At 33.3% G+C, this 288,358-nt stretch overlaps 3 protein-coding genes and 1 non-coding gene across 4 annotated transcripts; 1 reads left to right on the top strand and 3 right to left on the bottom strand.

The window, feature by feature from the left end:
* Nucleotides 1–18,112: 18,112 nt before the first annotated feature.
* On the bottom strand, nt 18,113–18,817 carry LOC139890259 (uncharacterized). Its single transcript, XM_071873152.1, has one exon. The coding sequence runs from the start codon at nt 18,815–18,817 to the stop codon at nt 18,113–18,115; it is 705 nt and encodes a 234-aa protein (XP_071729253.1).
* A 76,525-nt stretch (nt 18,818–95,342) lies between these two features.
* LOC139890258 (uncharacterized) lies at nt 95,343–189,845 on the bottom strand. Its single transcript, XM_071873151.1, has 9 exons — nt 189,830–189,845; nt 189,179–189,281; nt 188,611–188,764; nt 185,874–186,248; nt 107,805–108,009; nt 106,678–107,576; nt 105,858–105,975; nt 104,773–104,867; nt 95,343–95,705 (listed from the first exon to the last, which is right to left on the bottom strand). Exons 1-9 carry the CDS (start codon nt 189,843–189,845, stop codon nt 95,343–95,345), a joined length of 2,328 nt encoding a protein of 775 aa, XP_071729252.1.
* Nucleotides 189,846–190,528: 683 nt separating this feature from the next.
* Nucleotides 190,529–191,513, top strand: LOC139893920 (uncharacterized). Its single transcript, XM_071877120.1, has one exon. The coding sequence runs from the start codon at nt 190,639–190,641 to the stop codon at nt 191,407–191,409; it is 771 nt and encodes a 256-aa protein (XP_071733221.1). The 5' UTR covers nt 190,529–190,638; the 3' UTR covers nt 191,410–191,513.
* A 43,307-nt stretch (nt 191,514–234,820) lies between these two features.
* On the bottom strand, nt 234,821–234,927 carry LOC139895052 (small nucleolar RNA R71). Its single transcript, XR_011775522.1, has one exon. It is a non-coding gene; the product is annotated as a small nucleolar RNA R71 (small nucleolar RNA).
* Between the last annotated feature and the right edge of the window lie 53,431 nt (nt 234,928–288,358).

Below are 288,358 nucleotides of genomic sequence, written 5' to 3'. Positions count from 1 at the left end.
CCTTTTGAGGAAGGTTCACTTCCGGTAAAGTATCTTGGTGTTCCATTGATATCATCACGATTGTACCATAGGGATTGTAAAATCCTTGTGGATAATGTCCGTAATAGGGTGGAAAATTGGAAAAATCGCTTCCTGTCTTTTGCTGGTAGATTACAGTTATTGACTTCGGTTCTTTAATCTATGCAAATTTATTGGCAGTCAATTTTTATCTTACCAAGTACTATGCTTAATGAAATCGAAGCTTTGATGAGAGGCTTCCTATGGAGTCAAGGTACTCTTAAAAAAGGTAAAGCAAAAGTAAAGTGGAAGGATGTGTGTTTACCTAAATCTGAATGTGGGTTGGGGATTAAAAATCTTAATGAATGGAATACGGCCCTTGTTTCGACCCATATACGGCGTTTACTTTCTCATAAAGAATCTTTGTGGGTTAAATGGATCCATACATATAAACTACTAGGTCGTAATTTCTGGAATGTAGACACTCCATCTAATTCAAGTTGGAGTTGGCGGAAAATCTTAGCTGTCAGGGACCAAGTCAAGGATCGTTTTGTTCACATTGTTGGTAATGGTGAGAGTACTTCGATTTGGTATGATGTTTGGTGTGAATCTGGCCCGTTATCTAAGTTTATCACGAAAAGAATGATTTACCAACAAGGTTTCAATCCCTCTTATTCGATTAAAGACATGATGTTAGGTCACGATATGACTTGGCCAGATGATTGGCATGCTCGTTCCCCACAACTCACCAATGCCACGGTTAGTATGCTTAATGATGAAGATGACGTAATTCAATGGCGAGATAATGATGGAAACCATCGGGATTTTGCGGTTCACTGGGTGTGGGAGTATGTTCGCAGTAAAGCTTTAATTGTTCCTTGGGCCTCGGTCATTTGGTTCACTCATAATATTCCAAAACATGCTTTCATGATGTGGTTGCTTATGGGGGAAAAGCTCAAAACGCAAGACAAATTAAAGCAATGGGAGATCACGAATAACCAACAGCTAGTTTGTGCCCTCTGTGATCAAGTCCCTAACTCACACGACCACTTGTTTTTCGCGTGTCCTTTCTAGTTGCAGGTATGGAACCTTATGAAGGGTCATATGGAGTTTCCAATTTTCAGTGACTCTTGGAAGGATTTTGTGCTGCTGATTAGCCCATTTGCCGAACGTAGAATTGCTCGTATTATTGTTGTTAAATTGCTGTTTGCAGCTGCTGTTTATGGCATATGGCAGGAACGAAATAACAGGTTGTTCAAAAAGAAGAAAAGATCGGTGGATCAAGTTTATAAAGATACATACAGTACGGTTCGATTGAAACTAATGTCTATCAAATGGAAGACGAATCCCCAAACGCTACGACTAAAGTCAGATTGGAAGATTTCTTAATTTTTTAGTTGTTTCTGTATGTGAGCGAAATGCTCTTGAGTTTAGCTTGTGTTAGTAGCTTGGTTGTTTGAGAGGCATTAGGACTCACCTAATGTCGTTTTTGCTTCTTTGTAAACATTCTTTATTCTTTTTTTAATAAAGTTCGCCGGGTAACCCCCTTTACCCAAAAAAAAAAAAAAAAAATCAACTAACATAGAAAGTAGATACTCACTTTTGAGGGCATTTTATCATTGTGTCGACGTAAACTATTACCCATCTTGACACTATTCAACCTAAACGGTCAAGTACCTAAATATTACGTGTTGTTAACCATTACATGATGTTAAACATTAAGAGTCATCAGATAAACAACCACTACTATTATCCGTCCTTCGTATTTTTCTATAGGACATAATAATTATCAACTAACGTTTATTAACTAACTATATATTGTGCAAACATCAAATATAATCGTTGAATAATTTTTTTTTGGACAGAGAATGGGATCACCCGAGGGGGACTAAACCACCCGTTGTGATCATCTCCCGTTTCGACTATGCCGATGCAGCGATAATAACACTGCCCCCTTGCTGCCCGGGAGGAAACCTTGTAACTGATCCAAGGGCACGACCAAATAAAACCCCCTCCCCTTTACCCCCCAAACGATATGGGAAATGTGTCATGGGTGGATACTTCATGGCAGGGATGAAATTGTGTTTTTAAATATGTAGCCAACGGGGGTCGAACTCCTGACCTCCATTAAGAAAAGCAGGCCACCAACCGCTGGACCACATCACAACTTTTAATAAGTGCAACAAACAAAGGATGAAAAATGTAACAAACAAAACGTAAAATCCAAATAAGTGCAACATTTATAAAAAAACAAATGAAACAATAACACATGGGTTAGATAGCGTAGAAATAAGTACATCAAAAACACTCTTTATCGTCAAACAGGAGAAAAACAAATTGTGGGGACAAAATCTGTTAGAAAATAGGGTTGTGAATTGATAATCCCGGATTAATTCTTGAATTGTGGAACACTTTTCTAATTAAGTATTTCGACCCTACTTGCCTCGGGTTACACGAAATCTTAATTGGGATAAGACAAGAACGCAATTTGTCTCAAGGCAAGAAGAGATCAAATTATAGTATTATTAAGAATGTGAATGTTTCTGTATGTATTATAATGAAAGCAAAACTCATATCTCATATATATAAGAAATGAAATGGTACGATGAAAGGTAGCAACATTTCAACAAAAAGAGGCAACCTTTCAACGAAAAGACGCAACTTTTCGTTAACACCTAATGGAAAATGGTGGAATTTTGAACCTTTTCAATACCACAATTTCCATGCCAGTATCAGATTAACTCTTACGGGCGTGTACTCCACACACTTCAAACCCGTTACTAAGTATAACTTGATTACCCTTGCTTTCAAGTAAATCTCAATTAACTAAAATGTTTGTTGATAATACTAAAATCACCAACAATTCCCCCCCATTTTTAGTGTAATCCTTGATTTACTAAAACTTGAACAAATAGAGCAAATCAATGCATAAATGCAAATGTTTCAGAAATTAAATTTTCATCTTAGTATATTACATCATCCAGAATTCGAGAATCGGGGTGTTTCAGAAATTAAACCCTTTAACCCATATGAAAACGAGAGAGTAATACACACATCAGTTTCTTACATTCGTCTAATACTAACTTGACACTATTATAAGCCATGTGTCCCAATCCTTCAGTGAACATATCGGCAGCCTAAGTCCAAAGCTCCTTGAAGCGGCAAAACTTCATGCTCACATAGGTAGTTCTTTTACATCTTGCACCCGCATTTGCAATTTTTCAAAAGAACTATTAAGAAGTTAAACTTCAACCTACCTCAACTTACGGGTCTAAACACATACTTTGGGATCAGAATATTTATGTGTTTCAATCTTCAGAAAGTAAGATTTCCACATTGAAATTCAGCTTCTAGCGTTTTACTAGAAGGGAATTGGGTGTCTCACTTTGGAAGATTTCGGTGGACTTCAATCCCACTCTAATAGCCGACTTGTGCACTAAGTCTCAGGCTAACCATTTTGTCAAGTGATTCGCAAAATTTTGTTGTAACCCAACAAATTCATAGATATCACTTCATTCGTGATCAACTCACGAAACATAGTATGTCTAAGGCAATAGTATCTAGACTTTCCATTGTACATGTAACTATATGCCTTAGCCAACAAATATCCCATAATTATGGATGTAAACGGACATTACTCTCATCTTTTTCCGACCTTAATCAACTTTCCTTAGTAATCCTACTATGAAAGGACTTACAAAATTCTTATTTTATTATAAGAAACTCGTGAGTACTCAAGTTAATTGATTGATTAGTCCTTGTATAGGTCCACATTTCAACAACACACCAATGCAAACTTATAATTGGTACACCCTTGATAATGTATTTCAATTATCCTTATGCACACAATTATTACCATTACATTGGATAGTTAGATTATAATTATAAACATACTTTAGTCAATTCACTTCTAGAACCAAGAAGTAATGACAATTAGTTTATAATGTCAATAATCTCAACATCAATCATTTGATTCAATATGTTGCATCTACACCAAGTGTAAAATTCAACAACTTGTGAATGCATCAACTATACCAACAACTTATAGATGAATCATCTTTATAATCAATAACTTAATCAATACATCCTCAAAACACTCTTAGGATTTTTAGTGTCACTTAGAAAATACAAGAGTGTGCATGATTAAGTCATGACTTATACCAAATCATAAAAATCCCTTTGGTATAATCATTTTAATAAAATATATTAGTTATAAGCATCTTAAAATAAAGTTCAATTAATCATATTGATATTATATCAAAATACACTTTTCACTAAAACTAGTTTTCACTCAAGATTGACCCATCACTGAGATGACGAATGAAACAAAATTGATGAAAATATAAATGGATATGAGCAACCATTATCGACCAAATGCATTATGATTGCGATATCATAACTTGTGTAAACATAGATTGCATGAGTATTTGGTTACCGACAACATGCGAACCGCCACCACATCATTAATGCAGACAACATTTGACTATTGGCCTGGGTCATCCGATGGTTCAAATATCTCGATAAACAATCCTTTGTGTTATTTTCCTTTCCTAATTTGACCAGTAGCCATCATAAAACAAATATGCTTTATGATAAATCTGTATCTTTACTGGAAACATAATTGCTTCTTTCCAAAGAAAACAATTGAAAATATAAAATGCACCTTTCCAGAAATTAACGGTTACGAATGTATATATTGTTTTCCTATATGTGCATTCATAAGAAGGCCAACGATATACGTGTATGTTTATTAACCGATCCGATCATCAAATATAGGCCTCGGAAACCACAAAGGTTTAATTGGAATTTAGAAACATAACATCTAATTACCATACTCAAATTCTGCCATGTTTCACATACTATCATCACTTACGTAAATCAGATTATCATAAGTATCGAACTATACTTATAAGATATACGGAGTATCATAATTCTATGAAGAAAATGAATAGAAATTGCGTACTTGAATTATGATTGATCGAATTGTTGCATGCGCTTGAACCATTGTCATAAAATTCTCCATAAAACGCTCTAGTTTCCTTCGGAATAAATCTTCATGACCCCAAAATAGTAGTGATACTTATACTATCCGATCGGACTAAGAATATGAGGGCACTATTAAAGAAGAATTAATGAAGATCATAACCATCAATTATTTCTCATGTTTATCGCTCTGTAGAGTCCACTATTCAACCGAAACCAATATTTAACCGACATGAATTTCCATCATGTGTTAGAATCATAGTACAGACAAATAATTCTTCAACCTTATAATTTATTCTTCACCATGACTATAGATCGTAGCCATGCAAATATCAGTCAAGTCACATATTGACATGAAACAAACAGATTCCACATTTCAACGTTTATGTCACGTTCTTCGGTTCACAGATTCTTCACTCATGATTATCACTAAAATACTTAATTAGTTTGTTAGAAAATAGGGTTGTGAATTGATAATCCCGGATTGATTCTTGAATCGTGAAACACTTTCCTAATTAAGTATTTCGACCCTACTTGCCTCGGGTTACACGAAATCTTAATTGGGATGAGACAAGAACGCAATTTGTCTCTAGGCAAGAAGAGATCAAATTATAGTATTAGTAAGAATGTGAATGTTTCTGTATGTATTATAATGAAAGCAAAACTCATATCTCATATATATAAGAAATGAAATGGTGCGATGAAAGGTAGCAACCTTTCAACAAAAAGAGGCAACATTTCAACGAAAAGACGCAACTTTTCGTTAACACCTAATGGAAAATGGTGGAATTTTGAACCTTTTCAATACCACAATTTCCATGCCAGTATCAGATTAACTCTTACGGGCGTGTACTCCACACACTCCAAACCCGTTACTAAGTATAACTTGATTACCCTTGCTTTCAAGTAAATCTCAATTAACTAAAATGTTTGTTGATAACACTAAAATCACCAACAAAATTGAAGCGCAAATCAGGTACCCAGCGTAACTGATGGTTCACAATCAACCAACCTAGAACGTTTTAAGAGACAGTTGAACAGAATAACAATTAAATTATAAAGTGCGGAATTAATTGAACTATATAATTAAAATAACACAGAAAAAGATGAACAATTTAGACAAGATAACGGATATTGAATTCGCAAATTGGAATTAATTGCATGTTCCCTATTTATAGATTTGAGAAACACGCTTCTTAAATCTTCGAAGACCTATTCCAAAACTAACATAGCAAAATATAAGGAGCGAGCTACATGGAGAGCAATGGGGTCAATTGACCCCAACGAAAAATCCAATTATATAATAGATCTTATAGATAAACACTTAAACGTACTTTTAGTTTATTGGTTGTTATGTTTTAACCTCAAGTCCCCACCCAGGTTCAAATCTTTAATGTGCATATCTCTTTTTCTACTTTTCTGGCTGCAATTAATATAGGCTTCCCGTTTAATAGTTAAAGTCCACCGATTGACCCAATATATAAGTAGGCGTTATTTTATAATTTAATCAATGTAATTATCTATGATCTATATTTTCATATCTGTTAACCCAATTTAATTATCTATTAATCAATGTAATTTGACCCAATATATTCTCCATTTCGGAAAAAAATAATCTCATACGGAGTATTTGTTAACGAGAATAATATCATACAATATACATGTCATTGGTGACTTAAAAAATAATCTCATACGGAGTATTCGTTAACGAGAATAATATCATACAATATACATGTCATTGGTGACTTAAATTTATTTATGTTTGTACTTAGTTCTAGTTTGCCAATTAAGTTTTTGTAACTCGTAGATTTCGCTATTATTATTGACACCAACCTTCTTAAATCATGGCTCCGCCACTGATAAGGAAACTAGATAATATCAAATCTCGTCAATAATCTTCTCCTAGAAATAAGAGATATTCGCTTAGATAGAATCTCTTCATTCTTATATTTAAGGATTTCACGCGTACTTGATAAAGTCTTTATCTCTTTCCAGCATAAGTAGAATCTGTGTTTCTTGATGAGCAGAGTCTGTGTTCTTCAATTTCTCAGACTCTGATTTTACATACTCTAAATATACAGACTCAAAATACTTTTAGCTAAGACTTCTTTGACTCATCAGATTCACATAATTTCTAACAATCTTTCCTATCTGATGATGTCAAAACACATAAACAAAAATATAAACTTAATTGATCTGTTAATGAATGGACAAACTTACAGACTTAATTACTTAAATCAATATTGTTTTTCTCTTCTTTCCTCCGTCCTTCTTTTGACTTGAACACCCTGTTTTTGTTGTTGCTCTTTTCTTCTGAAGCTTTGCATACTCAACTTTGATTTCATCACTCATGAACCTCGGACTAGAATTACCTACATATTATTAGATAACATTAAAGGAAGAAAAAAATCTTACGTTTAATGTTGAAAGCAAAAACCTGGTGCCGAACAACCCTGTGATATAAGGGAGCTGTAATTTTGTTGTAAAACTAGTGTCTCTATAAAAAGTATCCATTTTGATCCACTGCCCACGGTTTTACAATGAAGTACGATTATATTTCTAGTAATGAATGTTTGAGAAATCTTAATAGCAAACACTAACTTGTTGAGACTGCTTATACATGTTAATGAGCAAGAAGCATAAATGCACAAATATATGTTGAAATAAAGAGTACCTCCGGGTCCATCCAACAATAAGTTCCAGTTTCAGCGGTCATCGAGTCCCCTATGCCGCATTTTAACCAGCTAATATGTAATATGGCACCTGTAAGAAGCTCATTAACTGTAAGCACAATCGGTGAGTTGCAAGCTCTTATATTATGTGACAAACGTGTAGACAAATTGTATTGATGCATATTTGAATTGATAGTTTTGAGCATGTGCGTTGCAAACCTTTATAAAAAAAATGTTGAAAACAGGTATAAAAAAACATTAAATGATTAGTTGCAAGTAACTAAGTTAATTAAAATGGAAGTGCCACTACTAAAATGTTACAAAGTATCACACATGTGTTGGTACACACGGAGGATAATTGAAGACTTCGATTTTGTTGTGATGATGTCTAGATTACATCAACAATTTTCGTTTTGATCATCTTATGCACATTATAAATACCATGCAAATCATTTTTATATAGCTTAAGACCCAAACTAAGTAGTACCTATACTTGAAGAGTGAATAGAAGGTGATTGAAATTGATGAGTTCACTGTCAACTAACATAGAAAGTATATACTCACTTTTTAGGGCATTTTATCATCGGAAAAATTGTTTGAAAATGCATCGAACTTTCACCAAATTTCTATTGTATGCATTCAATTTTCAAATATCCTATTGTATGCATTCAACTATTTAAATTGTTTTATTGTATGTAGTTAACCTGTTATAACAGGTAACCTTTCAGGTCACCTCACTTTCATTTTTAGACAATTACAACATTAGTTCCTCATATTTGTAAACTCTAAATTGTTTGGTCCCGTGTTTATAAACCCTAACTTTGTTAAAAGACTAATTAAAAACTCATCACATATATTTGAGAACATCTGAGAACATACGCATATAATACCATCACATCTGAGAACTAGGGGTGAGCAAAAAACCGCATTAACCGAACCGCATCCATATTAACCAGTAAAACCGAACCGAATTAACCGCACCCAATGTATAACCCTGGGCAAGGTTGCAAAATTCGCTATTCATAGATTAATCGGTCGGGACTTTGAAAAGATTAATCGGTAATTCGGGGATTAATCGGATTGTACTGTATACATTTAAATATTAAATTTTAAAAATTATATGTGTAAATATAGAAAACAACCATAAATATAAAAATAAACTCTAACATAATTGTCTAAAATTATTCATTTTGCTCCAAAACTATAAATATCTAATTTAAATTCATGTTAAAATGTTAACCTTTTTTTACTTTGACCGATTTTGGTTACTAAATTCGATTTTGACCATCAATTGACGTTGACCGTTTAATTGAACGAATTTTTGAAAATCGGAACAGATTTCTCTTAAAAATGATTAATCGGCGAGTAATCGGGTTTTTTACAACACTGACCGTGGGTATGGGTAACATTTTTGGATTAACCGCAATTTGCGGTTTGGTTATGAAAACGAAAACTACCCGCACCATTTTAACCGTAACCGCACCATTTAGTACTTTATGTATGATTTTTGTTAAAGATGAGGTTCATTTTGTTAAAAACTAGTTGTGGAGCCCTCGCTTCGCGCCGGGGGCTCCGTTTTGAATGCGAGTTTAAAAATAAAATCTTGATCTATTTTGTATAAAAGAATTTTTTCGACATCTAACGTTGAAGGGTTGTTCCTTTTGTGAAAGTTGCTTCTTTTAGCGTTCTTATTTTTTATTTTTTATTTTAAAAGTTAGTTGATCTATTTTGTAAAAAAGAATGTTTTTCGACATCTTTTTGTAGCATTGAAGGGTTGTTCCTTTTATGAAAGTTGCCTCTTTTATCGTTGAGGAAGTAAAGAAGGAAAAAAAAGTTAGTTGATTTTTTTGTTAAAAAGAATTTTTTTCGACATCTTTTGGTAACATTGAAGGGTTGGTTCTTTTACGGAAGTTGCTTCTTTTATCGTTGGGGATAAAAAAAGGTGAAATGACGAAAATACTCCTGGTTACTATTGGTAAATAGTGCTACAGTGTTGGAGACCAAAAAAAAAAATACGTAAAATAACGAATATACCCCTGGTTACTATTAGTAAATAGTGCTACAGTGTTTTGTCTATTAGAGTATTAGATATATAAATAATAATAAAGCTTGTAGACTTAGACCAATTTTAACGCGGCGTCAGAGGGGTCCCGTCAGACATGTTGGCGACGGGTGACGCCCCCTGACGCCCCTAGTGGGGCGTCACCGGTGACGCGAACGGGGCGTTAGTCAATTTTCTCACGGAAAAAAGGCGTCAGGGTTTCTGATTGGTCCACGTATTTTAATGATTTTAATTTTGTTTTTGTTTTTATTTATTTATTTAAGTTATTTATATTCTTTTCTATATAAACACATCAAAACCCATCATTTTTAACCCATCAAACTCAATATTTTCTCTCATTTTAACACTTTCATTCAAATATTTTTTTTTTGTTTTTTTTATTTATTTATTTAAATTATTTATTTTCTTTTATATATAACCCATCAAAACCTATCATTTTTAACACATCAAACTCAATTTTTTCTCTCATTTTAACACTTTCATTCAAATGATTTTTGTTTTGTTTTGTTTTGTTTTTTTTATTTGAATTATTTATATTCTTTTCTATATAAACCCATCAAAACCTATCATTTTTAACACATCAAACTCAATAATTTATGTAAAGGTTGAATTTTATGTAATGGTTAATTTTTATATGTTTTTAATTATATGTAATATAATTTGTATGCATAATAAAATAAAAAAAGAAAAGGAAAAAATAAAACTGGTGGGACCTATTTGACACTGGAGGGGCGTCAGGGCTATTTTGGTGTCAAATGGTGACACTGCCACGTCACAGGCAGATTGCACTTTTTGACCAAAAAGTGGACAATCTGCCTGTGACGTCACAGTCAGGGTTATTCATGGTCTTATGTGTAACATCAAATTTTTGGAATAGATAACTACAAATCAATTGTAATTCCAATATCTCGTGAATTGTTTTCAATTTGCAACAAATAATTTCAATTACTTACACACTTTTATTGGATTTTTCAACACGCTAATTCAATTTATATTACGCTTTCATTGCTACAAATAAATACAATTATTTACACGCCTTCACTTTCGAGAGGTTCAAGTTACTGCTATTGGTCTGGAAAAATCGTGTTAAAGGTAAAGAATTATTACAATTATTCTTGTTATTTTTCTTTTGATCCATCTAGATTGAGTGTTTGGTATTTTCATTGTAATGATCATGAAATGTAACTATTTATAAGGCTCCCCATATAAATTGAACTAGGAGGAGGTCATAGGCCCATTTGGGCCCAAAATTTTGGATAGAAAGCAAAAAAAATAAAAAAATAAAATAAAATAAAATAAAATAAAAACATGTTGACGTCATAATGTTACTATTCCTACTATTCATTCATGTCCGCTGATATACTTATTTATAATGATCATATAGTAAAATAGAGTCATGCATATCTGTTTGTGGCATTAACAAATTCGATGTTAACAATTTGCAGAGCAAAAACACAAAAAAAAATTGTGTTAATAATTGATGATGTTGTTGTAACCCGACGTAACGATATTGTTTTAGTACTACTACATTTATATAAAATTAAGAAAGATTGGATATGCATGTTAGTTGATTAATGCATTATTTTTAATTAATGCAGAAAGAAGATAGAAACATGGTCATTTGTTACTTCTGTTATATTTATATTTAAGTTATTAAAAAGATTGTCTATTCCGACTTGGTAGATCGAATCTACTTGAAATTGCGTCGATGAATATCGAATGGATGAAGATTGAAGTTTGAAGAAATTTCAACACTTTTAAAACTCTACCTGAAATTGTTTTTTATTTCTAGTTATTTACGATTTTATGCATTAATTTGGTATCTATTATTGTTTTGGGTTATAAATGAGACGATGTCTACTTTTATATTTTAGTGTTTTTCCTATATCGTTAGACATAAACTTTTGATTCTTTTTTTTTCTCTCCAAATGGTTAAACAAATTAACCGTTTTATTTTAATTAATTAACCGATTTAACCATTTAACCAACCCGCTTATTAACCAAACCGGATGGTTAAAAAATTAATTAACCGCAACGTTGGTTATGGATGTGGGTTTCGTACTTAACCGCCCCAACCCGCCCCATGCTCATCCCTAGTGAGAACATATATTTGAGAACATTTGAAGTTACATTTTAGCCAATAAATTTATCATTCATACCCAACTTTTACTCCTATATAGTTACAATTGTTACCCCTTAAATATAGTGCATTTGACACAAATCTACCTTGGCCTAAACGAACTTTTTTATAATTTTCAAGATGAAACGATCAAAATCCTAATGTCTATCTATTAGTATATATATAAATAAAAGAATATTAAATAATATTTATATGTAACTTGAGACGGGATACATGTATCATCATTAAATTATCCTACTTCCTCCGTCTCATTCCAATGGTTAAGTTTTGACTTTTAAGGTCTTTTTTCTTCAACTTTGACATAAAATAATTTTATTTGTGTTATATATTATTTGATGAAAATTATATCAATGAAAATACATTTAAACGTTAATTCATTCATATAAATTTCATCGAATAATATATAACACAAACAAAAATATTTTGAGTCAAAATTTAATACAAAAGACATTGAAGAATAAAAGTGGACTATTGGAATAAAACAGAGGGAGTACTATATATCAACAAAAGGGTTGTATTGTCCATTTACATTTTATTTTTAGTGACAAATTATCATTTTGATTGTTGAGTATTTAAAAATAGTGGGCCACATGTTTCTTTGTTTGTTTTACTACAAAAACATGGAATCACTCCTCACGACGTATCTACAATCAACCCCCCTCTCCCTCTCTCTCTCTCTCTCTCTCTCTCTCAAAACTGAAATACCCCAAATTCTTCTCACGATCGATTTTGCCTTCATGCCGGCGTATTAACCGACGCCACTATCGCATGCAAAGTAGCGGTTAGTTTGCAGCAACGCGCAAACCGGATCAATTTCTAGTTAAACACATATAGATATATACTTATAAAAACTTCACCTCTAAAAGCTCAACCTAGATTATGTTAAATGCAGTTAAAATATATACCCCTCCGTCCCATATGAATAGTCTATATACAAAAAATACACAGTTTAAGGAAATGTCATAAAAGTATTGTAATTTCTGTTTACTTTTCAGTTTTACCCTTACTTTTTCTTTCTCATTTAATCTTCGCATACATTAAGGGCATAATACAACATAAACTTCTTATTTTTTTTCTATTTATGAAAATAGACTATTAATTTGGGACATCACCAAATAAAATATTGGACTATTAATATAGAACGAAGGGAGTAACTATTAGCTAAACGGACTCACTTGTATATAAATTGACAAGAGTATAATTCAATTAAGGACTTTAAGATTGTCGTTAAGATTCTGTTGAATGTAACTCTGTCTAAAGCTCATGTTCATGGCTAAATGGCATCCATAAAAAGATAATTATATTTGTCTAACATTTGACATTCGATAAACTTGCCACCCAACTCATGCCTTGGTATCAAATTTATGCACATTTTTTTATAACGAAACTCACACTCAACATGAATTTATTCATGAATATGTCCACTACGTGCATAGCCGTCTCAACAATTTAAAAAACTCTAGACGAAAATATTAATGAGCCTTTATACACATCAATTGTTTTTAATACATATAAACAAATAATACTAAAATTTAATTTATAATCAAGACAGCCGTATCAAAGTAAATATAAAATAATAATAAAAAATATATATATATATATAAGAGAGTGTGTGTGTGTGTGCGCGCATATATATATATATATATATATATATATATATATATATATATATATATATATATATATATATATATATATATATATATATATATATATATATATATTCAAATGTTTTGTGTCCTAAATATTTGGGTCCTGGGCGCTTGCCCAAATTGCCTCTACCCGAAAACGTATTTGACTACGTGCTTAAACCCCCAACCTTTTTAGTTGAAAGACTTCTCGAATACCGCTAGGCTATAAGCCCCCTGCTATCAAAATTTGATGCACATCCAGAAAATGCAAAGATCATTACATCGTTATGGTGCAATTATTAGTCACGGTGGAATATCACAGGCTCAATCCTAAGTAGAGTATCAAACGCCATCGGCTCGACTAGCTACAACCTAGGCTCGAAGAAAACAAAGAAAGTGGCACTCATGACTTGATACGTTTTGCTTTGGCTAATTTGAAAGTGGAGGAACAAACTGGTTCATAGTACAATTAATTAAAGAGGGGCAATACTAAAAGTGAATATCATGGCAAGTCTCCGGATTCTATTTCATTTCTGGCTATCGAACAGAAACAATAAGATCAAAGGCGAATTCGAAGATTGGAATGAGCAGTCAAGTAGATTGGTAGGATGAGCAGGTGTTATGTAATTGGAAAAATAAAGGTGTTAAGAGAAAAAACTGTAATGTAGTCTCATGTACATTTTAATTGCACGTTCCTTGCATACTTATGTTTAATAAAACTTCGAATTTTTTTTAAAAAAATGTTGTTAAGGTACATAAGTACATTTAAATAATTCTCACTAAAAAGTCAATATTAACAACTAGACACAGTACACATATGTATGTTAACGACACTCTTAAGAGATAGTCGTTAAAGAAATCTTAATTAAAACATAAAAAAAAGGAGAAAATCAACCTAGTCATGCTTGCATGATTACCAAGTGATTGAGCGGATCTTTTACAAACCCTAGGGTTTATTTTTTTGATGGGGTCATGGAAGTTGAAAGGTAAATCATAAAGAAAATATGTAGGGGTTTTGTTTAATAAAGATTGAATAATGCTAACTTTTTAACCATTTATACACACTTTAAACTTTAATCATGTCTTATAATCATCATTTCGCTCCCCACTTTGCAACTTCCCTTTTGCAATTTTTAGGGTAAAGTAGACCTGATTTAATTTTATTTTATTTCCTATATGGAATTCTAAATCTTAATATCTTATCTCAATTTTGTCTCTACTAAATAGAAAAATGACTAATAATCATAATATTTGCTTTATTTTGCAAAACATATGATAACGTTTTTTTATTTTAACATGAACATACGATAGTGAATTTACTACTAATTACCTATACACCTCTAGTTTTAAGTCTAGTATATATGATGTACGTAAAAACGTCATCTGTTTCGTCGAAGGTAGATATTTTTTTTTGAAAAGCCAAATTTTATATCACAAACACGATAAGTACAAAAGGGGAGCTAGCCCAAAATAGGAGAGCTAGCCCAAAACACGAGAGCTACGTGATATCCTAACAAGAACTAGAGAACAGAAGATGCAAAGTTTGCATCCTGCATCTTATGACTACATTACATACACTTTCGGATTTGTTAGCCACACATTCCAATCAATCTTCACCCCTTTGATTCTATGCGAAATCCATTCATGCGAAAGCATTTGAATTTCGTTTAAAGCCACGGGTGCAATCCAACACTTGTCATGAAAGACTTTATTATTTCGATTCTTCCATATCAAATACGCACTTATCCAAACTACCGCTTGCCATATTGATGATTTACCAACCGACCCGATTTGTGAAGAGTTAATGCGAAGGAGCTCGTTTGTAGTGAAGCTTGAAAAGGTACCAAAATCCCACCATTTAAAAACCCTTAACCTCACCTCGTTTGCATGTTTACAAAAAATGAGTGTGTGGTCCAAAGTTTCAATGTCGTCATCGCAAAGAGGGCAACGAACGCTATGTAAATCTATGCCCCTTTTGTCAAGTTCGGTTCTTACCTGAAGCCTTCTTTTTAAAGCTCGCCAAGTAAAAATCTCAATTTTTTTGGGGACCAAATAATTTCGGATAGTTTCAACTCCTCTATTAAATGATTCCTCAAAAAGTTTATCCTCGATTAAACTCGTGAGCTTTTTTACCGTAAACCTTCCGTTTAAAGCCAAGTTCCACGACCACGAATCCTCTTTATCTTGATCTAATGATATCGATGTAATTGCCTCAGTGAGTTGTTGTAGCTCGCCTAACCTCGACCTCTTGGATTCCTTATCCAGTTCCATCTGAATCTCTCGATAACATCACGATCATTGCCTTCAAAACCTGCTGTTGTTGCTGCTAATTGATCCGCATCCGCTGCCATCCTATCCAATACCGAAACATCAGGAGCTGACTCCAACTTGTACAATCTGGGAAAACGAACACGAAGACTTGTGTTTCCAACCCAAATATCGTTCCAAAATGAAGTTGATCTTCCATTGCTAATGATTCTTGAGAAGGAAGAAGTGAACAATACTTTGGCGTCTTCAATTTCTTTACCTGCACGAATTATATTATTCCAAATACCTAAAGACGGAGTGTGGGAGAGCCCACCATCCGAAATTAGATTACCATGAGAACCATAAATACTTCGAATCACTTTTGCCCAAAGGGAAGTTGTTTCGGTTTTGAACCTCCACCACCATTTCCCCAATAAAGCAAGATTTTTTTATTTTAAGTACCCGATATTCAACCCTCCCGCCTCATATGGTGCAACAACATTATCCCATTTGATCCAAGACATTTTTGGACCCGAAACATCCCCACCCCCAAAAAAAACCGCCTCACACTTTCAAGAATTTTTATAACGCTCGACGGGGCACGGTAGAGTGATAAGTAGTACAAAGGTAGACTATTGAGAACCGATTTAATGGGGACTAGTCTTCCGCGAAATGACATCGATCGCATTTTCCAATCTGAGAGACGGCTTTTGAATTTGTCGATTACCGGTTGCCACACATTTATTTTATTCATCTTGATACCAATGGGTAATCCGAGATAAGTAAAAGGAAACGTTCCAACTTGGCATCTCATTTTTCGTGCAAGAGATTCGACCTCAAGGATACTAGTACCAACACCGTACACGCAACTTTTTTGATAGTTAACTTTTAGGCCCGACGATAGTTCAAAACATTTGAGAATATTTATGAGATTTAGTGCATTTTGGTTACTCCATTCTCCAAAAAAAATAGTATCATCGGCATATTGTAGGTGTGAAATTAGGATTTTTTCGTTTCCGACTTCAACACCCCTAAAGAGATTTTTTTCAATTGCCGCTTTCAAAAGAATATTTAAACCTTCCGCCGCCAAAATAAAGAGAAAAGGTGATAACGGGTCTCCTTGTCGGACACCTTTCCCTAACACAAATTCCCGAGTGGGAGACCCATTGACTAAAACCGAAATCGAGGTCGATTTAAGATAATTTATAATCCATCTTCTCCACGTATCCCCGAAACCCATACTTCTCATTACTTCTAGCAAAAAATCCCAATTAAGGCTATCAAAGGCCTTCTCGAAATCAACCTTGAAAATTATAACTTTCCTTTTTGTTGATCTTAAAAACTCGAGTGTTTCATTTGCAATTAACGCCCCGTCAAGAATATATCTCCCTTTTAAAAAGGCAGACTGTTCCGATCCCACAAGTTCCGGAATAACCCTTCTTAATCTATTCGAAAGAATTTTTGCAATGATTTTATAGTAGCTATTTATAAGGCTTATCGGCCTAAAGTCGCTAAGCCCCAATGGATCCGTCTTTTTAGGGATTAAAGTGATAAAAGAGGCGTTGCAACCACGGGATATTTCACCCATCTCCCAAAACCAAGAGATAGCCGCCACTAGGTCCGATTTGATTATGTCCCAAAACTTCTTGAAAAAGAACATATTAAACCCGTCCGGACCCGGCGCCTTATCACTACCACACTCCTTTATTGCTTCAAAAATTTCCTTTTCATCAATCGGGATTTCCAGACTCATGGCTTTTTCATGAGATAGTGTAGGATAAATTAGTTCTTCCATGCTTGGTCTATCCCCATCAACTTTTTGAAAAATTCTTGAGAAGTGATTAAAAACCGATTCTTTGATGTCATGAGGTTCTTCATTCCAAATCCCATTTATTGATAATCCTCTAATGTTGTTTCTGCTGTACCTTTTGCGTATCAATGAATGAAAATATTTGGAATTTTCATCACCTTCAAGAATCCAACGGACCCGCGCTTTTTGCCTTAACATATTCGTCTTTATTTTTTCTTTATCCGACCAATTTTTTCTCGCCTCCTTCCACATCATTCTTTCGTTTTCATTGAGACCGCCATTCTCTGCCTTTAGTTCAAGATTAATTGCAATTTATTTGAAAGTCTCGATGTCACTATCAATCTAATTTCTTTGAAAGTCTCGATGTCACTATCAATCTGTCCAAACGTTGAGAGACCTTTTTCTTTCAGTTGCATTTTTAGTCTTTTAAGCTTGAAACGAAACCTATTATCATTTCTCATTGTTTCTGTTACATCTTGGATCCAGGATTCTTTAACAAAATCTTCAATGCCTTCCACTTTCAACCATTCGTCAAAAACCTTTGTTGGTTTCGGACCAAATTTTTTTTCTTCATCCTTTTAAAAAAATGGGACAATGATCTGAGATTTTCCTTTCGAGAGCTACCACCGAAAAATTTTTCCACATGAGATTGAAGTCCTTCGTAATTAGAAAATGATCTAATTTGCTATACTTGACACCATCATCGCTAACCCGTGTGAACTTTCGGCCACCCATAGGTAGATCAATCAAGTTATTTGAAGCGATAAAGTCGTTGAAGGCCTTGGCCCTGTGTGCATGATAATCACTGTTTAATCTTTCCGTTTCATCTCGAACCTCATTAAAGTCTCCACATAATACAAAACCTTCCCCATTTCCTTTCTGGATCTCTTTCGACAGTGCATCCCACATCTTATGCTTGTCTATGTCATTGTGTGGTCCATAGACATTGATCATGTTTACAATTTGTCCCGAGATTTTCCATATACCTCGCACACTAATAAAGAAATCACAAATAAATGTATCAAAAACATCAAGATAATTGACATCCCATATAATTAGTTGTCCGCCCGATTTTCCAGTCATTTCTTTTTGAATGAACTTGCAATCTCTTGAACCCCATAGAGAAAAAATCCAACTATCTTTAACACTATGCAATTTTGTTTTTAGTAAAGCCACGATATTTGGTTTATGAGCACGACAAAGCTTTTTAAAATCACCCAACTTGCTATCCTTACCCGACCCGAAACTTTTAATATTGAGAGATAAAATCTTCATGATTAAAACAAAACAAAAACGACATGATAGTTTCATACCTACTGTGGAGGTTTCGCCTTCCATTTAAGTCCAAGCTTACAACCAAATTCGTGGACGCTTGTTTGGATACCCGATGATGAAGAGTTACTGGTTACAGAGATGTGACTCATCTCAATTTTTTCCTTGATATCAACAGCGGGTTTTGCTTGCTTTTCAGGCATTGGCTCTTTTTTCTTGTTGTTTTCGAGATTGGCTGATGAAGAATTGTCGTTTGACTTGGACCTCATTGGTTTTGACTTCACATTGATTGAATTATCACTTCTTTTTGATGAACTAGTTTCCTTGCAATTCGAACATTTTGATTTGATGTTTGATTTCACGGGCTTCCTGGCAACATTTTTTGTATTGAGAATTCTGGACGAAGTTTTCCATCTTCTCAATTTCGAACAACATCAATCCAACCTTAACTGTTTTTTCCCTTTATTTCCTTTGTCGACATCTGCTCTTGAGGGTTTGTCATCTCGAAGGTGATGTTTATTATGCCCATTTTTTGGCTCAGTAGAATTTTCTTTTACCGGATTTCACTTTGACTTGCCCATCGATGCTCTTTGTTGATGGCTCAATATGATTGGGCTGTGATATTGTTCTGGTGGGTTTAATTGCTCGATGTCCTTCCTGGTTTTGCCAATTGGGTTCGGTAGGATAGGCCCATCAATGTCACATCTCACTCCTTCTCTTAATGGACTATCACCTTTACTATCTGCTTCCCTTTCCAGTCCATCGTTTATTGGGCTATTTACCCCAACTCTTGATGGGCTATCACATTTGGTATCTGCTTCCCTTTCCATTCCATCTTTTATTGGGCTATTTAGGTCGAGCCCATCATCACGATTGATCACATGTTTCACTGAATGAAAACCGTTATTTTGAGCCGTAATATTAGACGGTTGGCATTTAATTGGTTTATTGGTATCCACTGAAATGTCCCGTTCTTATTGATTAAAAACGTTCCATATTAATTGATTTCGTTGCGAGGTTTTGACCTCTATATGAGACGTTTTTCAAAGACTGCATTCATTTGTAAAACAAACCATAACCTTTATTTCATAAATAAAGGTTTAAAAAGCTTTACGTAGATTATCAAATAATGATAATCTAAAATATCCTGTTTACACACGACCATTACATAATGGTTTACAATACAAATATGTTACATCGAAATCAGTTTCTTGAATGCAGTTTTTACACAATATCATACAAACATGGACTCCAAATCTTGTCCTTATTTTAGTATGCAACAGCGGAAGCTCTTAATATTCACCTGAGAATAAACATGCTTTAAACGTCAACAAAAATGTTGGTGAGTTATAGGTTTAACCTATATATATCAAATCGTAACAATAGACCACAAGATTTCATATTTCAATACACATCCCATACATAGAGATAAAAATCATTCATATGGTGAACACCTGGTAACCGACAATAACAAGATGCATATATAAGAATATCCCCATCATTCCGGGACACCCTTCGGATATGATATAAATTTCGAAGTACTAAAGCATCCGGTACTTTGGATGGGGTTTGTTAGGCCCAATAGATCTATCTTTAGGATTCGCGTCAATTAGGGTGTCTGTTCCCTAATTCTTAGATTACCAGACTTAATAAAAAGGGGCATATTCGATTTCGATAATTCAACCATAGAATGTAGTTTCACGTACTTGTGTCTATTTTGTAAATCATTTATAAAACCTGCATGTATTCTCATCCCAAAAATATTAGATTTTAAAAAGTGGGACTATAACTCACTTTCATAGATTTTTACTTCGTCGGGAAGTAAGACTTGGCCACTGTTGATTCACGAACCTATAACAATATATACATATATATTAAAGTATGTTCAAAATATATTTACAACACTTTTACTATATTTTGATGTTTTAAGTTTATTAAGTCAGCTGTCCTCGTTAGTAACCTATAACTAGTTGTCCACAGTTAGATGTACAGAAATAAATCGATAAATATTATCTTGAATCAATCCACGACCCAGTGTATACGTATCTCAGTATTGATCACAACTCAAACTATATATATTTTGGAATCAACCTCAACCCTGTATAGCTAACTCCAACATTCACATATAGAGTGTCTATGGTTGTTCCGAAATATATATAGATGTGTCGACATGATAGGTCGAAACATTGTATACGTGTCTATGGTATCTCAAGATTACATAATATACAATACAAGTTGATTAAGTTATGGTTGGAATAGATTTGTTACCAATTTTCACGTAGCTAAAATGAGAAAAATTATCCAATCTTGTGTTACCCATAACTTCTTCATTTTAAATCCGTTTTGAGTGAATCAAATTGCTATGGTTTCATATTGAACTCTATTTTATGAATCTAAACAGAAAAAGTATAGGTTTATAGTCGGAAAAATAAGTTACAAGTCGTTTTTGTAAAGGTAGTCATTTCAGTCGAAAGAACGACGTCTAGATGACCATTTTAGAAAACATACTTCCACTTTGAGTTTAACCATAATTTTTGGATATAGTTTCATGTTCATAATAAAAATCATTTTCTCAGAATAACAACTTTTAAATCAAAGTTTATCATAGTTTTTAATTAACTAACCCAAAACAGCCCGCGGTGTTACTACGACGGCGTAAATCCGGTTTTACGGTGTTTTTCGTGTTTCCAGGTTTTAAATCATTAAGTTAGCATATCATATAGATATAGAACATGTGTTTAGTTGATTTTAAAAGTCAAGTTAGAAGGATTAACTTTTGTTTGCGAACAAGTTTAGAATTAACTAAACTATGTTCTAGTGATTACAAGTTTAAACCTTCGAATAAGATAGCTTTATATGTATGAATCGAATGATGTTATGAACATCATTACTACCTTAATTTCCTTGGATAAACCTACTGGAAAAGAGAAAAATGGATCTAGCTTCAATGGATCCTTGGATGGCTCGAAGTTCTTGAAGCAGAATCATGACACGAAAACAAGTTCAAGTAAGATCATCACTTGAAATAAGATTGTTATAGTTATAGAAATTGAACCAAAGTTTGAATATGATTATTACCTTGTATTAGAATGATAACCTACTGTAAGAAACAAAGATTTCTTGAGGTTGGATGATCACCTTACAAGATTGGAAGTGAGCTAGCAAACTTGAAAGTATTCTTGATTTTATGAAACTAGAACTTTTGGAATTTATGAAGAACACTTAGAACTTGAAGATAGAACTTGAGAGAGATCAATTAGATGAAGAAAATTGAAGAATGAAAGTGTTTGTAGGTGTTTTTGGTCGTTGGTGTATGGATTAGATATAAAGGATATGTAATTTTGTTTTCATGTAAATAAGTCATGAATGATTACTCATATTTTTGTAATTTTATGAGATATTTCATGCTAGTTGCCAAATGATGGTTCCCACATGTGTTAGGTGACTCACATGGGCTGCTAAGAGCTGATCATTGGAGTGTATATACCAATAGTACATACATCTAAAAGCTGTGTATTGTACGAGTACGAATACGGGTGCATACGAGTAGAATTGTTGATGAAACTGAACGAGGATGTAATTGTAAGCATTTTTGTTAAGTAGAAGTATTTTGATAAGTGTATTGAAGTCTTTCAAAAGTGTATAAATACATATTAAAACATTACATGTATATACATTTTAACTGAGTCGTTAAGTCATCGTTAGTCGTTACATGTAAGTGTTGTTTTGAAACCTTTAGGTTAACGATCTTGTTAAATGTTGTTAACCCAATGTTTATAATATCAAATGAGATTTTAAATTATTATATTATCATGATATTATCATGTATGAATATCTCTTAATATGATATATATACATTAAATGTCTTTACAACGATAATCGTTACATATATGTCTCGTTTAAAAATCATTAAGTTAGTAGTCTTGTTTTTACATATGTAGTTCATTGTTAATATACTTTATGATATGTTTTCTTATCATAGTATCATGTTAACTATATATATATATATATCCATATATATGTCATCATATAGTTTTTACAAGTTTTAACGTTCGTGAATCATCGATCAACTTGGGTGGTCAATTGTCTATATGAAACATATTTCAATTAATCAAGTCTTAACAAGTTTGATTTCTTAACATGTTGGAAACATTTAATCATGTAAATATCAATCTCAATTAATATATATAAACATGGAAAAGTTCGGGTCACTACAGTACCTACCCGTTAAATAAATTTCGTCCCGAAATTTTAAGCTGTTGAAGGTGTTGACGAATCTTCTGGAAATAGATGCGGGTATTTCTTCTTCATCTGATCTTCACGCTCCCAGGTGAACTCGGGTCCTCTACGAGCATTCCATCGAACCTTAACAATTGGTATCTTGTTTTGCTTAAGTCTTTTAACCTCACGATCCATTATTTCGACGGGTTCTTCGATGAATTGAAGTTTTTCGTTGATTTGGATTTCATCTAACGGAATAGTGAGATCTTCTTTAGCAAAACATTTCTTTAAATTCGAGACGTGGAAAGTGTTATGTACAGCCGCGAGTTGTTGAGGTAACTCTAGTCGGTAAGCTACTGGTCCGACACGATCAATAATCTTGAATGGTCCAATATACCTTGGATTTAATTTCCCTCGTTTACCAAATCGAACAACGCCTTTCCAAGGTGCAACTTTAAGCATGACCATCTCTCCAATTTCAAATTCTATATCTTTTCTTTTAATGTCAGCGTAGCTCTTTTGTCGACTTTGGGCGGTTTTCAACCGTTGTTGAATTTGGATGATCTTCTCGGTAGTTTCTTGTATAATCTCCGGACCCGTAATCTGTCTATCCCCCACTTCACTCCAACAAATCGGAGACCTGCACTTTCTACCATAAAGTGCTTCAAACGGCGCCATCTCAATGCTTGAATGGTAGCTGTTGTTGTAGGAAAATTCTGCTAACGGTAGATGTCGATCCCAACTGTTTCCGAAATCAATAACACATGCTCGTAGCATGTCTTCAAGCGTTTGTATCGTCCTTTCGCTCTGCCCATCAGTTTGTGGATGATAGGCAGTACTCATGTCTAGACGAGTTCCTAATGCTTGCTGTAATGTCTGCCAGAATCTTGAAATAAATCTGCCATCCCTATCAGAGATAATAGAGATTGGTATTCCATGTCTGGAGACGACTTCCTTCAAATACAGTCGTGCTAACTTCTCCATCTTGTCATCTTCTCTTATTGGTAGGAAGTGTGCTGATTTGGTGAGACGATCAACTATTACCCAAATAGTATCAAAACCACTTGCAGTCCTTGGCAATTTAGTGATGAAATCCATGGTAATGTTTTCCCATTTCCATTCCGGGATTTCGGGTTGTTGAAGTAGACCTGATGGTTTCTGATGCTCAGCTTTGACCTTAGAACACGTCAAACATTCTCCTACGTATTTAGCAACATCGGCTTTCATACCCGGCCACCAAAAATGTTTCTTGAGATCCTTGTACATCTTCCCCGTTCCAGGATGTATTGAGTATCTGGTTTTATGAGCTTCTCTAAGTACCATTTCTCTCATATCTCCAAATTTTGGTACCCAAATCCTTTCAGCCCTATACCGGGTTCCGTCTTCCCGAATATTAAGATGCTTCTCCGATCCTTTGGGTATTTCATCCTTTAAATTTCCCTCTTTTAAAACTCCTTGTTGCGCCTCCTTTATTTGAGTAGTAATGTTATTATGAATCATTATATTCATAGATTTTACTCGAATGGGTTCTCTGTCCTTCCTGCTCAAGGCATCGGCTACCACATTTGCCTTCCCCGGGTGATAACGAATCTCAAAGTCGTAATCATTCAATAATTCAATCCACCTACGCTGCCTCATATTCAGTTGTTTCTGATTAAATATGTGTTGAAGACTTTTGTGGTCGGTATATATAATACTTTTGACCCCATATAAGTAGTGCCTCCAAGTCTTTAATGCAAAAACAACCGCGCCTAATTCCAAATCATGCGTCGTATAATTTTGTTCGTGAATCTTCAATTGTCTAGACGCATAAGCAATCACCTTCGTTCGTTGCATTAATACACAACCGAGACCTTGCTTTGATGCATCACAATAAATCACAAAATCATCATTCCCTTCAGGCAATGACAATATAGGTGCCGTAGTTAGCTTTTTCTTCAATAACTGAAACGCTTTCTCTTGTTCATCATTCCATTCAAATTTCTTCCCTTTATGCGTTAATGCAGTCAAGGGTTTTGCTATTCTGGAAAAGTCTTGGATGAACCTTCTGTAGTAACCAGCTAGTCCTAAAAACTGGCGTATGTGTTTCGGAGTTTTCGGGGTTTCCCACTTTTCAACAGTTTCTATCTTTGCCGGATCCACCTTAATACCTTCTTTGTTCACTATGTGACCGAGGAATTGAACTTCTTCCAACCAAAATGCACACTTTGAAAACTTAGCGTACAATTCTTCCTTCCTCAATACTTCTAACACCTTTCTCAAATGTTCACCGTGTTCTTGGTCATTCTTTGAGTAAATAAGTATGTCATCAATGAAAACAATGACAAACTTGTCAAGGTATGGTCCACACACTCGGTTCATAAGGTCCATGAACACAGCTGGTGCATTAGTTAAACCAAACGGCATGACCATAAACTCGTAATGACCGTAACGTGTTCTGAAAGCAGTCTTTGGAATATCATCTTCTTTCACCCGCATTTGATGATACCCGGAACGTAAGTCAATCTTTGAATAAACAGACGAGCCTTGTAGTTGATCAAATAAGTCGTCGATTCTCGGTAGTGGGTAGCGGTTCTTGATGGTAAGTTTGTTCAACTCTCGGTAGTCGATACACAACCTGAATGTACCATCTTTCTTCTTGACAAACAAAACAGGAGCTCCCCACGGTGATGTGCTTGGTCGAATGAAACCACACTCTAAAAGTTCTTGTAATTGGCTTTGCAGTTCTTTCATCTCGCTGGGTGCGAGTCTGTAAGGAGCACGAGCTATTGGTGCAGCTCCTGGTACAAGATCTATTTGAAATTCAACGGATCGATGTGGGGGTAATCCCGGTAATTCTTTCGGAAATACATCGGGAAATTCTTTTGCAATGGGAACATCATTGATGCTCTTTTCTTCAGTTTGTACTTTCTCGACGTGTGCTAGAACAGCATAGCAACCTTTTCTTATTAGTTTTTGTGCCTTCAAATTACTAATAAGATGTAGCTTCGTGTTGCCCTTTTCTCCGTACACCATTAAGGGTTTTTCTTTTTCTCGTATAATGCGAATTGCATTTTTGTAACAAACGATCTCCGCTTTCACTTCTTTCAACCAGTCCATACCGATTATCACATCAAAACTCCCTAACTCTACTGGTATCAAATCAATCTTAAATGTTTCGCTAACCAGTTTAATTTCTCGATTCCGACATATATTATCTGCTGAAATTAATTTACCATTTGCTAATTCGAGTAAAAATTTACTATCCAAAGGCGTCAATGGACAACTTAATTTAGCACAAAAATCTCTACTCATATAGCTTCTATCCGCACCCGAATCAAATAAAACGTAAGCAGATTTATTGTCAATAAGAAACGTACCCGTAACAAGCTCCGGGTCTTCCTGTGCCTCTACCGCATTAATATTGAAAACTCTTCCACGGCCTTGTCCATTCGTGTTCTCCTGGTTCGGGCAATTTCTAATAATGTGGCCTGGTTTTCCACATTTATAACAAACTACATTGGCATAACTTGCTCCGACACTACTTGCTCCGCCATTACTCGTTCCGACACCATTTGTTCCTTTCGTTCTATTAACCCCTGGTCCGTAGACCTCACACTTCGCCGCGCTATGACCATTTCTTTTACACTTGTTGCAAAATTTGGTGCAGAACCCCGAGTGATTCTTTTCACACCTTTGGCATAGCTGCTTCTGATTGTTGTTGTTGTTGCGATTATTATTGTTGTTGGGATGATTGTTGTAGTTGCTGTTGTTGTTGTTGTTGTTGTTGGGCCGTTTGTTGTAGTTGCGATTGATGTTGCGATTGTTGGGATAATTGTTGCGATTATTGTTGTAATTGCTGTTGTTGTTGTATTGGTGATTCTTATCACCGTTTTCCTCCCACTTTCTTTTGACTTGCTTCACATTGGCCTCTTCAGCAGTCTGTTCTTTAATTCTTTCTTCAATCTGGTTCACTAGTTTGTGAGCCATTCTACATGCCTGTTGTATGGAGGCGGGCTCGTGTGAACTTATATCTTCTTGGATTCTTTCCGGTAATCCTTTCACAAACGCGTCGATCTTTTCTTCCTCATCTTCGAATGCTCCCGGACACAATAGGCACAATTCTGTGAATCGTCTTTCGTACGTGGTAATATCAAATCCTTGGGTTCGTAACCCTCTAAGTTCTGTCTTGAGCTTATTGACCTCGGTTCTGGGACGGTACTTCTCGTTCATCAAGTGCTTGAATGCTGACCACGGTAGTGCGTACGCATCATCTTGTCCCACTTGCTCTAGATAGGTATTCCACCATGTTAACGCAGAACCTGTGAAGGTATGCGTAGCGTACTTCACTTTGTCCTCTTCAGTACACTTACTTATGGCAAACACCGATTCAACCTTCTCGGTCCACCGTTTCAATCCGATCGGTCCTTCGGTTCCATCAAATTCCAAAGGTTTGCAGGCAGTGAATTCTTTGTAGGTGCATCCTACACGATTTCCTGTACTGCTAGATCCAAGGTTATTGTTGGTATGTAGCGCAGCCTGTACTGCGGCTATGTTTGAAGCTAGAAAAGTACGGAATTCCTCTTCATTCATATTCACGGTGTGTCGAGTAGTCGGTGCCATTTCCTTCAAAATAGTTAAATGGAACAAGTTAATCATACAGAATATTAAGAGTAGTTAATAGTATTTCGTAGCATAATATGAACTCATTTATAAAAGCTTTTTCTTCATATTAGCGTTTTATAAGTTTAAATTCGGGTAGTACCTACCCGTTAAGTTCATACTTAGTAGCTAATATACAATTCAACTACTACAATTCTATATGAAAAACTGATTATAATAATATTTCGCGTTCAAACTTTTATACAATATTTTACAAACTTACAATACCGCTTATTTTACATAAAGCATGAAATATAGCACACAATAACTTTGATACAAGATAGTTGTGAAGACAATTCTAGCTAGTACACAAGTCGTTCAGCAAAGGCAATAAAGACACGTAATTCATACGTCCAGAAACAAGTCATGCATTCTGGTTTTACTAGGACTACTTCCCATCCTTGGTCTTGTGCAACATAACCGTTATGGCCGTTGATAAGACAGCGTGTTGTAACGTCATTAAAGGGACGAGGGTTACGTAATGTCCAACAGTCCCGTAATAATCTAAAAACCTCATTTCTTACCCCAATTACCGACTCCGTCACTTGTGGAAACGTTTTGTTTAATAGTTGTAGCCCGATGTTCTTGTTCTCACTTTGGTGAGAAGCGAACATTACTAATCCGTAAGCATAACATGCTTCTTTATGTTGCATGTTAGCCGCTTTTTCTAAATCACGAAGTCCAATATTCGGATATATTGAGTCAAAATAATTTCTTAACCCGTTGCGTAAAATAGCATTTGGGTTCCCCGCAATATATGCGTCAAAGTAAACACATCGTAACTTATGGGTTTCCCAATGTGATATCCCCCATCTTTCAAATGAAAGTCTCTTATAAACCAAGACATTCTTGGAACGTTCTTCGAATGTCTTACAAACTGATCTCGCCTTAAATAGTTGTGCCGAAGAATTCTGGCCGACTCTAGACAAGATTTCATCAATCATGTCTCCGGGTAGGTCTCTTAAAATATTGGGTTGTCTATCCATTTTGTGTTTTTAAACTGTAAAATAGACAAGAGTTAGATTCATAAAAAAATACTTATTAATACAAGCAATTTTTACATATATCATAAAGCATAAGAACACTATATTACATATATTACACCACACGAATACAACTATCTTATTCTGACTCGCTCGTTTCTTCTTCTTCAGTTTTGGTTCGTTTTGCCAAGTTTCTAGGGATATATGATGTTCCCCTAATACGAGCCGTCGTTGTCCACATTGGTTTAGAAAAACCTGGTGGTTTAGAGGTTCCCGGGTCATTGTTACAACTTAAGGACTTCGGGGGTTGACGATACATATAAAGTTCATCGGGATTGGAATTAGATTTCTCTATTTTTATGCCCTTTCCCTTATTATTTTCTTTTGCCTTTTTAAATTCAGTTGGGGTAATTTCTATAACATCATCGGAATTCTCGTCGGAATCCGATTCATCGGAGAATTGGTAATCCTCCCAATATTTTTGCTTCCTTGGCGGAAACACCATTGACCATAATTAACTTTGATCGGTTGGTTGAGGATTTTCTTTTACTTAACCGTTTTATTATTTCCCCCACCGGTTCTATTTCTTCATCCGGTTCCGATTCTTCTTCCGGTTCCGATTCTTCTTCCGGTTCCGACTCTTCTTCCGGTTCCTCTTCGGGAACTTGTGAATCAGTCCACAAATCATTCCAATTTACATTTGACTCTTCATTATTATTAGGTGAGTCAATGGGACTTGTTCTAGAGGTAGACATCTATCACATAATATCAAACACGTTAAGAGATTAATATATCACATAATATTCATATGTTAAAAATATATAGTTTCCAACAAAAATGTTAAGCAATCATTTTTAAAGAAAACACGGTCGAAGTCCAGACTCACTAATGCATCCTAACAAACTCGATAAGACACACTAATGCAAATTTTCTGGTTCTCTAAGACCAACGCTCGGATACCAACTGAAATGTCCCGTTCTTATTGATTAAAAACGTTCCATATTAATTGATTTCGTTGCGAGGTTTTGACCTCTATATGAGACGTTTTTCAAAGACTGCATTCATTTGTAAAACAAACCATAACCTTTATTTCATAAATAAAGGTTTAAAAAGCTTTACGTAGATTATCAAATAATGATAATCTAAAATATCCTGTTTACACACGACCATTACATAATGGTTTACAATACAAATATGTTACATCGAAATCAGTTTCTTGAATGCAGTTTTTACACAATATCATACAAACATGGACTCCAAATCTTGTCCTTATTTTAGTATGCAACAGCGGAAGCTCTTAATATTCACCTGAGAATAAACATGCTTTAAACGTCAACAAAAATGTTGGTGAGTTATAGGTTTAACCTATATATATCAAATCGTAACAATAGACCACAAGATTTCATATTTCAATACACATCCCATACATAGAGATAAAAATCATTCATATGGTGAACACCTGGTAACCAACAATAACAAGATGCATATATAAGAATATCCCCATCATTCCGGGACACCCTTCGGATATGATATAAATTTCGAAGTACTAAAGCATCCGGTACTTTGGATGGGGTTTGTTAGGCCCAATAGATCTATCTTTAGGATTCGCGTCAATTAGGGTGTCTGTTCCCTAATTCTTAGATTACCAGACTTAATAAAAAGGGGCATATTCGATTTCGATAATTCAACCATAGAATGTAGTTTCACGTACTTGTGTCTATTTTGTAAATCATTTATAAAACCTGCATGTATTCTCATCCCAAAAATATTAGATTTTAAAAAGTGGGACTATAACTCACTTTCACAGATTTTTACTTCGTCGGGAAGTAAGACTTGGCCACTGTTGATTCACGAACCTATAACAATATATACATATATATTAAAGTATGTTCAAAATATATTTACAACACTTTTACTATATTTTGATGTTTTAAGTTTATTAAGTCAGCTGTCCTCGTTAGTAACCTATAACTAGTTGTCCACAGTTAGATGTACAGAAATAAATCGATAAATATTATCTTGAATCAATCCACGACCCAGTGTATACGTATCTCAGTATTGATCACAACTCAAACTATATATATTTTGGAATCAACCTCAACCCTGTATAGCTAACTCCAACATTCACATATAGAGTGTCTATGGTTGTTCCGAAATATATATAGATGTGTCGACATGATAGGTCGAAACATTGTATACGTGTCTATGGTATCTCAAGATTACATAATATACAATACAAGTTGATTAAGTTATGGTTGGAATAGATTTGTTACCAATTTTCACGTAGCTAAAATGAGAAAAATTATCCAATCTTGTGTTACCCATAACTTCTTCATTTTAAATCCGTTTTGAGTGAATCAAATTGCTATGGTTTCATATTGAACTCTATTTTATGAATCTAAACAGAAAAAGTATAGGTTTATAGTCGGAAAAATAAGTTACAAGTCGTTTTTGTAAAGGTAGTCATTTCAGTCGAAAGAACGACGTCTAGATGACCATTTTAGAAAACATACTTCCACTTTGAGTTTAACCATAATTTTTGGATATAGTTTCATGTTCATAATAAAAATCATTTTCTCAGAATAACAACTTTTAAATCAAAGTTTATCATAGTTTTTAATTAACTAACCCAAAACAGCCCGCGGTGTTACTACGACGGCGTAAATCCGGTTTTACGGTGTTTTTCGTGTTTCCAGGTTTTAAATCATTAAGTTAGCATATCATATAGATATAGAACATGTGTTTAGTTGATTTTAAAAGTCAAGTTAGAAGGATTAACTTTTGTTTGCGAACAAGTTTAGAATTAACTAAACTATGTTCTAGTGATTACAAGTTTAAACCTTCGAATAAGATAGCTTTATATGTATGAATCGAATGATGTTATGAACATCATTACTACCTTAATTTCCTTGGATAAACCTACTGGAAAAGAGAAAAATGGATCTAGCTTCAATGGATCCTTGGATGGCTCGAAGTTCTTGAAGCAGAATCATGACACGAAAACAAGTTCAAGTAAGATCATCACTTGAAATAAGATTGTTATAGTTATAGAAATTGAACCAAAGTTTGAATATGATTATTACCTTGTATTAGAATGATAACCTACTGTAAGAAACAAAGATTTCTTGAGGTTGGATGATCACCTTACAAGATTGGAAGTGAGCTAGCAAACTTGAAAGTATTCTTGATTTTATGAAACTAGAACTTTTGGAATTTATGAAGAACACTTAGAACTTGAAGATAGAACTTGAGAGAGATCAATTAGATGAAGAAAATTGAAGAATGAAAGTGTTTGTAGGTGTTTTTGGTCGTTGGTGTATGGATTAGATATAAAGGATATGTAATTTTGTTTTCATGTAAATAAGTCATGAATGATTACTCATATTTTTGTAATTTTATGAGATATTTCATGCTAGTTGCCAAATGATGGTTCCCACATGTGTTAGGTGACTCACATGGGCTGCTAAGAGCTGATAATTGGAGTGTATATACCAATAGTACATACATCTAAAAGCTGTGTATTGTACGAGTACGAATACGGGTGCATACGAGTAGAATTGTTGATGAAACTGAACGAGGATGTAATTGTAAGCATTTTTGTTAAGTAGAAGTATTTTGATAAGTGTATTGAAGTCTTTCAAAAGTGTATAAATACATATTAAAACATTACATGTATATACATTTTAACTGAGTCGTTAAGTCATCGTTAGTCGTTACATGTAAGTGTTGTTTTGAAACCTTTAGGTTAACGATCTTGTTAAATGTTGTTAACCCAATGTTTATAATATCAAATGAGATTTTAAATTATTATATTATCATGATATTATCATGTATGAATATCTCTTAATATGATATATATACATTAAATGTCTTTACAACGATAATCGTTACATATATGTCTCGTTTAAAAATCATTAAGTTAGTAGTCTTGTTTTTACATATGTAGTTCATTGTTAATATACTTTATGATATGTTTTCTTATCATAGTATCATGTTAACTATATATATATATATATCCATATATATGTCATCATATAGTTTTTACAAGTTTTAACGTTCGTGAATCATCGATCAACTTGGGTGGTCAATTGTCTATATGAAACATATTTCAATTAATCAAGTCTTAACAAGTTTGATTTCTTAACATGTTGGAAACATTTAATCATGTAAATATCAATCTCAATTAATATATATAAACATGGAAAAGTTCGGGTCACTACATCCACCATATCGACACTTTCCAAGATAACATCATCATCACCATTCTGTAAGGGATTCCTATTTCCTAGACACCCCGACTCCTCATCCTCAACTTCTCCCTTTTTTTGGTCGGATCTGCCGCCGTTAATGTTGCCGAAAAAATTGCCTTCATCTGCATCTTCATTGACAGTATCGAATACAAAATCGAACTCCTGGTTTTCCTCATCTGAGATTTCGAACGTATCATCGACAAATTCATCGTCTTCATCGGATTCATCTTTTACAGATTCAGTCTTATTTTGAACGCCAATGTTAACTTTATCTGTATCAGATTCGAATTGAACGATCCTACTTGAATCTTCCTTGACATTTGCATATATAATACCAATGTCCGTACATAGGCTGACGGTCCCCTCAATGGGGAATAAATCCGTTGAATGAACAAGAATGTCTCCATGAAGTAGATTTTGGTTTTTGTCATGAACATTACAGTTTTCCATCTCTATTACCTCCCCCCACTTTCGACCTATGGCTGAAAAAATTTCTTCATTCCATGTAGTGACCGGAACACCACTGACTTTGATCCAAACTAATCTGCCCGACTTCCAGTACCTTTTCTCTAACAGACTAACCTCACTGCACCAGTTATGAATTACATGGTCTTCATGCTTTATGATTTGATCTGCCATCCTTTTCGAATTGCATATCATTAATACATCAAATCCACCAAGGTACTTCAAAGAGAACTTTTCCAAACCTTCCATATGACATAGTGAATCTATTTGGTTTAGAAGTTCATGACTTTTAATCTTCATGATAATCGATCTGTTGAGTATGTTGTGATTATAATTCTTCTCATTCACATTAACATAATGCTTGCAATCAATCATAACCGTTCTCTTATAACCCGAAGGAGGTTCTGACCAGCCCTTATCCATTGTGCTATTGATATGGGCCCTTAAATCATCCTTCTTGTTTTTGTTGATTTGAGTCCTTAAATCATCCTTCTTGCTGTTAAGAACTTCCCTTAAATCATGCTTTGATTTCCCAGCAACATCGCTGAACCTTCGAGAATCAGTGAAGGCATCATGGAAAGTATTCTTCTTCACATTATCTTCATACTTTTCTCTGTGGCTATTCATATTCTTTTTCATCTCATCTTTTACCCTATCTCTTTCATGTGCTTTGAAAATCTGGATTTGATTATCCTTAAACTTGATATTCTCCAATGATTTAAGGAACAGATCTGCGTTGTGAACCCCACCAAATCGAGCAAAAGCAAATCTTTGTCCATTCTTAAGCCTTTTCCCCGCCATGTAGATATCCCTTAGGTCACCATAATTTTTGAAAATCTTCCATAAATCAGTCATCACCCAATCCTCCGGATAGTTGAAAAACATGAAGGATGTCAAATTGCATCCGAATTACCTCGATAAACCACTCTGATGTCCCCCGTTGTACCGCTCTCTAGCCCTAACCATGCCACCGTTTGTGTAGAAAACTCTCTCTCTCCTAGTATTCTCTCTCCTCACACTCTCTCTCACACACCCCATTTTTTAATGCTAATTAAGCTATTCGTCGAAGGTAGATATACGTGGTATAAATGACTGAATTCTACATCTATATCTATATTCATTTCATGTGGACTTCATATATCTCCCAAACTATACATATGTATAAATTGCTAAGGTTAATCCAACGTGGCAATCCCTTATTACTCCTTAATCAGCTAAGCTGACCTGTAAAATCAGTAATTAACCACAATTATCACTAATTATTAATTAACCAACAAATAATCCACGTCGCCCTCTCATACCCTGAAGGGAAAATCACGCAGGAGAACCGAATGATGAGATCTCCATATTTAACCTAATTTTAATCGCTACCACAACTCCCTTACATTTCGTCACCATCAACAGTCACCATTTAATCCAATTAAATTACACGTGTCCCTCTAATGGTAAATTACGGGGTCTCCATTCTAGTGAAAATTAGGATTTCATAATATCCACGAAGTTTTTCCCAAACAAAGAACCGAATCAACAAAAAATCTCCACTCCAATTCCATTTATCGTCACCGATCTTCAAACGAAGAACCGAATCAACAAATTTTACAGGGGTACAATACGATTAACGCATACATAAGCTGTTTCCAAAAATTTTTGAGTTTAATTTTCAGGTTTATGAATCGGAAACATGACATTGATATTGTAATTGAATACAAAACGAAATAGAAAACATGTGTGTAATGCTCTGGATGAATAAACTTTTCGATTGAATAACCGTCGGATTCAATTTTGCAGTACTACGATTTGACTACGACTGAATTTTTTCTTATAATGTTTTGATTTATTTTGATATGTTGTGTTTGGGTAGTGTTTTCAAATAGTAAAGTATTTGCTTGTATTATAACTGATGTTGATGTTGATGATATTCTTTTCTGACTTGAAAACATATGTTAGTCCTTGAATATTTGCAGATGCTTTATGCGTTTTCCAATAATTTTGCTAAAATATCATATGTATATTCACTTGTATAATGCTGATAGAGTTTGTGTTTTTAGTGTATATGTATATGTATTAGGTATATATAGGGTCATAATCAAGAGGGAAGCACTTTTTTGGAGAGAAGGGGGAAGTAATTTTTTTTTTTTCGATTTTTTTTCCCAACATTAAGAGCACACGAAAATATGAACATTTAAAAAAGACACTTTGTGATAAATGTTATTATTTTGGCGGGAAAACGCGAAAAACTGATGACATGTAGTATGCGTAAGTTTATTTTCAAAATTTAGCCCAATTTAGAGTTTAGGGTTTAGGGCTTACGGTTTTGGGTTTTGGGTTTAGGGATTACACCCTAAACCCTAAACTCTAAACCGTTCGTGTTAAAAACTCAATCTAAACCCTAAATCTAAACCCTAAATCTAAACCCTAAACCCTAAATTTCTAAACCCTAATATCTAAACCCTATAAACCCTAATATCTAAATCCTAATAGATAAAACCTCAACATACGCTCGAAAAATACGATAATTGTTATATATTACTTTTTCGAGCATTTTTCCGCCAAAATAAAAACATTTATCACAAATTTTCTTTATTAAATGTTCATATTTTCATCTCATCTTTAATGTTCGTGAACAAAGTTTATTCAAAAAATGAAAAAAAAATTTGCTTCCTCCGCTTCCCCCCGATTGGTTACTTCCCTCTTGATCCTACCAATATATATATATATATATATATATATATATATATATATATATATATATATATATATATATATACCAGTGCTAAACTTAATATATACCGTTGCTGTTCTATGTTCATAAAATGGCATCTGTTGTTTATTTGCAGAACAATATGTGACGTTGTACTAACAAATGCTTATAACTTGAGCCTTACAATGAGAAAAAGAGGATCATATCTTAGTGTGGAAATATATAGATTGTAGCCATGGATTGAATTATTTAAAGAAAAAAAAAAGATTAATCAACGGGTAAAACGTTTCCAGTTTATTCAACATTCAATTATGCCTATGAAATTGAAGGTAGATATACGATAGATTTGTTGTTGTATGATAAAGGAAATAACTATATTTCAAACTCAACTACCACTTTATTTTTCCCTTCAGATCATGATCTTGATGTTCCGTTTTTGATGAATGTAGTATAACAGTCAAGGCTTCATATCGAAAACTATTAAGAACGACCAGTTTTCGTCAACTGATGATTATGATCTTAAGATTTCTATGCTTTATATGACTCGCTTTGATAATTGCTCATTATCATTTTCTTAGTTTTGTGTTATTATATTTTTACTTTTGATATCTGTTAAATATTAATGTATTTCTAGAATGAACTAGAATTAATTAGTGTTAAAGATATTTAAGTATTAGATATTTAGCAAGTGATTACTAGATATTACTAGATTAAAGAATGCTAGAAACATCTAGCCACCATTTTGGAGCCTATAAATAGGCTAGTGGTCTTGCAAAATTGTAGACAATACACAAGAAATCAATAAAAGTTCATTTCCATCTTATACAACTATTCTCCTAATTTACTACATTCAAAAACACCCCCTCATTACAAATAACTAATCTAAATAAAACACTTCTCACTAAGCTAATCATCACAAGTAATTAATCTAAATACACTACAATTTTAACAAGTGGTATCAAGAGTCATATTGGGCGTTTGTTCGAGTACACCATGACTACCGTTGGTGCGTACAATATTCTCGTCCCCATCTTTGATGGTGACAACTATGATTTTTGGAGTTTCCGAATGAAGACATATTTCCAAGCACAAAGCTTGTGGGATATTGTCGAAGTCGGGTTCACAACTCCAAAAGACGTCGGAACTCTGTTTGCGGAAGAACAAGAAAAATACAACAAAAACGTTGTAAGAAATGCTGCTGCTCTTGGCTACATTCAACAAGCCTTGACACCGTCTATCTTTCCACGAATCATGGGAGCTACGACAGCCAAGGAGGCGTGGAAGATCCTTCAAGAAGAATTTCAAGGAAATGTCAAGGTGAGATCCGTCAAACTACTAACTATAAGACGAGATTTTGAAAATTTAAATATGAAAGAGACTGAGACCGTGAAAGATTACTATTCTAGAATTAAAGAAATAGTAAATCAAATGAGAGCCTATGGAGATAATATAACCGATAAGAGGATCGTAGAAAAAATACTTATCAGTATGATTGAAAAATATGATCATGTCATGTAACGACCCGGATTTTTCCGATCGTTTTATACTTATGAGATTAATATTTACATAAAATAAACCTTACCAACATGATAAGCAATCCAAAATGTTGAGACTTATGTTTTTGAAAAGAGTTTCACACAACGTTTGACCGTCCAATTTGACTGATAATATCACGAACTATATAACACACGATAATTATACGATTATGTATATGTACATATCTATACATATTTAACATGATTTAAGGATGGTTTAACATTTCATTGTGAACTAACAACAATGAGTTATAAGTATACTTTGAGACCACTAACTTAAGTTTTCAAAACGATAACTATATGTAACGTTCTTTGACATATATACTTACGATTATGTGGAGTGCACACTTGTTTGAACTTATCTTGATTATGACGGGGGTTCGGGGGCAGCGCCCCCGATAAGCGGGGTCCAAGGGGTGGCAACCCCTGGCGGGGTCCAAGGGGCAGAGCCCCTGGCTGGTTTGACCCAAAAATAAAAGCCCAGTTTTGAGCCTCTTTTACAGTTATAAACCCGTCCATATTTGAATTCTCGTTCCGATTCCTCAAAATTTCTACAAGTATATCTAGGGTATATGTAACCGTATCATACCCAGCTTCTATACGTATTTACTATTGGTATATACCAACAATAAACTTCAATGATCAGCCACTAGACATGATGTTACATGTGGGAACCAGCCATTTAACCTCATGTGTGACTTTTGTGCAAGAAAACAAACTAAATCTCCTATATATCCATCCCATAATCATGCTATTTGGCACACACACAGATACAATTTCATTTCCAATTTTCTTTCAAGTTAATTCACTCCCTAATCTCTCTTCATTTACCTACTCAAGAACGTATCAATATAGTCATCCGATTTCAAGGAGATTACTTCCAATCTTTCAATCCCACTCCACCACTCTTTTGATTCCAAGATTTTTCTTACCTTTTCCAGTAGCTTTGTCCAAGTAACTTGAGGTAGTAACCTTATTCATAACCTTATTCGATTCATATTTATATAGCTATCTTATTTTGTGTTGTAAAATTTTAACAACAAGAACATAGTTTGAGTGATTTCAAACTTGTTCGCAAACTAAATAGATCATTCTAATTTGATTTAAAAAAAAAACACTTCAAGACCTGTAATATATCATATTATGACAAAATCAGATTAATCATATCTTGGCTAATTAACATAATATTTAATATATATTTACTTATGATTTGATTTTATATATTTCAGGACCACCCGTAAACAACACGAGAAGATTAATCATAAGACCTCATGATTGTACGCAACACGTCATTGACAACACGGTACTTTATGTACGCAACACGTCATTTGACAACATGGTACCATGGGTCAAGATTAATTCTGATCAATACGAATACGATGGGGTCTTTATTTATTTTATTTAAGCAACTAATTGTGGACCACTAACATCGGACTGCTAACTACGGACTAAGAAAATATTAAAAGTATTAAAAGTATATATATATATATATATATATATATATATATATATATATATATATATATATATGTAACGATTACTTGAAAAGAAAATATGTTGATATATTATATATATGATTAGGTTTGTGATATCAATCGGAGACCAAGTCGTGATAAATACCTTCAAGGCAAAAGTGAGTATATAGTCCCACTTTTAAACTCTAAATATTTCGGGATGAGAATACATGCATTTTATGATTTACGTTATGGACACAAGTGATTAAAAATATATATTCTACGTTGAGTTGTACCACTGGCATACTTTCCTGTAACTTGGTAACTATTATTTACATGAGGTATTGTAAACGCGAATCCTGTTGATAGATCTATCGGGCCTGACAACCCCAACCGGACTGGACGACCAGTATTCAACGGTTGCACAGTACTTCGTTTCGGTGACTACACTTGGTACGGTGTAGTAAGATTTCATAATAAAGGGAATATGCGACGTTGATTAAATGTTAAGTATGGTTATCAAGTGCTCAACAACTTAGAATATTTTTATTAAAACGTTTATATATGAAATCTTGTGGTCTATATTTATAACGCTGCCGGCATTAAACCTATATCTCACCAACTTTATGTTGACGTTTTAAGCATGTTTATTCTCAGGTGATAACTAAAAGCTTCCGCTGCAACATGTTGAATTTAAGCAAGATCTTGAGTATGCATATTTGTGTCAAAAATAAAACTGCATATCGGAGGATTTGTAATGTAAAATATGTTGGAGGTCGTATTGTTATTATCACATGTAAAGTTTGTAAGTCTAAGATTATCGCTAAACGATAATCATTATTAAGTTGTTTAAACCTTGTATTTGTAATAAAAGCTATGGTTTGTATTGTAAAAACGAATGCAGTTTTTGAAAAATGTCGCATATAGAGGTCAATACCTCGCGATGAAATCATATATTATTGTATTCGTCCTTATGGTTAAGGTCGGGTTATGACATGTCATTACCGCTATTGAAGAGTCAAAAGACATCGAGACTCTGTCAGTAACGAAATTAGTTGGCTCTCTAGAAGCATACGAGGCTAGACTGAGTCGGCGTAGTGAAAACTCACTCGAAAGTGCCTTTCAGTCTAAACTCAAATTAAGGTCTCAAAAATCTAATACTGAGGGGAAAAGAAATTTTCAAGAAAACTCGAGAGGAGGAGAAAAACCCAGAACCGGGTTCGATCATAGAAGAAGAAGTTACCCTCCATGTGGTATTTGCAAAAAGACAGACCACTTGAAGAAAGATTGCTTCCACAAAGGGAAGCCACAATGCAATAACTGCAAAAGATTTGGACATCTAGAAAAAGATTGCCGTTTAAAACAAAATCATCGAGCTAACTTCAGTGAAGATATACCGGAGAATAAAAATCAGCTATTCTATGCCTGTCATGTCGCAAATAAACAGAGGGACGATACTTGGTTGATCGACGGTGGGTGCAGCAACCACATGACAGGAGATGAAAAGTTATTTGATAGTATCAACACGTCCGTAAAGTCCCGCGTCAAACTAGGGAATGGAGCGCTTGTTGACACTAAAGGCAAAGGTACAATTACTGTTCAAACTAATAACGCCACTCGATCTGTTAATGACGTTCTTTTAGTACCAAGCCTTGCAAGTAACTTGCCAAGTGTTGGACAAATGATGGAGCACGGCTACTCTTTACTCTTTGAAGAAAATTCATGTGTTATTCGTGACAAGAAAAACAACTACAAATTAATAGCTGAAGTGCCAATGGAGAACCGCAACTTTCCGCTTCGTTGGCAATATATCAGAGACACGGCCATGAAAGTTCAAGTTGAAGAATCATGGCTATGGCATCGAAGATTTGGCCACTTTAACTTTCACGCACTAAAAATCCTCCACAGAAGAATATGATGAGAGACTTGCCTAACATAGAAGAGATCACCGACACGTGTGAAAGCTGTATGATGGGCAAGCAACATCGAAAACCTTTCCCTCGTGACAAAGCCTGGAGAGCGAAAGGAATACTGGAGCTGGTGCACACTGACGTTTGTGGACCAATGAGGACCCCGTCACTTAACCAAAACATGTACTTTATTCTCTTCATTGATGATTATTCTAGAATGACGTGGGTTTATTTCATGCGTGAAAAATCAGAAGTATTTTCGATATTCAAGAAGTTCAAGAACTTCGTAGAAAAAAGTAGTGGCCAGTATATAAAAACACTAAGGAGTGATAGAGGGAAAGAATACACCTCTACACAGTTTAATAAATTCTGCGATGACGAAGGTGTTAAACGTCAACTCACTGTTGGTTACGCTCCTGAGCAAAATGGCGTCTCTGAACGCAAAAATAGAACTGTAATGGAAATGGCCAAAACAGTGATACATGAAAAAGGCCTTCCAAACAAGTTCTGGGCTGAAGCTGTATACACGGCTGTATATATATTAAATCGATGTCCAACAAAAGTTGTCGAAAACAAGACTCCTATTGAGGCATGGAGTGGAAGGAAACCGTCGGCAAAACACTTACGAGTATTTGGATCTATCTGCTACATACATATTCCAAAGGAAAAACGTCACAAGCTCCAAGAAAAATCAGAGAAGGGAATATTCTTGGGCTATAGTACACAATCAAAAGGTTACCGAGTCTACAACTTGAAGACTAATAACATCGTGATTAGCCGAGACGTGGAGTTTGATGAAGACGCTTCTTGGAACTGGGAGAAGGACAAAGTTGAAAAACAAACATATCTGCCACGGATATCTATAGAAACTCCAGCTCAACAACCACTACAAGTTGAGCATTCTGAACAACAAGAAAGTACCGGTGAAACAAGCCCTGCTACACCAACTTCTCCATCGATAAGATTACCTTTGGCGCAAGACGAGTCAAGCCCAGAGTCCACACTTGGAAGAGTTAAAGCGTTAGCAGAGGTATACGAGGCATGTAACTTTACAACCATAGAACCTGAAAGCTATGAAGTTGCAGCCAAAGATGAAAAATGGGTGGCTGCTATGAACGAAAAAATCAGAATGATCGAGAAAAACAACACATGGGAGTTAGTTGATCCTCCAGAAAATAAAGAAATCATTGGAGTAAAGTGGGTTTACAAAACAAAGCTCAATCCTGATGGTTCTATACAAAAACATAAAGCAAGGCTAGTAGCTAAAGGCTATTCACAACAGCGTGGAGTCGACTACAACGAAACTTTCGCACCCGTAGCACGACTAGATACTATAAGAGCACTTGTGGCGCTAGCAGCTCAACGAAGATGGAAGATTCACCAACTAGATGTGAAACAGCCTTTCTAAATGGGTTTCTTGAAGAAGAAATATACGTAGAGCAACCACAAGGGTTCATCCAGAAAGGAAAGGAAGATCAAGTTCTAAAGTTGAAGAAAGCCTTATATGGACTTAAACAAGCACCACGTGCTTGGTACAGTCGCATTGATAGCTACTTCACAAGTTCAGGGTTCAGGAGGAGTCAAAGTGAGCCCACACTCTACATCAAAACCCAAGGTAACTCTGACACTCTCATTCTTTCCTTGTATGTCGATGATCTTATATATACGGGAAACAATGAGAGAATGATACAAGAATTTAAAGAAGACTTGATGAAAACGTTCGAGATGAGTGACCTTGGTTTGATGCTATATTTTCTTGGCATTGAAATTAGTCAAGAAAATGAAGGCATCTTCATATGTCAAAAGAAATACACAGAAAATCTCCTGAAGAAATTTAAACTATACGGTTGCAAAACCGTCGCCACACCATTAGTTGCCAATGAGAAGATGAGACAAGAAGATGAATCTGAGAAAGCAGACGCTTCAAGATTCAGAAGTCTCATTGGAAGCCTACTTTATCTAACAGCAACAAGACCTGACATAATGTACGCAACGAGTCTACTATCCAGGTACATGAAAAACCCTACTCAAATACATTACGGAGCTTCTAAAAGAATATTAAGATACTTGCAAGGTACCATGGACTATGGAATATGGTACAAGCTCACTATAGACTCGAAGCTTCATGGATACACAGATAGTGATTGGGTCGGATCAGTGGATGACATGAGAAGTACTTCAGGATACGCATTTTCAATTGGATCTGGTGTCTTCTCATGGGCATCAAAGAAACAAGAAACGGTGGCACAATCGTCAGCCGAAGCGGAGTACGTCGCTGCTGCTAACTCAGCTAATCAAGCGATTTGGCTAAGAAGAATTCTAGAAAACATGGGCGAAAAACAAGAAGAAGCTACAAAAATATTCTGTGACAACAAGTCTGCAATCGCAATGGCAAAGAATTCTGTGTTCCATGGCAGAACAAAACATATTGACATCAAGTATCACTTTCTACGAGAAGTCTCAGCCAGGAAAGATATCGAATTAAAATACTGCAAGACCGAAGAGCAGATTGCAGACATATTCACCAAGACACTACCAAGATCAAAGTTCGAGTTCTTACACAACAGGCTCGGAGTAATATCAAAATACATTAAGGAGGAGTGTTAAATATTAATGTATTTCTAGAATGAACTAGAATTAATTAGTGTTAAAGATATTTAAGTATTAGATATTTAGCAAGTGATTACTAGATATTACTAGATCAAAGAATGCTAGAAACATCTAGCCACCATTTTGAAGCCTATAAATAGGCTAGTGGTCTTGCAAAATTGTAGACAATACACAAGAAATCAATAAAAGTTCATTTCCATCTTATACAACTATTCTCCTAATTTACTACTTTCAAAAACACCCCCTCATAACAAATAACTAATCTAAATATAACACTTCTCACTAAGCTAATCATCACAAGTAATTAATCTAAATACACTACAATTTTAACAATATCAAATAGGATAGAAAACCGTATACCATTACAAAACAAAGTGAATTGTGGACTGAAGAAGACAAGTTTATTTTAGCATTAAGGATACACTGGAGAGCTTGGCGTCGAATTGAAGGTATTTATAGTTCACAGTTTAAACCTTTTCTATTTATAGTTCGCACTTAAAACAACTATTGTATAAATTTAACTTATCACCGGGTGCCTTTTTTTTTTTTTTTTTTTCCAGGTGAATGTACTGTCGGTGTACAGCTACACTTTTATGCCCCTAAAGACTGTTGATTTCTTCATATAATTTTGTATACGTTTATATAATTACATCAACTGTTAGTTTATTATCAATATATTGTCGGGTCAATATCATGATTTTTAAAGTTATATAACTTAAAAGGGTTTTGTTTGTCCATTTTACCCATTGACCCGTTAAGATAATAAAGTGTCAATTTGAGCATTTGTTGATTTAAATATGCCAAATATATTTATTAAACGAATTCACAGGTTATTATGTTCACTAACATATTTGGTTTGTGATTCTGTTTGCTGATTGATTCAACTTCATATTAACCAAATACACAAAAGCGTTTACGCTGGGTACCTGATTTGCGCTTCCATTTCGTCCCTGCAGTTTGTGTTTCTCCTGTTTGACGGTAACAAGTGTTATTGATGTACTTATTGCTACGCTATTTTACCCATGTGTTAGTGTTTCATTTGTTTTTTTATAAATGTTGGACTTATTTGGATTTTACGTTTTGTTTGTTGCATTTTTTATCCTTTATCGTTTAATTGTTTCACGATTATATTTGATTTTTGCACAATGTATAATTTGTTAATGAACGTTAGTTAATAAGTGTGATGTCCAATAGAAAAATACGAAGGACGGGTAATATTAGTGGTTGTTAATCTGATGACTCATAATGGTTAACAATACGTAATATTTAGGCACTTGACCCGTTTGGTTTGAATAGTGTTGAGATGGGTAATAGTAAACGTCGACAGGATGATAAAGGGAAAATTGTTTGAAAATGAATCGAACTTTCACCAAATTCCTATTGTATGCATTCAACTTTCAAATCTCATATTGTACGCATTCAACTATTTAAATTGTTTTATTGTATGAAGTTAACCTGTTATAACAGATAACCGCTTTGTATTAGATTTCGAAGGCTGTTTAATTTAGAGGCTAACGAGGATGCAAAGGTTAGGGATCGGGTGATTAAACTGGCGGGTAAATGGGCCGGGGATTGGAACTGGGTCAGAAGCCCAATGCGTAGGGCTGCAGTTGAATTGCTGGAACTTCAAAACATGATTGAAAATTTCAATTTCAATTTAGACAAAGGTGATAGATGGAGCTGTACCATGCAAACAAATGGCAGATTCAAGGTATCCTGTAACACCATACTTTTTTTTTAATTACACAGCGGAATATCGTTTATCAAATCATGATTATAAGCATATGTTAAACATATATGTTACTATTCATTAGAGTTTAACTGGTGTTACTTTTCAAAACAGTTAAGCATAGTTATGTCAAACATCAGAGTTCTTCAGTGTATCAAACATAACCAAAGTACAACTATCTTCTCCAGTCTCTAGCATGCAAAACAATATAACCAGCAGGGGAGAAAATGTGGGGGATTAGCACAACGCTAAATGAGTGAGATATCCCAATAGATACTAATACAAAGTACCAAGCCTAGCTTTTAGGGAGCATGCATCTGGTCACGGACATGTGGACATAGTTACATAACTATTGCATAATGTAACATTACACATCCATATCATACAGAACTAGGCAGTGATTCAATTAACAGAGTAGCAATAGCATCAGTAAGCTATTCAGTAAAGGTATCAAAGGCATTACACCAACATAACCTTACATAGCTATACATAGCTCCTCAGTAATCATATCAATAACTCTACACAACTATTCACTCTCATAGCACTAATGGCTATACATAGCTCTAAAGGCTATAAAGCCCAAGATGATCATTGACCCTATCAGGTCTATAACTACTAGCTGATCAAGCTAGAGCCGTACCGATAGCTCTAGTTATTGTCCCACAATATACCTCTCCTGACGTTTACATACGTCATTTGCAATATACTGTCTGTACAATAACCCCCGAGCCCAACCCTTCGATACACGGTTGACCTCTTCCGTCCCTTCTATACACGGACGGTACTGACCCTTCTATACACGACCAGTTCTCAAATGTGCACATAACCCACCTACAATCTCACTGTAGGTAACATCACTAATAACCACAAGGCAATCTAATCAGGCATTCTACTATTTCAATTTAAGCGGAAACCTGATAACAGTAGTATAACCTACTACTTATAATTACAACAATAATTAACATGCATACATAGATTATCATAATCTATATTAAGCAAACAGCGGGTAGTAACTACACCTGTTACCAAATACCAATATCCATAAGGATAGTCCCACTCACTGATTACCAGCAAGAACTCAGTGGTCTAATGTTACTGAGTCTTCTCCATTCCTTTATCACCTGAGAATGATACAATCTAAGTCAGTAATCGTATCTCAATTATATATTTCGAAATCAAAAACACTGATAATATATAATCACATCAAGTGGGTCAAGATGACCACCGACCCTATAGTAACGCCACTTTTCAGTCACATTGTTATTAAAACATATAGAATCATACGTCAAACAGATCAACGAAGCAGAAACACAACACCAGGAAAATCTATCAGATCAACAGCACGAGTGACCATCACTCGCACGAGTGAGTCATTTCACCCGCACGGGTGACATCTGACTCGTGTGTGTGAATTACAGATAAACACATAACACCAACATGTAATGACTCGTACGGTCAAACCACTCACTCGTACGATTGACCATCTCACTCGTACGAGTGAGATGTCAGTCGTACGGTTCATTTCTTACAAACAAAGATTTAATAAAAATATCGCGTGCGTACAAGTGATGGACTTAACCAAAATTTATACCAATTCAGCACAAAACCCAACTAATATATGTCCCTATGCATATACGACAAGATTATACAATTCCCCCTTCAATAGTGATTCCCGCACGTGCGTAAAAAGAAGCATATACACATATATTGTAAATTGACCCAAATATAAAGTTTGATTTAGTGTTTTAAAACCTTATCATTGAAAATTAAACCTCAAGACGATTTCAACGATAGTTTATTTGTCAAAAATGGAGTTACGGTTTGAAAGTTACACCCTTTTCAATTTTGCCAAAAGCTGACCACTGCTCAACCGCGTGGTTGAGCCCTCAACCGTACGGTTGAGCCCTCAACAGCGTGGTTGAGCCCTCAAAAGTGTGCTCAACCACGTGGTTGAGCTGTCAAAAGTGTGGGTGCTGAAAATCAGTTCTAGCACGCTGTTTTCGCGTTTTTAGCACCCAAAACTCGATTTTTGCTTGATTTGGTTGATCCAAAGGCTCAATAATATCACATAACACATATATAAACTATTTCTAACATCAATCAAACATAACAAACACATAAAATCAAGAATAAAACCCAAAAATTATCAAAACCCATTTTAACTCAAAACCCACTTTAAATCTGTCAAATTCAATGATGTTTACGTTGTTTTGATCCTTGAAAACACTTGAATCTTATAAACGAAATCACAAGCTTTGATCTTGCAATTTTGATTATCAAGGGAGCTAGAGTGTGTTTAGGGTTTAGGTTTATTAAAAATGATAAAGGAAAGAACGTACAGGTTATTTAACAGAAGGGGGTTTCTTCATTGTAAGGAAACCCCATTCCCCACTACACACAGGTATTTACCAGTTATCTAAAACACAATGTACCTCATTAGGTAGCCCTAAAGAGGTTCAGTTCACATAACGAAACATGTTCTGTGACCCTTGTCACAAAACACACTTTATCCCATACACCAATAATTATGAACACATAATTATTAAAAACACTAATATTAATAAATTAATATTAACTAAGGATAAAAAGGTCATTTACTACTAAGTCCAGTTTGAGGGTGTTACAAATCTACCCCCTTAAGAAGATCCCGTCCTCGGAATCTGGTCAGTCATTATCACAAAAGTCACAGTTTCATCACAACCTCTAATTTCTAATTCATATGCAAGTCCAAACGGTCATACCCAATTGATCTAACTTACTTAATCGGGCATCATTATCAGCGAACCTTCAATCGACCGATTACACATACTCACTTACCACGATCAATACTGAAATCCGACCCTTTGTCATTCGAAACTTATCACCGTTCCCGTCAAACTGCAAAGGATAGTCAAATTTTTACAACCAATCAGCGTCCAAAACAATGACATTTACTTCAAATGTCGTTCCACTAACTACTAGTGTCCATAACTTGCCACAGTCAACTCATGAGTCAAGATTTAAATCATGTCTGTATATCACTTGTACCATCAATTTCACCAAATTGTCATCAGGTTTAACGCTTTACACCGTTAAATTCCCTCAAATTTCCAAGCAATGGCAATTGAATTTCATTTATTTCACTAAAATCTGTACATATATTCACAAAATATGTCTTCATTGTTCAATAGTCAATCCACTGTCCATGCACCATCCGAGTCTTCTATATTTCGTTCAGCTTCTCAGAATTCCTTTATGATTTACCAAAATATACTTTCGTTGGCCAGACTCGAGTATATTCTTCTAAATCATACCGTCGTCCTGAGTCACTCGATAAGGAAAATCCTATATGGTTTACACATTGTTCATAGTACTCAATTTCCTGTTAAGCATTGGTAATAGGAAAATTTACTTGATCACTAGTCAATCAGTCTAATTAGTCATATAATCATCACGAATTCTTCACACATGGATTTCTAACTAAATCCAATCTAGTAATCATTTACAACATATCACACGACCATCAAGCATAGGAATTTATCAAGTCATGCCATGCTATCTTAATGATAAACTAGTCTCAATTCTAAACACTGTCCAATACTTAGCTCTGTCTTCTAGTAATAATACACAATTGGTATCAATCACTATTCAGGTCAAGGGTTTCCCTATCCTTTAAAAGACCACCCAGGGAACACTACCATAATTCTTTTCTAAAGGTTTCCACAATTCACACAAGTCTAAGGAAAGAAAAACAATTCCTTAAAGCTTCACTACTGTCTCACGCATTTTAATCTAAGCATGTATTGTAAGCAATACAGTAGGGCCAGCATCCTACATAATGTACAAATCACATACACCTGGGCACTATATACAGGGTTTAAGTCCTTTATCTATATACAATGGGACTACTACCATATTCCAATCCTTACGGGCCACTACGCGTGCCCCGTCAGTCTGAGGTAAAAGTACAAATCACATAAGCCCTACGCAGTCTTATCAGGTCATACATAACGTTATAGCAAGACTTGCATAATAAACAAGTCATTCAAAACAGGTTAACCACTTTACCTGGAATATAGCCAAAAGTCACATGTAGTACATAACTAACAAATCACAAGAATCATGAAAAGCATAACTAGTGCATCATATCTAACCAGTCTTAGAGAACATAGCAATCACCTAAGGCATGGAAACCAATCAAAAGGGAATAAAATCCTAATAATATCAATGGTATCTCCAGACATAACTTATGTAACATGAGTCATCAAACCACCGACTACTTTTACTTTAGGGCGAGAAGCAATCACTCCACATGCACATAATCATGCAGCAGAGCACACATTACAAAAGGCTGGGGAAACAATCTATAAATATCACACAGACACATCATAGGGACTAAGTTCCCTAAATCACCAAAAGTACTTCCAGTCACAATCATTGTGGTTGGAACCACTAAACCTTTGATTACTTCGGCCATTAAGGAGGAAGTAACTGTATCATAAATAATCTTAGTGAATCCCCACTGACTACAAGCACAGTCAAGTAATTGTTCACAATCAAACAGTACACTTATATATATGCAACAATTAATCAAGAACATACCTTTTAGATTCAAGAGGATTTCTTCTTCTTCTGCCCCATCACTGAAACTGATGCTCCTACCGTCGAACCCCCGGTTGATCCTGACCTTTCCCCAGACCTTGATTCAGAATATGACTTTCTCGCAGATGGACACTGATTAGATCGATGACCTTCATTCTGACAATTCCAACATACATTATCCTTAAATGAACAAGACTGGACATCATGTCCTATTAAACCACATCGTTAACATCGGCGCGTTCTTTTAGAACAATTTCCATTGTGACTTGCTCTACAATGAACACACCACGTTTTAAATTTTAACTTAGATACACTCTGAGTCTGTTTCCTTTTCATCTTGATCCAAAAAGATTTCTTCGAATTTGAACTAGGTTGACTTATTGTTTGACTATGCTTCTGAAGACTTACATTCTCTTTTCTACGGTTAATTGCAGCTTTAATATCACCCTCAACCATTTTTGCTATAACAAAATCTTGAGATAAAGTGGTGGCAGTTCTTGCCAAAGTTCGATATTCTGGCAATAACATTTCCATAAAATGAACAATTTTAGATCGTTCATCCGGAACCCATTGATGCGCAAACCTTAGTTTGTCAGTATATTGATCAAACGCATCGTCCACAGACATTTGTTCGGTCATTTTCAATTCCATAAACTCTCTCCTTAACTTTCCTATCTCGTACGTGGTACAATACTGTTCGCACACTTTTTCATAAAACTGCTCCCAAGTGATTTGACTAAATTGTTCATTTGATACATGGGTAATGACAGAATCCCACCATACCATAGCTTTATTCTTCAATAACTGACAAGCAAAAGTAACCCTCAGTTCTGGTTCACATTGACACGCTTCAAATGCCCGATCCACTTCTCTCAACCAATTTAATGTGTCATTCGGGTTAGTGCTGCCCTAATACGTAGGAGGATTACAATTTAAGAACTGTTTATAGGTACACTTTTTCTTGGTTTAATTGAGGATTGTTGAAAGATCTGATACAGATACAACGTCTGTGCTAGATTTGAATAATTAAACTGGAATTAAATTTGTGACTGTGGTTGTGATTTTGTGGTAATTCACTTCTAATAGGCACTGATGCACTTTGCGATGTTGCAAAACCTAGAGGTGTACATGGAATAGTTGTGAATGGAGCAATAGTAGTATTATCTGCTTGCGAATTTTGTTGTTCCAACTCTCGTATTCTGTCCCTCATTTCTTTCGATTGACTTTGTAACTGAAAATTATACTTTCGTAAATCATCTTCTGCACTAAGCTCCTCTGAGGACGCTCTTGTTAGTCTGGGGGTCAAGGGGTTATCAATGTCGTGAGTTTGATCAACCATACCTGTCTTATCACAACATCTCACAAAAGCTTAGTGGATAATCGGTTAGTACTAATCAACTAATACGTATACCACCCATATTCACTTTCCCTTCCCCCACTAGTATGTTTGACACACATCCAATCAAGATTTAGGAACATGACATTCATCACAATGTACATGCTGCCAAACCTATGCTCTGATACCAAGTTGTAACACCCAACTTTTTTTTTAATTACACAGCGGAATATCAGTTTATCAAATCATGATTATAAGCATATGTTAAACATATATGTTACTATTCATTACAGTTTAACTGGTGTTACTTTTCAAAACAGTTAAGCATAGTTATGTCAAACATTAGAGTTCTTCAGTGTGTCAAACATAACCAAAGTACAACTATCTTCTCTCGTCTCTAGCATGCAAAACAATATAACCTGCAGGGGAGAAAATGTGGGGGATTAGCACAACGCTAAGTGAGTGAGAAATCCCAATAGATACTAATACAAAGTACCTAGCCTAGCTTTTAGGGGGCATGCATCTGGTCACGGGCATGTGGACACAGCGTTACATAACTATTGCATAATGTAACATTACGCATCCATATCATATAGAGCTAGGCAGTGATTTAATTAATAGAGTAGCAATAGCATCAGCAAGCTATTCAGTTAATGATACCGCAACCCGCATGCGCAATGAGTATGTATGCGGGCACTCGCTAGCATGCGTATGTGTGCACTTGTATGCGGCATGCGGTATGCGGATTCGTGTCGAATGCCTTTGTCCCCGGTACAGCGGTTACTTGGTTACCAAGTAAATATCTTTTCCATAATTATATCCGTGATTCAGGGGAGTTTGTTATGGAAAGGAGTGCCATTATCTCGGTTGGTTCTAGAATTAGGGTTTGCCTATATATACAAACCCTAACTATCATTCTAACGACAATCACGTTACGTAACCATCATCTACCACACGTCTTACATAACCAAGCATCATCTAGCATCTTCTCAAGGTAAACAGGTTAGTTTCTCATTAACTAGCACCTACGACCTTACTTGGGGCCTTCTGATCGACGATCGTTATCAAAGGTGGACTTAATCACTTGGCCACTCCGCCGACATCATCATGTCGGCCAGGGTTATTCACGGTAGCCGGACCGGAGAGCCTTGTTCTAAGATCTTTAAACCCCACTTTACGCATTGAACAGGCATATTAACCCTATGGTCAAAATATGCATGATCAAGTGGTGCTTTCATTGAGAGTCGAACTAATTCAGGACTGTTTAATTATTTTTTCTTTAAAAAGTTTTGAATTATAAGGCTTATTATTCACAAAATTTTTTGAATTTTTTCTTTAACAGTATCATGGCTTCCGGGGAATCATCGGAACGCACTCAAACAGATAATCAAAACACGCCTTCTGGTAATCAGCAGACGCAAGCTATGGCTACGGGGGAGGGATACGCGCCATATCCTCCGCCTGTATCCGGCGAGCCTTTTCAGAGGTATAAGCCAATATATCCAGATGGGATTACACCGCCAAGGGTAAACTCGCCAGTCACAACCACGAGGCTGGATTTTTCCGCGGTGGATCCAAGGGTCATCTTGGTAGGCACTAGCGGTGAAACAGTAGGCCCGCACGTGGTATGCTGCGACCAGGTGCCTATTTATAGTACCACGGTTTTAATCCCTCTGCAGATACAGAGTGTTCAGCAGAATTCATCGTTTACACCGTTGCAACTTTGGCAACCACCTCGTCCAATTTCGCAGTTTTTGACTCCTGCTGACGCGCAAGCATTACTTAATAGTTGGGGGTTCGGTGTCATTCCGGATGCCAATTCTCATTGGACGCCGATATCCGCAGAACAGCAAAGCACTGCGCATACGGTTGGGCTTATAGCGGCATATCCTCAGGTCTCGCAGGCATCTGTGCCACAGGTTTCGGCACCTTTTCAGCTACCCGTATACTCTGCGCTGGCAAGCCTGCCTTCTTTTCCAACGCATCAGCCTTGGTTGTATCCGCAAACGTCGGGGCAACCTTGGCAAAATATTCAGGGGCAGGCGAATCTCGCAAGCCAATTTATGCAGGCGGCACCTCCTGACATGGTCCACCTATTTTCGCAACCTGATTTTGTTCAGGATATGATGAAGCGTTTCTTCGCAGGGCTCAAAGGTGACCCTGTTAAACCACCTTTTGAGCTACCAACTACTTTTGATAAGTTTCCTCCGCATATAACTGCATATCCATTTCCATCAGCGCCAAAGATACCCCATACCCTGGGTACATATAATGGTTTGACTGATTCGAATGACTTCCTGTAGCGTTTCGAGGGCACAATGCGCACCCAAGGCAGGGTGGATCCAGTTGCATGTCAGATATTTCCCATGATGCTGCAGGGCATTGCTCGCGAATGGTTTAATAAGCTCCCATCAGGTAGCATATCCAGGTTCATGGATCTGCGGACGAAGTTCTTGCTGCAATATCAGAATCAGAGGCCACGCAAACGCACTCATATCGAATGTCATGATATTGTGCAGAAATCCAAGAAATCTTTGGGTGAATTTCTCACAAGATATACTAATGAGTGTCTGCGCATACCAGATCTTACAAAGGCATTACACCAACATCTATACATAGCTACTCACTAATGATATCAATTGCTCTACACAACTATTCACTCTCATAGCACTAATGGCTATACATAGCTCTAAAGGCTATAAACCCCAAGAGGATCATTGACCCTGCCAGGTCTACAACTACTAGCTGATCAAGCTAGAGCCGTACCGATAGCTCTAGTTATTGTCCCACAGTATACCTCCCCTGACGTTTACATATGTCATTTGCAATATATTGTCCGTACAATAACCCCCGAGCCCAACCCTTCTATACACGGTTGACCTCTTCCGTCCCTTCTATACACGGACGGTACTGACCCTTCTATACACGGCCAGTTCTCAAATGTGCACATAACCCACCTACAATCTCACTGTAGGTAACATAACTAATAACCACAAGGCAATCTAATTAGGCATTCTACTATTTCAATTTAAGCGGAAACCTAATAACAGTAGTATAACCTACTACTTATCATTACAACAATAATTAACATGCATACATAGATTGTCATAATCTATATTAAGCAAACAACGGGTAGTAACTACACTTGTTACCAAATACCAATATCCATAAGGATAGTCCCACTCACCGATTACCAGCAAGAACTCAGTGGTCTAATGTTACTGAGTCTTCTCCGTTCCTTTATCACCTGAGAATGATACAATCCAAGTCAGTAATCGTATCTCAATTATATATTTCGAAATCAAAAACACTGATAATATATAATCACATCAAGTGGGCCGAGATGACCACCGACCCTATAGTAATGCCATTTTTTAGTCACATTCTTATTAAAACATATAGAATCATACATCAAACAGATCAACGAAGCAGAAACACAACACCAAGAAAATCTATCAGATCAACAGCACGAGTGATCATCACTCGCACGAGTGAGTCACTTCACCCGCACGGGTGAGATCTGACTCGTGCGTGTGAATTACACATAAAAAACAACACCAACATGTAATGACTCGTACGGTCAAACCACTGACTCGTACGATTGACCATCTCACTCGTACGAGTGAGATGTTAGTCGTACGGTTCATTTCTCACAAACAAAGATTTAATAAAAATATCCCGTCCGTACGAGTGATGGACTTAACCAAAATTTATACCAATTCAGCATAAAACCCAACTCATATATGTCCCTATGCATATATGACAAGATTATACAATTCCCCCTTCAATAGTGATTCCCGCACGTGCGTAAAACGAAGCATATACACTTATATTGTAGTTTGACCCAAATCTAAAGTTTGATTTAGTGTTTTAAAACCTTATCATTGAAAAGTAAACCTCAAGATGATTCCAACGATAGTTTATTTGTCAAAAATGGAGTTACGATTTGAAAGTTACACCCTTTTCAATTTTACCAAAAGCTGACCACTGCTCAACCACGTGGTTGAGCCCTCAAAAGTGTGCTCAACTGCGTGGTTGAGCCCTCAAAAGTGTGGGTGCTGAAAATCAGTTCTAGCATGCTGTTTTCGCGTTTTTAGCACCCAAAACTTGATTTTTGCTTGATTTGGTCGATCCAAAGGCTCAATAATATCACATAACACATATATAAACTATTTCTAACATCAATCAAGCTTAACAAACACATAAAATCAAGAATCAAACCCAAAAATATCAAAACCCGTTTTAACTCAAAACCCACTTTAAATCTATCAAATTCAATGATGTTTACCTTGTTTTGATCCTTGAAAACACTTGAATCTTATAAACGAAATCACAAGCTTTGATCTTAAACTTTTGATTTTATGAATTTAGGGAGCTAGAGTGTGTTTAGGGTTTAGGTTTATTAAAAATGATAAAGGAAAGAACGTACGGGTTATTTTAACAGAAGGGGGTTTCTTCATTGTAAGGAAACCCCATTCCCCACTACACACAGGTATTTACCAGTTATCTAAAACACAATGTACCTCATTAGGTAGCCCTAACGAGGTTCAATTCACATAACGAAACATGTTCTGTGACCCTTGTCACAAAACACACTTTATCCCATACACCAATAATTATGAACACATAATAATTATTAAAAACACTAATATTAATAAATTAATATTAACTAAGGATAAAAAGGTCATTTACTACTAAGCCCAGTTTGAGGGTGTTACATATCCATTATCAACAAACTTTTTAACACCAAACTCTTGCCACATCCAAACAATCAGGTAGCAACAATGCGAAATCATTTACTACCTCAAAAAGTTGGCATTTTTATTTGGCGTGCAATTCTCGGAAGACTACCCGTTAGAGTTGAGCTTGACAAAAGAGATATTGACCTTCACTTAGTGAGGTGTCCCGTATGTGATGAAAATATAGAAACTGTGGAACATACTTTTCTCAAATGTAAATTCGCAAAGGATGTGTGGAGTAGGGTGTATCGATGGTGGAATCGCAATACTGTTGTAGATACTTCCTTTCAAAAAAAATTCAAAGGGCACAAGAATGGTAATGGGTCGAGTGATTGCTCATACATGTGACAAGCGATTGAATGGACATGCGGGTACTTTATTTGGCAAAACAGAAACCTGACACTTTTTCAAAACAAAAAAGGGAACGGTCCGGTTATTTTGAATGAGATTCAAAGTAAATCGTATGATTGGATATCAAGTCGGATGAAGAATCACAAGATCGATTGGAATCAATGGCTTTTAAATCCAAAGACATTTGAAGATTATGGTTGAGAAGTGCTTAAATTCGAAAAATTTGAATCTCATTTTGTAATTGTTAATTCGTTTTATTAGTTTGTATGCTCTTGTTTTAAAGTATGCTATCGCATACTTGTTTCTCTGTTTCTCTAAGTTTGATTAATAAAAGTTCTTTATTGCCTTTCAAAAAAACAAAAAATAATAACAGATAACCTTTCAAGGTCACTCCACTTTCATTTCTAGACAATTACAATATTAGTCCCTCATGTTTGTAAACTCTAATTTCATTGGTCCCTCAGTTAGACGAAACATTATCTTCATCCATTTATCATCATTGATTCTATCATCTTCAATTGGTGGTGTTAATCTTTTTGTGTAACCTTGATTTGTTAAACTGAAATGAATTAGCACGCAACCAGGTTCGTTGAAGATGAAGATTTCTAGAAAATATGAAGATTTCGGCCAAAACTTGTTTTTCTGATTAGGTTACACAATTGAGTTGGAATTTGTAGTATTATTGGTACTTGTAGAATATGCTGGAATTTGTAGTTTGATGCATCTGAAATGTTTGTCTCATATGTGATGGTACCAAGAGTCCATGCCAGATGTCGTAATCGGAGGGAATTGGGTCAATTCAGTCACCGACGGTGACTCCCCGGAGAATGTTTAAATGGCGGTTTCCACCACCGTCACCTGCAAAACCCATCATGTCGGCGATAAGGAAACGACGGCAGAGTAAGAAAGGAACTCCGGTAGTTAAAATGAGCTATGAAAAATCAAACTGTTGCCGTTAAAATTATTTCAAAAGCTAAGGTAATATTGATGAACTTTTGAAGTTACACACTTTTAGTTTTGATTAAATAAAGTAAGCTAATTTATGGTTTTTACCAAAATACAAGCTTTGAATCTTAATGAACTGTTGCAATTGCACCTTTTAATTTTTCAAGTTTCAGTAAAATTGTTTCTTATGTAGATTCTTGAAGTTTGATGAATATTTCAGTTAGTTTTTTAGTTTTCTGCATGAATTTTTGAGTTTTGATGAAGTTTTGCACTTACCCATTTTGTTTCTTGAATAAAATATGTTGAACTGGTGTCTTGTTTTGCTTCTTTTTTCGTCCAATATTTTGAAGTTTGGAATCACAGCTTGAAATTTATGAATAAAGTTAGTCAAATGATATAGGACTGAGTTGGATCAATTTATATTAGGATGAAGATGATGAATCGTTTCTCTCCAAATTGCATGGAAACTAGTAAACTCAAAGGAAGAGAAAACTCTCCTATAAATAAGAAAACTAAATGAGACATGTTTTCATACAATTTAATCAACCGGATGTCATATCCTCATATTATCAACTATCTTTCGGTGGCGTAAAGCAGTTACCACACTTGCTACCTTCGAGGAATCGCCAACGAAGAGAAATTCACTCCAAATTCAAACCCACATCTTATCTTCTTCGTGACCTGGCGTTGGCATACTTTTCCCTTCGATAAGATCCGTCAAGAATTGTACAAACAGAAAGTAATACTCGTAACAGTTATTCTCACCATCTTTCAGCAAGTTTGAAAATAATTATTGGTTTGAGGGTTGCAGATTCAGAAAATAATTAATTGGTTTCATGGGAAGTTGATTAATTGACAGGTAGTTTGAGATAAAAGAAGCTTAAATGTTGGTATTAATCAAATATCAAAGATTTTAAAGATTCATTGGCAACCATTACTTTGTACTCCTTATTTAATTAGCATTGTCGGAACTTGAACTCGCTTATAGAGGGGTTGAAACTTGTAAAATGAGGTAAATCCTAAAAAAAAAATTATGTTAATTTATTATTATTATTTTTAATTCAAATGAAACAGACAACTCCTATAAGATACACTATGTTTTGACCCTTTTGATTAGGCGACTGACAGTATAAATAAGCTAGCTATGGTTATTACTCCCATTCGCGTGTTTTCTGGGGACAATAGATTTGGGACGGAGGGAGTAGTTATTAACAATTTAAGTTAACATAAACCAACGTGGACAATATATTAGGTACAAAACATATAAAATCCTAGTAGCAGATAAGTTCACAAACTCAAAGCCTAGTTCAACCATAAATCATACGTATTGAAACAGGCAGTCAATCGCCATCTCAGTTCCCCAGAAAATAAAAAATATTGTAAGAACCGAGTTAGCCAATTTCAACAGATTGAAAACCCTAAATTTGGCCATCGCAAAAGGGTACAATTTTAATACCTGAAAAGTATACGACACCGATAGCCACAATCACAAGTCGTCAAATTAAGTAACAAAACAACCATATCAAAACATACCGATCAAACATATAGCAGTCGGCGATGCTGTTAAAAAAACTTCAACCGTCAATCGATCCTTAGAATATTGATCAAAGGAAGAAAACGTTGTCACAAAGTTAAAGAACCGCAACAAAAAATGATGGAAATCGCCGACAACTATGAACCGTCTAAAGAACTCCACCGCCATAACATAAATCGAATGGGAATCGACTGAAGTAGGTGAAAGTGAAAGAAAGAAAAGTCAGGCAACATGAGGCGTTAGGCCGGAGACCGGCGATATCAGGCAACAAAGATTAAACCAGATGAGAGCTCCAAAGTAGGGGTGGTCAGTATTTGGTTTGAACCCGTTTAACCCGAAAACCAAACCGAAACCAAACCGGAAAAAAACCAAACCGAATTTGATAAATGGTTTTCGGATCGAGTCAAACCGAAACCGAATTTGAATTCGGTTTTCGGTTCGGTTTTCGGTTTTGAAAATCTTGAATTCGGTTTAACCGAAAACCGAATTAAAAACCGAATTCAAAAATAATAATATAATATTATATATTTAATTATTACTCAATTATTATTTGGTAGTGTAATTTATGGCTCCAAGTCTCCAGCCCATTCCCGCCCATCTAACTTTTGAGGCCCAAATAATTTAAATTTTGTTGAAAATATGGATTATGGATAAATTAAATACTACTCCAGCTGTACGATATACTTTCCCCAATTTTTTTTCATCCGGTTCTCTTCTCTCTATCTCTCCTCATAAAACCCTAACCCTCTCAACTATTTTTAATCTATCATCTTAATTGAATCTGCATCGTCGTTATTGCTATTACCGTTATCGTTTACAAATTGTACATCATTGTAATTTGTGAACATGTTGAACTCTACACACCCATCTATCAATTGAATCTGCATATTCTTAATATTAAGTTTATTCTCTAATTCTTGCTGCTATGCACCGTGACAAATAATCACGTAAGTAATTTTTTTTTTACTCTTTAAGGGGATTTTATTACCGGTGAACGTATTCCCATCCATGAACAATTTATTATTATTAGCCATAAGCCCATAAGTTTTGTTACGTGTATGCTGATGATACTATGTTGTTTGAAGAGATTAAGCTGGTTCAATTTTAGCTTGGTCAAACTAACATTCTAGAAATTACAGTATAACTGAGTTTGACTTTTTTATCTTGTCAAGGTTAGTTCATGAGGATATGTTAGGTTTTTAAAGTAGTTATATCTCATATCTTTTAGGAAGAATGATATTGTTGATTTACATTTCAGACTACCCTTAATCTTCCAAGATATTCGGTTTTAACCGAAAATTGAACCGAATCCGAATTTGAATTCGGTTTTCGGTTCGGTTCGGTTTCAACTTTGAATTCGGTTTTCGGTTCGGTTTTCGGTTTTGTCTAAAAAAAATTCAAAACCGAATACACCGAACAAACCGAAAACCGAACCGATGAACACCCCTACTCCAAAGAACATCGGGTAGGTGGAGGAGTGAAATGGGTCTCTAAAACCCTAGGCGTAGGTGGGTGGGAAAGGGGCGCAAAATGAGGAAAATAGCCTCATCAAATTAAGTGAAATGACGGCTCAGTCCAATCGAAAGAGTAAGACCACTCCCTATAGTCAATTACCCGCTCATTACCCGCTAGTTATCCGTCATTACCAGTAATGGACCATAGACACGGATTAGTTATCCGCCTTAGTTACCCGCACTCACCATGGATTTAATGGAAGTATATATGTTAGTTATAGCAATTGTGGGTCCCAATGGCTTTTTATTGTTTGAACTTGATGCTTTATTGCTTGTACATTGTATATTAAGAGGAGTATTGTTTTAGCCATTATAGGGAGTGTTTAGTTATGAGTTAGTTATAGAATATTGGTGTTGATGTGGTGCTGATGTGGAAGGTTAAGAGGATGACTAGGTTAGCTACGATAGGGAGTGACCTAACTGTAACAGCATCAGTAGGGACGTTTACAAACAGTATATTAGGATAATTAATTCAATTATATATTAAATTCACATATAAAAATATAATATAATTATTTTAAATATTGCTGAAATTTTGAAATGCTAGCTATAAACATTATTCTCCGAATTTTCGATCTCGTAATCTTAAGTCTAAAACTTGCAAATCTGAAGTCCCCTATTTTGGTTTGCAGACTCGGTGGCGAGTAATAGTTTAGACTATAAAATCTTGTTAGATTTTTTTATTTATTTTTAAATTAAGACTCTTAACTCATGAGATTAAATTATAAGTTACACTTTTTCACTACAGTATTTCCTTATAAACTGAAAAGATATATAAGGAGTATATTACAGTACTGTTTAGAACTCAGAACACACATATATGGAAGACATAAAACTTGAAAATATTTTTAAATTTCGGATCGATTTTATCTCAAATAAACTCGAATAATTCCATTAAGGGTGATGATTCGTACACCACCAATTTTTAGCCGTACACCATTAAACATGTTTTACAGTGTTGTACAGTACAACATCATAATGCATGTTTGGTAGTGTACGGCTAAAAACTGGTGGTGTACGGATCACTTCCCTTCCATTAATTACTAACACACTTTTTTCTTATTATATATCATTTAAATTTAATATTTATATACGTTTCTAATAGAATTGTCAAATATAATCTCTCCAAAAAGAATTATATTTAAAGAAGAAATGGGGGAAAATGTGAGTCTCCACCTAAAAGGTCCATAGAAATTTAATCGAAAGAACATTTAGTTTCATGAGCTACCCATGAAAATAAAGATAACATTTTCACGTTTATCCACTTAAAAAGTTTTAACTTTTCATCTACTTTTAATTATTCATCTCTTAATGACTTAATCTCTATTCGATCATCACTCAGTTCAATGGATCATATACTTTTATACGAGTATGGCAGGTTGTGTAAATCCGGCCAGGATCATTTTACTTTTATACGAGTATGACTGTACGAGTTAATTTCTCGTGTCAAGATTACTTTACAATAAGGTATTTTTGTCAATATAGATAAAAAATAATAATTGGTATACATATAATATAATTAAGTTTTATAATATTGTAGACGTTTATTCACGGATCTTAGGTCGCTTGCTAACTATCGTAGATGCGGAATTCACTAGAATATGGTTAAACCGAGATATGGGTCGTATCGGGATCGAATAGATCAAACCTAGGACAAGAACTAGATTAGATCGACGCCTAAACGATATATTTCGATGGTATATGGTGTTAGGGTTCTCTGGAGACGAAAACCAGTCGACTAGGGTAAATGGGGTGATTAACCTCAACCAAGAAGTCTCATCCCGTATATATACTGCAGGTCAGACACACTCGGTCGAGTGTGTCTCTCAGTCGGTCGACTGAGTAACACAGTCGGTCGAGTGTGTACACACACTCGGTCGACTGTGTGTGCAGTTTAACATATTGATTATTTAACAAATTAAGTACTCACAATCAAAAACGTAATCAATAGTCACAAGTAAACATTATTACATAACCGAATGTGTTAAACATAAAGATAAACTACGGCTGGGGATTCATGCACCAACAAACTCCCCCTAAGACCTAGCCGTAGAGCACAAAGATCCAGTTATCAATCAGTAAATGGATCTGTCACCCAGTTCTTCAGATAGCAAAGTTTCACAACTCTGCAGTACTGTTCAGCCTGCACACGATTTTCTGGACGATACAGCATCCGGTTGTAGTATAAGGTGAACATATCTTTCTCACAGCAGTTCCTCAACCAAACTGGATTCAAAACCCTTATACTATCATTTTCATCTCCTCCATCTTTGTCTAACACAATAACCGCTTCCTCCGAGCGTTCATCATAATACCACCAACGAAAACGAGAGCTGAAGTGTTGCGGCATTTTCCTCAATGGAACCTTTCGCATATACTTCACAGGTTGATATTTTACTATCTTCCTCCTTACCCCTGTTTTCATGTTCGTTCTGTAAGAGATCTTCGGAAACTGAGGACGAAAACCTAAGAAATTAGGTGACTTAAATGATCTTCTTATCTTACGAACCAAAAGATCAGGAATACCAACATAATCCTGATATAACATCTTGAGCCTTGCAATCTGCATAAATTCAAAATATGGTAACGATTTGAATTTGTATGCATACTTGATATAATCCACTCCGTGTTCTTTCTTGATCGCATATATATCAAATTCTTTAATATAAGCCCAGTCTATTATCTTTCCTTTAGCACGCAAACTCTCGCAGTGCTCTATAAACTTCAAAAATTGAGGCTCCACCTCAGGTTTCATCACATATTTACGAATTCTCATTGAAATCTTCCAATCCTCTTCCAAAACTTCAACCTTTTCTTTGTTGATTTTAACCGGCAAGAAGCCTTCCGGCAACGCACTCTCTTGCTCTTTCTGTTCTTTTTCCTTGCACTTTCTGTTCAAAAGTTCATCATTCATTTGAAAGTACTCAGCAAAAGTTGGATAATCATCATCACAGCCTTCATAACGAGGATAAGGCTCAGTTGGCTCATCCTCAATAACAACGTCATCAAAACTATTATCACTCTCATCAAAAACATCAGTATCACTCATATCATCATCAAAATTATGAGCCTCTGAAGTCGAAGCTTCAGTTGAAGCTTTTGATGCAATGTCAGCATATTCCTTTGCTTGTCGCTCTAGATGCTCCATCAACTCCTGCTCAGTTTCGGTGAGATCAGGAGGGATCTCCCCTTCTTCTAGATCAGTGTAAACAGTAGAGTGAATAAGTCGATCCTGCATAGCTAAAAATTCAGAAACTGTTATAAATTGAAGTGGAGTTACATACAGCGGGTTATCCTATGTATAGCCTTTAGCAAGCTCGAAAGCTCTGTCCTCCTCTTCTTCTTCACCAACAGTACCAAAAGGATCTGGTTCTCCATCCTCCTCGTCTATCACAATCTTCTTCTCCTATTCGTTCAATCTCTCAGTCAATGCTTGATTCTGAGTCTGAAGAGTCAAGATTTCTCCAGCCTGACTTCCCACATTTTGCTCAAGTTCATCAATTTTCAATTGTTATTGATCAACTAACTTCCTCAACGCAGACATTTCTGTTTCCGTCTTCTTCTTGTCTTTATCAGCAGCCTTTTGGAATTTAGCAAAATCAGCAGTGAACTGGATCAATCGCCGATTAACTATTCCTGTTAGGTCACCTGAAACAACTTCAGAACGCTGAGAAGTCTGAATTTGTTGAATAGATGGAATTTGTTGTTGTTGAGTGGGTGACACTTGTGTAGAACCACCAGCATCACCAGTAGCTTGAACAGTCGGAGCGACCTTCGGTTGTGATTTTGTTGTGGAAGATGAGCTTCCGTCCTTGACCAAAATTTTTAAACGCTTCTGTCTCCCTCTAGTTGACACCTTACGAGCTTCAGCTAACTTCCTTTTAACCAAATTAACTTGACTGTCATCAAGAGCAGTCACCTCATCTTCATCAACCAACCGAGGACCATTTTATTTCAGCGGTAGCTGATTCACCTCTTCTTCTCCTTCGATGGTAATATCAGTCTCGTCTCCAGAATTACTATTCTCATGTCAGCAGCGTAAACCTTCCGGACACACATAATTCTCATTAGCCAGATGGCCAATCAACCCCTTCTCCGGAACCTCAACTCTGTTCTGAAGAAACCTATTGAAGGACTGATCATTCAAATGATTCTGTTTCAGATCATCCTGAGGAATTTTCACTAACCCTTGAACCTGCTTCTCAAGCATAATCTGGAGAAACCTCGGAAACACCAGAAGTACCTTTTTCTTCATATTCAGAACCATCCCATTAAATATAACTTGAGAGAAGTTAAAATCAGCATTCAAAACCAACGCGACAAACATAGAACTATACTTCGCGGTCATCTCATCGAAACCACCCTGCATCGGGCTCAAACATCTCAGAAGAACGTACGTAAAGTATCTGTACTGCCTTGGGAGCTTATTAAGTTTTACAACTTTGGTTATATCACCAGCATAACCACATCTCTTCAAACATCTCCTTACCTTCAGAATTGGTAAAGAAGTCAGCATATCATCATTATCCGGGAATCCCAAATCTTCCCTGATAGTCTGAGCAGAGATCCGAACGATGGTATTGTTGACTGAGCTTAGAATCACCTGCTTGTTGTTCTCAATAACAATGCTAGCAACTTCCCAAAATTTTCTCTGATGTGAGTAATATAGAGTGCACTCAGCGGTGATAGCCTTGAAAATTCTAGATCGCTTCAGAAATGCTATAATCGGACCAAAACCTCCTCTTTGAGCTTCAGACCCTGTTTCATCAACACAAGCAAGCACATTTGTATCTTTACGTCCAATTAGACCTGGTAACTCTGAAGATAACGGGATCTGTGGTTCATTCTCTTTGTCTGACATCTGCTGATGTTCTTGAGACATACTGAATAACTGAAAAACACTCAAAATAATGTAACTAATAAGCATTTACCTCCATGTATCATGGGGTATTGATGTGCGTAGAGGTGTATACGAAATAGCTTATATTTTACTACGAAATACTATTAAATACTATACAATTTTACACAAATTATTTATTTATAGAGTGGAAATACCTGAACCTTGCTACAACACTATAGGCAGTGTACCTAATCGTAGAGTAGTATAGTTTTTAGTAAGTCCGGTTCGTTTCACAGGGAGACGACTTATTTTACACTATATTTTTAAACAATTATATTTGTACAAAATACATTATATATAAAATAATATATAAAAGGGGGTTTACCGTTTAATGACCGGTTTGTCGATTTTATATTTTAAGTCACAATTAAAACCTAATGCAAAATATAAATGACGATAATTAAAGTAACGAAAATTAAAATGCGATAAGAAATAAAATAAAGGAATTATGCTTAATTAAACTTCCGTAATCATGATGTTTGACGTTTTAATTTATTACCCTGGGTTAATTGTCCTTTGTCCTGAATTATTCGATAAGTCCATCTGGTTTTGTCCATAATAGTCCATCGGTCATAATTATAAAGTGCTAGGGTCTTCGCCAAATTAACCTTATACCCGAAGTCAAATATTCCAACTAATTGGGGATTTAAACCGTAATAAGGTCTTAATACTTTGTTTAATGATTACACCAGGTTATCGACTGCGTGTAATCCAAGGTTTTAATACTTTATTAACAATTACACCAATTACCCTTGTATGTAATCCACCCCTGTTTTAATAAGTCCATTGATTATTAATCCATTCCCTGTGTCCGGTCAAATGAACAATTATTAGTATTTATAAATATCCCGCCCATCGTGTCCGATCGAGTGTATATGGTTATTTATAGGTACGTCCAATTGTAAATCTTTATATTAAATTAACAAACTATCATTTAACTAAACAAATATAAAGCCCATTAATAGCCCATAGTCTAATTTTCACAAGTGTTGTTCTTTTGTCCAAACCCCAATTATGGTTCAAAGCTCAATAACCCCGTCTTAATATTTAGCCCAACATCATGATTACTTCGGCTTAAATAAGCATAATAATAACTTAAGTACGAGACATTAATTTACAAAGGAGAACATAGCTTACATTGATTATTTATCGCGTAGTGTTACACGGACAGAACTTCGACTTCAAAACCCGTAATTAACCGTTACATTAACTAAACTAATCTAATATAAAACTAAACTATATTATATATGTTATAAATATATATAATTATATATATAAAAGAGAGAGATCGATTGAATTTTTGTGTCTTCTCTCGGCTGAATTCGATGGCTTTTATAGGCCATTTCTGAAACAGACAGCTCCGCGAGTGCGGAGTTTTTACCCTTTACAGCTCCGCGAGTGCGGAGCTTCAGATTCCAGCTCACCAAATTTTGGATTCTAGCTTTGTCGACATATTTATTATATAAATATAATATATAAATAATTTATATAATTATTTATATATTATATTTTATTCTTGTGCATAGTTTACTTGTAATTTTAGGTCCGTTGCGTCGCGCATTTACGCCCGGTTTATGTCCCGGTTCCGGATTTTCGAACGTCCTTTCGTACGCGTAGATATCTTGTACTTTGCGTTTCGCGGCTTGTACTCTTGTAATTTTTAGATGTTTCTCATCAATAATTTGAACCACTTGAATTGTATCTTGTACATTTGAGCTTTTTGGACGTTTGCGTCTTCAAATCGTCGTTTTCACCTTTTGTCTTCGTACTTATTTATTTAAACGAATATTACATAAAAATAGAACAATTGCAACTAAAAGCTTTACATATTGGAAGGATATTGCTACTAAATATATGTTCATTTAGAGCACTATCAAATATCCCCACACTTGAACGTTGCTTGTCATCAAGCAATACAGAACTTGAAATTAAATCACACTTCACTCGAATCACTTTTTTTATTCTCACACTTTATACATCAGTGATTTTGATACGGCGGTATAAACAATGATAGTAACGATGTGGTTTACAGTCCCACATGACTATGAAAATTTAGATCCTTTATGAAAATTGGATCTTTATGAAAACATTTGATCTTTTGAAAATTCATTCTAGCTTTTACCCTAGATAAGTTTTCTGATTTGACCCTTCACCGGTGTTTGCAAATTATTTTTGTGGGTTTCAGATTTGAAAATTTTAGCTCAAAACTTATGGTTTTGTGTCACCCACTTTCTAACCTTGTATTGGGAAAGCAACACGTCCAGTATACTTGCTCCGTATATTACCTTTCGGTAAACTACCGTCCGGTTGTAAAGGAAAGCGCTGAACAAGAAACTGTTAAGGCAATGTCCCGTGACATGCTTTTAATTATGGTCTATATCGTGTTGGATGCAATTATTATCCTTTGTAGGAGCAATAGTAAAGATCACCCTACAGTTTTTCGGTCTGGCACAAGGTCCTGTCTTCGACCATGCTATGCAACCACCGTTCTTACGGTTGACACCCGATTTGGTTCAGGTGACCTAATGAATTTCCCTGAATTCTTAGGATTTTACGTTCAATGGTAATGAACGCATTGAAAATAGTTTTTCAGAAAACAAATCGGTTTTAATTTGATCAAAATATTTTCTCGTTCAAGCTCGAGTTTAGATATCATCGAATTTCATGAGTTTATAATTCTCAATCTTTAAAGTCAATCTCAAGGATTGAGTAATATCAGGCTTAAAAGCTGATTTTTAATCTTTAAGGAGATTATCCTTTCTGGGGGTCTGATTCATTAGTCTTATCAAGCTAATTTGCACGGCGCCCTCCCCATTTTACGAGACAGATCCTCTCATGGTTAGGATAAGTCTGACCACTTGGCGACCCTGTTTGATGCTGAGGTCCGTGGATTTCCTGCTGATTTTAGTGATGACTTTTCTAGATTTTTCGTCAACCTATAGCTGGTCTGGACGACAACTTCTTGACCTAAATCAAGAAGCACGTGTCTTTTTAGGAAGACTTTACTTCCTTTTAATGATGGAATTGATTCATCGTGTAGATCCATCTCTCTTTCAAATATATTACAGTAAACCGGGTAAAACAGTTAATTTAGTCCAAAATAAAAGCACCTGCAATAAACTTTAAGAAACATGTGATAGATAGTTTTTAATTGAATAACTTGGTACATTCTCCCCACACTTGGCTTTTTTCATGCGTCTTTTTATATCTTAATAAATAAATTCAAGCGTTTTAGTTGTTTATCAATTTATGTCCTTTTCGAGGTAACGATAATTTCGACATTAACACCTAGTTTTATCGTTCATAAATATGTATAAACATGATTTTGAATTCATTTAGTTGAAAATTTTTCAAATTTTCATAAAATTTAGAAAATAAACCAAGTATAAACCCGAGAGAATTTATAACCCTTCCCCACACTTGAGATCATGCAATGCCCTCATTTGCATGAAATCAGACTATAATTATAAATTTATGAGGGTGATTAGTGTAGAAAAGTGATTAAGAATACCCAGTTTGTAATTTCAAAGCTCGTCGAATGATAGATGGTGCACCTCATCGTTCATTCCTTCTTGTTTTATCACACATGTTTTTCTTCAAAAACGGCTGCTTTTCTGAACTGTTTACTAATATTTGAAAATGCGTCTTTTACCCTAATCGTGCATTTTTATTAACGAGTTATGCACTAACCCGAACCCCTAATTTAACGTTAAGTGGGGTTAGACTTCCACTCACTTAGCTGACGACATGTGAAGTCGGTAGAATAAGTTTCAAGAATTAAAATAGTGAGCCAGTTATTTACATCTCGGGTGGTGTATAATATATCAATGGGTTTAAAGTTTAGACCCACCCGATCGTCACTACTTAATTCTTTTCTAAGTGTAGCTTTTAGTAAATGAATATGTCTCTTTTCTGGTTCTTGGTCAAATGGATCGATATACACTGACATACATATTATAGGGTGGACAATTCCTAACATTTCCTTCCGTTCATTCTCGGGATCAAAGGTTTCACCTCTATTACCCAATTGGGTGAAATCCGAGGTGTCATTATCTATTACAGCTCGTAGTTCATCTTCGGTAGATGACTCGTCTATTGAGAATATTGGGTTGGAAGGTTGTGGAATGGTGAATTTCAGGATCGAAGTAGATTCTTCTTCATTAACAGTACTTATCGGTCCCACCATTTTGGTCTCGGGGGTAAAATTTTCAACGTTATCGTTTTCCCAAGAGTACCAATTTGTCACCCTTACTTCTTCTTCATCCATTGATGGATCGATGATTTCGTCGGTAGAGGCTAATGTGTCGATATGTTGTGAAATTGGTAAAACTGAATAAAAAGTATCATCGGGATAATTGGTGATTTCGGAGCTCTCGAATTCAACAAAATTCGAAGATATGAGATTTTCTTGCACAATACTCCTCAGATCAACAGGTGTGTAATCTGATAGAGTTTCAGCTTGCCTATTTACAAACTCTCTCATTTGTTCATTTTGAGCATCAAGTTCTTCGAGTTTGATTTTCAAATAATCTAAAGAATTTTCAGACACATAATTTTCCTCGTCCTCTGGTTGTTGAGTTTGGATATATTCTTGGGAATAATCCCAATTTGAATTGTATTCTTCATAATCATTCCATTCAGGTTCCATGGGTGCGTAATTTTCCATAGGAACATAATAATAACATTCCCATGTTGAATGATAATCTCCACAGATTTCACAACCAGTTATTGTTTCGTCATTCGTGAGCCAAGATTGACCGAACGAATTTTCATCAACACCCGTTTGAGAGTATTGATTTCGTATGTCATAAAGAGTTTCCAAAATATTTTCGAGATTTTCCATACTACACTTATTACCAAATTTTAGCTACAATGTGGTGCATTTACTAATTATCCTATTAGTTATAAACTAAAAATTATATAAGTTATCAAATTAATAGACTTTTCTGCTTTTGCCCACGTTTCGAATAGCCAATAGATGTAGCAGGGAGCCAGAACCCTTTAAATCGGAAGCTCACAACTCAGCTACTAACAAATCCAACTATTACTACGAAGCAGAAAATTTGGATGTCTATCAATTTAACCGCTTAAAATAATTTTTCGTTTTGAATTATTAGAGAAGAAATAGAGAAAATTTTAAGTCTTAAAAACTAGAGCGGCGAGAAATAAGAAAGAAAAAGAGTAGCGTCGAAAAACATCGAAAAATAAAAAATTGAAAAATAAAATAAGAAAGTAGCGCGTCGAAACTTAAAATTCTAAAAATTAAATATTAAAAGTTGCGTCTAAAGGTATTAAAACTTAAAATAAATTCTATATCCAAAACGGCAATATCTTAATTAGGCACTAAATTTTATTAAATACTAAAACGATAAGCGACGTCGTAAAATTCTAAAACGCCTAAATTTTAGTCTAAAGAAAGAGTACTTAAGGGATTTTATGGCAAATCCTAAAAATCTAAAAGTATAAAAATAACTACAGCAAAAACTATAACTTAAACTAATTACGAGCGAAAAATATAAATATTACGAATAAACGATTAAAAAGATACGAAATATAGAAATAATACTTAAAGTTATGAAAATACAATTTTTATAAAAATATTATTTTTATTATTGTATAAAAGTATTTATAAAATAAATTAACACTTAAAACTTAAAATACAACTTTAATTAAACTATGACTAATTAATATTAAATATAAACCCTAATTAGATTAATTAATAAAAATAATAATTAAATTAAACCCTAAAACGTAATTAATGCAGTCTGAGGTTCAGGCGTGTCAGGCAGCTCTGCGAGTGTGGAGGTGTGCTGCCCAAAAACTCCGCGATTGCGGAGGATGCAGATTCAAATTACGCAGGTTCAGTTTTTTTTTTTTACTTTCTTACTTTTAATTTTTTTTTAAATTTTATATTGTTTTTCTAAAAATATATTTATACAAATATATATTAAAAATATAGCGTTTCGCCGAGTCCCCGGCGGCGGCGCCAAAAATACTTGATGTGCGTAGAGGTGTATACGAAATAGCTTATATTTTACTACGAAATACTATTAAATACTATACAATTTTACACAAGTTATTTATTTATAGAGTGGAAATACCTGAACCTTGCTACAACACTATAGGCAGTGTACCTAATCGTAGAGTAGTATAGTTTTTAGTGAGTCCGGTTCGTTCCACAGGGAGACGACTTATTTTACACTATATTTTTAAACAATTATATTTGTACAAAATATATTATATATAGTAATAATATATAAAAGGGGGTTTACCGTTTAATGATCGATTTGTCGATTTTATATTTTAAGTCACAATTAAAACCTAATGCAAAATATAAATGACGATAATTAAAGTAGCGAAAATTAAAATGCGATAAGAAATAAAATAAAGGAATTATGCTTAATTAAACTTCCGTAATCATGATGTTTGACGTTTTAATTTATTGCCCTGGGTTAATTGTCCTTTGTCCTGAATTATTCGATAAGTCCATCTGGTTTTGTCCATAATAGTCCATAGGTTATAATTATAAATTGCGAGGGTCTTCGCCAAATTAACCTTATACCCGAAGTCAAATATTCCAACTAATTGGGGATTTAAACCGTAATAAGGTCTTAATACTTTGTTTAATGATTACACCAGGTTATCGACTGCGTGTAATCCAAGGTTTTAATACTTTATTAACAATTACACCAATTACCCTTGTATGTAATCCACCCCTGTTTTAATGAGTCCATTGATTATTAATCCATTCCCTGTGTCCGGTCAAATGAAAAATTATTAGTATTTATAAATATCCCGCCCATCGTGTCCGATCGAGTGTATATGGTTATTTATAGGTACGTCCAATTGTAAATCTTTATATTAAATTAACAAACTATCATTTAATTAAACAAATATAAAGCCCATTAATAGCCCATAGTCTAATTTTCACAAGTGTTGTTCTTTTGTCCAAACCCCAATTATGGTCCAAAGCCCAATAACCCCGTCTTAATATTTAGCCCAACATCATGATTACTTCGGCTTAAATAAGCATAATAATAACTTAAGTACGAGACATTAATTTAAAAAGGAGAACATAGCTTACATTGATTATTTATCGCGTAGTGTTACACGGACAGAACTTCGACTTCAAAACCCGTAATTAACCGTTACATTAACTAAACTAATCTAATATAAAATTAAACTATATTATATATATTATAAATATATATAATTATATATATAAAAGAGAGAGATCGATTGAATTTTTGTGTCTTCTCTTGGCTGAATTCGATGGCTTTTATAGGCCATTTCTGAAACAGACAGCTCCGCGAGTGCGGAGTTTTTACCCTTTACAGCTCCGCGAGTGCGGAGCTTCAGATTCCAGCTCACCAAATTTTGGATCCTAGCTTTGTCGACATATTTATTATATAAATATAATATATAAATAATTTATATAATTATTTATATATTATATTTTATTCTTGTGCATAGTTGACTTGTTATTTTAGGTCCGTTGCGTCGCGCATTTACGCCCGGTTTATGTCCCGGTTTCGAATTTTCGAACGTCTTTTCGTACGCGTAGATATCTTGTACTATGCGTTTCGCGGCTTGTACTCTTGTAATTTTTAGACGTTTCTCATCAATAATTTGAACCACTAGAATTGTATCTTGTACATTTGAGCTTTTTGGACGTTTGCGTCTTCAAATTGTCGTTTTCGCCTTTTGTCTTCGCACTTATTTATTTAAACGAATATTACATAAAAATAGAACAATTGCAACTAAAAGCTTTACATTTTGGAAGGATATTGCTACTAAATATATGTTCATTTGGAGCACTATCAGGTATCAAATAAATCATATGTATCAGTAAATAAATAATCATAACAAATATATCAACTGATAAACACACAACTACATTGTTCAGAGATCACTGTTTATTACACACCATTGATTCAAGGCTAACAGACTAGCCATCAAATTACACATTAAACGTAACTAAACATAAACACACGAAATCACAAGCATTAGATTTATCCTTCAATAACATCCTCTGGGACTGGCTTCAATTTGTAATTCGTGTCCTCAAACAGATCAAGCTCATCAAACAAATGATTTAAAAGAACGGCATAGGGAAATGGTTTTTCCTCATCATCTATGATGTCTTTCATGATGTTAAAGACAATCTGACTAAAATTCACCTTGATTCGTTCCGTAAGACAATACAACAGAACAGCCTCAGTACCAGATCGCAAAACGTCATTTGGATCCCTAAACACCACGTTTCTTTTAATAATCCTCATGTTAGGTACCAAGTCATCCCTAACATCACTATCTCTGATCTCGATTCTATTGGAACCAATTACATACCCTGGCTTAGTGATGTGAGAAGCCACCCCATCAGCATCAAATTTGCTAGAAATCTTTCTAAGATCTTTACTAGGGCAATAAATCTTGGCTCCCCCGTAAAGCAATAGTAAGTGATCAAAAAACTCATCTATGGTCCACTTATAGGCATTACCAAAAAAACTAGCATGAACATGCTTCTTCTTACCTTCCTCTAAGGCCACACTAGAATAGAACTCTTGAATAAGCTTTGGACAGTAATGATTTCCTATCTGAAGAAATGTTATGCAATCTAAACCTTTCCACTGATCTTGAGTGGTCTGTGTTGCAACAACTTTGGACTCTACTTGGATAGGCCTTTGTTTGGCCAAAGCTTTTCTACGTTCAAGATCATATCTCCAAGTTCCACTTAACATACTACTTGGACCTGAAATTCTTAAAGCAAGACTATACAAAACATTCAGTATAATATGTCATGAATTCAACAAAACAACCAAAAATAGCAAAAATCAAAAATTAGGGTTTTAGTACACTCGGTCGAGTGTGTACACACACACGGTTGTGTGTGTAGTCAACCGGTCGAGTGTGCGAACTCACTCGGTCGAGTGTGTCACACACCCAGTCGAACGTGTTCATCCAGATCTGTTTACACCCAACTTTTCAAATCGATCAAATCTGTTGTTTTTGGTTCGATTCCTGGTCGCATTAGCATCTAAAGAGGCCGATTAACAAGCTTATATCATCAATTTAAAATATTAAGTCCAAAAATGTACTCGATTAGAGTTTCACACATCAAACATAAAATCAATGATTTAAACCAAAAGAAAACGAGTTAGAATACCTCGTTAGTGGTGCTGGAATCACAAGAAAAAGTTGTATCTAAAATACTGGATCAAAACCTCCTTCTTTAACTTCGAAAAATCTAGGTAAAATTCGCTCTAAAAACTCCAAAGTGTTCTAAGCCGTTCGTGACTCAAACCCTTTTATACTCCCAGACACACTCGGTCGGGTGTGTCACTCACTCGGCGGTGAGAGTGTGCATACTCAGCCGAGTGTGTTTATTAAACAAAACACATTTTTTCAACCTCAGTCGGTCGTGTGAGTGAGTCACACGGTCGTGTGTGTATACTCACTCGACCGACTGTCTATTGATTTCAAAACTTAACACTTTTAACTTTCAACTTCACAGACTTTTCCTGTCCACTCCCCCTGGGACTGATCTCCACAGTATAAAAACAAACACGCTTTGTTTCTTTAAGCTCTAAACAACTTATTTTCAAATTTAACGTAAAACATAGGATTCCTCTCACAGTGAACCTTTCCGAGAACTGAGTTGCTAAGCTTAATAATCAAAACAGAAATTCACATGCAACTAACTTATAAATGCAAATATTTTTTATTTTTCAGATATGTATGCACATGCAAATTTACAAAGCGAACAAATGTACAAGATCCAGCGTCTCATGATCAACAGTATTAAGACCGATGTAGTAAATAACATTTAACCTTACAGGTCTGTAAAAATCCACCTTCTAACATCAATTTCATTACACGATAGCATAAGCAGATAAATGATGTTATTAGCATGAAAACAAGTGATACAGCTTATCAGGAATCACACTAAGAGGAGCATAACACATATTTTTGTGAGTTGACACATCAAATTGACTTAATCTTATGGTTCGGGGATCAGAACTGAACTATGTTGACATGTTATTCCATAATTTATTCATTAACGTATTTGATAAAGCATATACAGAATAACTTTCAAATATATCAATAAACATTTACCAACTTTCACCCTAGACTTTGATGATCACATTAGATTAATTACTTTAACATCTTACAATGTTAGTTTTTGATCACGAAGTCAGTCCTCATTTGAGATCGCACGATGTTTCAGGTAGAACAATTGAGCACAAGTATATTGACGATGTCCTCTTATCACCTCAATGTACTTTCAATTTATTGAACAGAACCATCTCACGATGTTTCTAGCAACCCTGTCAGCCATGAGTTTCTACCTTAAACTTAAACATTTCATTTCAGATAACATTGTTTATCTCAAATTTATTGCATACTTTGAAAAGACGCATACCGGCCGCTATAAACCCCATACTTAAACGGAAATCGTATGATGTATGATGTTGGATGGATGGTAGTGATATTTATTTTTAGTGATGGAATGCTAAGGTATCTTCCAGATGATATTCCCTCTATCCAGGTCAATAGGTACAATCCCATACCACAGACAAAAGATGTAAAGTCCACCAAATTAGTGATGTGGACTGAATGATTTAAGTTCTCTATATCTGATGATCTGATAATTTCTCCCCCTCGGATGTAGATAACTAAATCTTCCAAACAATTCTCCGATTTTGATATCTGTTGTCTCAGACTTAGATAACATAGGAATCTCTGAAGCTTTGTTCAATTCTTGATCCATGATTCTCTTGCAGTAATGTGGTGCATCATTTTATTTACAACTTTGAATAAATAAACATAAACATAACATAACTTGCAATTTTTTTTTATTTTTTTTTAGGAATTTTCTGATGTTGCCTTTTCTCCATGCTAATTGACAGCATATAAATAAAACAAAAAAAAAATTAATAAATATATCTATGCGTGATGATGCACCACAGTCTTTGACTTCTGTTATAATTGTACAGAAAATCAACCTTCTGATGCTGAAATCTAGAACCCGGTAATGTTGCATTATACAAATCATTCTGTGTCTGTGATACAAAACTGCACTTCTCAACTCTTTAAGAGAAAACGCCTCCCTTTGGGTACCCGATATGTATGTTGTTGAATTTTGGTCCAAGTAATAAAGGTAAATAGAAACAAGTATGCATCGTAGACAAAGTATGCTCACCTTGGGGACTCACAAAATTATCCTTTGCTACCAAGTATAAATCGTAGTAGGGGAGACCTCAACCGTCTGTTGAGTTTCTGAACAATCATTTCTCAGTACATAATCAGTGATAAGTAGGTGACTACCCTCAACCGCTGTAAATCTTTCCATGATTTCATCATCATAATATTTACGCTTTGTTAGTGTGATCATCTCTATCTAGAATTAGGTCAATAAAGTCTACTAACACATTATCAATTATTCTGTATTACTTGTTTTCCACAACTTACATGTCAGTTTCAGTATTGCAATCACTTCCCCACAAATAGAATAAGCAACTCATTTTCAGGCTTTCCAATTTTTTATTTGTTTTTCTAGTTTTTTCTGATTTTTATGGCTTTTCGATTTTCTCTGTACAAAAGCATAAAACGAACTAAAAGCAAAGACAAAAACATGCAAAAATAGCACAAAATACTAATCTATCATGCAATCGTAAAGAAAATATGCAAATGATCTACTAACTATCATGCATAACTCCATATACTATACATCAAATTCAAACCATTCACAACTCAGTCTCTTGGTTAGGTTCCTCTGAGTTAGGAGCCTCAGTTTCAGGAACCACGTCATTAAGCAATTTAATACCTATCTCTTTTAACAAGTAATCAAAGCGTGGTTTATCAAAAGATTTAGTGAAGAGATCAGCCCTTTGGGTTGTAGTGTCTATCTGCACTACATCTATCAACTTTTTCTCATAGCAATCTCTAATGAAATGGTATTTAATCCCTATATGTTTCGTTTTAGAATGATTTACGGGATTTTTAGTGACAGCTATGGCAGCAATATTATCAACATAAATAGGAGTGTTAGAAATTTGCAAACCGTAGTCACGTAGTTGTTGTTGAATCCAGATAACCTGTGATGTACAGCTGGCCGCGGTAATATATTCTGCTTCACAAGTGGACTGAGCCACTGTTGTCTGCTTCTTACACTGCCAGGTAACTAGTTTGCTACCAAGGAACTGACAACCTCCTGATGTTGACTTGAAATCCTTCTTGCACCCTCCATAATCAGAATCACTATAAGCTGTGAGATCAAACCCATCCTCACACGGATACCATAGCCCTAAACTTGGTGTATCTTTCAAATACCTCAGAATCTTCTTAACCACAAGCATATGATGAACATTAGGATTCGCCTGATAACGAGCACACAGACAAAACGCAAACATAATATCTGGTCGAGAAGCTGTAAAATACATTAGAGAACCTATGATCGCCTTTTATAATGTAGGGTCCACAGGAGCACCCTCACAAATAGGTGAGATCCCATGAATCACTGACAACGGAGTCTTAGCTGGTCTTTCTGCTTCCATTTGAAACCTCTTCAGAATATCAGCGACATGTTTGGTTTAATGCAAGAAGATGCCTTTATCCGTCTAAGCTACCTGCAGACCTAAGAAAAACTTTATAGCTCCCATGGAACTCATTTTGAACTTCTACTGTATGACTTTCTCAAACTCATCAACCATTCCTTGATCTGTTGACCCGAAGATAATATCATCAACGTAAACCTGCAATAACATAAGATGTTGTCCCTTCTTCTTGATGAAAAGTGTCTGATCAATGACACCTCTCCTAAAACCGTTTTCAAGCATGTAGTTGGACAACGTGGCATACCATGCTCTAGGAGCTTGGTGAAGACCATAAAGTGCCTTTTCAAGTCAATAAACCTTTTTTGGGAAATGCGGGTCTTCAAAACCGGGTGGTTGTTCAACAAATACTCTTTCATTGATCTCTCCGTACAAAAAGGCGCCTTTAACATCCATCTGAAAAACTTTAAATCCCATGAAGGATTCAAAAGCCAAGAAAATTCTAATTGCTTCCAGTCGTGCAACCGAAGCAAAAACCTCATCATAGTCAATTTTAGGAATTTGTTGATATCCCTTTACCACCAACCTCAGCATGTAGTTGATACCCTGTTCATCTTTCTTATTCTTCAACACCCATCGAAGACCATAGGGTACACAACCATGTGGTGGATTGACTAGTTTCTAAACTTTTAAGTGTTTAAACTGTAACAACTCTTCCTGCATAGCACTAACCCACTCATCATATTTCAACGCTTCAAAAGCATCTTTTGGTTTGATTTGACACACATAGCATGAATGAGCATGCACAAATACTCTCCCTGTCTTGTTTAACGAAGAATAAAAAACTGGTACCACATTCGCACTTTCAGATTCAACATTTTCTGCTGTCGATTGACTCTCAGTTACTTCAGGAACATCAGGTGTAGTAGGAACTTCAGACGTAGATGCTACATTAGTCGTGGCATGAGGAATCTCAATATGAGGTATGCCTCTTGTATCAACATAGTAGTCATCTAAACATTTTGGAGGCATGATCACACGATTTGATCTACGTACTCCTCCTGCTTCAGTTGGCTGTTCAGACTCTGTTACAATTGGAGGTTGATTATAAAGAGGATTTAAGTGCCCTTCTGTCAACCGTACTTGATTAACACCCTCATCTTCCTCTGAATCACTATCTTCATATGTCTCATACACCATCTCCACATTAGGATCAGCATTAGAATTGTCACTCTGTGTACTTTGTCGCGGACTCTGAATCGGGCTCTGAAGAGAACTTTGAGTCTGGACTTGAGTCTAGCTAGGAATAGAGATAACATTCTCTGTAGAATTCTGAGAATCATACAGCATCTGAGTTAGGATCTCATCGTCTGTAGCCTCCGGTGGAAGATTGAAAGAATCAAATAATTTAGCGTATTCAAACTGCCATGCGAACCCTTTACTAACACGAGGCAGAGCATTGCGCTGAATATCAACTTCATAACGTTCTTCCACACACTTTGACTCAGTGTTATACACTCTTTTGTTTAGATTCCCATATCCCAAGAAGATACCAGAGACAACCTTTGAATTAAATTTCCCTCCAGCGTCTCGTACCAGAATTGTACAAGGTGCACCAAAGGGTTCAAAATGTTTAATGTTAGGCTTTCTCTTGTGCAACAATTCATAACACATCTTACCGTGTCTCTTCACCACTAGAACTCTGTTCATCACATAACACGATGTGCTCACGGCTTCTCCCCAGAAAACAATAGGTAAGCATGCATCAGCTAGCATAGTTCTTGCGGTTTCAATCAACGTCCTATTCTTTCTTTCAGCAACCCCATTTGACTGAGGTGTATAAGCAGGACTGAACTGTTGTTGTATCCCCTTTTTATTACAAAATAGCAGCATGTTGTTATTCTTGAACTCCGTACCATTGTCGGTACGAATCATTCTAACTTTTAACTTATATAAACTTTCAAGCTTCAGAATCAAAACTTTAATGAGCTCGAAAGTATCTGATTTATGCTTCAACATCACAACCCAAGAGAAACGTGAATACTCATCTGTAACTACCAAGCAATATAATTCTCCTGTGATAGTCTTGCAGTTAACTGGACCGAAGAGATCCATATGCAACAACTCCAAAGGAATATTAACAGAATGATGCTTCTTGGATGCATGAGATTTTCTTGTCTGTTTCCCTTTCTTACACGGAAGACACCCTTCAAGAATATGAAAGCTCTTAAGATTAACACCATCAACTAGTCCATTGTGAACTAGATTATTCATCTTCCTTAGACTCAGATAACCCATACGCTTGTGCCAGATAATCGACTCCTGTTCAGTAGCCTTAGAAATGAAGGCCTGATGGCCTGTAGCTGCTTTAACATGAGCCTTACGCATATCAAGGATATAGAGATCCTTGAACCTAGGAGCAGTCATCAGAATCATGTCTTCCGGAATTACAAATTCTTTTCTCAGAATATAACACAATTTATCATCAAAAGCAACTGTATACATTTTGTCAGCAACCTGTGAAACTGAAAGCAAATTGTTCGACATTTGCTCCACAAAACTAACTTTATCAAAGCTGACATTCTCATTAGCAATCACCCTTGCGTAGTAATAAAACCTCCTTCACTACCTGCAAAAGAAACTGGTCCTCCATCCACTGTTTTCACATTAGAAAGTAAGGACAAGTTCCCTGTCATGTGCCTGGACACCCCACTATCAACAATCCATGTACTGAAGCGCGGATTGTAGTGACCTGCACACAAAAATAAGGAGATTAGTTAGAAAGGGCCACCCATGCCCGAATGGCAGTGGGTTTCCCATCAACGCCAACCACTGGCAATTCCACCCATTGTCCCTTAGATCCAGAAGGACCTTCAGAATTTTGGACACCTGTCACTTCTGATTTACGTTTCTAAACAACATTCTTTAGTAATGGTTTCCTGCAATAGTCATTTGTTTGAAAAACTTTTGTTTCAGTTGATTTGACAGAAGTAGGTTTAAACACAGGTGAAGATGATCTTTTATCAAAAGTACGTTTGGGACTAAGATCAATCTTCTTGTGTGGTGTCCGTCGAATGGGTTTGCAATTCATAGCCCTGTGTCCCAACATCCCACATAGTTAACATCATCAAAACCATTAGCATTAAACACTTGACTCCTAGAAGTTGAATACTGTCTCCTAGGGGGTTTATTCTGTTGCCTCGCTGGAGTGGGTGACGTGACTTGCTGTATAACACTCTGTCTACGATTAGGCGGAATATATTTCGTCACCCTTCCTAAATTTGAACCCTCACCTTTTGGTGGAAGTTCAGTTTTAGGATCAACAATCTGAGAATTTACAGTACTACTATCCTTAACAAACTTAACATGGGTGTGCTGAGTGTTTTTCTTCCTAGATTGTTTAGGCTTACCAACACTCCTCTTCTCAGTCTTTTGACTTTTACTCCTATTCGCTTCATTATTTGGATTCTTCAAAATTGTAACTGGTTTAGTCACAACTACAAAGGGTTTCCCGTCCTTTTTGGTGTCGACATCAGTGTCGGACTCCGTCTCATAAACAACATCTAATGGCTTTTTACCCTCACCAGACTTACTTTTACTCTCTACAGAATTTTTCTCAGGCTTACCATACTTTGGTTCTACAACCGGATCCCTATTCTTCTCAACATGTTTATTGATAAACTCTCCTAAAAGCGGTGGGGCAATCTGATTGTAGCCTATCCCTTGGTTTTTGGGATGTTTCAAGGTTTGTGTCACGTATGACATTCTCTGCCAATTATCAATCCTAGCCTTTTCTGACTCATATTTTAATTTGTATGAATCTTTTTCAGCCTTAAGTGCTTCTATCTGGCTCAAATACAGGTGAATTACTTTCTCATCATCTACAATAGTTGATTTTAAATGACCTACCTGATTCTCTAAGGACTTAATAACATCAACATACTCTTTCTGCTTATTAAGGTAGAAAAGAGCATCATCATAGTTCTTCCTATGTGTCTGAATTTCTAGACTCAAGTTCTTAATTTCAAGTCTAAGTTTCGGACAAGTTTCACAAGTAGCAGGTATCTCGTTAAGCTTAGAGACCACACATTCAAGTCTAGCTATTTCCTGTTCAAGATCAGTGCATTTTAAACATAAAGTATCTGAATCATTACATACCTTGTCATTGATGTATGTGTTAGCCATGGACGCATAATCTTTTCTACCATCCTGCGAATCTGTATATGATTCTGATTCTGACTCTGAACTCGTACTGTCTGAATAATCAACATCATAACCTTCTTTGCCCTTAATTTTAGCAGAATTATCCGAACTTGTCACCGTGACTACCTTCTCATCAGTACCTTCAACATCACCCTTGATCAAATGTGCAAGTTCTTTTCTAAACCAGGTTCCCGTATGACAACTCATTCCCGAGGATTCATCGTCATCTGAAGAGTCAGTTGTGAATTTAAGATCAGACAGATCCTTGGCTTTGCGGAACTTATCATACAACCTGTCACTAATTCTCTTTCTAAGACACATCTTCATTACCGCTTCAACCCTTTTCATACGTGCATCACATTTGTAGACATAGCATGTGCAAGCAGGATCATCTTTACTTATACAACCAGCATTTCTTCTGATTACCCTTTCTTCTTCTATTTCAACTTCACTCTTACCAACAAAAACCACGTTAGCCTTTTCAGTATCAACTGAGATCGACCAATCACACACTTCATTGGCATATGTAGTAGTCAAAGCTTTGGATTGACCACTAGAAGTTGCTTCTTTGTTCACTGTCGAACCAGCATGTCCAGGAGTCACCTCAATTGTAGTGTTATGAAAAGGATTATGAAAACCAGGTTTAGGTGGTCTTGTGCATGTCCTCTTGAAATGACCAAGTTCATCATAATTATGGCATCTTACTTTGGACATATCAAAACCAAACTTAGTATTGCGGTTCAGACTCAAAGTACTCTGACCTGTTCTCTTCAAATACTTCCTAGCACGTCTCACCACACTTCCCATAGCAAACAGGATGTCCATTCTCTCAATCTCATCCTCATCAATCTGATCATAATCCTCATTCTCCAGATGACCATTGATTATCTGCCCACTTATCATATCATTGTAAGAGTTAACAACGATGGCAGCTAAAGCGATATCCTCCTGAATCAATTTTAGAGGCCTTTTCTTGATATTTCCTGTCTTGATCACTGGTGATTGAGCCTGTTGTAGAATGCTTGAATCAATCAGTTTAGCAGTTGATTTCTGTGCTTGAGATTTGGCATTGAAATAACCAGAATCTGATACTGGAGCCGAGATCTGTGATGCATTTGTGGAAATGTAAGTTGTTTACAAAGGAGCATGATTTGCCGAAGATGACCCAATAATGGACGAACCAGCTACAGTACCAAGTCTCTTTCTCTTTGCCTCAACCTGAATATCCTTTTCCATCAACTTGGAAGTAAAAGCTGCCAAGGTTAACGTACGACCTGAAGCAATGTACCTATTCTGAATCTTTTCAATTTCATTGTCCCATTTATCAGGAAGACCGTCTTTCAAAACTCTAACTGCTTTCTCATCAGATAAATGAATTCCATAATCTGCCATTTCAGCAAGCAGCAGACGATATCTCTCCAAAGTTTGTCCAAGAGACTCGGAAGGTAGAGCAGCAAACACTCTCCATTCATCTTTGAGTACCTTACCCTTAGTATCACGGTAAGTGGCTGTTCCTTCTGTAGCTGATTGAAGAGCAAGCCAAAGGGTATACGAGGTCTTATTTCTGTTCTTGAACTGTGAGAAGATCTCCTTAGACAGTGCATGAATAAGTTGAGCGTAGCACTTACAGTCCAAGTTATACTGTTCACGCTCAGCAGGGTTGAACTGAGCGGTCTCTTTAGGTTCACCGTCTGCCCCATTTGGCCATGCAAACTCAGTCTCAATAAACTCCCATAGTATAGAATCAATACCATTCAAATATATCATAAAACGTGCCTTCCAGTCTAAAAATTCCTTTAGGTTGTCAAGCTTGGGAACCTTATTGGAAGTTCCAGACTCATTCTCATTTAGTAACAGTTTTTGTAGTCCTGGAGCAATCACCAATGCACTGTATTCGTTTGTTACTTGCTCATTAGTGTCCGACATTTTAAATTAGTTAGGATTGAATTCAAGATTAATGAAATTTCTGATTAATGACACACGGTCGATTGTCATAGATACACGGTCGATCGTATGAGACACACGGTTGATTATATGACTAACACGGTCGATTGTCTGACAAAATTTGGGCAGCACTTCGTTACTAAATAAGCCTTTGGTATTACAAACTCACACGGCTGACTGTTTATCTCCCTCGGTCGATTGTATATCTCACACGGTCGAGTGACTGAACTCACACGGCCGATTTACTTAAGGAAACTCACACGGTTTAACTAAAAGACACACGGTCAGTTTACTACCTCAATCGGTTGATCTAAGGACTCACACGGTCGGTTGTCAAGACACACATGGCCGAGTGTGTTCTTGACAGATGCAGGTCGACTATTAGGGTTTTCTAGACCAAAATCGATTTTTCTATCGATTTTTGATGAAAAACACTAAACCAAAACATAGAGAACAATGGAAAAGACTCTAGAAATACCTTTTGACAATGAAAACACCAACTATAATGTAGAAAAAGAGATTAAATGATTAAAACACAAAAAACACCAAAAACACCAACTTTTTGAACCAAAAACGATTTTGATCAAGCAAAACCAGAGACTCCAGCTCTGATACCACTTTGTAGATGTTTATTCACAGATCATAGGTTACTTGCTAACTATCCTAGAGGCAGAATTCACTAGAATAGGGTTAAACCGAGATATGGGTCGTATCGGGATCGAATAGATCAAACCTAGGACAAGAACAAGATTAGATCGACGCCTAAACGATATATTTCGATGGTATATGGTGTTAGGGTTCTCTGGAGATGAAAACTAGTCGACTAGGGTAAATGGGGTGATTAACCTCAACCAAGAAGTCTCATCCCGCATATATACTGCAGGTCAGACACACTCGGTCGAGTGTGTCTCTCAGTCGGTCGACTGAGTAACACAGTCGGTCGAGTGAGTACACACTCGGTCGACTCTGTGTGCAGTTTAACATATTGATTATTTAACAAATTAAGTACTCACAATCACAAATGTAATCAATAGTCACAAGTAAACATTATTACATAACAGAATGTGTTAAACGTAAAGATAAACTACGGCTGAGGATTCATGCACCAACAAATATAGATCAAATGAGCTTTTTCTCAATCTCATCAACAAGATCGAAGACTTCATATAGTTGATAAAGTAAAGTCATTCTTTAAATGAAAAACGAATAGATCTGGTTAGTGTAGTCTGAAAAGGAATTGAAAGATAAGCTACACATAAAATAGAATGGTGAAAACAAACGGATATACGTTAAAATGATCAAGCATGCATAATATTGAAAATAATATCTATTTTTAATTAGAGACAATGACTAAAGGTAAATTTCCTACTGATTGAATAATCGATGATGATGGAAGAAGGTGTGATGCCCCGTCCAAAACCATCATGGTACGGATTATCAACAACATGTCCATTACATGGTATAACACTATATACTATTTTAAAACAAGGTTTTACATTCATAAAAAGATAACGTTTTCTCAACGACAAATGTTTTACAAAAGTAACGTGCTTCTACGAATAGAAAGCATTAACAATAGTACGTGATACTTAGGTCATTACAAAACCAAGGTTCGAACATAACATAAGTAGTGAATACAAAATAAAAAGTTCCATGATTAAAAGATATCTCTAAAAATGCAGAGTACAGCGGAAGTCTAACACAGCAACTCTATAATAGCGGAAGCAATTTCGTCTAAGCACCTAAGAAATAACATGCTTTAAAAAGTCAACACGAATGTTGGTGAACTATAGTTTTATTATAAACAATAATGTAATGTAGACCACGAGATTTTGTATTCAAAACAGTATGAAAAGTATATGCTTAACCGTGGGTACTTGGTAACTAATTTAACAAAGAGATATATATATATATATATATATATATATATCACCCCTAAAAGTACACTTGGCGAGTGCGTTAAAACAGACGAAGTATTAAACACCCGTTAGCGCCACTAGCCCGAGTGGGGATGTCAAACCCTATGGATCCATATCTAAGATTCGCGTCTACTGGTTCATAAACCAATAGTTAAACGATACCGAGCTAAGGGGAAAATTTGCGCCGTTATGTCACCCACACATATATAAAGTTAAAGTACTCATGTCTAGTATGTAAAATATAAAAAGCGCATGTATTCTCAGTCCCAAAAATAGTTAAAGTAAAAAGGGATCAGCTATAACTCACAGTGAATGTACGGTAAAGTCGATATGAAAACGTAAGCAAGTAGTAAGTCGGTCCAAAGGTCCTCAACCTAAGTCAATGGTTACTAAGTCAGTAAATCATCCCAAAAAGTTTATAAGTAAGTAAGTTAAGTCTTAAGTATCATCATTATCATCATACGTAAAAGATAAAGTAGGTTTTCAACAAGAATAGAGGTTGAAACGAAAAGCTGAATTCGAACAGCCGCTACGACCTCTATACAAATTGAAATGATGCGCGGTCCATGGCCAAGGCTCAGTTTGTGAGTCCTCTTACCGCTATCCGAAACTCAGATCCTAACTCGATGTCATTTGACCGTGGCGACGGTCAAAGAGCGAGTAGGTCAGAAATTTCAGCTAGTCGTTACAAAGACGTAGTGAACTTTGGAAGACTATAAATCCTAAACCGTATATCGGATTTAGGAGAGTCTTAAACGAAAAGTCATCTACACATCCCGAAATTTCTGGAAATCAATTTTCCAGAAGCTCCAGGAGTCAGATCAGACCCTGAAAAATAGATACAAGTGCTCCGGTGGGTTTCTTGGTGTTTGATGCTTATCACGGTTCTCATCCTTGATGCGTATAAGCCTCAAGTGTACAACTCCTTGATGTTTTAGCATCATTTTGACCAAGTTTTAACCATCAACACACAATGTCAAGACTAAGAAAAGAAATACAACTTACTTAAGAGTTTTAGAAGGATGATGAACCAAAGTTACATCAAGTTCTTAGTTTCGACACAAGTACAAGTTCTATTTGAAATTTAATGTTACAAACTTGGATTCAAACCAAACAAGCAAGACCTTAAGTTATAGAACTTAGATCTTGGTTAAATATTGAAGACCTTAGACTAGAAAGTCTAGATCTTGTGTTCTAGGTGAAACCCTAAGTTATAGAACTTAGACTTTCAACTTTTACAAAACCTTAAGTTATAAAACTTAGATTTTTTACAAAGTAGAATGAATATAAGCTAATGAGCTTTTGTTTTAACAAGTTGGATGACCATAAGTTACATAACTTCGATCAAACAACATAATAAAACCCTAAGCTAGAAAGCTTGGATCTCTTAACAATACTTATGAGACTTCAAGCTAGAAAGCTTGTATCTTTGTTTAAAGAAAATACAAGTTACAAAATTGAAGTAAAACAAATTAAAGAAGATCATAAGTTAATAAACTTGATCTTTTAACAACGTTTTGTAGAAACCTCAAGCTAGAAAGCTTAGATCTCTAATGTTCTTGAAGATCCTTAAAGCAAAAAGCTAGATCTTCAAGTTACATGCAGATCATAAACATAAGTTTTGATCCTTTAACAAAAATAAAGAGATCTTAAGCTATGAGCTTAGATCTAACAAAAGTAATGAAGATTCAAAGCTAAAGATCTTGAATCCTCCATGTTCTTGCATCTTCTTCAACTAAAGTTTAAAGTTACAAGATATATGAAGATTCAAGTTACAAGACTTGAATCTTTGAATAATGATGATGATGATTTCAATTCTGAAAGAAAAGAAGAAAAGAAAATTCAAGTTTTCTTAAGCTTTTTAGAGTAAGAAACTAGAGAGAAAACTATAGAGAAATGTGTGTGTTTTGTGAGAAATGAAATGAAGTTTGAAAAAAAATGAAAGTGGTGGTGGTGTTATTCATGGATGACGGTTATGGGGTGTATAGGGGGGACCAATTTGGCTTGGCATGGGTGGTGGTACATGGTGATGTTTACATGTTGGCTAGCATGGTGCATGGAGTTAAAAGATGTAAGAAATAATACACAAGCATGCTAGTAAATTTGTCTTAACACTTAATGGGTCTTGTCTTATATCTTAATGGACTCATAAGTCCAATAAGATGGGCTCATTTACTAGTCCATTAATTAGAGTAGGGTGGGCCTTTGATAAACTAAGTCCATTAAGGTGATAAGCCCATTAATACTAACTAGTGTGCATTAACAAAACACTAAGCGTAATTAAGCAACCAACAAGCTAAGTAATTGTCATTAAGAAATAACAATTCGGATTAAGTAATCATAACACTCCAATTATAACCAAAGTTTAACATGTACCAAGTACGTATCTCGTTCTAAAGTACTAGTGACACTAACGGTCAAAAAAGCATTCGAGGATCAAGTTAAGTGATTAAACACTTAATAACACGTTTTAAGGTATTAGCGAAAGTAATTAGCATGAATAATGATCCCAGAATATTATATAGCTCAGTACGCACATATACGCAGATTCGTGAAAGTAAAGCATAAATATAAGTCGAAAACGTCAGGTCGTTACATTACCCACCTGTTAAGAAAAATTTCGTCCCGAAATTTTAAGCTGAGGTAGACAGCAGGGGCGGAAAGAGGTGAGGATATTTCTGTATCATCTGATCCTCTCGTTCCCAAGTAAACTCGGGTCCTCATTTAGCATTCCAACGGACTCGGACGATTGGAATCTTGCTTTGTTTCAAGGTCTTGACCTCGCGGTCCATGATCTCAACCGGTTCTTCCAAGAAGTGGAGCTTGTCATCAATCGTAAGCTCATCGAGGGGTATGACAAGTTCTGGTTCTGCAAGACACTTCTTCAGGTTCGATACGTGGAAAGTGGGATGAACAGAACTTAATTGAGTTAGAAGATCTAAACAATAAGCAACGGGTCCAACACGCTCCAAGATTTCAAAAGGACCAATATATCGCGGATTTAGCTTTCCACGCTTTCCGAAATGAATTGCACCTTTCCAAGGTGCGACTTTTAACATTACGCGGTCACCCACTTGGAATTCAAGATCTTTACGTCTAATGTCGGCATAGCTCTTTTGGCGATTAAGGGCCGTCTTGAGCCTTTCTTGAATTTGAACGATCTTCTCGGTTGTTTCATGGATGTGTTCGGATCTGGTGATTTTCTTGTCACCTACTTCAGCCCAACAAATAGGAGAACGACATTTATGGCCATATAATGCTTCAAAAGGTACGGCGTTAATAATGGAGTGGTAAATATTGTTGTAAGAGAATTCGGCTAGAGGCAAATGCCTTTCCCAAGCTTTCCGAAGTCAATAACGCAAGCTCGTAACATGTATTTCAAGGTTTGAATCGTGCGTTCGCTTTGTCCGTTGGTTTGTGGGTGATATGCGGTACTCATGTCTAGACGTGTTCCCAAGGCTTCTTGTAAGGAACGCTAAAACCTAGAAGCGAAACGGGCATCTCGGTCGGAAATAATCGATAAGGGTAAACCATGACGGGATACAATTTCCTTTATGTACAGTTGTGCAAGTTTGTCTATTTTATCGGTTTCTTTCATGGCTAGGAAGTGAGCGGATTTGGTGAGACGGTCAATAATAACCCAGATGGTATCATAACCGCTTACCGTTTTTGGTAGTTTCGTGATAAAGTCCATCGTTATTCTTTCCCACTTCCATTGCGGGATTTCATGATGTTGAAGTAACCCAGATGGCCTTTGATGTTCGGCTTTGACCTTGGAACAAGTTAAACACTTTCCAACATAAGTAGCAACATCCTTTTTAAGGTTCGGCCACCAATATTGTTCTTTGAGATTGTGGTACATCTTACCGGCCCCTGGATGAATTGAATACCTTGACTTATGGGCTTCGTCTAGAATAAGGCTTTGTAAATCCCCATAACTAGGCACCAAAATTCTTCCAGCGAAATATCGGAGTTCGGTCTCTTTAACCTTTAATCGAGAGACGAGAACGTTCAAGCGTTCGTGAGGAATATTTTCATCTTTGAGAGCCTTATCTTGGGCTACACGGATTTGGCTATTGAGATTTGTGTCGATGGTGATGTTTAAGGCTCGGACACGAAGAGGTACCATTCTTTCCTTTCGGCTCAAGGCATCGGCTACTACATTTGCCTTCCCGGGATGGTAACGAAGTTCACAATCGTAATCGTTCAATGTTTCGATCCACCATCATTACCTCATATTCAGTTGTTTTTGTTCGAAAATGTGTTGGAGGCTTTTGTGGTCGGTGAAGATGGTACTTTTAGTTTCGTAAAGATAGTGTCTCCACAATTTGAGTGCAAAGACAACGGCTCTGAGTTCGAGATCGTGTGTTGTGTAGTTTCGTTCGTGAATTTTCAATTGTCGAGAGGCATAAGCAATAACTTTCTTCCATTGCATCAATAAACACCCAAAACCATGTTTCGAGGCATCGCAATATACAATAAAGTCATCATTGCCTTCGAGAAGAGATAAGATAGGAGCGGTGGTTAACTTTTTCTTTAAGGTTTGGAACGCCATCTCTTGTTCGGCCGCCCAAATGAATTTCTTTCCTTTGTGAGTTAATACGGTTAAAGGATGTGCAATCAAAGAGAATCCTTCGATGAATCTACGATAATAATCGGCGAGGCCTAAAAATTGACGAATATGAGTAGGGGTAGTGGGGGTTTCCCACTTGCTAATGGCTCTGATTTTCGCGGGATCTACTTTAATACCTTGATCGCTTACAACATGACCAAGAAATTGAACTTCCTTTAACCAAAATTCACACTTGGAGAATTTGGCATAGAGTTGTTCTTGTCTCAAGAGTTCAAGCACGAGTCGAAGGTGTTGTTCATGTTCTTCTTCACTTTTTGAATAGATTAAGATATCATCTATGAATACGATAATGAATTTGTCTAGATACGGCTTGCACACGCAGTTCATAAGATCCATAAACATAGCAGGTGCGTTAGTCAAACCAAATGGCATCACAAGAAACTCATAATGACCATAACGAGTTAGGAACGCAGTCTTAGGTACATTGCCCTCCTTCACCCTCAACTAGTGATAACCTGATCAAAAATCAATCTTGGAGTAAACGCTTGATCCTTGCAGCTGATCAAATAGATCATTAATCCTGGGAAGGGGATACCGGTTCTTGATTGTCAACTTGTTTAGTTCGCGATAATCGATACACATACGAAAAGATCTGTCCTTCTTCTTTATGAACAAAATGGGAGCGCCCCAAGGCGAAGAACTTGGTCGAATAAATCCACGGTCTAGCATTTCTTGTAGTTGACTCTGCAACTCTTGCATTTCAGTTGGTGCAAGTCGATAAGGTGCGTGAGCTACAGGTGCAGCTCCCTGCATTAGATCGATCTGAAACTTCACTGATCGCGTTGGGGGTAATCCCGGCAACTCTTCTAGAAAAACTTCAGGAAATTCGTTTACAATCGGTACATCATTCAAGCTTTTCTCCTTAGTTTCCAACTTCTTCACATGTGCCAAAATAGCAAAATGCCCTTTTCTCACTAACTTCTGTGCCTTCATACAACTAATAAGGTTCAGCTTTGGGCTACATCTCTCCCCGTAAACTATTAATGGCACACCATTATCGCAAAGTATACGAATAATCCTCTCTCCACAGACAACTTCTGCTTTTACCTTAGACAACCAGTCCATGCCAACTATCACGTCAAAGCTCCCCAACTTAATGGGTATCAAATCAATTTTAATCCACACCAGCTAAGTTTATTATACTTCCGCGACAAATTTGATCAACTTTCTCAAATTTCCCATTAGCCACCTCAACAAGATATTTCTCATCCAAAGGAACTAATGACCAATCTAACTTAGAGCAAAAATGTCTACACATTTAACTCCTATCGGCACCAATATCAAACAAGACAGAAGCTAATAGTTTATTAACAGTGAATGCACTTGTAACCAAGTCAGGATCCTCGCGGGCATCTTTGGCATTCATGTTAAAGACTCTTTCACGTGCAGGCCCGCCATCCTTCTTCTTGTTAGGACATTCGTTCTTAAAGTGACCTTGTTGGCCGCACTCGAAGCACTTTCTTGGCGCATTCTGATTCGCTTTCACAGCTGGAGTGTTGATCCTACAATCCTTGCCGATGTGTCCCGTCCTCTTACATTTCTCACACACCACATTGCAGTACCCAGTATGATGCTTATAGCATCTCTTGCATTGAGGGAGGTTACCTTTGTAGTTAGGGTTGCTCCCCTCATTGTTTCCCCTAAAGTTCTCATGCCTCTTGACTGGATTCTGATCAATACATTTACCCTTGTTTCCTTCCCATTTGTGCTTCCCATTACTTGCCCCAGACTCCGATTTCACCTTCTCTGGCTCTTGGCGGATAATCTGATCCATCAAGGTGTGCGCAAATCGCATAGCTTCCTGGACAGTTCCTGGTTTTGAAGAAGTGACATTTCTTGAATGTCTTTGGGAAGTCCCCACAGATACCGCTCCAACCGTTTGTAGTCAGGAGTAACCATTGTGTGGCACATTAAGGCCAACTCCAAGAATCTTCGATCATAACCATCAAGGCCATTTCCTACTACCTTCAATTCCCAAAATTTCGTCTCTATTTTTTGAATTTCGGTTTTAGGGCAATATTCCTCTATCATCGCCCTCTTGAACTCTTCCCATGGTGTTGCATATGATTCATCAATTCCCTGGGCCTGGGCGAACGTATTCCAAGATGTCAAACCGCCATCTGATAGTGTACAGGTTGCGTACTTAGTCTTGTTCGCGTCAGAGCAGTTGCTAACCCGAAATACCGATTCTAACTTTTCAAACCATCTTGTTAACCCAACTGGTCCTTCCGTTCTACTGAGAGTTTGTGGCTTGCAACCCTAAACTTCTTTGTAAGTGAACCCATTCTGAGCATTTTGGTTAGCCCTCGGGGCTTTTGCAGGGCTGGCATTCACCATAGCTATTCACTCGAGCAGCCACCATTTCCTCAATTTGCGCAGCGGTGGGTATTTGTAATGACCCGTTAAAATCGCTATTGACGCGGTACATTAATCATTGATTCCATAGTGAGGTTTTGACCTCTATATGATACGTTTTGATAAATTATTGCATTCATTAAAATACGTGACCTTCTAAACATAAAAAGTCATAATCATGTGGGCGAGTGCTTAGGCGTAAGCAAAACCCCAAAATACATAAGTTTTTAATTTACAGGTTGAAATCACAGTCCAATTATTTATTACACAACGCAGTTTTATTTCGAATGCAATAAACTTTATACAAAGCATGAGAGACTCCATGCAGGCAACAAGCACATCACAGCGGAAGCTGTCTAAGGACCTGAGAATAAAACATGCTAAAAAGTCAACATGAATGTTGGCGAGTTATAGGTTTAATTGCTCGAGTCATAATTGTATATAAAGATAGACCACAAGATTTCATAAAAAATTTATCAATAGATTCTACGTAACAGAGCACCCTGGTAACTAAACTTTAACGTTATAATGATAATTACCCCATTCGTTTTAATACACGCAAACCAACGTGTCATAAACTCAAATAACATACGTCCGTTAAAAGGCTAGCGCTCTAGCTCGGACGGGGATGTCAAGCCCTATGGATCCATATACAATTATTCGCGCCCACCAGTCCATATCCTATGTACTGGCAGCTACTAGTTACCAATGCTAAGGGATTTTCAGTTTAACTCAGTGTAGAATTTAGTATGTACTTGTGTATTATTGCGTTTAAAATAAATTGCATGTATTCTCAGCCCAAAAATATTTATAGTATTTAAAAATAGAGGCTATAAACTCACGGTTCAATATTGAGACTCAATATTGTAGGCAAATTGCGTAGACGTAATGATGGTAGATGACTGTATGGTTAGCCTTGGATTCAAGAACAATACCCCGAACAATACCCAATATTTCCTTAGCTTAAAACGGTTTGAAACCCGAATTAAAACACCCTCGAATATACTTTATTTTTATTAAACTTAAAATTAAAATTAAAAATTATAATTAATATATATATATATTGATAGATTGAGAGATTCAGAAAGGAGTACATAATTCGTCGAGTAAATTGGAGTATTTATAGTACTTTTCAATTTCCTGTAGCTCATGCGATCGCATGAGTTTTCTGTGTTTTTGCCATGCGATCGCATTGCCGCCTTATTCGTTTTTGTTTGCTAGTTCGTCGATATCAAATAGTGTACGGTAGCAAATAGTGTTACTGTAGCAAATAGTTTTTACTGTAGCACTGTAGCACTGTAGCAAATAGTGTTCACTGCAGCGAATAGTATTTTACTGTAGCACTGTAGCAAAGTCGGTTCACTGTAGCAAATAGTGTTTTACTGTAGCAAAGTCAGTTTCACTGTAGCAAATAGTGTTTTACTGTAGCAAAGTCGTTTTTACTGTAAGGAAAGTCGTTTTTACTGTAGGAAAGTCGTTTTTACTTGTACATCTTATAATATATATATACATACATATAATTGTTCATGAATCGTCGAGAGTAGTCAAAGGTAATTGAATATATGAAACAGTTCTAAAATTTTGAGACTCAATCTAACAGACTTTGTTTAACGTAACAAATTAATAAATCGTATAGAGAATTGGTTTAAATAAGTCGAAATTTTTCGGGTCATAACAGTATTCCTCTTGGACCTCTCCTTGCTGCCAATGATCTTCTAAACCAAAAATTTCGACTTAAGTCAAAATCCATTATTCAATAATTAATACTGTCATAGTAATATGGTAATCAATTATACAATCAACACAATACATGTTAACTAAGTATGGAAAACTAGTCGCAGATATCATGAAACCATCATACAATATCTTAAAGAAAACGTCGTACAATTAATTAAACAACATTAAGTTCCATTCATAATAAGAAAAAGTTGCATACAACTTCATAAGTTTTCATACAATACACAAATGAAAACATGAAACAACTAATGGAAATACAAAATGAAATCTAGTACATAAGTCCTATGGAGATGGAGGATAAATGACGTCCATCAGGTGGGACACCTGGTCCTCAAGCTCAGTCACCCGGGCATGTAGGGCACGCACTTCCCTCATCAGCTCCTCGATGGTGGGAGGTGCCGGTGGTGCAGGTGGTGCAGGTGGTACAGGTGGTGCCGATGGTGCAGGTGGTGGAGATGTAGCACTAGAAGTAGATAACGAGCGACCTTACGCACAAATGGATCATGAGGTATCGGCACAACCCGCTTACGAGCGGTGATCCTAATTAACTGTCCATGCGCGTTCACGAACGGCTTGCATCCATTTACCCTGGGAATAACGATACCGTCGTAGTGGTAATGCTTCTTCAGCGGGGTAGAGGGTGGTGGTACAGGCTCCTCCTCGGGGTCCTCCTCAGAATCCTCCTCGGGATCCTCCTCACTGGTATCGTCTGATGATGAACTGTCTGAGTCGCCTGAAGGTGGTGCAGGTGCATCACGTGCAGAAGAATATGTCTGGCCGGTGGTCATGATCCGATGTCTGCCAGGTGGAATCGACACAACCCGTTCGTTGTGTATCTGACCCAGTGTCCACGTTCGTTAAGAAATGGGCGGTCCCCGTTTATCCCAAGGATCACGGTACCATCAGAATGATACTTTGGCCCCAGGAGACTAGGACTGGGTGGAGATGGGATCTCCTCGGGTTCCTCATCACTGTCCGAGATGACCATCAGGTCAGGCGAGTGACTGCTATCCCAAGAAGATGAGTCATCAGAGTCGTCAGAGGGTAGTGGTGACGGAATAGATGAGTCAACAACAACAGTCGGCGAAGTAGCGGACGAGTCTGAATCACTCTCCAAGTCAATAATCATAGGCGGTATGTCCGACATCTGAACAAGGAAAAATAACTTTTTTCCATGTCAGTAAGACATATAGCAAGCATGTAATCAGGTATAATAACAACAGCAGCCTAGATCATCTACAACAGTACATAGCATGACAATAATAGTATCATACAGCGGTACCATGCAATAGTAGCATGCAGTAGTAAGAATAAACATTAGCATACGACAATAACATATAGCAGTAATAGTAAGCAGTAGCATACAGTAGTTCCACAGAAACAAGTAAACGATCAAGTTGTAGATTAGTCCTATTAGTGAATCCTAATTGACTCGGTCAAGACACATTAATGCAGACTCATTCCCTACAACCGATGCTCTGATACCAAATGTGATGCCCCGTCCAAAACCATCATGGTACGGATCATCAACAACAGGTCCATTACACGGTATAACACTATATACTATTTTAAAACAAGGTTTTGCATTTATAAAAAGATAACATTTTCCCAACGACAAATGTTTTACAAAAGTAACGTATTTCAACGAATAGAAAGCATTAACAATAGTACGTGACACTTAGGTCGTTACAAAACCAAGGTTCGAACATAACATAAGTAGTGAATGCAAAATTAAAAGTTCCATGATTAAAAGACATCTCTAACAATGCAAAGTACAGCGGAAGTCTAACACAGCAAGTCTATAATAGCGGAAGCAATTTCGTCTAAGCACCTGAGAAATAACATGCTTTAAAAAGTCAACACGAATGTTGGTGAGCTATAGTTTTATTGTAAACAATAATGTAATGTAGACCACGAGATTTTGTATTCAAAACAGTATGAAAAGTATATGCTTAACCATGGGCACTTGGTAACTAACTTAACAAAGAAATATATATATATCACCCCCTAAAAGTACACTTGACGAGTGCGTTAAAACAGACAAAGTATTAAACACCCGTTAAATGCTAGCGCGACTAGCCCGAGTGGGGATGTCAAACCCTATGGATCCATATCTAAGATTCGCGTCTACCGGTTCATAAACCAATAGTTAAACATTACCGAGCTAAGGGGAAAATTTGTGCCGTTATGTCACTCACACATATATAAAGTTAAAGTACTCGTGTCTAGAGTCTAGTATGTAAAACATAAAAAACGCATGTATTCTCAGGTCCAAAAATAGTTAAAGTAAAAAGGGAGCTATAACTCACAGTGAATGTACGGTAAAGTCGATACGAAAACGTAAGAAAGTAGTAAGTCGGTCCAAAGGTCCTCAACCAAAGTCAATGGTTACTAAGTCAGTAAATCGTCCTAAAATGTTTAAAAGTAAGTAAGTTAAGTCTTAAGTATCATCATTATCATCATACGTAAACGATAAAGTAGGTTTTCAACAAGAATAGAGGTCGAAACGAAAAGCTGAATTCGAATAGCCGCTACGACCTCTACACAAACTGAAATGACACGCGGTCAGTGGCCAAAGCTCCGTTTGTGAGTCCTATTACCGCTGTCCGAAACTCAGATCCTAACTGGATGTCGTTTGACCGTGGCGACGTTCAAAGCGTGAGTAGGTCTGAAATTTCAGCACGTCGTTACAAAGACGTAGTGAAGTTCGGAAGATTATATATCCTAAACCGTATATCGGATTTAGGCGAGTCTTAAACGAAAAGTCATCTACACATCCCGAACATTTTAGAAATCAATTTTCCAGAAGCTCCAGGAGTCAGATCAGACCCTGAAAAATAGATACAAGTGCTCCAGTGGGTTTCTTGGTGTTTGATGCTTATCACGGTTTTCATCCTTGATGCGTATAAGCCTCAAGTGTAAAACTCCTTGATGTTTTAGCATCATTTTGACCAAGTTTAAACCATCAACACACAATGTCAAGACTAAAAAAAGAAATACAACTCACTTAAGAGTTTTAGAAGGATGATGAACCAAAGTTACATCAAGTACTTAGTTTCGACACAAGTACAAGTTCTATTTGAAATTTAAAGTTACAAACTTGGATTCAAACCAAACAAGCAAGACCTTAAGTTATAGAACATAGATTTTAACTAAATATTGAAGACCTTAGACTAGAAAGTCTAGATCTTGTGTTCTAGGTGAAACCCTAAGTTATAGAACTTAGACTTTCAACTTTTACAAAACCTTAAGTTATAAAACTTAGATTTTTTACAAAGTAGAATGAATATAAGCTAATGAGCTTTTGTTTTAACAAGTTGGATGACCATAAGTTACATAACTTAGATCAAACAAAATAATAAAACTCTAAGCTAGAAAGCTTGGATCTCTCAACAATACTTATGAGACTTCAAGCTAGAAAGCTTGTATCTTTGTTTAAAGAAAACACAAGTTACAAAATTGAAGTAAAACAAATTAAAGAAGATCATAAGTTAATAAACTTGATCTTTTAACAACTTTTTGTAGAAACCTCAAGCTAGAAAGCTTAGATCTCTAATGTTCTTGAAGATCCTTAAAGTAAAAAGCTAGATCTACAAGTTACATGAAGATCATAAACATAAATTTTGATCCTTTAACAAAAATAAAGAGATCTTAAGCTATGAGCTTAGATCTAACAAAAGTAATAAAGATTCAAAGCTAAAGAGCTTGAATCCTCCATGTTCTTGCATCTTCTTCAACTAAAGTTTGAAGTTACAAGATATATGAAGATTCAAGTTACAAGACTTGAATCTTTGAATAATGATGATGATGATTTCGATTATGAAAGAAAAGAAGAAAAGAAATTCAAGAAAACTTACAAGTTTTCTTAAGCTTTTTAGAGTAAGAAACTAGAGAGAAAACTAGAGAGAAGTGTGTGTGTTTTGTGAGAAATGAAATGAAGTTTGAAAAAAATGAAAGTGGTGGTGGTGGTATTCATGGCTGACGGTTATGGGATGTATGGGGGGGACCACTTTGGCCTGGCATGGGTGGTGGTACATGGTGATGTTTTCATGTTGGCTAGCACGGTGCATGGAGTTAAAAGATGTAAGAAATGGTACACAAGCATGCTAGTAAATTTGTCTTAACACTTAATGGGTCTTGTCTTATATCTTAATGGACTCATAAGTCCATTAAGATGGGCTCATTTACTAGTCCATTGATTAGAGTAGGGTGGGCCTTTGATAAACTAAGTCCATTTAGGTGATAAGCCCATTAATACTAACTAGTGTGCATTAACAAAACACTAAGCGTAATTAAGCAACCAACAAGCTAAGTAATTGCCATTAAGAAATAACAATTAGGATTAAGTAGTCATAACACTCCAATTATGACCAAAGTTTAACGTGTACCAAGTACGTATCTCGTTCTAAACGACTAGTGACACTAACAGTCAAAAAAGCATTCGAGGATCAAGATAAGTGATTAAACACTTAATAACACGTTTTAAGGTATTAGAGAAAGTAATTAGCATGGATAATGATCCCAGAATATTATCTAGCTCAGTACGCACATATACGCAGATTCGTGAAAGTAAAGCATAAATATAAGTCGAAAAAGTCGGGTCGTTACAGAAGGTGTTAGATGTAGAAATTCCTATATCATGTGTTCAAGAAGCGAAAGAGGTATAGTAATACTTTGTACGGATATTTTCTCACTAAGTGTATCACTTTTCCAATATTCTAAATATAATATGAAAAAACTACGATGAATTTCAAGGGATTCTATTTCTTTAATTAAGTTTGCTTCACATGAAGATATGTTGAAGGTCCTAGAGAATGATCTATGGATGATAAGGGGTACCATACCCTATTACCTTTAACAAGTAGTATACCGAAGTGTCTCTTTCTCCGTAAGACTTAACTAAGATGATGGTCTGTGTTTGTGATTTTAATATCCACTAACATTTATTTTAATTGATTGGGAATTACTTTAATGAAAAAAATTAGCTGGTTATACTTAGTAACGGGTTCAGAGAGTATGAAATACACACCCGTAATAGTTGACTAGCTACTGTCGCGGAAAATGCGGGAGTCAAGCGGGTCGCGCCCCCTTGCGGGGTCAATGGGCAGATGATGTGCTTCACATAGGAAAACGAGTCAATTTACGCCCGTTCTTAATCGTGGAAATGTTATTGAAATTAGTTCTTATTCAAGGGCAGAGTCCCTGGCTGGGATCCCGCTCCCAAGTAAGCGGGTAGGGTCGGGGCAGCGCCCCTCGCGAAGTTCGGGCAGTACCGAACACCTCAACCGAAAAGGCACTATAGGTTTTAAGGAACATATTCCTTCCAACAGTTTTTTTTGCCAAAATGTGAGACTTTTGTCAACCTGTTTTCTCACCAAAAACGAAGGGTTGTTTCTGTACATGATTACCAGCTACTAACTAATTTGATATTTCGTTTTTGGCACAACTACATTCATACACAAAACTCATACGGAAACATACAATTCTTTAATACTTGCTTTTGATTTCTTCTTGCCTAAACAATATCGTTCTTGTCTTATCCGAATTAGGATTTCGTGTACACCTGAGGCTTCTGTGGGGCGAAATACCTAATTAGTAAAGTGTTTCACGATTCAGGAACAATCCAGATAATCTGTCTCATACCCGTTTTCTTATAGTTTGGTTGATGTTACATGAGGTGCCTTTATCGGGATTTAAAGAAGTTGGATCAAGTGTTGTCGCATCCAAGATATGCACCCCCATGATGTTGACTCATTCACGAGTACTATGTGCATGGAGTCATGGGGTGACTTAACTATGCAAGGGCTATGATCGAATTGTCAATAAGGAATGACTTAAAGGACAATTTGACTATTGATATGCCTAACATGGTTGGCATGAGGAAAGTAACAGATTATGTGAGGATTGAGTATGAATGGGAGTCTCCTTGATGCTCCTGGTGTCAAGTGTTCGGTCACTTGAATGTTGAATGTCCTAAGGCTATGAGAGTGGATGCCTAACCATAAGCTAGTCTTGTGATAATTGAAAAACAAAAACAACATACTGATATCAAGGTTTTTCAACATGTGCAGTGAAAGGTTACCAAGGGTGTAGCGATTGGTGGAAATAATAAGCAGCAAACTACCGAGTTTGAAATGGGAAAACAAAATTGAAGGCTTGTTGATCTTCCCAAACAAAGGAATACTCAAATGAGTCAAGTTGGGACAAGTACGAATATTAGAGTGAAGGTTCACAATTCGTTAGAAGTTCTTGCTTAACTTTGTAGATAAACTGAGCGATATTAAACCTGATGAAGGGGAAACAGTCGAGTTATGGATGAAAAAAAATGCTCCTAAGAAAACAACATATGGCATGAGATGGGCTGGTTGTAGTTGGACGTTTTAGTTTATTTTTTTCATGTCTTGGTCTAGGTGTTTGTGTTTGCTAGTCGTATTTTGGTGTGTAGGGTCTAGCTACATTTATGGTTATTTGTGAAGCCATAAGGTGCACTTATGTTCATTGTGCTTATTTGTAAATTCATTATTTTTTTATATAATATCTCTTTTCTCTTTTATATATAATAACAAAATGGAAATTAGCTCATTTTAAAAAAAATACCCAATCCTAGCCACCCATTACAATAGTCAACTTTGATCTAAACCATTGATTATCTACTAATCTACCTAATGAGCTCATAATCTCAATCTTCAATTGTTTGATTACACAAATACCCCTGTACAGTTATACACAATAAAATACGCGACCTCCAATTCAAAATTTAGGGGTTTGCAACTCACGGGTTACTTTTCAATTTACAAGAAATAAGGCTATTCTTACACACACAAAAAAACCCTAAAATCCTATCAACCCTAAACATGCAGCGTTGATCGCAATCGCAAGAAAAATCTGATTATGCCGTCGATTGTTTGATTACATCTGTCTATCAAACCCTAAATCAACTTTCAAATTCATTTTTCAAAATTAGTTGGCGAAACTCGATTCATATATCGAACTACAGAAAAAAAACAATAGGTTTCTCCCAAAACGCATTCCCACTAATCGAACTATAACCTACAGATTTTTTCGGAATGAATTAGCTATGGATACACCAAGGTTTGTTGTTTTTAGTATTGCAGTCTATTAATTCAATCAACAATTACTTTAGTCTACCGATTCATGTTTGATAAATATGTGATTAATGGATCTGGTTTGCTTCAATTTATTTACATCTTTTAATCTTCTAATCTAACATATTTAATTTACAGATTAGGGCTTATTAATCACATATACAAATTTGAGCCTGCAATCGTACCATCTCTGGAGTTCATGTTTGATGATGTTGAGGTATTTGACAAATCAAACATATACTATTGTACGCATCTCTGGAGATAATTTCTATTACTATTGTATAATATAAATGATGTTTGCCTTATACAAACCTCCAGTTACAAAGATATATACTATGATATATAGGATGTTAGTGATGTTATGCTAGGTGTATATGAAATAGCTTATATTTTACAAGGAAATACTATTAAATACGATACAATTTTACACAAGATATTTATTTATTTATAGAATGGATATACTTAAACCTTGCTACAACACTTATAGGCAGTGTACCCAATCGTACAGTAGTGTAGTTTTTAGTAAGTCCGGTTCGTTCCACAGGGAATCTTTTAAACAAAGCTTAACGCTATATTAGTTTTATTTATAAAAATACAAATATATATAAGTAATATTATTATTATAACGGGGGGTTTTTACCGTTTAATGACCGGTTTGTCGATTTTAAAACTTTAGTCGCAGTTAAAACCTAATGTAAAATATTAAATAAATAAAAGACTTAATTTAAAGCATAAAGTAAATAATGATAATGAAATTGCGTGCGATAAAATAAAATTACGATAATTAAAGAGTACGAAAATTAAAAGTGCAATTAAATACAAAGACAATAAATAAAAGTGCAATTAAATACAATAACAATAAATAAAAGTGCAATAATTAGAAGTGCAATTAAATATGAAGATAAAGGAATTATGCTTATTTAAACTTCCGTAATCATGATGTTTGACGTGTTGATTTTAGTTTATTCCCATGGGTTAATTGTTCTTTGTCCTGGATTATTTAATATGTCCATACGGATTTGTCCATAAAAGTTCATCAGTCATAAATATAAAGAGCGAAAGCCTTCGTCAAATTATTCTTATTCCCGAAGTCAAATATTCCAACTAATTGGGGATTCGAATTGTAACAAGGTTTTAATACTTTGTTTATTGAATACACCAGGTTATCGACTGCGTGTAAACAAAGGTTTTACTACTTCGTTAACAATTACACCAATTACCCTTGAATGTAATTCACCCCTGTTTCAACAAGTCTATTAACTATTAATCCAGTTCCGTGTCCGGTAATTTAACGCCTTGAATCGAGTAAATTTTTTTTTTTTTTTTTTTTTTTGAAAAACAAGGTTACTGCCTGGACAAGGCTTATGCCGCGGCGCGGCCAGCCTTGTCGCGGCGCGACAATACACAGGAAAATTTATACTTCTTAGCCTTACTTCTGTTCCCAACATCAGTTATATGCCGCGGCGCGGAGCCCTTGGCCGCGGCGCGACATAACACTAATCCGGGGACTGATCTGCAACATTTCACTTAAACCAAACTTTTTCACTTTTCATCATACTCAAACATATTTAAAACTGCATAATTCATACACAAACATCAGAAATCAGTTTCTAACATCGTGAACCATCTATAAACAACATTTAGACAACAAAACGTGTTTTCATGAATCAAAACCATCATTTGGTCCCAAGTTCAACAATAACAAACATGACTCATTCAAAGCCCTTGGCGTTTAATAAGCGGTAACCGTAGAGCGTGATTACAAAAAGGGACTTGCAATACCACTTACGCTATGCCAATGCTCCTCTAGCGCTTTACACGGGCTCCTTACCTTCACGATGGACCTTAGCACCTAAAACATAAAACATCATAGGGGTAAGCTTTTGCACTTAGTGAGTTATAGGAAAGTAATAAAACACAAAACACAAAACATGTGGGCATAAATCATAACACTTATCCTTCAACCCATTGGTTGCTTGCATACATTCGGATCCAATTCATTCATACCATAGACATGACTTACTAGGCCGAACCTAGTAATCATGCCTAAGCTAACCATAGACATACTAAATATGCCTAAGCTATCATCATCTCATACATAGACACTTAATGTGTCTAAGCTAACACAAACCATAGGCAAGATTACTAGCAATGTAATAACCTTGCCTAAGCTAAACATCAACCATAGATACAACTATTAGGTTAACCCAATAGTTCTATCTAAGCTACATAACTAGTGCACTTAGTCGTTTCTCTCTTGTACGGATGCAATCCGAGAACACTAAGCCACTCTTGACCAGCCCATATTACCCCCTATGAACTCACCTTGCTTAATTGAATTTCCTTGATCACTTGTAACCTCTTTTCCTTGATTAGCACCTATACATGAGCTAATCTCATTAATCATCACTCAATCGAAAATCACAACTTTCATGTATTAATACACTATCATATACTTTCACATTTACTTAACCCCCTAATCACAACATACATACATTCTAGCTTTGATCTCATCTTTTCTAAGATAAGAATATTACCAATTAGACTTCATAACTTTAATCATGTACATTACTTGTTTATCTCTTTTAGCAATACATGCAACTTTCCTTCAATCCTTTTATTATTCATCAAATGTGCATAATAATCCAATTTCATTACTAGCACCCTTAAATTATCAAATAATCAATTTCTATGACTTACAACAATAACAATAGCTCATACGTGAACATCCTTCATCATAATTTCTAACTAGAACACATAAACTTCTCATTGAGACATTTTAACAAACACTTGGTGTGCATGACTAGAAATTTAACTAGAACATCACCAAATTCATCATATTCACACCATAAATCCATAATGCAAGTTCATACTTAATTCTTCTTCCAAAATCAATAACAATTTCATTCTAACTCAAACAATTGTGCACAATTCAACAAATAGCAACTTCTTAAGCATAAATCTCATCATTAACACACAATACAAGCAATACTTAGACATAAAATTCATACCTTGACTTTTAGAGTTCAAGAACCCTAATTTGTGCACAAGAAGAGAAATAAGAAGAATTGAGACTTGCTAGTGTGCTTAGAATATCTTAGATTTCACCAAATTAAGCTTGCATGAGTCTAATTTCAACAATTTGTGGTTCTCCTTCTTCTTCTCCCTCAAAGTCGACACACATACATATACAGGAAGCTTTTCTGTAATTTTTTTGTGAATAAACTCAATTTCCAGCATTTTATTCTTTTTATTAAAATAACTTTAGCTTATTTGCACTTTCTACCCTCCCCACCACAACTATGGTTAGAGAAGTCCTTAATCTTAACTTTGCACCCTTAGTCCTTCCTAACTTAACCAATAAACTTAACTTTTGTCCATTTAACATAAAATAACCTTTACCATTTAATTTCTTAGCAATAAAAATTCACATAAAATAATACCTTAAATAATTGGGATGTTACAACTCTCCCCCTCTTGGATCGTTCGCGTCCTCGCGAACCATTCTTGATGCAACGACGGATAATACTTCATGAGCCATTCTTCGGGTTCCCATGTACATTCGGAACCTTTTCTAAATTGCCATAACACCTTCAATAATATTACCGACTTATTTCTCAAGTGCTTAACCTTTTGATCCAAAATCTTTATTGGCTTTTCCGCATATCTTAACTTATCATCGACCTCAATTTCATTCAAAGGAACATAAGTTGATTCATCCGCCAAGCACTTTCTCAATTGTGACACGTGAAACGTGTCATGTATATTACTCAATTCATTGGGTAAAGCCAAACGGTAGGCTACCTTCCCAACCTTTGCCACTATCTCAAATGGTCCCACGAACCTTGGACCCAATTTTCCCCTCTTTCTAAAACGAATGATGCCTTTCCATGGAGAAACTTTTAGCATCACTTTATCACCTACTTGAAATTCTATCGGTTTTCTCCTTTTATCTACATAAGACTTTTGTCGATCTTGTGCCGCCTTTATCCTTTCACGAATTTGGTCAATCATCTCGGTGGTTTGTTGTACTATTTCCGTGCTTCCTAATTCCCGTTGACCTACTTCGCCCCAACAAATCGGGGTTCTACACCTCCTTCCATACAACATCTCATATGGTGCCATTCCAATTGTAGAGTGATAACTATTGTTGTATGAAAATTCAACTAATGGTAAATGAGCATCCCAACTACCACCAAAATCGATAACACATGCTCTTAACATATCCTCGAGAGTTTGTATAGTCCGCTCACTTTGACCATCCGTTTGCGGGTGAAACGCGGTACTTACATGTAACTTAGTACCCATTTCCTCTTGAAACTTTCTCCAATATCGCGATGTAAATCGGGTGTCTCGATCCGAAACAATAGAAACCGGCACTCCATGCCTTGCAACAACTTCTTTCATATATAACTTTGACATTGCTTCCGACGACGAAGCTTCTCTTATTGCCAAAAATAATGCACTCTTAGTCAATCTATCAACAATAACCCAAATTGCATCGTGTTGTCTAGGGGTCTTAGGCAACTTAGTCACTAAATCCATTGTAATATGCTCCCATTTCCAAACCGGTACTTCTAAAGGTTGCATCTTACCGTAAGGCATTTGATGATCGGCTTTCACTCGAAGACAAGTAAGACACTTGTGCACATACTTAACTATATCTCTCTTCATTCCCGGCCACCAATAGTCTTTCCTTAAATCTCTATACATTTTCGTAGCACCGGGGTGAATCGAATACTTAGACTTGTGAGCTAAGTCAAGGAGCTCACTTCTAACATCACTTTGCAAAGGTACCCAAATTCTCCCATATCTAAGCCTTAAACCACGAGAATCTACCACAAAATCGTCAACTTGCCCCTTGATTCTTTCTTTTCTCACGTTTTCGGGCGATAATGCTTCACCTTGTGCAACACGAATATCATCAAATATTTGAGGTGATATTACCATAGCCAAGCTTGTTATCTTAATCGGTTGATGACTTGACTTCCTACTAAGAGCATCCGCTACTACATTCGCTTTTCCGGGGTGATATAAGATCTCACAATCATAATCTTTCACCAAATCGAGACCTCTCCTTTGCCTATCGTTCAAATCCCTTTGATCAAACAAATACTTTAAGTTCTTATGATCGGTATAAATGGAAAACTTAACACCATAAAGATAATGACGCCAAATCTTTAGAGCAAAAACCACGGCCGTCAATTCTAAATCATGCGTAGGATAGCGTTTCTCGTGTTCCTTCAATTGTCGGGAAGCATAAGCTATGACCTTCCCATTTTGCATCAATACACACCCTAAGCCTTTCTTAGAAGCATCACAATAAACCGTCATGTTCTCATTCCCTTCCGGTAAAACCAATATGGGAGCTTGAACGAGCTTCTCCTTAAGGAGTTGAAACGCTTGTTCTTGCTTTTCTTCCCATCTCCATGGCACACTTTTACGAGTCAACTTGGTGAGTGGGGTGGCTATTCTAGAAAAATCTTGTATAAATCGCCGATAATACCCCGCTAAACCTAGAAAACTCCTAACCTCGGTAGGATTCGTAGGTGGTTCCCATCTCATAATTGCCTCTATCTTCACCGGATCAACACAAATACCCTTCTTGTTAATGACATGGCCCAAAAATTGAACTTCACGAAGCCAAAACTCGCACTTAGAGAACTTAGCAAACAATCTTTCTCTTCTTAAAGTCTCTAATACTTGTCTTAAATGTACCGTATGTTCCTCTTCACTCTTAGAATATACCAAAATGTCATCAATGAACACAATTACAAACCTATCAAGCATCGGTCGACAAACTCTATTCATCAAATCCATAAACGCGGCCGGAGCATTTGTTAATCCAAACGGCATAACCACAAACTCATAATGACCATACCTTGTTCGAAAAGCCGTTTTAGGGACATCTTCTTCCCTCACCTTCAATTGATGGTAACCCGACCTTAAATCTATCTTTGAAAAGAAACTAGCACCTTGTAGTTGATCAAACAAATCGTCTATCCTTGGCAACGGGTACTTGTTCTTAATAGTGACTTTATTCAATTCTCGATAATCAATACACATTCTCATAGTTCCATCCTTCTTTTTCACAAATAAAACCGGAGCTCCCCAAGGTGAACTACTAGGACGTATAAAACCTTTATCTATCAAATCTTGTAATTGAGTTATCATTTCTCTCATTTCCGACGGGGCTAATCGATAGGGAGCTTTGGCAATTGGCGTGGCCCCGGGTATCAAATCTATTCTAAACTCTACGTCTCGCTCGGGAGGTACACCGGGCAATTCACTTGGAAACACATCCGGAAACTCGTTAACTATTGGTACATCATCTAATTCAACAACCTTTTTCGAATCATCAACAACATGTGCCAAAAAGGCACAACACCCATGAGACAAAAATCTTTTAGCCTTAGCATATGTGCATATAGGAATTGCACGCCTAGCTCGTTCCCCATAAATCCATATAACTTTTCCACTTGGTGATTGAACTAACACTATTTTCTTACGACACAAAATTATCCCCTCATTGTCATCTAGCCAATCCATGCCCACAATTACTTGAAATTCCCCCATTTGCATGGGTATTAAATCAATGACAAACTTTTCATCATCCAAAATAATTTCACACCCCTTAATGATACTATACACCATCACGGTCTTATTATCCGCTATTTCAACCTCTAATGGGTGTTCTAACATACTTGGAGTCATATTAAAATGCTTACAAAAAGAATACGATACAAATGACCGCGTAGCACCGGAATCAAACAAAACATGCGCAGGTAAAGAGTTTACAATATAGGTACCTGACACCACATTTTGGGACTCCTTCGCTTCGAGTGCGGTAATCTGATGAGCTCGGGCCCTTGGTCGGCTATCGCTAGTCTTCGGTTCCGTCTTAACCTCTTTCTTAACACTACCACTAGCTAAATCCTTCTTGTATTCCGGACATTCGGCTTGAAAGTGACCTTTCTCAAAACAATAATAACATTGCTTACCTTTCTTAGGACATTCGGCGGCCCTATGTCCCGGCTTTCCACAAGAGTAACAATCGGAGGTACCCGCTTTACATTCACCCGTATGATTCTTACCACACCTACTACACGTCTTGGCTTCTTTCCCACCGCTCTTACCCGACACAAAACCCCCTTTTGACTTGTGCGGGGACTCGGAACCAAACTTACCCTTCTTCGGACTAACATTTTGCATCGCCTTAGAGTCTTGATCTAACTTTCGCTTAAACACCGCCTTCTTCCTAAGTTCATGTTCTCTAACAAGTGCTCTATTCATCATCTCAGCTAAGGTCTTATAAGTGCTCTTGTCGATAAATTCACTTATCTCGGGATTTAACTTTTCATGATAATGATCCATCATCAACTTGGGACTTGACACGAAGTCCGGACAAAAACGAGACTTGTCATTGAACTCAGCATTAAACTCGGTCACCGACTTACTTCCATGCTCTATATTCATAAACTCGGATTTCAACCTACTAACCTCGGCGGGCGGAGCAAATTGAGTCATAAACATTTCACGGAATTTGTCCCATGAGAAACTTGTAGCCACGTCTCGCCCATGAGACTTAACTATAAAATTCCACCACTCATAACCACTACCCTTCATTTGATGTGCCGCGTAAATTACCTTTAAATGCTCGGGGCATTCACATAACATAAAAGTTTCTTCAATTTCGTCTATCCACCTTTGACTAACGATTGGGTCAACCTTACCATGAAACTCGGGGGGATGGCAATTTGCAAAGTTCTTGTATTCAAAACGATCATCCTTCTTCTTTGGGGCTTCTACCTCTTCTTGTCTTACCCCACTACCGCCTTCACCTCTTAAGGTAGGGTTATTAGCAATAAGAGTCTTTAACTTCTCATCTAATTGATCATTGATCAATGTCTTGATCTTTTCTAACAAGGTTGGGGTATAACGTATCAAGGCTTGCCCTATTTGCCCCGAAATGTCATTTGGCATGTTAACTTCTTCCGATTCGTTTTGAGAGTCTTCTATAGACTCCGTAGATGGGGTGCGGACGTACTCATCATCCTCATCTTGACCTCGGTTTGGTGATACAATAGCCATTCTGAAAATTACATTCAACCCATTAGTTCAAATACCGGTAACACCATTATTCATCAAAACCAAACAATCTGAAAGAATTCCTAACTCGATTCACCATGACCATAGTAGACGTCCATGTGTACTAGAATGAAGTAATAGCAATGGCCTGTTGTTATTACTCCATTTCATTACACATCTAGTCTACCACGACATCATGGCTAGCGAGTATCAAACTCCTTACATAAACCAATTCGTAATCTTATTCATTATTCTATGGGTCTTGTCAATGACTCTACCCTATGGAGCATGGCACAACTATACGACTTAAACACTTATGCAAGTCCTAAACTGCTTATCCTTTCACAACAATGGTTTAAGCCTAGATAATCCCTATCGTGGGTTATCCAAGTCCCTTAAACCACAGCTCTGATACCAACTTTTAACGCCTTGAATCGAGTAAAATTTTTTTTTTTTTTTTTTTTTTTGAAAAACAAGGTTACTGCCTGGACAAGGCTTATGCCGCGGCGCGGCCAGCCTTGTCGCGGCGCGACAATACACAGGAAAATTTATACTTCTTAGCCTTGCTTCTGTTCCCAACATCAGTTATATGCCGCGGCGCGGAGCCCTTGGCCGCGGCGCGACATAACACTAATCCGGGGACTGATCTGCAACATTTCACTTAAACCAAACTTTTTCACTTTTCATCATACTCAAACATATTTAAAACTGCATAATTCATACACAAACATCAGAAATCAGTTTCTAACATCGTGAACCATCTATAAACAACATTTAGACAACAAAACGTGTTTTCATGAATCAAAACCATCATTTGGTCCCAAGTTCAACAATAACAAACATGACTCATTCAAAGCCCTTGGCGTTTAATAAGCGGTAACCGTAGAGCGTGATTACAAAAAGGGACTTGCAATACCACTTACGCTATGCCAATGCTCCTCTAGCGCTTTACACGGGCTCCTTACCTTCACGATGGACCTTAGCACCTAAAACATAAAACATCATAGGGGTAAGCTTTTGCACTTAGTGAGTTATAGGAAAGTAATAAAACACAAAACACAAAACATGTGGGCATAAATCATAACACTTATCCTTCAACCCATTGGTTGCTTGCATACATTCGGATCCAATTCATTCATACCATAGACATGACTTACTAGGCCGAACCTAGTAATCATGCCTAAGCTAACCATAGACATACTAAATATGCCTAAGCTATCATCATCTCATACATAGACACTTAATGTGTCTAAGCTAACACAAACCATAGGCAAGATTACTAGCAATGTAATAACCTTGCCTAAGCTAAACATCAACCATAGATACAACTATTAGGTTAACCCAATAGTTCTATCTAAGCTACATAACTAGTGCACTTAGTCGTTTCTCTCTTGCACGGATGCAATCCGAGAACACTAAGCCACTCTTGACCCGCCCATATTACCCCCTATGAACTCACCTTGCTTAATTGAATTTCCTTGATCACTTGTAACCTCTTTTCCTTGATTAGCACCTATACATGAGCTAATCTCATTAATCATCACTCAATCGAAAATCACAACTTTCATGTATTAATACACTATCATATACTTTCACATTTACTTAACCCCCTAATCACAACATACATACATTCTAGCTTTGATCTCATCTTTTCTAAGATAAGAATATTACCAATTAGACTTCATAACTTTAATCATGTACATTACTTGTTTATCTCTTTTAGCAATACATGCAACTTTCCTTCAATCCTTTTATTATTCATCAAATGTGCATAATAATCCAATTTCATTACTAGCACCCTTAAATTATCAAATAATCAATTTCTATGACTTACAACAATAACAATAGCTCATACGTGAACATCCTTCATCATAATTTCTAACTAGAACACATAAACTTCTCATTGAGACATTTTAACAAACACTTGGTGTGCATGACTAGAAATTTAACTAGAACATCACCAAATTCATCATATTCACACCATAAATCCATAATGCAAGTTCATACTTAATTCTTCTTCCAAAATCAATAACAATTTCATTCTAACTCAAACAATTGTGCACAATTCAACAAATAGCAACTTCTTAAGCATAAATCTCATCATTAACACACAATACAAGCAATACTTAGACATAAAATTCATACCTTGACTTTTAGAGTTCAAGAACCCTAATTTGTGCACAAGAAGAGAAATAAGAAGAATTGAGACTTGCTAGTGTGCTTAGAATATCTTAGATTTCACCAAATTAAGCTTGCATGAGTCTAATTTCAACAATTTGTGGTTCTCCTTCTTCTTCTCCCTCAAAGTCGACACACATACATATACAGGAAGCTTTTCTGTAATTTTTTTGTGAATAAACTCAATTTCCAGCATTTTATTCTTTTTATTAAAATAACTTTAGCTTATTTGCACTTTCTACCCTCCCCACCACAACTATGGTTAGAGAAGTCCTTAATCTTAACTTTGCACCCTTAGTCCTTCCTAACTTAACCAATAAACTTAACTTTTGTCCATTTAACATAAAATAACCTTTACCATTTAATTTCTTAGCAATAAAAATTCACATAAAATAATACCTTAAATAATTGGGATGTTACAGGTAAAATGAATAATTATTGGTATTTATTGATATCCCGCCCACCGTACCCAGTAAAGCGTATGTGGTTATATATAAATACGTCAAATTATAAGTTTGTATATTAAATTAACAAGGTATTGTTTAGTTAATATAAAACCCATTAATAGCCCATAGTCTAATTTCCACAAGTGTCGTTCTTTTATCCAAATCCCAATTATGGTACAAAGCCCAATTACCCAATTTTAATATTTTTAGCCCAACATCATGATTACTTCGGTATTAAATAAGCATAATAACAACTTAGTTACGAGACATTAATTTAAAAAAGAGAACATAACTTACATTGAGTATTTATCGCGTAGTGTTACACGGACAAAATTTCGACTTCAAAAACCCGTAAAATAACCTTTACATAACCCGAACTAATCTAATATAAAACTACCCTATACTATATATATTATATATATATTTATTTATTTATTTATTACAGAGGATTATTATTATTATTATTTATATTTAAACTCGGCAGAATTCGCGACCTTTTATAGGCATTCTGAAATTTCTGTGCTCCGCGAGTCGCGGCACTTTGTGCCTGAGAACTCCGCGAGTCGCAGGAAAATGGGATACAGCTCACACCCTTTTGGATCTTCTTTGCCGACGTTTTATGTATATAAATATAAAATATAAATAATTAATATAATTATTTATATATTATATTATATTCTTGTACATAGTAGACTTGTAATTTTTAGTCCGTTGCGTCGGGCGTTGATAGTTGACTCATGTCCCGGTTCCGGATTTTTGAACATCATTGCGTACAATTTAATATCTTATACTTTGCGTTTTGTAACTTGTACTCTTGTCTTTTTTAGATGTTCTTCATCAATAATTTGAACCACTTAGATTGTATCTTGTACATTTGAGCTTTTTGGACGTTTGCGTCTTCAAATCTTCGTTTTCGCCTTTTGTCTTCGCACTTATTTAATATAAACGATTACAACTTAAAATAGGACAATTACAACTAAATAATTTACATATTGGGAGGATATTGCTACTAAATATATGTTCATTTAGAGCACTATCAAATATCCCCACACTTGAGCACTAATAACAACTTAGTTACGAGACATTAATTTAAAAAAGAGAACATAACTTACATTGAGTACCAAGTTATTCATTTAGAGCACTATCAATTACACTTGAGCGTTGCTTGAAATTAAATCACACGAATCACTTCTTTATTCTTCACACTTTATACATTAGTGATTTTGATACGGCGGTATAAACAATGATAGTAATGATGTGGTTTACAGTCCCACATGACTATAAAAATTTAGATCCTTTAAGGAAATTGGATCTTTATGAAAACATTTGATCTTTTGAAAATTATATCTAGCTTTTACCCTAGATAAGTTTTCAGAAATATCCCTTCACCGGTGTTTGCAAATTCTTTTTGTGGGTTTGGTGGGTTTCAGATTTGAAAATTTTAGCTCAACACTTATGGTTTTGTGTCACCCACTTGCTAACCTTGTATTAGGAAAGCAACACGTCCAGTTTACTTGTCCTGTATATTACCTTTCGGCAAACCACCGTCCGGTTGTAAAGGAAAGCGATGAACAAGCAACTGTTAAGGCAATGTCTAATGACATGCATTTGATTATGGTCCAAAAACGTGTCGGATGCTATTACTATCCTTTGTAGGAGCAATAGTAAAGATCATCCTATGATTTTTCGGTCTGGCACAAGGTCCTGTCTTCGACCATGCTATGCAACCACCGTTCTTACGGGTTGACACCCGATTTGGTTCAGGTGACCTAATGAATTCCAGGTGAATTCCTAGGATTTTACGTTCAATGGTAATGAACGTATTGAAAATAGGTTTTCAGAAAACAAATCGGTTTTAATTTTGATCAAAATATTTTCTCGTTCAAGCTCGAGTTTAGATATCATTGAATTCCATGAGTTTATAATTCTCAATCTTTAAGGTCAATCTCTAGGATTGAGTAATATCAGTCTTAAAAGCTGATTTTTAATCTTTAAGGAGATTATCCTTTCTGGAGATCTGATTCATTAGTCTTATCCAGCTAATTTGCACGGCGCCCTCCCCATTTTACGAGATAAATTCTTCTCATGGTTAGGATAAATCTGACCACTTGGCGACCCTATTTGATGCTGAGGTCCGTGGATTTCCTGCTGATTTTAGAGATAACTTTTCTAGATTTTTCGTCAACCTACAGCTGGTCTGGACGACAACTTCTTGACATAAATCAAGAAGCGCGTGTCTTTTTCGGAAGACTTTACTTCCTTTTAATGATGGAATTGATTCATCGTGTAGATCCATATCTCTTTACAGTAAATCAAGTAAGACAGTTAATTTAGTCCAAAAAGCACCTGCAATAACTTTATAGAAACATGTGATAGATAGTTTTTAATTGAATAACTTGGTACATTCTCCCCACACTTGGCTTTTTTTCATGCGTCTTTTTATATCTTAAATAAATAAATTCAAGCGTTTTAGTTGTTTCTCAATTTATGTCCTTTTCGAGGTAACAATAATTTCGGTATTATCACCTAGTTTTATTGTTCATAAATATGTATAAACATGATTTTAAATTCATTTAGTTGAAAATTTATCAAATTTTCATAAAATTTGACAAATAAACCAAGTATAAACCCGAGAGAATTTATAACCCTTCCCCACACTTGAGATTATGCAATGCCCTCATTTGCATGAAATCAGACTTTAATTATAAATTCACGAGGGTGATAAGTGTAGAAAAGTGATTAAAAATACCCAATTTGTAATTACAAAGCTCGTTGAATGATAGATGGATCGCCTCATCGTTCATTCCTTCTTGTTTTATCACACATGTTTTTCTTCAAAAACGGTTGCTTTTCTGAACTGTTATCTAAGTTTTGAAAATACGTCTTTTGAAATGCCCCGTCCTAATCCATCTGGACGAAGTCATCAACATTTGATCTCAGAGCGATGATCGACTCCAAATAATGTCCTTAAAATGAGCAAATGCACAGCGGAAGATTTCTTTCACACCTGAGAATAAACATGCTTTCAAGTGTCAACCAAAAGGTTGGTGAGTTCATAGGTTTATCTTAAAACAATAAAATTTATCATTTTGATAGACCACAAAATTTAAATGATGCATGGTATAAATGGGCCCGAATCCTATACCCACCTGTAATGTACATGCTATATCTTTTAAATAGAGTACATCTTTCTCGTGTACGAAACCATTTTCATAAATCATAGTAACCGTACGCATATCTCGTGCACAAAAACTAATACACATAACCTGTGTATAAAAATCATTCTCTCGATACATAACATTCATATCAATTGGTGGCAATTATCATGTCCACATAATTCAATGGTGGCAATTATCATGTCCACATAATTCAACGGTGGCAATTATCATGTCCACATAATTCAATAATAATCCGCAGAACCTCTGTCTGCATAATAATTCATTCGAGGAATGTTTTGCTTGTTTCTATCTCGTCAAACATTTATAAAAGCATTTCATGTATTCGCAGTTCAAAATATATTTCAAAAGCATTTAATAAAGCAGTTATAAAAACAGCGCATGTATTCTCAGTCCAAAAAATGTAAAGAGTAAAATGGAATCAAATGAACTCACCATACTGTATTTTGTAGTAAAAATACATATGACGTCATTGAACAAATATAGGGTTGGCCTCGGATTCACGAACCTATATCATTCGTATATATATATTAAAACATAAACTTGAAATCGAACAATTTTTATATATTACTAGTGATATAGTTGTTATATTTAATAACTTATAAGTTTTATTAATTAATTAATTAGGTACATTTATTTTATATATACTTTAAATTAATAATTATTATTTATTATAAACATATTAATATATTTATGTTATATGTATTAAATATAGTTTTTATATAACTTAATAGTTATTTGATAAAATAATATTAATGATAATAATTATAAGGTTAAAAATAATATTAATAATGATATTAATAATAAAATAACCATAATAATAATAATATTAATAATTCATTTAAATTGTAACTTAAATGTGATTTTTATCATTTTCATATTAATATCCTTATTTATAATCTTTATATTTATATTCATAATAATAATAGTAATAATTTATTTTAATAATGATAATAATGACAATAATTATAATAAGTAAAATTTTTACCTTAATATGAAAAAGACTTAAAGGAATGCCCCAGCCCAGGCTCGAACACGCGACCTCCCGCTAACCCGATAACATCCTTAACCAATTGATCCATTCAAATTTTCTGTTATAATTTCCCGTCCCATAAATATATCACCCGTTTCACTATTTCTTTTTTTTTCTCCTTCATTAATTTACACAGGCCCAACCCAAAAATCAAAACCTGATAACAAAGCTTAATGGGCTGCACACCCCAACCAAATTGTGATCCGATACAGCAAAAAAAAAACGAAGCCCACACTTAAAGATGAACCCTACTTAATTGTCTTCTGGGTACGTACGTGGCAAAGCAAAAAAAAAATAAAAAATAAAACCAATCTGTTTAAATAATTTAAAACATAGCTGGATCCCATCCAAATTCCTTTATTGTATCATGATTGGTCTGTAATCATTTACCATCTATAATTATCACTTCCTCTTCATTTTATCACAACGTAACGAATTCATTACTTCGTCATCTTCTTGCATCTTAACGAGTCACCTTCATGATCTTTAAGTCATCATCATTATTATTTAGTAACTTTCATCCATGCCCGTCGTCCATAGTAAATAGAAACACGTTATAACAACAGTAGGAAAAAATAGCAGAACGGAGGAATATTCAGGTTTTTGATGATGGCGGTTCTCATTTGAATGATGGTGGTTTAGGTTATAGATCGAGCAACATGAGGGGTTTGAAAAAAAATAAGAATAAAAATAGAAGACAGCTTGTAGCAATTATAGTCGGTGATCGTGGGTTTCTTTTGAAACAATAACAGAATGAAACAAGCAATAGCAGATCACGTTCAACACATTTGGTTGGGGACTTAATCAGAGAATGTAATGCAGCAGCAACCTAACCAGGCCATAGTAATTAGATTACGGCCCAAACATAAAAGATACCCGACCCAATTTGTAATAAGTAATCCGTCCCAGGTTTGAGTTTTATAACTCGACCCAATTCAATACCGGAAACAGAAAGGAAGGGAAACAAATATAACCGAGGTAATCTCAACCTTTATTAAATTGCAAGTGGGGTTTGTTAGACTTCGCAGTTGTCGGCCACAATGAAAGAAAATGGAAAACGTCGGCGGCGATTATGATTTATACCGACAAACAAAATTTTGTAGCAGCCATATCCTCTTCTTTTCTTCATCTTCTATTTCTCACATGTGGGTATGAGTATAGTGATGTTTGAAGTTCATGGTGATGGGGTGGTGAAAGCGATTGTAGGGTGTGGGTGACCAAAAGTGATGGGTTTACACGATAAAGGTGGAGATTGACGAAAAGGTGCAGGTGGTTGTGGTTTGTTCTTCTCAACCGAAAACAGAAAAGAAACATTGGCTATGATTTTATGTTGATGATTTAGTGTGGTGTTCTTGATGAAGGTGATGGATTTCTAACAAGAAATAGAAAAATAAAGCAAGTGAGTGGTTGGTTATTTGATGATTAAATGGGTTCGGTGATGATGGTTTACAGTGGTGATTGTAAGTGGTGACGAGTTTCAGTATAGTGTGATCGATGGTAGTTAGACGGGTGGTCGATGGTTTTTGTGATCCAAGGGTAGCGATCATAAGTGATAATGGAACCTTGTTGGTGGTCTCGGGTTGTTGGTTTTGTGAATGTTTGTTATTGATAAAACGAGAACAAGAAAACTTATGTATAGTAGCAATGATTAATAGTGGAAGACCATGGCGATTTGAAATGGTACTCGGCCAGGAAAAAATGCGAATAAGATTAATAGAACAAGTGGGTTTGAGTTTGTGTATTTAACCGAAGATATAAACAAGAAGGATGAGTAGGAAAAAGATTAGTAACTTGGTTTATAGCAGTAGTAACAATCAAGGGTTGTAGTTGTCATGGTGAGCTCGTGGGTGAGATGGTTTGAGACCATGGTTTGAAGTGGATGGTATGAAGGTGATAACCATGGTGTTTCATGGTGATGACGGATGTGAGGGAGATGGTAGCTAGTTTGTGCCTTCTATGCACTCTTACTATCTATCTATCTCCAATCTATGAATGTAAACTATATGCGTACATATAGGACATGGGGTAGTTATCAAAAGTAAAAGTAGTAGTGACTAATTTCAAGATAGGTACAATAATCATATACAATAATATTGATGGATTCAATCACGGATTGGTTTATAACAGGAATATAATATATAATATTAAATATTAATAATAATAATCAAAGAAGGAAGAATTAGAAACGTGTAAATTCCTTAGCCGTCATCTATCACGGACTAAATTTTGTATTCCGTTGATAAATAGTGGCGAATAAAAGTCCACAGAAAAAAAAATCCCAAATTTTTAATTTAAGTAACTTTATTTATTTAGGTCATTATGGTATAAAGTTTGATCATTAAATTATTAATTAAAAATTATATCAACTGTCCCTCTTAATACAGGGTAAAATATAAAAAGTTCTGAGATTTAATAAACCGTTCCTAAATACATTTTTTTAATAAGTCTATAATTTATAGAACTCATTTTCGTATCACCGTTTATTTTAAAATTACATAAGTTTGAATTCAACTTGCTTAATATCAATAGGAACATTAAACGAGTATTAAAATTATTTAATATTTATTTTTAATATATATTATTTATATATAGAGATATATTTTGAATAATAATTATTATAATATCCTATTTTGATTTTATTAATTTTTAATAACAACATATAATACTTCAAATTATATTTCAAATTATTATTTATATATACATACACACATATCTATTTACAATTAATTGTTCGTGAATCGTCTAGAGCAGTCGAAGGGTAAATGAGTACATGAATACAGTTTCAAGATTTTCGAGACTCAATATTACAGACTTTGCTTATCGTGTTGGAAACATATAAGGATTAAGTTTAAATTTGGTCAGAAATTTCCGGGTCGTCACAGTACCTACCCGTTAAAGAAATTTCGTCCCGAAATTTGATTAAGGTCGTCATAAATAACTATAAAAATGTTTTCATGACGAATATGAGTTGATAAATAGAGTTTTATCATCATTGAGTAATATGGAATAAACAATTTGATTATTCGAAGCGTACGAGTGAAGCTATCACAAAAGAGTGAAATAAGAAAGACATGTTTCATCATAACTTTTGACTAGTCATGGTTGAATTCCGGAATTCAAGGGATTTAAAAGGAAATCTTTGAAATCCAAAAGATTTGATTCTTCGGCGAATAAGAAAATTAGGATCTCTCTAATTAAATACGGTGATCTGTTTTGATTACTCTGTCTGGTATTTCCATTATAAATGAAACTCTTCCATTCCATTATTCTCACCATCCTTATACTTTCTTCCTTAATCCATACTTCTAAATATTGTAACAATGCTTAACCCAGTTCTGATCCTTGTCCTTATCCTGACCGTCGCATCAACCATTATCCTTTTCCATTTACCGCAGGAGGAATCTATTCACTTCTACTATTACCTTGGGGTTATAATGTTTTTCATTCTTCCGTGTATTTATGTTGCTATACACATTGATATGCACAGTGTAACGTCCTCCCAATAGGGTCTGGAAGAAACGTTACTAATATCAAATAAACCAACATATTATAATACGAGAACAAATACTATATGAATAAAACTAAATTTGCAGCGGAAGGATTAATAATGTCGTTACAAGAATTATCAATTGTTCAAATGCAGAAAAGTAAATATGCGATAAGTCTTGATCCTAGCCAAGTAAGTCATCACATAAGCAGTAGATATAGAGGTCCTGATCATTCAGTACCTGAGACAAACATGCTAAAAGTGTCAACCAAAAAGGTTGAGTGAAATTCATAGGTTTAACAAATATGATTGACCGTTTGTTCTTAGACCACAAGATTTGTTATAAAAGTAGATCACACAGATCCAAAAGTAGTACTGATTCGTGATATTTTAGACTAAACGTTTGTTTTGTTGCCCCGATGATAAGTTGGCAGTACCTTATCACCATGATTAAATCATTATTAAGTAATACAAAGACATCGCGGTCAAATGTATCGGGGACGTTACTCCCGATAGGCCTACCCCCAATAATTAAGAATGCCTTATCCTGAAAGCAGTTAAAAAATATCACTGTGGGGTCTTAGTAGCATAAGCTAGTCATAGTACAGTTTAGGTTCGTACTTGTGTCTAAGTTGTTTAAAGTATAAAATCAGCATGTGTCTCACCCAGTAAGTATAAAAAGTGCTATAGCAATAAGAGTGGGGCTATGAAAGTCACCTTAGTAATTCGGTGAGTGAAAGTATTCCTTAAAGAGAAAGTATGGATGATCGAAGCACAGAGAAGTCAACCTAAGAATAAGTTGAGAATAGTTTAGATGTTTTGCCCGTATTATGATAAGTGTAAGTATTTTCTTTTTTAGTAAGTTTAAAGAAGGTTTATCGTTTTGGAAAGGCTTTTCATACTAGACAAGCTTCCAATCTAACACTTTCAATTTAAAATGGCCTTTTCAGGTCATAGGTTTCTGAGCCACAGGATCCTTTAACTCGGTTATCCAAACTCTCCGCCTAGACTTTCGAGCGTCCATCCACTCGAGAAAGATCAAGGTCTATACCCATCTAATATACCGTTCCAATACGTTTTTAGGTGCGTATAGAAATACAACACTTTATATACTTTACTTATAAGTGTTTAATATATATATATATTATATATATGTAAGGATATATATATATATATATATATATATATATATATATATATATATATATATATATATATATATATATATATATATATATATAGTTTAAATTATGTTTTAGATCAATATAAGCACCAATAATTATCTAATGATGCTAACAAGTGTTTTATTGATTTCATAACAGTAAGTAACTTGTATAAAACATAATAAAAATTTTCTATACATTAATATTAAGTTTTGTGTATTAAATATTACTTTTTATAATTGTTTTAATAGTTAAAATGAAAATAAATAGGTAAACAAGTTTAACACCACATTTTATATTTTTCTTAGGTTCTACTGATCAAAATAAACTTAGAAAAATTTTATAAATTTTTGTTATGGTGTAAAAGTATTTATTGCTAATTTCTTTTTCGGTTTGCAATAAATCAAAGTTTATAAAGTAATAATTATTAAATCAACTAAATTAATTCAACCAATAATTTTCGTGAGCTTATATTAGTATATTAAGCTTAGAAAAATTATTTGTATAATTATATTAATAGTTTAACTATTTAATTCAACTTTTGTATTGTTATTAGTTTAAATTCAAAATTAACTAGAAATATATATTCATTAATTCAAAAAAATAATTTTTATAACTTTCTTAATAGTTCCAAAGTAGTTTCTATTAATTATTGCAGTCATAAAAATATTATACCATTTAGTTCTCTTTTTATTTTAAAAAACACTGTTTTCGGCTACTGTAGCAAAAATAAAGAAAATACAAATTAATTATTTAAAATGACAATTAAATCAAACATTAATTTTTATAATTACTTGCATAACATATGTGATAAGCGAAAATTGTAAAAACATATATATATAATCGTTTACTATTTATTTATTATATATCTATATATACCGAATATAAAAAAAATCAGTTTTTGATTTTTAATAAATATAAATTCGAATGTATAATTCATAAAAATAATTTTTATAGTCATTAGGATACTTAATACTAATTATCATGTATTTACATTATTTATTATAATTAATTTCGTATTTATTTGGTATTTAACATAAAACTAGCACAAAAATATGATAAAAACTAAATAAAAACTATAAAAATAATATAGAGAGCTTACAAAAATAATTTTTGCAGAGGTTTGAGAGAGAATTCTTCAAGTTTTTGGTGTACAAAATTTGTGAACTAGGCTATGGTATTTATAGTTACAATTTTTGGTAAAGAGAAAATAAAAAAATACAAAAGTTTATATAAAAAAATAACTAGTGTCTTGTAAAAAAATTAAAAGTATTTATGGCCAGTCATGCCACCATTTCAAAATATAAATAAATAAAAGTAAAGTTAAAAGTAGGAATAAAATAAATAAAAGTGGATCTAGATCTAGTTTATATATAAAAAATACTACTTTTTAAAAATATATATATATATATATATATATATATATATATATATATATATATATATATATTTCATAGTTCTAAAAATGTTAACTAACTAAATTTCTATTTTTATTTAATTATTAAATACGAATTTTGATAAATATAAATATATATTCTGTATTTATAAAATTATAATTACTAAATGTGGTTTTTATTTAATTAAATTATTACTTTATAATTTTATTAGTTTTATATATGTTACTACATTTATATATACTTGTATTTATTAATTGTATAATATATTAACTAAATACAAAATTAATATAAGTATTTTATATGTAATCATGTTATGACATAAATTTTTTTTTTTTTTAAAAATTCTTACGCGTACGTTGTTGAATAAAATTTATTATTCGTTTAACGTTCGTTAATTTCGTATGTATATAACGACCTTTTATTAGTACTTAGAGTTTATTCATTATACTTAAATCTTTTGTTCGGGCATTATATAGATGGAAAAATGAGGGTCGTTATAGTACCTCCCCGTTAATGAAAACTTCGTCCCGAAGTTTTAAGTGGAGTTCCCGTCTGCTTCATCAATAGTTGGGAAGAGATGGGGGTATTTTCGTATCATTTGGTCTTTGCGTTCCCAGGTATATTCGGGACCTCTACGCGAATTCCAACGGACTTTAACAATAGGTATGTTGCTCTTACGAGTCTGTTTGACCTCTTCTTTCATAATCTCTATAGGTTCTTCGACAAAGTGCATTTGCTCATCAATGCGGATATCATCCAAAGGAATAACAAGAGTATCTTCGGCGAGACACTTTTTTAGATTTGAGACATGAAACACATCATGTACTTGACTTAGTTCAGCTGGAAGTTCTAATCGATACGCAACGGGACCGATTCTTTGAATAACTTTGAAAGGTCCAACATAACGCGGACTGAGTTTATTTCGTTTACCGAAGCGAATAACACCTTTCCAAGGAGATACTTTTAACATAACGTTATCTCCAACTTGGAATTCTAACAGTTTTCGGTGAGGGTCGGCATAACTCTTTTGTCGACTACGAGCGGTTTCTAAACGCTTCTTGATTTGCACGATCTTTTCGGAAGTTTCATGAATAAGTTCAGGACCAGTTAATTGTCTGTCCTCGAGTTCATCCCAACACAACGGAGATCTACATTTGCGACCGTATAAAGCTTCGAATGGTGCAGCTTTAATACTAGAGTGATAGCTGTTGTTGTAAGAAAACTCGACTAAAGGTAGGTGTTTATCCCACCCTTTACCGAAATCGATAACACATGCTCGTAGCATATCCTCCAAAGTTTGGATAGTTCGTTCACTTTGACCGTCCGTTTGCGGATGATAAGCTGTACTCATGTCGAGTCGAGTTCCAAGAGACGCTTGCAAGGATTTCCAGAAATTGGAAGTAAATCGACTATCGCGATCCGAGATAATAGAAGTAGGGACACCATGACGAGTAACAATCTCTTTAACATAGAGTCGAGCTAACTTTTCCATTCTGTCAGTCTCTTTGATTGGTATGAAATGTGCAGACTTAGTGAGACGATCAACTATGACCCAAATCGTATCATTGCCATTTGCAGTCTTAGGCAATTTTGTGATAAAGTCCATAGCTATACCATCCCACTTCCACTGTGGAATATCGGGTTGAGTTAGAAGGCCAGAAGGCTTTTGGTGCTCGGCTTTGACTTTCGAACAAGTAAGACACTTACTCACATAAGTAGCAATGTCGCCTTTCATGTTGGGCCACCAGTAGAACTCTTTCACATCCTGATACATTTTACTAGAACCGGGATGAATAGAATACCTAGTCTTATGTGCTTCATCCAAGACTAGTTCACGGAGATTACCATAACGAGGAACCCAAATTCGATTACCAAAGTATCTTGTACCATTGGACTTAACTTGCAGTTGGTTTTCGAAATTTATAGGTCCTTCTCCTTCGATAAGTGTAGGTTTGATAGCTTCAACTTGAACTTCGCAGATTCGAGAGATGAGATTCGATTTGATCTTAAGATTCAAGGCACGAACACGCCTAACTTCGTCCTTTCGACTTAGAGCATCGGCAACTACATTTGCCTTTCCCGGATGATACTTTAGTTCACAATCATAATCATTTAACAATTCGAGCCATCGTCTCTGTCTCATGTTTAGTTGTTTCTGATTAAAGACATGCTGAAGACTCTTATGGTACGTGAATATCGTAAACTTAGTACCGTATAGATAATGTCGCCACATCTTCAAAGCGAATACCACAGCACCTAACTCCAAATCGTGTGTGGTGTAATTAACTTCATGTTTCTTTAATTGTCGGGAGGCATAAGCGATAACCTTCTTGCGTTGCATTAGAACACAACCGAACCCTTGTTTCGAGGCATCGCAGTAGACAACAAAATCGTCGGAACCTTCAGGTAAAGATAAGATCGGAGCAGTGGTCAACTTCTCTTTCAGAATCTTAAATGCAGACTCTTGTTCTTCGGACCACTCGAATTTCTTCCCTTTGTGAGTTAACTTGGTGAGAGGCTTTGCAAGAAGAGAAAAATCTTTAATAAATCTTCGGTAGTAACCGGCAAGTCCCAAAAATTGGCGAATATGCTTCGCAGTCTTTGGCACTTCCCAATTCTAAACAGCGGTGATTTTAGCGGGATCGACATGTATTCCATTACTATCTACAACATGTCCAAGGAATTGTATGGTTCTAAGCCAAAACTCACACTTAGAAAATTTTGCGTAGAGTTTTTCTTTTCTTAAGAGTTCAAGAATCAATCGTAAATGTTGCTCATGTTCTTTCTCGCTTTTAGAATAGATCAAGATGTCGTCGATAAAAACAATAACGAATTTATCAAGGTAAGGCTTGCAAACACGGTTCATAAGATCCATAAATACGGCTGGAGCATTGGTTAAACCGAAAGGCATAACACAAAATTCGTAATGTCCGTATCGGGTGCGGAATGCAGTCTTAGGAATGTCAGACTCCTTGACTCTGAGCTGGTGATAACCGGATCTTAAATCAATCTTAGAATAAACGCTTCACCCTTGAAGTTGGTCGAATAGATCATCAATGCGAGGTAACGGGTAACGATTCTTTATGGTAAGCTTGTTGAGCTCTTGGTAATCAATACACATTCTCAATGTACCATCCTTCTTTTTGACAAATAAGACAGGAGCTCCCCACGGGGATGAACTTGGACGAATAAAACCTAGATCCAAAAGTTCTTGGAGTTGGTTAGAAAGTTCCTTCATTTCGGAAGGTGCTAAACGATACTGTGCTTTAGCAATGGGTGCAGCACCTGGAGATAAATCGATTTGAAATTCAACTTGACGAGGCGGTGGAAGACCAGGGAGATTTTCGGGAAACACATCGGGAAAATCTTTAACAACCGGGACATTTTCAATACGCGTTTCTTCGAATTCGATCATTTTAACGTGAGCTAGTATGGCGGAGTAACCTTTCACAAGGTACTTACGGGCTTTAAGACATGAGATGATATTAAGATTGGAACAACTCCGTTTGCCTTGGATAAAAAGAGTTTCTCCACTTCCTAACGGAATTTGAACGGTCTTATCGAAACACATGATGGCTGCTCTCAATGGACCTAACCAATCCATTCCAACCACTACATCGAAACTACCTAGCTCGACCGGCAAAAGGTCTATCTTGAATTCCTTATCGGCTAGAATTAGGTTGCAGTTTTTATATATTTTATCAACTTTCATTAACTTCCCATTAGCCACTTCTACTAATCGTCTGGTTTGTAGGGTTTGGGGCTTTTCAGTAAAAAGGGTGCAAAACTCATTTGACACATAACTCTTATCGGCTCCCGTATCAAATAAAATTGTGGCATAATAATTATTGACGAGGTACGTACCGGTAATGACCTCATCCTCATCACTGGCTTCTGCAGCAGTAATCACAAAAGCACGGCCTTTGGCAGTAGCATTTGCTCCAGTAGCTGGAGTATCTTTCTTCTTTGGACAATTCGGGCTAATATGCCCCTTTTCACCACAAGTATAGCATGTTGGAGGAGCTCTAGCCGGAACAATGGCTCTATTCTGCGGTAGGGTTCTACAAGTCTTTGCAGCATGGCCTATCTTCTTACATATTGTACACACAGCAGTGCACTTTCCCGGATGATGCCTTTCACATTTAGAACAAAACGGACTAGTACCCTGATAACCGGGTCTCGTACCATTTCCCGGTTTCTTGTTAACATTTTGAGCTGAACCCTGAGATGGTTCAAATTTCCTCTTATTGTCACCATTTTTAACTTCGACTTGTTTATTAGCCGAAACTCTCCTACGTTTAGCCATCATTAAACTCTGTGCCATGTGGATCACAGCATCCACAGTAACCTTCTCGGTAGAAATCACATTCCCTTGAACATCCTCGGGTAGACCCTCGATATACCGCTCTATCCTGCGGGCTTCAGTTGGGAACATTTCGGGACATAAGGTAGAAAGCTCCAAAAAACGATTGGTATAGCTTTCGATATCGGTTCCTTTAACTCTGAGTTCCCAGTACTCAGCTTCGAGCTTTTGGACTTGACTTCTTGGGCAAAACTTAGTGATCATCATGCCTTTGAGTTCATCCCATGGGGTAGTATTAGCATTATCTATTCCCACATATTTGGCATGAGCAGTCCACCATGTCATAGCATTGCCAGTGAGTGAACTTGTGGAAAACTTCACTCGATCATTATCTCCGCAGTTACAGATACGGAAGATTGATTCTAGCTTTTCAAACCATCGGACCAGTTCTACGGCTTCTTCTTTTCCACTAAAAGTGGGTGGGCTACAGTTCTTAAAATCTTTATAGGAGCAAGTTTTAGAAGGAACATTATGATTGTTGTTGTTATTGTTATTGCCTTGGGCGGCCGCTAGCAGCAATTGAAATTGCTCAGTAGAAAGAGTGACATTTGGTATAAGATTGTTGTTGTTGTTGTTGTTGTTACCACGAGTTGAGTGAGCCATTGATCTTCAAAACATAAATACATTATTAGTTGAAGAATCAAGATGTTATAAGTTTACAATCATGATTTATAACATTTGCACAACACACATAGGTGAATAAGACAATATGCTTAAATAAACACTTAACATTATTGGAAACGAGGCATTATATAAGCCTTTATTACACGAGTTTGGAATGGAAAAAGTTTAGGCATAAGCCTTTACATAGATGGGTAAATGGAAAATAGGAAAACAAAAGATAGGTTTTAGTTCTTCTTTTTCTCGTTCTCAGCTTCCTTCATAAATTTCTCTATCTTTTCATTTTTCTCCTTTTGTTTCTCGTGGAGGTATTCAAAATTATCGTAAAGGTTAGTGATGCGGCTGTTGACAAAGTTGTTGTTGAAATCCTTGATAGCCAGTTGATGATTGATTTGGTTTTTCTCTATTTTCATCTTAGACTCAACTAGTTCTTGGAGGTAGGCAAGAGATTGCTTTCCCCAACGGGTATTCCGTTCTTCCTCAGTCTTCACTTTCATTACTGTCTCCATTACTTTGTCCATGTTATTTTTCACAAGTTTTTCTAGTTTTTCAGTTTGAGAGTCGAAGGACTCTTTGATGATTTCTTTCAAGATTGTGTTTTCTTTTTCTAGGTTGTTTAGACGCATTTCTATCCGAGCAACTTGGCGCCTACTATACTCTTTATTCTTATCACAACTTCGCTGAAGGTTGAGGATATCAGACTTCACCCTTATGTGTTCCATGTTATTACAAAATAATGGATCGGCTTCTCTAGTGGCGGCGGGTTCGGGTTGTTTTCTCTTTCGAGATGAGTTTTCAGATGATTCTTTAATAGGCTCTTCTTCAGGCTCATAACCTGAGAAGTCACTATCGTAGTTAGGGAGGTCTTGAAGAGCATTCCGTTTGGGAGTATTTATCGGTTGATGAGAGTTAGCAGTATTGGCATGATGTTTTCCTTTGCTTTCATTTCTCGGGGTTGGATAATATTCGGGAGACCCACGCGAGTTGTAACGAGTGTTCGGGCTATAGTTCATTGGTGGTGAAGGAGGATTATAAAGTGGGCTTCGAACTGATTTTTCGGTAGAAGATCCTTCAGTATCTTTCTCAGCTGGTTTGAAAAGAGTCATTTTGTTTATTTGATGATAGCTTGACATCCTAACATTAAGATAGAGATTTTGATTAGATTTTTAAGCTAGGATTGTAAAGAATGAGAGGTAGGGTTGAACTCTTTGCTTTAACATTCTAAGGTAATCCTAAGTGCTTTAAAGTCTAAGGCAGGAAAGGTTATAGTTTCCTAGATCGCTAAGGTACCCTAGATAACAAGTAAGGCACACATAAAATGCAATCCTGGTTCTCTGAATTCTCGACCGGCAAAAGGTCTATCTTGAATTCCGGAAATCAATCGTGACTACGTCAAAAGTTAAGGCGAACATTTAATTTTCTCATTTCACTCTTTTATGATAGCTTCGTTTATACTCTTCCTATAAACAAATCGTTTTATCCATATTATTCAATAGAAATAAAACTTTATTTTTCAACTTATATTCATCATTAAAATATTCTTGTTGTAAACAATGAAGATCTCTATCAAATTTCATGACTGTGATTTTCACGAACTCCTCTCTGTTTGTCTGCCCTAATATTGTGGCATAAAATGCTCAAGGTTTTAAATGAGCTCAATACCATTCATAACACATTTCATGTATCCAATTTACTGAAATGACTTGTATAACATCATCATTTTGAATGATCTTCGCATTAATGATAAAATGCACTTCGTTGAAGAACCTATAGAAATCATGGAAGGAGAGGTCAAACAAACTCGTAAAAGCAACATACCTATCATTAAAGTCTGTTGGAATTCGCGTAGAGGCCCCGAATATACCTGGGAACGCAAAGACCATAGGAAACGGAAATATCCCCATCTCTTCTCAACTGCTGATGCATCCGAGAAGTCTACCTAAAACTTCGGGACGAAGTTTTTATTAACGGGGAGGTACTATAACAACCCTCACTTTTTGACTTCTGAAATTACTGAAATGACCCTAGGGTTTACTGTCTGACTATACGTATTAATTATTTAAGGGTTGTTATATAAACAATCAATTTAACGTTGACCAAATAATAAACTTTTATTCGACACTCACTGCTAATTAAAATTTATGCATTTCAATAATATTATTTATAACTATTAATCGATAAGTAATAAATAAAAAGTGACATTTATATAAATAATAAAACAATTGGGAACTAAATAAAAATAAATACAAGTCATGAATTAGTAAAAAGAAAATAATACTTATCATGTAGTAAATGTAAAAATAATAATAAACATAATAATAATAATAATAGTAATAATAATGAGACTAAAGAATCTTAAACAATTACATCCTCATGTTGACTAAAAATAAAGTATAAACTAGTACATCCTTATGTTGACTAATTATAAACTAGTACCACCTTTTGTTGACTAAAAATTATAAAACAAAATAAAATCATTAATTAGAACATCCTTATGTTGACTAACACTCTAATACTTGCACTATATAAACACTCCTAGACTCCTAGTTTCTCATTCACAAATCACACCAAAATCCTCTCTCAAAAACAATCTCTCCCTCTCCCTCTCTTGTGGTATTCGGATCTTCAAGCTTGTTCTTCGTGTTCTTCAAGAATCTTCAAGGAGTTCTTCAAGATTTTTAAGGCTTTGATCTTCCATCTTCATCGTGTTCATCTTTTCTTTGTTAATTATCTTGAATCTTCAAAGGTATAACATAAACCCTAAACTATTTACATAAACTTTAATATTTGTTAATTCATATTCATATTATAAACTTGTTATTCATAAGTATATACATAAACACTCCTAGATTTATATATACATATATACATGTAAAAAAAAAATATTTTTATGTATATATACGAATTATATATACATATACATATTAAAACCTTAATCCCTAATACTACTTATACCAGTACTTAACATGTATACACTATTACTATTACTAGCACCTATAACCTACTACTTATATTGTAGCACAAAAACATTTTGGGATATGTATTAGAGATGTATAGATCTTCGAACTTTCTTGACGAATGGTTTCTACGAGATTCTAGGCAGAGGGTTTGGATTTCCGATTTAAAGGGTCCTATGGCTCAAGCCCCTAGATCTAAATTAGCCATTCGAAGGGAAAGGGGTGATTGGAAGCTTATCTAATACGGCAAGTATCCTAAAATGAAAAACACTCATAAAAGTAGAAACTCTCTAGTCATAGAAACTTAGTAAAATAAGAAACTTTCTAAAAATGGAAACTTTATAAAAATAGTAACTTACTAGGAATAGAAACTTAGTAAAACAAACTATACTTAAACACATACTTAAACTTAAACATGGGCAAAACACTTAACTACTCTTAAATGTCAATAGGTTGACTTTCCTGCTCACTCGTTCAACTCTTTATTCTGAGGAATAACTCTCTCTCTACTTACTAAGGTGACTTTCATAGCCCCACTCTTATTGCTATAGCACTTTTTATACTTACTGGGGTGAGACACATGCTGCTTTTATACTTTAAACAACTTAGACACAAGTACGAACCTAAATTGTACTATGACTAGCTTATGCTACTAAGACCCCACAGTGATATTTTTTAATTGCTTTCAGGATAAGGCATTCTTAATTATTGGGGGTAGGCCTATCGGGAGTAACGTCCCCGATACATTTGACCGTGATGTCTTTGTATTACTTAATAATGATTTAAACATGGTGATAAGGTACTGCCAACTTATCATCGGGGCAACAAAACAAACGTTTAGTCTAAAATATCACGAATCGGTACTACTTTTGGATCTGCGAGATCTACTTTTTGATCTTGCGGGAGATCAACTTTACAACTAAATCTTGTGGTCTAAAAACAACGATAACTACTTTTGTTAAACCTATGAACTTCACTCAACCTTTTTGGTTGACACTTTAGCATGTTTTGTCTCAGGTGCTGTTTGATTCAAGCTTTCTTATTTACTACTTATGTGATGCTACTTGGACTTAGGATCAAGAGATATCGCATTTATTACTTCTGTATATGAACAATTACTTTATCGTTATTTCCATTATTGTAACGACATTTCATTTTCCGCTGCGTACTCAATAAAGTTAAATTTTCTCATTTAGTATTGTTCTCGTATTATAATATGTTGGTTTATTTGATATTAGTAACGTTTCTTCCAGACCCTATTGGGAGGACGTTACACACAGTTTGTGATTTCGGTGTTGTTGTTGGGCTTTATATTTTCCCTTATACTTTGGAGCTCTATGCTCTCGTTTTCTCTTCCCGACTTTAAGTAAAGCGGATAATGGTCCAGAATTCATATGTATGAAATTTTGAATGATCATAATATACTAAGCAGAAGAATTGTAATAGCATGATTTGATTGGTTAAATTACCAGAATTACAGGAGATAGAACTATCAAGAATATATCTATATTTTTTTAATATGTTCGGAGGTTAAGTAGAATGAAAGAGTTATGTAACATGACACATGATAATGGTATGATCTACTGTGAACCATCATCACGTTTCATTAGAAACTCAGCATGACTTACTGTAATATATTCACGTTGGCCGGGCGTCATTATATTATACTAACCCATGCTTCAATTCCCAACACTTCTCCACAATTCATTCATAATTTATACTTAGATTTTACAGAAGTTTCCAATATAATGTAATACAGATAGCACGAAGAGGTATATAACTTCGGACGAGAATATTTATGAAAATATCTTCAGAAATATCGAAGATATTTATGATGATATTTTGGAATTTCGAAGTTCGAAGGTTGATGAAGAAAAATTTTCCGCAAGATTTTAACATGACTTCGGAGCAAGATATTCTCTAAAGATTTCATCGGATCCAGAATTACCTGGATTCTTTGAATATAGGGTTTGGTTCTTGTATTTGTTCTTGGTCTCCTTAATGGTTAACTCAATCCATTTTTCAGTACCAAATTTTCTATCGAGCATTCCCAACACTCCATTCTTTATCATCAAACTCTTAGCCACTTAGGCCATCTACGATTTCACTATTTCCTCTGCATTTAATACAGTCATATCTGAATCGTCGATTATCAATCCGAGGTGGTTTCAGGAGAATTGTGTTTTTAGATTATTAAACGCTGATAGTAATATGGTGGAATATAAAAGGTTCTCCGGTAATAATAAATGAGCACGCATATATATCAAAGTTATAATAAGGCAAACCCGAATGAAAGTTGAAGTTGACTTGCTGGAGCTGTGACAAAATTGTCTAATTTGAAAAAGAGTGGAAATTTTATTTTGGGTAATAATAACACTAAGGACTTAGCACAGCTACGTGTTAAACGCTTACTCAGTTTCCGAGGATTTTTCAGGTGCATAGCCATATGCATCAATCTTTTCTTTCGTAGATGAAGTGCGATTGGTTCATCCTCTCGATTGAGGTGTTTTCAAGAATTATGAAATGTTTGAATGCAGATTGGAATCGTCAAGATACAAATGAGGTTTTAAGATGAAATCAAGTGGCAAACTTGAAGAATTGTTTAGTTTCATATATTATAATCAATATTTTAATTCATTTTAATTGTCCAATATTATTAGTCCACAGTCGATAGTCCACAGTTAACAGTCCAATAATTCATATAAATTTTAATATATAATATTCGAATTAATTAATACGTATCGTGACCCGTGTACATGTCTCAGACTCAATCACAACTCAAACTATATATATTATTGTAGAATCAACCTTAACCCTAAATAGAGAACTCGATCATTACTGCATATAGAGTGTCTATGGTGATTCCAAATAATATATATAGATGTGTCGATATGATATGTCAAAACCTTGTATACGTGTCCCGATATTTAAAGTGCGTAAAATAATTACAGAAATTAAATGACGATAAATAAAATTGCGAGAATTAAAATTGCGATAATTAAATTGCGATAAATAAACTGCGATAAATAAACGTAATACGGAATTAACAGTTATCTAGGAACAGTTAGCTAGGATTTTTTTAGCGTGAATTCTTAACAAAATTTCTTATAGTTAATTTGTCTGTTTCTAACAAATTTTATTTTGTCAAATGTTTTCTTCGTTATGCCACTTGTTTGATTCTAATAAGTCAAAATCTAAATATGAAATTGAATGAAAATGGTTATTCTGCGGTGAACGGATACGTATATCGGTGGTTGTAAGTAGGATAGTAAATGATTGTTGAATCAGATTCGAAGAATGTACAATGTAACTTATTAATGTGAAATCTAAATATTCCTCGGGTATTACCTACCCGTTAAAATATTTTCACCATTAACAGTTTGTACGAAAGAATTTTTAATTACAATCTTTATGAAAATATGTATACATATATATTTTCTTCAGATATAATCATGGATTTAATGAGTTAATGTGATATTAATCTCATTTGATTTACCGTTAGAACAAGAATATATAATCTCTGAAACATTAGAGATTACATAATCGCCATGTCGAACAAAGATAAATGATGTAGAACGATTCGCAGATTGATGTTTATCCTCGAGGTACATAATGAGATGTTGAGGCGTGTGATGTTGAAACTTGGGTTGTTGGTGGTACTGGTGTTGATGCTGGTGATGTTGCTAAAGCTGGTACATTTTGCACCACGTTTTCCAAATTAATTACTCGAGCGCGAAGTTAGTTGACTTCTTCGATTACTCCGGGATGATTGTCAGTAAGAACGAGCGAATGAATAAGGTTTAGAATCTGAGATAGTATGTAATCTTGATGAGATATTCGGGAAATGAGTGTGAAAATGGTGTTTTGGACTAGTTCGCCGGTAAGTGTTTCAGGTTCTTCACTAAGAGGTGAATTCGCTTGATTAAAAGGATCACCTTCTTCTTGTCTCCAATGATTAAGTAGACTACGAACCCATCAGATGAATTGATGATGGCTGATTGGTTGATCCATTCCGGTTATACTGCTTTCGGAGCTCAAGTGTGTTTCCATATCGGAATAACTGTCGGAATAACTATCGGAATAGTTATCGAAAATCTGAAGGACTCGAACTGGTTGAGGGATTCATCTACGATCAGATGAAAGATTTTCGATAAGAAATAGATTATAGGATGTAGATTAGTACCCTGCAATACATAGTTTACATATGCATATATAATACTAAAATCCCATAAATCACGGAGAAATCTACGAAAGTTGTCAGACAAAGTCTACAGTAACAGATATGCTAAGATAGGAATTAGCAGATACGCTAAGATACGAATTTTGTCTATACACTATTCATGCAATCATTGCAGTAAGATGTGTCTAGACTAAGAATGATAAGTAGGTAATTTTCTAAGGATGATAAACAGATGATTTCCGACAAAAATGATAAGCAAAACTTTTGACATGCAGACACGGTCGAAGTCCAGACTTACTAATGCATCCTAACGGCTATCAATTAGACACACAAATGCAAGACCTGGTTCACTAAGCCACCGCTCTGATACCAACTGAAATGCCCCGTCCTAATCCATCTGGACGAAGTCATCAACATTTGATCTCAGAGCGATGATCGACTCCAAATAATGTCCTTAAAATGAGCAAATGCACAGCGAAAGATTTCTTTCACACCTGAGAATAAACATGCTTTCAAGTGTCAACCAAAAGGTTGGTGAGTTCATAGGTTTATCTTAAAACAATAAAATTCATCATTTTGATAGACCACAAAATTTAAATGATGCATGGTATAAATGGGCCCGAATCCTATACCCACCTGTAATGTACATGCTATATCTTTTAAATACAGTATATCTTTCTCGTGTACGAAACCATTTTCATAAATCATAGTAACCGTACACATATCTCGTGCACAAAAACTAATACACATAACCTGTGTATAAAAATCATTCTCTCGATACATAACATTCATATCAATTGGTGGCAATTATCATGTCCACATAATTCAATGGTGGCAATTATCATGTCCACATAATTCAACGGTGGCAATTATCATGTCCACATAATTCAATAATAATCCGCAGAACCTCTGTCTGCATAATAATTCATTCGAGGAATGTTTTGCTTGTTTCTATCTCGTCAAACATTTATAAAAGAATTTCATGTATTCGCAGTTCAAAATATATTTCAAAAGCATTTAATAAAGCAGTTATAAAAACAGCGCATGTATTCTCAGTCCAAAAAATGTAAAGAGTAAAAGGGAATCAAATGAACTCACCATACTGTATTTTGTAGTAAAAATACATATGACGTCATTGAACAAATATAGGGTTGGCCTCGGATTCACGAACCTATATCATTCGTATATATATATTAAAACATAAACTTGAAATCGAACAATTTTTATATATTACTAGTGATATAGTTGTTATATTTAATAACTTATAGGTTTTATTAATTAATTAATTAGGTACATTTATTTTATATATACTTTAAATTAATAATTATTATTTATTATAAACATATTAATATATTTATGTTATATGTATTAAATATAGTTTTTATATAACTTAATAGTTATTTGATAAAATAATATTAATGATAATAATTATAAGGTTAAAAATAATATTAATAATGATATTAATAATAAAATAACCATAATAATAATAATATTAATAGTTCATTTAAATTGTAACTTAAATGTGATTTTTATCATTTTCATATTAATATCCTTATTTATAATCTTTATATTTATATTCATAATAATAATAGTAATAATTTATTTTAATAATGATAATAATGACAATAATTATAATAAGTAAAATTTTTACCTTAATATGAAAAAGACTTAAAGGAATGCCCCAGCCCAGGCTCGAACCCGCGACCTCCCGCTAACCCGATAACATCCTTAACCATTTGATCCATTCAAATTTTCTGTTATAATTTCCCGTCCCATAAATATATCACCCGTTTCACTATTTCTTTTTTTTCTCCTTCATTAATTTACACAGGCCCAACCCAAAAATCAAAACCTGATAACAAAGCTTAATGGGCTGCACACCCCAACCAAATTGTGATCCGATACAGCAAAAAAAAAAACGAAGCCCACACTTAAAGATGAACCCTACTTAATTGTCTTCTGGGTATGTACGTGGCAAAGGAAAAAAAAAAAAAAAAACCAATCTGTTTAAATAATTTAAAACATAGCTGGATCCCATCCAAATTCCTTTATTGTATCATGATTAGTCTGTAATCATTTACCATCTATAATTATCACTTCCTCTTCATTTTATCACAACGTAACCAATTCATTACTTCATCATCTTCTTGCATCTTAACGAGTCACCTTCATGATCTTTAAGTCATCATCATTATTATTTAGTAACTTTGATCCATGCCCGTCGTCCATAGTAAACAGAAACACGTTATAACAATAGTAGGAAAAAAATAGCATAACGGAGGAATATTCAGGTTTTTGATGATGGCGGTTCTCATTTGAATGATGGTGGTTTAGGTTATAGATCGAGCAACATGAGGGGTTTGAAAAAAAAAATAAGAATAAAAATAGAAGACAACTTGTAGCAATTATAGTCGGTGATCGTGGGTTTCTTTTGAAACAATAACAGAATGAAACAAGCAATAGCAGATCACATTCAACACATTTGGTTGGCGACTTAATCAGAGAATGTAATGCAGCAGCAACCTAACCGGGCCATAGTAATTGGATTACGGCCCAAACATAAAAGATACCAGGCCCAATTTGTAATAAGTAATCCGTCCCAGGTTTGAGTGTTATAACTTGACCCAATTCAATACCGGAAACAGAAAGGAAGGGAAACAAATATAACCGAGGTAATCTCAACCTTTATTAAATTACAAGTGGGGTTTGTTAGACTTCGCAGTTGTTGGCCACAATGAAAGAAAAGGGAAAACGTCGGCGGTGATTATGATTTATACAGACAAACAAAATTTTGTAGCAGCCATATCCTCTTCTTTTCTTCATCTTCTATTTCTCACATGTGGGTGTGAGTATAGTGGTGTTTGAAGTTCATGGTGATGGGGTGGTGAAAGGGATTTTAGGGTGTGGGTGACCAAAAGTGATGGGTTTACACGATAAAGGTGGTGATTGACGAAAAGGTGCAGGTGGTTGTGGTTTGTTCTTCTCAATCGAAAACAGAAAAGAAACGTCGGCTATGATTTTATGTTGATGATTTAGTGTGGTGTTCTTGATGAAGGTGATGGATTTCGAACAAGAATAGAAAAATAAAGCAAGTGAGTGGTTGGTTATTTGATGATTAAATGGGTTCGGTGATGATGGTTTACAGTGGTGATTATAAGTGGTGACGAGTTTCAGTATAGTGTGATCGATGGTAGTTAGACGGGTGGCCGATGGTTTTTGTGATCCAAGGGTAGCGATCATAAGTGATAATGGAACCTTGTTGGTGGTCTCGGGTTGTTGGTTTTGTGAATGTTTGTTATTGATAAAACGAGAACAAGAAAACTTATGTATAGTAGCAATGATTAATAGTGGAAGACCATGGCGATTTGAAATGGTACTCGGCCAGGAAAAAATGCGAATAAGATTAATAGAACAAGTGGGTTTGAGTTTGTGTATTTAACCGAAGATATAAACAAGAAGGATGAGTAGGAAAATATTAGTAACTTGGTTTATAGCAGTAGTAACAATCAAGGGTTGTAGTTGTCATGGTGAGCTCGTGGGTGAGATGGTTTGAGACCATGGTTTGAAGTGGATGGTATGAAGGTGATAACCGTGGTGTTTCATGGTGATGACGGATGTGAGGGAGATGGTAGCTAGTTTGTGCCTTCTATGCACTCTTACTATCTATCTATCTCCAATCTATGAATGTAAACTATATGCGTACATATAGGACATGGGGTAGTTGTCAAAAGTAAAAGTAGTAGTGACTAATTTCAAGATAGGCACAATAATCATATACAATAATATTGATGGATTCAATCACGGATTGGTTTATAACAGGAATATAATATATAATATTAAATATTAATAATAATAATCAAAGAAGGAAGAATTAGAAACGTGTAAATTCCTTAGCTGTTATCTATCATGGACTAAATTTTGTATTCCGTTGATAAATAGTGGCGAATAAAAGTCCACAGAAAAAAAATCCCAAATTTTTAATTTAAGTAACTTTATTTATTTAGGTCATTATGGTATAAAGTTTGATCATTAAATTATTAATTAAAAATTATATCAACTGTCCCTCTTAATACAGGGTAAAATATAAAAAGTTCTGAGATTTAATAAACCGTTCCTAAATACATTTTTTTTAATAAGTCTATAATTTATAGAACTCATTTTCGTATCACCGTTTATTTTAAAATTACATAAGTTTGAATTCAACTTGCTTAATATCAATCAGAACATTAAACGAGTATTAAAATCATTTAATATTTATTTTTAATATATATTATTTATATATAGAGATATATTTTGAATAATAATTATTATAATATCCTATTTTGATTTTATTAATTTTTAATAACAACATATAATACTTCAAATTATATTTCGAATTATTATTTATATATACATACACACATATCTATTTACAATTAATTGTTCGTGAATCGTCTAGAGCAGTCGAAGGGTAAATGAGTACATGAATACAGTTTCAAAATTTTCGAGACTCAATATTACAGACTTTGCTTATAGTGTTGGAAACATATAAGGATTAAGTTTAAATTTGGTCGGAAATTTCCGGGTCGTCACATCTTTTACCCTAACTCATCATGCATTTTTATTAACGAGTTATGCACTAACCCGAACCCCTAATTTAACGTTAAGTGGGGTTAGACTTCCCCACACTTAGCTGACGACATGTGAAGTCAGTAGAATAAGTTCCACGAATTAGAGTAGTGAGCCAGTTATTTACATCTCGGGTGGTGTATAATATATCAATGGGTTTAAAGTTTAGACTCGCTCGATTGTCACTACTTAATTCTTTTTTAAGTGTAGCTTTTAGTAAATGGATATATCTCTTTTCTGGTTCTTGGTCAAATGGATCGATATACACCGACATACATACTATAGGGTGGACAATTCCTAACATTTCCTTCCGTTTATTCTCGGGATCAAAGTTTTCACCTCTATTACCCATTTGGGTGAAATTCGAGGTGTCAATATCTATTACAGCTTGTAGTTCATCTTTGGTAGATGACTCGTCTATTGAGAATATTGGGTTGGAAGATTGTGGAATCGTGAATTTCGGGATCAAAGCAAATTCTTCTTCATTAATGGTACTTATTGGTCTCACCATTTTGGTCTCGGGGGTAAAATTTTCAACGTTATCGTTTTTCCAAGAGTACCAATTTGTCACCCTTACTTCTTCTTCATTTATTGATTGATCGATGATTTCGTTGGTAGAGGCTAATGTGTCGATATGTTGTGAAATTGGTAAAACTGAATAAAAAGTATCATCGGGATAATTGATGATTTCGGAGCTCTCGAATTCATCAAAATTCGATGATCTGAGATTTTCTTGCACAATACTCCTCAGATCAACAGGTGTGTAGTCTGATAGAGTTTCAGCTTGCCGGTTTACAAACTCTCTCATTTGTTCATTTTGAGCATTGAGTTCTTCGAGTTTGATTTTCATATTGTCTAATAAATTTTCAGACACATAATTTTCCTCGTCTACTGGTTGTTGAGTTTGGATATATTCTTGGGAATAATCCCAATTTGAATTGTATTCCTCATAATCATTCCATTCAGGTTCCATGGGTGCGTAATTTTCCATAGGAACGTAATAATAACATTCCCATGTTGAGTGATAATCTCCACAGATTTCACAACCAGTTATTGTTTCGTCATTCGTGATCCAAGATTGACCGAACGAATTGTCATCAACACTCGGTTGAGAGTATTGATTTCGTATGTCGTAAAGAGTTTCCAAAATATCTTCGAGACTTTTCATAATGCGCTTATTACCAAATTTTAATTATCCTATTAGTTATAAATATAAAAATTATATAAGTTATCAAATTAATAGACTTTTCTGCTTTTGCCCACGTTTCGAATAGCTAATAGATGCAGCAGGGAGCCAGAACCCTTTAAATCGGAAGCTCACAACTCAGCCACTAACAAATCCAACTATTACTACGAAGCAGAAAATTTGGATGTCTATCAATTTAACCACTTAAAATAATTTTTCGTTTGGAATTTTAGAGAAGAAGTAGAGAAAATTTCTACGTCCTAAAAACTAGCGTGTCGAGAAATAAGAAAGAAAAAGAGTGCGCGTCGAAAAACGTCGAAAAATAAAAATAAGAAATTAGCGCGTCGTAACTTAAAAGGTACTAAAATTTATAAACAGCGTCGCAAAATTCTAAAGCACCTAAATCTTAGTCTAAAGAAAAAGCACTTAAGGGATTTTACGGCAAAGCCTAAAAATCTAAAAATAAAAATAAGCTACGGCAAAATACTAGAACTTACAACTAGCTACGAACAAATAAAAATACAAATATTACGATTAAATGATAAAAAGATACAAAAATAAAAATAGGCTAAAAGTTGTAAAAAGTACAATTTTTATAAAAATATTATTTTTATATTATTTATTTTATAAAACTATTAAGTTTATAAATTAATTAAACTTATAAACTAAAAATACAAAATAAATAATAAAACTAAACTAATTATTATAAAAATATAACGCTAATTAGGGTTTAATTTAAATAATAATAATAAAAATCCGTAATTAATGCTGATTCAGGGCTTCTGTGTGACCCGTGTCAGACGGCTCCGCGAGTCGCGGTGATCCCAGTTCAAAAGCCCCGCAAGTCGCGGAGGTTGCAGGTTCAAAAGAGACAGGTCAAGTTTCGACAGGTTCAGTTTTTATTATATTTTTTTTATATTTTTCTGTTTTTTTTTAAAATTTTTTGTTTTAATAATTAACTAAAATATTTATATAAATTAAATAAAAACTTATGTTTTAAAAACTAAAATAAAAATAGAAATACTTTACAATTTTATGAAAATCTTAAAAATAGATTTATATATATATATATATATATATATATATTTTCCGTTTTTTTTGTTTTTTTATGTTTTAAATAAAAACAAAATATTTAAATAAGGCTTATATTTTTATAAAATAAAAATAAAAAAACTTTATAAAAGTTAAATATTTAACAAACTCTTAAAAATATTTATATTTTTGTTTTCTTTTTATGTTTTTGAATATTTAAAACGTATTTTTACAAAAACGTATTTTTATAAAAGTTAACTAAAAATAAAAATCTTTTTTTTTCTATAGCGTTGCGCTTCCGGCTTTTAAGCTAGATTAAAATTCCCAGGCAACGACGCCAAAAATTCTTGATGTTATGCTAGGTGTATATAAAATAGCTTATATTTTACAAGGAAATACTATTAAATACGATACAATTTTACACAAGATATTTATTTATTTATAGAATTGATATACTTAAACCTTGCTACAACACTTATAGGCAGTGTACCTAATCGTACAGTAGTGTAGTTTTTAGTAAGTCCGGTTCGTTCCACAGGGAATCTTTTAAACAAAGCTTAACGCTATATTAGTTTTATTTATAAAAATACAAATATATATAAGTAATATTATTATTATAAAGGGGGGTTTTTACCGTTTAATGACCGGTTTGTCGATTTAAAAACTTTAATCGCAGTTAAAACCTAATGTAAAATATTAAATAAATAAAAGACTTAATTTAAAGTGTAAAGTAAATAACGATAATGAAATTGCGATAAATAAAAGTGCGATAAAATAAAATTACGATAATTAAAGAGTACGAAAATTAAAAGTGCAATTAAATACAAAGACAATAAATAAAAGTGCAATTAAATACAATAACAATAAATAAAAGTGCAATAATTAGAAGTGCAATTAAATATGAAGATAAAGGAATTATGCTTATTTAAACTTCCGTAATCATGATGTTTGACGTGTTGATTTTAGTTTATTCCCATGGGTTAATTGTTCTTTGTCCTAGATTATTTAATATGTCCATACGGATTTGTCCATAATAGTCCATCAGTCATAAATATAAAGAGCGAAAGCCTTCGTCAAATTATTCTTATTCCTGAAGTCAACTATTCCAACTATTTGGGGATTCGAATTGTAACAGGGTTTTAATACTTTGTTTAATGAATACACCAGGTTATTGATTACGTGTAAACCAAGGTTTTACTACTTTGTTAATAATTACACCAATTACCCTTAAATGTAATTCACCCCTGTTTCAACAAGTCTATTAACTATTAATCCAGTTCCGTGTCCGGTAAAATGAATAATTATTGGTATTTATAGATATCCCGCCCACCGTACCCAGTCAAGCGTATGTGGTTATATATAAATACGTCAAATTATAAGTTTGTATATTAAATTAACAAGGTATTGTTTAGTTAATATAAAACCCATTAATAGCCCATAGTCTAATTTCCACAAGTGTCGTTCTTTTATCCAAACCCCAATTATGGTACAAAGCCCAATTACCCAATTTTAATATTTTTAGCCCAACATCATGATTACTTCGGTATTAAATAAGCATAATAACAACTTAGTTACGAGACATTAATTTAAAAAGGAGAACATAACTTACATTGAGTATTTATCGCGTAGTGTTACACGGACAGAATTTTGACTTCAAAAACCCGTAAAATAACCTTTACATAACCCGAACTAATCTAATATAAAACTACCCTATACTATATATATTATATATTTATTTATTTATTTATTTATTACAGAGTATTATTATTATTATTTATATTTAAACTCGACAGAATTCGCGACCTTTTATAGGCATTCTGAAATTTCTGTGCTCCGCGAGTCGCGGCACTTTGTGCCTGAGAACTCCGCGAGTCGCGGGGAAATGGGATACAGCTCACACCCTTTTGGATCTTCTTTGCCGACATTTTATATATATAAATATAAAATATAAATAATTAATATAATTATTTATATATTATATTATATTCTTGTGCATAGTAGACTTGTAATTTTTAGTCCGTTGCGTCGGGCGTTGATAGTTGACTCATGTCCCGGTTCCGAATTTTTGAACGTCCTTGCGTACAATTTAATATCTTGTACTTTGCGTTTTGTAACTTGTACTCTTGTCTTTTTTAGACGTTCTTCATCAATAATTTGAACCACTTGGATTGTATCTTGTACATTTGAGCTTTTTGGACGTTTGCATCTTCAAATCTTCGTTTTCGCCTTTTGTCTTCGCACTTATTTAATATAAACGATTATAACTTAAAATAGGACAATTACAACTAAATAATTTACATATTGGGAGGATATTGCTACTAAATATATGTTCATTTGGAGCACTATCAGTTAGATTATATTTATGTTGTTTGCAATATATATGATGTGATATAAATATAAATGTTGTGATCACTGAGGTTGTTTTTCATCAGCTTGACGCTAAAGATCCAATATATGTTGATCGATTTGGCTAAATACGTTAAATCTCAGTTCAAAAAACTTGATACCTTGGTGAGCAGGACTATTTATTGCCACATATTAAGATCCAATATCTGTCAATCTGGAGTGTGTTCTTGGTTCATTATTTTTGGAATCCAATGATTATTTTGAGATAATCCTTTATTCATCTTATATAGTATTTGGGTTTAGTATTGTTCTGTCAAATGGGATTTGATGCATTTTCTGGTAATCAGTTAATATACACATGATCCAGACCTGAATAGTGAATCAGTCGATTCTAGGTAGCATCAGGGAAGATGAGGTTTATTTTTCCGTATATTTTTAAAATACTTCATCATAAATGTTTTTTAAAATCTTTATAATGAAAACTTTTATGAGTTAATCAAACTCTTAGGAGTCATATAATGAAAAATTTCAGGAGTTTAAACTTAAATGCCTCATTCTGAAGGATCCACATTTCAGGAGTTAGCTGACTTACATTCTTTTGTAAGCTTGAAATGTGTACTATATTTGTAATTTTCTAAGGTACAATTATAGTTCCAGAAATGAATCATTCATGTCATATGTTAGGTTGTTGGCAATGGTGATTGGTGACATGTATACAAATATCATCGTTGAGAAAAATTTTGGTGATCATATAGAAACTTTGCATCCTAGCCAATCTTTTCAGGTGACTATGGGGGAGGTACATAAGTGAATCACGGAGACCGCTCTAACAAACTTGCATTCAGTCGATCATGTGAGTGTTTGGTTTTATGTTTCATTCACATTTGAGTAACATATTTTAATTATTTTACGTATTGATTATTACACTGTAAAATATTATGAACTGCAGTCTCATATATGATAGCAGCCAATTGCAATATGATATATACTACCTGAGTTCGATTATTGGTTATATTTGCTTCCTTCATATGCTAACGGTCAGATTATATGGGTCTTGGAAGCCTAGGTTTTAATTCAAAATTGTAATATATCTTTTATATAAGTGGATATTTCAGTCCATTACATACAAATGGCTTAATTTGGGTCGTGTTTTATCTTCAACGGGTCAAATGAGTCGACAGAGATGCTAATTCTTTAATAATTAATTAAATGCATATTCCTTCCCGCCTCACGGACTAAGAGGTTTTAATCTCATAGAAATACGGTTAACGATGACTTCATTATATAGAATAATAAATTCTTCATTCTAGAGTAACAACAATGTTTCATGCATCATAGTGGTCTTTTTTTTAATGCTCGAAGTCGTGAATTGTGAGATATAATATGTTACAACATTCGAGTTTTATTTTTCCAGCATAGTTTTTTACCGCTCTCACTCTCTTAATCACATGGTGTAGATCAAAACGTGTATAGTGATGTTTTAATACTCTAGCTCAAATATTATTTCATCCTCTAAATAGGTTGGCATTGTATATGGTATACGTATACATCACTGTATGTAACAAAACTAGTAGAGTATTGTTGATAGGGGAGTCCCTATTTATGTCTCATTACACTAACAATTTTATGTCATTAATACACGTATCTAATCAACAATCAAAATGTGAGATCCTTTCTCAATAAATTAGGTAAAGGTAACATTTTAACCAATAGTTTTTGTCTTGTGTTGATTGCTGATCCTATCACTTAAACTTTTCTTTTTAACTTTTTCCATCTGTATCAAGCTAGGAGGACACCAAATAACCTCAGGGTGAAGACCATCCCCACAAACACATATTACGGAGTACAAGATAATTGGTTTTAGTTAGAAGCCTTGTGATCAACAATTGACTGTTTTTGTTCTGCATTTTTATTTGTTGATGTTGTGTCCTTTTTTTTTGTATGCTATATCGTTGTTGATTTTCTCAGAACTTCCAGGTTTACAATGAACAGTTGAATGAAGATGGGCAAATGCAGAATATGATACAGTGGAGGCCCTATATTGCTCAAAAGTTTGTATAGTTACTCTGATGATCTTCCATGCATCAAAAGTTCGTATGTCTTTTTTGGTGGCAGATGCAAGAGGAGTTGATTAACATACTTACTTATCACATTCTTGGTACTCTGCTTTAATTTAATTGTGTATAAATATCTCTGCTTTAATTTAATTGTGTATAAATATCTGAGACGACCCATCCTAATCCATAAGGACGAATACAATAACATATGATTACATTGCTAGGTATTTGACCTCTATATGATACATATTACAAACATTGCATTCATTGTAAAAGACAAACTTTCATTTCATCAAAAGTTGATAGGCATGCATACCATTTCATAATATCCAACTATAAATTACCTAATCCGTCATTTGCTTAATCATAATCTTTAATGAACATAACGACTTGAATGCAACGTCTTTTGAAATATGCCATGAATAACTCCAATTAATATCTCTAAAATGAGCAAATGCACAGCGGAAGATTTTTTTCAAACCTGAGAATAAACATGCTTTAAAGTGTCAACCAAAAGGTTGGTGAGTTCATTAGTTTATCATAATCGATCATTTCCATAATTTTAATAGACCACAAGATTTTCATTTCCATTTTTCATAATATACATCTCATACATAGAGATAAAAATCATTCATATAGTGAACACCTGGTAACCGACATTAACAAGATGCATATAGAATATCCCCATCATTCCGGGACATCCTTCGGACATGATAATTTCGAAGTACTAAAGCATCCGCAACAATGGATGGGGCTTGTTGGGCCCAATAGATCTATCTTTAGGATTCGCGTTAATTAGGGGCCAGTTCCCTAATTCTTAGGCTACCAAGCTAAAAGGGGCATATTCGATTTCGATCATTCAACCATAGAATGTAGTTTTAATTACTTGTGTCTATTTCGTCAAACATTTATAAAAGCGCATGTATTCTCAGTCCCAAAAATATATATTGCAAAAGCATTTAAAAAGGGAGTAATGAAACTCACAATACTGTATTTCGTAGTAAAAATACATATGATGGCATTTAACAAGTGCAAAGTTGGCCTCGGATTCACGAACCTATATTAAGTATATAAATTTATATATTGGTCAATATCTGTCTAACAATTTAGGTCAGGTCATAGTATATCACAATCCTAATGCTCGAGATTATCATGCAAAAGTCAACAAAAGCCATTTAATCCAAAATGACTTCCAAAAAATTATATAACATAAATATAGTCATTTTATATATTTAAATATATTTATCAGATTTTATTAGAGTAAATAATAAAAGTCATTTATTAATAAAATTTTATATTAAAAAAAAAAATATATATATATATATATATATATATATATATATATATATATATATATATATATATATATATATGATAAAAATATACTTTTATATATCTTAAGTAATAAAATTTATAAAGTTTACTTAATATCCTAAAATAGAGTAGTATGTATTATTAATGTAATTATATTACGTGTGGTAAAAATATCTTTGTATTACATATTTATTTTATAAAATAATATTGATAATAATAATAAAAATTGTATTATTTTGTAATAATAATAGTAATTATTATTATTCTACTAATAATAAAAATAACCATATTTATATTTACTAATGATGATATTTATTATAATAAAATGATTATTTTAATCATAATAATTTGAATAATAACGATACTTTTTTATTATTAACTGTAATAATAATGTTTTATAAAAATAATATTTTTATTCAAATTGATAATTTTTAATAATAATAATATTAAAATGATAATAATAATGATATTTTATAATAACAATGATATTTCTATTAAAATGATAATTTTAATAAAAATGATAGTTTTAATATTAATGATACTTTTAATAATAATAATAATAACGATAAAAATAATAAAATCATAGTTTTGATACAAATGTTAATTATTTTAGTAATAATAATAAAATAATAATAATAATAATATTGATTATTAGATCAAAATAATAATGACGATGATAACGATGATAACGACAACGATAACGATAAGAATAATAATAGTCATTTTAACAATAATACTTAAAATTATAGATAATTCAATTAACGATATCTTTTAATCCGTTCATCGAAACCATACGCTTTCTAAATGAAAAGTTATTAATTTTTCGCCAGCTTTACAACGACATGCATATCATATACCTTATCTCAGTAGCATATGTACTAAATTCATGATTTATCATAAACTATATAACGACGAAATTAAGCATTTAAGCATGCATAATCATAAGTACTCGAGCACTAGTCAGGGATACACTATTAATATATAAAAGATAATATATGAATGTTCACGTATCAATATTGTGATTCAATATTGCATGAAAGGTACGTAGACGCAACGAAGATGATAAACACTTGATTGACCTCACGAGTATACCCTCGAACATTACCCATAACCTCCATAGCTATATCCCATAATTTCCTTAGCTTTATCCCGCTCGTGAAACCCATTTTGAAATGACTCGAACATACCCTCGTCGTAGTATTTTATGTAAAAATAATACTAATACCTAATACTACTAATGATAATAATAGTAATAAGATTAATAATATTATTATTAATCTTAATAATAATAATAATAATAATAATAATAATAATAATAATAATAATAATAATAATAATAATAATAATAATAATAATAATAGTATATATATATATATATATATATATATATATATATATATATATATATATATAGAGAGAGAGAGAGAGAGAGAGAGTGCAGAGAGTGCGAGAGATAAATTGATAAAATGGAACCAAGAATCGAACGAGCTTAAATACACCTTGCCTGTCCTCAGACCCCATGTGATCGCATGGGTCTTCTTTGCTTTGGCCATGCGATCGCATGGCCACCTGGCTCCAGCTCACTTCGTTTAACTTTTTCCTGCCGACGATTTTTATTTTTAATTTATATATAATATATTTAATTTATATAATTATTTATATATTTTATTATATTTACGAATATAGATGACTTGTAATTTCGGTTCCGCTAACTTGTACGTTTACGCTTGACTTATGTCTCGGTTCCGGTTTCTCGAACGCATTATCGTACGCTTAGAAAACTAGTACTTTACGTTTCGCGGCACGTACCCTTAACAATAATTAGACTTATGTCCCAATAATCTATATTATAAGAAATGTAATCTATACCTTTGAGTATTATGGTCATTTGCTTCTATGAATTGATGTCTCGTTACTAAACATATGATAATATAATTTTAAATAAAAACATTTTGTATCTACTTAATATTATCTTAAATCACTTTGTAAAGTATATATATATTTATACTTATATTTAAAAATATAAATTCGTACATATTGTATGTAATTGAAATATCTATTTAATAATATAATATTTGGTTTTTCAAAACTATTTGTATTTCAAAGTTCATTTTAGAATCGATTAAATAATAGAAATTATTATATCATATAACATTTATATTTTAAATCATATAATTTATTCATGCATCAAATTCTCATAAGTTAACCTATCTAAATATCAATTGTTTCAATAATCGAATACTAATATCGTTTATTAAATAAGTCAAAATATATAACTAAACACGTTTTTAATTACACGTTGGAAGTTATATATATCTATATATATTCAATTAAATCACAGACCGTTATCATTTAAAACTTGTCAAAAGGTTTCTAGAAAGATTCTAATTTTTAAGATAACATTAAAACCTTTATCCTTATTAAAATGACTCGGTAACAATTTGTCAAAAGTGGTTCCAGACATTTATAAAGTTATATTCCTTTTTAAAGAAGACGTGACACCTAAATCATTGTATATAATTTCTAAAATTTATAACAGTAAAAGATAATGATAATAACTTTAATAATTTACTTCTTGACATATTGTAAAATGTATAAATCTTTCGAAACATATCATAGTACATTTTATATATATTAATTGTATTCGAAACCACCTATATATAAGCTCAATATACTTGTCTATATATATGTATATATATATACACGTTTCACATAACACTTTTTATTACGTAGACGTTTATCTATAACGAATAAGTATAACGTTATACATTTAATATTTTGCTAACGTTTACAAGTCATAAAATAGATTCTGTAATATATTTACATGTCAATCAAACCGTTTAATATTTTGTTAATATTTCTCAATTTAATAATCACACATATGTATATACATACATATCTATTTACACATAATTGTTCGTGAATCATCAAGAGTAGTAGAAGGGTAACATAGTTCAAAGTTTTTGAGATTTCCACATTACAGACTTTGCTTATCGTGTCGGAAATATTAAATCATATAAAGATAAAGTTTAAATTTGGTCAGAAATTTTTGGGTTGTCACAGTACCTACTCATTAAAGAAATTTCGTCCCGAAATTTGATTAGGATGGTCATAGCTGACAATAAGTATGTTTTCATGATGCATATGAGCTGAAAATTAGGGTTTTATCATCATTGAGTAATATAGATAAAACAATTCAGTTTTGTGAAGAGTACGAGTGAAGTTATTACAAAAGAGTGAAATGAATAAATGTAGATCCATCATATCTTTTGGCGTAGAGAGGATTTATTTCCGGAGTTTAAGGGATTTAGAGAAAATCTTCGTAATAAGATTTGTTTCTTCGGTAATTAAGGAAATTAGGATCCTCTTCGGTTAAATGTGATAATCTGTCTCGATTACTCTGTCAGATATTTCACTATAAATCCACCCCCTTCGTTTCCTTATTTCCACAGCTCACACCTTCTATTCTTTCTCCCTCAATTCATACTTTAAAGCATTTGTCAATATGCTCCATCCAGTTCTGCTTTTTGATATATTCCTAACTTTCATATCTGTCATTTTTCTTTTTCATTTGCCACCGGAAGAATCTATTTACTTCTACTATACTCTTGGTTTTATAGTGTTCTTAGTTCTCCCGTATCTTTATATTGCTATATGCATCGACATATACGGTTTGTAATTTCTGGTTTGTTGTTAGGTTTTGTATCTTCCCTTATATTTTGATGTCTCTGCTTCTGTCTTTCTATAATCATTGACATCCACAGTTAATGTTTTCTCCTATTTGCTGCGATTTATACTCCAATTTCTATTTCGGAGCTTCATTCTTTTGTTTTCTCTTCTTGCCATTAAGTACCGCATGTAATGGTCCAGAATTCGTAGATATGAATTTCGGAATGAACATGGTTAATGTTCTAAGAAAGAAATTATAATGGCACGATCTTGATTTGTCAAATTACCAGAATACCTCGGAAAAGACCGAATCATCAAGAAAATATTTTCTTGATATGTTTAGAGTTTAAGTAGAATACAAGAGTCGTGTAACATGGCACATGATGATGTTATGATCTGTGAATCATCACGTTCTATTTAGAAACTCAACATGACTTACTGTAATATAATCACGTTGATCAAGTGTCATTATATTATACTAAATCATGCTTAAGTTCCCAACACTACTTCAAAAACATTCATATTTTAAACTCGAAGGTTTCAGAATTTAGAAACTAAAATAGTTTCTTTTATGATGTAACACAGATAGCGCAAAGAGATAAATGATTTCCGATAACAATAGTTATGAAGATATCTTCAGAAATATCGAAGATATTTATAATGAAAGATATGATGATATCTTAGAATTTCTAACATCGATGGATGATGATGAAGATTTTTTCGTAAAGGTTTAGAGTCAGGAGTAAGGTATTTGCTAAAGACTTCAGCAGACACTGAATCATTTGGATTCTTTGAAGGCAGATTTAGTCGTTGTGATTTGTCCACAGCCTCCTTCATGGTTTGCTCAATCCGTTTTCCAGTTCCAAACCTTCTCTTTTTCTGAGCTTTGCCAACATACTATTCTTTATCATCAAACTTTTAACTATTACGGTTGTCTACAGTTTCTGTTGCTTCATTCAACTTTTCCAAAAATTCGGAGAACTAATTCGTAGATTGGGGTGTTTTTTAGAAACTTCATATTCGAAGTATATAAGTCTAAGAGATAGACGTTATATGTACACATAGAACTGTTGGCGTAGACATGCTGCAAGATTTCAAAATACTGATTGCTGATTCCCAGTAATTGGCATGACAATTTTTATTACAAGATGCGGATAAGTAAATAATGGGGTTTCGATAAATATAATGATTTTTCGGAAAGTCAAAGATCAGTGAAGTTGTTGGTAAGTTTATTGCTAATGTGGTGAGATATAAAAGGTTCTCCGGTAACGATGACGAAAGGGCAACGTATATATCGAGGTTATAATAAGACTGTTTCGACTGAAAAGTCGAAGTTGACTTGCTGGAGCTGTGACAAAATTTGTTATTTTTGAAAGGAATTGCAAAGTTATTTTTGCTAATAAATGCCAAAGGATCTGACACGGATACGTGTTTAACTAAGACTTTGGTTTCGAGAGTTTTTCAGGTGCATGACTATGGGTAACATGTGGTTGGATCATCATCTCGATGATTCATTATTTGAAGTGTCTTCGAGAATTTCGAGGGATTTGAACATAGATTGTAATCGTTAATATTCATATGATGTTCTAGAATTTTGAATGATACAAATACTTTTCTGGGTTTTATGAATAGAAATGATGTCCTAGCATAGTTTTGAAGTTAAAGTATAGCTTTGAAAGATATAGGGATCTAAGAGTGATGTCTTCTGTTAAATCTTGACTTAAATTTTGATTTGTCAAAGTCAGAATATGTAATCAAATTTGGATAAGGATGGTTGTTTTGATTTCTATAAGGAATGTGCATCGCTGTGTAAGTAGTGAGTATAGTTAATGATTGCTGAATCAGAATCAAAGAATGTAAAGTGTAACATATGAAATGTGAATTTATATATCTCTCGGGTATTACCTACCCATTAAAAGTTTCACAAGTAATATTTTATACAAGAGAATTTTATCACAGTCTTTATGAAAACATATGTATATTTTTTTTCAGATGTAATACAGATTTAATGAGTTAATATTAAATTAAACTCATTTGATTTTCGGCTGGAACTAGAAATGAATAATCTCTAAAACTTTAGAAATTTAGTAATCTTCGTGGATTATCACTTCAACGTAAATGAAATTATGAATCAATAATTCATTATTCATTTTTATTGATATTTACTCGGTGAATGATGTCGGTGTTCGTGGAATTCTTGTGAACTTCGCAAGGTACAATGATGTTGTAAAGAAATTTTCGATTATATCAAAAATGAAAGTATAAAATCAAACTTGTAATTGAATAATACACTTGGTTTATTATGAAATGGAATTCACCGAGCTGAAACGGATATTGTAGCTAACGATAGTTAAATTATTAACGAAGGATGTACATCATAGCATATTAGTATCATGAATTATCCGAGTATCTACTCTTTAGAATTCACGCGTAATAGCTTAGTACGAAAAGATTTATTGTGGTTTCAAAACTTTATATATGTAAGATATACATATAAATTCTTCAGTGAAAGTGAGTGATAATGCTAAAAACGAACATATATTTCATAGCATTATTCCTCAAGAAAGACAAGCTTTTAGTTGCAATTGTTCTATTTACAAGTGATATTCGTTTAAATAATAAAAGGTGAAGACAAAAGACAGATTCGACGAATTGAAGACGCAAACGACCAAAAAGCTCAAAAGAACAAAAGACAATCAAAAAGGTTCCAATTATTGATAAGAAACATCTCGAAATTACAAGAGTACAAGATTCAAAACGCAAAGTACAAGATATAAAATTGTACGCAAGGACGTTCGAAAATCCGGAACTGGGACCAGAGTCAACTCTTAACGCTCGACGCAACGGACTAAAAATTACAAGTTAACTATGTATATAAATATAATATAATATATAATTAATTATATTAATTATATATATATTATATTTATATATAAAAAACCGTCGGCAGAGAAACTCCAAGGGTGTGAGCTGTAAATACATTCTCCGCGACTCGCGGAGTTTGAAGAGGCTTTTGCCGCGAGTCGCGGAGCCCCAAATTTCAACTCTGGCTATAAAGCAAACTGAATTCTGATCATTTTTCATATTCTATTTCTCTCTTCTCTCATATATACGATATATATATATATATAATTTATATTTTAATTTTAATTTTAATTATAATTCTAATAATAAGGGTATGTTAGCGAATGTTGTAAGGGTGTAAGTCGAAATTCTGTCCGTGTAACGCTACGCTATTTTTAATCATTGTAAGTTATGTTCAACCTTTTTACATTAATGTCTCGTAGCTAAGTTATTATTATGCTTATTTAAAACGAAGTAATCATGATGTTGGGCTAATTACTAAAATTGGGTAATTGGGCTTTGTACCATAATTGGGGTTTGGACAAAAGAACGACACTTGTGGAAATTAGACTATGGGCTATTAATGGGCTTTATATTTGTTTAACTAAATGAAAGTTTGTTAATGTTAATATAAAGATTTACAATTGGGCGTCCCTATAAATTACCGTATACACTCGATCAGACACGATGGGCGGGGTATTTATATGTACGAATAATCGTTCATTTAACCGGACACGGGAATGAATTAATAGCCACTAGAATAATTAAAACAGGGGTGAAATTACATTCAAGGGTAATTGGTGTAATTGTTAACAAAGTAGTAAAACCTTGGTTTACACGCAGTCGATAACCTGGTGTATTCATTAAACAAAGTATTAAAACCTTGTTACAATTCGAATCCCCAATTAGTTGGAATATTTAACTTCGGGTATAATAATAATTTGACGAGGACACTCGCACTTTATATTTATGACTGATGGACTGTTATGGACAAAAACCAGACGGACATATTAAATAATCCAGGATAAAGGACAATTAACCCATGGGCATAAAACTAAAATCAACACGTCAAACATCATGATTACGGAAGTTTAAATAAGCATAATTCTTTTATTTCATATTTAATTTCCTTTATTTTATATTTAATTGCACTTCTAATTATCGCACTTTTATTTATTGTTATTTAATCGCACTTTTAATTATCGTACTTTTTAATTATCGTAAGTTTATTTTATCGCACTTTTATTATTCGCAATTTCATTATCGTTATTTACTTTACGCTTTAATTTAAGTCTTGTATTTATTTTATATTTTACATTAGGTTTTAACTGCGACTAAAGTCTTAAAATCGACAAACCGGTCATTAAACGGTAAAAACCCCCCTTTATAATAATAATATTACTTATATATATATTTGTATTTTTAATAAAAGTAAACTAATATAGCGTTGAGCTTTGTTTAAAGATTTCCCTGTGGAACGAACCGGACTTACTAAAAACTACACTACTGTACGATTAGGTACACTGCCTATAAGTGTTGTAGCAAGGTTTAAGTATATCCATTCTATAAATAAATAAATATCTTGTGTAAAATTGTATCGTATTTAATAGTTTTTCCTGCTAAAATTAATAACTATTTTATATACACCTCGCATAACATCAAGTATTTTTGGCGCCGCTGCCGGGGATATTTATCTTAAACGCCGGAAGCGCAACGCTAATATAAAAAAAAAAAAGATTTTTAGTTACTTTTATTAAAAGTCGTTTTTGTAAAAATACGTTTTAATTATTCAAAAATATAAAAAAAAAACAAAAATATATGTATTTTTAAGATTTTGTTAAATATTTAAGTTTTATAAGTTTCTTTATTTTTATTTTAGTTTATAAAAATATAAGTTTTATTTTAATATCTTTTATTTAATTAAAAAACAGAAAACAGAAAATAAAAAAAATAAATAAATAAAGAAAAACGCGTTGAAATTATAAGCTGTCAACTGAATTTCTGAACCCCGCGACTCGCGGGGTTTTCTTCATTAATTACCGCGACTCGCGGAGGGTATCTGACAGGCGACAGGAAGCCCTAATTCAGCATTAATTACGGTTTATTATTAATTATAATTATTATTTAAACCTAATTATTATTATTATTATTAGTTTTAGTTTTATTTTTACTTTTTATTTAATTTATGTATTTTGTTTAATTAGTTTTATTAAAATTGTAAAATTAATAGTTTAATAAAATAAATAATATAAAAATAATATTTTTATAAAAATTGTACTTTTTACAACTTTTTGTAAATTTTTATATTTTGTCCCTTTTTAATCGTTGTAGCGTAATATTTGTATTTTTTAGCTCATATTTAATTTTAAACTTAGTTTTTGCTATAGTTATTTTTACTCCTAGATTTTTAGGCTTTGCCGTAGAATTCTTTAAGTGCTTTTTCTTTAGACTAAAATTTAGGTGCTTTAGAATTTTGCGACGCCTTTTTAAGTTTTAGTTTCTTTTTAAGTTATTTCCATTTAGGATTTAGTTTTTCCTTGTAAGCTTTAATATTTTTAGACACCTTTTACTATGTATCAATTATCATTCCAATTAATAATTTCAATTTGCGATTATAATTTTAAGTTAGTTGTAGTAATAAGATTAGGTTAGTTAAGTATTTTTAAGTTTTTATAAGTTTCTTTTATTTTTCCGTCACCTTTTATTTTTCAACCATTTTTTCTTTTTCAACCTTTTGCGACGAACTCTTTTTCTCTCTTATTTCTCGCCATTCTAGTTTTTAGGACATAGATTTTTATTCTACTTCTTATCTAAATTTCTTAAAATTACGAAAATTTATTTTAAGTGGTTAAATTAATAGACATCAAAATTTTCTGGTTCGTAGTAATAGTTGGATTTGTACGTGGACCGGGTTATTGGAGCCAAACAGTCCTCAATTATATTGAGACCAAACGAATCCTGCCCCTCTGCTGCATCTTTTGGCTATTCGAAACGTGGGCAAAATCAGAAAAGTCTATTGATTGGATAACTTATTATAATTTTTCTTTCCTTTTAAAAACTAATAGGATATTCAGTGAATGCACCGAGCAAGACGTTCACCACCTTTTGTACGTTCACCACCTGTAACTAGATCAAGACATTTAGCAAATATAACCGCCGTTGATTTTTCTTTAGAATCGTCATCCAGTAGACCAAGTACTTCAGTTCAAATTTCCGATAATCCATTTTTTGAACCCAACCTCACAATTGAGAATCCAGAGAATATTCAGGAACGGTTCGTAGATCCTGAACCATTAAACTTTCCTCCGGAACCACCAATCATTCAAACAGAGATTGTTGAGGAACGAACCATTAAATCAGAATCATCTAGTGATACCGATTCAACAAATTCAATTATGGAGAATCTGGAACCTTTAAGTATGGAAGACCGAATGAGAGCTAAACGCACTGGCCAAGGTCACGCAATTACTCATCCAGACATTAATGCGCCAGATTATGAAATCAAAGGACAAATTCTACACATGGTGACTAATCAATGCCAATTTAGTGGTGCGCCGAAGGAAGATCCAAATGAACATCTACGTACCTTTAATAGGATCTGCACACTATTTAAAATACGAGAAGTGGAGGATGAACAGATATATCTCATGTTATTTCCCTGGACTTTAAAGGGAGAAGCCAAAGATTGGTTGGAATCGTTACCTGAAGGGGCGATCGATACATGGGACGTTTTAATTGACAAATTTCTTAAACAATTCTTTCCTGCATCTAAAGCCGTAAGACTTCAAGCATAAATTGTTACGTTCACACAGAAACCAAATGAAACTCTATATGAGGCGTGGACAAGATATGGAAAGTTGTTAAGAGGATGTCCGCAACATGGTTTAGACACCTGTCAAATAGTACAAATATTCTACCAAGGATGCGACATCACTACAAGGAAAGACATAGATATAGCAGCTGGTGGTTCTATTATGAAGAAAACCGAAACTGATGCTTACAAAATTATTGATAACACTGCTTCCCACTCACATGAGTGGCACCAAGAAAAAGATATCATTAGATCATCTAAAGCAGCTAGAGCCGATTCTAGCCATGACTTAGATTCCATTTCCGCAAAGATAGATGCTGTGGAGAGACGAATGGAAAAGATGACTAAGGATATTCACTCAATACGAATTAGTTGTGAGCAGTGTGGAGGACCACATTTGACAAAAGATTGTCTCAGTATTGAATTAACAATGGAACAAAGAGAGAATATTTCATACATAAACCAAAGGCCTGGAAATAATTATCAGAATAATTATCAACCGCCAAGACCGATTTACAATCAAAACCAGAATTATAACCGAAATATTCCATACAACAACCAACAAGGTCCTAGCAATCAACAAGTATCCAATAATACTTACAATCAGCAAAGACCGAATTTTCAAAACAAACCACCACAACAAACCGATGATAAAAAGCCGAATTTAGAAGATATGATGACGAAGCTAGTTGAAACTCAAACGCAGTTTTTCACATCTCAAAAACAAACCAATGAACAAAATGCTCAAGCATTTAGAAATCAACAAGCTTCTATTCAAAATCTGGAACAAGAAGTAAGTAACCTAGCAAGGTTAATAGGTGAAAGAAAACCGGGAAGTCTACCTAGCGATACAAATGCTAACCCCCGGAATGAAACAGCTAAAGCCATTACCACAAGAAGTGGTACAACACTTATACCACCTGAAATACCTGTAACTTCTGATGAAACTATTCCTACTCCACAAGAACCACAACCTGATCAAGATAAGGAAAAAGAACCGGTAGTTGAAAAGGTTAATGAAGATAACACAGTTAAGGATAAACCTTATGTTAAACCATACCAACCACCACTTCCTTATCCGAGTAAAATGAAGAAAGAGAAACTTGAAGCCGAGCAATCCAAATTCTTGGATATGTTTAAACAGATAAATGTAAATCTTCCTTTCATTGATGTGATTTCAGGAATGCCAAGATATGCTAAATTCTTGAAAGATCTAATCTCAAATAGAAAGAAAATGGAAGAACTCTCGGCTGTTACTATGAATGCTAATTGTTCAGCAGTGCTGTTGAATAAGATACCAGAAAAACTATCTGATCCAGGAAGTTTCACAATTCCATGTTTTCTGGGTAGTCTTAGTTCAATAGAAGCATTGGCAGACTTAGGTGCTAGTATAAATCTAATGCCGTATTCACTATACGCTAAACTAGACCTTGGAGAATTGAAACCAACCAGAATAAGCATACAACTAGCCGATAGATCAATAAAATATCCTAGAGGGATAATGGAGAACATGCTAGTTAAAGTTGGTACTTTAGTATTTCCAGTAGATTTTGTTGTTTTGGACATGGAAGAAGATTCTCAAGTTCCTCTCATATTAGGAAGACCATTCTTAAACACGGCTAAAGCAATGATAGACGTGTTCGGTAAGAAACTGACCCTAAGTATAGAGGATGAGAGTGTTACCTTTTCAGTTGATAGAGCAATGCAACAACCACAATCTGCAGATGATACATGTTATTATATTCAAACTATAGATGCACATGCAGAATTATTAGAAGAATTTCCAGAATTACAAGGAACAGGAGAATGTTCTTTAGGAGAAGGTAATGAACCAATTGATGAAGCTGAAATGTTAGCTACACTTATAGCTAATGGATATGAACCAACAACAGAAGAAATTCAAATGCTAAAAGAAGAAGACAGATATCGATATAAATCATCGATAGAAGAACCTCCGAAATTAGAGTTAAAGCCACTTCCAAACCATTTGGAATACGCTTATTTACATGGTGAATCTGAATTACCTGTAATAATATCGTCTTCTCTTACTGAAAATGAGAAATCACAACTCATTTCTGTGTTGAAAGCTCATAAACCAGCCATTGCATGGAAGATTCATGATATTAAAGGAATAAGTCCTTCGTATTGCACACATAAAATCCTTATGGAAGAAGGTCATAAAACGTATGTGCAACGCCAACGAAGACTAAATCCTAATATGCAAGATGTAGTTAAGAAAGAGATTATTAAACTGCTAGATGCAGGTTTGATATATCCAATCTCTGATAGTCCATGGGTAAGCCCAGTTCAATGCGTACCTAAGAAGGGTGGCATGACTGTCATTACAAATGAGAAAAATGAGCTTATTCCTACTAGGACTGTAACAGGATGGCGTGTATGTATTGATTATAGAAAATTAAATGACGCCACCAGAAAAGATCACTTTCCCTTACCTTTCATAGATCAAATGTTGGAAAGATTAGCCGGAAATAGTTACTATTGTTTTCTAGATGGATTTTCCGGATATTTTCAAATTCCAATAGCACCCGAAGATCAAGAGAAAACCACATTCACGTGCCCTTATGGTACTTTTGCTTACAAAAGAATGCCATTTGGACTTTGTAACGCCCCTGCAACCTTTCAAAGGTGTATGATGGCGATTTTTCACGACATGATAGAAGAATGCATGGAAGTTTTCATGGATGACTTTTCAGTCTTCGGTGATACATTTAAATCATGTCTAGTTAATCTGGAACGAATGCTAATTAGATGCGAAAAATCAAATCTAGTACTTAATTGGGAGAAATGCCATTTCATGGTTAAAGAAGGCATCGTTCTTGGACATAAAATTTCAAAAGAAGGAATTGAAGTGGATAGAGCTAAAGTAGATGTAATTGCTAAACTTCCACATCCCACCAATGTTAGAGGAGTTAGGAGTTTTCTAGGGCATGCCGGTTTTTACCGACGTTTCATAAAAGATTTTTCTAAAATTGCCACTCCTATGAATAAACTCCTAGAAAAGGATGCTCCATTCATCTTTTCAGATGAATGTATCAAATCTTTTAATATTCTTAAAGAAAAACTCACTAATGCACCGATCATGATAACACCAAATTGGAATCTACCATTTGAACTAATGTGCGATGCAAGTGATTTTGCAATGGGAGCCGTTTTAGGACAAAGGATTGAAAAACGATTTCAACCTATATATTATGCTAGTAAGACGTTACAAGGAGCACAAACGAACTATACAACTACTGAAAAAGAACTCCTTGCTATTGTCTTTGCTTTTGACAAATTTCGATCATATCTCGTTCTAGCAAAAACGGTGGTCTATACCGACCATTCGGCTCTTAGATACCTATTTTCAAAACAAGATGCTAAACCAAGATTAATCCGTTGGATCTTACTCTTACAAGAGTTTGATATTGAAATCCGAGATAAAAGAGGAGCAGAAAATCTCGCCGCTGATCATCTTTCTCGTCTTGAAAATCCCGAATTAGAAGTTCTAAATGAATCGGCCATACAAGACAACTTTCCTGATGAATATCTATTGAAGATAGATTATAAAGAAATCCCATGGTTTGCAGACTATGCAAACTACTTAGTTTGTGGATTCCTTGAAAAAGGATTATCGTACCAAAGACGAAAGAAATTCTTCAGTGATATAAAACACTATTTCTGGGAAGATCCACATTTGTTTAAAAGTTGTCCCGATGGAATAATACGCCGATGTGTATTTGGAGATGAAGCTAGTAAAATTTTAAACCATTGTCACACAGGACCAACAGGAGGGCATTATGGGCCTCAACTAACAGCAAGAAAAGTTTATGAAGCTGGATTCTATTGGCCTACAATTTACAAAGACGCACACCTTCTTTGCAAATCTTGTGATGCATGTCAAAGGGCCGGAAAAATAAGTCAACGTGATGAAATGCCACAAAATGTCATCCAAGTATGTGAAGTATTTGACATTTGGGGTATTGACTTTATGGGTCCATTCCCAAAATCTCATAATAATCTATATATACTCGTAGCCATTGATTATGTATCTAAATGGGCGGAAGCACAAGCTCTCCCAACTAACGATGCACGAGTTGTAGTCAACTTTTTAAAACGTCTTTTTGCAAGGTTTGGAACACCGAAAGCTTTAATAAGTGATCGGGGTACTCATTTCTGTAATAATCAACTTGAGAAAGTTCTTAAAAGATATGGAGTAACTCATAAAATCTCCACCGCATATCATCCACAAACAAGTGGACAAGTTGAAAATACCAACCGAGCTTTAAAACGAATTCTAGAGAAAACCGTAGGATCAAATCCGAAGGAATGGTCCATTAAATTGGAGGATGCACTCTGGGCTTTTAGAACAGCCTACAAAACTCCAATTGGAACCACACCTTTTAGACTTGTTTATGGAAAAGCATGTCATCTTCCAGTAGAAATTGAACACAAAGCATTTTGGGCTTTGAAGACATGTAATCTTGATTTACATGAAGTTGGACGTCTACGATTAAGTCAACTAAACGAATTAGAAGAATTAAGACATGAAGCATACGAAAATTCGTTAATCTATAAAGAAAGAACGAAGAAATGGCATGATAAAAGAATCAGAAGTTCAAAAGAATTTAAAGAAGGAGACAGAGTTCTTCTTTTCAATTCACGATTCAAGCTATTTCCTGGAAAATTGAAATCAAGATGGTCTGGACCATTCATAGTCAAAAGAGTTTTCCCATACGGAACGATAGAATTAATAAATTCAAATGGGATTGAATTTAAAGTTAATGGTCACAGAGTTAAACATTACATACATGGTCCGATGGAAGTCGACAACGAAGTTAATCACAATTTCGACACCACAGCTAACTAAGTGTGGGGAGAATCAAGTCTTTAAAGGATAATATGTATTTCTGTTAGAATTAGATTGTCTGTTTTCGTGTAGTTCTCGAAAATGGAACCCGAATGGTCTTTCCCTAGCAGACCCTAAAGAACTAGTCTTCTCCCCCCATTCTGAATTTTTATTTTTTTTAGGTTTTTACAAAATGAAGACTGCCTGTGAACTAAACCATGGTCTAATGCTACACGCTTTGATCACTAAAAGAAATAATGACATACTACCGAGTGAAATAGTATCAGTAATCAGAGAAAGAATGGACGGAGTTAGAAAAGAATCCAGATGCGAAGATAATAAGTTACAATTTGGTAAAGGAAAATCAAAATCCGCAGCGAAAAGAAGAGCACGACACCTAGAACGATGTCACAAATGCGGAAAATGGTCACATGGAGGTAAATGTTCAAATAATCAAACCTATTCAAATACCGAATTTGTTACTTTATGCAGAGACGGACCGTTCATATGTTTAGAAGAAAAGACACTGAATGCTCGAGGTTACGCCTATGCAGCCATGGAAAACCAATTAAACCGACTATCTTATGAATGGAATAGATCATATAACTAAGAAATCTATTTCACAGGTATGTCTGTACAGTTTTTATTTTTATTTTTATTTTTAACCTTTTGATAATAAACGCTAATTTGTTCGCTAAAAAGTATTAAATTGGTATTAAATAAAATTAGGTTTGGCGACCGAAATTATTGATATCATTCAAAAATTTATTACATCACTGCGAAATTTAACGTTTATTCTTAAGGTATAAATATCTTTAATCAATCAACCCAAAATATTTCAAAAATTCGTCATGAGTTAAATTAGGTTTTGGAACCGAAATTACTTTACCGAAAAGAGGGGCGCATATTTTTGATAATATTTGATTGATTAAAGTGGGATAAAAAGACAAAAAGATTTTTAATTTTATTTTTACCATGTTTTTAAAATTAATATTTAAATCTTAAATTAATATTGTAAACTTTGTAAAAACAATATATTTAAAATATTTGAAAAATTAATATAAATTTTTAATTTTATGCATTTCAAATTTTAAGTTTGGTGTGAATTTTTAATATTAATTTTGAATTTTATATTTAAGTTGTGTGAATTTAAAAACAAAAATTTACTTTATCTCATTAAGTTAAGAATATGATTTTTAAAATTCGTTGTAACTTGAAGACTAGGTCTTTGAACCGAAATTGCTTTACCCGAGGGAGGGACGAGAACTTTTATTATCATTATTTTTAATCTTATTGAATTAGAGTATGCCAAAAACATTGAAAAAACCCAAAAATCTTAGCTTTTAAAACAATCGCTACTAAAATACAAATTTTAAAATTTTGTCGAAGGACGGACTAGGACATCGATCCGAAACGACCTCGTCCTAAATAATAAGGGAAACAAAATTTTAAAATTAAATACTTAATTGTTTTATAAGTTAAAGATTAAAAAAAAAAAAAAAAGAGCAAACTCCGCGACTCGCGGAGTTTGAAAGGGAAATCTCCGCGACTCGCGGAGGGACCAATTTACAGAAAAAAAATATAACGCAAGAACTGATCAGTTTCACACACCCAACTCAAAAATACAGCTCGAAAATACTCCGAAAAACCCGAGAAAAAACCCCAAAAATCACAATTTTTAACCGTTAATCACCAAATCTTTTGCTAAAATCATGTTGAGAAGGATGCTATCTAAGAATTACTCAAGAAAAACGGTAAATTTCTACACCTAAACACCATTTAATCCGAAATTTGGTGTTCTTGAGCTATTTTTTTCCCCAATTTGATTTTGATGCTTTTTATTGTAATTAGACTTAAATTGTTTATGTATTATGCTTGTATAACCTAGATTGATGCTGTTTAACATGATTAGAAGCCTTAAACTTCAAATTTTGAATAATCTAGGGTTTGTGTTCTTGAGCAAATTTGGGGCTTTTTGATATAAACAGGTTATGGCCGATTTTTGTCATGAATTGTTGCTAAATTGAGTAGTGTAACATGTCTAGGTAGTTAAATGATCCAAACTTTGAGCCTAAACATGATTTTGAGAATTAAAGTGGACTTTTTCAAGTCTAAAATTCATGAACTTGATTTTTGAAAGATAATGCCATTTGAGACTTGTTTAATTGCTAGTAATGATTATTTTGACATGTTATTTGAGTTGAATGCTTATGAACTTGGCGAACATTTTCGTATATGCTTATTTGAAAAAGTGTAGATTTGATAAAAATGTGAAAATGAGCTTAAGTTTGATATAAATTGATAATGTCATTGTAATTATTTTGATTGATGATTTTGCTGACACTAATGCATATTTGGATGCACAAAAATTGTGTTTGATGTGTTTTGCAGAATGAAAGGGGTGAATCTTCATCCCAAGCCCGCAATGCTCCTACTGAGAATTTGGAACAACAGGAGGTAGATAACTACTACAAGCAGGATGTACCTCATCCAGTCATGACCTTTTCCGATATGCATTTGGAAGAGTTGCACCCGAACCTGAGATTTGACAGACTTTGGATAGATTATCCAAAATATCAACGGGGTTTGCATACTCTTCATTCCAAGGTTGTTGAGGTACCGAGGGTCATAGAATGGGGACCCTTAGAAGCTGTAGAATTGGCCGGGCCAATTAGGGAATTACTTGTACAGAGGTATGGTAATTCTTCTTTTAATGACTGGATATGTTTATTCACCATACGCAGACCTGTATATAAAGTATGGTGTGAAGAATTGTTATGTAGTATAGAGTTGAATGATCGGGTAGCTAGTTTAACCGATCGTTCTTTTATTAGATTTTTGTTAGGCGGTTCGATGCGCCACATGTCTTTACTGGACATGGCTCAGGCTTTACGTATATATACGCCTGAGGAGTTAGCGTCTGCCGATTGTAGAGGATTGATACTAAACGGTAGAAAGATAGATGAGAATTTTGATACACACGGTGTGTGGAGTCAAATGACAAGCCATCACCGTTTCAAAGGGGGAAATTACTCTTATTTGGACATAGATAGAGCCGAATTAAGAGTGATACATAGGTTTTTAGCTAATTCGATTACACAAAGGGGTAAAAACAAGGAAAAAGTAAATGAACAAGATTTGTTTTACCATATGTGTATTCGAGACCCACAAAGCGCTGTAAGTATACCGTATTGTGTGGGTTATTATTTATCAGCTATGGTTCGAGGGATGCGACCACATAGCATAATAGGAGGTGGTATTTTTATTACTTTGATTGGTGAATATCTCGGTGTGGATATAAGTCGGGGGGGATTATTACTAGAAGAGCCGGAACCCCGCGATACTATAGGTTTAAATGTATACCATGGTGCGAAAGTTTTGAAGAGGCAAAATAACGCCGCAGTACGATACCATGGTAGACATCCACAGGTGGAGAGAAACCAGCAGCAAGGTAATGTAGGAGGGGGGAATGAGATGCAAGAAATGCATAGGTTTATAGCTTCTCAGGAATACGAAAATGCTAGACAGAGAGCATTTGAAGATTGGCAAGTTCATCAGAACCAGATCATAGCTCATTGCCAACATATAGGTAGAAACTATATTCCTACACCGAAACCCATCTTCCCTCCTTGGTCTATAGAGATGCAGCCACCATATCCTACGTATGATCCTGCCGAAGCATTCTATAGCACTTATGGTTATGCCTGGAACCCCTATTGGTACCAATATCATCCTTAGTTTACTTATTATTTTTTTATTATTTTGTAATTTGTAATTATTGATACATTTAATATTTTTGTTAATATTGTAATCATTTTTATAATTATCTAACTTTTATTCTTAGATTTTAATAATTTTTGAATGTGGGGTAATATACCAAACTTCAAAAATATATATATATATGTTTGCAGTTTATCTTATGTACACAACAGGGTAAAACAACGCATTTTCAAAGACTAGCATTAAGTTCAGCAAAAGCAACTAATTTTGACGACAAGATGCAAAATATATGTGAAATAACAACAAGACGGAATGAACAAATGATGTGCACCATTTATCATTCAGCAAACAAACGCCAATATATTTGGAAACTTTGGTAAAAATTTAATCATTTTCACACAAATCACCCTCAATAATTTAAATTGTTACTGATTTCTTGCAAATGAGGGCATTGCAAGATCTTAAGTGTGGGAAGGGGTTAAATTCTTTCGGATTTTAAAATTTTTTACTTTATACACTTGGTTACCATTAAAAATACTAGTAAAGCAGTAGTTGTATTAGAATCTAGTGCTCTCTGATAAAAAAGAACAGCCCTAGTCTTATATACTGACTACCCAATTCTAGTAAAATTTTTCAATTAAATGAATTCAAATCATGTTTATACATATTTATGAACAATAAAACTAGGTTTTAACACCGAAATTATTGTTATCTCAGAAAGAACATAAATTAAGAAACAAACTAAAATGTCAAAATTCATTTAAAATGGAATAGAGGACGATAAAAAGAAAAATAAAAGCCAAGTGTGGGAAAATTTACCAAGTTATTTTAAACATATGTCACATATATCTGTAACAAATAACTGAAAATACTTTTGCTTTGGACTAAACTAAACTGTTTTACCCGATGAAAGAAAAGAAGAGATGGATCTACACGATGAATCAATTTCATCATTAAAAGGAAGTAAAGTCTTCCGAAAAAGACACGCGCTTCTTGATTTAAGTCATGAAGTTGTCGTCCAGACCAGCTGTAGGTTGACGAAAAATCTAGAAAAGTCATCACTAAAATCAGCAGGAAATCCACGGACCTCAGCATTAAACAGGGTCGCCAAGTGGTCAGATTTATCCTAACCATGAGAAGGATTTATCTCGTACAATGGGGGGCACCGTGCAAATTAGCTTGATAAGACTAATGAATCAGATCCCCAGAAAGGATAATCTCCTTAAAGATTAAAAATCAGCTTTTAAGACTGATATCACTCAATCCTAGAGATTGACCTTAAAGATTGAGAATTCAAACTCATGGAATTCGATGATATCTAAACTCGAGCTTGAACGAGAAAATATTTTGATCAAAATTATAAACCGATTTGTTTTCTGAAAACCCTATTTTCAATGCGTTCATTACCATTGAACGTAAAATCCTAGGAATTCACCTGGAATTCATTAGGTCACCTGAACTAAATCGGGTGTCAACCGTAAGAACGGTGGTTGCATAGCATGGTCAAAGACAGGACCTTGTGCCATACCGAAAAATTATAAGGGTGAGCTTTACTATTGCTCCTACCAAGGATAGTAATTGCGTCCGACACGTTATAGACCATAATTAAAAGCATGTCAGGGGACATTGCCTTAACAGTTGCTTGTTCAACGCTTTCCTTTACAACCGGACGGTAGTTTACCGAAAGGTAATATACGGGACAAGTAAACTGGACGTGTTGCTTTCCAAATACAAGGTTAGCAAGTGGGTGACACAAAACCGCAAGTTTTGAGCTAAAATTTTCAAATCTGAAACCCACCAAACCCACAAAAATATTTTGCAAACACCGGTAAAGGGTTATTCCGGAAAACTTATCTAGGGTAAAAACTAGATTTAATTTTCAAAAGATCAAATGTTTTCATAAAGATCCAATTTCCTTAATGGATCTAAATTTTTATAGTCATGTGGGACTGTAAACCATATCGTTACTACCATTGTTTATACCGCCGTATAGAAATCACTGATGTACAAAGTGTGAAGAATAAAGAAGTGATTCTAGTATTTCAAGACAATATTGCTTGAGGACAAGCAACGCTCAAGTGTGGGAATATTTGATAATGCTAAAAACGAACATATATTTCATAGCATTATTCCTCAAGAAAGACAAGCTTTTAGTTGCAATTGTTCTATTTACAAGTGATATTCGTTTAAATAATAAAAGGTGAAGACAAAAGACAGATTCGATGAATTGAAGACGCAAACGACCAAAAAGCTCAAAAGAACAAAAGACAATCAAAAAGGTTCCAATTATTGATAAGAAACGTCTCGAAATTACAAGAGTACAAGATTCAAAACGCAAAGTACAAGATATAAAATTGTACGCAAGGACGTTCAAAAATCCGGAACTGGGACCAGAGTCAACTCTTAACGCTCGACGCAACGGACTAAAAATTACAAGTTAACTATGTATATAAATATAATATAATATATAATTAATTATATTAATTATATATATATTATATTTATATATAAAAAACCGTCGGCAGAGAAACTCCAAGGGTGTGAGCTGTAAATACATTCTCCGCGACTCGCGGAGTTTGAAGAGGCTTTTGCCGCGAGTCGCGGAGCCCCAAATTTCAACTCTGGCTATAAAGCAAACCGAATTCTGATCATTTTTCATATTCTATTTCTCTCTTCTCTCATATATACGATATATATATATATAATTTATATTTTAATTTTAATTTTAATTATAATTCTAATAATAAGGGTATGTTAGCGAATGTTGTAAGGGTGTAAGTCGAAATTCTGTCCGTGTAACGCTACGCTATTTTTAATCATTGTAAGTTATGTTCAACCTTTTTACATTAATGTCTCGTAGCTAAGTTATTATTATGCTTATTTAAAACGAAGTAATCATGATGTTGGGCTAATTACTAAAATTGGGTAATTGGGCTTTGTACCATAATTGGGGTTTGGACAAAAGAACGACACTTGTGGAAATTAGACTATGGGCTATTAATGGGCTTTATATTTGTTTAACTAAATGAAAGTTTGTTAATGTTAATATAAAGATTTACAATTGGGCGTCCCTATAAATTACCGTATACACTCGATCGGACACGATGGGCGGGGTATTTATATGTACGAATAATCGTTCATTTAACCGGACACGGGAATGAATTAATAGCCACTAGAATAATTAAAACAGGGGTGAAATTACATTCAAGGGTAATTGGTGTAATTGTTAACAAAGTAGTAAAACCTTGGTTTACACGCAGTCGATAACCTGGTGTATTCATTAAACAAAGTATTAAAACCTTGTTACAATTCGAATCCCCAATTAGTTGGAATATTTAACTTCGGGTATAATAATAATTTGACGAGGACACTCGCACTTTATATTTATGACTGATGGACTGTTATGGACAAAAACCAGACGGACATATTAAATAATCCAGGACAAAGGACAATTAACCCATGGGCATAAAACTAAAATCAACACGTCAAACATCATGATTACGGAAGTTTAAATAAGCATAATTCTTTTATTTCATATTTAATTTCCTTTATTTTATATTTAATTGCACTTCTAATTATCGCACTTTTATTTATTGTTATTTAATCGCACTTTTAATTATCGTACTTTTTAATTATCGTAAGTTTATTTTATCGCACTTTTATTATTCGCAATTTCATTATCGTTATTTACTTTACGCTTTAATTTAAGTCTTGTATTTATTTTATATTTTACATTAGGTTTTAACTGCGACTAAAGTCTTAAAATCGACAAACCGGTCATTAAACGGTAAAAACCCCCCTTTATAATAATAATATTACTTATATATATATTTGTATTTTTAATAAAAGTAAACTAATATAGCGTTGAGCTTTGTTTAAAGATTTCCCTGTGGAACGAACCGGACTTACTAAAAACTACACTACTGTACGATTAGGTACACTGCCTATAAGTGTTGTAGCAAGGTTTAAGTATATCCATTCTATAAATAAATAAATATCTTGTGTAAAATTGTATCGTATTTAATAGTTTTTCCTGCTAAAATTAATAACTATTTTATATACACCTCGCATAACATCAGTGAGTTAATACTTCGTAATTCGTTGATACAATATGCGCGTTGTTGATTAGTGATGATGTTTGCGGGAATTATGGATCTGAAGGAGCTTGTGATGTTGTAGATGCTACTGGTTTTGACGGCACAGACAGTGCTGGTGATACTGACTGTACTGTTGATGCCGGTGCTGCTGCTGGTGCTTGTAACCTTTGCACCATATTCTCCAAAGCCAATACTCGAGCGCGAAGCTCGTTGACTTCTTCTATTACACAGGGATGATCGGTGGTTCGAACGAGCGGATGAATAAGATCTAGAATGTAAGATAGTATATAATCGTGACGAGATACTCTGGAAATGAGAGAGAAAATAGTACTTCAGACAGGTTCACCGGTAAGTGCTTCAGATTCTTCACCAAGAGGGAAATGTGGTGGATGGAAGAGATAGCCTTCTTCTTGTCTCCAATGATTAAGTAGACTACGAACCCATCCCCAATTCATCCAGAATAGATGATGGCTAATTGGTTAATTCATTCCGGTCACACTGCTTTTGGAGCTCGAATGAAACTCCATATCGGAATCCGAGGGACTTGAACTATTGGCGAGTTCCATTTTGTACGATTGAATAAAGGATTTTTCGATATGAAATGATTTCCGGCTATCGGATGATATTCTATTTACATAGAATATCTATATATATATATAGAACAAAAAATTTCGTAGATTACGGAGGAATTTACGAAATATGTCAGGCAAGGTTTACAGTAACAGATACGCTAAGATATGAATTAGCAGATATGCTAAGATATGAATTTTGTCTATACACTATTCATGCAATCAATGCAGTAAGATGTGTCTAGACTAAGAATGATAAGCAGGTAATTTCCGACAAGAATGATAAGCAAAACTTTTTGACATGCAGCTAAGGTCGAATTCCAGACTCATTAATGCATCTTAATATCTATCAGTTAGACACACTAATGCAAGACCTGGTTCGCTAAGACCACTGCTCTGATACCATATGAGACTCATGCGGGGACAACCACCGTCCCACCCAGTGCCTTAACTATCCGGCGACCATTAAGTGTACCTCAGATACTGATTTTAGGGCCTGCCTCTCTGCTACTGCCAACCCTCGTAAGGGATCGCAAGGAGTAAGAGCCAATGCTTCGCCACAGGTCACACTGTGAGAACCTCCTTTACGACTAACCCACATCAATGGTGTTAAACCAGCTCTGATACCACATGAGACGACCCATCCTAATCCATAAGGACGAATACAATAACATATGATTACATTGCGAGGTATTTGACCACTATATGATACATTTTACAAACATTGCATTCATTGTAAAAGACAACCTTTCATTTCATCGAAAGTTGATAGGCATGCATACCATTTCATAATATCCAACTATAAATGACCAAATCTGTCATTTGCTTAATCATAATCTTTAATGAACATAACGACTTGAATGCAACGTCTTTTGAAATATGCCATGAATGACTCCAATTAATATCTCTAAAATGAGCAAATGCACAGCGGAAGATTTCTTTCAAACCTGAGAATAAACATGCTTTAAAGTGTCAACCAAAAGGTTGGTGAGTTCATTAATTTATCATAATCGATCATTTCCATAATTTTAATAGACCACAAGATTTTCATTTCCATTTTTCATAATATACATCTCATACATAGAGATAAAAATCATTCATATGGTGAACACATGATAACCGACATTAACAAGATGCATATAGAATATCCCCATCATTCCGGGACATCCTTCGAACATGATAATTTCGAAGTACTAAAGCATACGCAACAATGGATGGGGCTTGTTGGGCCCAATAGATCTATCTTTAGGATTCGCGTTAATTAGGGGCCAGTTTTCTAATTCCTAGGCTACCAAGCTAAAAGGGGCATATTCGATTTCGATCATTCAACCATAGAATGTAGTTTCAATTACTTGTATCTATTTCGTCAAACATTTATAAAAGCGCATGTATGCTCAGTCCCAAAAATATATATTGTAAAAGCATTTAAAAAGGGAGTAATGAAACTCACAATACTGTATTCCGTAGTAAAAGTACATTTGACGGCATTTAACAAGTGCAAGGTTGGTCTCGGATTCATGAACCTATATTAAGTATATAAATTTATATATTGGTCAATATATGTCTAACAATTAAAGTCAGGTCATAGTATATCACAATCCTAATGCTCGAGATTATCATGCAAAAGTCAACAAAAGCCATTTAATCCAAAATGACTTCCAAAAAATTATATAACATAAATATAGTCATTTTATATATTTAAATATATTTATCAGATTTTATTAGAGTAAATAATAAAAGTCATTTATTTATACAATTTTATATTAAAATATATATATATATATATATATATATATATATATATATATATATATATATATATGATAAAAATATACTTTTATATATCTTAAGTAATAAAATTTATAAAGTTCACTTAATATTCTAAAATATAGTAGTATGTATTATTAATATAATTATATTACGTGTGGTAAAAATATCTTTGTAATACATATTTATTTGATAAAATAATATTGGTAATAATAATAAAAATTGTATTATTTTGTAATAATAATAGTAATTATTATTATTATTCTACTAATAATAAAAATAACCATATTTATATTTACTAATGATGATATTTATTATAATAAAATGATTATTCTAATCATGATAGTTTTAATAATAACGATACTTTTTATTATTAACTGTAATAATAATGTTTTATAAAAATCATAATTTTATTCAAAATGATAATTTTTAATAATAATAATACTAAAATGATAATAATAATGATATTTTATAATAACAATGATATTTCTATTAAAATGATAATTTTAATAAAAATGATAGTTTTAATATTAATGATACTTTTAATAATAATAATAACTATAAAAATAATAAAATGGTAGTTTTGATACAAATGTTAATTATTTTAGTAATAATAATAATAATAATAATAATAATAATAATAATAATAATAATAATAATAATAATAATAATAATAATAATAATAATAATAATAATAATAATAATAATAATATTGATTATTAGATAATAATAATAATGACGATAATAACGATGATAACGATAACGATAATGATAACGATAACGATATCGATAACAATAACGATAATAATAATCATTTTAACAATAATACTTAAAATTATAGATAATTCAATTAACGATATCTTTTAATCCGTTCATCGAAATCATACGCTTTCTAAATGAAAAGTTATTAATTTTTCGCCAACTTTCCAACGACATGCATATCATATACCTTATCTCAGTAGCATATGTACTAAATTCATGATTTATCATAAACTATATAACGAAGAAATTAAACATTTAAGCATGCATAATCATAAATACTCGAGCACTAGTCAGGGATACACTATTAATATATAAAAATATATGAATGCTCACGTATCAATATTGTGATTCAATATTGCAGGAAAGGTAAGTAGATGCAACGGAGATTATAAACACTAGATTGACCTCACGAGCATACCATCGAACATTACCCATAACCTCCATAGCTATATCCCATAATTTCCTTAGCTTTATCCCGCTCGTGAAACCCATTTTGAAATGACTCGAACATACCCTCGTCGTAGTATTTTATGTAAAAATAATACTAATACCTAATACTACTAATGATAATAATAGTAATAAGATTAATAATAATATTATTAATCTTAAAAAAAATAATAATAATAATAATAATAATAATGATAATAATAATAATAATAATAATAATAATAATAATAATAATAATAATAATAATAATAATAATAATAATAATAATAATAATAATAATAATAATAATAATAATAATAGTAAATATATATAGAGAGAGAGAGTGCAGAGAGTGCGAGAGATAAATTGATAAAATGGAACCAAGAATCGAACGAGCTTAAATACATCTTGCCTGTCCTCAAACCCCATGCGATCGCATGGGTCTTCTTTGCTTTGGCCATGCGATCGCATGGCCACCTGGCTCCAGCTCACTTCGTTTAACTTTTTCCTGCCGACGGTTTTTATTATTAATTTATATATAATATATTTAATTTATATAATTTTTTATATATTATATTATATTTACGAATATAGATGGCTTGTAATTTCGGTTCCGCTAACTTGTACATTTACGCTCGACTTATGTCTCGGTTCCGGTTTCTCGAACGCATTATCGTATGCTTAGAAAGCTAGTACTTTACGTTTCGCGGCACGTACCCTTAACAATAATTAGACTTATATCCCAATAATCTATATTATAAGAAATGTAATCTATACCTTTGAGTATTATGGTCATTTGCTTTTATGAATCGATGTCTCGTTATATAAACATATGATAATATAATTTTAAATCAAAACATTTTGTATCTAATTAATATTATCTTAAATCACTTTGTAAAGTAAATATATATTTATACTTATATTTAAAAATATAAATTCATACATATTGTATGTAATTGAAATATCTATTTAATAATATAATATTTGGTTTTTCAAAACTATTTGTATTTCAAAGTTCATTTTAGAATCGATTAAATAATAGAAATTATTATATCAAATAACATTTATATTTTAAATCATACAATTTATTCATGCATCAAATTTTCATAAGTTAACCTATCTAAATATCAATTGATTCAATAATCGAATACTAATATCGTTTATTAAATAATTCAAAATATATAACTAAACACGTTTTTAATTACACGTTGGAAGTTATATATATATATATATATATATATATATATATATATATATATATATATATATATATATAACACGTTTTTAATTACACGTTGGAAGTTATATATATATATATATATATATATATATATATATATATATATATATATATATATATATATATATATATATATATATATATATATATATATATATATATATATATATATATTCAATTAAATCACGAACCGTTATCATTTAAAACTTGTCAAAACGTTTCTAGAAAGATTCTAATTTTTAAGATAATGTTAAAACCTTTATCCTTATTAAAATGACTCGGTAACAATTTGTCAAAAGTGGTTCCAGACATTTATAAAGTTATATTCCTTTTTAAAGAAGACGTGATACCCAAATCATTGTATATAATTTCTAAAATTTATAACAGTAAAAGATAATGATAATAACTTTAATAATTTACTTCTTGACATATTGTAAAATGTATAAATCTTTCGAAACATATCGTAGTACGTTTTATATCTATTAATTGTATTCGAAACCACCTATATATAAGCCCAATATACTTGTCTATATATATATATGTATATATATATATATATATATATATATATATATATATATATATATGTATGTATGTATATATATATATGCATATATATATATATATATATATATATATATATATATATATATATATATATATATATATATATATATATATATATATGTATGTATATATATATATATACACGTTTCACATAACACTTTTTATTATGTAGACGTTTATCTATAATGAATAAGTATAACGTTATACGTTTAATATTTTGCTAACGTTTACAAGTCATAAAATAGATTCCCTAATATATTTACATGTCAATCAAACTGTTTAATATTTTATTAATATTTCTCAATTTAATAATCACACATATGTATATATATTCATACATATCTATTTACACATAATTGTTCGTGAATCGTCAAGAGTAGTAGAAGGGTAACATAGTTCAAAGTTTTTGAGATTTCCACATTATAGACTTTTCTTATCTTGTCGAAAATATTAAATCATATAAAGATAAAGTTTAAATTTGGTCGGAAATTTCCGGGTTGTCACAATATCAGCAGCGACGGTAGCAGATCTTGAAGACATCTGCTATGAACGGTATATAATTCATATAAAATATAAATACTTCATAATCCGATTCTAATTTCTGATATAGATCAAACATATACGGTTGATCTATAGTTTTGGAATTATTTTGAATTTGAAGTTTGATTAGGGTTTGTTGATACCTATATCCAGATTGGGACAACTTCTACACCGATAATAAGAACAGATTGAATATTCGACGATGCTATTTGCCGTTGATGATCATTAAAATTGAAAGTGGGCATGGTTATTTATTAATGAAGTTCTCTAGAAACTTAAATCGTTAATTATTAGTATTGTTTTTCTAATTGTAAACTAACTGTAGAATACTTCTTCCGAATGGCATAATTGGGAGAGTACTTTCAGCCATTCCACGGAAGATTTTCCATATATTGAGTCAGGTATCATAACCTGGATTATACATACATTCTTTTATTATGGTATGAGATTCATTCACATTCTCACTTTTTTTTTCATGGGTGGCAGGATATTAACACACAATTTTAACAACACTATTATTGATCATAGTGATGCTCCATGGATGCACACCTTTGAGGTTGAAAACATGGATGCGGTAAGCCACAACATCACATGAGTAAAATTTCAACTACTCATCTATTCATTCATCTCATTTATTTTTGTTTGTCAATATTTGTTTGTTTATTTTCTTTTGTCAATATTTATTAGTTTATATGTGATCAACTATTTTCAAGTTCTGTTACAGTTGAGACCATTAATCGAATTAAGAGGATGATTATTTTTGGAATTAGCTAAGTAACTTTAAGTTACCACATCGAAGTGACCTACTCAATCATTCATGATAGTATTGTTAAAAGTTGCTACATTTAGGGATTGATGATGAATTTATTTTGTTGTGAATGTCTTATCGGAAGCGTTCATTGACGTTCTATTAATAATTATGTTTTCAGGCTAGCAAAGCTTTTCTCCAAAAAGTCCATTGCATGAGTAAAGAGCAATCCTAAGAAAAATGATGAAATTACAAATGAAGAGTTTTCGGATGATTTATATGTCGAGCTGGTATGGATTCAGAACTTGAAGCTCCGATTGTATGGAACTTTTAATTTATTCTTATTAGTTACACTTTTTTCTTCTCTATATTATTTGATGCTACTTAATTAATAAATTAGTCTTTAATATCTTAGTGTTTGTGTTTTATATGTTTGTTTTTTGCAATATTAAAACTGCTTCCAGTATTAGCTTGATATCTATATGGGAGATTGCGACTTTGTCAGGTCATTTAACTTTATTAGTATTACAACTTTTCAAGTAAGAGTTCTTTATAGTTTAATAGGTTCATTGTTCTTAATGTAGTGTTTATATTTCCGTACTTATCTTACTAAAGACGTTTGATTTAAGTATCTCGGAAAGTTAGAAGCTTCTGTTTTATCGGTTGATTCTTAGTAAAAAATGTACGAACGAACGACATGGTTAATTAGACATGCTTAATTTTTTGTTGATGCATGTTCCGCATTATAAAAGTTCTATTTCTAGTTTATGAATATGAGAAGTTAAGATTTAATTTTCGATATTCTGAAGATTTCTTCTTTTGGTTGAAAAGGAATGAGAAAAATATAAGAGTGATCTTCATAAGCTTTGATATGGTATGGAAAAGGTCGTGGTAATCTTCTATCATACTAAACCTCTACTATTATCATCTCTTGAAATTAATCTTCTTTCTCTCAGTAAATGTTAATTTCTTCTATTTCCATGGAGGTGGTCGTGGTGGAAGCGTTGATTTCAGTTTACCGCTAGGGGATGCTTTAACAAAGAGGGTGATGGCGATCAATTAGAAATTGAGTTGGCATCACATGAAATTGCATAGTGCAAGTTAATTGTGAATCTGCAGGTGACCTTATATCGGCTACATTATAAACTTCACCCTTTTTAGGTAATTTCTTCTATTCTATTTCAATTATGTCGTGTCAAATTAGGTCATTTTTTGAAACGTTCGTGAAAAATGGGTCATGATGAATCGGGTTGTGTCAAAATGGGAGATTACTGAAAGGGGGCATTTTATTACAGTAAGTTCCTGCTTAATGTGTTGCGAACATGATGACTATATCTGAATCTGTGTTGCAAATGTTTCATCATTTGATTACAAGGTTTGTGATAAATCCCCTTCTCCATATTTCAATTATCCTTCTTCATATTACAAAATTTAGGGTTATGTTTTGTGAATACAAAGTTTTCATTATTATTATTGTTATGTTTCTTATCAGTAGTTATTTATTTCCAATTTAAAATTGTTTACTATATTCGAATTCAAAATCGTTTGTTTTACACTTGGTAGATTTTGACAATAGTTGCTAAACAGATTTTGATATAATTGATGCTTTACAGTTTTGAAATAGATGCGAAATCATTTATTATATTCGAATTCAAATTGGATTTGCTTACCATATTGTTCTCTAGCGTTTTGTTTGTGCTTACCGGTTAATTTCCTTTCAATAACATTAAATATTTATTTTGGGTTATTATGTTGGGTTTGATCCATTATTTATAAGCTATCGTTTTTAATTACTTCATCTGGTTAATATGCGTAGATGGAGTGTGTATGCGGCACAAGTTCGGCAAGAAGAGATGCTTTTACCGTTTGAAGCGAGTGAACATAGTGAATTCCACTTCCAATCACCAAACTTGGATTCCTTTAATCTATGTTGCCATAACTTTTTTTTTAATGTTTATTAGATCTTATACAAATGACTATTTTTATAGAAAAAGCCAACTAATTTAAGTATGAATTCAATAGATTAGTCTCACTGAATATGAATTCAATAGGTTAAATATACTAACCATTTATCGGTTATAATGAATACATTTAAAGAATAACAAATAAAAGAAAAATGAAACATGAAGCACTCAAAAAGGCTTAATATATGTAATGTATTGTTTTTAAGATATTTTTTTTGAACAGGGGTTCATGTACACTTTTAATGGTTTCGGTATATATATATTTTCATTTTCACTACCTAACTTGATGCAATTGCTTATATAATGTTGGTTCTTTTAATGATTCCATTTATCGGTTATAATGAATACATTTAAAGAATAACAATTAAAAGAAAAATGAAACATGAAGCACTCAAAAAGGCTTAATATATGTAATGTATTGTTTTAAGATATTTTTTTGAACAGGGGTTCATGTACACTTTTAATGGTTTCGGTATATATATATTTTCATTTTCACTACCTAACTTGATGCAATTGCTTATATAATGTTGGTTCTTTTAATGATTTTCAGATATTAAATGGTACAAGTTGCTAAACTTTGAGAGGTAGTTGTTCAAAACAAAAAGTTATCTTTGTAAGTATTAGTTATATTCTGTTCAAGAAGAATGATATATGATATGCTTGACTTTCACTTTTTTCCACCTCTATATTGATTTATTTTAGAGAACACAGATAAAACTTTCTAACTTAAATCTATTTTTTTATTTGAGGAAGATGCTTACCAATCTTACCCATGAGTAATAGTTGCCACCTGAAAGGAATTGGTTTTGAAGAAATGACAATGGTTAGTATATTACTGCTTCAATCTTTTCCTTTAAAAGCACTTAGTTGCAGAATTCATGGGTAAGATTCGCAAATAGAACAGAAAAAGTTTCACCGATTTGACCAGTTTTTTCCTCGGTCCATTTCATTATCCCCCTTTGACCCGTTTAAGATCAAACATAACTAAAATTGACTCACTCACAGTTAAATTTACCAAATTTGATAATCACCATTGTTAGAAATTATAAAAATTAATTTAAAAGTAATCCAACGTTACCAAAATACACCCGTGAAAATAACTATGAACATTACTGTTCACATGGGTACTTTAGTAAATAAACATGGTTCATCAATAGTATGTTGAACTTCTCAATATTCCGTTTTCATTCAAGCATCATCCACCGTCTCGATAACACGAGGAGTAACTTTTTTGGGGCGGTTCGGGTGATAAAAAATGGCTTGGATTAGACGGATTCAATTTTACTACCTTATAAGGGTGGGGGTTAAATACTGGGCCTTTAAAAGCTAAGAACTTAGCACTTTTGGGAAAATGGTTGTGACGTCTTCGGGTTGAAAAAGATTCATTTTGGGTCGAAATAATTAAAAGTATTCTAGGAAGAAATGGGGGGCTAGAGGATGCTGGTAATTCGCACGTTGTTAATGGTGGGTGCACTTGGAAATCCATTATAATTATTAGCAACTCCTTTTGCAATTTGGGTTTGAATTTTTTGTCCTCTTTTGAGAAAGTAATAGGTAATTGGGAGGAAACTCACTTTTGGAAAAATGTGTTCAAGAACAAATTTTCAAGATTAGAGACCAGCAAACCATTTAGCATCAATAAAAATATTGAGGAAGCAGGTACATCGTTAGTAATAAAAAACATCAATGTTTAAAATATTGAGCAAGCATCAATGTCAATTTTTTTTACAATGTTAAACTTTCAATATTATTCCCCCCTCTCTCTCTCTCTCTCTCTATATATATATATATATATATATATATATATATATATATATATATATATATATATATATATATATATATATAATCTGAATCCGAAATTAAGGTAACTATATAACTATTTACTACAAATGTTTTTATTTTTTTTAAAGTACAGGTTAGTCATATTCTGTCAAGATACATAAATGTCTTACGAATTTAATAATTATTCATGTTAATGCAGGCAGACAAAAATTGTCACGAATCTACATGTAATTTTAAAAATCAAATAGCTATAGATTTTTCTATTTTTCCACTTATGATCTGTTAATGAGTGTTGTCTAATAATTTCAATATTTATAGACATTACAAATTTCTTTAGGTACTATAAGGAATGGTGTTCAACATTTGACAATCTTATCCTACAAAGGCAAATATCGGCAAACAATTCTGATGAACAAATAGTTATGAACGATAATTACAATGAGCTATTACAACTTAAGAGAATATCTGCGAAGACATGTGTAATGTCTATAATCAACAACACATGGATGCCACATGCATTAACATCTGTTATGTGGATTGGTGGAATTAGTCCATCAGATATCCTTACGGTTAGACTTACATAATTTTTTTTTTTATATATGAATATATTTACCATTCACTACATATATTCTAACTAAATGAAAACTAAATTATTGCAGCTAATATTGAATCATGTGGAATTGTATACTAATCAGTCGGAGAAAATAAATTTACTAAAAAAAAACTACAACCAAAGATGAAAACAACATCTCAAATAAAGTTGATTTGTTGAAACAAAATATATCACAAACATTTGTTGGGCACTCATTTGTTTATAAAGGCGATGATCCGGCTTCGTCAAAATATCATAACCAAATGTTTGAGCAAATTGGAAAGTTTTATACCATGCAAAACTATTTAACAGAGGTAAGATACTAAAATTACCATCTATAAGCACAGTTAAAATTTGTATGAATTCTAACTTATTCGTTTGACATTTCAGGCAGACAAGTTGCGATATAATACATTTTCTACAATCCAAAAAATTCTGTATACAAAGGAGAAGGCTTATGCGATCTTTACAATTCATCAGCACATCAAGAGATTGGAAACGTGGATAACCTATGGGAAACAAGACCAAAGTTTTAAATTAATATAGTCTGATTCTGTTTTTTATGTAAATATTGGTTTTTTGTTTCTACTTTGCTCAATACCTATATAGAATTATTATCTACATATGGAAGTCACTACAAGACATACAAAATTTAAAAAAATATTCAGATTTTCTCACATAGAATAAATACCAGCTAAATCCAATATCGTAGTCCCGCGAATTCGCGGACACTAAGCTAGTTCATCGGGTAAAACTATTTTACTAAAAAAAAAAATGTCTAGTATCACCAATAATTTGTCATATATTTGATAAAACTAACTTATTACTACAACAGATAATAAGTTTTTTTTATATGTTAGAATGATGGTATCTAATTTTAAGGGATGGAGAATGGAGATTTAATGAAGGAATTGAAGAAATAAATAAAAATGGATGGTTGAAATAATGAAATGGCTTGCAATCTTATATACCGTATTTATTTAGACATATTAATCACCTTATTAGATCATTGCCATCACTCATGTCCTCAACATATACACACTTTTGGCAATATTGTGGCCTCATGCTCGCCATCCTTCCTCGTGCCTCCCTTCGTCTTTCTTTGGCACATTTCAATACGAGATAACATGAGTAAATTAGTTTTGAAATTGTACTTTTGGATTTACTAGTTGTACATTAGTTTTGTTTATATAACGGGTCCTAATTATTTTAAAAAAGACTCTTGTTAAGAGTTACCTTATAGATTATATTTTATTCGTCTCAAAAAAATTGTTTACATTATATATGTCTCAGATAATTATATTATACCTATGTTCTAAAAGAGATAGTGGAAATGAATAGTAAGGTCATTTTTGTCTTTTCAATTTTTCTTTCTTTATTTGCACAACAAAGCTCCCCACATTTTCCCCAAAAAATCAAATCGACCCCCATACAGGGGGTAAAGTGTCAAATTATCATTTTCATAAAAAATCTTAAATAAACTCGACTCAAATATTCAACGGGTCATATCTTCTCGCTCGCATCGAGTCAAATTTTTCCGACACCATCGTTAAACCGAAATAATTTTAGGAACACGATGTCACTAACTATACGCAAAACGAACGCTTTTTAAAAAACGCTAAATATTTGGGGTACTTTTCTACACGTTTATTTTGCGTTATATTTTTAAAAATCGACAATTCCATAGCGAAACGCGGAGATGCACATATATTGTTAATTTAAAATAACATTTAAATTTTTCACGGGTTATACCTTTTAGTTCGACTCTAGTTGCCCTTCAACGACATCATCGTTCGCCACGAAATAATTTTATAAACTAAATGCAACAAAATACATTGAAAACCGAACCCCCGGCGCGAAGCGATGGTTCGAACACTAGTTGCACACTAAAAAAATAGCTAATAAATAGTATTAAACTTTAAAAATTACCTTTAATTATTACTCTCAATCATTTATTCTTAAGTTAGTTAAATTTTGAGTTAAAGTCACTAAATAGCCTTATACTTTCACTTTTGTTCCAATATGAGCTATATATTCAATTGTAGGCTATGTACTTTGAAAAAGTGTGTTAATGTAAACTAAGTTAACTTGCTAACCTGATAAATAAAGTATTTGTTATACATGTTAACGTTGTTAATTTTTTCCGTTAAAACAGTCATGTGCAAAACATGTTTGTGTTATCTTCTTTCAAAAATGGACATCCACCTGCTGCTATTCTTTTTTAATCTGATTCAACAAGGTGATTTTTAAGTTAAGTTTTTAAAATTAACGAAACTTTTTAACGTACGTTAGCTTCAAGGACTACATACGCAAAACGACCAAACTACAGGGACATTTCGTGTTACTTTTTAGTTAAAAAATACCAAATAATTAGTTTTATCGGTTCAGCTTGTAACCGGTCAATAGCATACATTAGAAAACTTTTTGAAAGTATGTAAGCTACACTGGTATTTTTTCTGAATATATAGTCTAATTGAAACAAAAATGTAAATATAATGCTATTTAGTAGCTTTAACTCTTAAATTTTTCTCATTAAAACTCAAATTTATTAACATATTTTAAATTTTAACAAAAAATATAAGACTTAGTTATTTTGAAATAGAGGAAGTGAAAAATTGGAAAACGAAGCATGCATATACAGTGGCGGATCTAGGAATTATATACATTGGTTGCACATAATAATAATTAATAATTTTTATTAGTAAATTTTTTTAAAGCAAGAAATTTCATAATAAATGACTAACAATTGTTAGCTAAAAAGGTGACCTATAAACAGAAATTGCAGAAATATTCGCAATACAAAGTGACTGTAAACGGCTATCAAATGTTAGCAACATAAGAGATATTTACCTAAGATTTAAAATGACTTTATTAATGTAGAGCAACAATTTCATTATAAAAATAGGATGAATAACCACATACTAACTACTGTTGGTATCATTTCACTTTTAGTGTCAGTTCAAAAAAAAGCAATCACACTTATGGTTTCATTGCAACAAGGTTTATAAAAACAACCAATTATGTAAAGCACAAAAAGGGTGTTTTGGGGACTTAAAATCCACATATAGTTGAGCATTGCAGACACGACTGTGGGTTATTTTTTTAACTTAAATAAAAACCATGAGGTTTACCACTGTAAACTTGACAGTCGTTTTGGGTTTTTCCAAATGACATATAGATTAATTTGGCAAGCTAACGAAGTAACAATACAAGAGTATTAAACATAAAATAAAATCAGTAACAAATGTACACAATATCTATCAATAATTCAATATGACAATATATACAAAGCATTTTAAGAAGAAATGGAAATTAAGGCTTTTAATTATTACCTTAATTTTTACCTTGATTGTTAGTACTAAGTTCGCAATTGATAGATTATTAAATTTAATAAACCTTATAAACCTCAAATGCTAAATTACCAATATAACTAATAGACAAAATTTGTCTTATTTGTTATGAATAGTACTATTTAATTTACCAATATAACTAATAGACAAAATTTGTCTTATTTGTTATGAATAGTACTATTTAATTTTTCATTTTTCACAAACCTAACCCCCAACCTTTCATTAAAATACAAATCGAACCCCCCACTTTATATTTGTCTTATTTGTTATGAATAGTACTATTTAATTTTTCACTTTTCACAAACCTAACCCCCAAACTTTCATTAAAATACAAATCGAACCCCCCACTTTATACTTATATTCTAAATTATTATTTATCCAATCACTAACACCAAAAATATTGAATAATAATACCCACCACGCTTTACCGACTTGTACACTGCGCTCAAACAGTAGGACCCACATAGGCCACTACTGTGCTAATTTTTTTTTTTTGTCTCCAAAGATAAAAGAAGCAACTTTCTTAAAAGGAACAACCATTCAATGCTACCAATCGATGTTGAAAAACATTATTTTTTACAAAATAGATCAACTAACTTTAACGCTAAAAGAAGCAACTTTCACAAAATGAACAACCCTTCAATGTTAGATGTCGAAAAAAATTATTTTTTTAAAAAATATATCAAGACTTTTTTTTAACTCGCATTCAAAACGAAGCCCCCAGCGCGAAGCGAGGGCTCCACAACTAGTAACAAATTATTAGATATGAGATTACAATTACCTATTTGAAAATTGGGAGTTCATGAAGGATAAGTTGGTAATGGCTTGAACGATCGTCAATATAATATGAGATATGAGAACAGATCTTTTATTTGTTTAAAGCTCAATTGGGCTTTTAGAGAATTTAAAATGGACTTAGAGAGGTGCACTAAAATTAATCCAATGGTTTCACTAACTCTAAGCCCAAAACAAATTACACTAATTGAGCTTTTTTCAATGGTTGCAAGTGCAACCATTAACAAGGAACTTCATCCGCCCCTGTGCATATACCTAAAGACATGTTATATGCAAAATCATTTCACGATATGCATCTATAAAGACATGGTATCCATAAAAATTTTAGAATATGTGGGTCTTGGTCAAAAGTCTTGAAGTATGGGTCTCAATGCCAAGAAAATTCGAATTGCTAGCGCCCGCATAAAATTTGATTTTTATAATAATTCTCGCAATCAGTATTTTTAACATAACTCCCCTCCAACAACCATGGAAAAACTAACCTGGTCGAAACAAGGTGTTTTTAAGAGAGATCTTGCCACAAAAATAATAGGGTTTTTTTTATAGCCTAATTGAATTCCGAAAAGCACGCCTTTCAAATCCTCTTCGGACGGTAAAATAGCTTTAGCCTCTTGGACCTTGTTCTTAATACGCATAGCGCCACGAATCATGTCCCTATAAGAATTATCAAAAGCGGGTAAGTCCACATTCCCAACATTCGAAACATGTACAGGAGTTCTTACGACATTACAAACTCGAGAGTGAAAAATCGGTGAAGTAACTCCAATAGCAACTAAAACCGAGCGATTAGTACTGGTAAGTAAATCCCCGTTGAATTCATCGAAAAGAATTCGTTCCAAACAAGCCGCATCACGTATCTTGGAAACTCAAACGAGATTAATCGAGGCATGTGTTACCTCCCAATCCACTTCGACTTGGTCGTGAATATGCTTAACGCATTAATGCACACTTATTATAAATTAATTGACGACTTGACTGTCGTTTAGAGCCTAAACTGAACTCCAGATAGGTTTAAAACCCATAAAAATTTGATTATACCATTTTCATGGCGTCTCACACTTTTATATTAACCTACTTATTGGCCGGAGGTTCATTACAATTTTTCTATCCATAGAACATTGAGAGGGAAGATTTTTTTTTACTCTTGCAGTGTTTCATTTTTGGTGGAGAATGATTTCTCTTTTTTTTAGAATAGAGTAGAATTGTCTACATCTTGCCTTTCTCATACCTCACTTTTGTAGGATTAAGTTTTGTTATTATTGTTGTCGTATTATAATTTATATTTATAATTTATAATTATAAATTAATTTAAAATGGATAATAAATACTCCGTATATACAGTGTCAAGATTCTAACTAAGATACGTACATTCATTGTGGTCCAACATTCATGGAGTGGCAGTTTAAGACCAAATCAAGGACCTCCACCTTCACCCAAACTGCTTTTGTCTCCATATCCTTCTACGAGATTGTCGCTAATCCATTGCACCCATTACGCATTTGTAAATATAATTGATTTTTTATTTTTATTTGTAAAATTTATAATATAATATTAATATAGCATTTAGTTTAAACGAGTTAGGGTCTCCGCACGTTACGGCCGGAAAACGTTTGTTAAATTCGATAGACAAAAACAGAAGAAAAAAAAAATAGAAAGCAAAAGAACAAATTAAAGTGGGTAAAAAGACTATAAGGTTAAAAAAAAAAATATTACTTCATCGTTACCATTCACTTTCATCTCAACCGATAAGAATGTGCCATTGAATTCTGAATTCTGAATTTTGTGTATTAGTATATGTTGAAATTCATAAGTGGTGCCAACCATAGTTCTCTTACTCTGTACTAATTTTGTGTTTATAATCGTCTAAATTATGTTATATTTGCTAAAATATATATAATATAAATTATGCACTTTTGTTAGTTGTGTGATTGACAATTATATCACACAACAAGATCTAATCCTTACCCACAAACTTTAAAGAAAACAGAATCCTTAGTACCAATGGCATGCAATATATAGTAATATGTGAGCCACTATAAGGGTTAGATATACTTGTGCTTATATTACATATAACCATAAATGATAATATGTGGGAGTTCAGTTGTGTTGATATAGCAATCTAGAGTTCACTAGAAGTGCTATCTATATAGCACAAACACCGCCACTTGTCGAAGTGTAACGCCTTTATCTTCTAGCGAATCTATCAACCTATGCTTATAGATCTCTTTATACAAGGTTACGTGGTTCGGTGCTAGGCGATCATAAAGAGAAGTGTAATCCGATGATGCCAAAACATCAAAATAATGTGCAACTGATTTATGCGATTGTCTAATCAATATCCTATTTTAGCTAAACAAGGTAGAGTCTAGATACCGTATCCATTTCATAGTTCTTGAAATGGTATACTAACTCCATATTTGTCGTTTCATCTTAAATAAACATGATCTTCTGTGGTTGAAATCTGCCTTTTTGATCTATCAAATTGGGGAAGGTAGACTGATTATCATGCGAGACATAATAATTGTAATACAAGCATGACATGAGTTTTGACAATAACATATAAGTTCGTATAACTTTAAATATATCGGCACCTGGCCTCAATTTCAACCGTTTTTGGCTTAATTAGATTAGATTTTAACGCTACAATTATAAGATTATGAGTCCAAGTCTCTGTACGGATAATGATACGAGAACTAAAGTATACGTTGAAACACCAAAATGAATGAGTGATCATCCGTATATCATCACTTTTTAACAGTACACAATTAATATCTTTTAAATATTATACTCTACTATAACTTGAATAACATTAATAATGCATAACTAAAATAAGAATCTAATCATCATTCTTTTAAAGAATATGTTTGTCCATATTCCTATGCATCTAATTTCGAAAACGAAAGTAATATTTTCAAAACCATTTTTTATAGATTCACCGTCATTTCATATTATCTTTCAACAATACTTTCAAATAAATTCTAACATTTGGGTATTTTAGGTATTTTAAGTATATCTTCTTATTACATAATGTATATATCATCACCATTTCCAAAAAGTCAGCTGAAATATACTACAAAATCAAAAACAAAACACCATAATCATTAGTAATTTCATTTACAAATATATATGTATATATAAGTTTCATATTAACTCTGATCATTTAATTTTAATTTATGTGCTAATTGTGAAGTAAACTTATCCATGCCACAGGCATCTTGCCTCAGTGGTAGCAGGTTTACCTGCTTGTGAGAGAGACCCGGGTTCGAGTCTCAATTGCGGCGGGGTTTTCCCCGAATTCCTGACCTTGCTCCGCATGGAAGGGTCAAGGGTCGTGGTTTCCTCCGAGTGCGTGCGTGTGCGACTAACCTCTAACCTGCCGTTCAAAAAAAAAAAAAAAAAAAAAAAAAAAGTAAACTTATCCATAGTTGTGAAGATAAAAACATAAACCCAAAAAAAGTAATAGGAACAACCAAATCTTTGAATTGAAAAGGTAATCAATTAACTGAAGACGTGTCATTGGATAATGTATTGTCTTTTATTCGATTAGACGTATGTTATTTACCGTATTTCTGTTTTTAGTTAGACATTTGATCAATCGAGTGAATATAATTCTTATCTGACTTGACACCAAGGTCATTTAACAAGTAACGACCCATCCATACTACAATCATATTAAATATTCTTTATATATTCATTAAATCATCATTTTAATGAGCATTCTTCGAGAGATTGAGACTCAAATATGTTTTGATTTATTGGTGTCATTATTAGACCCCTCCGAACGTACTCGGCCTGGCCCGTTCTTGGTCTAGCGCTCGAGGGCTTCATTGACGACAAATTCGCCCTGGTCTTGCCCTCACTTAGCCCTCGTGTCTCGCCTTGGATATCGTCTATACACAACACATTTCAGGACGAAATTATGTAAAAAATTGTGTTGTACCGCTAGCTTAAATGGTCGTAACTTGTTTAATTAAATAATATAGTGAGTCTTAGTTTGTTTGAAGAATTATGTCATGATTGGAAATGATTTAGTTCTGAGTTACTATTGTATGTATCTGGCCACTTATGACCTTTGCGTGATTGCTAATTTGACACATGTTTTTGTTAATGCGACGATAACGTGTGATTGTATAAGGTTTGTGATAAACCATACGAAGTACAAAGTAGTAGGGTTATAGATGAGTGCTATGAGTTACATTCAATAACATTAATAAAATATTTCACATGATAATGTAGTTTAAAACTATGTTTGATACACACAATAGACTTAGATTAATATCTAGTTACATTTGTAGACGCTTATCCCGATTCATTATGAACGTAATAGCAGTGAGGGTGGTGGCTGCATTACATGATGAAAAAATAGGAAGTGTGAATAGTTAAACATTGTCTTCATAGAATAAAATAATACTCCGTATTATTATCCTATATTCTAAACCTGATAGTTTGGTCATGTCTAATATTATTAATGTTTCGTTTATATAACAAAATTCACCATCACACTGGTGACACTGCTCGGCGTCGAAAGTGGACGCGACGCTAGTTTGCGCGATTGATTGCCCACTTTGGGTGTTTAACCGTTAGTGTTTTAAAATTATGATAAAAGAGAGTAAAGTTATAAAGAAACTATAGAAGGAAATATCTAATGTGTGCTGTAACGGCACACGATAAGACCATTAATACATATGAATTTTCTATTCTGACAATAATTCTTTATGTTTATGCATGGTGTTTTTCATAATTTTTCATATTTGCTCCTAAATTTAAGTTATTTAAAGTGATAAGATGAGGGTAATTTTAAAAAATAAATAATTTTAAATATAATAATACTCTTATTATATACTTCTGGGGCACACATCAAACAAACGCTCGATTTCATTTTACATTCGACGTACATGTAATTTTCAAGATTACCGTTAATTTAAATTTAAATGAATAGAAGTAAAAAAATCAAAATAAAAAAGTAAAAAATAAAGGTGGGGCCGAAATGTAAAATTGGTTAATGGCAGCACCACTATAATCCTCACACGCGTGGGAGATGATGGCTCGGTCTTCATCTTCTGTTATGTTCCCTTTCCCCCAACTTTATATATATATTCCTACCATTCCTTTTGAATCTTTCTCACTAACAAAACAAACACACACTTCACTCTTTCACTATTTCATCTCAAATTCACAACACAAAACACACACTCTTTACATTCTCTGTGTATTTGTTTCCAAATCAGACCTAATTTCTCCGTCAATATGATGAATTCTTATGATTTTATTGACACTGTGAATGCCGAAAAAGTGAATGCGATTGCACGATACAAACAGTTCACAAATATAACGAAATTGTTTCAATTACTCGAAGTATTCGTTGCGATTGTGTTGATTTTATGGACGTCAACTCGAATTCCGACTGTGTTTAAATTCTCCGGCGAGTATTTGTTCGCATTTTCGTCTTACTTGATGAATCAACACGTTGTGTTCATTTTCGGAAATGTAATCATCGTCGTTTGTTACGTGCTTTCTCGCTACTCGGAATCCGGTACCGAATCGGCCGGAAGTTTCGGAAGTCACTCCGATAACGGTTTAACTTTTCGGAAACCGACAGGATCACCGACGCCGTCGTCGGAAATTCATAATCGAATCATTTCGATTCCGGATCCTGTTGCAAGTGAGAAGTTGATTATAAAAACGGAATCGGAAGTAACGGCGCTTTTTCCGGTGATTAAACAAACGGAATCGGAAGTAACGGCGGTTTTTCCGGTGATTACGGAAGCGGCGAAGCAAATAGAGAGGTTTCAGAGAACGCAATCGGAGTTGAGGAGTAAGATATCGGTGAAGCCTCGCCGTGAGTTACGGCGGTCGGTGACGGAGATGAAAAGGAGCGTGACGGTTAAAGACGGAGAATCACCGGCGCCGTTAAAAGCGGTTGAGAGATTGAGTAATGAAGAATTTAAAGTTGCTGTTGAAGCTTTTATTTTAAAACAACAAAAGTTTCTTAAGCAACAGAGTATGGTTGAAGATTAATAGATGATGATTAATAATAATTGAATATTTGAAATTAAAATGGAAATAGTAATGAATTTTTTTACTAGTAATTACTACTCCGTACTTCTTATATGGTTTGAAAAATGTCGTTGACTATAATTTCAATACAGTTCTATATCTCGAAACTTAAATTTCGATCAGTATTATGTTTAGTTTATGTCATTAGGTTATCATTATTTTGAATATGCGAAGTCATTTTATTTTAGGGGATGATTCTCACACACACTTTTTTGATCCTCACACACTTATTTTAAACTTTCTCTCTTCTAATAATACTCAATTGGTGTGTGAGAATCAAAAAAGTGTGTGTGAGAATCATCCCCTTTTATTTTATGATAATAATTAAATGAGAAGACCGGTAATATCGATCCATGTTAGGACTGTTGTGCGTTTTTGATATGCTGTCAATTGTTTTCCAGCGTCCTCGGTTGGTAATATCTTGGCCCAAGATAATGGGATGTTAGACTACTTAATTTTTTATTAAAGATTTAAAACATGCATAAGTTTTTTTTTATTTTTTATTTTTTATTTTTTAAATCACCTCAAATAACTACTCCCACTATAGTATAGTCCTAAGAACTAACATTAGAAAAATCCTAAAATAAATGATGAAAAGTGGTGATGATTAATTTTTAAAAAGTTAAAAAATCAAACTTTTGTGATTGTTTTGTAAAAATGAAAAGTTTTGTAATATACAGGTATAATATGTATTACCTTTATTATTATTATATGTATATACGGAGTATGTATTGTTGATAAATGTGATGTCTCAGTAAGTTAAAGTTTCTGATTGAATTGTTCTATTTTTATTTTAATCATTTTCTAAAACAAGTATAGATTCTTAAAAAGTAGTTCTAACTTCTAAGACCTATGCTTATAATATTAAGATATGCATATTTTATTTAGAACTTAGTTACTAATCATCTTTGATAACTAGTTTATTTACTAATATATACGGAGTATATCATCATTTAATGCATATATAATTTAAAAAATATATATATTTACAAAAATTCAAATAACCGAAAAGTGAAAAAAAGTAGAAGTAATTTTTTCGTTTATCAAATGAAAGTGGTCTTAACAAGGTGAATTATTTATGAAGATATGATATATCTGTATCTATAAATTATAGTTTGGTAGAAAGTTGCATCTTTCATTAAAGTTTGAATTTTCTAAGTTAAATTGGAGTTGAATAGTCAAGCTATCTCATCTCATAATCTTTCATTATATATATATATATATATATATATATATATATATATATATATATATATATATATATATATATATATATATATATATATTGTGGTAGGATTAAGGGGGAAGTAACCAATCGTAGGGAAGCGGGGGGAAGAAATTTTTTTTTTTCGTTTTTTGAAAAAACTTTGTTCACGAACATTATAGATTGGATGAAAATATGAACATTTAATAAAGACACTTTGTGATAAATGTTTTTATTTTGGCGAGAAAACACTCGAAGAAGTAATATATAACAATTATTATGTTTTTCGAGCGTATGTTGAGGTTTTGGATATTAGGGTTTAAATATTAGGGTTTATAGGGTTTAGATATTAGGGTCTAGAAATTTAGGGTTTAGGGTTTAAATTTAGGGTTTAGATTTAAGATTTAGATTGAGTTTTTAACAAGAACGGTTTAGAGTTTAGGGTTTTGGATTTAGGATTTGGGGTTTTGGGTTTAGGGACTAAAACCAAAACACCAAACCCTAAACCCTAAACTCTAAACCCTAAACCCTAAACCCTAAACTCTAAACCGGGCTAAATTTTACTTCACAAAACATGAAAAAATCTTAACATTCTTGACGATCAATATTATCTTGAATGTTATTTTTGTCGATCATTTTCCCCCGAAATAATAACATTCATCACGAAGTGTCTTTTTAAATGTTCATATTTTCGTGTGATCTTGATGCCTGAAAAAAATTTAAAAAAAAAAAAAAAAAAAAAAACGAAAAAGAAATTGCTTCCCCCCGATGTAACATCCCGCCTTTTTCCGTTAAATTATTTTAACGCCCGTCTTTTTTTTTTTTAGATAATATCTTTCGTTATCTAAATTCGTATCCCCCGTTAATAAGTGTTTCCAATATTTTATTATAACATCTCTCGTTTACTCTAGCGTTTTTAAAATATTCCGTTTGGTTAATTTTCACGCACCCGCTTTTAAACTCGAGAGACTAAATTCGTCATTTGATCAAAGTGACAACTAGTTGAACTAGTCACCACTCTTCCTCACCACTCATTCCACTTCACCTCCTCATCTTCTTTTTCTTTCTAGTCACCAAGAACATAATTTTAACATCTTCAAAGATTCATCATCCATTTCCAATCTAGCAATCAAACATCAAAACGAATTGTACTTTTGTGAATCTTGCATCGTCCTCTTCAATTTGGTACCAATTTCACTATTTGGGGTAAGGTTTCTAAAAACTCTAGATTTCTCTAATTCGTTTTATAGACTTGAAATAGTGTTAGTTAGTGTCTATGGCTCGTTTATAACATGAATATGTGATTTGTTTGCTTGTTCTTGATATTTTGAGGAACTAGCATGAACACTTGAAATGGGTTAGTTTAATCCTTGATTTTGGTTGAGTAAATGTTGTTTAAATGTTAAAGCTCATGTATTAAATGTGTTACTAGCATCATTAGCTTCGTTTTGGTATGTAGGTTGATTTAGAAAAACTCCATTTACAAAAATTGTTGAATTCATGATTTTTGGTTAGGGTTTGATGAACTTTAAAATAAACTTTTGATGCTTTGAATGCTATGAAACGTTGTTAGTAAGTGTTTAGTTGCATTGTATGCGTAATTACTGTGACGACCCGGAAATGTTCGACCAAATTTAAACTTAACCTTTATATGTTTCCGACACGATAAGTAGAATTTGTAATGTTGAATCCCAAAAAGTTTGGAACTACATTCATGTAATCAATTACCCTTTGACCGTTTTCGACGATTCACGAACAATTATGTGTATATAGATATGTATATATAATATTAACTGAAAACATTAACAAAGTATTAGATATATGATACTTTACATGAACGTATTTGTTTCGATATATTTATCGACAGAATTAAGAGATAATATCAAATGATTGAATTATCAGATACATTATGATATGATTACGGGCCAATGTTATGAGGTCCACTGTGATTTAATAAATCTATTCTTTTTGATAATATTCGAAAAATGGTAAATTGATTTATAAGTAAGAACAAATGTGTCAATTAACAGGAACTAGACAAGGGTTAGTGGAAATTCCTGTTTAATTTTCAAGGCATGTTTTATAATATTTTCCTCGTGACCTTGATAAGATAACTATGTTAACCTTCATTTTATTTAATATGAAAGTAAGAACGTGGAGTGTAAATAACTTAGATGTTGGATATCGACAAGTTAAGTAACTCGACATTTTTCATTAAGATGATTTCATACGTTTATTTAACCTTTGGACTTTATCCCATGCTTCACCAACAGACTGTAATTTAAAAACTTGAAACCTATTATGAATATATATAATTCTACTTTTCTAAAATGTTTTAATGATATAACGATTTAAATTAATATTAAATATATTTATACGCATATTATACGTACATAGTTTTATACTTTTACTATACTTTAACTTTACCTTTACTTACTTTTACTTTACTTTAACTTTAATAATTCATACTTTAATAATTCACTTTAATAATTCACTTTAATAATTCATACTTTAATAATTCACTTTAATAATTCAAAAATCTATTATAAATAGAATTCAATAGGTTTCATTATTTCATAGAAACTTGAAAATATATTTCTCTAAACTCTCTCAATCGAATTACATATATATATATATATATATATATATATATATATATATATATATATATATATATATATATATATATATATATATATATATATATATATATATATATATATTTACTTAGTATTATTTCAAGATATTATTAGTATACATAAAATACTACGACGGAGTTATATTCAGACGATTTCAAAATAAGTTTTCAAACGGGATAGAGCTAAGGAAATTATGAGTTATAGCTATGGAGGTTATGGGTATTGTTCGAGGGTATTGCTCGTGAGGTCAACCTAACGTTTATCATTATTATTATTATCAATATTATTTTATCAAATAAATATGCGTAAAAAAGATATTTTTACCACACGTAATATAATTACATTAATAATACATACCACTATATTTTTATGATATTAAGTGAATTTTATAAATTTTATTACTTGAGATATATAAAAGTATATTTTTATCATATATGAATTTTAATATAAATTTTTATTTATTAATAAATGGCTTGTATTATTTAGTATAATAAGATCTGATAAATATATTTAAATATATAAAACGACTATATATAAGTTATATAATAAACATGTATAGATTTTGGAAGTCATTTTGGGTTAAGTTGACTTTTGTTGACTTTTGCATGTCGGTCTCGAGCATTAGGATTGTGATACACTACGACTTGACCTAAATTGTTAGACAGATATTGACCAACATATAAATATATATACTTAATATAGGTTCATGAATCCGAGACAAACCATGCACTTGTTCAGTGCCGTCATATACATAATTGCTACGAAATACAGTATTGTGAGTTTCATTACTCCATTTATATATATATTTTTGGGCTGAGAATACATGCACTGTTTTATAACTGTTTTACGAAATGGACACAAGTACTGTAGTGACCCGAACTTTTCCATGTTTATATATATTAATTGAGATTGATATTTACATGACTAAATGTTTCCAACGTGTTAAGCAATCAAACTTGTTAAGACTTGATTAAATGAAATAAGTTTCATATAGACAATTGATCACCCAAGTTGACCGGCGATTCACGAACGTTACAAATTTGTAAAAACTACATGTTGTGGTATATATAGACATATATATATATATATATATATATATATATATATATATATATATATATATATATATATATATATATATATATATATATATATATATATATATATATATGGTTGACATGAGATTATGATGAGTAAGTATCTCACTAAGTATATTAACAATGTGTGATATACATAAGAAATGAGATTACTAAGTTAAGAAACTCGAAATGATATATATAATGATTATCGTTATGATAACGTCTACTAAATACATATGTATCATATTAAGATATTGATACACTATATTTAACATGATAAAATGATATTTAAATATATCATTAAGTGTGTTAACAATGAACTACATATGTAAAAAGAAGACTACTAACTCAAGAATTACGAAACGAGACTTATATGTAACGATTATCGTTGTAACAATATTTTAATGTATGTATCATATTAAGAGATATTCATACATCATAATATCATGATAATATAATAATTTAACATCTCATTTGATATAATAAACATTGGGTTAACAACATTAATTAAGATCGTTAACTTAAAGGTTTCAAAACAACACTTACATGTAACGACTAACGAAGACTTAACGACTCCATTAGAATGTATATACATGTTGTGTTTTGATATGTATTCTTACACTTTTGAAAGACTTCAAGACACATATCAAAGTACTTCAACTTAACAAAAATTCTTACAATTACATCCTCGTTCAGTTTCATCAACAATTCTACTCGTATGCACCCGTATTCGTACTCGTACAATACACAGCTTTTAGATGTATGTAATATTGGTATATACACTCCAATTATCAGCTCTTAGCAGCCCATGTGACTCACCTAACACATGTGGGAACCATCATTTGGCAACTAGCATGAAATATCTCATAAAATTACAAAAATATTAGTAATCATTCATGACTTATTTACATGAAAACAAAATTACATATCCTTTATATCTAATCCATATACCAACGACCAAAAACACCTACAAACACTTTCATTCTTCAATTTTCTTCATCTAATTGATCTCTCTCAAGTTTCATCTTCAAGTTCTAAGTGTTCTTCATAAATTCCATAAGTATAGTTTCATAAAAATCAAGAATACTTCCAAGTTTGCAAGTCTACTTCCAAGCTTTCTAATCCATTCTAAGTAATCATCTAATATCAAGGAACCTTTGTTATTTACGGTAAGTTATCTTTCTAATTCAAGGTAATATTCATATTCAAACTTTGATTTAATTTCTACAACTATAACAATCTTATTTCGAGTGAAAATCTTACTTGAACTGTTTTCGTGTCATGATTCTGCTTCAAGAACTTTCAAGCCATCCAAGGATCCTTTGAAGCTAGATCCATTTTTCTCATTTCCAGTAGTTTTATCCAGAAAACTTGAGGTAGTAATGATGTTCATAACATCATTCGATTCATACATATAAAGCTATCTTATTCGAAGGTTTAAACTTGTAATCACTAGAACATAGTTTAGTTAATTCTAAACTTGTTCGCAAACAAAAGTTAATCCTTCTAACTTGACTTTTAAAATCAACTAAACACATGTTCTATATCTATATGATATGATAACTTAATGATTTAAAACCTGGAAACACGACGAACACCATAAAATCGGATATACGCCGTCGTAGTGAAACCGGGGGCTGTTTTGGTTTGGATAATTAAAAACTATGATAAACTTTGATTTAAAGGTTGTTCTTCTGGGAAAATGATTTTTCACTTGAACATGAAACTATATCCAAAAATCTTGGTTAAACTCAAAGTGAAAGTATGTTTTTCAAAATGGTCATCAAGATGTCGTTCTTTCGACGAAAATGACTACCTCTTTAGTAATTGACATGTCACTTAAATTTCCGACTATAAACCTATACTTTTTCTGTTTGGATTCTTAAATTAGAGTTCAATATGAAACCATAGCAATTTGATTCACTCAAAACGGATTTAAAATGAAGAAGTTATGGGTAAAACAAGATTGGATATTTTTGATCTTTTTAGCTAAGGGAAATGTTTAACAAATCTATACAAATCATATCCTAGCTAACTTATATTGTATTATACATGTATTCTAATATATTATTTAATCTTGGGATACCATAGACACGTATGCAAATGTTTTGACATATCATATCGACCCATGTATATATATTATTTGGAACAACCATAGACACTCTATATGCAGTAATGTTGGAGTTAGCTATACAGGGTTGAGGTTGATTCCAAAAATATATATACTTTGAGTTGTGATCTAGCCTGAGACGTGTATACACTAGGTCGTGGATTGATTCAAGATAATATATATCGATTTATTTCTGTACATCTAACTGTGGACAACTAGTTGTAGGTTACTAACGAGGACAACTGACTTAATACACTCAAATCTTTAAAACATAATAAAAATGGTTGTAATTATATTTTGATCATACTTTGATATATATATGTACATATTTGTATAGGTTCGTGAATCGATTCGTGGCCAAGTCTTATTTCCGAGGAAGGAAATATCTGTGAAAGTGAGTTATCGTCCCACTTTTAAAATCTAATATTTTTGGGATGAGAATACATGCAGGTTTTATAAATGATTTATAAAATAGACACAAGTACGTGAAACTACATTCTATGGTTGAATTATCGAAATCGAATATGCCCCTTTTTATTAAGTCTGGTAATCTAAGAATTAGGGAACAAACACCCTAATTGACGCGAATCCTAAAGATAGATCTATTGGGCCTAACAAACCCCATCCAAAGTATCGGATGCTTTAGTACTTCAAAATTTATATCATATCCGAAGGGTGTCCCGGAATGATGGGGATATTCTTATATATGCATCTTGTTAATGTCGGTTACCAGGTGTTTACCATATGAATGATTTTTATCTCTATGTATGGGATGTGTATTGAAATATGAAATCTTGTGGTCTATTGTTACGATTTGATATATATAGGTTAAACCTATAACTCACCAACATTTTTGTTGACGTTTAAAGCATGTTTATTCTCAGGTGAATACTAAGAGCTTCCGCTGTTGCATACTAAAATAAGGACAAGATTTGGAGTCCATGTTTGTATGATATTGTGTAAAAACTGCATTCAAGAAACATATGTCGATGTAATATATTTCTATTGTAAACCATTATGTAATGGTCGTGTGTAAACAGTATATTTTAGATTATCATTATTTGATAATCTACGTAATATTTTTAAAACCTTTATTGATAAAATAAAGGTTATGGTTGTTTTAAAAATGAATGCAGTCTTTGAAAAACGTCTCATATAGAGGTCAAAACCTCGCAACGAAATCAATTAATATGGAACGTTTATAATCAATATGAACGGGACATTTCAGTTGGTATCCGAGCGTTGGTCTTAGAGAACCAGAAAATTTTCATTAGTGTGTCTTATCGAGTTTGTTAGGATGCATTAGTGAGTCTGGACTTCGACCGTGTTTTCTTTAAAAATGATTGCTTAACATTTTTGTTGGAAACTATATATTATTAACATGTAAATATTATGTGATATATTAATCTCTTAACATGTTTGATATTGTGTGATAGATGTCTACCTCTAGCACAAATCCCATTGACTCACCTAATAATAACGAAGAGTCGAATATATATTGGCAAGATTCACAAGTTCCCGAAGAACCGGAAGAAGAGGAAACGGAACCGGAAGAAGAGGAACCGGAAGAAGAGGAACCAGAAGAAGAGGAACCGGAAGAAGAAGAGGTTTCGGAGGGGGGAATAGTAGGAACCACAGAAAACCGGTCAAATAAAAGAAAATTCTCAACCAATGGACCAAAGTTAATAATGGTCAATGGTGTTTCCGCTAAGGAATCAAAATATTGGGAAAATTACCAATTTTCCGATGAATCGGATCCTGATGAGGATTCCGATGATGTTATAGAAATTACCCCGACCCAATTTAATGAGGCAAAAGAAAATAATAAGGGAAAAGGCATCAAAATAGAGAAATCTGATTCCGACCCCGATGAACTTTATATGTACCGTCAACACCCGTATTTTCAATATCGTGACAATAACCCGGGAACCTCTAAACCACCAGGTTTTTCTAAACCAATGTGGAAAATGACGACTCGTATTAGAGGAACATCATATATCCCTAGAAGATTAGGAAAAAGAACCAAGTCCGAAGAAGAAGAAACCAGTGATTCAGATTAGAGGGGTGTGAGCATGTTGTGTAATAAATGTATTGTAGTGTGCTTGTACTTTTATGTTCTATGTAAAAATTGCTTGTATTGTTTGTTATTACGAATATAATCCTTGTCTATTTTACAGTATAAAAACAAAATGGACGTTAAGGGTAGACAACCAAATATTTTAGAAGACCTACCAGAGGATATGATTGAGGAAATCTTGTCTAGAGTCGGTCAGAATTCATCAGCACATTTAGTTACGGAAAAATTAACTTGTCAAACATTTGAAAGACTTTCCAGAAATGCCTTAGTTTATAAAAGGCTTTCCTTTGATAGGTGGGGTATATCACATTGGGGAGACTTTAAGTTACATCGTGTTTTCTTTAAAGCGTTAAATGCGGGGAACCAAAATGCAATTTTACGCTACGGGTTAAGAACCTATTTTGACTCAACATATCCCAACATAGGATTTCGTGAATTAGAAAGGGCTTCTAACATGCAACATAAAAAAGCATGTTATGCTTACGGGTTAGTGATGTTCGCTTCTTACCAAAGTGAGAAAAAGAACATCGGATTGCAGCTTTTAAATAAAACTTTCCCACAAGTGACGGATTCAGTAGTTGGGGTGAGAAACAAGGTTTTTAGATTATTACGGGGCTGTTGGACATTACGAAACCCTCGTCCTTTTGACGACATTATAACATGCTGCCTAGCCAATGGTCATAACGGTTATTTTCCACAAGACCAAGGATGGGAAGTCATCTTTGTAAAACCAGAATGCATGACTTGTTTCTGGACTTATGAATTACGTGTCTTTATTTTCTTTGCTGAACAACTTGCGTATTAACTAGATTTATCTTCAAAACTGTCCTGTATCATAGTACACTATATTTCATATTATATGTAATTTAGCGAAGTTGTAAGTTTGAAGAATATTTGTATGTGATATATTATTATAATCAGTTTTTCATATGGAATTGTAGTAGTTGAATTGTATATTAGCTACTAAGTATGAACTTAACGGGTAGGTAGTACCCGAATTTAAACTTTTAAAATGCTAATATGAAGAAAAAGCTTTTATAAATGAGTTCATATTATGCTATGAGATACTATTGACTACTCTTAATATTCTGTATGATTAACTTGTTTCATTTGACTATTTTGAAGGAAATGGCACCGACTACTCGACACACCTTGAATATGAGCGAAGAGGAATTTTGTGCCTTTCTTGCTTCAAACATAGCCGCAGTACAGGCCGCGCTACATACCAACAATAACTCTGAATCTAGCAATACAGCTAACGGCGCAAGAAATCGTATAGGATGCTCCTACAAGGAATTCACTGCCTGCAAACCTTCAGAATTTGATGGGACTGAAGGACCAATCGGATTGAAACGGTGGATCGAGAAAGTTGAATCGGTGTTTGCCATAAGTAAGTGTGCTGAAGGAGACAAAGTGAAGTACGCTACGCATACCTTCACAGGTATTGCGTTAACATGGTGGAATACCTATCTAGAGCAAGTGGGACAAGATGCTGCTTACGCGCTACCGTGGTCAGCATTCAAGCACTTGATGAACGAGAAGTACCGTCCCAGAACCGAGGTTAATAAGCTCAAGTCAGAACTTAGAGGGTTACGAACACAGGGATTCGATATTACTTCGTACAAAAGACGATTCACAGAATTGTACCTATTATGTCCGAGAGCGTTCGAAGATGAGGAAGAGAAGATCGACGCGTTTGTGAAAGGGTTACCGGAGAGAATCCAAGAAGATATAAGTTCACACGAGCCTGCCTCCATACAAAAGGCATATAGAATGGCTCACAAACTAGTGAACCAGATTGAGGGAAAAATTAAAGAACAGGCGGCCGAAGAGGCCAACGTGAAGCTAGTCAAAAGAAAGTGGGAGAAAAATGGTGATAAGAGTCACCAAAACAACAACAACTATCCCAACAATCGCAACATCAATCGCAACTACAACAAACGGCACAACAACAACAACAACAATAACAACAACAACAACTACAACAATCATCCCAACAACAATAACAACCGCAACAACAACAACAATCAGAAGCAGCTATGCCAAAGGTGTGAAAAGTATCACTCGGGGTTCTGTACCAAATTTTGCAACAAGTGTAAAAGAAATGGTCATAGCGCGGCGAAGTGTGAGGTCTACGGACCAGGGGTTAACAGAACGAAAGGAACAAATCGTGTTGGAACGAGTAATGGCAGAGCAAGTAGTGTCGGAGCAAGTTATGCCAATGTAGTTTTGTTATAAATGTGAAAAACTGGGCCACATTATTAGAAATTGCCCAAACCAGGAGAACACGAATGGACAAGGCCGCGGAAGAGTTTTCAATATTAATGCGGTAGAGGCACAGGAAGACTCGGAGCTTGTTACGGGTATGTTTCTTATTGACAATAAATCTGCTTACGTTTTATTTGATTCGAGTGCGGATAGAAGCTATATGAGTAGAGATTTTTGTGCTAAATTAAGTTGTCTATTGACGCCGTTGGATAGTAAATTTTTACTCGAATTAGCTAACGGTAAATTAATTTCAGCAGATTATATATGCCGGAATCGAGAAATTAAACTGGGTAGCGAAATATTTAAGATTGATTTGATGCCAGTAGAGTTAGGGAGTTTTGATGTAATAGTTGGCATGGACTGGCTGAAGGAGATGAAAGCAGAGATCGTATGTTACAAAAATGCAATTCGCATTGTACGAGAAGAAGGAGAACCCTTAATGGTGTACGGAGAAAAGGGCAACACGAAGCTACATCTTATTAGTAATTTGAAGGCACAAAAACTAATAAGAAAAGGTTGCTATGCTGTTCTAGCACACGTTGAGAAAGTACAAACTGAAGAAAAGAGCATCAATGATGTTCCCGTCGCAAAAGAATTTCCCGATGTATTTCTGAAAGAATTACCGGGACTACCTCCACATCGATCTATTGAATTTCAAATAGATCTTGTACCAGGAGCTGCACCAATAGCTCGTGCTCCTTACAGACTCGCACCCAGCGATATGAAAGAACTGCAAAGCCAACTGCAAGAACTATTAGAACGTGGTTTCATTAGACCAAGCACATCACCATGGGGAGCTCCTGTTTTGTTTGTCATGGTACATTTAGGTTGTGTATTGACTACAGAGAGTTGAATAAACTTACCATCAAAAACCGTTATCCACTGCCGAGAATTGACGACTTATTTGATCAACTACAAGGCTCGTCGGTTTATTCAAAAATCGATTTACGTTCTGGGTATCATCAAATGCGAGTAAAGGAGGATGATATTCCAAAAACTGCTTTTAGGACGCGTTATGGTTATTACGAGTTTATGGTTATGCCATTTGGATTGACTAACGCACCAGCTGTGTTCATGGACCTTATGAACCGAGTGTGTGGGCCATATCTAGACAATTTTGTCATTGTTTTCATCGATGACATACTTATTTACTCAAAGAATGATCAAGAGCACGAAGAACATTTGAGAAAAGTGCTAGAAGTACTGAGGAAAGAAAAACTGTACGCTAAGTTTTCAAAGTGTGAATTTTGGTTGGAAGAAGTTCAATTCCTCAGTCACATAGTGAACAAAGAAGGTATCCAGGTGAACCCGGCAAAGATCGAAACCGTTGAAAAGTGGGAAACCCCAAAAACTCCGAAGCATATACGTCAATTTTTAGGATTGGCTGGTTACTACAGAAGATTCATCCAAGATTTCTCCAAAATAGCAAATCCCTTGACTGCATTAACGCATAAAGGGAAGAAATTTGAATGGAAGGATGAACAAGAGAAGGCGTTTCAGTTATTGAAGAAAAAGCTAACTATGGCACCTATATTGTCATTGCCTGAAGGGAATGATGATTTTGTGATTTATTGTGACGCATCAAAGCAAGGTCTCAGTTGTATATTAATGCAACGAACGAAGGTGATTGCTTATGCGTCTAGACAATTGAAGATTCACGAGCAAAATTATACAACTCACGATTTGGAATTGGGTGCTGTTGTTTTTGCATTAAAGACTTGGAGGCATTATTTATATGGGGTCAAAAGTATTATATATACCGACCACAAAAGTCTCCAACATATATTTAATCAGAAGCAACTGAATATGAGACAACGCAGCTGGATTGAACTGTTGAATGATTATGATTTTGAGATTCGATACCACCCGGAGAAGGCGAATGTGGTAGCCGACGCTTTGAGTAGAAAGGACAGAGAACCTATACGAGTAAAAGCTATGAATATAATTATTCATACTAACCTTACTACTCAAATAAAGGAGGCGCAACAGGGGGTTGTAAAAGAAGGAAAGTTGAAGAATGAGATACCTAAAGGATCAGAGAAACATCTTAATATTCGGGAAGACGGAACCCGATATAGGGCTGATAGAATTTGGGTACCAAGGTTTGGAGATGTGAGAGAAATGGTACTTAGAGAAGCACATAAAACCAGATATTCAATACATCCCAGAGCAGGGAAGATGTATAAAGATCTCAAGAAAAACTTTTGGTGACCGGGTATGAAAGCCGATATTGCTAAATATGTAGGAGAGTGTTTGACATGTTCTAAGGTCAAAGCTGAACATCAGAAACCATCAGGTTTACTACAACAACCTGAAATCCCGGAATGGAAATGGGAAAACATTACTATGGATTTCATTACTAAATTGCCAAGGACTGCAAGTGGTTATGATACTATTTGGGTAATAGTTGATCGTCTCACCAAGTCAGCACACTTCCTGCCAATGAGAGAAGATGAAAAAATGGAGAAGTTGGCACGGTTGTATTTGAAGGAGGTTGTCTCCAGACATAGAATACCCGTCTCTATTATCTCTGATAGGGATGGTAGATTTGTTTCAAGGTTCTGGCAGACGTTGCAACAAGCATTGGGGACTCGTCTAGACATGAGTACTGCCTATCATCCACAAACTGATGGGCAGAGCGAAAGGATGATACAAACGTTTGAAGACATTCTACGAGCATGTGTTATTAATTTCAAAAACAGTTGGGATCGACACTTATCGTTAGCAGAATTTTCCTACAACAACAGTTATCATTCTAGTATTGAGATGGCGCTGTTTGAGGTACTTTATGGTAGAAAGTGCAGGTCTCCGATTTGTTGGAATGAAGTGGGGGATAGACAGATTACGGGTCCGGAGATAATACAAGAAACTACCGAGAAAATCATCCAAATTCAACAACGATTGAAAACCGCCCAGAGTCGATAAAAGAGCTACGCGGACAGTAAAAGAAAAGATATAGAGTTTGAAATTGGAGAAATGGTCATGCTTAAGGTTTCACCTTGGAAAGGAGTTGTTTGATTTGGTAAACGGGGGAAACTAAATCCAAGGTACATTGGACCATTCAAGATTATAGATCGTGTCGGACCAGTAGCTTACCAACTGGAGCTACCTCAACAACTCGCGGCTGTACATAACACTTTTCACGTCTCGAATTTGAAGAAATGTTTTGCTAAAGAAGTTCTCACTATTCTGTTGGACGAAATCCAAATCAATGAAAAACTTCAATTCATTGAAGAACCCGTCGAAATAATGGATCGTGAGGTTAAGAGACTTAAGCAAAACAAGATACCGATTATTAAGGTTTGATGGAATGCTCGTAGAGGACCTGAGTTCACATGGGAGCGTGAAGAACAGCTGAAGAAGAAATACCCGCATCTATTTCCAGAAGATTCGTCAACACCTTCAACAGCTTAAAATTTCGGGACGAAATTTATTTAACGGGTAGGTACTGTAGTGACCCAAACTTTTCCATATTTATATATATTAATTGAGATTGATATTTACATGACTAAATGTTTCCAACATGTTAAGCAATCAAACTTGTTAAGACTTGATTAAATGAAATAAGTTTCATATAGACAATTGATCACCCAAGTTGACCGGCGATTTACGAACGTTACAAATTTGTAAAAACTACATGTTGTGGTATATATAGACATATATATATGGTTGACATGAGATTATGATGAGTAAGTATCTCACTAAGTATATTAACAATGTGTGATATACATAAGAAATGAGATTACTAAGTTAAGAAACTCGAAATGATATATATAACGATTTTCGTTATGATAACGTCTACTAAATACATATGTATCATATTAAGATATTGATACACTATATTTAACATGATAAAATGATATTTAAATATATCATTAAGTGTGTTAACAATGAACTACATATGTAAAAACAAGACTACTAACTCAAGAATTACGAAACGAGACTTATATGTAACGATTATCGTTGTAACAATATTTTAATGTATGTATCATATTAAGAGATATTCATACATCATAATATCATGATAATATAATAATTTAACATCTCATTTGATATAATAAACATTGGGTTAACAACATTAATTGAGATCGTTAACTTAAAGGTTTCAAAACAACACTTACATGTAACGACTAACGAAGACTTAACGACTCCATTAGAATGTATATACATGTTGTGTTTTGATATGTATTCTTACACTTTTGAAAGACTTCAAGACACATATCAAAGTACTTCTACTTAACAAAAATTCTTACAATTACATCCTCGTTCAGTTTCATCAACAATTCTACTCGTATGCACCCGTATTCGTACTCGTACAATACACAGCTTTTAGATGTATGTACTATTGGTATATACACTCCAATGATCAGCTCTTAGCAGCCCATGTGAGTTACCTAACACATGTGGGAACCATCATTTGGCAACTATCATGAAATATCTCATAAAATTACAAAAATATTAGTAATCATTCATGAATTTTTTACATGAAAACAAAATTACATATCCTTTATATCTAATCCATATATCAACGACCAAAAAGACCTACAAACACTTTCATTCTTCAATTTTCTTCTTCTAATTGATCTCTCTCAACCACATAAAACCGATCAAATAAAAGAAAATCCTCAACCAATGGACCAAAGTTAATAATGGTCAATGGTGTTTCCGCTAAGGAAGCAAAATATTGGGAAAATTACCAATTTTCCGATGAATCGGATCCTGATGAGGATTCCGATGATGTTATAGAAATTACCCCGACCCAATTTAATGAGGCAAAAGAAAATAATAAGGGAAAAGGCATCAAAATAGAGAAATCTGATTCCGACCCCGATGAACTTTATATGTACCGTCAACACCCGTATTTTCAATATCGTGACAATAACCCGGGAACCTCTAACTCACCAGGTTTTTTTAAACCAATGTGGAAAATGACGACTCGTATTAGAGGAACATCATATATCCCTAGAAGATTAGGAAAAAGAACCAAGTCCGAAGAAGAAGAAACCAGTGATTCAGATTAGAGGGGTGTGAGCATGTTGTGTAATAAATGTATTGTAGTGTGCTTGTACTTTTATGTTCTATGTAAAAAGTGCTTGTATTGTTTGTTATTACGAATCTAATCCTTGTCTATTTTACAGTATAAAAATAAAATGGATGTTAAGGGTAGACAACCGAATATTTTAGAAGACCTACCAGAGGATATGATTGAGGAAATCTTGTCTAGAGTCAGATATTATTGAGGATATGATTAGGGATTATCTATTTCAGCCTTATCCATAAATCAGATGAGTAGAATAGATAGAGATGATAGGGAGAAGAATTGAAACCCTGACAAGAATGGTGAGCGATTTACAAGCTAGACTTGTTATACAAGCATCACCAGCAGTTACCGGCAGTATCATCAGCATCAACAATATCGTCAGCACCACCATCACCGTCAGTACTGTCAGCATCATCAGCACTAGCAGCACCTATAACATCACAAGTTCCGTCAGTTTAAGAATCGTCGTGGACGTCATCATTGATCAACAACGAGTATTTTGTATCAACGAGTTATGAAGTATTAACTCATTCTTCTGAAGAAATTATATATATATATATATATATATATATATATATATATATATATATATATATATATATATATATATATATATATATATATATATATATGAATGCTGAAACTATAAAAAATCTTTCGTACTAAGCTATTGAATATGAATTGAAAAAGGGTAGATACTACTCAGTTAAATTCATATTACTAATATGCTATGATGTACATCCTTCGTTAACAACCTAACCATCGTAACTACAATCTTTGATTCAATTAAATGAATTCAGTTTCATAATAAACCAAGTGTATCATTCAATAACATGTTTGATTTTACACTTTCATCTTCATTGTACTCGAAACTTACTGGAAAACAACATTCGTATCTTGTGAAGTTAGCAAGAGTTCTATGAGCATCAGCATAATTCACTAAGGAAATATCTATAAGAATAAATATTGAAGTACTGATTACATTAGCGAAATACTCCGCGAAGATTATGTAATCTCTAATGTTTTAGAGATTATTCTTTACTAATCCAAGCCGAAAATCAAATGAGCTTAATATGATATTAACTCATTAAATCTGTATTACATCTGAAGAAAATATACATACATATATTTTGATAAAGACTGTAATGAAAAATTCTTGTTCAAAATATTATTTGTGACATTTTTTTAACGGGTAGGTAATACCCGAGAGATATATAAATGCACAATTAATATATTACATTCTTCGATTCTAATTTAGTAAATCATCAACTATACTCCCTATTTTCACAACAGTATACCTTCTTTTATAAGAAATCAAAACAACCATACTCATTCAAATTCAATCACCTATTCTGATTTTTGAAATCTCAGAATGCAACTCGAGATATAAGCAAAACCATCACTCTTAGATCTTTACATTTTTTCAAAGCTATACTTTGACTTCAAAACTGTGATAGAACATCACTTTTAATTGTAACACTCAAAAGGATATGAGAATCAATCGAGATTCATGACAAATTTATCCTTTGGATATTGACAATGACAAGCTGCATTTAAAATGCTTCGAAATTTCGGAAGACACTTCAAATAAGGAACAATCGAGATGATGATCCAATCACACATTACCCGAAGTCTTGTACCTGAAAAACACTCGAACCCAAATTCATAGTTTAACACGTACCCGCGTTGAATTCTTTAGCTTATATTAGCAAAAACAACCTTACGATTCTTTTCAAAGTAGCCAGTTTTGTCACAGCTCCAACAAGTCAACTTCGACTTTTCAGTAAAACTAATTTTATTATAACTTCGATAGATACGCTGCCCTTTCACCATCGTTACTAGGGAACCTTTCATATCTCACCACATTAGCAGTAAACTTATCAACAACTTCATTAACCGTTGACTTAAACCTCTCCGAAAAGTCACTATACTTATTCATTGAAACTCCATCTTTTACTCATCCGCATCTTGCAACAAGAATTGCCATACCAATTACTGAAAATCAGCAATCAGTATTTTGAAATCTCGCAGCGTTTCTACTTCAATAGTTATATATACATATAATGTCTATCTCCTAAACTTACACACTTCGAATGTGAAGTTTCTGAAAAACATCTCAAACTGTGAATTAGTTCTCGAAATACTAATGAAGTTGCAGAAACTGTAAATGACTTTAACAGTCAAAAGTTTGATGACAAAGAATAATGTGTTGGTAAAGCCCAGAAAAAGAGAAGAGTTGGTACTGAACAATGGATTGAGCAGACCGTGAAGGAGACCTAGGACAAATACAAGAACCAAAGTCTGTATTTAAAGAATCTTGATGATTTTGTTTCTGGCGAAGTCATTAACGAATACCTTGCTCCTGACTCTAAACCTTTGCGGACCTTATTCTTCATCATCATCTTATCTTAAATATTATAAGATATCTTCGTATCTCTCATTATACATATTCTCCATATTTCTGGAGATATTTTCACAACTATTCTTATCTGAGATCATTTATCTCTCCATAATATCTGCAACATAAAAGAAACTGTGTTAGTTTCTAAATTTTAAAAAAATTCAAATATGAATGTTTTGAAGTAGTGTTGGAAACTGAAGCATGAGTTAGTATAATATAATGATACTTGATCAACATGATTATATTACAGTTATTCATGCTGAGTTTCTAATGGAACGTGATGATTCACAGAACATACCGTCATCATGTGCCATTTACACGACTCTTACATTCTACCAAATCTCCAAACATATTAAGAACATATCTTCTTGATAGTTCTATCTTTTCGGATATTCTGGTAATTTGCCAAATCAAGATCGTACCATTACGATTTCCTTCTTAGAACATTAACTATGTTCATCCAAAACTTCATACCTACTAATTCTGGACCATTATTCGCTTGACTTAAAGCCGGGAAGAGACAACAAAAGTATGAAACTCCGAAATGTAAGGGAGAATATAAAGTCCAATAACAACACATAAATTACAAACCGTGTATATCAATGTTTATCGCAACATAAAGACACGGGAGAATTAAAAACACTATAACCCCAAGGGCGAAGTAGAAGAAAACAGATTCCTCCAGTGGAAGTTGGAAAAGGAGAATGATTGTTGCGATAGTAAGGATAAGGACAAGGATTAGAACTGAATTAAGCATTTTCGCAATCTTTTGAAATTGGAATTGAGTATAGAAGTGGTAAAAACTAATGGAATGGAAAAGGTAAATATATAAGGGAAATATCAGACGTAGTAATCGGGACAGATCATCGCATTTAATTAAAGAGATCCTAATTTCCTTAAATCTCGAAGAAACAAATCTTATAGATTTCCAAGAATTTTTTTTTCTTTTGAATCCCTTGAATTCCGGAATTCAACCATGACTACGTAAAAAATTATGACGAAACTTATTTTCCTCATTCCACTATTTTGTGATAGCTTCACTCATACGCTTCGAGTAATCGGATCATTTTATCCATATTACTCTATGGTAATAAAATCCTATCTATCAACACATATCCGTCATGAAAACATTTTTATGGTTATCCATGACGACCTCGATCAAATTTCGGGACGAAATTTCTTTAACGGGTAGGTACTGTGACGACCCGAAAATTTCCGACCAAATTTAAACTTAACCTTTATATGTTTCCGACACGATAAGAAGAATTTGTAATGTTGAATCTCAAAAAGTTTGGAACTACATTCATGTAATCAATTACCCTTTGACCGTGTTCGACGATTCACGAACAATTATGTGTATATAGATATGTATATATAATATATAATATTAACTGAAAACATTAACAAAGTATTAGATATATGATACTTTACATGAACGTATTTGTTTCGATATATTTATCGACAGAATTAAGAGATAATATCAAATGATTGAATTATCAGATACATTATGATATGATTACGGGCCAATGTTATGAGGTCCACTGTGATTTAAGAAATCTATTCTTTTTGACAATATTCGGAAAATGGTAAAGTGATTTATAAGTAAGAACAAATTTGTCAATTAACGGGAACTAGACAAGGGTTAGTGGAAATTCCTATTTAATTTTCAAGGCATGTTTTATAATATTTTCCTCGTGACCTTGATAAGATGACTATGTTAACCTTCATTTTATTTAATATGAAAGTAAGAACGTGGAGTGTAAATAACTTAGATGTTGGATATCGATAAGTTAAATAACTCGACATTTTTTATTAAGATGATTTTATACGTTTATTTAACCTTTGGACTTTATCCCATGCTTCACCAACAGACTGTAATTTAAAAACTTGAAACCTATTATGAATATATATAATTCTACTTTTCTAAAATGTTTTAATGATATAACAATTTAAATTAATATTAAATATATTTATACGCGTATTATACGTACATAGTTTTATACTTTTACTATACTTTAACTTTACCTTTACTTTACTTATACTTTACTTTAACTTTAATAATTCATACTTTAATAATTCACTTTAATAATTCATACTTTAATAATTCACTTTAATAATTCATACTTTAATAATTCACTTTAATAATTCAAAAATCTATTATAAATAGAATTCAATAGGTTTCATTATTTCATAGAAACTTGAAAATATATTTCTCTAAACTCTCTCAATCGAATTACATATATATATTTACTTAGTATTATTTCAAGATATTATTAGTATACATAAAATACTACGACGGAGTTATATTCAGACGATTTCAAAATAAGTTTTCAAACGGGATAGAGCTAAAGAAATTATGAGTTATAGCTATGGAGGTTATGGGTATTGTTCGAGGGTATTGCTCGTGAGGTCAACCTAACGTTTATCATTATTATTATTATCAATATTATTTTATCAAATAAATATGCGTACAAAGATATTTTTACCACACGTAATATAATTACATTAATAATACATACCACTATATTTTTATGATATTAAGTAAATTTTATAAATTTTATTACTTGAGATATATAAAAGTATATTTTTATCATATATGAATTTTAATATAAATTTTTATTTATTAATAAATGACTTGTATTATTTAGTATAATAAGATCTGATAAATACATTTAAATATATAAAATGACTATATATAAGTTATATAATAAACATGTATAGATTTTGGAAGTCATTTTGGGCCAAGTTGATTTTTGTTGACTTTTGCATATCGGTCTCGAGCATTAGGATTGTGATACACTACGACTTGACCTAAATTGTTTGACAGATATTGACCAACATATAAATATATATACTTAATATAGGTTCGTGAATCTAAGATAAACCCTGCACTTGTTCAGTGCCGTCATATACATAATTGCTACGAAATACAGTATTGTGAGTTTCATTACTCCCTTTTTATATATATTTTTGGGCTGAGAATACATGCACTGTTTTATAACTGTTTTACAAAATGGACACAAGTACTAAAAACATATTCTACGTTGAGTTGTACTACTTTGCATATTTTTCCCTAATAGCTTGGTAACAACCATTTACATGCGGTATTGTAAACGCGAATCCTGTTGATAGATCTATCGGGCCTGACAACCCCAACCGGACTGGACGACCAGTATTCAACGGTTGCACAGTACTTCGTTTCAGTGACTACACTTGGTACAGTGTAGTGAGATTTCATAATAAAGGGAATATGCGACGTTGATTAAATGTTAAGTATGGTTACCAAGTGCTCAACCACTTAGAATATTTTTATTAAAACGTTTATGTATATGAAATCTTGTGGTCTATTACTATTACGAAAATGATTGATTATGATAAACTAATGAACTCACCAACCTTTTGGTTGACACTTTAAAGCATGTTTATTCTCAGGTATTAAAGAAATCTTCCGCTGTGCATTAGCTCATTTTAAGGATATTACTTGGAGTCATTCATGACATACTTTGAAAGACGTTGCATTCGAGTCATTGAGTTCATCAAGATTAATATTAAGTCAATTATAGTTGGATGCAATATGAAATGGAATGCATGCCGTCAATTTTTGATGTAAAGAAAGTTTGTCTTTTAAAAACGAATGCAATGTTTGTAAAACGTATCATATAGAGGTCAAATACCTCGCGATGTAATCAACTATTGTGAATCGTTTATAATGTATATGAACGGGTCCTTTCAATTACCTTCGACACGGCATATCGTATGTGTCATACCCCGTCCAAAATCTTCCGAACGAATACAATAACATATGGTACCATCGCGATGAATGCACCTCTATATGCATTGAACGACTCCATGTAATGTCTCTAAAATGAGTAAATGCACAGCGGAAGATTTCTTTCAAACCTGAGAATAAACATGCTTTCAAGTGTCAACCAAAAGGGTTGGTGAGTTCATAGGTTTATCTTAAAACAATAAAATTCATCATTTTGATAGACCACAAAATTTAAATGCTGCATGGTACAAATGGGCCCGAATCCTATACCCACCTGTAATGTACATGCTATATCTTTTAACTACAGTACATCTTTCTCGTGTACGAAACCATTTTCATAAATTATAGTAACCGTACACATATCTTGTGTACAAAAATAACATACACATAACCTGTGTATAAAATCATTCTCTCGATATATAACATTCACATCAACTGGTGGCAATTATCATGTCCACATAATTCAATGGTGGCAATTATCATGTCCACATAATTTAATGGTGGCAATTATCATGTCCACATAATTCAATGGTGGCAATTATCATATCCCCATAATTCAATAATAATCCGCAGAACTTCTGTCTGCATAATAATTCATTCGAGGAATGTTTTGCATGTGTCTATCTCGTCAAACATTTATAAAAGCATTTCATGTGTTCGCAGTTCAAAATATATTTCAAAAGCATTTAATAAAGCAGTTGTAAAAACAGCGCATGTATTCTCAGTCCCAAAAATGTAAAGAGGAAAAGAGAATCAAATGAACTCACCTATTGTATTTTGTAGTAAAAATACATATGACGACATTTAACAAGTGTAGGGTTGGCCTCAGATTCACGAACCTATATCATTTATATATATATATTAACACATATAATAGTAGTCGAATAAATATATATATTTTTAATGATTTAATTGTTATTTTAATTATGTGTTTCGTTAATAATTCAATTAATTGTATTTATTTTAAATAAATAAATAAAATATTAATATAGCTATGTTATATGTAGTAATTATATTTTACATAGCAATATTTGTTGTAATAGTAATAATAATACTAATTGTAATATTAGTAATACAAATAATGATAATAGTAATAATAATGTTAAAAATAATAAATTTAATGTTAAATGTAATAATGGTGATAATAATAATGTAATAGTAATGACAATAATATTTATAATACTTAGTAGTAATAATACTAATAATACTAATAATACTAATAATAAAGATGATAAAAATAATAATGATAATCTTAATAAAAATATTAATTTTAATAATAATGATAATAATAATAATAATAATAATAATAATAATAATAATAATAATAATAATAATAATAATAATAATAATAATAATAATAATTATAATTAATAATAATGATATTAATAATATTAATACTACCTTTGAAGAAAAAGCTCCAAAAAGAAAAATAAACTGCCTCCGCCCGAGCTCGAATCCGAGACCTCTCGGTTAACCAACACACTCTAAACCACTCCACTGCCCTTGCTTATCTATTATAACACAGATCTTAAATTTATCTATCCCTTCTTATGTTGTCTTCTCCTTCTTGATTAAATACCAACCCAGAACTATTCAATCATCCTAATTAGAATCCTAATCATCTTTTCTAACCATTACCAAATTTATCATCAATTTATTTGAACTATCGTGTACAGGTGGTTTCGTCCCAAATCGAAAGACATGAATATGGTAGCTCAACAATCGGCCCAAGATGCAAAACCTTTTAGCCCATCTATACAAACAACATGTCCCAACAATTTAATTGGATCTCAATCCAACTATACTATCCCCACAACCCAAAACTAGAAATCCAATAATCAAAATATGTTACAACCCAAGTTAACAAAATGAGTCTTCACTCTTCAACTGATTCGGTACTACTTTTAAAGAGGGATATGAACTTGTATCTTCTGTCTGGCTCCACATCGATATTATGAGCCCATAAACTCGCTAACCCTATATATATTCTATGAAATTGCTTTCGATTAGGTAATTAAATGTAGTTGGGGTTCGATCTTAATCATAATAGCCACGTAAATCACCTTTGTTTCTAAATTTTTAAAAGTCGAATGTGTTGGCCCTTCACAAGCATCGAAACAAATTAAAACGTATTATACTCGTGAATTGATATCATTATGTCTCCCACTTCCTTTTCCTAAATCCAACTTGCTTTTCCTAAATCCAACTTGTATTTGTTAGAAATTTCGGTGTCCCACTTATCAAATAAGTCCATGTAACACAACCTTTAACAATAAAGGAATCAAGTGGGAATTTGGATTTTGTCTGCCACGAAATTTAAAAGTGTACAAGAAAGGTTTATGGTTGGTGCTCGCTGGACCCAAACAAAGAAATAAAAGTAGAAAGTTGATGAGATGCATGAAAACATATTGATACATAGATATATGTATATATATATAAATAGGTGATTTAAGTGGTTTCATTTTCTTTATTGTAAACAGATTTGCAATTGCAACTATGAGGTTTGGTAAAAAAAAAATATGCCAAACGTCGCAGCTTTTGCTGCTGCTCATATCAGTCAAAACAAAAAAAATATAAACACGCTGCAGGTAGGTTTTAATGATGGGTTTCGATACATAAAACAAGAAAGAAGAAAAGAAAAAGAACCGCAGTAGCTGTAGTGGTGATGGCTGCAACTTGCAGCTAGGTGACGGTTTATAAAGAAGAAAAGGGTTAAGTGGTTCTTGATGATGAAGGTGGCGTCGGTTTGTAGTAGAAGAAGTAATAAATGATGGTGGGTCATTTTTGTTGGTTGCAAAATAGAAAGAAAAGAGTAGTAGCGGTGTGGGTTTGATGATGACTGATAGTGAATTGTTTTGGTTATTAGCCGTAAAAATATCAATGGTGGTGGTGGTTATTTGTTCACGAAGAAAAATTAGAGAGAGAGGAGAGGGATGGAGAAAAGTGGTGATTGAATATGGTTACTTATTGTTGTGGTACTCGGACGGAAGAATCATAATTAGAGGCTGCAGCAACAACAATACAGTACTATGGATATAAAGAAAGTGTTTTGTTTATGGTGGTTATGGGTCTCCAACGATTCGAAGGTCAGAATAATAGAAGAAAGATTAGTGTGTGTATTTCTATTATATCTCATAATTTGTGTCTATGTATGTTCTCTACATATGCAGATGTATATTGTAAACATATATAGAGAGAAAGGGTAGATATTTTAAAGAGAAGATGAATTGAGTCATTTGTTAACAATGGAACTGATTGAAATATACAGGAATGCAGTACAAGATTTGGAGGACAATTTGTGAAGTCGACATATAACAGAAAGCTGACAGGGTTCTTCAAACAAGAAGAAGAAACAAGAAAAGAGTTAAATCAGATATTGACCTGTAACAACAATCGTACATTCCTCTGTTTAATTAAATACTTAATAGCTGTTGGACTTGATTGTAATTGATATTAAGAATATAAGGCTGAATGAGTTTGTTGAAAACACAGTGTAATTCTTTGTTTGATAGCCCAATGATATTGACACAAAGATATTCGATCAGTACTATAAATACGTAAAAAAATTAAAAGCTGAAAATTGATGTAACTTGATCCTTTTGTTTGCATTTTAATCTGAGTTTGACTTCTAGCAAAACTAGGGACAGAACCAAAATTATCCACAGTTTGATTACTATTTTAAACTGATCCTATTATTTATCTGGTTATATAATTGGTGTAATTAAATAATTAAGTAGATTAATAATATTAATATTAATAATAAGATTAATAATAATACTGATTTTATAAATAATAATAATGAAAGTAATGCTGATAATATTAATTTATCATTTATATTCAAATTTTCAATTTAATATAATACTATATTATTATTATTTATGTATTATGACATTTATTGAATAGTTAATATTTATATATTATATATATATTCTATAAAAATAATATATGGATTCATAGTAACATATATATATATATTTTTAACAATAACTTAATTATACTAAATATCATTTTACATTTTATATTAAAGTATACTTTATTAAATCAAAATATTATATAAATATATATATACTTATAATTATATATATATATATATATATATATATATATATATATATATATATATATACATACATACAAACAAGTGTTCGTGAATCGTTGGAAATAATCAAAAGGTCAATTGAACATATGAGCATAGTTCCAAAGTTTTGAGATTCAATATTACAGACTTTGCTTATCGTGTTAAAAATATAATATCGTATCGAGAGTTCGGTTTAAAATTAGTCAAAAATTTCCGGGTCACTACAGTACCTACCCGTTAAAGAAATTTCGTCCCGAAATTTGAGTGAGGTCGTCATGGCTAACAATTAAAATGTTTTCATGACGAATATGAATTCATAAATAGAGTTTTATCATTATTGATTAATATAGATAAAACGATTCGATCTTGTGAAGCGTACGAGTGAAGCTATCCCCAAAGAGTGAAATGAGTAAATGTATATTCGCTTTAACTGATGACGTAGTTATGATTGATTTTTGGAATTTATGGAATTTAAAGAAAATCTTCGTAATAAGATTTGGTTCTTTGGCGATTAAGGAAATTAGGATCTTCTTAAATGCAATAATCTGTTTTCGATTGATCTGTCGGATATTTTACTATAAATCCACCCCCGTCGTTTCTTTATTTTCCACAACTCACACCTTCTTATTCTTTCTCCTCAATTCATATTTTGAAACCTTCGTTAATATGCTCCATCCCATTCTGATTCTTGATATGCTCCTAACTTTCATATCTGTCATTCTTCTTTTTCATTTACCACCAGAGGATTTTATTTATTTTTATTATTACCTTGGGGTTATAGTAATTTTAGTTCTCCCGTGCCTTTATGTTGCAATACGTGCTGATATGCACGGTTTGTAATTTTGGGGTTGTTATCGGCTTTATATTTTCTATTATTTTTCGGAGCTTCATACTTTCGTTTTCTCTTTCCGTCTGCGAGTCAAGCGAATAATGGTCCAGAATTCGTATGGATTTTGAAATGAACATAGTTAATGTACTCAGAAAGAAATCGTAATGGCACGATCTTGATTTGGCAAATTACCAGAATATCCGAAAAGATGGAATTATCAAGAAGATATGTTCTTGATATGTTTGAAGATTGAGTAGAATGCAAGAGTCGTGTAAATGGCACATGATGACGTTAGGATCTGTGAATCATCACGTTCCATTAGAAACTCAGTATGAATTACTGTAATATAATTACGTTGATCAAGTGTCATTATATTATACTAACTCATGCATCAGTTCCCAACACTACTTCAAAAACATTCATATTTTGAATTCGAAGGTTCGCAGAATATAGAAGCTAAAACAGTTTCCTTTTATGATATAATACGGGTAGCGCAGAGAGATAATTAATATTGAACGAGAATATTTATGAAGATATCTTCAGAAATATTGAGGATATTTACAATGAAAGATACGATAATATCTTGGAATGTTAGAACCAAATTGTGATGAAGAAATTCATTCACGATGATTTAGAGCGGTTAAGGAGTAAGGTATTCGCTAAAGATTTCATCAGAAACAGAATCATCTGAATTCCTTATGTACTTAGTCCTTGTAATTTGTTCAGAGTCTCCTTCATGGTTTGCTCAATCCGGTGTCCAGTTCCAACTTTTCTGAGTTTTGCCAATATACTATTCTTTATCTTTATTCCTTCGACGGTTAAGGTCGTGTACAGTTTTTGCTGCTGTGTTCAGCTTGTACAGTTTTTGCTGCAGTATTCAGCTTTTTCAGAATTTGGAGTATTGATTTGTAGACTGGGTGCTTTTCAAAATTTCAGCGTGTAAGATCATAATTCTAAGAGATAAATGTTATATGTGTACATATAACTGTTGATGTAGAAACGCTGCGAGATTCGAAATACTGATTGCTAATTCTCGGTAATTGATACGACCATTCTCGTTATAAGATGTGGATAAGTATATGATAGGGTTTTAATACACAAATATAAGGGTTCTTCGGAGAGACTTAAGTCAATGTGAAAAGAAGTTGTTGGTAAGTTTACTAATAATGTGATGGGATGTAAACGGTCCCCCGGTAACAATGACGAAAGGCAAACTTATAAACCAAGGTTATAATAAGGCTAATCTGACTGAAAAATTGAAGTTGACTCACTGGAGCTGTGATAAAATTGGCTAATTTGAAAAGGAATTGCAAAGTTATTTTCGGTAATAACAATGCCAAAGGAGCTAGCACAGATACGTGTTGAACGTTTACTCAAGTTTCGAGTATTTTTCAGGTGCATAACTATATGTATCAATCTTTTCTTCCGTAGATGAAGTTCGATTGGTTCATCCTCCCGATTGAGGTGTTTTCAAGAATTACTAAAGGTTTGAACGCAGATTGTAATCGTCAATATACAAATGAGGTTTAAGATGAAATCAAGTGGCAAACTTGAAGAATTGTTTAGTTTCATATGTTATAATCAATATTTTAATTCATTTTAATTTTCCACTATTCGTAGTCCTTAGTTGATTAGTCCACAGTTAGCTAAGAACAGTTAGCTAGGATTTTGTTAGCGTGGATTCATAACAAAATTTCTCATAGTTAATTTTTTTGTTTCTAACAAATTTTATTCCATTAAACGTTTTCTTCATTATGCCACTTGTCAAATTTTGACTTGGATTTTGATCGGTCAAAATCCGAATATGAAATTGAACTTGGATGAAAATAGTTGTACTTTGGTGAACGGATACATATATGTGGGAATTTGAGCGGTGTTGTTAATGACTGCTGAATCTGAATTGAAGAATGTACAGTGTAACTTATTAATGTGAAATCTAAATATTACTCGGGAATTACCTACCCGTTAAAATATTTTCACCATTAACAGTTTGTAAGAAAGGATTTTTAATCACAACCTTTATGAAAATATATATATATATATATATATATATATATATATATATATATATATATATATATATATATATATATATATACATATATATTTTCTTCAGATGTAATTATGGATTTAACAAGTCAATATAATGTTAGACTCATTTGATTTTCAGTTTGAGCTAGAATAAGAAATCCCTAAAACTATTAGGAACCACATATTCTTCGCAGAATATTAATGAAGTTATGGATTAATACTTCATCGTTAATTGTTGTTGGTACTCCTTGGTATCCATGGTGCGTATGATGTTGATGTTCGTGAGACAGATTGTGAAATTGAGGCTTGGGATGCGAATGTTGTTGTTGATGGTACTGTTGGTGCCGGTAATGTTGCTAAAGCTGGTACATTTTGAACTATATTTTTCAAGGCTACAACTCGAGTACGAAGCTCGTTGACTTCTTCTATTATTTCGGGATGATTGACGGTCGGAACAAGTGGATGAATAAGGTTTAGAATTTTAGAGAGAATATACTCATGGCGAGATATTCGGGTAATGAGAGTGAAAATGGTGTTTCGAATTGGTTCGCCGATAGGTGCTTCAGGTTCTTCGTCAAGAGGTGAATTCGGTTGATGGAAGTATCGTCTTCTTCTCGTCTCCATTGATTAAGTCGACTACAAACTCATCAGATGAATTGAGGATAGCTGATTGATTGATTCATTCTGGTGACGCTGCTTTCGGAGCTGGAGTGGGACTCCATATCGGAATACGAGGGACTTGAACTAGTTGCGAGTTCCATTGCGTACGATTGAATAAAGGATTTTTCGATGTGAAATGATTTTCGGATATCGAATGATATTCTAATTACATAGAATATCTATATATATAGAACAAAAGATTTCGTAGATTACGGAGGAATTTATGAAATATATCAGGCAAAGTTTATAGTGACAGATACACTAAGATATGGATTAGCAGATACGCTAAGATATGAATTTTTTTGTCTATACACTATTCATGCAATCAATGCAGTAAGATGTGTCTAGACTAAGAATGATAAGTAGATAATTTTTGACAAGAATGATAAGTAAAACTTTTGACACGCAGACACGGTCGAAGTCCAGACTCACTAATACATCCTAATGACTATCAGTTAGACACACTAATGCAAGACCTGGTTCGCTAAGACCACCGCTCTGATACCACATGTCATACCCCGTCCAAAATCTTCCGAACGAATACAATAACATATGGTACCATCGCGATGAACGGAACTCTATATGCCTTGAACAACTCCATGTAATGTCTCTAAAATGAGTAAATGCACAGCGGAAGATTTCTTTCAAACCTGAGAATAAACATGCTTTCAAGTGTCAACCAAAAGGGTTGGTGAGTTCATAGGTTTATCTTAAAATAATAAAATTCATTATTTTGATAGACCACAAAATTTAAATGCTGCATGGTACAAATGGGCCCGAATCCTATACCCACCTGTAATGTACATGCTATATCTTTTAACTACATTTCATCTTTCTCGTGTACGAAACCATTTTCATAAATCATAGTAATCGTACACATATCTTGTGCACAAAAATAACATACACATAACCTGTGTATAAAATCATTCTCTCGATATATAACATTCACATCAACTGGTGGCAATTATCATGTCCACATAATTCAATGGTGGCAATTATCATGTCCACATAATTTAATGGTGGCAATTATCATGTCCACATAATTCAATGGTGGCTATTATCATATTCCCATAATTCAATAATAATCCGCAGAACTTTTGTCTGCATAATAATTCATTCGAGGAATGTTTTGCTTGTGTCTATGTCGTCAAATATTTATAAAAGCATTTCATGTATTCGCAGTTCAAAATATATTTCAAAAGCATTTAATAAAGCAGTTGTAAAAACAGCACATGTATTATCAGTCCCAAAAATGTAAAGAGAAAAAGGGAATCAAATGAACTCATCTATTGTATTTTGTAGTAAAAATACATATGACGACATTTAACAAGTGTAGGGTTGGCCTCGGATTCACGAACCTATATCATTTATATATATATATATATTAACACATATAATAGTAGTCGAATAAATATATATATTTTTAATGATTTAATTGTTATTTTAATTATGTGTTTCGTTAATAATTCAATTAATTGTATTTATTTTATATACTTTAAATAAATAAATAAAATATTAATATAGTTATGTTATATGTAGTAATTATATTTTACATAGTAATATTTGTTGTAATAGTAATAATAATACAAATCGTAATATTAGTAATACAAATAATGATAATAGTAATAATAATGTTAAAAATAATAAATTTAATGTTAAATGTAATAATGGTGATACTAATAATGTAATAGTAATGACAATAATATTTATAATACTTAGTAGTAATAATACTAATAATACTAATAATACTAATAATAAAGATGATAAAAATAATAATGATAATCTTAATAAAAATATTAATTTTAATATTAATGATAATAATAATAATAATAGTAATAATAATAATAATAATAATAATAATAATAATAATAATAATAATAATAATAATAATAATAATAATAATAATAATAATAATAATAATAATTATAATTATAATTATAATTAATAATAATGATATTAATAATATTAATACTACCTTTGAAGAAAAAGCTCCAAAAAGAAAAATAAACTGCCTCCGCCCGCGCTCGAATCCGAGACCTCTCGGTTAACCAACACACTCTAAACCACTCCACTGCCCTTGCTTATCTATTATAACACAGATCTTAAATTTATTTATCCCTTCTTATGTTGTCTTCTCCTTCTTGATTAAATACCAACCCAGAACTATTCAATCATCCTAATTAGAATCCTAATCATCTTTTCTAACCATTACCAAATTTATCATCAATTTATTTGGACTATCGTGTACAGGTGGTTTCGTCCCAAATCGAAAGACATGAATATGGTTGCTCAAAAATCGGCCCAAGATGCAAAACCTTTTAGCCCATCTATACAAACAACATGGCCCAACAATTTAATTGGATCTCAATCCAACTATACTATTCCCACGACCCAAAACTAGAAATCCAATAACAAAATATGTTACAACCCAAGTTAACAAAATGAGTCTTCACTCTTCAACTGATTCGGTACTACTTTTAAAGAGGGATATGAACTTGTATCTTCTGTCTGGCTCCACATCGATATTATGAGCCCATAAACTCGCTAACCCTATATATATATTCTATGAAATTGCTTTCGGTTAGATCATTAAATGTAGTTGGGGTTCGATCTTAATCATAATAGCCACGTAAATCACCTTTGTTTCTAAATTTTTAAAAGTCGAATGTGTTGGCCCTTCACAAGCATCGAAACAAAGTAAAACGTATTATACTCGTGAATTGATATCATTATGTCTCCCACTTCCTTTTCCTAAATCCAACTTGCTTTTCCTAAATCCAACTTGTATTTGTTAGAAATTTCGGTGTCCCACTTATCAAATAAGTCCATGTAACACAACCTTTAACAATAAAGGAATCTAGCGGGAATTTGGATTTTGTCTGCCACGAAATTTAAAAGTGTACAAGAAAGGTTTATGGTTGATGCTCGCTGGACCCAAACAAAGAAATAAAAGTAGAAAGTTGATGAGATGCATGAAAACATATTGATACATAGATATATGTATATATATAAATAGGTGATTCAAGTGGTTTCATTTTCTTTATTGTAAACAGATTTGCAATTGCAACTATGAGGTTTGGTAAAAAAAATATGCCAAACGTCGCAGCTTTTGCTGCTGCTCATATCAGTCGAAACAAAAAAAATATAAACACGCTGCAGGTAGGTTTTAATGATGGGTTTCGATACATAAAATAAGAAAGAAGAAAAGAAAAAGAACCGCAGTAGCTGTAGTGGTGATGGCTGCAACTTGCAGCTAGGTGATGGTTTACAAAGAAGAAAAGGGTTAAGTGGTTCTTGATGATGAAGGTGGCGTCGGTTTGTAGTAGAAGAAGTAATAAATGATGGTGGGTCATTTTTGTTGGTTGCAAAACAGAAAGAAAAGAGTAGTAGCGGTGTGGGTTTGATGATGACTGATAGTGAATTGTTTTGGTTATTAGCCGTAAAAATATCAATGGTGGTGGTGGTTATTTGTTCACGAAGAAAAATTAGAGAGAGAGGAGAGGGATGGAGAAAAGTGGTGATTGAATATGGTTACTTATTGTTTTGGTACTCGGACAGAAGAATCATAATTAGAGGCTGCAGCAACAACAATACAGTACTATGGATATAAAGAAAGTGTTTTATTTATGGTGGTTATGGGTCTCCAACGATTCGAAGGTCAGAATAATAGAAGAAAGATTAGTGTGTGTATTTGTATTATATCTCATAATTTGTGTGTATGTATGTTCTCTATATATGCAAATGTATATTGTAAACATATATAGAGAGAAAGGGTAGATATTTTAAAGAGAAGATGAATTGAGTCATTTGTTAACAATGGAACTGATTGAAATATACAGGAATGCAGTACAAGATTTGGAGGACAATTTGTGAAGTCGACATATAACAGAAAGCTGACAGGGTTCTTCAAACAAGAAGAAGAAACAAGAAAAGAGTTAAATCAGATATTGACCTGTAACAACAATCGTACATTCCTCTGTTTAATTAAATACTTAATAGCTGTTGGACTTGATTGTAATTGATATTAAGAATATAAGGCTGAATGAGTTTGTTGAAAACACAGTGTAATTCTTTGTTTGATAGCCCAATGATATTGACACAAAGATATTCGATCAGTACTATAAATACATAAAAAAATTAAAAGCTGAAAATTGATGTAACTTGATCCTTTTGTTTGCATTTTAATCTGAGTTTGACTTCTAGCAAAACTAGGGATAGAACCAAAATCATCCACAGTTTGATTGCTATTTTAAACTGATCGTATTATTTATCTGGTTATATAATTGGTATAATTAAATAATTAAGTAGATTAATAATATTAATATTAATAATAAGATTAATAATAATACTGATTTTCTAAATAATAATAATGAAAGTAATGCTGATAATATTAATTTATCATTTATATTCAAATTTTCAATTTAATATAATACTATATTATTATTATTTATGTATTATAACATTTATTGAATAGTTAATATTTATATATTATATATATATTCTATAAAAATAATATATGGATTCATAGTAACATATATATATATTTTTAACAATAACTTAATTATACTAAATATCATTTTACATTTTATATTAAAGTATACTTTATTAAATCAAAATATTATATAAATATATATATATACTTATATATATATATATATATATATATATATATATATATATATATATATATATATATATATATATATATATATATATATATATATATATATATATATATATATATATATATATATATATATTACAAACAAGTGTTCGTGAATCGTTGGAAATAATCAAAAGGTCAATTGAACATATGAGCATAGTTCCAAAGTTTTTGAGATTCAATATTACAGACTTTGCTTATCGTGTTAAAAATCTAATATCGTATCAAGAGTTCGGTTTAAAATTAGTCAAAAATTTCCGGGTCACTACAGTATATGTAAATTAGATTCCCGAATCACCTTATGCGTTTATGAACTTTGAACTTTTGATAATGAACATCCAATGATCAGTCGACGAGATTTCGGTTATTGTAAATGATGTTTTTGGTTGATGAAATGTGTTTAGTTGTATTCCTCGTTAAATTACCTTTCCAACGATATAAGATACGTGTTTTGAATGTTTACGGTTCATTAGTTGTGTTTGAAAGAAACTTGGTTCGTGCACTTGAAAATTCAGCAACAGCACCTGAAACCAGGGGCCTCGCTATAGCGAGCCCTGGTGTGCACAAAATCTCGCTACAGCGAGAATATTTCTGTCCCAAATTTTTTTGATTTTTCAAGTTTCGTTCCCGCTTACTCGCAACTCCGTTTAACATGAAATTTTGCCAACATGCTTATATATGACTACGTTTATATGTGCAATAGTCGGATACCCGACCCGATCCCGTTGACTTTGACCAAGTTTGACTTTTAGTCAAACTTAACCAAACACTTATGCAATCGTTCTAACATGATTTTATACTTAATTCTTGCATGAAACTTGACAACTTGATTCACATGCTATATAATCGAGTCGTAACGAGCCATATGACTAATTGAACACATTTTGACCGAGCTTGTTTGTGTCTTACACGGTTTTGATACAACTTATTTGTTTAGGTCAAGGCTAAGCAACGTTCGTGCACAACGTTTAATTACAAGTACTTTGGCATGAAACTACGGTGAGATCATAGTCCCATCTTTTCAACAACTTTTATACTTTTAAATCATGGGATGAGAAACATATACGGTTTATACTTTTATACATTGAACACAAGTACGAAAACAAACATTCCACGTATGAGTTAGAACAAAAATCCTCAAGTCCAATTATCATTAGTTACACTTGTAGAGTGTAAGCGAGAACTTATGTTGTGTGGCCATGCGGGTTTGACGAACCCTCATTCAGATGAATGAAACGTATTTTCGGGGTATAGTGTAGGTTCTAACACTATGATGCAGAGGTACTATTAAGTTAAGCCTTGATAATTGGGTGCTCGTGATACAAACAACAACTTTTGGAATGCAAACGATTTGGATAATCAACTATACAAAATATTGTGGTTCAAAAACATACGTTTACAAATACACCTATGATTTCACCAACGTTTTTCAATGACAATTTTCTATATGTTTCTCAGGTTCATACTTGGCTACTTGATACATGCTTCCGCACACTTTGATTACTTACTTGGGGTCAAGCATACATGCATACACTAGTGATAGCACCTTTGGATTCAAACTTAATGTTTACATGCATACGCTATTGATAGCATTCGTGATTTTCAACTTCTATTATGTCGTAAGTTATTTCATTTATACTTTACAACTTTTGTAAACTTAAACTTGTTGTCGAACCGTTTGGTAACTTAAACTTTACAAGTCTTACACATTTCAAATGAATGCGACATAATATTGGTCAAACGTGTCTCATTTAGGGACTATGACCACGTAACGGGACCTAAGTTAACGAAGCCGTCAATGAAGATTTTGTCGGGTCATTACAGATGGTATTAGAGCTAGTTTAACCTTAGCCATAAAGGTAGTCACGTGCGCCGGCTGTCACGCCGGGCACCCAAACGGACTATGCCTTTTGGCGGGTTAATCGTAGAGGGGGTTCTTACAGTGTAACCTGTGACGAAGCATTGGCTCTTACCCCTTCTGGTCCCTTTGTAGGAGGGTTGGCAGTTTGGCAGAAATGCGGGCCGTAAAATCAGTGTCTGAGGTACGCTCAGTGGTCACCAAGCGGTTAGCTGGAAAGGTACTGGATGGGACGTCATCCCCATCTGTTGTTACAGATGGTATCAGAGCGTTGTTTGTAGGGATTTAGGATATGCATTAGTGTGTCTGACAGAGTCGTTAGGACGCATTAGTGAATTTAGACTACAACCGGATAGTTAACCATTGCATTATGACTTGCATTTGCTATAGATAGTACTTACTTGACTACTTGTGCATTTATACTTGAATCTTTCTTAGGCGAACTTCTTAATGGTACCAAATTTTCCTCATGCGAACTCGTACTCTGCCACTTTCTGGTAACACGCGTAAATTCAAGATTCATATGCGTAAGGATGACAACGACTTCATTAGTCATACTAGTTCTGGAACTCTGACTCCTCAGTTGTTATTCGCCACCGTCTCAGCTTACTATCCACGAGCGCTGTGAAGTTTCCACTACCATGGCAATCACTAACCACTACCGATATTACACCAGTGTTCTTCACTATCTACCACTTCTTGTTACCACCATCACTACTTTAGGTGAGTATCGTCATCACTATTTATCACTACGGTTGCGTACTACTCGTTATCATAATTCGTTACTCTTTCGTACCTAAAGACATTATTGTTTGACTTGAGCTGCATTGACGTGAACAACTAGTTATACACTTCCCCGGGGAAACGCATCTTCAGGGTTGCACTAATTCTTTCGAGTAAATACGAGTCACGTTAGAGATGTCGTTACACTTTGTTCATTTTAAATCTTCACAATTACACGAACTTGATTTTATGGAGTGATGTGGGAATGGAGGTATGAGTTAGCGTAATATAACGTCACTTGATCAACGTAGTTTTATTACGATAAGTGATACCAAAGTTCTAATGACTCTTGATGGTGATTGGACTCGATCAACCTAATCACCACCAGGTGCCATGTACATGACTTTATTTTTCTTGTTTGAACATCCAAAAATTTCGAGAATATTGATAAGAACCATACCAAGGACACACCTTTGATTATTTCCAAATCATATTTATGCTTCTGAATAAAGGACCAATTCTTTCAACTTCAAAACATATGCTACACGTATATACTATCTCGTTTTCGCAGATGATTTATGGACGAACTACCAAAATGCTTGATATGCTCACATCGAGGCGGAAACTTCTCTCGCGTTACACTCGTACTTCCGTGTAAGGAAATCCTTTATCTAAATTCTCAATGGAGATAGAGACTCTTCACGTTATACTAGTATTCGCCACGAGGGTGAATAGTCCTAATGAACGTTTTCAGAAATCGTTAAGAAACTTGTTCTAACAAACGTTTTCAAGTCCTAACGAACTTGTTCAAATATATCTTAAAGAAATGTACCTCATTTCGGACCGAGATGCTCGTTTCACTTCTAGACTTACAAAAAGCCTTGGGAACGCGTTTAGACATGAGTACCGCGTATCATCCGTAAACCGATGGACCAAGTGAACGTACGATTCAAACCTTGGAAAAACATATCACGAACTTGTATAGTTGCCGTTAGCCGATCCCTCTTACAATGATAATTATCATTCGAATATTAACACCACGCCTTTTCGAAACCTTATATGGCCGCAAAATGACGTTCTCCTATTTTTTGGGCCGACGTAGGCAACAAGCAAACCACTAGACCCGAACTCATTCATGAAATGACCGTTAAGACCGTTCAAACCCAAGAAAGGCTCAAGATGGCCCGTAGTGCCAAAAGAGCTATGCCGATGTTAGACGTAAACCTCTCGAATTCCAAGTGAGTGACTGCGTAATGTTAAAAGTTGCACCTTGGAAAGGTAAAATTCGTTCTGGGAAAAGTAGAAAGCTAAATCCGCGGAATATTGATCCTTTTGAAATCTTGGGGCTTATTGGACCCGTTGCATACCGTTTAGATCTTTCGACTCAATTAAGTTCCGTTCATCCTACATTTCGGGTATCAAACTTGAAAAAGTGTCTTGCCGAACAAGAACTTGTTATTTCCCTTCGACGAGCTTACTATCGATTACAAACTCCACTTCATACACTTATTCGTAGAATTGACAACGCAAGGTCTCGAGAAGGAACAACGACTACTACTTCCAACTAAATTTCGGGACGAAATTTATTTTAAGGTGTAGGTAATGTAACATCCCGCCTTTTTCCGTTAAATTATTTTAACGCCCTTCTTTTTTTTTAGATAATATCTTTCGTTATCTAAATTTGCATCCCCCGTTAATAAGTGTTTCCAATATTTTCGTTATTAAATTATAACATCTCTCGTTTACTCTAACGTTTTTAAAATATTTCGTTTGGTTAATTCACGCACCCGCTTTTAAACTCGAGGGACTAAATTCGTCATTTGATCAAAGTGACAACTAGTTGAACTAGTCACCACTCTTCCTCACCACTCATTCCACTTCACCTCCTCATCTTCTTTTTCTCTCTAGTCACCAAGAACACAATTTTAACATCTTCAAAGATTCATCATTCATTTCCAATCTAGCAATCAAACATCAAAACGAATTGTACTTTTATGAACCTTGCATCATGATAGTGCTCTAAATGACCATATATTTAGGCACAATATCCTTCCAATATGTAAAGCTTTTAGTTACAATTGTTCTTTTTTTATGTAATATTCGTTTAAATAAATAATTGCGAAGACAAAAGAAGAAAACGACGATTTGAAGACGCAAATGACCAAAAAGCTCAAATAAACAAGATATAATTCAAGTGGCTCAATTTATTAATGAGAAACGTCTAAAAATTACAAGAGTACAAGCCGCGGAACGCAAAGTACAAGATATCTACGTGTACGAAAAGACGTTCGAAAATCCGGAACCGGGACATAAACCGAGCATCAACGCGCGAGTCATCGGACCTAAAATTACAAATCTACTATGCACAAGAATATAATATAATATATATATATATATAATTATATAAAATTATATATATTATATTATATATTATTATAATACGTCGACAAACTAGAAAACAAAGTGATTGAGCTGGATCCAGCTGGCCATGCGATCGCATGGCCTAGCTGCCTTATTCTCATGTGATCGCAAGGCAGGGAAATGGTAGCTAAGTCTATAAATTCAGCATTTTTCGGACGAGTTTTACACATCTTTTTCTTTTCCTTCTCTGTAACGAAAACATATATATATATATATATATATATATATATATATATATATATATATATATATATATATATATATATTATAATATTAAGTTTAAATTAAGTTTAATAATAATTGGGTTAATGTAAGAAATGTTTTAAGGTTTTATAAGTCGAAATTTTGTCCGTGCAACGCTACGCAATTAATCACCACTGTAAGCTATGTTCTTCCTTTTTAATTTAATGTCTCATAACTAAGTTATTATTATGCTTATTTGAGCCAAAGTAATCGTGATGTTATACTAAATATTAAGACGGGGTTATTGGATTTTGTACCATAATTAAGGTTTGGACAAAAGATCGACACTTGTGAACATTGGACTATTGACTATTAATAGATAGGGGGTATTGTCTAATCGAATGACAACTCATTGGAATCTGTCGAACCTATCTTCAAATTAGTTAATCTAATAATTATTAAATTGATTACGAATGTCCTATTTAGTGACGTTTATACGACATCGTTTACAATCATTTAATTAATTATTCGGGTTGGGTAATTGATTATTCATTCTGATCAAGTGGGTAAATTAATATTCATATCTCATTAAAACAGGGGTGGATTACATACAAGGATAATTGGTGTAATTGTTAACAAAGTATTAAAACCTTGGATTACACGCAGTCGATAACCTGGTGTAATTATTAACAAAGTATTAAAACCTTGTTACAGTTCGAATCCCTAATTAGTTGGAATATTAGACTTCGGGAATAAGGTTAATTTGAAGAGCATTTTATAATTATGATCGATGGACTATTATGGACAAAAACCAGATAGGTATCAAATAAACCTGGACAAAGGACAATTAACCCGGGTAACAATTAAGTAAAATCAAAACGTCAAACATTATGATTACGGAAGTTTAAATAAGTATAATACTTTTATTTCATATTTCATCGTACTTTTATTTACTGTCATTTTAATTACTACAATTTACTTTATCGCAATTTAAAATTCTATCATTTATATTATCGTCATTTATCTTTACGCTTTATTTAAAATCGACAAACGTGTCATTAAACGGTAAAAAACCCCCTTTTATAATAATATTACTATATATAATTATATATATTTTTATATAAATATAGTTGTTTAAAATATAGCGTTAAACTCAGCTTGCTCCCTGTGGAACGAACCGGACTTACTAAAAACTACACTACTCTACGATTAGGTACACTGCCTATAAGTGTTGTAGCAAGGTTTATGTATATCCCATCTATATAAATAAATAAAACTTGTGTATATTGTATCGTATTTCGTAATAAAAATAATACTATTTCTTACTAAACCTCGCATAACATCAAGTTTTTGGCGCCGCTGCCGAGGAACCGGCGAAAACGCTATATTTTTCCGCTATATTTCTTATTCTCTAATTTTGTAAAAATATTTTGTATTTTTATAAAAACATATAAAAAAATACTATATATATGTATGTATATATATATATATCTATATATCTATATATCTATATATCTATATATATCTATATATATAAGTGTTTAAATATATATATATATATATATATTTTTAAGATATATAAATATTTTTATTTTTAGAATTTTAAATATAAGTTTTTTTTTATTTTATATAAATACTTTATATAAAATAAAAAAAATAAATAATAAAAAAAAAGAAAAGAAACTGGGCCGAACTTGAATTAGAGCCCAATCCTTTCTGGACTTACAGGCCATGCGACCGCATGGCAATATAACGTTATACTCATGCGATCGCATGAGTGGATCTGACACGCCAGAATCTTGCATTTAATACGGAACTAGGGTTAATTATAATTATTATTTATTATATTATTTAGGGTTTTAATTGTTTAATATTTTAGTTTTTAGTTTTAATATTCTTAAGTTTATTATATTAAATACTTTTATAAATAATAATATAAAAATAATATTTTTTTATAAAAAAATTGTATTTTTATAACTTTGGTTCCTTTTTATATTTATATCGTTTTTATCGTTTAATTTGTAAATTATATATTTTTTGTTCGTATTTAGTTTAAACTTAGTTTTTGTCGTAGTATTTTATATTTTTAGATTTTTAGGCATTGCCGTAAAATCCCTTAAGTGCTTTTTCTTTAGATTAAGATTTAGGTGCTTTAGAATTTTATGACGTCGCTTATCGCTTTAATTTTAAATAAATTTTAGTACCTTTTTAAGTTATTGCCGTTTTGGATATAGAATTCCTTTTAAGCTTTAATACCTTTAGGCGCAACTTTTTAGTCTTAAGTTTTTAAACTTTTAAGTTTCGACGTTTTTCTTTCTTATTTTTATTTTTTGATTTTTATTTTTTAACGTTTTTCGACGCACTCTTTTTCTTTCTTATTTCTCGACGCTCTAGTTTTTAGGACATAGATTTTTTCTTCTTCAAAATTTCGACGAAAAATTATTTTAAGCGGTTAAATTAATAGACATCCAAAATTTTCTGGTTCGTAGTAATAATTGGATTTGTTAGTGGCGAGTTGTGGGCTTCCGATTTAAAGGGTCCTGGCTACCTGCTGCATCTATTGGCTATTCGAAACGTGGGCAAAATCAGAAAAGTCTATTAATTTGACAGCTTATATAATTTTTATCTTTTATAACTAATAGGATATTCAGTGAATGCACCGAGCAAAACGTTCACCACCTGTAACTCGATCATGACATCTACCCAACATTGTCGCCGTTGATTTTTCTTTAGAATCATCATCTAGTCGACCAAGTACTCTAATTCAAATTTCCGATAATCCATTTTTTGAACCAGATTTCACAATTGAGAACCCGGAGGATATTCAAGGACAATTCAGAGATCCTGAACCACTAATCATTCCTCCTGAACCACAAATCACTCATCTAGAGATTATCGAGGAAGAAACCATTAAATCAGAATCCTCTAGTGATTCAGATTTAACAAATTCAATTATAGAAGTAACAGAACCTCTAAGTATGGAAGACCGAATGAGAGCCACACGCACGGGCCAAGGTCACGCCATTATTAAGCCAGACATTAATGCGCCATATTATGAAATCAAGGGATAAATCCTACACATGGTAACTAATCAATGCCAATATAGTGATACGCCAAAAGAAGATCCAAACAAACATCTTCGAACCTTTAATAGGATCTGTACTCTATTCAAAATCAGAGAAGTTGAGGATGAACAGATCTATCTCATGTTGTTTCCCTGGACTTTAAAAGGAGAAGCCAAAGATTGGTTAGAATCGTTACCTGAAGGAGCGATTGACACATGGGATGTTTTAGTTGAGAAATTTCTTAAAAGATTCTTTCCGGCATCTAAAGCCGTGAGACTTCAAGGAGAAATTGTTACGTTCGCGCAAAAGCCAAATGAAACATTATATGAGGCGTGGACAAGATTCGAAAAGTTGTTGAGAGGATGTCCTCAACACGGTTTAGATACTTATCAAATAGTACAAATATTCTACCAAGGATGCGACATTACTACACGAAAAGACATCGACATAGCGGCTGGTGGTTCCATTATGAAGAAAATCACAACCGAAGCTCACAAAATTATTGATAACACAGCCTCCCACTCGCATGAGTGGCACCAGGAAAAATATATCTTTCGTTCATCTAAAGTGGCTAGAGCCGATTCTAGCCATGACTTTGATTCTGTTTCCGCAAAAATAGATGCTTTCGAGAGATGAATGGAAAAGATGAATAAAGATCTTCCCGCAATACGAATCAGTTATGAGCAATGCGGTGGACCACACTTAATGAAAGATTGTCACATTGAGCAAACGATGGAACAACGATAGAATGTTTCCTACATGAACCAAAGGCCTGGAAATAATTATCAAAATAATTATCAACCGCCGAGGCCAAACTTCAATCGAAATCAAAACATTCTTTACAATCCAAATGGACCTAACAATAACTCGTACAACCAACAAGGTCTGAATAACCAACCAACTCAAAACAACACTTTCAATCAACAAAAACCTAGCTTGTATAAACCACCATAATAAACCGAAGAGAAAAAGTCAAAACTGGAAGAAATAATGGCAAAGCTAATGGAATCTCATGTAAAGACCCGTCCCAATCCACCTGGATGAAATCTCCAACATTTGATTCCATTGCGAGGTACTGACTTCTATATGCCATGAATGACTTCAACTAATATCTTTAAATTGAGCAAATGCACAGCGAAAGATTTCTTTCGTACCTGAGAATAAACATGCTTTCGAGTGTCAACCAAAAGGTTGGTGAGTTCATAGTTTTATCATAAAACAATACAATTCATCATTTTGATAGACCACAAGATTTAAATGCTGCATGATACAAATGGGCCCGAATCCTATACCCACCTGTAATGTACATGGGATATCTTTAAATACAGTACACCTTTCTCGTGTACGAAATCCTTTTTCATAAATCATAGTAACCGTACACATATATCGTGCACAAAAATAACATACACATAACCTGTGTATAAAATCATTCTCTCGATACATAACATTCACTTTTCATTGCTTCCATAGCTTGGCTTGGTAACCGACCTTAACATATAATGCGCATAATAATATCCCCAAAACAGAACATCTCGTCTGTATAATAATTATATAAACTTTGAAGTACTAAACACCACGCCCACTAGCTCTTCCGTCTAGTGAACATTCTGGGTGGGGGTGTTAAACCCGGTAGCTACCTTTAGGATTCGCGTCAATTAGGCGTGCACTAATTCTCAAATTTAGTGATGTTCCCTAATTCTTAGGTTACCAAGCAATAATAATCAGGGGATAAATATTCATATCAATTTTGGCAATTATCACGTCCACATAATTCAATGGTGGCAATTATCACGTCCACATAATTCATTCGAGGAATGTTTTGCTTGTGTCTATCTCTTCAAACATTTATAAAAGCATTTCATGTATTCGCAATTCAAAATGTATTTCAAAAGCATTTAATAAAGCAGTTGTAAAAGTAGCGCATGTATTCTCAGTCCCAAAAATGTAAAGAGTAAAAGAGAATCAAATGAACTCACTCTACAATATTTTGTAGTAAAAATATTCATACGACGATACGGAACAATGCAGGGTTGACCTCAGATTCACGAACCTATATCATTTATATATATATATATTAACACATGTAATGGTAATCGAACAAATTTATATATTATTAGTGATTTAATTTTTATTTTTATTATGTATTTTATTAATAACCTAATAAATTACATTTATTAATAAAAATATTAATATAGTTATGTTATATGTATTAAATATGGTTTTATATAACTAATAGTTATTTTATAAAATAATATTAATAATAATAAATAAAAAGTTGTATTATTTTATAATAATAATATTAGTAAATATACTTAATAATGATAACAATAATAATTATGATTCTAAAAATAATAATACTTATATTGATAATAATAATGATAGTTTTAATGATAATAATACTTATAATAATAATGAAAATGATAATAATTATATTAATGATACTTATGATACTAATATTAATGATGACAACATTAATGATAATCATACTTTTATAATTGTTAAAAATCATATTTTTAATGATGATAATAGTATTAGTAATAGCAATAATAATAATAATAATAATAATAATAATAATAATAATAATAATAATCATCATATTAGCAATTATAATAATAAAAATAACTAATGATAATCTTTATACTAATATTTGTATTAATAATAATAAGTGTTATAAACTAACAATAATAAAAATCATAATAATAATAACAATAATAATAATAATAATAATGATAATAAATTAGATTACAACCTTTAGAGAAGCAAGCCTAAAAAAATATACGCCATCGCCCAGGCTCAAACCCAAGACCTCTCGCTTAACCCAAAACCTCCTTAAACCATCCCTCTATTACTACTTTTCTGTTTTAATTCAAAGTTCAAATATATTTAACCCTTTAGTTTCGATTTTCTTATTTACTCTCCTTCTCATCATCAATCTTCGGTATCATCATGCCATTATCATCATCATGCACAACATCATCATCATCATCATCATTCTTCATTATCTATATCACTTCTGTCTCCTTATCAACACTATCATAATCGATCATCATCATCCTTGTAATCAAAGAATTACGTTTATCGTCATCATCTCTATCACATGTTCTCATCATCACCGTATCACATATCAACTATTTATCATCATCATCATCATCATCATCGCTTATTCCTCCCTTCATCATTAAGTCATCAACATGTTTACCATCCTGACCATCATTCTATCATTAACATCTGATTTCATCCTCATCATCGATATTAAATCATAAACATCATCATTGTCCTAGATTCATCATCATGTTCTAATCATAATCAAATATCATTACTTATCTTATTCTATAATCACCATCTATTCTTAATCTAAATATCATAACATCGTCATCTTGATCATCATTATGACTAATCGAACAGGATATATATATGATGCTGGTAAGCCCAACTTATCACTCAAAAGCCTACCAAGACCAACCACACCCACGAAAGCCTTAGCCATCCTCACAGCAACATGACCGAGCCCACTATTCCCTATGTATTAGTAATACTAATATCGGCCCATCCTATAGATTAAAAGCCTATGGCCCAGATCCAAAGAATTAAGTCTAGTGATTAATTTTCTAGTCGTTTGTATAAAGGAAATAGTTTGGCACATGAAGGAATCAACTTTGGTCCACCATCTTCTTTAGCTAGCAAGTGGGGATTATTTTATTTAGTAACTGTCGGTCAAAAAGAAGAAAAACACCAATTAGCAGTTTACAATGATAATATATATTGTAAACTGCAGGTTCAAAACAAAGATGATAAAGAGGTGGTGTTGGCTTGGTTTGAGATCCTAACGAATTGCGGGTAGTAGCAGCTAAGTATAGACCGGTGGTGGTTTAGTTTCCTTTTATTTTGTATTTGCAACAGACATGGACGAGCTGCATTTGATGATGTTTTAAATTTTTGAATGAAACAAGAAAAAGAGGAATGAGTTGATGTGTGATTATGAACCGTTGGATAAAAGTGGTATGAAAAGTTTTAGAATCGAAGGTGTAGATATAATGATTAATCCAGGAGCAAGGAATTGAAGAAAAAAAATGAGTGATTCGTTTGGAGTGGGTGAGAACTTGGAGGTGCCCGTCATATCTTGGTGGGATGACGGGTTAGTGGTCTCATGGTGGTAGTAGTGGTGGAGTGGTGGTTTGAATGATAAGGAAACAGGAAACTGTCGAGCAGGCTGTAACAGAAGTGTTGCAGCTACAACCATCGAAGGAAAACAGAAAAAAATATTAAGTGGGTTTGTTAGTTTGATGAAGTGGTGATCGAACCCATTCAACCGAAAACAAAGGAGACGGTTTAGGTGTATGAGAGTCTTGTTGAAGAAAGCCTTCCACTATGATGATGGTGGTGGTAACCGTAGCAGAAAAGAAAAAAAAATCGAACACTTTATAATAGAGTGTTCATGGTAATTTGTGGGTGGTTTGTGGTTTTTGGTTTAGTGGTGTTTCCCGGTGATGGTGGTTCATGATGGTCACGGTGATGGTTATGGTCGTAAAGCTAAGATGGTCGGTTGTAGAAGAAGGAGGAGGGTGATTGAGTACGTATGTATATCTATAGAGGAAGAGATGTTCTTTTATATATATATATATATATATATATATATATATATATATATATATATATATATATATATATATATATATATATATATATATATATATATATATATATATATATATATATATATATGTATGTATATATAATAAAATATTTATCGATTAGAATCAAAAGGAACAGTAATCAAATCTGTAAATTGAAGAATCCTTTCAATCAAGCATAGTAACGAAATTAAATATTAATAATAATATAAACGTGTAATAATTTTAGCCGTCGCTTACTATTCCTTTCACGGACTGGATTTCGTGCTTAATTAGTGGCGAATAAAAGTTTTCAGAAAAATCCCATATTTTTAAATTAAATAGCTTTATTTATTTTGGTCATTATGGTATAAAATTCAGTCATTAATTTAATAAATAAAAATTACATCAACGGTCCCTCTCATTTATGGGCAAAATATAAAAAGTGCTAAAACTTAACAATTAGTTCCTAAATACAGTTTTAATAAGCCTAAAGTTTATAGAACTCATTTTCGTATTACCGTTTATTTTAAAATCACATAAGTTTGATTTTAACTTACTTAATATCCATCAAAACATCAAACGAGTATTACTATCATTTAATATTTATTTTTAATATACCTTATTTATATATATAGATATATTTTAAATAATAATTATTATAATATCCTATTTTTATTTTATTAATTTTTAATAACAACCACATATAATACTTTAAATTATAATTCGAATTATTATTTATATATAGACATATCTATTTACAATTAATTATTCATGAATCGTCGAGAGCAGTCGAAGGTCAATTGAATATACGAAACAGTTCAAACTTTTTGAGACTCAACATTACAGACTTTGCTTATCGTGTCGAAATCATAATAAGATTACATTTAAATTTGGTCGGAAATTTCCGGGTCATCACAGTACCTACCCGTTAAAGAAATTTCGTCCCGAAATTTGATCGTGATTGTCATGGCAAACAATAAAAATGTTTTCATGACGAATATAAGCTGATAAATAGAGTTTCATCATCAGTGAGTAATATGGATAAAACAATTTGTTTATATGAAGAGTACGAGTGAAGCTATCACAAAAAGTTGAGATAGGATTTGACTTTTGACGTGGTCACAGTGAATTTTCGGAATTCAAGGAATTTAAAGAAATCTTTTAATCAGGAAGAAAATGTAATCGCACGATTTATTAGCAAATTGTCGGAATTACGGAAGAACAGAAATATCAAGGAAAATATTTCAGTGATATGTTTAGAGATTAAGTAGAATGAAAGAGTCGTGTAGCATGGCACATGAGGACGTTATGGTCTGTGAATCATCACGTTTCATTAGAAACTCAGCATGACTTACTGTAATATAATCACGTTGATCAAGTGTCATTATATTATACTAACTCATGCTTCAGTTCTCAACACTACTTCAAAATTATTCATAATTCAAATTCGAATTTTTCAGAATTTTAGAAACTAAAACAGTTTCTTTTGTGATATAACACAGATAGAGTAAAGAGATAATTAATATCGGGCAAGAATATTTATGAAGATATCTTCAGAAATATTAAGGATATTAATAAAGAAAGATACGATGATATCTTAGAATTTCATAATCAAATTGTGATGAAGAAATTCATTCACGATGATTTAGAGCGGTTAAGGAGTAAGGTATTAGCTAAAGATTTCATCAGAAACAGAATCATCAGGATTCTTTATGTACAAGTTTAATCCTTGTGATTTGTTCAGAGTCTCCTTCATGGTTTGCTCAATCCATTTTTCCAGTACAAATTTTCCATTGAGTGTTTCCAACACTCTATTCTTTATCATTAAACTTTTGACTGTTAAGGCCGTGTACAGTTTTTGTTGCTTCATTCAGCTTTTTCAGAATTCAGGGTATTGATTTGTAGGCTGAGTGCTTTTCATAATTTCAGAATGGAAGATCATAATTTTAGGAGATAAATATTATATGTATTCATATAACTGTTAATGTAGAAACGTTGCGAGATTCAAAATACTGACTTGCTAATTCCCAGTAATTGGTACGGTCATTCTCGTTATAAGATGTGGATGAGTATATGATAAGGTTTCAATGAATATAATGATTCTTCAGAAAGTCAGAGATCAATGAAGTTGCTGATAAGTTTACTGCTAATATGGTGGAATATAAACGGTTCCCCGGTAACGATGATGAAAAGCAAACTTATATATCAAGGTTATAATAAGGCTAATCCGAATGAAAAGTCGAAATTGACTTGGTGGAGCTGTGACAAAATTGGCTAATTTGAAAAAGAATTGCAATGTTATTTTCGGTAATAACAATGTCAAAGGAGCTATCACAGATACGTGTTAAACTTCTACTTGGGTTCCGGAAGTTCTCCCAGGTGCATGACCGTGGATAACATGTGGTTGGATCATCATCTCGATTGAGGTGTTTTCAAGAATCATGAAAGGTTTGAACGCAGTTTGGAATCGTCAAGATACAAATGAGGTTTAAGATGAAATCAAGTGGCAACTTGAAGAAATGTTTAGTTTCATATGTTATAATCAATATTTTAATTCATTTTAATTGTCCAATGTTGGTAGTCCACAGTTGATAGTCTACAATTAGCAGTTCAATAATTCATATATAGTTCAATATATTATATTCGAATTAATTAATACGTGTCGTGACCCGTTATATACATGTCTCAGACTCGATCACAACTCAAAGTATATATATTATTTGAGAATCAACCTCAACCCTGTATAGCTAACTCGATCATTACTGCATATAGAGTGTCCATGGTGATTCCAAATAATATATATAGATGCGTCAATATGATATATCAAAACCTTGTATACGTGTCCCAATATTTAAAGTGCGTAAATTAAATAACGGAAATTAAATGACGATAAATAAAATTGCGAGAATATAAACTGAGATAATTAAATTGCGATAAATAAAATGTAATCAGTTAGCTAGGAACAGCTAGCGTGGATTCTTAACAAAATTTCTCATAGTTAATTTGTCTGTTTCTAAAAAATTTTATTTTGTCATATGTTTTCTTCATTATGCCACTTGTTGGATTCTGATAGGTCAAAATCCAAATATAAAATTGAATGAAAATGGTTATTCTGCAGTGAACGGATACGTATATCTGTCGGTGTAAGTGGGATAGTAAATGACTGTTGAATCAAATTGAAAGAATGTACAGTGTAACTTATTAAAGTGAAATCTAAATATTTCTCGGGTATTACCTACCCGTTAAAATATTTTCATCATTAACAGTTTGTACAAAATGATTTTTAATTACAATCTTTATGAAAACATATATATATATATATATATATATATATATATATATATATATATATATATATATATATATTCTTCAGATGTAATCATGGATTTAATGAGTTAATATAATATTAAGCTCATCTGATTTACGGTTAGAACTAGAGTACATAATCTCTAAAACATTAGAGATTACATAATCGTCATGTCAAACGAAGATAATTGATGTAGAACGATACATAGAACGATGATTATACTCGAGGTTCAGAATGAGATGTTGAAGCATGGTTTGTTGATGGTAATGGTGCTGTTACTGATGGTACTATTGGTGCCGATGATGTTGCTGAAGCTGGTAAATTTTGCACCATATTCTCCAAATTGATTACTCGAGCACGAAGTTCGTTGACTTCTTCTATTACCCCGGAATGATTGACGGTTAGAATGAGCGGATGAATAAGGTTTTGAATTTGAGATAGTATATAATCATAGCGAGATATTCGGAAAATGAGCGTGAAAATGGTGTTTCGGACTGGTTCGCCGGTAAGTGCTTTAGGTTCTTCACCAAGAAGTGTATTTGGTCGATGGAAAGGATCGCCTTCTTCTGGTTTCCATTGATTAAGTCGACTACGAACTCAACCCCAATTCGTTAAGAATTGATGGTTGCTAATTGGTTGATTCATTCTGGTTACACTGCTTTCGGAGCTTAGGTGAACATCCAGGTCAGAATAGCTGTCGGATTCCGAAGAACTTGAATTAATGGCGAGTTCCATTTCGTACGATTGAGTAAAGGGTTTTTCGGTATGAAATGATTTTTAGATATTGGATGATATTCTAATTACATAGAATATCTATATATAGAGCAAGAGATGTCGTAAATTACGGAGGAATTTACGGAATATGCCAGGCAAAGCTTACAGTAACAGATATGCTAAGATACGATTTTATCTATACACTATCTATGCAATAGAGGCAGTAAGATGTGTCTAGACTTTAAGGATGATAAGCAAGTAATTTTCGACACGAAATGATAAGCAAAACTTTTGACATGCAGACACGGTCGAAGTCCAGGCTCACTAATGCATCTAAACAACTATCAGTTAGACACATTAATGAAAAACCTGGTTCGCTAAGACCACCGCTCTGATACCACCTGTAGAGACCCGTCCTAATCCATCTGGACGAAATCTCCAACATTTGGTTCCATTGTGAGGTACTGACTTCTATATGCCATGAATGACTTCAAGTAATATCTTTAAATTGAGTAAATGCACAGCTAAAGATTTCTTTCGTACCTGAGAATAAACATGCTTTCAAGTGTCAACCAAAAGGTTGGTGACTTCATAGGTTTATCATAAAACAATAAAATTGATCATTTTGATAGACCACAAGATTTAAATGCTGCATGATACAAATGGGCCCGAATCCTATACCCACCTGTAATGTACACGCGATATCTTTAAATACAGTACACCTTTCTCGTGTACGAAATCCTTTTTCATAAATCTTAGTAACCGTACACATATCTCGTGCACAAAAATAACATACACATAACCTGTGTATAAAATCATTCTCTCGATACATAACATTCACTTTTCATTGCTTTCATAGCTTGGCTTGGTAACCGACCTTAACATATAATGCACATAATAATATCCTCAAAACAGAACATCTCGTCTGTATAATAACCATATAAACTTCGAAGTACTAAACACCACGTCCACTAGCTCTTCCGTCTAGTGAACATTCTGGGTGGGGGTGTTAAACCCGGTAGCTACCTTTAGGATTCGCGTCAATTAGGCGTGCACTAATTCTAAAAATTAGTGATGTTCCCTAATTCTTAGGTTACCAAGCAATAATAATCAGGGGAAAAATATTCAAATCAATTGTGGCAATTATCACGTCCACATAATTCAATGGTGGAAATTATCACGTCCACATAATTCATTCGAGGAATGTTTTGCTTGTGTCTATCTCGTCAAACATTTATAAAAGCATTTCATGTATTCGTAGTTCAAAATGTATTTCAAAAGCATTTAATAAAGCAGTTGTAAAAGTTGCACATGTATTCTCAGTCCCAAAAATGTAAAGAGTAAAAGGGAATCAAATGAACTCACTCTACAATATTTTGTAGTAAAAATATTCATACGACGATACGGAACAATGCAGGGTTGACCTCGAATTCACGAACCTATATCATTATATATATATATATATATATATATATATATATATATATATATATATATATATATATATATATATATATATTAACACATGTAATGGTAATCGAACAAATTTATATATTATTAGTGATTTAATTTTTATTTTAATTATGTATTTTATTAATAACCTAATAAATTACATTTATTAATAAAAATGTTAATATAGTTATGTTATATGTATTAAATATGGTTTTATATAACTAATAGTTATTTTATAAAATAATATTAATAATAATAAATAAAAAGTTGTATTATTTTATAATAATAATATTAGTAAATATACTTAATAAGGATAATAATAATAATTATGATTCTAAAAATAATAATACTTATATTGATAATAATATTGATAGTTTTAATGATAATAATACTTATAATAATAATGAAAATGATAATAATTATATTAATGATACTTATGATACTAATATTAATGATTACAATATTAATGATAATCATACTTTTATAATTGTTAAAAATCATATTTTTAAAGATGATAATAGTATTAGTAATAGCAATAATAATAATAATAATAATAATAATAATAATAATAATAATAATAATAATAATAATAATAATAATAATAATAATAATAATAATAATAATAATAATAATAATCATATTAGTAATTATAATCATAAAAATAACTAATGATAATCTTTATACTAATATTTGTTTTAATAATAATAAGTGTTCTAAACTAACAATAATAAAAATCATAATAATGATAACAATAATAATAATAATGATAATAAATTAGAATACAACCTTTAGAGAAGCAAGCCTAAAAAAATATACGCCATTGCCCAGGCTCGAACCCGAGACCTCTCGCTTAACCCAAAAACTCCTTAAACCATCCCTCTGTTACTACTTTTCTATTTTAATTCAAAGTTCAAATATATTTAACCCTTTAGTTTCGGTTTTCTTATTTACTCTTCTTCTCATCATCAATCTTCGGTATCATCATGCCATTATCATCATCATGCACAACATCCTCATCATCAATATCACTTCTGTCTCCTTATCAACACTATCATAATCGATCATCATCATCCTTGTAATCAAACGTTCATCGTCATCATCTCTATCACATGTTCTAGTCATCACCGTATCACACATCAACTATTTATCATCATCATCATCATCATCATCATCGCTTATTCCTCCCTTCATCATTAAGTCATCAACATGTTTACCATCCTGACCATCATTCAATCATTAACATCCAATTTCATCCTCATCATCGATATTAAATCATAAACATCATCATTGTCCTAGATTCATCATCATAATCTTATATCATTACTTACCTTATTCTAAAATCACCATCTATTCTTAATCTAAATATCATAACATCGTCATCTTGATCATCATTATGACTAATCGAACAAGATATATATATGATGCTGGTAAGCCCAACTTATCACTCAAAAGCCTACCAAGACCAACCACACCCACGAAAGCCTTAGCCATCCTCACAGCAACATGACCGAGCCCACCATCCCCTATGTATTAGTAATATCAGCCCATCCTATAGATTAAAAGCCTATGGCCCAGATCCAAAGAATTAAGTCTAGCGATTAATTTTCTAGTCGTTTGTATAAAGGAAACAGTTTGGCACATGAAGGAATCAACTTTGGTCCACCATCTTCTTTAGCTAGCAAGTGGGGATTATTTTATTTAGTAAGTGTCGATCAAAAAGAAGAAAAACACCAATTAGCAGTTTACAATGATAATATATATTGTAAACTGCAGGTTCGAAACAAAGATGATAAAGAGGTAGTGTTGGCTTGGTTTGAGATCCTAACGAGTTGCGGGTAGTAGCAGCTAAGTATAGACTGGTGGTGGTTTGGTTTCCTTTTATTTTGTATCTGCAACAGACATGGACGATGAAAGGACCCGTTCATATACATTATAAACGATTCACAATAGTTGATTACATTGCGAGGTATTTGACCTCTATATGATACATTTTACAAACATTGCATTCGTTTTTAAAAGACAATCTTTCTTTACATCGAAAATTAACAGGCATGCATACCATTTCATAATATCCATTATCCAACTATAAATTGATTTAATAATAATCTTTGATGAACTCAATGACTCGAATGTAACGTTCTTCGAAACATGCTATGAAAGACTCCAAGTAATATCTTTAAAATGAGCAAATTCACAGCGGAAGATTTCTTTAACACCTGAGAATAAACATGCTTTAAAGTGTCAACCAAAAGGTTGGTGAGTTCATTAGTTTATCATAATCATTTATTTCCTTCATTTTAATAGACCACAAGAATTTCATTTCCAGTTCTCATAAATATACGTCCCATGCATAGAGACAAAAATAATCATTCATATGGTGAACACCTGGTAACCGACATTAACTAGATACATATAAGAATATCCCCTATCATTCTGGGATCCTCCTTCGGACATGATATAAATTTCGAAGTACTAAAGCATCCGGTACTTTGGATGGGGTTTGTTAGGCCCAATAGATCTATCTTTGGGATTCGCGTCAATTAGGGTGTCTGTTCCCTAATTCTTAGATTACCAGACTTTAATAAAAAGGGGCATATTCGATTTCGATAATTCAACCATAGAATGTAGTTTCAATTACTTGTGTCTATTTCGTAAAACAGTTATAAAAACAGCGCATGTATTCTCAGTCCCAAAAATATATATTACAAAAACATTTAAAAAGGGATTAATGAAACTCACCATACTGTATTTCGTAGTAAAAATACATATAACGTCATTGAACAAGTGCAAGGTTGGCCTCGGATTCACGAACCTAAATTAATTATATATATTTATGTGTTGGTCAATATTTGTCTAACAAATTAGGTCAAGTCATAGTGTACCACAATCCCAATGCTCGAGACTAATATGCAAAAGTCAACAAAAGTAAATTTGACTCAAAATAATTTCCAAAAATCTATACATGATTAATATATAGTTTAAATATCGTTGTTTTATATTTTTAAATATTTTTAAAAGATTTATTAGAGTAAATAATATAATTTATTTATTAATAAATAAAATTTTATATTAAATTTATATAATAAAATATACTTTTATATATATTAAGTAATAAAATTTATAGGGTTCATTTAATATCATAAAGATAATATGATAGGTATTATTAAAGTAAGTTATTACACGTAGTAAAATATATTTGTATCAAATATTTATTTTATAAAATAATATCTATAATGATAGTAAGTAAAAGTTGTATTATTTTGTAATAATAATTATTATTATAAAAATATCAATATTTATAATTACTAAGATGACGTTATGATAAAACGATAATTCTAATTATGATAACTTTAATATTTACGATAATTTTTAATATTATCTTTAAAATAATAATTCTATTTAAAATAATAATAATAATGATATTTTATAGTAACAATGACATTTCTATTAAAATAATAATTTTTGTTAAAATGATAGTTTTAATACTAACGATACTTTTAATAATAATAATAATGATAAAAATAATAAGAACGATAATTTTATCTAAATCAATATCTTATAATATTTTAATTTCATCATGATACTCTTACCCATTATTTCCTAATCGTTTCGTTTAATACCTTTTAATCGTCTTTTATATCGTGTTCATAATAATGATAATAATAGTAATCAAAATAATTAGGTGTTACAAATATTTGTTTTAATTACACTAATATTAATAATGATAGTTACTATAACATTATTAACGATAATACTAATAATTATCTTAATGATAATATAGTAATAATAATAATAACAATAACAATAACCATTTTTAAATAATGATATATATATTAATAATGATAATAATAATAATAATACCAATAATAATAATAATAATAATTGGATAATAATAATAATACTAATTATAACTTTAACGATAATAACGATGGTAATAATATAAAAAAATAACAATTTTTAATGATAAATCCCTTTTATTGATAAAGATAATAATAATGATAATAATAAGATAAAACTAGAACGACGATAAAAACGACGATAATAATAATCATTTTTAATAAAAATATAAAAAATTTAATTGATTATAACTTCTAATCCGTTCATCGAAACCATTCGATATCTAAAGGAAAAGTTCTTAAATAAAGTAAAGGTAAAGTTTAAGTATAGTAAAAGTATAAAACTATATACGTATAATACGCGTATAAATATATAATATTAATTTAAATCGTTATATATATTTAATAAAATAAAATATAAATATCGTTATCTTTATCATACTAGTTAAGTAATGAGTTGTCAAAAGTGATTCTAGATATTTATAAAAGTTATATACGTTTTAATAATAAAGTTCTTTTTAAACTGAAAATGTTTTTGTACGTTTGAAACTAAATAGATCAATCGAGTCTTTATGAGATTCAATCTTCCACTATCCTTTGTCTAGTTCTCAATGATTGACAATTTGTTCTTATTTATAAATCACTTTACCATTTTCCGAATATTGTTAAAATGGAAAGATTTCTCAAATCAACGTGGGCCTTTCAACAGAGACTTGTAATCATAATTCAATATATCTGATAATTCAATCATTTGATCTTATCTTCTAATTCCATTGATAAACATTTTGAAACAGATACAATCATATAAAGTATTTAATCTAATATTTTGTTTACGTTTCAAGTTATAATATATATACACATAAACATATATAATCATATTCGTTTAATGGTTCGTGAATCGTTGGAACTTGGTCGAGGTTGAATGAATGTATGAACATAGTTTAAAATTCTTGAAATTTAACTTTACAAATATTGCTTATCGTGTCAGAAACATATAAAGATTAAAGTTTAAATTTGGTTGAAAATTTCCGGGTTGTCACAGTACCTACCCGTTAAAGAAATTTCGTCCTGAAATTTGAGTGGAAAGGTCGTGAATGATAATAAGTATGTTTTCATGATGCATACGGGCTGAAAATTAGAGTTTTATCATCAGTGATAAATTTGGATAAACAATCCATTTATATGAAGAGTACGAATGAAGCTAACATAGAAGAGTGAAATGAGTAAGTGTAGATTCATCTTATCATTTGACGTAGATATGATTGATTCCCAGATTTCAAGGGATTTAAAGAAAATCTTCTTAATAAGATTTGACTCTCCGATAATCAAGGGAATTAGGATCCGATTTAAATGCGATAGTCCATTTTAATTGTTCTGTCGGAGATTTTCTTATAAATTCACCTCCTTCATTTCCTTACAACTCACACCTTCCGTTGATGCATTTTATGCAAGTCCCTAGACATCTACCCACGTCCATTGCAGGTACAACAGTTTATAGGCCACCATGATTGCTCGTTATTATCCTATCCGTGTTTGTATGTGGTTACAGGAACTACAGGAACGAGATTTAGATGTTTTACTATGTTAGACTTAGTTAGACGTACGAGTGAAGCCTCACTAGTACGGCTGACAGGCTCATATGCACGTTTGATGCTGAACTAAGTCACAATTACAACCTAAATGAGAAGACACGAGTGAGTGATCACCCGTACGGCTGATGAAGCCAACTCGTACGTGTGATGAATGAATCATATGGGTGAGTCAACATCAGGGGTATATAAAGTCTTATGTTCTTCATTTTTGGTTAAGCCTCTCATTTGTTACACACACTCAGATCTAGTGAGCTCCTCCGATTTTCTCTCAATCCAAATCACCCAGGTGGTGAATAATAGCTCTAGGTGTTGATCTAATCACACTTGATTTAGTTGTGGTCTGACTAAATTAATCAAAAAAAAAACTTAACCTATTCACTAGAGGGTTTGATTCACTTATTCCGCCATTGTGTGAGTTAAATCTGTTAATTTCTAAGTTCCTAGTCATGTTTCATCACCTTCTATTCTTTCCCCCTCAACTCATATTTTAAAGTATTCATCAATATGCTCCATCCAGTTCTGATTCTCGATATACTTCTAAATTTTATATCGGTCATTCTTCTTTTTCATCTACCGCCGGAAGAATCTATTTACTTCTACTATACTCTTGGGTTTATAGTATTTCTAGTTCTCTCGTGTCTTTATATTGCTATATGCATCGATATATATGGTTTATAATTTCTGGTTTATCGTTGGGCTTTATATATTCCCTTATATTTCAAAGTCTCTGCTTCTGTCTTCTATAATCATTATCATTCACAGTTAATGCTCTCTTTTATTTGCTGCAATTTATACCCCAATTTCTATTTCGGAGTTTTGTCCTTTTGTTTCTTCTTCTTGCGATTAAGCACCGCTTGTAATGGTCCAGAATTCACAGATATGAATTTCGGAATGAACATTGTTAATGTTCTAGGAAGGAAATTATGATGGCACGATCTTGACTTGTCAAATTACTAGAATACCTTGGAAAAGGCCGAATCATCAAGAAATATTTTCTTGATATTTTAGAGGTTAAATAGAATACAAGAGTCGTATAACATGGCACATGATGATATTATGATCTGTGAATCATCACGTTCCATTTAGAAACTCAGCATGACTTACTGTAATATAATCACGTTGATCAAGTGTCATTATATTATACTAATTCATGCTTCAGTTCCCAACACTACTTCAAAATATTCCTATTTTAAACTTGAATGTTTCAGAATTTAAAAACTAAAATAGTTTCTTTTATGATGTAATACAGATAGTGCGAAGACGTAAATGATTTCAAATAAGAAAAATTAAGAAAATATCTTCAGAAATATGGAGGATATTTATAATGAAAGATATGATGATATTTTAGAATTTCTAATATCAGAGGATGATGAAGAATATTGTCCGCAGGGGTTTAGAGTCAGGAGCAAGGTATTCGTTAATGACTTCAGCAGGTACTGAATCATTTGGATCCTTTGAAGTCAGGTTCAGTCTTTGTAATTTGTCCAAAGCCTCCTTCCTACTTTGCTCAATCCGTTTTTCAGTTCCAAAACTTCTCTTTTTCTGCGCTTTGCCAGCACACTTCATCATTATCATCCAGCTTTTACCGTTTAAAGTCGTTTTTAGTTTTTGCTGCTTCATCAGCATTTTTTCCATTTTCGGAGAACCAATTCTTAGTTCGGAGTGTTTTTCAGAAACTTCACATTCAAATAAATCCAGAAGATAGACGTTATATATACACATATAACTGTTGGCGTAGACATGCTGCGAGATTTCAAAATACTAATTGCTAATTCCAAATGATTCGTATGGCAATTCTCATTACAAGATGCGAATGAGTAAATGATGGGGTTTCAATAAATAATTATAATGACTTTTTGGAGAGGCTAAAGTCAAAGGGTAATGAAGTTGTTGGTACATCTGCTAATATTGTGGTGGAATGTAAAAGGTTCCCTGGTAACTATGGTGTATATCTCAAGGTTATAATAAGGTTAGTCTGACTGAAAAATTGAAGTTGACTTGCTGGAGCTGTGACAAAACTGGCTACTTTGAATAGGAGTCGCAAAGTTATTTTTGCTAATAAATACCAAAGAATCTGACGCGGATACGTTGTTTAAACTTTTACTTTGGTTTCAAGAGTTTTTCGGGTACATAACTGTGGGTAACATGTGGTTGGATCATCATCTCGATTGCTCATCATTCGAAGTGTCTTCAGAAATTTTTGAAGGGTTTGAACACAGATTGTAATCGTTAACATACATTTGATGTTCTAACATAGTTTTGAAGTCAAAATATAGCTTGTGAAAGATGTAAGGATCTAAGAGTGATGATTTTGGTCATATCTCGAGTTGAATTTTGAGATTTCAAAATCAGAATATGTAATTAAATTTTGAATGAGTATGGTTGTTTTGATTTCTATAAAAGAATGTATATTGTTGTGAAAGTAGGGAGTATAATGGATGATTTGCTGAATCAGATTCGAAGGATGTAATATATTATTTGTGAATTTATATATCTCTCGGGTATTACCTACCCGTTAAAAAAAATTTTCACAATTAATATTTTGTACAAAAGAATTTTATTACAGTCTTTATGAAAATATATATATGTATATTTTCTTCAGATGTAACATAGATTTAATGAGTTAATGTTAAATTAAACTCATTTGATTTACGGTTGAAACTAGAATTTAATAATCCCTAAAGGCTTTAAAAAGTACATAACTTTTACGCAGTATTTCTTTAATGACATTGAAATTATGAATCAATACTTCGTTATTTATTGATGTATGATGTTTGGTTCGTGGAATTCTTGTGAATTTCGCAAAGTACGAATAATGTTATCTGAAAAGTTTCGGGTACATCGATGATGAAAGTGTAAAATCAAATATATACTTGATTTATTATGAATTGGAATTTGTTGAATTGCGACAGAGATTGTAGTTAATGCTGGTTAAGTTGCGACCGAAGGACGTACATTATTGCATATTTGTAATATGAATTAACCGAGTAGTTAAGATTCACACACAATAGTTTAGCACGGAAAGATTTATTTCAAAAAATATATATATAATATACATATAATTTCTTCAGAGGGAATGAGTTAATTCTTCATAACTCGTTGATACAATATACACGTTATTGATTCGTAATGATGTCCACAGTGATTCTTGAACTGATGGAGTTTGTGATGTTATCGGTGTTGTTGATTCGGATGTTGACTGTACTGACGATGCTGGTAACTCGGACGGTACTGCTGATGCTGTTGGTAAAGCAAGTTTAGCTTGTTAATCACACACCATTTTTGTCAGGGTTTCTACTCTTCCTTCTATCATTTTTGGTTCGCTTAACTGATTTATGGTTAGGGCTAGATTAGATAATCTCTAAGACTTTAGAGATTACATAATCGACGCGGAATGTTTCTCCAATGAAGTTATGAATTAATACTTCGTCAGTTATTGTTGTTGGTACTCCTTGGTATCTATGGTGCGTATGACGTTGATGCTCGTGGGACAGATTGTGAAGTTGAGGTTTACGACGTGGTTGTGGTTGGAGGTGGTAATGGTACTGTTGGCGTTGATGATGGTGGTACTGGTTATGCTGCTGATGCTGCTGCTGGTGTTTGTAATTTCTGCACCATATTCTCCAAAGCCACTAGCCGAGCGCGAAGCTCGTTGACTTCTTCTATTACACCGGGGTGATTGTCGGTTCGGACGAGCGGATAAATAAAATCTAAAATTTGATGTAATATATAATCGTGACGAGATACTCTGGAAATGAGCGAGAACATGGTGTTTCAGACAGGTTCGCCGGTAAGTGCTTCAGGTTCTTCGTCAAGAGGGCAATGTGGTGGATGGAAGGGATCACCTTCTTCTTGTCTCCAATGATTGAGGAGGCTACGAACCCATCCCCAATTCATCCAGAATAGGTGATGACTGATTGGTTGATCTATTCCGGTCACACTACTTTCGGAGCTTGAATGGGATTCCATTTCGGAATCTGAGTGACTTGAAATGATGACGAATTCCATTTCGTACGATTGGATAAAGGATTTTTTTTTCGATATGAAATGATTTTGGCTAACGGATGGTATTCTAATTACATAGAATATATATATATATATATATATATATATATATATATATATATATATATATATATATATATATATATATATATATATATATATATATATATATATATATATATATATATATATATAGATCAAAAGATTCCGTAGATTACGGAGGACTTTGCGGGATATGTCAGGCAAAGGTTAAAGTAACAGATACGATAAGATATGATTTAGCAGATATGCTAAGATATGCATTTTTGTCTATACACTATTCATGCAATCAATGCAGCAAGACGTGTCTTAGACTAAAAATGATAAGCAGGTAATTTCTTGAGGATGATAAGTAGTTAATTTTTGACACAAAATGATAAGCAAAACTTTTGACATGCAGACACGGTCGAAGTCCAGACTCACTAATGCATCCTATCGACTTATCAGTTAGACACACTAATGCAGACCTGGTTCGCTAAGACCACCGCTCTGATACCAACTGAAAGGACCCGTTCATATACATTATAAATGATTCACAATAGTTGATTACATTGCGAGGTATTTGACCTCTATATGATACATTTTACAAACATTGCATTCCTTTTTAAAAGACAATCTTTCTTTACATCAAAAATTGACAGGCATGCATACCATTTCATAATATCCACTATCCATCTATAAATTGATTTAATAATAATCTTTGATGAACTCAATGACTCGAATGCAACGTTCTTCGAAATATGCTATGAAAGACTCCAAGTAATATCTTTAAAATGAGCAAATGCACAGCGGAAGATTTCTTTAACACCTGAGAATAAACATGCTTTAAAGTGTCAACCAAAAGGTTGGTGAGTTCATTAGTTTATCATAATCATTTATTTCCATCATTTTAATAGACCACAAGTGTAGTGACCCGAACTTTTCCATGTTTATATATATTAATTGAGATTGATATTTACATGATTAAATGTTTCCAACATGTTAAGCAATCAAACTTGTTAAGACTTGATTAATTGAAATAGGTTTCATATAGACAATTGACCACCCAAGTTGACCGGTGATTCACGAACGTTAAAACTTGTAAAAACTATATGATGACATATATATGGATATATATATATATATAGTTAACATGATACTATGATAAGTAAACATATCATTAAGTATATTAACAATGAACTACATATGTAAAAACAAGACTACTAACTTAATGATTTTTAAACGAGACATATATGTAACGATTATCGTTGTAAAGACGTTTAATGTATATATATATCATATTAAGAGATATTCATACATGATAATATCATGATAATATAATAATTTAAAATCTCATTTGATATTATAAACATTGGGTTAACAACATTTAACAAGATCGTTAACCTAAAGGTTTCAAAACAACACTTACATGTAACGACTAACGATGACTTAACGAATCAGTTAAAATGTATATACATGTAGTGTTTTAATATGTATTTATACACTTTTGGAAGACTTCAATACACTTATCAAAATACTTCTACTTAACAAAAATGCTTACAATTACATCCTCGTTCAGTTTCATCAACAATTCTACTCGTATGCACCCGTATTCGTACTCGTACAATACACAGCTTTTAGATGTATGTACTATTGGTATATACACTCCAATGATCAGCTCTTAGCAGCCCATGTGAGTCACCTAAAACATGTGGGAACCATCATTTGGCAACTAGCAAGAAATATCTCATAAAATTACAAAAATATGAGTAATCATTCATGACTTATTTACATGAAAACAAAATTACATATCCTTTATATCTAATCCATACACCAACGACCAAAAACACCTACAAACACTTTCATTCTTCAATTTTCTTCATCTAATTGATCTCTCTCAAGTTCTATCTTCAAGTTCTAAGTGTTCTTCATAAATTCCAAAAGTTCTAGTTTCATAAAATCAAGAATACTTTCAAGATTGCTAGCTCACTTCCAATCTTGTAAGGTGATCATCCAATCTCAAGAAATCTTTGTTTCTTACAGTAAGTTATCATTCTAATACAAGGTAATAATCATATTCAAACTTTGGTTCAATTTCTATAACTATAACAATCTTATTTCAAGTGATGATCTTACTTGAACTTGTTTTCGTGTCATGATTCTGCTTCAAGAACTTCGAGCCATCCAAGGATCCATTGAAGCTAGATCCATTTTTCTCTTTTCCAGTAGGTTTATCCAAGGAACTTAAGGTAGTAATGATGTTCATAACATCATTCGATTCATACATATAAAGCTATCTTATTCGAAGGTTTAAACTTGTAATCACTAGAACATAGTTTAGTTAATTCTAAACTTGTTCGCAAACAAAAGTTAATCCTTCTAACTTGACTTTTAAAATCAACTAAACACATGTTCTATATCTATATGATATGCTAACTTAATGATTTAAAACCTAGAAACACGAAAAACACCGTAAAACTGAATTTACGCCGTCGTAGTAACACCGCGGGCTGTTTTGGGTTAGTTAATTAAAAACTATGATAAACTTTGATTTAAAAGTTGTTATTCTGAGAAAATGATTGTTATTATGAACATGAAACTATATCCAAAAATTATGGTTAAACTCAAAGTGGAAGTATGTTTTCTAAAATGGTCATCTAGACGTCGTTCTTTCGACTGAAATGACTACCTTTACAAAAACGACTTGTAACTTATATTTCCGACTATAAACCTATACTTTTTCTGTTTAGATTCATAAAATAGAGTTCAATATGAAACCATAGGAATTTGATTCACTCAAAACGGATTTAAAATGAAGAAGTTATGGGTAAAACAAGATTGGATAATTTTTCTCATTTTAGCTACGTGAAAATTGGTAACAAATCTATTCCAACCATAACTTAATCAACTTGTATTGTATATTATGTAATCTTGAGATACCATAGACACGTATACAATATTTCGACCTATCATGTCGACACATCTATATATATTTCGGAACAACCATAGACACTCTATATGTGAATGTTGGAGTTAGCTATACAGGGTTGAGGTTGATTCCAAAATATATATAGTTTGAGTTGTGATCAATACTGAGATACGTATACACTGGGTCGTGGATTGATTCAAGATAATATTTATCGATTTATTTCTGTACATCTAACTGTGGACAACTAGTTGTAGGTTACTAACGAGGACAGCTGACTTAATAAACTTAAAACATCAAAATATATTAAAAGTGTTGTAAATATATTTTGAACATACTTTGATATATATGTATATATTGTTATAGGTTCGTGAATCAACCAGTGGCCAAGTCTTACTTCCCGACGAAGTAAAAATCTGTGAAAGTGAGTTATAGTCCCACTTTTAAAATCTAATATTTTTGGGATGAGAATACATGCAGGTTTTATAAATGATTTACAAAATAGACACAAGTACGTGAAACTACATTCTATGGTGGAATTATCGAAATCGAATATGCCCCTTTTTATTAAGTCTGGTAATCTAAGAATTAGGGAACAGACACCCTAATTGACGCGAATCCTAAAGATAGATCTATCGGGCCCAACAAGCCCCATCCAAAGTACCGGATGCTTTAGTACTTCGAAATTTATATCATATCCGAAGGGTGTCCCGGAAATGATGGGGATATTCTTATATATATATATGCATCTTGTTAATGTCGGTTACCAGGTGTTCACCATATGAATGATTTTTATCTCTATGTATGGGATGTGTATTGAAATATGAAATCTTGTGGTCTATTGTTACGATTTGATATATATAGGTTAAACCTATAACTCACCAACATTTTTGTTGACGTTTAAAGCATGTTTATTCTCAGGTGAATACTAAGAGCTTCCGCTGTCGCATACTTAAATAAGGACGAGATTTGGAGTCCATGCTTGTATGATATTGTGTAAAAACTGCATTCAAGAAACTTATTTTGTTGTAACATATTTGTATTGTAAACCATTATGTAATGGTCGTGTGTAAACAGGATATTTTAGATTATCATTATTTGATAATCTACGTAAAGCTTTTTAAAAATTTATTGATGAAATAAAGGTTATGGTTTGTTTTAAAATGAATGCAGTCTTTGAAAAACGTCTCATATAGAGGTCAAAACCTCGCAACGAAATCAATTAATATGGAACGTTTTTAATCAATAAGAACGGGACATTTCAGTTGGTATCAGAGCGTTGGTCTTAGAGAACCAGAATTTTGCATTAGTGTGTCTTATCGAGTTTTTTTAGGATGCATTAGTGAGTCTGGACTTAGACCGTGTTTACTTGAAAAATGATTGCTTAACAAATTTTGTTGGAAACTATATATTTTTAACATGTGAATATTATGTGATATATTAATCTCTTAACGTGTTTGATATTATGTGATAGATGTCTACCTCTAGAACAAGTCCCATTGACTCACCTAATAATAATGAAGAGTCAAATGTAAATTGGAATGATTCGTGGACTGATTCACAAGTTCCCGAAGAGGAACCGGAAGAAGAGTCGGAACCGGAAGAAGAATCAGAACCGGAAGAGGAGGAACCGGATGAAGAAATAGAACCGGTGGGGGAAATAATAAAACGGTTAAGTAAAAGAAAATCCTTAACCAACCGACCAAGGTTAATTATGGTCAATGGTGTTTCCGCCAAGGAAGCAAAATATTGGGAGGATTACCAATTCTCCGATGAATCGGATTCCGACGAGAATTCCGATGATGTTATAGAAATTACCCCAACTGAATTTAAAAAGGCAAAAGAAAATAATAAGGGAAAGGGCATAAAAATAGAGAAATCTAATTCCAACCCCGATGAACTTTATATGTATCGTCAACCCCCGAAGTCCTTAAGTTGTAACAATGACCCGGGAACCTCTAAACCACCAGGTTTTTCTAAACCAATGTGGAAAATAACAGCTAGTATTAGGGAAACATCATATATCCCTAGAAACTTGGCAAAACGAACCAAAACCGAAGAAGAAGAAGAAACAAGCGAGTCGGAATAAGATAGTTGTATTCGTGTGGTGTAATATATGTAATATAGTGTGCTTATGCTTTATGATATATGTAAAAATTGCTTGTATTAATAAGTATTTTTTTTATGAATCTAACTCTTGTCTATTTTACAGTATAAAAACACAAAATGGATAGACAACCCAATATTTTAAGAGACCTACCCGGAGACATGATTGATGAAATCTTGTCTAGAGTCGGTCAGAATTCTTCGACACAACTATTTAAGGCGAGATCAGTTTGTAAGACATTCGAAGAACGTTCCAAGAATGCCTTGGTTTATAAAAGGCTTTCGTTCGAAAGATGGGGGATATCACATTGGGAAATCCATAAATTACGATGTGTTTACTTTGACGCATATATTGCGGGGAACCCAAATGCTATTTTACGCAATGGGTTAAGAAATTATTTTGACTCAATATATCCGAATATTGGACTTCGTGATTTAGAAAAAGCGGCTAACATGCAACATAAAGAAGCATGTTATGCTTACGGATTAGTAATGTTCGCTTCTCACCAAAGTGAGAACAAGAACATCGGGCTACAACTATTAAACAAAACGTTCCCACAAGTGACGGAGTCGGTAATTGGGGTAAGAAATGAGGTTTTTAGATTGTTACGGGACTGTTGGACATTACGTAACCCTCGTCCCTTTGATGACGTTACAACACGCTGTCTTATCAACGGCCATAACGGTTATGTTGTACAAGACCAAGGATGGGAAGTAGTCCTAGTAAAACCAGAATGCATGACTTGTTTCTGGACGTATGAATTACGTGTCTTTATTGCCTTTGCTGAACGACTTGTGTACTAGCTAGAATTATCTTCACAACTATCTTGTATCAAAGTTATTGTGTGCTATATTTCATGCTTTATGTAAAATAAGCGGTATTGTAAGTTTGTAAAATATTGTATAAAAGTTTGAACGCGAAATATTATTATAATCAGTTTTTCATATAGAATTGTAGTAGTTGAATTGTATATTAGCTACTAAGTATGAACTTAACGGGTAGGTACTACCCGAATTTAAACTTATAAAACGCTAATATGAAGAAAAAGCTTTTATAAATGAGTTCATATTATGCTACGAAATACTATTAACTACTCTTAATATTCTGTATGATTAACTTGTTCCATTTGACTATTTTGAAGGAAATGGCACCGACTACTCGACATACCGTGAATATGAATGAAGAGGAATTCCGTACTTTTCTAGCTTCAAACATAGCTGCAGTACAGGCTGCGCTACATACCAACAATAACCTTGGATCTAGCAGTACAGGAAATCGTGTAGGATGCACCTACAAAGAATTCACTGCCTGCAAACCTTTGGAATTTGATGGAACCGAAGGACCGATCGGATTGAAACGGTGGACCGAGAAGGTCGAATCGGTGTTTGCCATAAGTAAGTGTACTGAAGAGGACAAAGTGAAGTACGCTACGCATACCTTCACAGGTTCTGCGTTAACATGGTGGAATACCTATCTAGAGCAAGTGGGACAAGACGATGCGTACGCACTACCGTGGTCAGCATTCAAGCACTTGATGAACGAGAAGTACCGTCCCAGAACCGAGGTCAATAAGCTCAAGACAGAACTTAGAGGGTTACGAACCTAAGGATTTGATATTACCACGTACGAAAGACGATTCACAGAATTGTGCCTATTGTGTCCGGGAGCATTCGAAGATGAGGAAGAGAAGATCGACGCGTTTGTGAAAGGATTACCGGAAAGAATCCAAGAAGATATAAGTTCACACGAGCCCGCCTCCATACAACAGGCATGTAGAATGGCTCACAAACTCATGAACCAAATTGAAGAAAGAATTAAAGAACAGACTGCTGAAGAGGCCAATGTGAAGCAAGTCAAAAGAAAGTGGGAGGAAAACGGTGATAAGAATCACCAATACAACAACAACAGCAATTACAACAATAATCGCAACAATTATCCCAACAATCGCAACATCAATCGCAACTACAACAAACGGCCCAACAACAACAACAACAACAACAACAGCAACTACAACAATCATCCCAACAACAATAATAACCGCAACAACAACAACAATCAGAAGCAGCTATGCCAAAGGTGTGAAAAGAATCACTCGGGGTTCTGCACCAAATTTTGCAACAAGTGTAAAAGAAATGGTCATAGCGCGGCGAAGTGTGAGGTCTACGGACCAGGGGTTAATAGAACGAAAGGAACAAATGGTGTCGGAACGAGTAATGGCGGAGCAAGTAGTGTCGGAGCAAGTTATGCCAATGTAGTTTGTTATAAATGTGGAAAACCGGGCCACATTATTAGAAATTGCCCGAACCAGGAGAACACGAATGGACAAGGCCGTGGATGAGTTTTCAATATTAATGCGGCAGAGGCACAGGAAGACCCGGAGCTTGTTACGGGTACGTTTCTTATTGACAATAAATCTGCTTACGTTTTATTTGATTCGGGTGCGGATAGAAGCTATATGAGTAGAGATTTTTGTGCTAAATTAAGTTGTCCATTGACGCCTTTGGATAGTAAATTTTTACTCGAATTAGCAAATGGTAAATTAATTTCAGCAGATAATATATGTCGGAATCGAGAAATTAAACTGGTTAGCGAAACATTTAAGATTGATTTGATACCAGTAGAGTTAGGGAGTTTTGATATGATAATCGGTATGGACTGGTTGAAAGAAGTGAAAGCGGAGATCGTTTGTTACAAAAATACAATTCGCATTATACGAGAAAAAGGAAAACCCTTAATGGTGTACGGAGAAAAGGGCAACACGAAGCTACATCTTATTAGTAATTTGAAGGCACAAAAACTAATAAGAAAAGGTTGCTATGCTGTTCTAGCACACGTCGAGAAAGTACAAACTGAAGAAAAGAGCATCAATGATGTTCCCGTCGCAAAAGAATTTCCTGATGTATTTCCGAAAGAATTACCGGGATTACCCCCACATCGATCCGTTGAATTTCAAATAGATCTTGTACCAGGAGCTGCACCAATAGGTCGTGCTCCTTACAGACTCGCACCCAGCGAGATGAAAGAACTACAAAGCCAATTACAAGAACTTTTAGAGCGTGGTTTCATTCGACCAAGCACATCACCGTGGGGAGCTCCTGTTTTGTTTGTCAAGAAGAAAGATGGTACATTCAGGTTGTGTATCGACTACCGAGAGTTGAACAAACTTACCATCAAGAACCGCTACCCACTACCGAGAATCGATGACTTATTTGATCAACTACAAGGCTCGTCTGTTTATTCAAAGATTGACTTACGTTCCGGGTATCATCAAATGCGGGTGAAAGAAGATGATATTCCAAAGACTGCTTTCAGAACACGTTACGGTCATTACGAGTTTATGGTCATGCCATTTGGTTTAACTAATGCACCAGGTGTGTTCATGGACCTTATGAATCGAGTGTGTGGACCATACCTTGACAAGTTTGTCATTGTTTTCATTGATGACATACTTATTTACTCAAAGAATGACCAAGAATACGGTGAACATTTGAGAAAGGTGTTAGAAGTATTGAGGAAGGAAGAATTGTACGCTAAGTTTTCAAAGTGTACATTTTGGTTGGAAGAAGTTCAATTCCTCGGTCACATAGTGAACAAAGAAGGTATTAAGGTGGATCCGGCAAAGATAGAAACTGTTGAAAAGTGGGAAACCCCGAAAACTCCGAAACACATACGCCAGTTTTTAGGACTAGCTGGTTACTACAGAAGGTTCATCCAAGACTTTTCCAGAATAGCAAAACCCTTGACTGCATTAACGCATAAAGGGAAGAAATTTGAATGGAATGATGAACAAGAGAAAGCATTTCAGTTATTGAAGAAAAAGCTAACTACGGCACCTATATTGTCATTGCCTGAAGGGAATGATGATTTTGTGATTTATTGTGACGCATCAAAGCAAGGTCTCGGTTGTGTATTAATGCAACGAACGAAGGTGATTGCTTATGCGTCTAGACAATTGAAGATTCACGAACAAAATTATACGACGCATGATTTGGAATTAGGCGCGGTTGTTTTTGCATTAAAGACTTGGAGGCACTACTTATATGGGGTCAAAAGTATTATATATACCGACCACAAAAGTCTTCAACACATATTTAATCAGAAACAACTGAATATGAGGCAGCGTAGGTGGATTGAATTATTGAATGATTACGACTTTGAGATTCGTTACCACCCGGGGAAGGCAAATGTGGTAGCCGATGCCTTGAGCAGGAAGGACAGAGAACCCATTCGAGTAAAATCTATGAATATAATGATTCATAATAACCTTACTACTCAAATAAAGGAGGCGCAACAAGGAGTTTTAAAAGAGGGAAATTTAAAGGATGAAATACCCAAAGGATCGGAGAAACATCTTAATATTCGGGAGGACGGAACCCGGTATAGGGCTGAAAGGATTTGGGTACCAAAATTTGGAGATATGAGAGAAATGGTACTTAGAGAAGCTCATAAAACCAGATACTCAATACATCCTGGAACGGGGAAGATGTACAAGGATCTCAAGAAACATTTTTGGTGGCCGGGTATGAAAGCCGATGTTGCTAAATACGTAGGAGAATGTTTGACGTGTTCTAAGGTCAAAGCTGAGCATCAGAAACCATCAGGTCTACTTCAACAACCTGAAATCCCGGAATGGAAATGGGAAAACATTACCATGGATTTCATCACTAAATTGCCAAGGACTGCAAGTGGTTTTGATACTATTTGGGTAATAGTTGATCGTCTCACCAAATCAGCACACTTCCTACCAATAAGAGAAGATGACAAGATGGAGAAGTTAGCACGACTGTATTTGAAGGAAGTCGTCTCCAGACATGGAATACCAATCTCTATTATCTCTGATAGGGATGGCAGATTTATTTCAAGATTCTGGCAGACATTACAGCAAGCATTAGGAACTCGTCTAGACATGAGTACTGCCTATCATCCACAAACTGATGGGCAGAGTGAAAGGACGATACAAACGCTTGAAGACATGCTACGAGCATGTGTTATTGATTTCGGAAACAGTTGGGATCGACATCTACCGTTAGCAGAATTTTCCTACAACAACAGCTACCATTCAAGCATTGAGATGGCGCCGTTTGAAGCACTTTATGGTAGAAAGTGCAGGTCTCCGATTTGTTGGAGTGAAGTGGGGGATAGACAGATTACGGGTCCAGAGATTATACAAGAAACTACCGAGAAGATCATCCAAATTCAACAACGGTTGAAAACCGCCCAAAGTCGACAAAAGAGCTACGCTGACATTAAAAGAAAAGATATAGAATTTGAAATTGGAGAGATGGTCATGCTTAAAGTTGAACCTTGGAAAGGCGTTGTTCGATTTGGTAAACGAGGAAAATTAAATCCAAGGTATATTGGACCATTCAAGATTATTGATCGTGTCGGACCAGTAGCTTACCGACTTGAGTTACCTCAACAACTCGCGGCTGTACATAACACTTTCCACGTCTCGAATTTGAAGAAATGTTTTGCTAAAGAAGATCTCACTATTCCGTTAGATGAAATCCAAATCAACGAAAAACTTCAATTCATCGAAGAACCCGTCGAAATAATGGATCGTGAGGTTAAAAGACTTAAGCAAAACAAGATACCAACTGTTAAGGTTCGATGGAATGCTCGTAGAGGACCCGAGTTCACCTGGGAGCGTGAAGATCAGATGAAGAAGAAATACCCGCATCTATTTCGAGAAGATTCATCAACACCTTCAACAGCTTAAAATTTCGGGACGAAATTTATTTAACGGGTAGGTACTGTAGTGACCCGAACTTTTCCATGTTTATATATATTAATTGAGATTGATATTTACATGATTAAATGTTTCCAACATGTTAAGCAATCAAACTTGTTAAGACTTGATTAATTGAAATAGGTTTCATATAGACAATTGACCACCCAAGTTGACCGGTGATTCACGAACGTTAAAACTTGTAAAAACTATATGATGACATATATATGGATATATATATAGTTAACATGATACTATGATAAGTAAACATATCATTAAGTATATTAACAATGAACTACATATGTAAAAACAAGACTACTAACTTAATGATTTTTAAACGAGACATATATGTAACGATTATCGTTGTAAAGACGTTTAATGTATATATATAATATTAAGAGATATTCATACATGATAATATCATGATAATATAATAATTTAAAATCTCATTTGATATTATAAACATTGGGTTAACAACATTTAATAAGATCGTTAACCTAAAGGTTTCAAAACAACACTTACATGTAACGACTAACGATGACTTAACGAATCAGTTAAAATGTATATACATGTAGTGTTTTAATATGTATTTATACACTTTTGGAAGACTTCAATACACTTATCAAAATACTTCTACTTAACAAAAATGCTTACAATTACATCCTCGTTCAGTTTCATCAACAATTCTACTCGTATGCACCCGTATTCGTACTCGTACAATACACAGCTTTTAGATGTATGTACTATTGGTATATACACTCCAATGATCAGCTCTTAGCAGCCCATGTGAGTCACCTAACACATGTGGGAACCATCATTTGGCAACTAGCAAGAAATATCTCATAAAATTACAAAAATATGAGTAATCATTCATGACTTATTTACATGAAAACAAAATTACATATCCTTTATATCTAATCCATACACCAACGACCAAAAACACCTACAAACACTTTCATTCTTCAATTTTCTTCATCTAATTGATCTCTCTCAAGTTCTATCTTCAAGTTCTAAGTGTTCTTCATAAATTCCAAAAGTTCTAGTTTCATAAAATCAAGAATACTTTCAAGATTGCTAGCTCACTTCCAATCTTGTAAGGTGATCATCCAATCTCAAGAAATCTTTGTTTCTTACAGTAGGTTATCATTCTAATACAAGGTAATAATCATATTCAAACTTTGGTTCAATTTCTATAACTATAACAATCTTATTTCAAGTGATGATCTTACTTGAACTTGTTTTCGTGTCATGATTCTGCTTCAAGAACTTCGAGCCATCCAAGGATCCATTGAAGCTAGATCCATTTTTCTCTTTTCCAGTAGGTTTATCCAAGGAACTTAAGGTAGTAATGATGTTCATAACATCATTCGATTCATACATATAAAGCTATCTTATTCGAAGGTTTAAACTTGTAATCACTAGAACATAGTTTAGTTAATTCTAAACTTGTTCGCAAACAAAAGTTAATCCTTCTAACTTGACTTTTAAAATCAACTAAACACATGTTCTATATCTATATGATATGCTAACTTAATGATTTAAAACCTGGAAACACGAAAAACACCGTAAAACCGGATTTACGCCGTCGTAGTAACACCGCGGGCTGTTTTGGGTTAGTTAATTAAAAACTATGATAAACTTTGATTTAAAAGTTGTTATTCTGAGAAAATGATTTTTATTATGAACATGAAACTATATCCAAAAATTATGGTTAAACTCAAAGTGGAAGTATGTTTTCTAAAATGGTCATCTAGACGTCGTTCTTTCGACTGAAATGACTACCTTTACAAAAACGACTTGTAACTTATATTTCCGACTATAAACCTATACTTTTTCTGTTTAGATTCATAAAATAGAGTTCAATATGAAACCATAGGAATTTGATTCACTCAAAACGGATTTAAAATGAAGAAGTTATGGGTAAAACAAGATTGGATAATTTTTCTCATTTTAGCTACGTGAAAATTGGTAACAAATCTATTCCAACCATAACTTAATCAACTTGTATTGTATATTATGTAATCTTGAGATACCATAGACACGTATACAATATTTTGACCTATCATGTCGACACATCTATATATATTTCGGAACAACCATAGACACTCTATATGTGAATGTTGGAGTTAGCTATACAGGGTTGAGGTTGATTCCAAAATATATATAGTTTGAGTTGTGATTAATACTGAGATACGTATACACTGGGTCGTGGATTGATTCAAGATAATATTTATCGATTTATTTCTGTACATCTAACTGTGGACAACTAGTTGTAGGTTACTAACGAGGACAGCTGACTTAATAAACTTAAAACATCAAAATATATTAAAAGTGTTGTAAATATATTTTGAACATACTTTGATATATATGTATATATTGTTATAGGTTCGTGAATCAACCAGTGGCCAAGTCTTACTTCCCGACGAAGTAAAAATCTGTGAAAGTGAGTTATAGTCCCACTTTTAAAATCTAATATTTTTGGGATGAGAATACATGCAGGTTTTATAAATGATTTACAAAATAGACACAAGTACGTGAAACTACATTCTATGGTGGAATTATCGAAATCGAATATGACCCTTTTTATTAAGTCTGGTAATCTAAGAATTAGGGAACAGACACCCTAATTGACGCGAATCCTAAAGATAGATCTATCGGGCCCAACAAGCCCCATCCAAAGTACCGGATGCTTTAGTACTTCGAAATTTATATCATATCCGAAGGGTGTCCCGGAAATGATGGGGATATTCTTATATATATATATATATGCATCTTGTTAATGTCGGTTACCAGGTGTTCACCATATGAATGATTTTTATCTCTATGTATGGGATGTGTATTGAAATATGAAATCTTGTGGTCTATTGTTACGATTTGATATATATAGGTTAAACCTATAACTCACCAACATTTTTGTTGACGTTTAAAGCATGTTTATTCTCAGGTGAATACTAAGAGCTTCCGCTGTCGCATACTTAAATAAGGACGAGATTTGGAGTCCATGCTTGTATGATATTGTGTAAAAACTGCATTCAAGAAACTTATTTTGTTGTAACATATTTGTATTGTAAACCATTATGTAATGGTCGTGTGTAAACAGGATATTTTAGATTATCATTATTTGATAATCTACGTAAAGCTTTTTAAAACTTTATTGATGAAATAAAGGTTATGGTTTGTTTTAAAATGAATGCAGTCTTTGAAAAACGTCTCATATAGAGGTCAAAACCTCGCAACGAAATCAATTAATATGGAACGTTTTTAATCAATAAGAACGGGACATTTCAACAAGAATTTCATTTCCAGTTCTCATAAATATACGTCCCATGCATAGAGACAAAAATAATCATTCATATGGTGAACACCTGGTAACCGACATTAACTAGATACATATAAGAATATCCCCTATCATTCCGGGATCCTCCTTCGGACATGATATAAATTTCGAAGTACTAAAGCATCCGGTACTTTGGATGGGGTTTGTTAAGCCCAATAGATCTATCTTTGGGATTCGCGTCAATTAGGGTATCTGTTCCCTAATTCTTAGATTACCAGACTTTAATAAAAAGGGGCATATTCGATTTCGATAATTCAACCATAGAATGTAGTTTCAATTACTTGTGTCTATTTCGTAAAACAGTTATAAAAACAGCGCATGTATTCTCAGTCCCAAAAATATATATTACAAAAACATTTAAAAAGGGATTAATGAAACTCACCATACTGTATTTCGTAGTAAAAATACATATAACGTCATTGAACAAGTGCAAGGTTGGCCTCGGATTCACGAACCTAAATTAATTATATATATTTATGTGTTGGTCAATATTTGTCTAACAAATTAGGTCAAGTCATAGTGTACCACAATTCTAATGCTCGAGACTAATATGTAAAAGTCAACAAAAGTAAATTTGACTCAAAATAATTTCCAAAAATCTATACATGATTAATATATAGTTTAAATATCGTTGTTTTATATTTTTAAATATATTTAAAAGATTTATTAGAGTAAATAATATAATTTATTTATTAATAAATAAAATTTTATATTAAATTTATATAATAAAATATACTTTTATATATATTAAGTAATAAAATTTATAGGGTTAATTTAATATCATAAAGATAATATGATAGGTATTATTAAAGTAAGTTATTACACGTAGTAAAATATATTTGTATCAAATATTTATTTTATAAAATAATATCTATAATGATAGTAAGTAAAAGTTGTATTATTTTGTAATAATAATTATTATTATAAAAATATCAATATTTATAATTACTAAGATGACGTTATGATAAAACGATAATTCTAATTATGATAACTTTAATATTTACGATAATTTTTAATATTATCTTTAAAATAATAATTCTATTTAAAATAATAATAATAATGATATTTTATAGTAACAATGACATTTCTATTAAAATAATAATTTTTGTTAAAATGATAGTTTTAATACTAACGATACTTTTAATAATAATAGTAATGATAAAAATAATAAGAACGATAATTTTATCTAAATCAATATCTTATAATATTTTAATTTCATCATGATACTCTTACCCATTATTTCCTAATCGTTTCGTTTAATAGCTTTTAATCGTCTTTTATATCGTGTTCATAATAATGATAATAATAGTAATCAAAATAATTAGGGGTTACAAATATTTGTTTTAATTACACTAATATTAATAATGATAGTTACTATAACATTATTAATGATAATACTAATAATTATACCAATAATAATAATAATAATAATAATAATAATTGGATAATAATAATAATACTAATTATAACTTTAACGATAATAACGATGGTAATAATATAAAAAAAAATAACAATTTTTAATGATAAATCCCTTTTATTGATAAAGATAATAATAATGATAATAATAAGATAAAACTAGAACGACGATAAAAACGACGATAATAATAATCATTTTTAATAAAAATATCAAAAATTCAATTGGTTATAACTTCTAATTCGTTCATCAAAACCATTCGATATCTAAAGGAAAAGTTCTTAAATAAAGTAAAGGTAAAGTTTAAGTATAGTAAAAGTATAAAACTATGTACGTATAATACGCGTATTAATATATAATATTAATTTAAATCGTTATATATATTTAATAAAATAAAATATAAATATCGTTATCTTTATCATACTAGTTAAGTAATGAGTTGTCAAAAGTGATTCTAGATATTTATAAAAGTTATATACGTTTTAATAATAAAGTTCTTTTTAAACTGAAAACGTTTTTGTACGTTTGAAACTAAATAGATCAATCGAGTCTTTATGAGATTCAATCTTCCACTATCCTTTGTCTAGTTCTCAATGATTGACAATTTGTTCTTATTTATAAATCACTTTACCATTTTCCGAATATTGTTAAAATGGAAAGATTTCTCAAATCAACGTGGGCCTTTCAACAGAGACTTGTAATCATAATTCAATATATCTGATAATTCAATCATTTGATCTTATCTTCTAATTCCATTGATAAACATTTTGAAACAGATACAATCATATAAAGTATTTAATCTAATATTTTGTTTACGTTTCAAGTTATAATATATATACACATATACATATATAATCATATTCGTTTAATGGTTCGTGAATCGGTGGAACTTGGTCGAGGTTGAATGAATGTATGAACATAGTTTAAAATTCTTGAAATTTAACTTAACAAATATTGCTTATCGTGTCGGAAACATATAAAGATTAAAGTTTAAATTTGGTTGGAAATTTCCGGGTTGTCACAGACGAGCTGCATTTGATGATGTTTTAAATTTCCGAATGAAACAAGAAAAAGAGGAATGAGTTGATGTGTGATTATAAACCGTTGGATGAAAGTGGTATGAAAAGTTTTAGAATTGAAGGTGTAGATATAATGATTAATCCAGGAGCAAGGAATTGAAGAAAAAAAAATGAGTGATTCGTTTGGAGTGGGTAAGAACTTGGAGGTGCCCGTCATATCTTGCTGGGATGACGGGTTAGTGGTCTCATGGTGGTAGTAGTGGTGGAGTGGTGGTTTGAATGATAAGGAAACAGGAACTGTCGAGCAGGCTGTAACAGAAGTGTTGCAGCTACAACCATCGAAGGAAAACAGAAAAAAAATATTAAGTGGGTTTGTTAGTTTGATGAAGTGGTGATCGAACCCATTCAATCGATAACAAAGGAGACGGTTTAGGTGTATGAGAGTCTTGTTGAAGAAAGCCTTCCACTATGATGATTGTGGTGGTAACCGTAGTAGAAAAGAAAAAAAATCGAACACTTTATAATAGAGTGTTCATGGTAATTTGTGGGTGGTCTGTGGTGTTTGGTTTAGTGGTGTTTCCCGGTGATGGTGGTTCATGAAGGTCACGGTGATGGTTGTGGTCGTGAAGCTAAGGTGGTCAGTTATTGAAGAAGGAGGAGGGTGATTGAGTACGTATGTATATCTATAGAGGAAGAGATGTTCTTATATATATATATATATATATATATATATATATATATATATATATATATATATATATATATATATATATATAATAAAATATATATATATTAGAATAAAAAGGAACAGTAATCAAATCTGTAAATTGAAGAATCCTTTCAATCAAGCATAGTAACGAAATTAAATATTAATAATAATATAAACGTGTAATAATTTTAGCCGTCGCTTACTATTCCTTTCACGGACTGGATTTCGGGTTTAATTAGTGGCGAATAAAAGTCTTCAGAAAAATCCCATATTTTTAAATTAAATAGCTTTATTTATTTCGGTCATTATGGTATAAAATTCAGTCATTAATTTAATAAATAAAAATTACATCAACGGTCCCTCTCATTTATGGGCAAAATATAAAAAGTGCTAAAACTTAACAATTAGTTCCTAAATACAGTTTTAATAAGCCTAAAGTTTATAGAACTCATTTTAGTATTACCGTTTATTTTAAAATCACATAATTTTGATTTTAACTTACTTAATATCCATCAAAACATCAAACGAGTATTACTATCATTTAATATTTATTTTTAATATACCTTATTTATATATAAAGATATATTTTAAATAATAATTATTATAATATCCTATTTTTATTTTATTAATTTTTAATAACAACCACATATAATACTTCAAATTATAATTCGAATTATTATTTATATATACACACATATCTATTTACAATTAATTGTTCGTGAATCGTCGAGAGCAGTCGAAAGGTCAATTGAATATATGAAACAGTTCAAACTTTTTGAGACTCAATATTACAGACTTTGCTTATCGTGTCAAAATCATAATAAGATTAAGTTTAAATTTGGTCAGAAATTTCCGGGTCGTCACATCTCAAACACAATTTATTACATCTCAAACCCAAACAAATGAGAGGTTTGATCAGTCATTAAGAACTCAACAAGCTTCCATTTTGAATCTAGAAAAACACGTAGGTACTCTTGCTAGCATAATTAGTGAGAGGTAACAAGGAAAGCTACCGAGTAATACTGAAGTAAATCCTCAGAATGAGAATGTTAATATGGTTTCAAAAAATTCTGAAAAACCAGCACCCAAAGATGGGAAGGTTTTAGATGTGAGTAACAATGAAGAAGTTGCAACACCACCACCACCCGAGTATGTAAAGCCAGTGGTGGCACCATACATACCACCCATCCCGTTTCCAAGAAAAGGAGTTGAGTATGAGCAAGTGATAGGTAATAAAGTTTGTGATATCCCTGGAAAGAAGAAGAAGAGTAAGAAAGTGCAAGAAACTAAAACCATAGAAGTAAACCCGGTGAAGACAGTTCCACCGAAACCTCCACCCAGGTTGGGTGATCCGGGTGAATTTATTGTTCCTTGTCTACTTAGTGATTGTGTCATGTATGATGCACTAGCAGATTTACGTGCGAGTGTGAGTGTTATGCCTCTTTCATTATATAAGAGATTAGGAGTAGGTGAGTTAAGTCCAACAAAAATGAGTGTTAGACTCTTTGATCAAACCATTAGGCACCCAGTTGGACTTCCTGACAACCTACCCGTTCAAGTGGGTAATTTAACCTTTTTAGTCGAATTTATTGTCATTGACATTGAAGATGACTCAAACATTCCTCTAATTTTAGGTCGACCATTCTTAGCATTCACCAGGGCGTTATTTGATGTAAGAGAGGGTAGAATGAAACTTAGTGATGGTGAAAAATCGATCTCCTTTGTGAGTCGAAAGGCTAAATCTCCACCAACCAAAACCGTTGAACCGATAAAAATGATCTATGAGAAGCATATTATTTTACCAACTCCAACGGTAGTGCTTAACAATAATAAAACGCCTAAGTGCGGGAAAGATGAAGTAAAACCTAATGATGACTTGATAACAAACAACCCCGTTGTTGATACGATATTAAATGACCCCGTTATTAACAGTTCAATGAAGAAACTTATTAAACGGAATAGCGATGCTAGAACCAAGGGGAACTTTAAGTTATGTAACCGGTATCTAATCTATCGCCTAAAGAAAAGGTGAAACTAGTTGAATTTGTAGATATTACACAGGAATCCGACCAATGGCTTAAAGCAAAAGTCACAGATATGAAAGTTGATTATGGTCCAAGTAAAATTGAAGATGAAGTTAATCTCAATTTCGACAACACAGCTACCTAAGTGTGGGGAGATTCAAATGTTCTAAGAAAAAAAAATAATGTCTAGAGTTACTTGTTCTGTTCTCGTGTAATTCCGAGAATGGAATCCGATTAGTCTTTTTCACTAGCAGACACTAAAGAACTAGTTTTCTTCCCCCATTCTGAATTTTTTTGTTTTGTAGGTTTTGTATGAAATTAATATGCATTTTTAAATTTAAGTTTTGTGTGAATTTAAAAACAAAAATTACTTTATTTCATTAAGTTTAAAAAAATGATTTCTAAAATTCATCGTAAGTTGAAGACTAGGTCATGGAACCGAAATTGCTTTACCCAGGGGCGGGGCGAAAAATTTTTGTTATCATTATTTTTAATTTTATTGATTTAAAGTATAAAAAAAAAAACCCAAAAATCTTTGCTTTTAAAACAATCGCTTTAAAAATGACAATTTTTAATTATTCATTTAAATTGTTTTAATAAATAAAGGTTCTATAAAAAAAATATATTGTATATATATGTTTGTATTTTATGTTATGTAAAATTGGGTAAAACAGCGCACTTTCAAAGACTGGTATTAAAGTTCAGCAAAAGCTACTAATTTTGATGACAAGACGCAAAATATCAAATGTGATATAAAATAATATGTTTTCATACTCGGTATTTTTACTCACTTTTCTACACTAATCACCCTCATGAATTTATAATTATAGTCTGATTTCATGCAAATGAGGGCATTGCATGATCTCAAGTGTGGGGAAGGGTTATAAATTCTCTCGGGTTTACACTTAGTTTAATTGCCAAATTTTGTGAAAATTTAAAAAATTTTCAACTAAATGAATTCAAAATCATGTTTATACATATTTATGAACGATAAAAGTAGGTGTTAATGCCGAAATTATTGTTACCTCGGAGAGAACATAAATGGAGAAACAACCCAAAACAATTGAATTCATTTAAAATGGAAAAGAGGAAAATAAAAAGGAAAAGAAAGAAATAAAATAAAAGCTAAGTGTGGGAAGAATGCACCAAGTTCTTTAAAACAGATATCACATATTTGGTACAGATTATTGCAGGTACTTTTGCTTTGGACTAAACTAATCAATTTTACCCGAATTACTGTAATATATTTGAAAGAACGATGGATCTACACGATGAATCAATTCCATCATTAAAAGGAAGTAAAGACTTCTGAAAAAGACACGCGCTTCTTGATTTAGGTCAAGAAGTTATCGTCCAGACCAGCTGTAGGTTGACGAAAAATCTAGAAAAGTCATCTCTAAAATCAGCAGGAAATCCACGGATCTCAGCATTAAACATGGTCGCCAAGTGGTCAGACTTATCCTAGCCATGAGAGGATCTGTCTCGTAAAATGGGGAGGGCGTCGTGCAAATTAGCTTGATAAGACTAATGAATCAGACCCCCAGAAAGGATAATCTCCTTAAAGATTAAAAATCAGCTTTTAAGCCTGATATTACTCAATCCTTGAGATTGACTTTAAAGATTGAGAATTACAAACTCATGGAATTCTATGATATCTAAACTCGAGCTTGAACGAGAAAATATTTTAATCAAATTAAAACTGATTTGTTTTCTGAAAACCTATTTTCAATGCGTTCATTACCATTGAACGTAAAATCCTGAGAATTTATTAGAATTCATTAGGTCACCTAAACCAAATCGGGTGTCAACAGTAAGAATGGTGGTTGCATAGCATGGTCGAAGACAGGACCTTGTGCCAGACCGAAAAAATTATCGGGTGATCTTTACTATTGCTCCTACAAAGGATAGTAATTGCATCCAATATGTTGTAGACCATGTACATCTGCATGTCATTAGACATTGCCTTAATAGTTGCTTGTTCAACGCTTTCCTTTACAACCGGACGGTAGTTTACCGAAAGGTAATATACGGAGCAAGTATACTGGATGTGTGCTTTCCTAATACAAGGATTAGCAAGTGGGTGACACAAAACCACAAGTTTTGAGCTAAAATTTTAAAATCTGAAACCCACAAAACCCACAAAAATATTTTGCAAACACCGGTGAAGGGTTATTCTAGAAAACTTATCTAGGGTAAAAGCTAGAACGAATTTTCAAAAGATCAAATGTTTTCATAAAGATCCAATTTCCTTAAGGATCTAAATTTTTATAGTCATGTGGGACTGTAAACCACATCGTTACTATCATTGTTTATACCGCCGTATCAAAATCACTGATGTATAAAGTGTGAGAATAAAAAAGTGATTCAAGTGAAGTATGATTTTATTTCAAGTTCTGTATTGCTTGAGGACAAGCAACGTTCAAGTGTGGGGATATTGAAATGTCCCGTTCTTATTGATTAAAAACGTTCCATATTAATTGATTTCGTTGCGAGGTTTTGACCTCTATATGAGACGTTTTTCAAAGACTGCATTCATTTTAAAACAAACCATAACCTTTATTTCATCAATAAAGGTTTAAAAAGTTTTACGTAGATTATCAAATAATGATAATCTAAAATATCCTGTTTACACACGACCATTACATAATGGTTTACAATACAAATATGTTACAACAAAATAAGTTTCTTGAATGCAGTTTTTACACAATATCATACAAGCATGGACTCCAAATCTCGTCCTTATTTAAGTATGCGACAGCGAAAGCTCTTAATAATCACCTGAGAATAAACATGCTTAAAACGTCAACAAAAATGTTGGTGAGTTATAGGTTTAACCTATATATATCAAATCATAATAATAGACCACAAGATTTCATATTTCAATACACATCCCATACATAGAGATAAAAATCATTCATATGGTGAACACCTGGTAACCGACATTATCAAGATGCATATATAAGAATATCCCCATCATTCCGAGACACCCTTCGGATATGATATAAATTTCGAAGTACTAAAGCATCCTGTACTTTGGATGAGGTTTGTTAGGCCCAATAGATCTATCTTTAGGATTCGCGTCAATTAGGGTGTCTGTTCCCTAATTCTTAGATTACCAGACTTAATAAAAAGGGGCATATTCGATTTCGATAATTCAACCATAGAATGTAGTTTCACGTACTTGTGTGTATTTTGTAAATCATTTATAAAACCTGCATGTATTCTCATCCCAAAAATATTAGATTTTAAAAGTGGGACTATAACTCACTTTCACAGATTTTTACTTCGTCGGAAAGTAAGACTTGGCCACTGGTTGATTCACGAACCTATAACAATATATACATATATATCAAAGTATGTTCAAAATATATTTACAACACTTTTAATATATTTTGATTTTTAAGTTTATTAAGTCAGCTGTCCCCGTTAGTAACCTACAACTAGTTGTCCACAATTAGATGTACAGAAAAAAATCGATAAATATTATCTTGAATCAATCCACGACCCAGTGTATATGTATCTCAATATTGATCACAACTCAAACTATATATATTTTTGAATCAACCTCAACCCTGTATAGCTAACTCCAACATTCACATATAGAGTGTCTATGGTTGTTCCGAAATATATATAGATGTGTCGACATGATAGGTCGAAACATTGTATACGTGTCTATGGTATCTCAAGATTACATAATATACAATACAAGTTGATTAAGTTATGGTTGGAATAGATTTGTTACCAATTTTCACGTAGCTAAAATGAGAAAAATTATCCAATCTTGTTTTACCCATAACTTCTTCATTTTAAATCCGTTTTGAGTGAATCAAATTGCTATGGTTTCATATTGAACTCTATTTTATGAATCTAAACAGAAAAAGTATAGGTTTATAGTCTGAAAAATAAGTTACAAGTCGTTTTTGTAAAGGTAGTCATTTCAGTCGAAAGAACGACGTCTAGATGACCATTTTAGAAAACATACTTCCATTTTGAGTTTAACCATAATTTTTGGATATAGTTTCATGTTCATAATAAAAATCATTTTCTCAGAATAACAACTTTTAAATCAAAGTTTATCATAGTTTTTAATTAACTAACCCAAGACAGCCCGCGGTGTTACTACGACGGCGTAAATCCGATTTTACGGTGTTTTTCGTGTTTCCAGGTTTTAAATCATTAAGTTAGCATATCATATAGATATATAACATGTGTTTAGTTGATTTTAAAAGTCAAGTTAGAAGGATTAACTTTTGTTTGCGAACAAGTTAAGAATTAACTAAACTATGTTCTAGTGATTACAAGTTTAAACCTTCGAATAAGATAGCTTTATATGTATGAATCGAATGATGTTATGAACATCATTACTACCTTAAGTTCCTTGGATAAACCTACTAAAAAAGAGAAAAATAGATCTAGCTTCAACGGATCCTTGGATGGCTCGAAGTTCTTGAAGCAGAATCATGACACGAAAACAAGTTCAAGTAAGATCATCACTTGAAAAAAGATTGTTATAGTTATAGAAATTGAACCAAAGTTTGAATATGATTATTAACTTGTATTAGAATGATAACCTACTGTAATAAACAAAGATTTCTTGAGGTTGGATGATCACCTTACAAGATTGGAAGTGAGCTAGCAAACTTGAAAGTATTCTTGATTTTATGTAACTAGAACTTGTAGAATTTATGAAGAACACTTAGAACTTGAAGATAGAACTTGAGAGAGATCAATTAGATGAAGAAAATTGAAGAATGAAAGTGTTTGTAGGTGTTTTTGGTCGTTGGTGTATGGATTAGATATAAAGGATATGTAATTTTGTTTTCATGTAAATAAGTCATGAATGATTACTCATATTTTTGTAATTTTATGAGATATTTCATGCTAGTTGCCAAATGATGGTTCCCACATGTGTTAGGTGACTCAAATGGGCTGCTAAGAGCTGATCATTGGAGTGTATATAAAAATAGTACATACACCTAAGAGCTGTGTATTGTACGAGTACGAATACGGGTGCATACGAGTAGAATTGTTGATGAAACTGAACGAGGATGTAATTGTAAGCATTTTTGTTAAGTAGAAGTATTTTGATAAGTGTATGGAAGTCTTTCAAAAGTGTATAAATACATATTAAAACACTACATGTATATACATTTTAACCGAGTCGTTAAGTCATCGTTAGTCGTTACATGTAAGTGTTGTTTTGAAACCTTTAGGTTAACGATCTTGTTAAATGTTGTTAACCCAATGTTTATAATATCAAATGAGATTTTAAATTATTATATTATCATGATATTATCATGTATGAATATCTCTTAATATGATATATATACATTAAATGTCTTTACAACGATAATCGTTACATATATGTCTCGTTTAAAAATCATTAAGTTAGTAGTCTTGTTTTTACATATGTAGTTCATTGTTAATATACTTAATGATATGTTTACTTATCATAGTATCATGTTAACTATATATATATATCCATATATATGTCATCATATAGTTTTTACAAGTTTTAACGTTCGTGAATCACCGGTCAACTTGGGTGGTCAATTGTCTATATGAAACATATTTCAATTAATCAAGTCTTAACAAGTTTGATTACTTAACATGTTGGAAACATTTAATCATGTAAATATCAATCTCAATTAATATATATAAACATGGAAAAGTTCGGGTCACTACAGTACCTACCCGTTAAATAAATTTCGTCCCGAAATTTTAAGGTGTTGAAGGTGTTGACGAATCTTCTGGAAATAGATGCGGGTATTTCTTCTTCATCTGATCTTCACACTCCCAGGTGAACTCGGGTCCTCTACGAGCATTCCATCGAACCTTAACAATTGGTATCTTGTTTTGCTTAAGTCTTTTAACCTCACGATCCATTATTTCGACGGGTTCTTCGATGAATTGAAGTTTTTCGTTGATTTGGATTTCATCTAACGGAATAGTGAGATCTTTTTTAGCAAAACATTTCTTCAAATTCGAGACGTGGAAAGTGTTATGTACAGTCGCGAGTTGTTGAGGTAACTCAAGTCGGTAAGCTACTGGTCCGACACGATCAATAATCTTTAATGGTCCAATATACCTTGGATTTAATTTCCCTTGTTTACCAAATCGAACAACGCCTTTCCAAGGTGCAACTTTAAGCATGACCATCTCTCCAATTTCAAATTCTATATCTTTTCTTTTAATGTCAGCGTAGCTCTTTTGTCGACTTTGGGCGGTTTTCAACCGTTGTTGAATTTGGATGATATTCTCGGTAGTTTCTTGTATAATCTCCGAACCCGTAATCTGTCTATCCCCCACTTCACTCTAATAAATTGAAGACCTGCACTTTCTACCATAAAGTGCTTCAAATGGCGCCATCTCAATGCTTGAATGGTAGCTGTTGTTGTAGGAAAATTCTGCTAACGGTAGATGTCGATCCCAACTGTTTCCGAAATCAATAACACATGCTCGTAGCATGTCTTCAAGCATTTGTATCGTCCTTTCGCTCTGCCCATCAGTTTGTGGATGATAGGCAGTACTCATGTCTAGACGAGTTCCTAATGCTTGCTGTAATGTCTGCCAGAATCTTGAAATAAATCTACCATCCCTATCAGAGATAATAGAGATTGGTATTCCATGTCTGGAGATGACTTCCTTCAAATACATTCGTGCTAACTTCTCCATCTTGTCATCTTCTCTTATTGGCAGGAAGTGTGCTGATTTAGTGAGACGATCAACTATTACCCAATTAGTATCAAAACCACTTGCAGTCCTTGGCAATTTAGTGATGAAATCCATGGTAATGTTTTCCCATTTCCATTCCGGGATTTCGGGTTGTTGAAGTAGACCTGATGGTTTCTGATGCTCAGCTTTGACCTTAGAACACGTCAAACATTCTCCTACGTATTTAGCAACATCGGTTTTCATACCCGGCCACCAAAAATGTTTCTTGAGATCCTTGTACATCTTCCCCGTTCCAGGATGTATTGAGTATCTGGTTTTATGAGCTTCTCTAAGTACCATTTCTCTCATATCTCCAAATTTTGGTACCCAAATCCTTTCAGCCCTATACCGGGTTCCATCTTCCCGAATATTAAGATGCTTCTCCGATCCTTTGGGTATTTCATCCTTTAAATTTCCCTCTTTTAAAACTCCTTGTTGCGCCTCCTTTATTTGAGTAGTAAGGTTATTATGAATCATTATATTCATAGATTTTACTCGAATGGGTTCTCTGTCCTTCCTGCTCAAGGCATCGGCTACCACATTTGCCTTCCCCGGGTGGTAAAGAATCTCAAAGTCATAATCATTCAACAATTCAATCCACCTACGCTGCCTCATATTCAGTTGTTTCTGATTAAATATGTGTTGAAGACTTTTGTGGTCGGTATATATAATACTTTTGACCCCATATAAGTAGTGCCTCTAAGTCTTTAATGCAAAAACAACCGCGCCTAATTCCAAATCATGCGTCGTATAATTTTGTTCATGAATCTTCAATTGTCGAGACGCATAAGCAATCACCTTCGTTCGTTGCATTAATACACAACCGAGACCTTGCTTTGATGCGTCACAATAAATCACAAAATCATCATCCCTTCAGGCAATGACAATATAGGTGCCGTAGTTAGCTTTTTCTTCAATAACTGAAACGCTTTCTCTTGTTCATCATTCCATTCAAATTTCTTCCCTTTATGCGTTAATGCAGTCAAGGGTTTTGCTATTCTGGAAAAGTCTTGGATGAACCTTCTGTAGTAACCAGCTAGTCCTAAAAACTGGCGTATGTGTTTCGGAGTTTTTGGGGTTTCCCACTTTTCAACAGTTTCTATCTTTGCCGGATCCACCTTAATACCTTATTTGTTCACTATGTGACCGAGGAATTGAACTTCTTCCAACCAAAATGCACACTTTGAAAACTTAGCGTACAATTCTTCCTTCCTCAATACTTCTAACACCTTTCTCAAATGTTCACCGTGTTCTTGGTCATTCTTGGACTAAATAAGTATGTCATCAATGAAAACAATGACAAACTTGTCAAGGTATGGTCCACACACTCGGTTCATAAGGTCCATGAACACAGCTGGTGCATTAGTTAAACCAAACGGCATGACCATAAACTCGTAATGACCGTAACATGTTCTGAAAGCAGTCTTTGGAATATCATCTTCTTTCACCCGCATTTGATGATACCCGGAACGTAAGTCAATCTTTGAATAAACAGACGCGCCTTGTAGTTGATCAAATAAGTCGTCGATTCTCGGTAGTGGGTAGCGGTTCTTGATGGTAAGTTTGTTCAACTCTCGGTAGTCGATACACAACCTGAATGTACCATCTTTCTTCTTGACAAACAAAACAGGAGCTCCCCACGGTGATGTGCTTGGTCGAATGAAACCACGCTCTAAAAGTTCTTGTAATTGACTTTGCAGTTCTTTCATCTCGCTGAGTGCGAGTCTGTAAGGAGCACGAGCTATTGGTGCAGCTTCTGGTACAAGATCTATTTGAAATTCAACGGATCGATGTGAGGGTAATCCCGGTAATTCTTTCGGAAATACATCGGGAAATTATTTTGCAATGGGAACATCATTGATGCTCTTTTCTTCAGTTTGTACTTTCTTGACGTGTGCTAGAACAGCATAGCAACCTTTTCTTATTAGTTTTTGTGCCTTCAAATTACTAATAAGATGTAGCTTCGTGTTGCCCTTTTCTCCGTACACCATTAAGGGTTTTCCTTTTTCTCGTATAATGCGAATTGCATTTTTGTAACAAACGATCTCTGCTTTCACTTCTTTCAACCAGTCCATACCGATTATCACATCAAAACTCCCTAACTCTACTGGTATCAAATCAATCTTAAATGTTTCGCTAACCAGTTTAATTTCTCGATTCCGACATATATTATCTGCTGAAATTAATTTACCATTTGCTAATTCGAGTAAAAATTTACTATCCAAAGGCATCAATGGACAACTTAATTTAGCACAAAAATCTCTACTCATATAGCTTCTATCCGCACCCGAATCAAATAAAACGTAAGCAGATTTATTGTCAATAAGAAACGTACCCGTAACAAGCTCCGGGTCTTCCTGTGCCTCTGCCGCATTAATATTGAAAACTCTTCCGCGGCCTTGTCCATTCGTGTTCTCCTGGTTCGGGCAATTTCTAATAATGTGGCCCGGTTTTCCACATTTATAACAAACTACATTGGCATAACTTGCTCCGACACTACTTGCTCCGCCATTACTCGTTCCGACACCATTTGTTCCTTTCGTTCTATTAACCCCTGGTCCGTAGACCTCACACTTCGCCGCGCTATGACCATTTCTTTTACACTTGTTGCAAAATTTGGTGTAGAACCCCGAGTGATACTTTTCACACCTTTGGCATAGCTGCTTCTGATTGTTGTTGTTGTTGCGGTTATTATTGTTGTTGGGATGATTGTTGTTGTTGCTGTTGTTGTTGTTGTTGTTGTTGTTGTTGTTGTTGTTGTTGTTGTTGTTGTTGTTGTTGTTGTTGTTGTTGTTGTTGTTGTTGTTGTTGTTGTTGGGCCGTTTGTTGTAGTTGCGATTGATGTTGCGATTGTTGGGATAATTGTTGCGATTATTGTTGTAATTGCTGTTGTTGTTGTATTGGTGATTCTTATCACCGTTTTCCTCCCACTTTCTTTTGACTTGCTTCACATTGGCCTCTTCAGCAGTCTGTTCTTTAATTCTTTCTTCAATCTGGTTCACTAGTTTGTGAGCCATTCTACATGCCTGTTGTATGGAGGCGGGCTCATGTGAACTTATATCTTCTTGGATTCTTTCCGGTAATCCTTTCACAAATGCGTCGATCTTCTCTTCCTCATCTTCGAATGCTCCCGGACACAATAGGCACAATTCTGTGAATCATCTTTCGTACGTGGTAATATCAAATCCTTGGGTTCATAACCCTCTAAGTTCTGTCTTGAGCTTATTGACCTCGGTTCTGGGACGGTACTTCTCGTTCATCAAGTGCTTGAATGCTGACCACGGTAGTGCGTACGCATCGTCTTGTCCCACTTGCTCTAGATAGGTATTCCACCATGTTTAACGTAGAACCTGTGAAGGTATGCGTAGCGTACTTCACTTTGTCCTCTTCAGTACACTTACTTATGGCAAACACCGATTCGACCTTCTCAATCCACCGTTTCAATCCGATCGGTCCTTCGGTTCCATCAAATTCCAAAGGTTTGCAGGCAGTGAATTCTTTGTAGGTGCATCCTACACGATTTCCTGTACTGCTAGATCCAAGGTTATTGTTGGTATGTAGCGCAGCCTGTACTGCGGCTATGTTTGAAGCTAGAAAAGTACGGAATTCCTCTTCATTCATATTCACGGTGTGTCGAGTAGTCGGTGCCATTTCCTTCAAAATAGTCAAATGGAACAAGTTAATCATACAGAATATTAAGAGTAGTTAATAGTATTTTGTAGCACAATATGAACTCATTTATAAAAGCTTTTTCTTCATATTAGCGTTTTATAAGTTTAAATTCGGGTAGTACCTACCCGTTAAGTTCATACTTAGTAGCTAATATACAATTCAACTACTACAATTCTATATGAAAAACTGATTATAATAATATTTCGCGTTCAAACTTTTACACAATATTTTACAAACTTACAATACCGCTTATTTTACATATAGCATGAAATATAGTACACAATAAATTTGATACAAGATGGTTGTGAAGATAATTCTAGCTAGTACACAAGTCATTTAACAAAGGCAATAAAGACACGTAATTCATACGTCCAGAAACAAGTCATGCATTCTGGTTTTACTAGGATTACTTCCCATCCTTGGTCTTGTGGAACATAACCGTTATGGTCATTGATAAGACATCGTGTTGTAACGTCGTCAAAGGGACGAGGGTTACGTAATGTCCAACAGTCCCGTAACAATCTAAAAACCTCATTTCTTACCCCAATTACCGACTCCGTCACTTGTGGGAACGTTTTGTTTAATAGTTGTAGCCTGATGTTCTTGTTCTCACTTTGGTGAGAAGCGAACATTACTAATCCGTAAGCATAACATGCTTCTTTTTGTTGCATGTTAGCCGCTTTTTCTAAATCACGAAGTCCAATATTCGGATATATTGAGTCAAAATAATTTCTTAACCCATTGCGTAAAATAGCATTTGGGTTCCCCGCAATATATGCGTCAAAGTAAACACATCGTAACTTATGGATTTCCCAATGTGATATCCCCCATCTTTCGAACGAAAGCCTTTTATAAACCAAGGCATTCTTGGAACGTTCTTCGAATGTCTTACAAACTGATCTCACCTTAAATAGTTGTGCCGAAGAATTCTGACCGACTCTAGACAAGATTTCATCAATCATGTCTCCGGGTAGGTCTCTTAAAATATTGGGTTGTCTATCCATTTTGTATTTTTATACTGTAAAATAGACAAGAGTTAGATTCATAAAAAAAATACTTATTAATACAAGCAATTTTTACATATATCATAAAGCATAAGCACACTATATTACATATATTACACCACACGAATACAACTATCTTATTCCGACTCGCTTGTTTCTTCTTCTTCGGTTTTGGTTCGTTTTGCCAAGTTTCTAGGAATATATGATGTTCCCCTAATACGAGCCGTCGTTTTCCACATTGGTTTAGAAAAACCTGGTGGTTTAGAGGTTCCCGGGTCATTGTTACAACTTAAGGACTTCGGGGGTTGACGATACATATAAAGTTCATCGAGGTTGGAATTAGATTTCTCTATTTTTATGCCTTTTCCCTTATTATTTTCTTTTTCCTTTTTAAATTCAGTTGGGGTAATTTCTATAACACCATCGGAATTCTCGTCGGAATCCGATTCATCGGAGAATTGGTAATCCTCCCAATATTTTGCTTCCTTGGCGGAAACACCATTGACCATAATTAACCTTGGTCGGTTAGTTGAGGATTTTCTTTTACTTAACCGTTTTATTATTTCCCCCACCGGTTCTATTTCTTCATCCGGTTCCGATTCTTCTTCCGGTTCCGATTCTTCTTCCGGTTCCGACTCTTCTTCCGGTTCCTCTTCGGGAACTTGTGAATCAGTCCACGAATCATTCCAATTTACATTTGACTCTTCATTATTATTAGGTGAGTCAATGAGACTTGTTCTAGAGGTAGACATCTATCACATAATATCAAACGCGTTAAGAGATTAATATATCACATAATATTCACATGTTAAAAATATATAGTTTCCAACAAAATTTGTTAAGCAATCATTTTTCAAGTAAACACGGTCGAAGTCCAGACTCACTAATGCATCCTAACAAACTCGATAAGACACACTAATACAAAATTCTGGTTCTCTAAGACCAACGCTCGGATACCAACTGAAATGTCCCGTTCTTATTGATTAAAAACGTTCCATATTAATTGATTTCGTTGCGAGGTTTTGACCTCTATATGAGACGTTTTTCAAAGACTGCATTCATTTTAAAACAAACCATAACCTTTATTTCATCAATAAAGGTTTAAAAAGCTTTACGTAGATTATCAAATAATGATAATCTAAAATATCCTGTTTACACACGACCATTACATAATGGTTTACAATACAAATATGTTACAACAAAATAAGTTTCTTGAATGCAGTTTTTACACAATATCATACAAGCATGGACTCCAAATCTCGTCCTTATTTAAGTATGCGATAGCGGAAGCTCTTAATAATCACCTGAGAATAAACATGCTTAAAACGTCAACAAAAATGTTGGTGAGTTATAGGTTTAACCAATATATATCAAATCATAATAATAGACCAAAAGATTTCATATTTCAATACACATCCCATACATAGAGATAAAAATCATTCATATGGTGAACACCTGGTAACCGACATTAACAAGATGCATATATAAGAATATCCCCATCATTCCGGGACACCCTTCGGATATGATATAAATTTCGAAGTACTAAAGCATCCGGTACTTTGGATGGGGTTTGTTAGGCCCAATAGATCTATCTTTAGGATTCGCGTCAATTAGGGTGTCTGTTCCCTAATTCTTAGATTACCAGACTTAATAAAAAGGGGCATATTCGATTTCGATAATTCAACCATAGAATGTAGTTTCACGTACTTGTGTCTATTTTGTAAATCATTTATAAAACCTGCATGTATTCTCATCCTAAAAATATTAGATTTTAAAAGTGGGACTATAACTCACTTTCACAGATTTTTACTTCGTCGGGAAGTAAGACTTGGCTACTGGTTGATTCACGAACCTATAACAATATATACATATATATCAAAGTATGTTCAAAATATATTTACAACACTTTTAATATATTTTGATGTTTTAAGTTTATTAAGTCAGCTGTCCTCGTTAGTAACCTACAACTAGTTGTCCACAATTAGATGTACAAAAAAAAATCGATAAATATTATCTTGAATCAATCCATGACCCAGTGTATACGTATCTCAGTATTGATCACAACTCAAACTATATATATTTTGGAATCAACCTCAACCCTGTATAGCTAACTCCAACATTTACATATAGAGTGTCTATGGTTGTTCCGAAATATATATAGATGTGTCGACATGATAGGTCGAAACATTGTATACGTGTCTATGGTATCTCAAGATTACATAATATACAATACAAGTTGATTAAGTTATGGTTGGAATAGATTTGTTACCAATTTTCACGTAGCTAAAATGAGAAAAATTATCCAATCTTGTTTTACCCATAACTTCTTCATTTTAAATCCGTTTTGAGTGAATCAAATTGCTATGGTTTCATATTGAACTCTAATTTAAGAATCCAAACATAAAAAGTATAGGTTTATTGTCGGAAAAATAAGTTACAAGTCGTTTTTGTAAAGGTAGTCATTTCAGTCGAAAGAACGACGTCTAGATGACCATTTTAGAAAACATACTTTCACTTTGAGTTTAACCATAATTTTTGGATATAGTTTCATGTTCATAATAAAAATCATTTTCTCATAATAACAACTTTTAAATCAAAGTTTATCATAGTTTTTAATTAACTAACCCAAAACAGCCCTCGGTGTTACTACGACGGCGTAAATCCGGTTTTACGGTGTTTTTCGTGTTTCCAGGTTTTAAATTATTAAGTTAGCATATCATATAGATATATAACATGTGTTTAGTTGATTTTAAAAGTCAAGTTAGAAGGATTAACTTTTGTTTGCGAACAAGTTTAGAATTAACTAAACTATGTTCTAGTGATTACAAGTTTAAACCTTCGAATAAGATAGCTTTATATGTATGAATCGAATGATGTTATGAACATCATTACTACCTTAAGTTCCTTGGATAAACCTACTGAAAAAGAGAAAAATGGATCTAGCTTCAACGGATCCTTGGATGGCTCGAAGTTCTTGAAGCAGAATCATGACACGAAAACAAGTTCAAGTAAGATCATCACTTGAAATAAGATTGTTATAGCTATAGAAATTGAACCAAAGTTTGAATATGATTAATACCTTGTATTAGAATGATAACCTACTGTAAGAAACAAAGATTTCTTGAGGTTGGATGATCACCTTACAAGATTGGAAGTGAGCTAGCAAACTTGAAAGTACTCTTGATTTTATGTAACTAGAACTTGTAGAATTTATGAAGAACACTTAGAACTTGAAGATAGAACTTGAGAGAGATCAATTAGATGAAGAAAATTGAAGAATGAAAGTGTTTGTAGGTGTTTTTTGTCGTTGGTGTATGGATTAGATATAAAGGATATGTAATTTTGTTTTCATGTAAATAAGTCATGAATGATTACTCATATTTTTGTAATTTTATGAGATATTTCATGCTAGTTGCCAAATGATGGTTCCCACATGTGTTAGGTGACTCAAATGGGCTGCTAAGAGCTGATCATTGGAGTGTATATATGTCACGACCCGGAAAAATTTGACTAATTTTGAACCAAACTCTCGATTCGATTTAATATTTTTGACACAATAAGAAAAGTCTGTTAGGTTGAGTCTCAAAAAGTTTGAATTATTTCATATATTCAATTGACCT

This window comes from Rutidosis leptorrhynchoides, chromosome 2 (genome assembly GCF_046630445.1).
Source record: "Rutidosis leptorrhynchoides isolate AG116_Rl617_1_P2 chromosome 2, CSIRO_AGI_Rlap_v1, whole genome shotgun sequence".
Taxonomy (NCBI): domain Eukaryota; kingdom Viridiplantae; phylum Streptophyta; class Magnoliopsida; order Asterales; family Asteraceae; genus Rutidosis; species Rutidosis leptorrhynchoides.
The sequence above is the reverse complement of the archived record's forward strand: the minus strand, read 5'-3'. Positions and strand labels throughout refer to the sequence as shown.

Excerpts from the sequence above, each read along its gene's own strand:
- LOC139890258 (XM_071873151.1), bottom strand. Across the intron at positions 107,577-107,804 it reads ACAAGATTTGATAGATAAAG|AAGATGTCCCTAAAACGGCT; the intron begins GTTTTATACGTC and ends AGGTGAGGGAAG. Across the intron at positions 104,868-105,857 it reads ATGTGTTATCGATTTTGGTG|AAAAGCTTCCTGTATATGTA; the intron begins GTAGTTGGGATG and ends AAAAAATTACAG.
- LOC139890259 (XM_071873152.1), bottom strand. The coding sequence starts at position 18,817 with ATGAAGATTTTATCTCTCAATATTAAAAGTTTCGGGTCGGGTAAGGAT.
- LOC139893920 (XM_071877120.1), top strand. The coding sequence starts at position 190,639 with ATGATGAATTCTTATGATTTTATTGACACTGTGAATGCCGAAAAAGTG.